We start from the raw sequence: 288358 nt of genomic DNA on the forward strand, positions 1-288358 counted from the left end.
ATTCTTAAAGTGAACTCATGTTGTAATATGTATCCATGTTTTGCCCTTTCTTTCTTTAAAAAAATATTTTTTATTGATTTCAGAGAGGAAGGGAGAGGGAGAGAAACACCAATGATGAGAGAAAATCATTCCTCAGCTGCCTTCTGCATGCCCTACTGGGGATTGAGCCCACAACCCGGGCATGTGCCCTGACTAGGAATTGAACCCTGACTTCCTGGTTCATAGGTCAATGCTCAACCACTGAGCCACACCAGTTGGGCTACTTAATTTTTCATTTGTAATCTTGTATTCTTTTTCTTAAAGAGGACCCCCATTACTGTGTAATCTCTGGCCCCATACTCAGACTCTTGTGCTGAACCACCTGGTTTGGAATTCTGCCTCCACCACCTACTAGCACAGTGATCTTAAGCAGCCTCTGTATCTGTTTTGTTTTGTTTTTTTCCACCGGTAAATCCAGGATGACAATAGGACTTACATTATGATGTGAAACATTAAATGAGCTAATATGTGTAAACCACTTAGAAAAGAACAAGGAACATAGAAATCACTCAATAAATCTGTTATTCTTATTATTATTTGAGTATCAACAAGATATAGGTAGAACTATAAATTATGGGATCACCCACAGAGTGTGAGGGCTTTGAATGAAAGATCTGTATACTAGTATAAGTGGTGAGAGCAGGGGAAGAGATTACAAAAGAGACAGAGTAGTGACCAGAGAATGAGATTACCCAAAGAATATAATGTCCTAGAAAATAAAGTAAGCAAACTTCCATAGAAGGGAGAGATTAATCTGTTCTGTGCCACTAAAGATCAAGATGAGAACTTAAAAATATTCCCTGGATCTGGCAATATAGCAGTCATGACTGAGGCTGTAAAATGGGGACGTGAACAGGCCCCACCACATGTTAATAGTGAGTATTAAATGAGAAATCCATACTAATTCCTTAGAATATATTAATCATTCAAAAAATATAAGATATTTTCATTACTATTATTATCAAAATTATGTATATCATTTACATCACTGGTTCCAGCCTGTGTCTTACCCTAGTACAGTGGTCGGCAACCGCAGCTCGGGAGCCACATGCGGCTCTTTGGCCCCTTGAGTGTGGCTCTTCCAAAAATACCACGTGCGGGCACGCGCGTATAGTACGATTGAAACTTCGTAGCCCATGCGCAGAAGTCGGTTTTCGGAAAGGAGATAGACGAAACAAGTATACAAGATGAGTGTGGATGGAAGAGTTGGAAGGGGTCGACCTCAGCGAACGTACCTCAATCAGATTGAGGACGTTTTTAGCAAAGGCCAGCTTAGGAGTACCCTAATTCAGTTAATAACAATGTACCTACCTATATAGTTTAAGTTCAAAAAATTTGGCTCTCAAAAGAAATTTCAATCGTTGTACTGTTGATATTTGGCTCTGTTGACTAATGAGTTTGCCAACCACTGCCCTAGTATATAAATGTTAGGACAGAGTCTCTGTCTGGTCCTACTGTCTTTATTTGCCTTGATGCATTTTCACCCACACCTTGAGGTATGCTACTAGGGGGTCCTTCTCTCTCTCTCTCTCTCTCTCTCTCTCTCTCTTTCTTTCACACACACACACACACACACACACACACACACACACCACATCACAGACTATCCTACAAGCTTAATTTTCTTTTTTCCAAGGGCAATTGTTTCCCCCTGCCTTCATACTCCTCCCTATCTCCCTATCTTATTAAAGTAGTGTAGAATTCACCAATAATTAGCACTCCATGTGGATTCAAAGGCCAAGGCCAATCCTGGGTCAATACTGAGTCATATGTTCATATCCTTTAGGGCTAGGAGAGATGCCTGGGCCCCTCTGGCTTCTATAGGAGATGCAGAGCTCAGCTTTCTACCAGGATTCCGTCCAAGTAAGAAGTGGACTGGATTCTTAGCAGCCAAAGACCAGTGACCAGTGTACCCTACACTCAACTAATTCCAGCATTCCAAGGACATAACCAACTCAACCAAAAGATATGTTGTTCTACCTTTAACTATATTTCTAAATTTTCTTTTTAATTTGAAGAGATACCAAATCCATTTGGTCACTTGTTTTTAAGCCATGTGAATTCTAAGTGAAAAACTGGTCCTATGGTTCTGATTCACTACTATATGAATCGTATTAAGGCTATTTGCAAAGATCTGTAGGGAGCCCCAAATTATACCTTTCAAGGTAAGAAGTATAACTTGTACTAAGAATCAAATTATTCAAATCCAAAACAATCCTGTGTTCAAGCTGAAAATTTGTTCCCCAGGCTTCTCTAAGCCTTGTACTGTGAGTCATTCTAGATGACTAAACCTCCCAATACTTGAAAGCTTAGTCATTTAAACAGAAAACTTTAGAATTTTAGTGATGTGAGACAAAAATCTTCCTAAATAGAACTATTTCAACTTCCTAAGCAAGGCAAAACGAACATAATTTTACCTTCTCTTAGAGACTCAGGGTCATCCATAAAAATATCAGTTAACGGCTCATTCTAGAATAGATTTAAGACTCCAAGGGTTATTTAACCCTACCCTAAATGGCCCAGATGGTTGGTTTTGAGTTCTTGGGACTATTATAGTTTTTCTGTCTCTTTTCTTATTGGTACCTGTCACTTCCCACCACTAGAAGTTTGCTGATCTACAGTAGCTTCTTCCACATTAAACTATTTGTTGCTTTTTAAATCTGAGAGCTTAGATACCCTGTGAGAGTTCGTATATAGTACAAATTGATTCTAAATGGGGCCCTGAGAGATTCCACATGTGAACAACCTAAAGTTGCTCAGATGTTGTTTTTTTAAAATCGGTAAAGCATAAATAAACAAAACAAATGAAACATTTTGTGACATCCACTCTGGGTTCTCTGATGTTTTGTTGGTTTTTCTTACTTTGTGATTTTGGCCATGTCCTATAACCACGAGAAGACAGGCTGTGGCCATGAGAAATGGGGCGGGGCGGGGGTGGGGAGTGGTGCGGGGGGAGGTTGTGGCAAAGGAGACAAGGCCTCAGATGTGCTTCATTCTCTCTCTATCATCAGGGGCATCAGCCGGCTGGAAATACAACCAGTGGCTTGGATCAACAAATAACTGAAATACCTCAGGAAAGACTTGGGACAGAAAGGCCAGGGGCAGTCAGAAACAGGTACCCTCAAAAATATTTCCTCACTCCTTACAAAGAATTACTAAAGGCATGAGATCTTGCCCCGACCCTGGGACCCGGTTGGAAGAAGCAGCTTTGTTCCCTGGGTTTGGCTGGATGGGCCAGCTCCCCAGGGGGACAGAGGGCTGTCAGACACCGCACTCCCATCCCAAGAACCGGCTCGCAAGCAGGGCTGCTCCTCTGCCGCCTCTCCCTGCAGCGCACCACCTGGCCCCAGGATTTCTCTGTACTGGGAGAAACCTCTGCCCAACATTTCAGTCAATCCTGGGGAGCATTTTCAATAGGTGAGTGAGCTTCCAACTATTTAATTCCTTAAACAGCAGAAATCTCAACTGTTCCCTAGAGTCTGTGCTTGGCTTGGAGGAAGCCCTTTCCCAATAATCTCCTGACACAGGGCAGCTGAGGCACCGGCCGTCCGGCAGCACCGAGGCTAAGGAGCTCTTGTCCTGTGGCCTGCTTCTCACATCCCACCCTCTGCCCCCAGGCAGGCTGGCTCTTGAGCTTCTTTCCAGCCTCTTCCCTTGGGCAGCTTCCAGCTTACTTGACCTATTTTCTACCAGCTCAAAACAGAGGGCACAGAAAAGTGCTGAGTCACTATAGGGTCTGTGTTGTTTCCCATTTATAAAGCCCAATGTTAAAACAAAATATCACTTTTTAGCGACCCCACACCTCATAGGTTTAATGGTCCATTCTAATTAATAATCAGCTACATTTCTCTCTTTACCTTCTTTCCCTAGTGCTAAGAGAAAAGAAAGTTCTTCTCTTTCAGTAGATTCTAGATCAGGGGTGGGCAAACTTTTTGACTCAAGGGCCACAATGGGTTCTTAAACTGGACCGGAGGGCCGGAACAAAAGCATGGATGGAGTGTTTGTGTGAACTAATATAAATTCAAAGTAAACATCATTACATAAAAGGATACGCTTTTTTTTTTTTTTAGTTTTATTCATTTCAAACGGGCCAGATCCGGCCCGCGGGCCGTAGTTTGCCCACGGCTGTTCTAGATCCTGTATTTATAAATATCATTAGAGGCTATACACTTTCACAATGATAGGAAAAGTAAAGATTTTCTCTATTTACCCAATCAGGACAGAACTATTTCTCTGACTATTACTAGAAAGTTTTCTCCCTTCTCCATCTTCAGCTCAGTGTCCTGGGTCTCTAGGTTCATAGTAGCTATTCAAGAAACATTCATTGGTTGGAAGAATGGCTAGAGATGGATAAATGTCTCCACTTTGTCATCTTCCAGGGCATCCCCCAAACTTGTCAGAGAACCCTCACAATGCTTCTTGGAGGCTCTTCTTCAGGGACCCATGATCAAAGGGGCCTCTCTGAAGCCTATTTGAGGTTCATACAACGGAATTTATTTATTAAGACACTTCAATTTGCATCTATGTTTTGTTTGCAGAAGAACTGGATGAAAACCTAGCTCCCTGGGTCCTGGGGAGAAGTTCTGAGTGAATGGTTGGACAATTGTGTGTTTCTAGTACAGCTCAGCTCTCAGGCACCTTGGCATCCACTTGGCCCTGGAATGGCTGTGCACAGCCAGGGCTCTGTCAGGAGTTCAAAGGGCTCCTCCAGAGCTCTGAAGCAATTAAATTTGGGACTTGCTCTACTTTGTTATAAGCCTGTAGGATTTTTTTATCTTTTCAGAAGTCTTGGCAGCTATTGGCCCCTCTTTAGAGAACATCCTCCCTCGAACATTACAAGATGCTACTGCCCACTGAGAACTACAAAGGCAATGGCCCTGGTTACTGACCCCACAGTATGTCAGAGGCCAGGGACTCAGTGTCACAGGCCAAACTACCCTAGTGAGACTCAGTGGCTGCAACTTCCCTAGTCTCCCAGCTCCCCCAGTCTGTCTCTCCCTTTTCTGGAGCTGAGCCAGGCTTCCAGAGGACATGTCCTCCTCGCAGTGGGACTCCTTGTTAACATTGCTTCTTTTCTCTTGTTCTTTGCTCCAGTCCCACTGCAGCTTCCTATCACAGCATTGCCAACCAGATCTGATCCCACTCCTGATATGGCCTTCCCAAGAGAGGGCTTTGAGCCACGAGAAGACAGGCTGTGGCCATGAGAAATGGAAGGAGCCTCTCCAGGATGAAAAGAGGCTACATCAGTAACTTGCAGCGCTGAGCACAGGGAAAGTGCTCTTACAACTGTTACTGTTCCGATTATTGGTTGCATAGTCTTAAAGTGACTCCCCACATATTGCTTCTCAGTAGCAAGGGAGAAAAAAAACAAACACAGCAACCACACCATGGGGAAAGTGTACAACACCTTGGCTGGATGATCAAAATCAACTTTATCTATAACCTCAATCTAACCATGAAGAAACACCAGGCAAATACACAATGAGGAACATGCTGTTCAAACAACATGGTGTGTGGTGCTCCCTTTCTCAACACATATACTAAAATTGGAATGATACAGAGAAGATTAGCATAGCCCCCCCTGCACAAAGATAACACACAAATTTATGAAATTTAAAAAAAATGTGTGTAGGGGGAATGAGGGATCAATGTCATTAAAACAGATTAAAGGAAGCTAAAAATACATGACAAGAATATGCAATACTTGACCCTAGACTGGATCCTGTACTAGGGAGGGGGAAGGGGATGCTTTAGAGGCCATTGATAAGTCAACAAAATTGATATGTGAAGGCTAGATTAGACAAACGGACTTTGTTCATATTTTCATATATTGATCTCAGTTTGAATATTTAGTTAATAGAAAGACTTTAGACCCGGCAGGAAATTCTCCAAATATACTTTGCAATGGGTGGTAGGTTTTAAAGTGTCTCTAGGCTTTCTGGGATGGATGGCAGACAATTAGCCTGCCTCTTGCCTGAGAAATCAGACTAATTACTGGTGAGGCTTGGCTAATGGGGTCTTTTGTGAACTCCCTCCTTAAATGAGAAATCTTTAACTTTTCACAAAAACTCAATCTCATTTGTGCTGCTGATTCCTAATATTTCTAAATAATTGCTTGGCCTCTGGGCTTGTGTAGTCAAATAACCCAAATCAAACCAAGCTGCTGTGGCAGAAGAAGTTTTTATTTTGTGTGACTCTACCGGAGGAAACAGACTGAGTTTGGAATCATCATAAGCAAAGACTAGCGGCAGCTCACTCTGGGGCCAGTTTCGTGGACCTGCGCTAAGAGGTGAGTTTACCCCATTTGGGCTGAAATGGCTTGTTGAGATGCTCACACCGTGAACACTGGCATGTTTCAGAACTCACAGATTGTAAGACGTAGGCTAGTCCCCTGACCCAAGTCAACTGCCACACATGGACAGGCTCAGGGTTCTGTGTCTAAGGCAGAGGGGACAACGTCCAGGGAAGCCAGCTCACTGTCCTGCATCAACCTAGAAAGGAGGCAGAAAAGTCGGAGACGATAAGAGGTGTTTGAGGCTGGAACCTCTTAGTAATGACAGGGTCATCCACCAGCAGGAGGTCCTCTGAGGGAGGTGACCTTGAAACAGAGATACATGTCAACGATGATAGGAGGAGAGGGAAGAACAACTCAGAGCTTGTCAGGCCGGAGAGGATTCCAAAAGTGGCTCGGAGCTGAGGTGTACCCTACACAGTTGGCTGGAAGGACCTGCTCCAGCAGCACCTCCAGTGACCTTGAAAGGCAGATGTGGAATATTCTATTAGCCCTTTCTTCAGAGTTCTTCCTCATCAAGGATTTTCACAACTCTTGAAATACAGTAAGACGGGAATGCTCGGTGCCTTTGGATTCCTTTTATAATATTAAATTGCACTGAATTGCCTCCTAGCTAATTCTGAGCTCTTCCTCTACTATATTTTCACCAGCTCCACTGGTTCTTTCCAGAAACTTTGAGAAGGGAGAGCTGTCTGCCCCATAGCTCCTTGGGATATTCTGGCTCCCCACTATATCCTGAGGAATAGAAAACATTTCCTCTTTTGCCTTAATAACGGTACCATTCAACTTTTTAAAAAATTGGTAGAAAACTTCAAAAAGCTAAAACAAAGAGGTACAAAAATGGTTTCAGGACATAGTTTGTATTCTAATGGGAGTTATGGCAAAAGTTAGGGTCCAGTAAACTCCAGGTTCTTTCCCTCTCTTCCACTCCTCCACTCAGCCTAGAACTTTCTGAACAAAATCCTCCTTAAACCCTTCAGCATCTTTCTCCCGCTCCATTCTGAGCACATGCATATTCCTCCAGGAAATAAGCATGGACAGGGGCCTCGGTCACCACAGGTAAGACTAAGTGGGTCATTAAAGGTCCATGCCTAGTCAGAGAAAGGACGCCTCTCATTTCTCAATGACCAGGGTTCTCACACTGTGTTATGCACACAGACTACCTGGTAAATGTGTTAAAATTCATATTTGGGGGCCTTTCTTCCACATTCACTAGGTCTGTGGTAGGGCTCAGGAAACTGCTTTTTTGTTTTTAAGAGAGAGAGAGTAAGGGGGCACAAAACATCTATGTGAGAGAAACATCAATCCATTGCCTCCAGTACTGGGGATTGAACCTCCAACCTAGGTATGTATCCTAACCCTAATCGGGAATCGAACCCGCCATCTTTTGGTATACGGGAGGCAGCTCCAACCAACTGAGCAACCAGGCTGGGGCTCCTTGGTGTTTCTTGAACAATTTTTGTTATATTGTTGTTAATCCTCACCTGAGGATATTTTCCCATTGATTTTTAGAGAGAGTTGGAAGGGAGGGGGAGAGACAGAGAGAGAGAAACATGGGGATCGAGCCTGCAACCGAGGTACCCTTGACCAGAATCGAAACTTGGACCTTTCAGTCTGTGGGCTGATACTCTATCCGCTGAGCAAACTGGCTAGGACAGGAAACTGCATTTTTTAACAGTCATTCTTTGGTAATTCTGATTCAGATAAAAAGAAGACACTTTGAAAGCCTGTTTGGGGGCTATAGCATCATAATGACAGTCTTAAAAAACTGGTACCAAATCCTAACAGAAGTAAAGGGTCATTTCTCTACCCTTCTCTAGACCAGAATGGAGTCATCCCCTGGATCTGAACCTTCAAGAGCTGCCCTGGCTCAACCTCCCAGTCCACCATGGCACTCTGCGAGCCCGAGTTACCCACAACAGCTGCTGACTCTTTTAAATGATCACAGGGGAGTCACATTCTACAGCCTCCCATGCAAAGCCATCCAGTGTGTAATCACCCTTCAGTGAAGTTCTCCCTTACATTTAATCAGTTCTCTCACTGCAAGACTCATCAACTCTGGCTCTGTTCTCTGTGGAGATGGAAAAACAACCTTACTGTGCAATTTCTGGCCCTTCATTGAATCACAGAAGAGATTGCAGATATTATCTGGCACCACCCCTCTACCCTACCTATGAGGATGTTTGTCCAAAGACGACATGCATTCTGTGGGTTTTAGTTTACAGTTCCTGCAAAACATCTGAAGAAAGCTGTCCAGGAGGTAGTTAGCTATACAACAGCCTCCATTCTGTAAATTTTCTATTCTACTGTGTTGCCTTTTCTGTTTCAGAATATACATATGAACTCCTCCATCATTCCTCCAAAACACATGTTTTCCAATATTATAACCATTTTAACTGCTTGTCTTCAGATTTTTCTTTGCTCCAAATAGGGTTGCCAGACATGGCAAATTAAAACTCAGGACTCCTAGTTAAATTTGAATTTCAAATAAACTAATAATTTTAGTAAATATTTCCCATGCAATATTTGAGTCATGCTGATACCTTTTTAAAATTTTTATTGTTGAGAGCATTACAGATGTTGTTCCCTTTTGCCCCCATTACTCCCTCCACCTGGTTCCCACTCTGCCCCGGGCCTTCACTACCCTATTGTCTGTGCCATGGACAATGCATATATACATATAAGTTCTTTGATTACAAGATACAAGGCCAGCACACAAAAATAATTTAATTTCTATTAACAATAAACAATTAGAAACTAAAAATTTTAAATACCCATTAGAAAATGAAATCTCAGTTATAAATCTAATATTCAGCTTTAGATTGTTTTTTTCAAGCTCCTTCTGTACTAAGGCATTTGAAAGTTCTAAACTAAAGTTCAAAAACAGACAAAACTAACCTATGATGATGAAGATAGAAAAGCGTAGTACCAGGGTAGGACATAGGGGACTTGTGGTTTCTCTGGTAGTATTCTATTTCTTGACTTGTGTAATGATATGTTTACCTTTTGATAAATCACTAGCATAAACAATTATGAGTTGGATACTTTTCTGAATATATGTTCTACATCAAAAAATTTTAAATAATAAACAAAAATATAGAGTGTTATCATGTCTTGAAACATTTGTAAAACTACATTTTGAAATTGCAGTTTACATTTTATCTTAACCAATTAAACATTAGCAGAATGATCTGAGAAATATATTGGTTTAATTTAACAAATCATTAGATTTCCATAAAATTTCATTGTTTTACAAAATTTGCATCATTCTCACCCATATTTTCCTCATCATTATTACCTAGCAATGACAGTAACTGTTGTCACATAGCTAACATTAATCATCCTTACAAAGCTTGAAGATGCTTTCATTTTGGGGTAGATAGTCTTAGGGTCAGAGCATTGAGATAATTATCCCTCATCTACACAAGGTTCATCTTTTTTGTTTTGTTTCCAACATCCCAATTCCTCTATTTCCCTCTCTGTCCTCTCCCTGCCCCCAAACATAGGTATCTGAGATTATCCTTGGATACTAATGTATTCTTTAAAATTATAAAGGGTACAAAGTTTCAGTTGAAAGGGCGAGGGCTATGCCCTCCATCTTGCCTGTATCCTCCATGTTGGGGCCACGCGCGGCCTTCTTCCCGGAAGCCCAGGCCTCTGCAGGCCACGCCCGGGATTTTAAACTAACCAATGACAATCAGGGGAAGTGCGCGCCATAGATATGACCACATCCTGTGTAACAGGACCCGGCTTGCGCCTGGCCAATCGGCAGAGCACAGTCCTTTCTCCTCCCCTTACTCCGACCCCCCCTATATAATCGGTCTCTGGGCGGGGTTCGGGCGCTCAGCCATTTGGTTTGCCTTGATGTCGGTGAGCCTGGTGGATGGGGAGCCCAAGCTAGCTTGAATACAGATTCTTATGCTTTTGCATCGAATTGGCTCCCTGATGTGGTTTCTTGGGAATCTTGAAATCTGGGCACAACACAGTTATGCTGGATGAATAAATTCAGGATATCTGTGCAGCATGATGTATATAGTTAATAACACTATATTGTATACTTGAAATTTGCTAAGAAAGTCGGTCTTAAATGTCCTCACCACAAAAACAATTGTAACTATATGAGGTGATGAATATGTTAATTAACTTGGTTGTAGTAATAATTTTGCAATGTTTATGTGTATCAAAACATCACATTGTACACTGTCAATATATACAATTTTTGTCAATAATGACTCAATGAAGCTGGAAAACATTATATGGTTTTTAATGTGTACAAATTTTTAGCTTACATAAATGGTTGGTGCAATAGATCTTATTCTTTTTTCTCTTTTACCCAACACCATGGTTTTTGAATAATTACCTCTGTTGCTATGTGCACATCTAGTTTATTTCTGACTGCTCCAGAGTTCACTCTGTGTGTACCTACTTTTTATCTGTTTTTTTCTTTTGTGATAAACAACAAAAAACACTGCAAACCTACCCCTATACCAAAAGTTTCTTTGGAATATATCCAGGGTTGGGAAGGCTGGGTCATTAAGTATGTAGATTTATCTTTGCTAGGTACTGCTACAATACTGCTTCTAGAAGTGTCTCTCGTTATGTGTTTCGTTTGTATTTCGCTGATTTGGTAGGGAGCATTTCTTTTATACACATATTAGTCATTTAGATTTGGGGTTCTATGAATTACCTATTCATATTTCTTGCACATTTTTCTACTAGGCTTCTAAGTATTCTTTACTGATATAAATTAGTTCTACCTAACGCACAAACTACGAAGTAAACAATTGATAAATTTGATATCAAAAGTAAGCATTTCTCTTCCAGGAACAACAGGAGAGGCAACAAATTAAACAGATAACCACGTGGAGGAAGATATCAGCAGCATCTAAAACATCAGAGGAGTTTCCATTCCACCTTATTTAGCCTTCCCAACGACCCCAGAAGTCAGCGTCATTATAACTCCCATTTTATAGATGGAAAACCTGAGACCAAAGAGGCACAAATAACTTACCCATGATCAAATCGATAATCAGAAGATGAGAGCAGACTTAAATCCAGAATGGAAACTCTTTGCTCTGGGACTTGCACTTTTGGGATCCATGTGTAAGGAGCTTGGAAGTTCCACTCCATCCTAACAAGAAGTTAAACAGACTGAAAAATAATCAGCTCTTCTTGGCTCCCTGAGAGAAGGGAGGACACAAGGCCAAGCGCCGCCCTCCAGGTTGGAGAGAGGGGGGACTATGCGGAGTTGTAGCTTCCTGATGAGATTCACAGTGGAAGCAGCTGTGGGAGTCAGCGCTGGGGAGGAACACCTGGCCTGCATTTGATGCAGGAGGCTCAGTGTGGACAAGTCTGAGAGTTAGAAGCTCAGAGGGGCCTGGTCATAGGGCAGCCCCGATGATCTTGTGTGATTTACCTCAGGAGCTCAATCAGTTTCCCACAGTAAATAGCAGAGAAAAACCCCCTCGGGCTTCCTTCAGGAGAAGGGAAAAGGAACCATTGTGAAATATACCAAACCACTCAGTTCTATTAAAAAGGCCTGCCCTCAGGAGAAACTAATTAACCAGAGCCTAGGGGAGGTGGGGAATGCATTTACAAGCTCCAGTCCACTCTAGCCACCCTGTTCCACCCAAGTGGGGAGGGTAAAGGGCGAAACTTGTGAAGGTCACAGTCCAGAGGCACAGGTTCACTCATAGACTGAGCAGAAATTATAGGGCCATAGAAGGCTTCCCTCCCCCAAATCACAACTAAAGGTCTATTTACAGCAGCTCCTCCACCCAGTGCCTCACAGCAGACTATCAAGGGGCATTTCAAGGCATACCAAAAGGAAAAAAACAAGCAGACAGACAGAAAGCACCTCTTTAGAAAGGATAGAGCAAGCATCCGAACCAGATAGGCAGGATGCTGGAAGGATCAGACTTAGGACTGAAAGTAACTATGATTAATATGCAAATGGATAATGTAGACAGCATGCAAGAACAAATGGGCAATGTACACAGAGAGAGAGAAATCCTTTAAAAGGACCAAAAAGAATGCTAGAGATAAAAACATGGTGGATGGATGAGTTTTTTTAAAAGCCCATTCGGCCATAGTTATACCCCTTGAATGACAAATCTCTGTCCTGTAAATCTACATATGTGGCCATCTGTAGGCATATCTTTTCTATCATATATCTTTCTATCTTTTTCCAAATGGTGAAATAAGTATAATGGTGGAGACAGAGTATTGTTTGAATTGGAGGCAAGACAGTTAGATCTGGGAACAAAAAGAACTGAAACCAAGAAAAATAAAACCTTCAAGTTTGATGGTTAAAAACAATTAAGGGACATTGACAAAGGCCCCATATTTGTTATCAGTCAACAGGTCAAAAACAAAGATATCAAAGAGTTGAACTGTACAGACTCACCTGCCTTTTTAAAATCTTTTTATTTTGAAATAATTTTAGCCTTACAGGAAGTTGCAAAAATAATACAGAGACAAGCCTATGTCCTTTACTCAGGTTCCTTCATTTTTATATCTTACATAGCCATAGTCCAATATCAAAACTAGGAAACAATACATTGGTAAAATGTGTGTGCAGTTCTGTCATTTTATCACGTGTGGATTTATGTAACCCCTGCTGCCATCAAATACAGAACAATGCCATCACCATGATATCTGCCTCTGGCTCCCCTTCATAGTTCAGTTTGCTTTATAGCAGTGGTTCTCAACCTGTGGGTCACGACCCCTTTGGCAGTCGAACGACCCTTTCACAGGGGTCGCCTAAGACCATCCTGCATATCAGATATTTACATTACGATTCATAACAGTAGCAACATTACAGTTATGAAGTAGCAACGAAAATAATTTTATGGTTGGGTCACAACATGAGGAACTGTATTTAAAGGGCCAGAAGGTTGAGAACCACTGCTTTATAGGAAGATAACAATCTAAAGCTCAGTCTGGGAGCATTTAGGACATGGTGCGTGTGGAGAAGGCAGATGAAAGATGACTGTCCCTTAACTGCCGCTAAGCCAGACTCTCCAGTGTGTCAGGGAATCTTGGTTAGGGACCTCCCACCACTGCTGGTGATTCTCCTGAGAAGCAAACCTCTTTAAAAAGACATTAAAATTGTTCCTGCGACACTGTTCGCAGATCTTTTCTGCACAACCTTCCTTATCTCCTGTCAAACATTCCCCCAACCTGGCCCTTCACTCACTCCCTGGCCTTTTATTCACTGAGACAAACTAGATTCAATCTTCAAGTCCCTTAGTCAGTGGCATTGGCCTGCCTAATCTAACAAGTCACCATACACCTCATTTACTCGTAAATGGACTCATCAAAGAGACTCCGTCCTCTGCCCTCTCTCATGGTATCTCATGCCATGGCCTCATGAAAATCATCCCAAGTTTGCATCTCTGGCTCCAGACAAGGTAGCTCCACCTGTATGTCATGAGCACCCTAGAACTGTCCCAAATTCAACTCTGTATTCTAACAAAAATTGTCCTCTGCTGTGTTCCCCACAGTGGAGACTAAAATCATTACCTGCTCAGTCACTCAGTGTAGAGGCCTCAGTAACTCCAGCCTCCCCCTGCCCTGACCCCACATCGGTCACTTCCAGCGTGCAATAGATGGGGCTTTTGAGCACCTTTCCGCGGTTCCCTCGTTCTTGATTCCCTTCAGATCCTGATTATTTCTCACGTGGACTAAAATGACAATGCAGCCTCCCCTTCACAGCGCCACTGCATTCTTCCTCTCAGCGCCCACCGTGGAGGCATCGCTCCCCTGCTCAACCACCTGGGATGACTCATCACTTAGAAAGTCAAAACTCCTTTTTTCGGCATCTCAAGAGCTCCATTCCCAAGGGAACAGTGTGTGCTCTAGAGCCACCCTGCCTTTGCATCTGCCACTTTTTCATCAGCCCAGATGGTCCTACACCCTTGACCTGCTTGATAAAATCCTATGCATCCTTCCAGACCTCTTTCATAGCCGTCTTCTTGGCTGAGCCTTCTCTGATTGACCAGATGGAATGACTTCTCCTTGGCATTCCCATGGGCACTTTATTCTAACGATTCTTTAAGGTTGCCTAGAAATGCAGCTCACGTACACTTCTAACATAGCAACCACCTTCGTCATTTTCTGATCTAGCAAAATACTGAAGAAAAACAATGAGTTTTAGAGTTAAACTAGGATTTGAATTCCAACTCTGATATGTACTGACATGTGGCATTGCACCAATTGTCCTCTCTGAGCCTAATTTCTTCATCAATAAAATGAGGAAAATACTGTCTGTCCAATAGATTTGCTGCAAGAATTAAACAAGATAATGTGGATAAAATGCCAAGCACAATGTCTCCTCACTCAGGGTAGGCACTCCAAAACTACGAGCTGGGGTCTCCACTTTATATCACACCTAATATCTAAGGCAAGTTTTGTGAATAGCAGGCTGTGAAAAAAAATTTTGTGTAAACCCCTCCCACATTGTACGAGGGTTGGTATGTATGACAGAAGTAATATCCCTCTTCCAGCTTAGGTTATAAAAGACACTGGGGAAAAATTTTTGTAAATAAAGGGTACTTGCCCTGGCTATTGTGGCTCAGTTGGTTGGGCGCAGTTCCATGCACTGAATAGGTGGTTCAATTACAGGTCAAGTACAGGCCTGGGTTGCAGGCTTGATCCCTGGGAGGCATGCAGGAGGCAGCCAATCTATATTCTGCTTTCACATCAATATTTCTCTCTCTCTCAAAATTAACAACAAAAAAAGTTTAAATAGATACTGGGGCTTTAATCTTGGGTATGTTTTTTGTGTATGTTCTGTCTCTTCCGCTCTTTGATCACTTGTCCTGGAGAAATCAGTTGCTGTGTTGTTAGCAGCCCTATGGAGACCCCACATGGCAAGAAACCACAAGTGAATTTGAAAGCAAATCCTCCAGCCCAACAAGCCTCAGTGACTGTGGCTCGGCTGAGACTTACATTACAGCCTACTAAGACTCTGAGCCAGAATCACTCAGCTAAGCTACTCCTGGATTCCTGGCCCACAGACTGTAATATAAGTAATATTATTCTATTGCATTAATTTTAGGGTAATTTGTTAACCAGGCGTAGATATCTAACATAGTCTGAATCTCTTTATTTGCCAATACTAGAAGCCACATATGTCTGTGATGCTTTTGCATTACAATGCAGAGTTGAATGGTTGGTATGTTTTGTAGAAAATGTTTGCTGACTGTTGCTCTAAACTGAGGCCATAATGATCATTTTAATATTGCAATCTGAACACTCACTACCCTACTTAATCTCTTACAATGACTTTCTGTCATTGTAAGGACAAAGATCAAAATCCATAACATGGCTCGAGGCCATGCATGATCTGATTCAAGCCTCTCTTTCCTGCATCATATCTTGCCACACCCTTCTGCTTTCAATGCTTCAACTGTACTGTACTTCTTTCAGTTTCTTTTTCTTAACTGGGGCAACACTGGGTAATAACATTATGTAATTTTCAGATACACAATATTATAATTTGACATCTGTGTACTCTACCTCATGCTCCCCATCTGAAGTCTAGTTTCCTTGTTAGCATATATTTGACCCCCTTAACCCACTTTGCCCTTCCCCTCCCTCTTTTCCTTCTGTAACCACCAATCTGTTGTATCTAGGAGTTTGTTCTTGTTGCTTTTTTTATATTCCATGAGTGAAAGCATCTGGTTTTGTCCTTTTCCATCTGACTTATTTCACTTAGCACGATATTCTAAAGATCCATTCAGTTTCTGGAGTGTACCTTGCCCATGCTTATTCCAGGGCCTGTATGCTATATATACCCTTTAGATTCTAAAGTTTAGAATGCCCTCCTTCTATTCCAGCGGTTCTCAACCTGTGGGCCGCGACCATCAGAAAACACATAGAGCATATCAGATATTTACATTATGATTCATAAAAGTAGCAAAATTACAGTTATGAAGTAGCAACAAAAATAATTTTATGGTTGGGGGTCACCACAACATCAGGAACTGTATTAAAGGGTCACAGCATTAGGAAGGTTGAGAACCACCTCCCCTCCTTCACTTAGCTTTCTACCCATTTTTCAGGTCTCGTTTAAACATCACTTCCTCTATGCAGTCTGTGAGCTCCCCAAACTAAATGAGCCCATTGGTTCCCACAGCCCTCTGCCTAACTTGCTGATAACATCCATTTACTGTAGAGTGCTGTTTCCAACTAGACTGCAGGGAGACACTAACACTCTCACTTGCTTAGCATCTGGCACACAGTAGGCACTTAATATTCCCTGCTCTCCCTTAACCTATTGAATTCTGTCAATTTTCTTCTGATATTGTCCACTTCTTTCTGTCTCCACCACAACTCCCCTAATTGAGCCAACTGTTATGTTGTGTCTGGATTCTTTCAACAGATACCTAGGCAAGTCTTCCCACTCTGGATTTTTCTCCACAGTGCAGCTGGACTAACTTTACTAAAATCCAAAATTATACTAAATAATCCAAGGGTCTGTAAATGCACGTTTCCGCCGCAAAGTAGCGTCGAGTAGCTGGTAGCCAATGTCCAGAATGGTTCGGAGTGCAAAGGGTTAACTCACTCACAGTATCACTATGCTTCTTCATTGTGTTGCATCAGCTGGAGTGGCATCCTCTCCACTGCTAGATTACTGCACACTAAGATGGTACAGCTCTTCAATACTTGATATGCCTCATTATCGAGGGAGCCTGAAGTTCACAAATCGAGAAGTGATGACGTTGCCATCCTTCTGCCCACTCCAGCTCACCCCTGATGAGCTTGATCCAGTCAGATCACAAAAATAAAAGAAAGAACTATGTGCTGTGAATGGAACTGAGACAGTAACAGGTCTTCTGCTCTCCCACTAATTCTCAAGTGTCAGGCATAACCCCAAGCTACAATAAATGTATCTTGTCTTGGTGATTCTAGTGGTTAAAACTATGTTGCATTCTTTTGGGTTTTGTTGTTGTCAACATGACCTCAAATATGAGCCAAGAATGGGAACTTGAGAATTAGCAATGACAATCCTGGAGAAGACTCAAGAGACTCCTGGGCCACCTCTCCTCTCGTGCTGTTGTTCTCTCCAAGCTTTCAGTGCTTTTGTCAGCACTTCTTCTAGGTCAAAGAAATCAATAAATATCAAAACACATAAAGCAGAAAGAAAGGTTTGTAAACATAAATGGATTCCTAACTGGCTGGTGATGATTGGCTAGTGAGCTCCAGGATGGAGGGGAAGGGATGAGGACTGTCAATTCAAACACCTCCACAGACCATTCAAAAAGACCATTATCACGAATCACTTCAGATTTCTAAAGTCCAGCTGGGAATTTTCAGAAAGCAAGGACCATGCAGTGTTCCTCAGATCTGCACAACCATTTTCTTCTCCCCACTCCTTTCCAAAACACATACACTTAGCAAAGGCTTTGCATTAATTTTAACACAAGGATAGCAGAAATAGGAACTAGCTCTCAAAAGAAAAAAGAAAAAACAAACCCTTTACACTTAAACTCTACCTCAAAGCAATTATTAGCTATGTTATGCTTTCATCTTTTGAGCCGTGCTCACTTACATACATTATTGTCAATATCTTTGAAAAAACATGTAAACATTAAACATTTTAAGGACCTTTCACAAACCAAATGACAGTAGGTTTTTATTAACATATCTTACAATGTTGATTATTCCTAGGTTTATAATTTTTGCTTAATTATAAAGATTGATTTAGCTTCTACAGTAATGTACTGTATTTAAATGATCATTCATACAAGGTATCACACCAGTACATTTTTTGAATAATATACACACAGCACTCTAACTTGGATCTGTTATTTTTAAAAGTGGATTTATAAATGGTACTTAAAAAAATTATGGGGGGGAAATTAAAGTTCTAGTTTAGCAGCATGCATGTATGAATTCAAGTACAATTTTCAACCAAGTGCTTTTAAAAAATTTATTGGTGACTAATTCACCAATATCAAAATAAACACTATCAAACCCAAATTTTAATGTTAAGGCTAAATATTTCACTTCACATCCATATGCACAACCATAAAACATTCCATTTTAAATATGTAGTAATCAAAGTCTGAATACATTATACCATGTATATATAGCATCAGAGTTTCAAACTGTAGAATTATTCAAGTTCATGAATCCTGAAACAGTATTTACTAGAGATGTAAATTAGCATTTTGCTCTTCAACCACACTTACAAATGGTCTGATATTCATAATGACTGATGCAAAAAAAATATGGTAGGCTGAACTTATGATACATTACTGTAAAAAGTAGCAATGAGTTGGAAAGGACAGCTATTTAAACAGAATCATTCTAATCTTTCAGAAAGTTATCTTAATATTTTGGAAATGTATATAAAAATAGCAAGCTATTTCCATGTATTTTATTGTAGAGCTATAGGTAATTTTTTTACTTTTTGAACACATTTGAGTATGTACTGTTCTGCTCTCTCTACTTTAACCAAGGCCATCATTTAATGTCCACTTGCATATTCTGTAATATCATGTCATTCATGATTTTTAGAAGCTAGATCTGACTTTATTTTTATATTTTACCACGAGATTTTTTTAGGTTATTTTTATATGTAAAAATGTAATTTTATATAACAAGCCATGTTCAGTCCAAAGTATCTGGAATTGCTTGATAGCACTAAGTATGAAATAATCATCAACTTAATTAATTGGAAGAAAAAAAACCGGCAGCAATATATAACACGCTTTTCTGTAATCTTCCTTCTCTTCTAATAGAGTTTAGCTCAATCATTCCCATTCTGACTTAAAAACCCTACAAACATAAATTGCTTTTCACAACAGCACTTAAGAAGAATGCAGATGTGAGGTTCATTCATGAGGGTCCTCACCACTGAGCCTTTTCCCCCCCTTTTAGGAAACCAAGCAGAAATAGCAGTGATTACATTGCACAAATATATAGATGAACCTCTTGAGTTGAAAGGAAAGTTCCAAAACTATGCTTCATTTGTGGGGAAGTCTGAGCATTTCCAATCCAGTCATTTAAAAAAAAAGTGTGGTTGGTAATAAAAGATGGGCATGAGCAGATTCAAAATCTGCCATGTGTATGCTCTTAAAACTTAATTTTATAGTCAAATCTATTTGTTACTACCTCTAGTAATTCAACCAACTAAAATGGAAAATTTTGATTTTAAGGGCTCCCTTCCCCAAGCATTCATGTATCTCCCAAAATGTACTGTATTATATTAACAGCAGCTATCTACTTATTTTACAATTATTTCAATTATTTACCTGGGGAGAATATTTATGAAATTCCTGAGAATGAATTAAGTTTTCAGCAAAGCCTTAAACTTTAACAGATTCCTCACAATAAGAAAAACATTTTAAAGTTCTACTATTAAACCAACTTTTACTATACAATATTTCACATAAATCATGTTTTACATTTTTTTCTAATTACATACAGCAAAAATCTCAAATCAACACAAGAATGGTGAGGGGAAAAGATGCATTATGTTTAGCAGATGCAAATTAACACACAGACATAAAGAAGCAGTAAAACTTTAAATAAATCATACCCACTCTAAGTATCAATGAATCATTGATATGCATTGCTGGGAGAATCAGTTTTAAATAATTTTGTCAAATTGTGCTTCTTATTAATTGTAGATTTTTTTAAATGACCACTAAAGAATGATCTAACTTGTAACTTATGTTCTCCAGATACTTTTTAAAATTATTATACCATTAATGTGATTACCAAGCACCTAATTTTGGAAAGGCTTCATAACGTAAGTTTTCTTTTTTTCCCCTCAGCAAAAGTGTTAATCCCCCAAATTAAGTTAAAGCTTATTGTTGATAAATTCTTAATGAAAATGATAATATAATGCAGTGCTGAGGTGGTGAGTCAGAGCCCATTGTAGTGTGGACCCCATCTTTTATTGATGTGATCAAAAGTATGAGAGATCCACTGTTGTTCAAGAACTTTGTATCTTTCCTTACAAATGTAGAGAGGCTTGCCTCGCCTAGGAGAAAAAAAGGGAAAAGGGTATTAAAAGTAATAAAATACAATAAAGGTTTTTAAAAATAGAATTTTCATGGCAAAATTTTCACATAGTAATTTGGTTTATTTCATGTTTTCTTAGTAGGTTGATGAGGAAAATATCTCAAAAACTAGAAATAGCTCTAAATTAATGACTGTCAGAATTTCTTTTTTGTTTGTTTGATTTTTCATAATCTTTTTTTAAAAATTTTTTTAATTTTTTTTATTTTTGCTAAAAGTATTACAAAGGGTATTACATAAGTGCCCTTTTCCCCCCCCTCCCTTGACAAACCCCGGCCCTCCCTTACCCCCCAGTGTCTTATGTCCATTAGTTATGCTTATATAGATGCATACAAGTCCTTCGGTTGATCTCTTACTCCCCTCCCTCCTGTCCCCCAACCCTCCCTGGCCTTCCCACTGCAGTTTGACAATCAGTTTGAGGCAGCTCTGCCTCTATATCTATTATTGTTCAAAAGTTTGTAATGGTCTTTATTATCCATGAATGAGTGAGATCATGTGGTATTTTTTAATATAAAACTTGTATTATTACAAAGCTAGAAATGGCACATTGTTCTCACCGGACCAAATGTCAGTGACACACCTGCAACACCCACGCACTCTCACCTAAGATCCCGGTCTTCCTCTCCGTGCGCGTCCAGGTACACTGAGCCCCACAGGCAGAAGCGGTGCCCTCGGATGATGATGATCACCGACGCATTGACCAGGAGGAAAATCCCCGTGCCAGCACCGCAGTTCTGAGAATGCTAAAAGATTAAAAATATATCCAATAACTCCATAATCAAATGACCTTACATAAGAAAATCAAAAATCCCTTAAGTAAATTTCTTCTAAATAAAACAGGCATATTTTTTAAAATTTTAATAAGATTTTATCTAAGTTAAATTTACAATCTCACTTCTAACATTTTATTAATAATACATTAGGAGGAATTTGGGTAAGGATTATCTAGAAGAGCAATTAAAAGCCAATGCCGGGGTGGAGGGACAATCGGGCAATAAGGACACATATGTAGTATCTTAATCAATAAAGAAAAAGAAATTTAAAAAGAATAAGCAGGCACACACACACACAAAAAAGCCAATACAAACCTAATTCAGAGATTAGCACCTACATTAGCATATATGGCTGTGATTTCATTGCACAACATTCAAAAGTATGTATCAGTAAAGGATGGTGGGAGTAGGAAGAGGAAGAAAATTGTACTTATGAAAGTTTTTACTCAAAGACTCAGCTGTTTTGTTTTGCTTTGCTTTACCCTTTTACTGGGTTAAAAAGAACAAAAACAAACAAGAACAAAAAAGAACGAAATCTTTACATATATTGTTTATTTCGCTCAAAACCTAAACTTTTAGAGCTGGCTTGACCATATATATGTATCTATATAGAACATATCCATGTGATATGAAATTTTGAGTTTTCATAAAATTGCTATTATTTACTAATGCTTACCAATACACATTCACAGTAACTTTGTTGCTTGCAGCAAAGTCCTTTCAGGCATACAAAAGTGCCACAAACAAGGCAAACAGCAGGGTCTTTAGGAACCTTGGTGCAGACACTGCAGGTTTTTCTGTGGTAGTACTGGAAAATGGTATTATAATTCTCAGGCAACTGTAGTAGGTGTGGTAACTTCCATCTTGACTCTTGGATAAGCAAGGCCTAAAACATTATCCAAAAATATTCATTAGTCCTATGTATTTAAGTCATTAACACAAAATACTTATTTTTTTATTTTATTTTTTTTTTTAAATATATTTTATTGATTTTTTACAGAGAAGAAGGGAGAGGGATAGAGAGCCAGAAACATCGATGAGAGAGATCGATCAGCTGCCTCCTGCACACCCCCCAGTGGGGATGTGCCCGCAACCAAGGTACATGCCCTTGACTGGAATCGAACCTGGAACCCATGAGTCCGCAGATCGACGCTCCATCCACTGAGCCAAACCGGTTCGGCAATACTTATTTTTTTAAATGAATTTTTAAAAAATGGAAAACCTGTCTCCAAAATTGTGACTTATTTTCTTTATTAACACTCTTCTCATTTCCATTTTACAAATGACCAAAATTGTATTTCGAAAATTACCATTCTCTATTTTTAATGTTGTTTCTATTTAAAATATGATGCAAGGTTTAGATTAAGCACCACAAAACACTTAAACTTGTTATTACTTTAAAAGAAAAATATTAAATATAACTAAACATGCATAAAAAATATATCTAGATATACTTGTTTTATATATGCTTTCAAATAGTTATACATTTTTTAAAACCAAGTTTTGACCTTTCTTAGCTAAATAAGTCATTGATTTTTTCTTTAGGGAAAGTCAAAGTTTTATCTCATTTCTATTTTAATACTTTATAACCTAGAGTGGGGGGTGGGGGTTACCTTTTTTCTGTCAAGGCCATTTGGATATTTATAACATCATTCTCGGGCCATACCAAGCTATCAACTTAAAAATTAGCCTGCTATATTTGGTCAAACATTTAATTAACTCACCCCTAATGCATTGGCAGGGCCAGACCAAATGACTTCTCCGGCCTTATACAGCCCAAGGGCCTGATGTTCCCCACCCTTGATCTAGATTATAAAGTATTGTTCTCCTTCCTAGAAGATGTAAAATCTTCTTATACCTCAAGCTAAGATATTTTGTATCCATAAGTGCTGGGGCTACAACTCTTCATAAATTTGCTTACTTTTTTTTAAAATGACAAATGAGTTCAATTTTCCTGCAGGATATACTTTATTGATTGTTTGCAGGGATATAAAAATATTAGTAACAGCACTCATTTTTTCTAGATGCTACTTCATTAACACAAATAAAATGTAGTATGAATCTATTACCTTAAGAAACTGTAAAGATGGCAGGCAACTCCTATGTGATTATCTCACATTATCTACAGCCATAATCCAGCTAATTCAATGCAGTGGCTAAGTAGCTAATCTGGTATTTATCAATAAGTTCATGGATAAAGTGACCATGGAAGCAAGGGTAAGGACAATATATGGGCCTACAATATGCTATTTGCCAGTACTCAGTGCCCAACCCTGGACTCCCAAAACTGCTATTCCATGATGGGTTGATTATATTGGAACTCTTCCATCAGTGGAAGGAATGGCAGTTTGTCCTCACTGAACTTGATACTTAGCAAGATTAGACTGTGAACTACCCAGTAACTCACACCACAAGGCCTCTAATAAAATAATCTTCTTCTATACAGGAGTGATTGTTCTCTCACAGCTGGAAATGCACAGATTAGGAAACCAGGGTTTAAAAGTGGTTGTGGCATCTTCCATGATTTCATCTAAGAATTTGGTTTTTAATTTCTGTTTTCCTAAGGAAGCTGTGTACTATTCTCCACCAGATTCCACTGATTTAGAATGTAAATGTCATCTAACCATTCTAGGTTACCCACACCACTAAGAGAAGAAAGGGAATGGCTCACAACACTGTCTGAGGGACTGACCCTGACTGGAGGCTATCAAGAGCAGCTGAGATGCTAGTCAAAGGAGGTGAAAGAAGAAAGTCATATATTTGACTATATATTAACTACAGCTTTATGACTGATTGTAACTTTTGCTTTCTGTGGCATACATTTTTGCAACAATTTTCATTCTTTTCCCCTTTCTCTTACTATTGAATTCAGGGTGAGTAGGTGCTAATTAAAATTTTCTAGATGAGTGTGGTGTAAGTACAACAAAATCACAAAAGGAATGCACATCTGCCAGAGCCTCTAGATTCAGGGAGGCTGATGATATAACTATTGGATGTGACTTCAGGTTGCATATTTTGAAAAGTGTTTGTAGAGGTGATGTGATGGTTACTTCATTCTGAACACAGAAAAAAGTGAAACTCTATGAATGAGAAGAAAGATGTCTATGTGCTGGGCAAGTAAGATGTGGAGGAAATGGGCTACCAGTGTTTTTTATTTTCCATTTGTCCAACTTCTTTATCTGCATCCTTATATTAATGGTATTACAAGTTCTTTTGGAACAAAAACAACCTCTTTTCCTGCTACAAACAAGTCTGATAGGGTTGCCCCCTCACAAGATACTGCCCAGCACAGGGGTGTGCATATGATACAAATAAGGCTAACCAGGTTCTCTCTCCCAGGAATCTGAATCTTGAGTGCACATGGAGGGAAGGAAAATGGTTGAGGCAGAGTCATCCAGGGGTAGAACTTCAGAGAAAACAGACCACAGGTTTGCAACCAAACTGTTTGAACTAAAGAATCTTGGGTGATGCACATTAGAAGCACTAACTCAGGCTATCTTTCAAGCGTACTGTTATTGGACTATTTAGCTTCATTCACTGTTTATCTTTCTAAGTCCCTATATTCAAATTTAAAATTCCTGGCAAAGAAAATCTGGTTGCCCTAGAGTCCCAGCCAGGGTTAGAAATAGAACAGAGTGAAGCAGGAACAGGAGGAGGGGTGCAGGTCAGATGGTGATGCATTCAAATAACCAGTAAAAACTCTGCATGAATAAGTTCATCAATAAATGTCTACTGTTCTGACTCTAAAACAAATAATTACCACTACATTTTACAAAAAGATAAAATATTTTTAAATAATAAATTCTTTTTTTTTTTTTTTAAATATATTTTATTGATTTTTTACAGAGAGGAAGGGAGAGAGATAGATAGTTAGAAACATCGATGGGAGAGAAACATCGACCAGCTGCCTCCTGCACATCTCCCACGGGGGATGTGCCCGCAACCCAGGTACATGCCCTTGACCGGAATCGAACCCGGGACCTTTCAGTCCGCAGGCCGACGCTCTATCCACTGAGCCAAACCGGTTTTGGCTAAATAATAAATTCTTATTCTCCATCAATATCCACACCAATATTATTCATCTAAAATGTAGGCCTGCTCTTACACTATCAAATAAGTTATTTTTCTCTGTTGCTTAACCCATGGCTCATATGAAAACAAAAACTTTAAGTATGCTCATCTCTTTTTCTCCTGTCCTGGTTCTACAATTACACCCACCTCTTACTCCAAGTCATGCCTCATAGGTTTTCAGACATCAAAATATAACTTCAGATTCTAGCTACAAACTGTGAATAAAGAAACTATTAGACAGAAAAAAGATTTTTATACGTAACATACAAGATTCAATTAACTTCATGAATTTCCCATTCCTTTTTTAAAAAAGGTATAAAATGATATATTATCTCTTCAAGGACTTTGACAAAAAAAATAGAAATGAGTAAAATAGACATTTATTATTTATGCTTATCTTGCCTTTATTATTCACTTCAATGTTTTAAAAATTAAGTATAATCAGACACTTCCATCTGAAATACTAATCTTTTTATTTTCCCTTTGATGTTAAAATTAAAATTCTAATTTTCCCTGAAATTTGGTTCCCTTTCATCAGTTCTATTTCAGCCAATGACATCCTACCACCATTTAATTGTTCCACAAATATTTATTAGGTCACTAGTCTATAGCAGGCACTTTATAGGAACTAGGGATTCAAGGATATACAAATAATTTTTGCTTTATGGAGCCGAAAATCAGACACAATAAACAGTGATAAATATGGCAACTGTGAGAGACAATGGCAAAAGTACTGTTATACAGCACAACAGTACTATCATACAGGAAAACAGAGGGAGGGGGTTAAGGCTTCAGAGGAATATGGACTATCAGACAAAGCTTTACAGAAGAGGTAACAAAACCTTGATGGATTAATTCAGCAGGGGAAGGGTAGGAAGTTTACTTTAGATAAAAGCAACAGCAACAAGCAATAGCACAGGTGTTTGAAGATATATAGCACAGTTAAGAAACATTCTTTTGGTTTGAGCAAGGTTGTGGGCAAGGGAGTGGTACAGAATAAGGTTAGAAAGGTAGGCAAGATGGGGAAAATCCTTGAATGCTTTGCAAAGAGTATATTGATGGGGCATCTTCAATGGTGCTTAAGCAGGAGCAGGTTCCTATCAGAACTATGTGTACTCACTACTATTCTTCTAATGATTTGAGTTCAAGATCTTAAAGTCATGTACATATGTTCAGCAAGTCCTATCTATTTTTCTCAAATGTCTCTTGCATTGGTTACATTCTAATTTCTACTGTTAGGACAATAGTACAGATTTTCTTCACCACCTAAATAATCATCTCTGGCTTCTCTCTCTCCTTACTTCAACTTACCTGCTAAAAAGCCACCAGATTACCCCATAAAACACTTACTTCCCTCATATTATGCCATTTCTCAAATACTGTACTTCTAGCTATAGAAAACGTCTGAGCACCAAACTATGGCATTCAACCACCCTCTGCTGCTCCCACTCTCCAATACAAAACCTTTCTCCAGCTGAGCTGGCAGCAATGGGCCAGCAAATTTTAAAGTTCAAGGTGTGACCTTTTAGACCTGCTATTCCAAATCTTTGATTTCTTTGTTGACAGTTCTCTTTCCAATAAGCTTACAAGTCCCTCATCTATCTTAAAATTCCTTTGTATCTTCCAAGTCTAATGCTATGATTATTTAAGGAATCAATAAAAACCTAAAACAAACTAAAAGTGACATAGTAATTCCTTAGCTTTATTGATTGAAATACTTCTGCTTTTACATTCAAAAACCAATATTATGTAAGTAAATCATTTCTCAATGTAATTAGTTTAATAAATGTTTCCAAGAATAGATGACCTATAAGTTTTAAATTCTTCATTAGCCTCTTAAATATTAGCACATGACCTCTATGGCAAGTGAGCACTATTCCTTTTACATACCTTTCCTTGTTCTGCATGTCTTTCAGTAAATGAATTTATCTCAGAACACCACTGAGCTATAATATCAAATGCTGGAACTGGCCAATCCAGACAGGAGGCACTGATGAAGGGATGTTCTGTTTGGTAAAATGTTGGCAGAAGTCCCAGGCAGCTGGAAAGAACTGAAAATTCTTCTTCTTCCTTTTAGACATGAAATAGAAAATTCTCAAGATATTTCATCATGAACATTTCCCATTATAGATATTTTGAGTGTCATTCTCATCAATTACTTTTGGATAGTAAGAAAACTTTCTTAACTAAAGTACAGGGAGTAAAAGAAATGAGAGAAAGGTCCCTAGCTGTTATATCCAAATATCCCTATAATATTTCTCTCTGAAATTTAACTCCTAAGTGCCATAGCATCTGCTTCTTTTATACATTTATTTTCTAAACTAGAGGCCCTGTGCACGAAATTCATGCACTGGGGTGGGGGGGTCCCTCAGCCTGGCCTGCGCCCTCTTGCAGTCCGGGACCCTTCAAGGGATGTCCACCTGCCGGCAGTCAGACATCCCTCTCACAGTCTGGGGCTCTTGCAGTCCAGGACCCCTCACTCCTTACCACCCACCTGCAGCGGAGGGAGGAGAGGCTCCCACCACCATCACTGCACTCGCCAGCCGTGAGCCCAGCTTCTGTGCTCCCTGCGGGAGCACACTGACCACCAGGGGGCATCTCCTGCATTAATTGTCTGCCCCCCTAGTGGTCAGTGCACATCATAGCCACCGTTTGGTCAATTTGCATATGAGGATTTTATTATATAGGATAGTATTGTCACATAACTGATGAGTACAGTCTATAGAGTCGTATTTACTCTGAAAACCAATGTTAATTTAGGACAAAAGCAAAGTGACTTTTGGTTAAAAAGACATAGCTTGTCAGTGTGGATGAAGAATAAGAGTAAAAGCATTGGATACACAAGAGGCAATGCTAAATAATTTGCATGTGAAACAAAGTCAGTTTTAAAAGAAGGGAGGCCCTTGCTAGTGTTGCTCAATGGCTAAAGTGTTGACCTCCTACACCAGTGATAGCGAACCTTTTGAGCTCGGCGTGTCAGCATTTTGAAAACCCCTAACTTAACTCTGGTGTCGTGTCACATATAGAAATTTTTTGATATTTGCAACCATAGTAAAACAAAGATTTATATTTTTGATATTTATTTTATATATTCCAATGACATTTAACAAAAATCAACCAAAAAAATGAGTTCACGTGTCACCTCTGACATGCGTGTCATAGGTTCGCCATCACTGTCCTACACCAAAGGGTCTGAGTTTTGATCCTGTGCATGTGGGAGGCAACCAATTGATGTTTCTCTCTTTCTCCTCTCTCTCTCTCCACCTCCCTCCCTTCCACTCTCTCTAAAAATCAACTGAAAAAATATTCTCTGGTAAAGATTACGAAAAATAAATAAATAAGTCTGTCAAAACATTTTAATAAATAAATAAATAAAAATAGAAGAAATGAGTTTTAAAAAACTTCCGAGATCCAAGTGTTCGGCGATCTGAAGCTCTACTCAGTAATAACAGAACCAGAGAAATAAGTCATCCAAGCACTCACATTTTGAAAGTTTATTTTTAAGAAGTTTGTTAGTCCTGTGAAAACCAAAGTATACTCCCTAATCTTTTTTTATTTAACTGAAAAACCATTTCTGAGGCTAGTGTGTCTACTTTCTTCTGTCCATTGGATCAATTCCTATCATCCTTCAAATCTCCCAGCTCCCCAGAGAAGCCTCCCCTCACCCCTATTAATGAGACTTTACATTACCCAGCCCCATTCAGATAAAATTAATCCTTCCACACCTTGTAAACACTTCTCTTTTGGATATTTGCTATTAGTTACTTTAAAAATAAATTAGCCTTTCCTATAAGACTGTGGGAGCGGTTCCTGGGTGTAGGAGCTCTGTCTTCCCAGGGCTTGGCACATAATAGAAATTCAACCAGCATCTCTTTGCAAAAGTGAACTAATTATCTAGATAAAGTACAAAATTTGAAATATGGTACAAAGATAAAAAAGCAAAATGATAAGAAAGCTAAAAAATGTTAATTTTTTAAATCTCTAGAAATAAGGCCACAAATCCCCCATTTATATAGCTATGCAAAGAGGGCATTTTTAAAAACAACTTTATTGAGGTATAACTTCCATAACCATAAAATGGACCAACCTTAAGTGTAGTTTGATGAATTTTAGTAAAAGTATAATCATGAAACTACTGCTACCATAAAATTCTAGAACCATTCCACTCCCCCAAAATATTTCTTTTACCCCTATGCAATCAATTCCAGCCCCTTCTCCTGCCCAAGCAACCATTGATATGCTTTCTGCCATTATAGTTTGGGATTTTACATTTCATATACATGAAACCATTATGTATTCTTTTGTGCCTGGCCTCTTTCACTTAGCATAATATTTTGAGATTCATTCATGTTATAGTGTGTATCAGTAGTCCATTCCTTCTTATTACTGAGTAGCATTCCACTATATGAGCATACCACATTTTGTTCACACGTTCACTTTTTGAAGGACTTCTGAGTTATTTTCAGTTTTTGACTACTATAAATTAGGCTGCTATGAACATTCAATTACAAGTATTTATGTGGACATACGCTTTCATATCTTTTGGTAGATAACTAAGAATAGAATCATTGTGTTATATAGTTAAGTGCATGCTTAATATTTTAAAGAAAACTGCCAGAGTTTGACTATACCACTTTGCATTCCTACCAGCAATGAATAGAAGTTTCATGGAACTCTACCCAACTCCTTACCAACACTTGTAACATTAATTTATACTCCTCTAATCAATAATGATGTTGAACACTTGTCATGTACATATTAGTCATTCATATATATTCTTATAAGAAGTGCTTGTTCAAATTTTTTGACCACCGTATGTTTTTTGTTTTCTTATTGTTGAGTTATAAAAGTTCCTGATATATTCTGGATACAAATCCTTTCTCAATATATATTTTTTAAATTTTTTTATGAAAACAACTAACCCACAGATCTAAGAAGCTTAATTAATCCAAATCAGGAGGAAATATAAATAGGTCCATTACTGGAGTTCTCAATGTTAAGATGATAACATTATAATGTTACAGCGTCAGTTCTTCCAGTTAAGATGAGAGTTCTAAATTAATATTTAGAGTCAATGCAAACCTTCCCCACCCCCTCCCCACCCCCCAAAAAAACTAAATAGGCTTTGTTTTTTTATAGGAATTTCAGGCCAATTTAAAAATTTTATAGAAATACAATGAATAGCCAAAACATACCTTGAAAAAGAACAAATTTTGAGAACTTCTATACTGTATGATTTCAAGTCTTACTATTTTAAGTCTTTTTTTTCAAGATCTCATTTGAAAGAAAGGTTCTACTGCTAAAGTATGTTTGAAAACTCCTGCTGCAGTGTCATGGGACTCGGGAGGGGAGAGATTAAAGTAAGGTGTGATGAGGCATATCAAATTGTGCTGTGATCAGATGATCCTTAGTAACACTTGAGGCTGCAGGATAGTATTGGCAGGGGGAAAAAATAGATTTTGTGGGGTTAAGGAGTGCGTGGAGAGTAATGTAGGCAGCTGGTAATAGACCACAATTAGAAAGAGAAGGAACAGATGTAGGTAAATGTCCTGGTTGGGCAGCCCCTTCCTCGTGCCCATGCTCACTACCATTAGTGCTAGGGATAACTTCTGAAGTTAAAGGTATTTTGATTAAAGCTGTAGTCTTCAAGTGAGTTACTTGATTTGACACGACCAAGACTCCACAGGTCTCTCACTCTATCCACTCTTCTAGTAACTACAAAATCAGTCTCAGACAACCCTGATGTATGGCTGGTGAAATCACCACCATTTATTTTAGAAATATTCGTATTTTTGAAGTCACTTTGGCTTTCCAGTGCCTGGATTGCTGTTAAAAAAGAAAAACCCCACAGCTTAATCCCTACTTTTTGTTTAAGGAGATTCTCCTAGATTATTGGTGCAATACAGTGATGTGAAGAATTTTTGAATATTTTTAATTTGTTCAATATCTTATAATCCTAAATACAAAGTTTTGGGGACAAATATGTAGAGTTTAATCTCAAATCACTTGAAAAAAACCAAAGAACACAAACTATGCAATGGCCAATTACATAGGAGAAAAGGAATAATCAACTTCTTAATTCTGATATACTTCAGGCTTCAAAGATCATAAATATGATAAATACCTTAATGGCCACATCAAATTCACCGAAAATGAATGGCAGATAATGCCAGAAACATAATCCTAAAAGTTAATTTGGTTTATTTACCTTCTGATTTCCTTTCCTATCACTTTCTTGCCTACTCACATTGACCAACAGTTCTAAGAAATATATTAAACTAGTGATAACTCATTCATCCAAGTTTTAATATAAGTGGCTATAAATTGAACATTTTGTTGTTCTAAAATTACATAAACACCATCATATCTTCAGATAATCATCTTTCTGACCAACATAATTTTTAAATAATATTAAAGCAATTAGTGATAAATGTATCAATAGAGATGGTGATAACTATTATCAATATGAATACTATGATCCTGTTAAAGTATTGGGCATTTATTATCACTGATCTAATCCAAAACTACTCAAATATCAAATATTAGTAACATTACCATAAAAATGAGTGGATGCTAACAAATACAAAATAGAATAACAATAAGTATTCTAAATATTTATTCCTTTTAGTTAGACTAAAACAATGCACCCTAATCTCTATCCCAAATTATACCTGGCAGCTAGGTAAATCTTCCCCAAAAAGGTGATGCTGAAGAAGGCTGGTGATTCTGAGGAAAGGTAAGCAGAAGTCCTGCAAGTATTTTTCCATGGATTCAGAAGACCAAGCAATAGGGCTAACCTAAAGTTAAAAAAAAGAAAACCTGAATAATTCATTCTATAATAGATATAGCTTTAAAAATTATATTCATAATGGCAACAAAATCTAAATTTTTAACTAAATAACCACTACATCTAACCATAGAGAAAACATACCATTGCACACTCCTGAGCTCCTTCTTCATGGTATAACTTTCCCTTAGATAGTTCACTTATCACAAAGCTCAACAGCACTTTATAAGACTTTTCTGCATCACACGTATTCTAGGAAAAATTAAAATATTAGTTATCTCAGTCACTGAATTTACAAAAAGTTAACATTGAAAAGAACACTTTTTTTAAAGAGTACAGCATAATTATGATTACATTAGAGGCCTGACACATGAATTCATTCACACTGAAAGGAAATTAATTAAAATAAATATTTTAATATCACTATTCACCCTTTCTCTATAATAGACGTATCAACCAAATTCACAATCGACAATGACAAATGGTAACACACACATGCGATTGGCGCCAGCAAGAGCTTTATATGTATCACGTATGTGTGAGTCAACTTAGCCTTTTATAGATATAGACTAAACTTGCTTAATTAGACCTGCTTTCTGATGTAGCTAAACCTTTTCCAGCCCAGTGAAGCACCCCAACTTCTCTTTCAGGTAATTGTCAACAACACAGCAGTAAATATCAACACGAAGCAGATTATTATTGTAGATCATGCAGGGAGAACAAAGGGTAATATATTTAACTGCAGCAATGTTTGACTATATTCTGCACAGTGAGAAAACCTGAAGTCATTTTCAAGGTCCACCATTTCTTACTTCTTTTCAGTCGGGTCAAGTTTCTAAATCTCTGTTTTCCAGCTAATGAAAAGAAAATAGGATTCCACCAAGTCTCCCATCTACCTACTCCAGGACTTCTATGAGGATCAAATGAGATGAGGCACGGGAAAACACTTCACAGACATTTGGTTAAAGTGTGAAATGTTTCCTGGCTATATAGCAAGTCATGTTCCTGAGCAGAAGAAACTGCAAGGAGGCTAGTCGCTAGGGAGAAAAAGCCTGCATTGCTACGTGACATCATTACACAGATGGTAGGATACTTAGCATATTAGCTTTTTATATATATAGATTATTTTTCAAGTATGTACACTTCAATTCCTCAAAACCTATACATTTACACAATGAAGTACTACTCAGCTGTAAAAAGGAAGAAAATTTTATGTTTTGTGACAGCATGGATGGACCTGGAGAACATTATACTAAGTAAAGTAGGTCAGACCAGTCAGAGAAAGACAAGTACCATGTCATTTCATTCATATGTGGAATTTAATGAACAAACTGAACTGACAAGCAAAATAGAGACAAAATCATAGAGAGCAGGCAGACAGCTCTGGTGTGTGTGGAAGGATGTTGGGGGGCCACGTGAAAGACTGACCAAAAAAAGAAAAAGAACTCATGGACATGGATAATAGTGTGATGACTTCAGGGGAAGGAAAAGGGGTAGAGGTAGAAGAGGACATGCGGGGGGAGGGATAAATGGTGATGAAGGGGAGCAAAGAAATCCTGGTATAAAATCTCTTTTAACAGATATTCCAAAGAAGAAAAAAAATATGCTAACTGTAATGACCATTTTTCCAACACAACTGAACTTCCTTATCAAATTATCTCTATAATATTCTTTTGAAAAATACATATTTTTATTTCTCTAGGGTAGATTCAATCTGGCAAAAATCTGTTTTCACTGGAATTATTATACCTGAGGATAAAGAATTATATGGTGGGTTGGAATAAACGAGGCTGAATGAAGAAAGAAAAGAAGGAAAGGGATGAGAAGAAAAGAAGTAAAGGAAGAAGGAAATGAAAAAAAAAAGAAGGAATGAATGTTACACAATGATACATTTCATTACTTATATAGCTGTTGTTATTATTTACTAGAGGCCCGGTGCACAAAATCCGTGCACTCAGAGGAGTCCCTCAGCCTGCCCTGCTCCCTCTCGCAGTCCTATTAGGAGCAGGCCTAAGCCATCAGTTGGACACCCTTAGCCCTGCCTCAGAGGCAGGAGAGGCTCCTGCCACCACCACTGCAGAAAGAAAGATAATTGCAGAATAAAAATTATCTAAGAATCAACTAAGAACAAGGAGAAAAAATCATTGCAAGAAAAGACAAAAATCCATTTTGAGAACTTGGAATAATAGAATTTTATAAAGAGAGGCACCATTATAAATCATATATTCCAAATTCTCATTTACCTTTCAGAAAATTGAGGTTCATGGAGTTTTTATCCCTGTGGGAGCACACTGACCACCAGGGGGAAGCTCCTGCATTGAGTGGGATTGAGCCAAAACCAGCTCTCCAACATCCCCCAAGGGGTCCTGGATTGTGAGAGGGTGCAGGCCAGGCCAAGGGACCCAACTGGTGCACAATCGGGGCTGGGGAGGGACCGCAGGAGGGCTCTAGGGCGTGTCGGCACATCTCGTTCAGTCCCGATCAGCCGGACCCCAGCAGCAAGCTCACCTACCAGTTGGAGTATCTGTCCCCTGGTGGTCAGTGCACATCATAGTGACTGGACAACCGGTCTACTCTCTGCCCCCTGGTGGTCAATGCACATCACAGCAAGTGGTTGAGCGGCTTTAGCATGTCATTAGCATATTATGCTTTGATTGGTTGAATGGACAACCAGACAACCAGACACTTAGTATATTAGGCTTTTATTATATAGGATATTCTACATATCTAAATGTTTAAATCAACTGCAGAAAAATCTAATAACAGCAAAACAACCTACAGAATAATTATAATTTTTGCTTTCATTCACTAAAGCCATTTATGTGGGTATAAACTTCTAATCTACATCTGATAAGAATCTAACTCATGTTAAAGGTTTTATTAAGTATTATTAAATAGCTAATAATTATCAAGTCAAGAAAGAAAATTAATAGAAGTTACCTAAATTAGCTCATGTTCCTCCCATTATAGATTTACAACTGTCTAATGTTCTGTCATTAAGGTCTCATTTTTGCAGTTAGATTAATATATTTAGACACAAATTATATCAGGAAATGTTTTAAATATACAACTTTTCATTATTAGACAGTTTACTAAGAAAACATAAACAATGACATAGCATAAAAACCTAATATACTTGATTTGAATACTAACAATACAAATATCAGATTTGAGTGTGTTCAGAAAACTGAAAGGATATTTAGAAAAAAAGAAAGATAATTGTAGAATAAAAATTATCTAAGAATCAACTAAGAACAAGGAGAAAAAATCATTGCAAGAAAAGACAAAAATCCATTTTGAGAACTTGGAATAATAGAATTTTATAAAGAGAGGCACCATTATAAATCATATATTCCAAATTCTCATTTACCTTTCAGAAAATTGAGGTTCATGGAGTTTTTATGCCTTGACTGAAAAAGTAATTTAGTGGTAGAAGCTTGGCCTAGTACTTAGGTTCAATGGCCAACCACCCATATCCCTAATTAAGACATAATGAACTTTGTGATGATACTATACTAATTTTTTGTACATATAATCATGATTTGAGAGTAAATTGGTGATAAAAGTGAAAGTTATGTTGAGTATATTTCATGTGTTTATAATTAGTCTTCTCTCCCCTTTGATATAAGTAATTTAATCCTCACCTGAGGATATTTTTTCCATTGATTTTTTTAGAGACAATGGGAGGGGGGAAAGAGAGAGAGAGAGAGAGAGAGAGAGAGAGAGAGAGAGAGAGATAAGAGAGACACAGCAACTGGTTGCCTCCCGCTCAAGCCCCAACCCAAGCCTGGGATCAAGTCTGCAACCAAGGTACGTGCCCTTGGCTGGGAATTGAATCCACAACCCTTCAGCCCATAGGCCAGGGGTGGGCAAACTTTTTGACTCGAGGGCCACAATGGGTTCTTAAACTGGACCGGAGGGCCGGAACAAAAGCATGGATGGAGTGTTTGTGTGAACTAATATAAATTCAAAGTAAACATCATTACATGAAAGGGTATGGTCTTTTTTTTTTTTTTTTTTAGTTTTATTCATTTCAAACGGGCCGGATCCGGCCCACGGGCCGTAGTTTGCCCATGGCTGCCATAGGCCAATGCTCTAACCCAGTGGTCGGCAAACTCATTAGTCAACAGAGCCAAATATCAACAGTACAACGATTGAAATTTCTTTTGAGAGCTAAATTTTTTAAACTTAAACTATATAGGTAGGTACACTGTTATTCACTTAATTAGGGTACTCCTAAGCTGGCTTTTGCTAAAAACGGCCTCAATCTGATTGAGGTACGTTCGCTGAGGTTGACCCCTTCCAACTCTCCCATCCACACTCATCTTGTGTACTTGTTTCAGATAGATGAGTGTGGTGGGAGAGTTGGAAGGGGTCGACCTCAGGGAACGTACCTCAAAACAATGTACCTCCCCCGCGCTGCGTATCCCGCGGCCCACTTGCGCCGCGTCTCCCATTGCCCGACCCATCGCCTGACCGACCGACCGACACCCCCCACTTCTTCTAACGCTACTTCTTCAAAATAGACTCACCCAGGCCGAAAAACGACTTCTGCACATGGGCCACGAAGTTTCAATCGCACTGTACATGTGCGCCCACACGTGGAATTTTGTGGAAGAGTCACACTCAAGGGGCCAAAGAGCCGCATGTGGCTCACGAGCCACGGTTTGCCGACCACTGCTCTAACCACTTAGCACCAGCCAGGGCAAACAGATATGATTTTAACAGAAACTTTTCAATGAGGTATAAAACCTCTTTAAGAGTTTCTAAGCCTAACAAAGGTTTAATTTACATGACACCTATTCTTTTCTACTACTTTTCCCAAATAAATATTGAAGTAACTTTCTTATTTTAAACTTTCTGTAAGCCAAACCACTCAGTCACAGAGTACTTTGATTCTATAGTATCCCATTCGTTCTCAAGCCACTGAATACTTTAATTAAATACATGTAACTAAATGTGCACAATTGTTCTAAATTTTTTACATAATTTTAACTATAGAGATCTCCTTTAAATTTGATAAGAACTTATATATTCCAACATGAGGGGAAAAAAGCAGTACTTAAAGAGGTATAATTAAGAAAAGGTTAGGATTATTTTTTAGGTTTAGTATATTTTATTTTTAAGCATATAAAGTATCTGAGAGGCAAACTTACAATCCCAATAGAAAAAGAAAAAAAAGCCTCAAACTAATAAGTACAGTAATCAAGTTGCCTCAAACATAACAGTAGTATTTACATGCAATACATTTCCAATACACCTTTCACCTTAGGATTTTTAAGTTTAGAAATGATAAGTTAAAAACCACCTTTGGATTGTGACTGGGGATAGAGATAAGAAGAAAAGATGACATATAGTAAAATAGGTAAGTCTGCAGACATTGTGCTACTTCCTCACTGTGTTAGCAAAATTTTTGTAACTTCTGTAAGTTAAGGCTTATAGCAAAAGCAAAACAAAACTGCCCAAATATAAAGAGATAAAGGCCAAGGTTTAGAAACAGATGCAAAAAACCTCATTGTACAAGGAAAACATTTTCAACTTTTTTTAGCCTGAAGGTGTTACATTTCCATTTAAAATACTTTGGTAATAACTAATTTTGTCTTTAAAACATCTAATCTCATTCATTCACACCTCCAACTTAAATGAGTTTACCGAACTACTAAATGGCAAATTCGAATAAGACACTAACCTTTTTGAGAGCTCCTGTATGTTTCCAGGCTGACCTATCTTCCTCATTGCATTTAACTGAAAGTGCCGCAAGAGCTTGTGTGTACAGTAGGGCAAAAAGCACCTTCACAATGCAGGTGAAGTGGTCTACAAGAGAAAGAGAAGATTGTTATTTCTTTGAAATCTAGACATTTTCTACTCAAGACTAGAGGCCCGGTGCACAAAATTCATGCACTCAATGGGGCTGGGGTCCCTGAGCCCGGATTGCGAGAGGGCACAGGCCAGGCCGAGGGACCCCACCGGTGCACGATCGGGGCCGGGGAGGGCCGGAGAGGGACTGCAAGAGGGCTCCAGGGTGTGTCTGGCCCATCTCGCTCAGTCCTGATCAGCTGGACCCCAGCAGCAAGCTAATCTACTGGTCAGAGCATTTGCCCCCTGGTGTTCAGTGCACCTCATAGCAACTGGTCGACCAGTCGACTGTCTGCCCCCTGGTGGTCACTGCACATCATAGTGAGCAGTTGAGCAGCCTTAGATATCATTAGCATATTACGCTTTGACTGGTTGACCGGACACCCAGACGACCAGACATTTAGCATATTAGGCTTTTATTATGTAGGATAATTTCACAAATATATGCCTTTCTTTGCATGTGTAATTGATTTTTGTTCAACATTTAAGTAGTCAATAAAATGAGATTACAATGTGGTGATATATTTTCTACTCAACAGTTCTGAAATTATGAAATCAAAGTTCCCTTATTCATCCACTGAATATGTAAATGAGAGGCATTTAGCATAGTGGAAGGTGTGGTATGTTTTAGAATACCAGAGTGCTAATGCCACTCAACCTCAGAATAGCTGTTTAACCTTGGTAAATCCCCTACTAGATATCATGTACTTAACAATGTCTGGTAGTCTGAGTGCTTAAAACCAGTACTTCGTCTACTTCTAATGTGATATAGATCTTGTAAATAATAACATAATATAAAATAATACAATATAGAACTTCTAAAATAAAAAAATAAATCCCAATATTTTAGGTACTCTGAGTTTTAAAATTCAATGAAAACCATAACAATGCAAAAACAAGAGTAACATTAATGCAAGATGCTTGGTACATATTAGGTACTTAATAAATGGTAGCTTAATAATCATAATTAATACTTATAAATACCTAATAACAGAAAATTGCCTCAAATGTCTCATTCAATCCTCAGAACAGTCTCAATTGGACAACTAAGCTTCAAAAGGATGTGCCAGTGGTAACAAAGCTAATAAGCACATGATGTGTGTGGATTCTGAACTTGAATCCACACACATCAATCAGATTCAGTGTTCCTTCTCTTATCTTATGCTGTTCAGTTGGTGGGCATCATCCCATGCACCAAAAAGTTGCTGATTTGATTCCCCATCAGGTCACATGCCTGAGGTTGTGGGCTAGATCCCCAGTAGGGGGCATGCAAGAGAAAGCCAATAGATGTTCTGCTCTCACATCAATGTTTCTCTTTCTCCCTTTCCCTTCCTCTCTCTCTCTAAAAATCAATAAAAAAAAAATTTTTTTAAGCCCTAGCTTGTGTGACTCAGTTGATTGTCATCCCATGCACTGAGAGGTCGCTGGTTCCATTCCTGGTCAGGGCACATGCCAGGATTTTGTGCAGAAAGCAGCTGTTCAATGGTTCTCTCTCATCAATGTTTCTCTCTCTCCCTCTCCTTCTTCTCTCTCTAAAATCAATTTTAATAAATTTATTTAAAATACATATTTTTCAAAGGTCAAATTGAAGTACACACAAACAATATCTTCTCCAGTAACAAGGCTTTTATACACCCACAGATGTATAAAAACCTTTCCCCTCCCTCCCTTCCTTCCTTCCTTTCTTTTCCTTCCTTCCTTCCTTCCTTCCTTCCTTCCTTCCTTCCTTCCTTCCTTCCTTCCTTCCTTTCAATCAAATGTTACAAAAGTAACATTGTTTAATTAAACCATACAGGTTTCAAGTGTACAACTCAACAAAACATCATCTGCATACTGCATTGTGCACACACTACCCAAAGTCAAGTCTCCTTCTTTCCTAATTTATCCCACCTTTCCCACTTCCACCTTGCCCCACCCCCCTTTCCCTCTGGTTATCATCATACCATAGTCCATATCTATGTGTCATACACACACACACACACACACACACACACTAAAGGCCCAATGCACAAAATTCATGCAAGAATAGGCCTTCCTTCCCCTGGCTGCTGGCACCTGCTTCCCTCTGACACCTGGAACCCGGGCTTCCCTCTGGCCACTGGTACCCAAAACCCGGAATCCGGGACCCGGGCTTCCCTCACAGCCCTGGCTTCATTCAAATGGTCGTCCGGAAGGACATCCAATCTAATTAGCATATTACACTTTTATTATAGTACTAGAGGCCCGGTGCACAAAAATTTGTGCACTCGGGGGGGAGGGGGGGGGTCCCCCAGCCCGGCCTGTGCTCTCTCGCAGTCTGGGACCCCTCGGGAGATAACGACCTGCTGGCTTAGGCCTGCTCCCGGGTGGCAGAGGGCAGGCCCAATCCCTAGGTGCAGCCCCTGGTCAGGCTCAGAGTAGGGTGGATCGGGAGGTTGCGATGCCACCCTCAGTCACGCTCAGGATAGGGCCGATTGGGGGGTTGGGGCACCGCCCCGTCACACTCAAGGCAGGGTTGATGGGGAGGTTGTGGCGCCACCCCTCGTCATGCACAGAGCAGGGCCAATCAGGGGGTTGGGGTGCTGCACCCTGTCACACACAGAGCAGGGCCGATCAGGGTGTTGGGGTGCTGCCCCCTGTCACTCACAGAGCAGGGCCCATCAGGGGGGTTGGGGCTCCGTACACTGTCACACACAGAGCAGGGTTGATCAGGGGGTTGGGGAGCTCCCCCCTGTCACGCACAGAGCAGGGCCCATCAGGGGGTTGAGGAGCTCCCCCCTGTCATGCACAGAGCAGGGCCGATCAGGGGGTTGGGGAGCTCCCCCGTGTCACGCACAGAGCAGGGCCCATCAGGGGGTTGAGGAGCTCCCCCCTGTCACTCACAGAGTAGGGCCGATAGGGGAGTTGGGGCACCGCCCTCTGTCACACAGAGAGCAGGGCGGATCAGGGGGTTGGGGTGCTGCACCCTGTCACACTCAGGGCAGGGCCAATAGGGAGGTTATGGCTCTACCCCGTTACACACAGAGCAAGGCCTGTGGGGGGGGGGGGGGGTTGGGGCGCCGCCCTCTATCACCCACAGAGCAGGGCCGATCAGGGGGTTGGTGCGCCGCACCCTGTCAAACACAGAGCCGCAGGGCGATCAGGGGGTTGGGGAGCTCCCCCCTATCAGGCACAGAGCAGGGCTGATCAGGGGGTTGGGGCGCCTTCCCGTCACGAACAGAGCAGGGCAGATAGGGAGGTTGTGGCCCCGCCCCCTGTCACACACAGAGCTACAGGGCGAAGAGGGGGTTTGGGCGCTGCCCCCTGTCACGCTGATCCCGGTGCTGGGAGGCATATTACCCTTTTACTATATAGAATAGAGGCCTGGTGCACGGGTGGGGGCCGGATGGTTTGCCCTGAAGGGTGTCCTTGATCAGGGTGGGGGTCCCCACTGGGGTGCCTGGCCAGTCTGGGTGAGGGGCTGAGGGCCGTTTTCAGGGTGACTAAAGCTCCCAACTGCTCATTTTTTTCTTTTCTTTTTTTTCTATTCTGGGCCAGCTTTAGCTCTGAGGCCTCGGTGCTGAAAGCAGGTTTCTGGCCTTTACCTTCTGTATTTGATACAATGTTGCAGTCTGGCTGGCTGAAGCCCGGCTGACTGAAAGCCGGTTTCTGGGGTTTTGTTTAGCTTCTATATTTGCAACATAGTTCTTAGAGTTGCAGCTGAGAGGCCGGCAAGTCAGGCGGGGAACATTGGAGTCCGCAGTCACTGGAACAAGCAAGCCTCCCTGTTCGCTTCAGTGCATGGCTTCCGGCCGCCATCTTGGCTGACAGTTAATTTACATAAGGATATGCTGATTAGCCAATGGGAAGGGTAGCGGCCGTATGCTAATTACCATGTTTCTCTTTTATTGGTGTAGAGTATATTTTTTTGCCTAATCCTATAACTTTTTCTCACGCAGCCCCCCAACCCCCTCTCCTCTGAAAGCTGTCAGTCTGTTCTATGTATCTATGCCTCTGTTTCTATTTTATTTGTTAAATCATTTTTAGATTCCACATATAAGTGAGCTCATATGGTATTTATCTTTCTCTGACTGGCTTATTTCACTTAGCATAATAATTTTCAGGTCTCTCCATGCTGTAGCAAAAGGTAAGATTTTCTTCTATCTTTTGGCCAAGTAGTATTCCATTGTGTAAATGTACCACAGCTTTTTTATCCACTCATCTACTGCTGGGTATTTGGGTTATTTCCAAATCTTGGCTATTATAAATAATGCTGCCATGGACATAGGGGTACATATATTCTTTTGAATTAGTGTTTCAGGTTTCTTCAGATATATTCCCAAAAGTGGGATTATTGGGCCAAAAGGTAGTTCCATTTTTAATTTTTTGAAGAAACGCCACACAGTTTTCCACTGTGGCTACACTAGTCTGCATTCCCACCAACAGTGTATAGGCCTCTCTTTCCTTCATATCCTTGCCAGTCCTGGTTGTTTGTTGATTTACTGATGATAATCATGACAGCTGTGAGGTGATATCTCATTTTGGTTTTAATTTGCATTTCTCTGATGATTAGTGACAATAAACATCTTTTCATACGTCTATTGGCCATCTGAATGTCCTCTTTAGAGAAGTGTCTACTCAAATCCTTTGCCCATTTTTTAATTGGTTTGTTATGCTTCTTGGTATTGACTTATAAAATTCTTTATATATTTGAAGATTAATCCCTTATCAGATTTATTATTGGCAAATATGTAGTGGGCTGCCTTTTCATTTTGTTAATGTTTTCTTTTGTTGTACAAAAGTTTTTTAGTTTTATGTAGTCCCATTTGTTTATTTTTTCCTTTGTTTCCCTTGCCTGAAGAGATATATTAACAAAAATATATTGCCCTAGCCGGTTTGGCTCAGTGGATAGAGTGTCAGCCTGCAGTTCGATTCTGGGCAAGGGCATGTACCTTGGTTGCGGGCACGTACCCAGTGGGGATTGTGCAGGAGGCAGCTGATCAATGTTTCTCTCTCATCGATGTTTCTAACTCTCTCTATCCCTCTCCCTTCCTCTCTGTAAAAAATCAATAAAATATACTTAAAAAAAAATATTGCTATGAGAGAGTCTGAGAGTTTACTGCCTATGTTTTCTTCTAGGATTTTTATGGTTTCCCGGCTTTACATTTAACTCTTTTGTCCATTTTGAGTTTATTCTTATGTATGGTATAAGTTGGTGGTCTAGTTGCATTTTTTTCTGCATGCACCTGTCCAATTTTACCATTTAATGAAGAGACTGTTTTTACTTCATTGTATGTTTTTGCCTCCTTTGTCAAATATTAATTGACCATTGATTTACTTCTGGGCTTTCTGTTCTATTCCACTGATTTATATGCCTGTTGTTATGCCAGTACCAGGCTGTTTTTACAATAGCCTTGTAGTATAATTTAATATGAGGTAGTATGATAACTCCAATTTTGTTCTTCTTTCTCAAGATTGCTGAGGATACTGAGGGTCTTTTGTGGTTCCTTATAAAATTTTGGAATATTTGTTCTAGACCCCACAGATGTTTTTTCTAGTATAACTTAAATAGCACAAAAACAAACAGAAAAAAACAGAAACCTGTTTTCCACCAAAGGAAAATAGTTAATTACTTGACAGAATAGTTTAAATGTTTTCTAATAAAAACTGGAGCAATTAAAATGTTTGTAGTATAATATTAATATCAATATTATAACATTAACACTAATTAAAAATGATGGGAGATCACATTTGAATAAATCTATGATATTACTATATTAAAATGTACTAGTATATGCATGTAAATAGGGTGGAGCCATTAAGGCTGAAAGTTTGCTTTATTTTTCACATTTTTGTATTATCACTTTAATTTTTTTAAAACAGGTTTTCAGAGTGGTTTCCCATGTCTTTAGCTCATTATGGACTAAAAAGCTAAAAAAAAAGCTCATTATGGACTAAAAAGCTAAAAAAAAAAATAGACCTATAAGGGAAAAAACAATTTTGTTTCATTGTCATTTTTTTTATATATATGATTACTATTTACTAAAAATAGAAAAAACAATGTTATTTACCTTTAAATAATTCCATCAGATGAATGCTACATTTGTTGCTACAATTAGGATATTCATTATATATACTATATAATCTAAGAATCTGAATTATAAAGATATACCTTTGCGTAAGGGTTGTGGCATCATTAAAATCTGGATGAGCAAAAGGGATGTAACATCATGATAAAGAATTGGAACCTCAGGCTGTTGTTCTTCATTTCCCAACCTAAAAGAAAATGCATCATCACTTCAGACAGTATTGTACATCTTTTCTTTCTAATTCATTTTCTATTTTATACATATGCCTATGGATCAGAAATCAAACTTTCATAAGCAACTGAGAAATCTCAAAAGAAAAAGCTAGGGGGCCATAATTTTTGCCTAAAAAATTACCTTTTTTATCTTTTTTAATCCTCACCCAAAGATATGTTTTCACTGACTTTAGAGAGAGGAAGGGGGGGAGAGAGAGAGAGAGAGAGAGAAACACTGATGGGAGAGAGAAACATCAATAAAGAATCCTTCAGAAATATTTAAAAAATAAGATACAAACAGAAAAATATACAGATGTCCTAAATATGTAATTCACAGATTATACACAAATGGCTAATAAATATGAAATATTTATATAAAGTTAACTTCACCAGAAGTTATATAGATTTCTATTACTTTAAGATCCCCTTTTTTTTTTAATTTCAGAAAGAGAAAGGGAGAGGGAGAGAGATAGAAACATCAATGATAACAGAGAATCATTAATCAGCTGCCTCCTGCATGCCCCCTACTGGGGATTGAGCACCAAACCCTGGCATGTGCCCTGACTAGGAATCAAACGTTCAACCACTGAGCCACACCAGTTGGGTATGAGATCCCAATTTTTGTCTCTCAAATTATCCCCAAAATATTTTTAAGCACTAATATTCAAGATTGACAGAAATGAGGACATTCTTAGATCGACAATTTAAGTTTATATAGGTACAATCTTTCTGAGAAGCAATGTTGCTCTGTACAACACAGTTCCTAACACTCAGTGAATATTTATCAAATAAATTACTGAAATAATCTAAAACATTATGTTATTCTATAGTTTCATGTTATTCTATAGCTCTAGGTTACATCTAACATGTCAAGAACTGCTTAACACATCATCTGATATTATGGTGGGAAAAGAAAAATTAAATAATTAACAATAGAAATGAATGAATAAATAAATTAGGTACATCATTTAAAGAATTTTTAATGATAAGGGAATCTGGTTGTTATATATTAATTTAAAATTCTAAAACTGATAGAGTATGAATCAAAGAGTATTCTAAAATTTATAATATATGTACATATAAAAAAATGAAAAAATATCTCATAATGTTAAAAGTATAAGAGGATATCTCAGAAAAATATGATTTATCCCTATATTTGCTCTCATTTTTATGGTTGATGAGTTCATTTAATTGTAATAAACTATATATAACACATAGTTTATAAGATTCTAGATCATTTCATTCTCATCTTCAACATTTTTGTATGTTCTAAGCATTGTACAATAAATATAATTTTTATAATAAGAAAAAATGTAAAAATAATAAACTGGAGCTTGTTGGCTACTAAGATAAAAACAATCATTCTGAGGACATGGAAATGGATTTTCCTGGCACACAGTAGGCACATACTATGAATGAATGAATGAGTGAATTAATTAATTAATTAATTCACCCCACTGTTGAAAGAGAAGCATAGATTTTGACTGTGGGGTTTAATAACATCATTGTGATAATTATCCTTTAAATGCTTAATATTTAAAATACATAATTATTTCTGATGGCCAAGAGACATATGAAAAATGCTCAAAGTCACTAATTATCAGAGAGATGTAAATTAAAACCATAATGAGGTATGACCTCACACCTGCCAGAATGGCTACCATCAACAAATCACAAACAAGAACTGTCAAGGATGTAGAGCAAAGGGAACTCTAGTACACTGCTGGTGGTAATGCAGAATGGTACAGCCACTGTGGAAAACAGTATGGAGTTCCCTTAAAAAATTAAAAGTAGAACTCCCATTTGACCCAGTGATCCCACTTTTAAGAATATATCCTAAGAATCCTAAAACACCAATCACAAAGAATATATGCACCCTTATGTTCATAGCAGTGCTATCTACAATAGCTAAGATCTGGCAACAGCCCAAGTGCCCATCAGTAGATGAGTGGATAAAAAAGCTGTGGTATATTTACACCAGGGAATACTATGTGGCAGTAGAAAATAAGGTTCTCTTACCCTTTGAGATAGTATGAAAGGACCTGGAGAATATTATGCTAAGCGAAATAAACCAGTCAGAGAAAGACAAGTATCACATGATCTCACCTACATGTGGAATCTAATGAACAAAATAAACTCACGAACAAAGCAGATCCAGAGACATGGAAACATGCAACAGACTGACAAATCTCAGAGTGAAGAAGGGGAAGGGGTAACAGATTAACCAAAGAACTTATATGCACATATGCATAACTCATAGACACACACAACAGTGCAGTGAAGACCTGGGGAGGGGATGGGAGTGGGATGTAGGGGGACATCTGTAATACTTTCAACAATAAAGATAATTTTTTAAAATATGTAATTGTTTCTAACTCCTAAAGTTTTTAGCTAATCTTTAAAAAAATCTAGATTATAAAAACTGTACACTACTATTAACTATACAGATGATAAGAGAAAATGGGTGGGTTAGTGTTAATAGGCCTAATTTTCCCATTATTTTTTCTTAAACCAAATGATTGTTAATACAATAAAATTAAAAGGAAATAAGAAAATAATTTTCATGAGGATTACAGAAAAAGCATATATGAGAAATCTATATCATTAGACATAGAATTTGATGAATAAGTATTAAAAGTGAGAAAACAGGAAAAGATACTTCAATTCTTAAAAATATAATATTATAGATATAAAACAGGTGATATTATTAGTATTACAACTTAGTGAACTAGTGAACCATACTGAAAATTCCTCAGATCTGTAGACTAACAGTTAAGAAGTTAGGCTCTGAAATCAGAGGGTTTGGGATTCAAATACCAGCTCTAGTCCTTAAAAGCTGTATATCCCAAAAGAGTATGTTAATTAACTTTTCTAAGCCTCAGGTTCCTCATATGTAAAAACTGGGATAACAATGGTACCTAGTGTACAGCGTTATGGTGATGATAAAATGAGATTATTCACACAAAGTACAAAAATGCCTTACCATGAAATAAGCACTAGATAAGTGTTCACAGCATTTACTACTATCCTAATGGGTATTTATCTTAGGGCTTAAAAAGAATACAACCCAGCAATCAATATTATGGAAAGCATAGTACCTATGTCTGTTCTTTCAATATATTTTTTTAAATCCTCATCTGAGGATATCCTTTCCACTAGTTTCTAGAGAAAGTGGAAAGGTGGAAGGAGGGAGGAAATGAGAGGAGAGAGAGAGAGAGAGAGAGAGAGAGAGAGAGAGAGAGAGAGAGAGTGAGAGAGAGAGAGAGAGAGAGAGAAACATCAGTTGGTTGCCTCCCGCATGCATCCCCATTGGCTGGGGAACCTGCAACCCTTCAGTCCACAGGCCGACACTCTAACTACTGAGCAAAACCGGACAGGGCTTCTCTTTCAACTTTTAATTCAACAATACTACATTTAAGAAATCTTTCATTTGCTGAACATCTTTAGACTCAGAGAATTAGGTATGCTAATAGTTTATGCACACCATCCTTATCCCTGGGTATGCAAGTCTAGCTAAGAAAGAAAATCACTAGCTAATATGAACAAAAGTGATTTTCCTTAGCCATAATATGCAAAATACTTACAGCTTGCTCATTTTGTCTATAAACACAAAACACACACACACAATTTTATTTTGTTTTGAAGAAGTAGCAGGATGTATTCATAACTTCAAAGGATCTCCCACAGATACTAACTACAAGGGATAAAATAACTTTACAGTGAAAAAACCTAGCAGATACCACATTAACCAAATGATGAGAATTACTATCATCAATAACAAGACAAATCAACAGCATGTGCCTCCTGATATAACACAGTAAAAAGAACACATTACTTCTGTGGTATTTCTGCCAAAAGTTTATAGCCTGACTCTAACTACAAGGAAATATTAGACAAAAATAATTTGAGAAATTCTACAAAATAATTGGCCTAAACCCTTCAAAAAAGAAGTCAGTGTCATAAAATACAAAGAAAAAGTCAGGAACAATTTCAGATAAAGGAAACTAAAGAGACATGACAACTAAACACAAGCATGATTTTGAATGGTCTTTGCATTGCATTTGCATTTCCCAGGATATTACTGAAACAACTAGCAAAATCTGAACAGGTTCTGTATGAGGTAAGGGTCAACATTAATTGTTTCTCATATAAATAGTCAATTAACCATCATCATTCACCATAAAGACTACGCTTCCCCCTCCTCAGAGCCATCTATACTATAAATCCAACATCCAGTACAGGGGTGGGCAACCCCTGGCATGCATGCCAAACATGGCACGCCAGTAACTTTTGCTGGCACGCGAAACCCTCTCTTAAAATCTTCCATTTGCAATTTTTTTCTTAATATCGACTTTTTTATTTTTCAGATAAATTCAGTGTAGGTGCATCTTAGATAAATAAATAATTTTACATAACAAGTTATCTTAAAGACCATAGACATGGATTGACGAGAGAGGAGAAGAGCAATTTCAATAGTGTCGAAAATGAACTACTAAGGACTTGGAATGCCATTCCAGGAAATTTTTTCTGTTTAAAAAACTTTGCAACAGTGTTACTCTCCATGTTTTCATCCACATACGCTTGTGAATCTTTGTTCTTAGTGATGAATTTTGTTAAGTCTCATAATAGGAGTAGCCTGACGGATGAAAGTAGTAGCTTGTGCATATCTCTGAAGGTCACGAAATATAAACCTGATGTAAAATCTCTGTCATCAGTGATGCAGCAGCAAAAGTCCCACTGATAATATCAAATGGAGTCATAAAGTTTTCTGTCGGACTATCAGTGTACATGTATACATTAAAAAATAAATGTATTTTTCATCATCATATACTGTGTTTTTGTCGCTCGAATGAATTTTATTATTTCTTCAAGGTTCTTCACATACGTACACCTTAAGAGATATTGAGTAGGAGTAACATGTTCTCAAAAAATTAGGGTTGGCATGCAGAAGAATTTTGAGTCAGAGATTTTGCTGGCTTTGGCATGCACTCACAAAAAAGTTGCCCACCCCTGACCTAGTACAACCGAAGAAAGGTTTTTTAAAATCACTATTTTGCAGCATCTAATGAAATATCAGATTAAGGCAAGAATCATCAGGGATTGCAAAAATCATTAGATGAAAGGCTGATGGGGAACTTTACAATGGAGGGATCAGGCTTAGGCTACCTGAACCCACTGATCAATTGACATAAAAAGAGGCACAACCAGCTATTATGTACATCCATTTGAACGTTTTATCTGCATTTTTCAAAAACAGTTTTAATTAACTTTAATCTTTCAGTAATACTTACTGTGAATTCATCTCTTCTAACTGAGTAAGCTTTCTCCAGGGATTAAACTCAGAATCAATGCTATAAAGCCGCATGTGCAAGGCTAATACATGGAACAGTTGATCTAAATAAGTTAAAGAAAAGGTAATTAGAAAGTTTATAAAATTCTTCCAGAACAAAATTCAGACAAAATGTCGAATCCATAAAGGAATGTTTCCTATTCTTATAATTCACCAGGTTTAAGTACCAACTACTTCATGCTCTCTTTTAAGCTAAATTCTGAAATATATCTAAATAATTTCAAGTAGTGTCTGGACTGTCCTTATAGTCTATCTTAACAGGAATGGTTCCTTTTCCTCATCTGTCATAGACCTACTTTTCCTGGGCTTTATGCCACAGCTTTACAACATGTGCTTCTCACTATTGTGGTCTCTTCCTAACCAAAATTTACTATTATCTTCAATACCCTACCCTGAATAATATGGACAATAACAACCATATAAATCAGTTAGGTAAAGTATTTTTCTTTACTTAATATTTTCCCCAACATCTTTTTTAGGTTGAACTTTTACTTTATTTATCATCTTTTGATTCAACCTGAAGGAAAAAATAACAGCCCTGGTAGGTGTGGCTCAGTTGGTTGGAGCATCTTCCCATGCACTGATGGGTCTTGGATTCAATTTCCGGTCAGAGCACATACCCAGGTTTCAAGTTCATGTTCATGAAAAATCTACTTTAAGTTCCAAATGACACTTCTTTCAACTATACCCTTACAAAAAGTATTAAAGAATCATGCCACTTTACAATATAAAGTATATTCTTAAATAAAAGCAAACATATACAACTTTAATAGGTTTTAACACGTATAACAAAATACAACATAAATGCATTCCTTAATTAATAGCAGATATATAGAGGAATCTATAGGCAATACTAGTTGCCATTATGAAAAGATTTTCTTAAATGCACACAATGGGAAAATTCTTTTAAAGAATTTAGTTCGCCCTAACCAGTTTGGCTCAGTGGATAGAGCGTCAGCCTGCAGACTGAAGGGTCCCAGGTTTGATTCCGGTCAAGGGCATGTACCTTGGTTGCTGGCACATCCCCAGTAGGGGGTGTGCAGGAGGCAGCTGATCGATGTTCCTCTCTCATCGATGTTTATAACTCTCTATCCCTATCCCTTCCTCTCTGTAAAAAAATCAATAAAATATATTTTTTTTAAAATAAAAATTTAGTTCAAGAACAATTTTTTATAGCTGAGAATAACATATTGTTTTAGAACCAGTGTAAATGTGGTCAATTAGCATGACATTTATTTACTGAGTAATCACAGTACAGAAAGAGCTAATATTCATATGATTTTTTTCTAAGTACAAGATTAACCATTTAAAGCATATAATCACTATTAAAACTGATTATATACAACATAAAAAGAATCTAAAAATACATCAAAGATTACTTTGTCTGTTTATGCTTTCAAAAAAGACATAAATAGAAAATTTTAGCACCATTTAATACTTACTTAAACAAGACCTTTTGCCAGCTGTGCTTGCACCCCCTGAACACAAATTGCCTCCTCGATGTATTAATTCAAGTTCCAAATTTGTTCTGTAAGTAAAGCATTATAATATATCTCAGTCATTAGGCTGAAGCAATATTTCTTAATTTGTTTTATTGATATGACTGAGTCAACCTAAGCAATGAAGTTCAACTTTATTATTTGCAAAAGTATAATCTATGCAATATCAGTACAATTTTATTTCTGAAATAAAAAGGGGACAGCTTATTGTCCTTACTTATATATTCATATTTATAACTGCAAAACCGCCCATGTCACAGTATAACTGTTCAAAATTCCAAATGTTGGCAAATACTAAAAACTAGGCCATAAGGAAAAGAACTACAATTGCACTTCATAAACCTGCTAATGAATCTAAAGAAAGAATTTGTATTCCAACTGTTAGCCACTGAGTAGGTGGTTACTATCATACAACGCACAAGTGAATACCAATTTTTCTATCAGAGAAATGGTTATCACTCATTGGAGCTTGGATGATTCTAGAAATCAATATTAAGAAACAAAATCACTAACATAAAAGTGACTAGGAACAACATAATTAACAGCAGTCTCTTCTGTGGATGTCTAAAATTAGTTTTATTAAAATATATTGTGTAACCATTGATACTGCTAAACATCAGTAGTATTATTCATAAAGACCTGAAATTATAAAATATTTAGCAATTATCAGCTTACAAAATAGCAATAATTAGTAAATTGACATTTCAAAAATCAAACTGATGCAAAATCTAAAGATTCACTCAAAAATAGTAACAGTAAAATAGCAATTTTTGCCAAAATAATAAATAAAAATTCTGAGTGATAAACTATGTATTTTTACTTCAACAGTATTAATAATCTTAAATATACCTTTATTGGCCACAACTAAAACTGAATGAAGTTGTTTATATCCTAGACATGCATTTGACACGAATAGTGAGCTATCCCCCAGTCTTAAAAAATAAAAAAAAAATTAGGCGGCCAAGTTTCAAGCTTACTCTTTGCAAATGATTTCAAGAAAAAACATTATGCTATTTTATTTAAAACAAAACATTTTGAACTAGTTCTAATTGTTTTTATGAACAAGAATGTTTTGAAATGTTATTTTCATATATTTACTTAGAAATGCAAACTTTAAAATATTAATATTCCTAAGTCTGTACATTTGCCACCCATTTCTAAAGGAATGCTTTAATCCTCTCTACTTGTTGGGGGGGGGGGGGGGGGGCCAAGAAGGGGAAGGAAAGCAATTTAACATTGATAATGTTCCTGCTCAGAGCTCCATCTGGTTGCTGCTGATAAGGGAATCTGTGTAACAAGGAAATTTTCCACCCTTCAGGCGATTTGCATTGCTCACTGAACTTCTAAAAACCTACCAGCAAGGAAGCAGGGACAAGGATTTCATATTAGTGGACAGAAAGCGAGCGGAGACCAGCATGTTTTCCTTCATCAAGGGGACATAAATGAGATCAATACATTTTGTTTTCACAAATCTTCTGTTGCCTAATCTGTAGGAAAAAATTAATGGCTATATTCTCTTATAGAAACTAAGATTACCTAGATAGTATTTTTAAAAGAGCTAACCAGAAACATGAGCAATTCTTACATTCAAATGTCAGAACTAGAATGTCAACTTTGATTTCAGGGTATTTTGCAAAAATATTCATTAAAATATAAATACAAGAAAAATTATGTTTATTCAACCATCAAACAAGGTACTTTAAAGGATGGCAAACATGTTACTAGGAATTTTATTTTAATGAATACTTGACAGAAAACTACTAAATGTAATTAATTATTTCAGATTATGGTAGGACAATCTCCTACACAACATTCTTTCTGAATTAAAAAAAAAAAAAAATACCTGCCTATCCAAAGGGTTAGTATCATGTATTACTTTCTAAAACTTTAAAAATCAAAGTCAGAGGCCCTAACCATCAGCTTTTCCTTATTTCATTTATAACAAAATTTGTGCTTTAATTCAGACTTGCAAGAAAAGAGACACAAATGCACCTTGTTCCCCATGTCTAATCTTCCCTCACTGTTGAAAATCAACCACACAATAGTGCTGGTAGCAGGAGTTTTCTGAGCATTCCAACAATTTCTTCTTTGCTGCCCTCAGAAAATCTCCCAAGGCTTCACCATACAAATAAAATTAAAAACAAAAAGATACTCACTGTCCTATCAAAAAAAAGTTCTAAAACAATGATTAAGGAAAACAGTTTTACAAGCTAGTTACCCTCTAGAACAGTGGTTCTCAACCTGTGGGTCGCGACCCCTTTGGCGGTCGAACCCCCCTTTCACAGGGGTCGCCTAAGACCATCCTGCAAATCAGATATTTACATTATGATTCATAACAGTAGCAACATTACAGTTATGAAGTAGCAACGAAAATAATTTTATGGTTGGGTCACAACATGAGGAACTATATTTAAAGGGCCAGAAGGTTGAGGACCATTGCTCTAGAAATATTTCGTTTCTAAACATCAAAAAATGTAAGTTCCCCAAGGAACAAACAAAATTACTTATTCAGCAAGAAGAAATTCAGTTCTGGAAAACAGGTTGTAGTTCATTCAAAATTACTAATGTCAAATAAATAAACTTGTAAGTTCTAATAAACTATACATTTAAGAATCACAATGTTTAACTCAAAAGTTAAGTAATTCAAAGTAAGTTTACTTCTAAATATTTTACTTAAATATCTAAGCATTTTAGATATGAATATGTTAATGCCTACTTTTTAGGCATAAAATAATCATAATCTATAATCATAAGTATTTATGACATAAGATTATATGCTAGGCATAAGATAATTATGAAGAATCTGGTTAGTTTCCTACCTTATAAAATTATATCCTATTCAAATAGGACCTTGGTCGGCAAACTGCAGCTCACGAGTCACATGCGGCTCTTTGGCCCCTTGAGTGTGGCCACAAAGTTTCAATCGCACTGTATGTGCGCGCCCGCACGTGGTATTTTGTGGAAGAGCCACACTCAAGGGGCCACAGTTTGCTGACCACCGACCTGGGTAATTTTAACCAAAGGAAAATGAGGTTTGTAAGGATTATATAGTTTCTCTTTCAGAATCTTTATTTTGCTGCTTTAGAGTTTATCATTAAAGATCAGAGAAGGGTGGGAAGAGGGAAGAGCATATGTTCTCTAGACATATATACCCTTATTAGTAAGTAACATTTGACATTTGTTCCTGCTTCTCTATAAAAGAGAAAAACTGAAATATGTATATTTTAAAAGTCTCCTGAATTAGCAAGCTTTATTCTGTAAGTTATTTATATATTTAAACCACAAATAGGAATCTAAAATTTCCACTAAACTAATGTAAATCAAATTATTGGATTTATCATACTATAGCAAAATTCCATATATAGATCATGCCCATTCAAACAGGATTTTCTTATAAGTTAAATCAAAGGCATAATAATCAACGTTTGTGTGTGTGTGTGTGTGTGTGTGAGAGAGAGAGAGAGAGAGAGAGAGAGAGAGAGAGAGAGAGAGAGGGAGAGAGGGAGAGAGAGGGGGAATATGCATGTGTGCATAATGAGATTTCGGTCAACAACGGAACACATATACCAGAGTAATACCATAATGTTATAATGGAGCTAAAAAAATTCCTATCACCTAGTGATGTCATAGTCATCCTAACATCATAGCACAACACATTACTCACATGTTTGTGGTGAGGCTAATGTGAACAAACCTGCCGAGCTGCCAATCATATAAAAGTATAACACATACAATTATGGATAGTATATAATACTTGACATGCCCTAACCGGTTTGGCTCAGTGGATAGAGCGTCGGCCTGCGGACTGAAGGGTCCCAGGTTCGATTCCAGTCAAGGGCATGTACCTTGGTTGCGGGCACATCCCCAGTAGGAGGTGTGCAGGAGGCAGCTGATCGATGTTTCTCTCTCATCGATGTTTCTAACTCTCTATCCCTCTCCCTTCCTCTCTGTAAAAAATCAATAAAATATATTTTAAAAAAAAATACTTGACAATGATAAATGATTATGTTACTGGTTTATGTATTTACTATACTACATTTTTAACATTATTTTAGAGTGTACTCTTTGTAAAATGTGTTACACTGGTAGCCACCTCATAAATCTCATGTTCATCGTATCTGTTTATTGCATTATTTTCCTGTGATTGATTTAATCTTGTGTTTGTTTGTACAGTAACATGCTGTACAGGCTTATAGCTGGAAGCAATAGGCTATATCACAGAGCCTCAGTGTGTAGGAGGCTATGCCATCTAAGTTTGTTAAGTACTTTCTATAACCTTTGCACAACAACAAAATCACCTATCGGCACCTTTTTCAGAACATATCCCTATCATTAAGTAGTACAGGACTACCTATGTGTGTACACACACACACACACACACACACACACACACACACAATTGAGTTGGTCTACATTCATTCCAATATTCTATAGCATTATTATCGCAATATAGTACAGAAGTTTTGTAGAACCTTGAAACCGTGGAAAATTAAATTATATTCAATTTTGTTTTCACATAAAGCATATTTTACTGCAAGTATGCAATTGGTAACTCTCCAGAGACAAATGTTAAATTAACTATTATAGCTTCCCCCAAAGCATTCTGGATAAATAATAACAGTCAGGAACGTGCAGGCTAAAAAGTTACTTCCCAGTCCATTAGATCCTTTTACAACAATCTGTGTCCAGAATTTGCATTCTTAAACTAAAGACTAACGTTTCCTTATCTTGAGCTCTAACTTGCTTGCAGCAATTTTCCTGAATCTGGTTCTATTTTTCCTGGGTTCTAAAGACTACATATACTTCATTTATCCTTTTGTTATTCTCTGGTCCAGGAATGGGGCAAAGACAATGATCATGATAAACTGCGTGTATATATGACCTAAAAAAAGCTGAACGCAGGAGAAGAAAGAGGATTGGAACTGAAAGAACACTAGACCAAGACTCAAGAGACCCGAGTTCTAGTCCTACTCTGCCACTAATTTGGTGCATGACTTCCAGTCACATTTTCTCTCTAAATGTTGCCTATGACAACACTACTTGGACAAAATATGAAGCTTCTAGAGATATCCAGGGGTCTACAAAACGAGTTTACAAGTTTCTAATTTGCCCCGTTTCTTCCCTATTTACTTCTTTTATGGTTCTCTGTTTTCATTCTATTAAGTTTTCTAAAATTCCTATTTGGAACTATTTCTTAGGCAATGAACATCTACTCAGTCTATTAGACTAATCATACCTAATTTGAAAGATGAGAGTTATTTGCCTCTATTTTCTTAAGACTGCTGCTAGCCACTAATAGAGGCTTAAGATCTGCCTGATCTCATGCTTCCTCTTCCCTCACCTGTTTTTCAAAACCAACTATTGTCTTCTAGGATATTATTAGATCTTTCACTAGTTTAGAACAAACAAAATAAGTTCTTCTTATTGTTCTTATTTTTTTTAAGTAAATACCGTTCAACATGTTACAATGTTTTAATTCTCATTATTATCACTTTTTGACAGCTTGAATAGTGATTTCTTAACACCACCTTTCATATATAATATTCACATGCTTTGAGGTAGATATCTGTCTCAAAATGTTAACAATATACTTTTCTCACATATCATATAACACTTAACTCAATATTTCACTAAAATAAACTCTTCAGAAAATGAAAGAAAAGTATACTTTTATAGTCCTTTTAGGAGATTCTAAAATTAGCCATAATTTCAACAAGCATTTAAAAAAATCCTTTCTTCAAATAAATATGAATGACAATAAATGAAATAAACCAACTAAAAATAATAAGTAAATATAAAAGTATATATTGCATATACCTACCTAGCAACAGAATACATAAAAAGAAAATCATTGTCTGGTGAGCCTGGGGTCTTGCTATAGTCTCTATATTTCTTCTGAGTAGTATTTTTTATATCTTTCATTACAGATTCCATTTCTTTACTTAAGTTAGTTTCAGACTGTAAAAAATACAAACAAAATATAGTTTATTTATATTCATTTTCTCTAATAACAGTCTAACACTATTGTTTATCATATGAAAACACTAGAAAATTAAAGTTAAAAAGTACATTAACTATCTATTATAAATGTAGGCAGTACACAAAGATAAAACAGATCAAGAAATATTTTCTCTTATTTTAGGGATATTTTATCCTAATTCTATATTGTGACTGGTAACCCAACCACACAAACTATATTCTAAATAAATGAGTGGATGTCATTAAAATAATATTTTAGAACAGTTCCCATGTTTATAAAAAACATGATTTTCATTTTCAAAGACTAATATTGATGCCCCTTACTTAAAGCATACTATAAACACACACAAATTTAGAAGTACCAAAGAAAAAAAAATCACGAAGACTCTAAAAATAGTCTTCAACTGAGAAAAGGAACTGCTAGGAGATGACTCTGAGTAGCTTTGAAACTATGAATTTCTGTTTCAAAAGTTTTCATAAGTTTACTGCAAAAACCAGCCATAGTTGTCACTTCTCTCAAGAACTATGTCATAGCCCAGGCCAATGTGGCCCAGTTGGTTGGAGCATCAACCCATACACCAAAAGGTTGCAGGTTCAATTCCCAATGATGGCACATACTTAGGTTGCAGGTTCGGTCCTGGTGGGGGCATACATGGAAAGCAACTGATCTATGTTTCTCCCTCTCTCTCCCACATATCCTAAAATCAATAAAAACATATCCTCAGCTGAGGATTAACTTTTTTTTAAAATATATTTTATTGATTTTTTACAGAGAGGAAGGGAGATAGAGAGCTAGAAACATCGATCAGCTGCCTCCTGCACATCTCCCACTGGGGATGCGCCCGCAAACCAGGTACATGCCCTTGACCAGAATCGAACCTGGGACCCTTCAGTCCGCAGGCTGACGCTCTATCCACTGAGCCAAACCGGTTTCGGCAGGATTAACTTTTTTAAAAAAGAACCATATCACAAACCTATAATAAGGTGAAATATTTAAGAGTTTGAATCAAATAAATCCTACTGGATAGGATAAAAGATGGGTTCACTTAGAACAAAACACACAGTAAAATAGATCTGACTTATGGTGAATGGTTCCATCAAGTATACAATATTTCATCTCTTTAATATACATATACACACACAAATGTGTATGTAAATCTATAATTACACATATATAAAGTGTGTGTGTGTGTGTGTGTGTGTGTGTCTCTAAATATACTTTAATCCTAAAATACCTAATGGGCATAATTTTAAATGATTAGACTGTGCTTAACATTGCAAGATACATAGATATAATTTACTGGTTTGGGTGGCTTTGTTTTTAAATATTTCAATATCTTAAAAAAGTTTAACCATATCTCAGCTTATAGGACAGCGGTTCTCAACCTGTGGGTCGCGACCCCTTTGGGGGTCGAACAACCCTTTCATAGGAGTCGCCTAAGACCATCAGAAAACACATATATAATTACATATTATTTTTGTGATTAATCATTATGCTTTAATTATGTTCAGTTTGTAACAATGAAAATACATCCTGCATATCAGATATTTACATGACGATTCATAATAGTAGCAAAATTACAGTTATGAAGTAGCAACGAAAATAATTTTATGGTTGGGGGTCACCACAACATGAGGAACTGTATTTAAGGGTCGCGGCATTAGGAAGGTTGAGAAACACTGTTATAGGATTTCATGATCTGGAAGACATATATTAAAACTATAACAATTTTTTAGACTAAGGAAAAGTATAGCCTTTGCTAATAATTTGTTCTATTATTCTCATTTTTATTTTTAATAACGACAAGTAAGAGAAAAACTTCTAAAAACAATTTGTATTAAATGTATAAAGGCCCAGAATAATTTAAAAACAAAACAAATATAAAAGCTAAAAAGCAGAGCTGAGTTAACCAGGATATTTCTGCCTTACACTGATGCTTACTGGGAAAGCTCCCGGCCGTCCCTGTAGCTCCTCCACTTCCTTTATGAGATCTTGTAAACTTTTGTTACTAGGACGTTGCCAAAGGTTATTTTCCATATTGCTTCCAGGATAACAAGGAAGAACACTGTTCGCAAACTGCCTGCAGAGAGGACAGGTGAATTCTCCTTTGTCCACGGAGAACCCCTGAAGAACCTGGTCATTCTAAAAGATGAAATAAACATACAGATGTAGGATGCACATCTTTATATAAAACAAAATTTACACCACTACATTTTATAGTAAATAAATGAAACATACAAAATAAGACACCTCTAATATATGCCATAAAAACATAAACAAAATCTCTCATTTAACTGTTGAAGCTTATCAAATCACCTCTCACATCATGGCAATCATGCAATAGTTGCCATCACCAATAAACTCCTTAAGTACCCTACTCTTCTCTCAGTATTGAAAAATTTAAATAATGACAAAATCACTCTGAAATGTGGATTTAAGATAAAGAATAACTCAAAAAGCAGGCCACATTACAGTGGATCACCTTCTTCTTACCCCTTACCCTGTTCTCATAATCTATAAGTGACTACTGAGAAGATTCTCCAAGTGCCCATGTAGGTAAGATACACAGCTTTTGAACATAAATTAAGCCAGAAAAATGTGATGTGTCTTGTGTCTTAACTGCTGAACACAACTGACTGGACTTTATGCAGTAGATCTATTTAGGTTTTATGGATAGGAAAAAGACTTAGAGTATTCAGAACGTAAGTGTGACAGGAGGGGAATTAACTCCTTCTTTCAGATGTTTCTGATAGAGGAGGAAAAAGTAGAATTTTTGAAGCAAAGACACATAATGCACATATGCCTAGGAGGAAGCTCTTGCTCGAGAGACTGCAATACATGCTTACTAACCAGAGGACTTAAGACAGAAATTCAGGCTGATAAATTTGTTCCTTTCTTTTGCCTGACACCATCCCACATCTATTTTGTTCTTGTAGGCCATTGCTGTTGTGTAGTCCTAACTGTTATATATCTTTTCCCAGAAATCTCTCTCTTATTCTGTTAACTAGCATAATGCTTTATCTCAAAATATGTTTTTAATACATTATGTATATGCATGAATACTACAAAATGACCATTATTACTAACAAGACAAAAGTAATGAGAAAATAGAATTAAGGAAAAGAAAATAAATTTATTTGCCTACTAGAGGCCTGCTGCACGAAATTCGTGCAAGAGTAGGCCTTCCTTCCCCCAGCTGCCAGCACCGGCTTCCCTCTGGCTGCCAGCAGGCACTCGGGACCCAGGCTTCCCTCACAACCCCAGCTTCGTCTGGAAGGTCATCCGGAAGGATGTCCGGTCTAATAAGCATATTATGCTTTTATTATTATAGATAGTTAATAAGGTAGTTAATGACAATGTCTGGATGAACTTAGGTTTCCCAAATCTTAATTTAGTGCTAATTTCACTACACCTAGGATCTCAAATACCTGGACTAACAGAACTAATTTTTTTTTAACTTTTGACATTTATTTTTAAATACAATTCTATAAACACTTATTAAATTCTATCATGTGTCACGTGATGGCATAAAGAGTTAAGATACATCTTTACTTAAGATACAATTTAAAAGCAAACAGAAACAGCTAGATTACAATAATATGTGATAAATGCAACAAAGAAGGCTTTCCAGAGAAGACTTGTGAGCTGAGTTTTAGATACAAAAGAAGAGTATACTACAAGGTTGGGGCAAGGAACCTGATCATTGAAGGACATTCTGTGATAAGTTTCCCTATATCCTTAATTTTAAAGAATGCCAGGTCTACCTCCTTACCTTGACTGAAACTCAATTCTTTCCTAAATCCTCCCCAGAAGCCCTTTCAGTTAGGCACCGCTCATTCTCCTACATCCCTCACATCTCAGCATCCTTCTCATCTCCAGTGCTGGCTCCAGATAATTATTCTTGCATTCTCCTGTCTTTGTGGCTCATGTCATTTAACAATGCCATCCTATTCCTTCCCTTTTACTGGTCTCCATTGCCTTCATTAACATAAGGACTTTGATACCTAGATCAGTTTTCCTCATCACTCCAAGTCCTACCATCCTCCTATGCAACTTCAGTGTGTACGTGGACAACCCATCTTACTTACATCTGAGTCCTTCAACTCCTTGGCCTAATCAGCTCCTATGGCTCTGACCTCCACTCTAACACCAGTGCCTATTACCATGACCACATCCTTATTCTGTAATGGCCCAAAATTATCCATATCTGAAAATACTAAATTCATACATCTTAGTTTCTGACCTCCAACTCCTGTTTCCTTTAGTTCCTCTTTTTTTGGCCCAGTCTATCAGGCCATTCCTATCCTGCCCATACACCATGACCCGCCACTTCAAAAACACTCAAGTCAATACTCCTCATTCTCCTCCATATGTCCTTTCATCACACATACCTAACAAAACATTCATACAAAATTAATTCAATGTATGACTTCTCTAATTCTGCATCAAACTGAATGCTGTTAGGGAAAACTGAAATAATTTCTTCCACACAGTTTCCAATTTCAGTGGAACCCTGAATACTGCATGGCAATCTTGCTCCAACATCTTATGAAGCACTCTCTCACCCAAATCCAAAGTGGTTTTTCAAAACCACCTCTTAACTTGTAATGTCCCTTCACTTACCCCAGCCTTGTCCCCTATACTCTAGGCTCATAAAGCCACACCTCCTGACTTAGAAAGAAGAGAGTCATGGCAGCTTCCTGACTTCTCCCACACCGAATATGGAACTAATAAATCCTAGCAGTCCTTCCATCCACTTTCTCCCTTTATCCCCTTTGCTGATATCTCCTAATCACACCACTGTAGTATGATCTACCTAATGTGAGATTATTCCCAATCACAATCTTTCAATGATCACCATTATCTTTCACCTTGATTCCTTACTCTCTTATGCTGAACACACAATCTCTCAGAAGACCATATATATTCTATATATATATTATATATATATTTCAAATATCTAACCTCTTCTCCATCTCAACTGCCATGACCAAGCCCAAGCAACCATCATCTCTTGCCTTCTAAATATCACCTCATATTTTCTAACTCTCCTGCAATCCTACAACAATCCCCTGCAAACACAACTACCACAATAAACTTTCTGAGCATGTCATATCTCTGCTTAAGAGTCTTTAATGTATCTCTGGAAAGAATCTGTCTAGAGTCCAAAATCCTTACATGGACCTTTACAATATGACCCCTGACTACTTCTCCCATCTTCTCTCTCATCACTCAAACACCTTCCTTCATCAAATGTTCTAGCACTTTGGCAGATGTTCCAATAAGACCCTGTATACACTTCATAATACTTAGGACATATGCTGCAACTGTTTATTTCTGTCTCACACAATGTATAGTAAACTCCTTGAGAGAAACTGTGTCTTATTCACTGTTGTATCCCGAAAATCTATCACAGTATCTGGAACACTACAGGCTTTGAACAAGTATTTGTTGAATGAACAATTGAATAAAGAGGTATGAAAAAGGCATAATGTGCTTACAGAGCTATTAATTAGCTTATTAGTGCTGAATTGATGGACGATAAAGCTAAAGCAACAGGCAAGCCTAGATCACAGAGTGTCTTGAATGCCATTCAGAGAAAAATAAACTTTATCACATTAGGAATAAGTCAGTAAAGGGTCTTTAAGCCATATGTCATCAGATTTACATTTTAGAAAGATCAATATAGTGATTAAAGTAGACTTGGAGTAAGGAAACTGACAAGAAAGCAATTGCAATAGTCAATAGATGAAGGTATATACAAAAAAGTAGAAGTGGGAACAATAAAGACAGAATATAGCCAAATGAGATTTTAGAAGGCAGAATCAATAGAATTTGGTAATGACTGAATGTGAGGTAAGGAATAGGAAAGGAAAAAAAGAAATCCACTGCTTCTGAGTTAGGAATCTGGGAATAGAGTAGAGCTATCTAGCTTTTAAGAAGTTAAGCTGAGAGAAAGATAAAGACTACAGCGACATGCCCAGCCGGCGTGACTCAGTGGTTGAGCATCAACCTACGAACCAGGAGGTCACGGTTTGATTCCCAGTCAGGGCACATGCCCAGGTTTCAGGCTCAATCCCCAGTACGGGGTGTGCAGGAGGCAGCCAATCAATGATTCTCATCATTGATGTTTCTTTCTCTTCCTCTCCCTTCTTCTCTGAAATCAATAAAAATATTTACAAAAAAAAAAAAAAAAAGACTACAGCTACAGGAAAATACAAGGTCAAGGAAAGAAATTTTAAATAGCAGACTTTGGTGTACTTATTAACTGAAAAGAAGGGACAGACCAGGCAAAAAAACTAAAGATACAGAAGAAAAAGAGATTAATTACTGATAAACCAAAGCCCCTGTGGAAAAGGGGAGAAAGGAATACTACAGCATAAAAAGAAAGATTATTCCTGAACAGAAGAAGAAATACTACCTCAAAGAGTAGAAAAGAAAGGATTGGTTGGGATGCAAAGTCATTTATCAAGGAATATTAAAGCAAAGCAGGAAGCTAAAGTAGTATGTGACAGAGAACCACTGTTTTTGATGAGAGGAAGAGACAGTTTAATGAGGGGAAAGGGATCTTGGGACTTAAGTGGGATAGGGGAGGCAAAGGTTTGGGATAGCTGCTGAGGAAACCAGGAGAGAAGACTGATTAAAGACAGGTAAATGAAGTGATAAGTGGTATCTACAGTCCATGACTTTAGTCCAGCAATTTTCAACCTTTTCCTCTTATAGCACACAGAAACTAATTGCTAAAATTCTGAGGCACACCAAAAAATATATTGTGTTGTTTTTGCCAATCTGACCAAAAAAAAAAAATAGTTATAATTTTTGATTCACTCATACCAGATGGCTATTGTTGTGTTGGCTGCTGTCACTTTTTTATTTGATAATCTAAGGGAAAAGAGGTGCCCTGACTAAAATTCTCATGGCATACCAGTTGAAATTCACTGCTCTAGTCTAAGACACTATTATAGAAAACCACAAATTTATGGAGATGCCAATTTACTTAGTTTATACTTTTCTAGCAGGGCTAGTTGCCTAGGTGTATGATCAAAGGAGGCAGATTAAACAACAGGTATTAAGAGTAGAATGGGCAAAGTATAAGTAAGTGAGGCTAGGTAAGAGCTAATGCACCAGGAAAAATGCACAAGGGTTAAAGGACTAGAGATCTTGATGCCAGATGCAAAACATACTAATAAGAGTGAAAATAAGAGAATTTGAAAAATAATCAAATGATATAGTGGGATAATAAAGCTTAATATTAATAATGCTTAATATTTCAGAACTAGAGTAGCAAAGTCTAAAATTACAGCCATGTCCTGGCCTGTGTGGCTCAATGGTTGAGTGTCAACCTATGAACCAGGAGGTCATGGTTCAATTCCCAGTCAGGGCACATGCCCAGGTTGTAGGGGGTGTGCAGGAGGCAGCCAATCGATGATTCTCATCATTGGTGTTTCTCCCTCTCCCTTCCTTTCTAAAGTTAATAAAAACATTTTTAAAAAATAAAATAAAATTACAACCTTGGAAGTCAGCTGCTAAAAAAATCCCTAAAGTTGAAGAAATGAAGAAACTGTGAGTTTAGATTGTTCACATGATGATCAAAATCACCCCAGATGAATTGGGATTTATATGCTGTAAAGATATTTAATATGGGGAAAGATACATACACCTTTAAAATTTATTCAATTAACTTACCCGTAATGATTCCATGTAAGACTTATGACAATCTATATGTAATGTATGTCCACAGGTTTGTACATAAACACCTCCTTCCCAGCCAATTGATACTGCCAAGAGACAAGAACTCTTAAAAAAAGAAAGACAAAATACAATTAATTTTAAAGAAGTATAGACATATTTAAATATACCCACAGAAACCTCTGAATGATTTTTTATTTGAACTTAGCTTTCTGATTTGGTGACTAAATAGACTCTGGAGCTTTTAAACCCAGAGGAAAAGGAAGAATAACTTTGTATTTTTGTGATAAAGCAATACCAGACTTGACAGCCCGAAGGCAATCTCTTTAAACTAGAAACACCAATAAGATTTAGCTTCTAAATACCTATGCTCATATGAAAAATAATGATCAATTAGACTTTCTCCACCCCATCAAATATAAGCTCTCAATATTATACTATAGTTCAGTGTAAACTATACTGCTATTGATGATCTTAACTGTTTTATATGGTACTTAATCTGTGATTACCATTAACAACTTCCCTCTTAAAGGGTCTTCTTCCCTTTGGCTTCCATAATGAGACTCTCTTTTGGTTTTACTTCCAACCCTTTAACCATTTGGTTTAGGCTCCTTTAAGTCTCTTCTTTCTTGCCCTGCCCCTTCAAAGTTTATATTCCTCAAGATTCTATTCTTAGTGCTTACTCTCGACTCATTACAACTATTCTCCCTAAGTGATTTAATCAGTAAATTCACCTAGCCTCCAAACTAAATCTCTTGCCTGGCTGACAGATACAAATACTTAGCTGCCAACCAGAAATCTCCAGTTTGACATTCCTCAGATAACATAAAATTAATGTGTCAAAAACTTGTCATTTTCTCCATTACTCTTCCTTTTCCTCTGGGTTTAAAAGCTCCACAATCTATTTAGTCACCAAATCAGAAAGCTAAAGTTACTCTACCTCACACCCTTTCCTTCACACCACAGTTTTAATTCCCAAATCATATGAATTCTGTCTTCTAAATAACTAATGACTTTGGCCTGACTTCTTCATTCTCACTGTAACATTCAAGTCTGTACATTTGTTGGGAGGGGGAGAGGGGAGGATTTCTTATATAAAGTTTTGTAATTGGTCTTCTTGACTCCAATTTCTTCTCTCCATGATGCATCCCCCACATATCTCTCCAAAGTACAAATCTGGTCATAAGAATAACCCCAAAAAAGTGCCTTAACATTTACAAGGGTTTAATATAATGCACAATAAAGAAGGCAAACAGATTATATAAGCCAACTACACACTCGTTTGAAATTTGTTTTTAAAGTTAATTGCTTCTATCTCCTTTTTCTCTTACATCTTCAACTTCTTCTCTGCTAATTCCTTCCATTCAACCTATAAACAGGCTTAGACTTTTCCTCCTAAAATAATTTTGAGTTTTCATTTCCCCTCTGACAAATAGCACTTACTTGACAATGAATTTGAGTTCACCCCACTAGAGTCTGTAGTAAATAGATGGCCAAGCCAGAGCAATATAAGATCTAACATGAGTGACAGCATATGATGAAAGCTTTGAGAGCCATAAAAACTTTTTATATTAGAAATTTATACATTATAATGTAAGATGACCAAATCAACTTTAACAACAGTAAAACAAAGTTCCAATATTAAATCGAGACTCTTCATGAGCATCTGAAAGTTAAAAATTACAGTGCAAAATGTCTTCGCATCCAATTTAAATATATGTGCAGCAGCACAAATCAAATACTAATCACAGCAAGTGAGCTGGCTTCTACTGTTACAAATCAGAAAAACAACAGGAGATCTGCTCATCTCTGTTTTATGATTTGCAGCCACTTGAAGTAGAAGCAGATTTTGGTATTAGATCATTTTAGAACTAGAGGCCCAGTGCATGGATTCGTGCACTGGTGGGGTCCCTTAGCCTGGCCCTCAGGAATCGGGCTGAAACCAGCTCTCCAACATCCCCGGAGGGGTCCCAGATTGTGAGAGGGTGCAGGCCAGGCCAAAGGACCCCACCAGTGCACGATCGGGACTGGGGAGGGACTGCAGGAGGGTTCCAGGGCGTGTCCAGCCCATCTCACCCAGTCCTGATCAGTTCCGATCGGGGCCATTTGGGGCCATCTCACCCAGTCCCAATCAGGGCCAATTGGGCTGGCCGGCCAGGGAGAGACTGTGGGAGGGCTCCAGGGCATGTCCGGCCCATCTTGCCCAGTCCCAAACAGCCAGACCCAAGCAGCAAACTAACCTACTGGTCAGAGAACCTGCACCCTGGTGGGCAGTGCACATCACAGCAACTGGTCAAACAGTCGAACAGTTGGACACTTAGCATATTAGGCTTTTATTATATAGGACTAGAGGCCCAGTACACGAATTCATGCACTGGTGGGTCTAGCCAGCCCACCCTGATGGGGGCTATCGGGGGTGGGCTGGCTGGGGTGGGGGGCCGATAGGGGGCAGGCCCGACCAGGGCGAGGGGCTGCCGGCGGTTTGCCAACCAGGGCAAGGGGCCACCGGTGTTTTGCTGGCTGGCCCCCGCCCCCAATCGGGGTGGGCATGCCCGCTGGGAGCGGGGGCCGCCAGGGCGAGGGGCCGCAGGTGTTCCGGTCGTTCTGCCATTCAGTCAATTTGCATATTACCCTTTTATAGAATGGTTGTTAGTTAATAAACAAGCTGTTTCTTTGACCACGTATTATAAAAATGTAATTAACCCTTTGCGGTCCAATGTTATTTTTGGAATTCAAACAGTCTGGTCCAAATTAATTGACGGGACTGAATGTTGAACATTTTAATGTTCTTATTGCTTGACATTGGACCTGCTCCTAGCACCTGGTTTGTTGAGTCAGCCTCGAGGTTGGACCGAAAAGGGTTAATCTTTCTTTTTAATAAAAGCAGTTAGCTGAAAATACTAAGTCATTTGTTAATGTAACTGTTAGATGTCTTATTTGAATTTGCTATAGTGTGGAAAAAGAACAGGAAAACATTTACTAATATGAGATTAATATTTTAGGAAGAATTCAATAATGTGTCCACCACTGTGCTAAGTGCTTATCATTCAATTTTTACGACCTCAATATTTATTAAAACCTCCCACAGTAATTGGTAGTATCTTTTTACAAATAAGGAATACAAACGTTCTAAGATCACTCAGTTATAAATGGTAGTAGACACACACTCGTTCTACACTAGACAAGACCTCCCTAACTAGAGCCATCTGCTTCTCCAGAATCCACCAGAAACCTTCTCCTCAGACCAGACCAGTATTATAGTTAATAGTATTAAATTTGTATACCTCCCAATAAATAACATTTAAAACAAAGATATAACATTTATAACCTAAAATATTTACTTATTAACAGATTTCCATTTCTTTACTATTCACATATTAATTTTTTCCAATAAAGTTCCAGATTCTAAATCAGAATGACATCTGTTAGAAAAATATACATAAAACTCTGGAGTGAAATTACTATGGATTTTGCAGACAAATATACTAGTAGATAAAAAGGGTACTCACATCTTTAAAATAACGCTGTAATAATGAAAGCCTCACATCATGAACTGCTGCACATGTATCCCAAGGATAAATCTGTTCCTCTTCAGTGATAGGCAACTTTTTTGGCTCAGTGTTATCACGGCACTGCCCCAAAACTATATTAACAACAGAGATAAGAGCTCATTAAATAACCAATATATAGACCTGATTCACCATAAGAGCCAAGTTATTTACAACCAGCTGACTGTTTGCACTTATTAGACCCTAAAAAAAAGTGATATTCTAGTGTTCTTCTAGAGAGTAAATAAAACTCCAAAGATGCCAATATTTAATTTTCAAATTAACAGTAAAATATGGGTGTTTAGTGGGGATGGATGAATGGACTAATGGATTGATCGGAGGATCAATAGATGAATGGATTAATGGAGGATGGTTTCCAAAGTCTGTCCATTGAAAAAGTCTAGAAATTATGACACTCCAGTAACAAATAAACTTTATTTCTAAATACACTATCTCTCATGAAAAGGAAACAGAGACCCTCGGAGAAAAACCTGAGTCCAAGATTGGGAAAAAGTTCAAGAAAAATCTGGAATTTTGTATAATAAAGAGCAAGGGGTAGCCCTGGCTGAGCAGCTCAGTTGGCTGTAGTGTCATCCCATACACCAAAAGATTGCAAGTTAGATTCCCAGTCAGGGCACATACCTAAGTTGTGAGTTCAACCCCTGATCGGGGCACATACGTGAGGTAAATAACTGATGTTTCTCTCTCTCTCTCTCTCTCTCTCTCTCTCTCTCTCTCTCTCTCTCTCTCTCTCTCATCAATGAAAACAGATCCTCAGGTGAGGATTAAAAAAAAATAAAGATCGAGGGGCAATTCAAACACTGAGGGGGCAGTCATGAGGATCTAAAGGAGTTCTGACTGGTCCAATTTGAGAAAATTTAAGTACTAAAAAGAATAATAATGGAAACAGATAACACATTCATTGATTCAGACGAGGAATCAAGTAAAAGGGTAAATTACTAGAGGCTCATCATATAAATTACCTACCACCTTAACCAAGTGATCAAACTTCACTGGCATCACCAATAATAGGACAAGCTGTCACTATGAGCCTCATTCTACAGAACGGACTTAGACTCATCAAAACTTTTTAAAGGTCTGGAGAAACTGTCCTAGATTAAAGGAGACTAACAGGAAATGACAATGAAATGCAACGCATAATCTTGGCTCTTAAATCAAGAAAAAGACTTTGCTCTAAAAATATTTCTGAGCCGAAACCGGTTTGGCTCAGTGGATAGAGCATCGGCCTGCGGACTCAAGGGTCCCAGGTTCGATTCCGGTCAAGGGCATGTACCTGGGTTGCGGGCACATCCCCAGTGGGAGATGTGCAGGAGGCAGCTGATCGATGTTTCTCTCTCATCAATGTTTCTAACACTCTATCCCTCTCCCTTCCTCTCTGTAAAAAATCAATAAAATATATTTAAAAAAAAATAAAAATAAAAATAAAAATATTACTGGGATATTTGAGAGAATTTTAACATAGAATATTAGATGTTATTAATAACAAATTTCTTGGATATGATTATACTGTAGTTATAGTAAAAATATCCTTGTTCTTAGGAGATACTGTCTGAAGTATTTAGGAATAAAATGTCATGATGTCTGCCATTTTCTTCTGAAGAGAGAGAGAGAGAGAAAAAGAGAGTAAGTAAGAGAGGGGGAAGAAGACAATATTGGTGAGTGTAAAGGTATCCAACTTTTCTGAAGATATAAAACTTTTCAAAATGAAAACTTGGGAAGAGGTATATGGCAAAAGGAGAAAAACAAATACTAGGATTTTATAATTGTAAAAGCACAAGAAAGGGGAGTAGGGATAAAAACATACAGTGCCATACATTATTATAAGACTGATAAGCATGGGAAGAGCCATTCTTAGGGAAGGTAAATTAGCCATAACACTCACTGTGGGCCCCAAGTTTTGAAGAGTAGTGGCAAAAAGAAGAGACAGAAGCAAGCAAATGCCAACAACTAAAATATAGTTATACATGATGTATGCACTTCTGTATTGGTTTCCTAAGATTTTCATTTATCTCTGCTCTAGTCTTTATTTCTTCCTATCTGCTAGCTTTGCAGTCAACTTGTTCCTAAAGTGTAAAGTTACGTTACTGATTTGAGATCTTCTTTTTTTGAGGGAAGCGTTTGCAGCTATAAATTTCTCTCTGTGCACTGTTTTCACCGCCCACATAAGTTTTGGTATGTTGTGTTTCCATTTTAATTTGTTTCACAGGACCTTCTAATTCTTCTTTGGCCCACTGGTTGTTTAAGAATGTGTTATTTACACATATTTGTGAATTTTCCAATTTTCCTGCTGTTATTGATTTCTAGTTTCATTCCATGTGGTCAGAGGTGATACTTTGGATGATTTCAGTCTTTTTAAATGTATTGAGACTTTTTAATGGCTAACCCATGGTCTATCTTGGAGATTGTTCCATGTACAATTGAGAAAACTGTATTCTACTATTGTTAGAAAGAGTATTCAAGGGTTTTTTTAGGTTTAATTATTTTATAGTGTTGCTTAAGTGTTTTATTTCTTTTTTTGATATTCTGTCTAGCTGTTCTATAAATTATTGAAAATGGGAGATTAAAGTCTCCAACCATCATTATAAAACCACTAGTGGCCTTGTGCACGGATTCATGCACATTGAAAGGAAATTAATTAGAAGAAATATTTTAGTATCACTATTCGCCCTTTCTTTATAATAGAAGTGTCAACCAAATTCACGATAGACAATGACAGATCAAAACACACATGTGTGATTGGCGCCAGTGAGAGCTTTATATGTATTGCGCATGCACGAGTCAACTTAGCTTTTTATATATACAGAATAAACTTGCTTAATTAGACCTGCTTTCTGATGTAGCTAAACCTTTTCCAGCCCAGTGAAGCACCCCAACTTCTCTTTCAGGTAATGGTCAGCAACACAGCAGTAAATATCAACACGAAGCAGATTATTATTGTAGATCACGCAGGGAGAACAAAGGGTAAAATATTTAACTGCAGCAGTGTTTGACTATACTCTGTGCAGTGAGAAAACCTAAAGTCATTTCAAGATCCATAATTTCTTACTTCTTTTCAGTCAGGTCAAGTTTCTAAACTTTCTAAATCTCCATTTTCCGGCTAATGAAAAGAAAATAGGATTCTAACAAATCTCCTATCTACCTACTCCAGGACTTCTTTGAGGATCAAATGAGATGAGGCATGGAAAAATGCTTCACAGACATTTGGTTAAAGTGTAAAATATTTGCACCTGGCTATAAAGCAAGTCATGTTCCTGGGCTGAAGAAACTGCAAGGAGGCAAGTTGCTAGGGAGAGGAAGTTGGGCATTGCTACGTGATGTCATTACCCGGCATCCACAGCCACCGTTTCCAGGCTGGGCTGGACTGTGGGCTGCATTTTACACCATGGAGTCCCAGCAGCATTGGCTGTGATTTGGTGGACTATTGCTCCAGGATGGTGGCAGGGCCTATGTCCTACTTGGGGGAAGCTGAGTGTTGCTTTGTCGGCACCAGGACCGTGCTGACGTGTCTCTGTAAATGGCCAGTGTGTGTCTCAGCAGCTCCTGCATTGAGTGTCTGCCCCCTGGTGGTCAGTGCGTGTCACAGCGACTGGTCGAACGGTGGGAGAGAAACAGCATATTAGCCTTTTATATAGAGAGATTTCTCCCTCTAATTCTATATTTGCTTCATATATTTTGAGCCTCTGCTATTTGATGTGTATATACTTATAAATGTTGTATCTTCTAACCCTAATCATAACCCTACCTCAAAATACTTCAGTAAGGGAGAGAATAGAGAGCATTCAGACAAATCCTTCAAAAAAAAAAATTTGTTTTAACTATAGATTGACAAACATATCTGTCAGCTGACTGTTTCAAGGACGACACCTTCTAGTAGCTCAAGATATAAGGGCAAAGCTACCTGAATATGCCTTATGCAATTAAAATAATTAAGCTGACAGCCCTGGACAGTGTGGTTCAGTTGGTTGGAGCATCATCCCATGCACCAGAACGTCAAGGATTTGATTCCCAGTTGGGGTGCAAATGGGAGGCAGCCGATTGATGTATCTCTTATATCAATGTTTCTGTCCCTCACTCTCTTTCTTTTTCTCTCTTCTCCTTCCTTCCTCTCTTAAAAAAAAAAAATCAGTATTTAATTTGACAATATTTCTGGTGTTAAAATTCTTCCAGATTTTAGAATAATTAAATGCCAAAAACACTAAAACTAATGGCCACCTAGCATTGGTAATACACCACATCATTTTAAGGAAAAAGACTGTAACATATAAAGAGATCTCTCTGTTAAAAAGTTCTTCCAACACTCATGTCCAGCAAGGTCAGATAAAACCAGATTAAGAATCTTTGCTATACAATTCTAAATCAATCGTTGCTATGTAGACCTATAGTTATATCTAGACAAATATATAACTTCCATTCAATACAGATATTTATTAATCTGTTGTATATACTTTATCTCTAAAATGTTCCCACTGAAAAAGTACTTTAATTTTACCTGAGGATGCTTGTAACAGAACAACCAATCCTGTAGGTCGGTCTTCAGAGGAGGGGCCACTCTGCCCACAAATAACACAATCATATACTGCCTCAGAAACTTGTGGTTCTGCTGTGGTGATCTCCATAGGAATATCATTCTCAGGAGAATCTGAGAAGAAAAATCTCTCTTCAATGAAAATGTGGGAAAAAACTTAGTTGAAATAATAAAATTATGGAAAAATACCTTGCTAAAATAAAATGTTTACTAAGAAAAAGACAAAATATTCAAAGAGTTGATATAATGAAAGACTTTACATAATATGTGGTTAAATACTTCTGATAGTGTATCATTCACAAACAAAATTGAAAGGAAAAACACAGAGGCAAAGACATTTGTATTAAAAACACCTTTAAGATATAATTTAAGAAAATTGTTTTAATTTTCTTTGAGGCACCTCACAAGGAAAATTTATGATATCTCAGCTCTTGGAAAAAAAATGGCAATATTTACTAGGAGATAAAAGAGAAACAAACTATTCCTCCTTTATTTTAAATTCTAGTGATTATATCTTGGCATTAATAATTATCGATACATATTAATAAAGCAAAACTACTATAAAAAAATAACAGTAATCCTTTGGTGATATGATGTTAACAGCAAGAAATAAAATACTGATTATAATTTTCCAATAAAGACTCTTAAATTTACAAAGATCAGTGATATTGGCAAAAAATGAGTAGAAGGGATTGGGAAGACCAGGAAAGCAGAAGTGATTAATGACTTCTTTAAAAGATGAAGGCATATCTAAATAAAGATGTAAAAATGCATGACAGAAATAGAAAAAGAAAAATATCAAGTTCAGATAGGTTTAATAAGAATTCATGCAGATAAACATGTATCTAATAGTTATTGAAAGTAACTGAGAAGGGCCAAAATAAAGCTTTGAATAATGCCCAGTATTAATGAAAAATAAAAAAGAAGCCAATAAAGAAATCAGAGAAAAAAACAATAATACATAAATAGAACAAAAATGGCAGCATAGTTAAACACTGGTACTCACCGCCTCCCACAACCACATCAAAATTACAACTAAATTATAGAACAACTATCATTCAGAACCTCCTGAAATCTGGCTGAATGGAAGTCCTAAAACTGGAGAAGTAAAGAAGAAAGCACATTGAGACTAGTGGGAGGGGCAGAGGCACAGAATGGGCTAGTCGGACAACCACGCATGGTGTTTCTTTACTCGGGAGGGAAATCTCCAAGGCTTCCTGTGAGAAGCAGGGGTCCTGACCCCACACCAGACCCCCAGCCCAGGTTCCAGAGCTGGGAAGAAAAGTCCCCATAACTTTGGGCTGTAAAAGCCAGCGATGATTGTGGCTAAGTGACATGGAGGCTGTTGGAGTTCCAGGTGTTCCTCTTGAAAGGCCCGTGCACAAACTTCATGGTCCCACTTCCTCTGAGCTCCAGCACTGGGCAGCAGTGTTGGGGTAATCCAGGAACATACAGGGAAGAACTGGACTGTTTGTCATCAGGGCAGGAACCCAGGGATGGTTTTCTCCCAGACAGGGGTGCTCACAGGGGTCAATGTTCCTGTGCTTAGATCTCCACAGTCACAGAGCTAACTGGCAGCCATATCTGAGTTTTCATCAGCATGGTCCACACTGTTCTCTGCACCCTGGTGATTCCCTGAGACCTTGTCCCATCCAATTGTGGCCCCACTCAAGCTGTTTGCAGCTACTTTTCCATATGAATGGCCTGTCCTGGCTAAGGATTCAGACTTTCCTAAACAAGCAGCAACTGGCCCCAATGTGCCCCAAACCTAATCAATACCGGGCTCTAATACCAGTCTGCCTTGCTTCACAGCTGGGCTTTGCCTGGGCACTTTTTAGCGCAATACCAGTAGCACCCATCTGCAGAGATCTTTGTAGCTCCTGTTCGGTGGCCCCAGAGTCAGTGCACCCGGTAGACAGCTTCAGAACATACCAGATTACAACTCTACACATCCACAAGCGACACACTCAAGGGGCAGACTCAATGAGACCCAAAGCCCCACTGAAGCAAGTCCTGCTCCATAGGGGTGTCTCCTGCACAGCAGCTCTTCCATTGTAGATACAGTTGGTCTTCACAGCCAACTGACCTGAAGGTCATCCCTCCCAGTGATGCCAAAAGCAATCAAGGCACAACTACAACATCAACATCATTAAAATGTCCAAACTACCCAAAGCAATCTATAAATTCAATGCACTTCCCATTAAAATTCCAACAGCATATTTCACAGACCTAGAACGAACTCTCCAAAAGTTCATCTGGAATAAAAAAAGACCCCGAACAGCTGCAGTGATCCTGAAAAAGAAGAACAGAGTAGGTGGGATCTCAATGCCAGCTATCAAGCTGTATTACAAAGCCACTGTTCTCAAAACTGCCTGGTACTGGCACAAGAACAGACATATAGATCAATGGAATAGTATAGAGAACCCAGAAATTGACCCGAACCAATATGCTCAATTCATATTTGACAAAGGAAGCAAGAACATACAATGGAGTCAAGACAGTCTCTTCAATAAATGGTACTGGGGAAATTGGACAGAAACATGCAAAAAAATGAAACTAGACCACCAACTTATACCATACACAAAAATAAATTCAAAATGGATAAAGGACTTAAATGTAAGATGGGAAACCATAAAAATACTAGAGGAATCCAAAGGCAACAAAATCTCAGACATATGCCGAAGCAATTTCTTCACCGATACATCTCCTAGGACATTGGAAACTAAAAAGAAAATAAACAAATGGGACTACATCAAAATAAAAAGCTTCTGCACAGCAAAAGAAACCATCAACAAAACAATAAGAAAGCCCACTGCATGGGAAAATATATTTGCCAATGTTATCACCGATAAGGGTTTAATCTCCAACATTTATAGGGAACTCCTACAACTTAATTAACAAAAGGAAGATAAACAATCCAATCAAAAAATGGGCAAAGGACCTAAATAGACACTTTTCAAAAGAGGACATTCAGAAAGCCAAGAGACATATGAAAACATGCTCAAAGTCACCAATCATCCGAGAGATGCAAATCAAAACAACAATGAGGTACCATCTCACACCTGCCAGAATGGCTATCATCAACAAATCAACAAATGACAAGTGCTGGAGAAGATATGGAGAAAAAGGAACCCTCGTGCACTGCTGGTGGGAATGCAGACTGGTGTAGCCACTATGGAAGACAGTATGGGGCTTCCTCAAAAAGTTAAAAATGAAACTCCCATTTGACCCATTGATCCCACTTCTAGGAATATATCCCAAGAAACCAGAAACACCAATCAGAAAGGATATGTGCACCCATATGTTCATAGCAGCACAATTCACCATAGCTAAGATTTGGAAACAACCTAAGTGCCCATCAACGGATGAATGGATTAGAAAACTGTGGTACATATACACAATGGAATACTACGCTGCTGTAAAAAAGAAGGAATTCTTACCATTTGCAACAGCATGGATGGAACTGGAGAGCATTATGCTAAGTGAAATAAGCCAGTCAGTGAAAGAAAAATACCACATGATCTCACTCATTTATGGATAATAAAGACCATTATAAACTGATGAACAAAAATAGATACAGAGGCAGAGCAGCATTAAACAGACTATCAAACTACAGTAGGAAGGCTGAGGAGGGTTGTGGGGGTAAGAGATCAACCAAAGGACTTGTATGCAAGCATATAAGCATAACCAATGGATACAAGACACTGGGGGGTAAGGGAAGCTGGGGGAAGGTGGGGGAGGGGGGGGAGGAGACAAATGTACTAATTGTTGTAATATTTTAAGCAATAAAAAAAAAAATCAGACAAAAAAAAAAAAGACTGTGCACACAATCCACACAGGAGTGCACCTAGAGTACCCAGCTCAGGTAACGAGGGAGGCTGAGCCACTGGGCCCTACAGGACACCTATTACACAACGCCACTTTACCAATTCCAGGAGACATAACAACTCTACCTAATACACAGAAACAAACACAGGGAAGCAGGTAAAATGTGGAAACAAAGAAATATGTTACAAATGAAAGAAATGGAAGCAAGCAAAACTACTGGATACAGACTTCAAAACAATGGTTATAAGGTCATTCAAGGATCTTAAAGAGAGCAACAAGGGACTTAATGAGAACTTCAAGGGACTTAGTGAGACTTTTAAGGATCTTAGTGAGAATGTCAAAGACATGAAAAAGGGCCAGTCAGAAATTAAGCATACTAAGCTAACTGAAATAATGAATAATGAATAATGATACAGGGATTCAACACAGACATCTGCCTTGCCTGGGGGGAAGGCAGTCCACACACCCTATTGGAAAACACCTTGCCCTGAGGCCACTTAAGAGATTAAAAGTAACTATTAGCCTCCAGGCAGAAGCAACCACCCTACCCAGTTGAAAAAACTCTCACCACTCCAGAGAACAATTGCCTGGGGGCAATTCAATTCAGAATCCTATTAGTCTGTAGACAGAGGCCGTCTCTGGAGGCTTTGAGTCTTTGCCTGATCCAATTTGTCAGAAATAGCCTTTAACACTGTCCTGCACTAGAGATTGAGAGGTATAGAGGATCTACCTAAATCATAGTCACAAACCCAAATAGACAACCAAAATGAGGAAACAAAGAAACAACCTCCAAATGAAAGAACTAGGGAATTCTCCAGAAAAAGAGATAAATGAGCAAAGATAAGAAATTTATCTGAAACAGAGTTCAGAGTAATGATGTTAAAAATGCTCAACAGCATGAAAAAAGATATAGTAACTATGAAAAAAGAACAGTCTGAGATAAAGAATGACACAACGCAAATAAAGAACACACTGGAAGGAATACATAGCAGATTAGGGGGAGCTAAGGATCAAATCAGTGAATATGAAGACAGAGTTGAAAATATCACTCAATCAGAGAAGCAAAAAGAAAAAAACAATTAAAAAACAGGAGGACAGCTTAAGGGAGCTTTGGGACAATGTGAAACATAACAATATTAGAATAGTATGTGTGCCAAAAGAGGCAGAAAGGGAGAAAGGAATAGAGAAGGTGTTTGAAGAAATAATGGTAGAAAACTTCCCTAACCTGGTAAAGGTAAAAGTCACACAAGTTCAGGAGGCACAGAGAAATCCAAACAAGAAGAACCCAAATAGACCCACACCCAGACACATCATAATTAAAATGCCAAAAATTAAAGACAAAGAGAGAATCTTAAAGACAGCAAGATAAAAGAAGACTGTTACCTACAAAGTAGTTCCCATAAGGCTAACACCTGATTTCTCATCAGAAACTCTACAGGCCAGAAGAGAATGGCATGAAGTACTCAAAGTAATGTAAAGCAAGGGTCTGAGACAAAGATTACTATATCCAGCAAGGCTATCATTCAAAATAGATGGTCAAATAAAGAGCTTCCCAGACAAAAAAAGGCCAAAGGAGTTCATTACCACCAAGCCAGCATTACAAGAAATGCTAAAGGGGGTGCTGTAAGGCATTGCTGAAAAGAGAAACAGAGAGAGAAACCTCACCATATGGAATTAAAATGGCTATAAATAAGTACCTCTCAATAATAACACTAAATGTAAATGGATTAAATGCTCCAATCAAAAGGTGTAGGGTAGCTGAATGGATACAAAAACATGACCCAACTATAAGCTGTCTACAAGAGATCCACCTCAAAACAAAAGACACACACAGGATGAAAGTGAAGGGATGGAAAAAATTTTTCTATGCAAATGGAAAAGAAAAAAAAGCTGGAGTAGCAATACTCATATACGACAAAACAGACTTTAAAGGCATCATGCTAAACAAAATAAGCCAGTCCGAGAAAGATAAATATCATATGATCTCACTCATTTGTGGACTATAATGAACAACATAAACTGATGAACAAAAATAGAGCCAGAGGGGAAAAAAATATTCTAGAATATAATAGAAGTAATCCTGTTACTTGCAGATTTTTAATATTTCCTACAACTTTTGTGATATCATATGATGTTAGTACAGTTTTGGTAATAAATTTATACTTAAAAATCCTCTTATTCTTGAAATATTAATGTTTATTGCATGTAATATTATTACTAGTATATGGAAGATAATTTTTCTTGAATAATTGGTACTTATTGCATGTAACATATTTAAAATCATTTTTCTTGAGATGTTAATGTTTATTGCATGTAACATTGTAATGTTTAAGATCATTTTTCTTGAAATATTAAGATTTATTGCATGTAACATTATATTTAAAATCATTTTTCTTGAAATAAAAAAAGAAAAAAGAAGAAAAATATGAACAATAAAATGGCAATAAATGCATATCTATCAACAATTGGTTCTAAAATCAAAATAAACGAACAAGGTATCTAATGAACAAAATAAAGTGATGAATAACATAGAATCAGAGGCAGAAACATGGAACAGACTGACAAATCTCAGAGGGAAGGGGTGAGTGGGTGTGGGAAGAAATTAACCAAAGATCTTATATATATACTAGAGGCCCGATGCACGAAATTCGTGCAAGAGTAGGCCTTCCATCCCCTGACTGCCGGCACCGGCTTCCTTCTGGCACCCGGGACCCAGGCTACCCTCCAGCCACCGGCAGGCACCTGGGACCCAGGCTTCCCTCACAGCCCCGACTTCATCCGGAAGGATGTCTATAAGGATATCTGGCCTAATTACCATATTATGCTTTTATTATTATAGATATGCATTACCTATGGACACAGACAATAGGTTGGTGAAGGGTTGGGATGGGGCAGGAACCGGGTGGGGGGGCAATAAAAGAAAAAGGGGCAACATCTGTAATACTCTCAACAATAAAGATTTTAAAAAATATATAAATAGAACCAGAGAGCTCAATGTCTATGAAAATAAGATTAATGAATCACAATAAATAGATTTCAAAAAAAAGTACCAAAGGCCATTAAGCTTTGACACGTGATTACTGTTTCTTAGGAAGAACTTTTTTTTTTTTTAAATATATTTTATTGATTTCTTTACAGAGAGGAAGGAAGAAGGATAGAGATTTAGAAACATTGATGAGAGAGAAACATTGATCAGCTGCCTCCCGCACACCCCCTATTGGGGATGTGCCCGCAACCAAGGTACATGCCCCTGACCGGAATCGAACCCGGGACCCCTCAGTCCGCAGACCAACGCTCCATCCAGTGAGCCAAACCGGTTATGGCAGGAAGAACTTTTTAGCACAGAAAAGAGGGGATGTGTCTGACTGTTCTCAAGTTCAAAGGAGAATAGAAAAATACCTGACTTAAAGTGACATGAAATAATTCAGTCTCACATTAAGTGCCAAAGAAATAGAATTTCTTGAACTCTACCTCACACACAAAGATAGCTTTCCTTTTTTTTCTTTTTCTTTTTGTTTTTGTTTTTTCTCTTTTTATGTTGTGGTACAATCCAGTTGAAACTTCAAAGAAATCCTAATACCAAAATGCTATATCAAAGAAGCTGCTACGTTTCATTTTCTAAACTTTTAAAAAGTAGGGCTTCACTGTGCTAAAGGAATGAAAATAAAACAGATGGCCATCTCTTTCATGTGTAGTAATTTTTATTTTAATTCTGACTTTAATAATTACAGATACTAATGTCCCTTTTTCTTCAAGAAAATAAAAAGATCCTGGTTTATTTCTTTAAAAAAGAGGAAAACCACTACTTCTATGTATTATTGGTAATTTATTATTGATTCTCTCATTCTGATACATTTGTAACACAGATTCTCTTCTACATTCTGAATTCCATCCTGGAACAATGACTTTAAATTTGCATACATTTAGATTCACTCTGTTGTAAAGTTCTATGGGTTTTGAAAAATGCATAGTGTTATGTATCCAACTTTATAGCATCATTCAAAATAATTTCACTGCTCTAAAAAAATCCCTTGTTTCACCTATTTAGTCCACCACCACACTCAACCCTGGCAACCACTGATTTGTTTATTGTCACTATGGTTTTGCCTTTTCCAAAATGTTACATAATTGGAAACATACAGTAGGTAGCCTTTTCAGACTGGTTAGTTTCACTAAGCAATATGCATTTAAGATTCATCCATATCTTGCATGGTCTGGTAGTTAATTCCCTCTTATTGCTGAATAGTATTCCATTGCATGAATGTACCACAGTTTGTTTATTCATCTACTGAAGAGTATCTTGGCTACTTCCAGTTTTGAGCAATTATGAGTAAAACTTCTATAATCATTCATGTGTAGATTTTTTTTACAGACATAAATTTTTACATTAGTTGGGTAAATACCTAGGAGCATAATGGCTGAATCATATCATAAAACTAAGTTTAGCCTTGTAGGAAAATGCCAAATTCCTAAACCAAAAAATTTCAAGAGAAAGAACTTTTTGTACTTTTAACTGGCAACACATGGGGGGAAAACCTGAGTTAATGTTAGATTTACATCCCTTTCACTGGATCTTTTTAAATTAACAGTTAATAGGTATTAAAAGCATATAAAGACTTATCTTCACAGAGTGGCTATGAAAGAGTAGATATACAGGGTGGGGCAAAAGTAGGTTTACAGTTGTTCATATGAAAAATAATACAATAATTAATAAATAATAATACAAGAATAAACTGAGAAATGACATATAAGAAAACCAATTTTTACCAGAGGCCAATCAATATAAACAAGTTTTAAGGTCCTTTAGAATCTCATCAATGTTATAATGAAATGACACTGAACAAAATGAATTATTTGAGGGCCTGCTGTATAATAATCCCTTTTAACTGTGTGAAAATAAATGTAAAAGGAGGTTAAGTAAATTACTCCAGGCAATTGAGGAGCTGAAATATGAACCTAGGCAACAAGCTCCAGAATCCATACTCATAACCACTGCACTATGCTACCTCTCCAATGAAGTACAGCCTTTAAAAATTATAGTTACTAAGAGTTTTAAAAATAATATAGAGATATTTTTACACTAAAATGTTGAGTAAAAAGGCATGATGCAAAATTGTTACTATACAGTATCACTAGTAATATACATGTGTTTGGATGGTAGGATTAAGGATAAAGTCTGTTCCTTCTTTATGCTTAAAATGAATTATGTCTAGGGTCAGAAAATAATTTCAAAACTAAATTCTTTATATTTGGAACAACTGAGTTCCAAATATAAAAATTGGTTGCATTTCAATCATCTCTATCTGATAAAACTTTAATGGATCAAGGTTATAATTTAATATCTTGACTTATACCTTTATAGCCAGTCAAAATAAATAAGGGGGCCCTAGCCAGTTTTTCTCAATGGTTAGAGCATCAGCTCACATACTGAAGGCTCTCAGGTTCGATTTTGGTCAAGGGCACATACCTTGGTTACAAGCTTCATCCCTGGCCCAGTCAGAGCACATGTGGGAGGCAACCAATCAATGTGTCTCTCTCTTATCTATGTTTCTCTCTCTGTGTGTCTGGGTCTCTCCTCCTCCCTTCCACTCTCTCTAAAGATCAATGGAAAAAAATATCCTGGGATTAACAAAAAACAAACAAACAAATAAAGGGGGTTAGTGAGCAGGAGAAAAAAAATGAAGTGAGTATCTTTATACAGGAAACTTGATAACTACAGAAAGGCATTAAACATCAAACTAGTTAAGAGTAGTATTCACAGAGCAGAAATCTGTTGCATTCAGAGAGAAAAGCTTTTGTCCTTAACTTCTTATCAAATGAAATTACTTGATTAGAGGATTTGAAAAGTACTATGTCTTATAAATTTGAAATATTCTGTATGCTGTCTTACTAGACTAAATATCTTAGGAAAACATTCCTCATACACAAAGATAAAGGCAAAATAAGAAAGAAGCAACCACAGAATGTTTACATTTCTGCAACACAGATAGGAAATAAGGCAAGAAGACAAAAGGAATTCTGACAAATGAAGCAGAGGACTGGACTAAGATTAAACTGTATCTGTACTACTGCCAGGTAGTTAAAAAGAAAAACCCTGTAAGGATACAAGCTAAGTTAGGAAATCTGGTAGCAAAAAAAATGTATTATTTTCTTATTTTTAATTATATGTGTTTTCTAAGATTCTATAATAACAATTTAATGCTTTTATATCAGAAATTTTAACTTCATACTAATTACAATAATTAGTAAGTATCTAATTCAAGATTGCAAACTAAACACAGGCTTTTGTTGCTCATTCCTTCTAAAAGAACACTGAAATAAAAGTAAAGAAGAAATATTCCTAAAAGAATATAGAAAAAGGATAGAGTTGTGAACGAGAATTGAACCAACCAACAAATAAGAGATGTCAATAAAATTTCTGAACAATCGGAAGAGATGGAGACATGCTGAAAGGTGAAAGAAAGCTATGAAAGCTGCAACCACTTGTGCATTATGAGAAAGTTACAGAAATGATCTATCCCTTTAAAAGTCCAACTAGGCTTAGAATCAGCCAGTGATCCAACAATAGGGATCGTAAGTATGAAGTGATTGTGAAAATATTATAATTAATTGAAAGACTATATATAGAACTCACTATTCAGCACTCAAGTCCTTCCTCAACATTGACTGAACAGAGCATTCAGGTGTCTTGGCATTTATCTCAGAAGAAAAAAAAGGGAAGGAGACAGGGAGGGAGAGACTATCCTTCTCCAAAGAAACTGAACAAGTTGCATGGAGAGCAATGGAGTTTCTAGGTAATTATTAACATACACGGGCTCAAACCAATCAGTGTGCCATTCTCCCACTCAAATCTAAGTCTGACAGTCAACACGTCTCACCCACATACACAGACTAGACAGAATAATAATGATCAGCCCTAACCAATTTGGCTCAGTGGATAGAGCGTCAGCCTGCGGACTGAAGCATCCTAGGTTCAATTCTGATCAAGAGCACGTGCCTCGGTTGCAGGCTCAATCCCTGGCCCTAGTCAGGGAGCACATGCTGAGGCAACCAATTAATGTGTCTTTCTCACATTGATGTTTCTCTCTGTGTGTCTCTCCCTTTCCTTTCCACTCTCTAAAAATCAATGGAAAAATATCCTCGGGTGAGGACTAACAAAAAAGAAAAACAAAACAAACAGAAAACAAAGAAGAACAAGGATCAAACCTATTTACACATCAGTAGAATAAACCTAAATTAGCTACCTAGAGTGATGGTGAACCTATGACACGCGTGTCAGAGGTGACACGCAAACTCAATTTTTTGGTTGATTTTTCTTTGTTACATGGCATTTAAATATATAAAATAAATATCAAAAATATAAGTCTTTGTTTTACTATGGTTGCAAATATCAAAAAATTTCTATATGTGACACGGCACAAGAGTTAAGTTAGGGTTTTTCAAAATGCTGACACGCCGAGCTCAAAAGGTTCGCCATCACTGACATAGACCATCTTTCCAGGACAATCAAGTATTATCAGGCAAGTGAGGAAAACTAGCAACATGAAAGACTAACAGATATTTTAAGTAATTCAGAAGGATAATTCAGAGAGAAGAGAGACATCTAACACATTCAGAAAAATGTGAGAAAAAAAATCTATAGACAAAATAAGAACAAGATGCTGGAAAGAAGAAATCTCTAAGCATGTAAAGCAAAAGAACACATGAGATAAAAGATAAAATATTAAAAGATCCAATATCCAACTAGTAGGACTCCCACAAAAAGAGAAGAAAGAAAAATACAGAAAATAATATTGTAATAGTTCTCTATTGCTGTTTAACAAATTACCCCAATATTCAGTGGCTTAAACCAACATTTATTATCTCACACAGTTTCTGAGGATCAGGAATCTAGGAGCAGCTTAGCGAGATGGTGCTGCCTTGGGTTCTGTCATAAGAATGTTAACAAAAAAACAGCTAGGCTGTGCCCATTTCTGGAAGTTCCACATCTAAGCTCACTCACATGACTATTGGCCAGAGGCCTCAGTCACTCACCACACAGTCTTCTCCATAGAGCTGTTCACAATATGGCAGCTGGCTTTCCCCAGAATGAGTAATCCAAAAGAGAGAAAGCAATCAAGACAGAAGCCACAGTGTCTTTTAAAACTTAACCTCAAAAATGACATATCTCACTTCTAGCATATTCCGATGGTTAAGTACACCAATTCTGGTGCAATTTGGCGGAAGAGTTCACATGGCATAAATATCAGGAGGCATGGATCATTGAGGGTCACCTTGGAGGATGACTGTTATACTACTATCAAGAAAATCATAGGAAAAATTTTTCTCAGAGCTTCAGAGATATAAATCGTCAGATTAAAAGGCCATTAAGTACTAAAGAGAATAAAAAAAGATCTACCTAGATACAAATCATAAAATCTCATACCTCTAAGAATCAGACAACTGTAAAAGTGTCACAGAAAAGGAGGGGGGGATGCTCAGCTACGAAAAAATAAAAAGAAAACTCCCACCAGACTTCTCATCAAATGAATAATAAAAAGACAAGGGAGTATTGCCTTAACAGTTGTGACAGAAAATGTGTATCAACCTAGAATTCTACATTCATCCAAATGAATAATCAAGCATGAGAGCAAATTGAGGTCCCATCCAGAAATATAAAGAATTAGAAAGATTAGCCTCCACACAAGCATTATTAGGAATATACTTGAGGCTACATTCCTATAAAACAAGACCAAAAAAACGAGATAATATAAGATGTAGGAAACTCTAGATCAACCCTACAAGAGAAAAATTCCAAGGCAATGGCTGTACAGTATGTCTACAAAGCAAATGGACCAGACTGGAACAGAATAACAGAAAAAGGACAATATCATTGAGTAGAATAATAGAGATGCCATAAAGATATATTAGTTAAGACAAAAGTGTAGTTGAAAACCTCAGGAAAAACAAAAGACAATATAACAAAGTAATAGCCCAAATAGAAATGAGTAAAAGGTGGTATGGTTTTAGCAGTTGAGAGAGCTATAAGAAAAGAGGCTATATACTAAACACAATTTCCTTAAAGTGGTCCAGGTGTCAGACCACTGAACTCAAAAAAAGTAAATGTATTCTAGCACGCTACTTCGTTAGCCCTGTACTCAACAACATTCAAAAGGCCATATTAATTGTTTTTAACTTTTAGAGTCAAGCTTTAGATGAAAGACTTGATTGCAAATGTAAAACAAGCCGAAACCGGTTTGGCTCAGTGGATAGAGCGTCGGCCTGCGGACTGAAAGGTCCCAGGTTCGATTCCGGTCAAGGGCATGTACCTGGGTTGCGGGCACATCCCCAGTGGGAAATGTGCAGGAGGCAGCTGGTCGATGTTTCTCTCTCATCGATGTTTCTAACTATCTCTCTCCCTTCCTCTCTGTAAAAAATCAATAAAATATATTTTTAAAAAAAAATGTAAAACAAAATGTTAGCAAACTTGACAATTTAAAAGTAAACAAGTAACTACCCTGGCCAGTGTGGTTCAGTTGGTTGGGCATCATCCCATGCATCAGAAGGTTGCAGGTTCAATTTCCGGTAAGGGCACATGCCAGGGTTGCAGACTAGATCCCCAGTAGGAGGCGTGCAGGAGGCAGCCGATCCATGTTTCTCTCATATGGATGTTTATCTTTCTCCCTCTCCCTTCCTTTCTCTCTAATAATCCATTTTTTAAAAAATATTTTTTTTAAAGTAAACAAGTAACTGTTAAAAGGTGGAAGACAGAGATGAGAAAAATAAGAAAGATAGTGCTTATTAGTTCATTTTATATAAGGAGTATGAAGAAACTGATTATAGATACAACAATTAATAAATATTATAATTATATTTAATATGTGAAAAACAAAAAATATAATTATCAATATTTGGAAAGAAGTAAAAGAAGAGATGGAGAAAGGGAATGTAGTGTCAATAAACTAAATTCTTATCTATCATATAAGAAAGTCAACCGATATTAAGTTAATCCAAAATACAGAATTTAAATATTCTTTACATCAAAGTTATATCCTGAACATAAACTCCACTGTTGATGGTTTAGAAGATACTATGCTACATCCGGACTGACCCCGCTCCACACCTTTTCATTGGTTATGTGTGCTTTTGTGCATAAAAGTGCATGAGAATGTATATGCATATGTGACTGCATATATGTATACGCATTTCAACTAAATGCCAGACTTTATTTTTTTTCAGCATTTTTGTCTAAAAACATCACTGGATTGCAAGAAGTGGTCAGGGAAGAAAATATCCAGGTTGATGAAAGACTAAGATTAATTGAGATTTAATCTATTTCTCCAATGTTTGTAAAAGATTACTCAAACCAACCTACCATCATACAGGAAAATGGCATTGCCTCTCATTGTACAAATGCAAATGAAGTGAGAAGTGCACCTAGTTTCAAGTAATGCTGAAAGGTGGCAGAAGGAGGAAGCACTAGATGTATCTGAAACTGTTTAAGGATCTTGAAATAATTTCACTTACACAAAAAAATCAGAATAAGTAAATGCATTATCGTGAACCTCACAAATCTAAAAGAAAATTTAACAGAAGAGAACAGTGGGAAGAAACTATTGCTACCATCAGGAAGAGCTTTCTAACTGCAGCTACTCAACAACAGAATGTACCTCCTATAATAAAAATCTGATCTTCTATCAATCCATTGTTTAAGTAAAGAACAGAAATAATCTCCCTGTAATGTTTAAAACTTATGGAAGATTAGACTAAATAGTCCCCAAAATAGTAACTGTAATTATGAAAGTTCTAAATTAATAAAGTTTGACTTACCAACATCCATTGCAGTTTCCATAAAGCTTTTTTGTCGTGAAGCAAACTCTGCAAGCAATTTTTGCTGCCTCTCTCTAGCCTTTTGTCGCCTAGATTAAACAGAAATAAAGTGATAAGTACCAGGCATGCTAAGCTTAGCATGCTAAGGCTTACTTGCTATCTTTCAGGAGTATATGATGTATGAAAAGGCCTTTGTACACAGTTAACAGCAACATGAACTTGGGATCTAATGATTGATTTTTAACTTAAACAAAATGTTAACTTTCTTATTTGAAAAGCTGTATTGTGATTATATAAGAAAGTGCCCTTATGTCTAGAAAATACACACTAAAGTATTTCAGGGTAAAGCAAGTTACTCTGAAATAATCCAGGAAGTTCTTTGTACTATCCTTGAAATATTTCTGTAAGTTTGAGATTTCTTTAAAATAAAAAGGTTTGGGGAAAACCAAGATGGCGGCATAGGTAAACACCGGAAATTGCTGCCTCGCACAACCACTTCAAAACTACAACTAAAGACAAAACAGACATCACCCAGAACCACAGGAAGGACAGCTGAGTGGAAATTCTACAACTAGAAGGAAAGAGAAAAGCACACTGAGACTCAGAGGAGGTGAGGAAGTAAAGTGCAGAGGTACAGAGGCACGCGTGTGGAAAGGGCTGGCAACGGAGGACGCCGGTGTCTTTTTCAATCGGGAGGGAGTCTCAAGCTCCCGACGGCCCTGACTCCAGTTCCAGGCGAGTCTCTGGGGACCCAGACTCATACAGGGAGAAACTGGACTGTCTGGCAGCAGGCAGAACTCGAGGGCAGCTTTCTCAGAGGTGCTCGCAGCGATTTCCGCGGGACACTGAGACCCAGGGGCCTCTTAGGGCAGGACTGAGGATCAGCCATAGCTGCTTGCTCCGCCCTGTTGATTCCCTGAGACGCCCCACCCAAGCTGTGCATAGAGGCTTTTGCATATGAAAGGCCTGGCCCTTTGCAATCTGAAAATTACCTAACAAACTGCAGCTGGTCAGAGAGAACCAGAACATCCAAAAGAAGGCTCAAGGCCCCAGAGCAGCTTGCATTGCTTCACAGCTGGGCCTCATCTGAGCACCTCCAAACCCCAAACAAGGAAGAGGAATCTGCGGATTTCTCCATAGCTCCTGCTGGGTAGCCTAAGGCAGAGGCTAAATTAGCACCTCCTTAGAGATCCAAGAGCCAGTGTACCCAGTGGTCAGAGTGGGACCATCCAGATTACAACTCCTCAGGCCTATAAGGGACACACTCAGGGGGCAGACTCAGTGAGCACCAAAGCCCCACTGAAGCAAGTCTTGCCCCAGAAGAGTGTCTCTAGCACAGAAGTTCTCCCACTGTAGACACAGCTGATTCTGACAGACAATTGGCCTGGAGATCAATTCCTCCCAGTGATACCTACAACAATCAAGGCTCAACTTCAACAAGACTGTGCACACAGCCCACAAAGGGGTGCACCAAGAGTGTCCACCTCAGGTAATTGGGGAGGCTGAGCCACTGGGCACGATAGGACACCTAGCACACAAAGCCACTCTATCAACACAGGAAAGCAGCCAAAATGCGGAGACAAAGAAACAGATCACAAATGACAGAAATGGAGAAAAGCAAACTACTGGAAATAGAGTTCAAAACCACGGTTATAAAGTTTTTCAAGAATTTTCTAGAAACCGCTGATAAATTTAGTGAGACCCTCGAGGATATGAAAAAGGACCAACTAGAAATTAAGCATACACTGACTGAAATAAAGAATAATATACAGAGATCCAACAGCAGACAAGAGGATCCCAAGAATCAAGTCAAAGATTTGAAATATGAAGAAGCAAAAAATACCCAAACGGAAAAGCAAAAAGAAAAAAAGAATCCAAAAATATCAAGATAGTGTAAGGAGCCTCTGGGACAACTTCAAGTGTACCAACATCCGAATTATAGGGGAGCCAGAAGAAGAGAGAGAGCAAGATATTGAAAACCTATTTAAAGAAATAATGACAGAAAACTTCCCCTACCTGGTGAAAGAAATAGACTTACAAGTCCAGGAAGCGCAGAGAACCCCAAACAAAAGGAATCCAAAGAGGATCACACCAAAACACATCATAATTAAAATGCCAAGGGCAAAAGACAAAGAGAAAATCTTAAAAGCAGCAAGAGAAAGAGGCTCAATTACCTACAAGGGAATACCCATACGACTGTCAGCTGATTTCTCAACAGAAACTATGCAGGCCAGAAGGGAGTGGCAAGAAATATTCAAAGTGATGAATAGCAAGAACCTACAACCAAGATTACTTTATCCAGCAAAGCTATCATTCAGAATTGAAGGTCAGATAAAGAGCTTCACAGATAAGGAAAAGCTAAAGGAGTTCATCACCACCAAACCAGTATTATATGAAATGCTGAAAGGTATCCTTTAAGAAGAGGAAGAAGAAGAAAAAGGTAAAGATACAAACTATGAACAACAAATATGCATCTATCAACAAATGAATCTAAGAATCAAGTGAATAAATAACCTGATGTACAGAATGAACTGGTGATTATAATAGAATCAGGGACATAGAAAGGGAACGGACTGACTATTCTTGGGGGGAAAAGGGGTGTGGGAGATGCGGGAAGAGACTGGACAAAAATCGTGCACCTATGGATGAACATAGTGGGTGGGGAGTGAGGGCGGAGGGCAGGGTGGGAGCTGGAAGGAGGGGAGTTATGGGGGGAAAAAGAGGAACAAATGTAATAATCTGAACAATAAAGATTTAATTAAAAAATAAAATTAAATAAAAATTAAAAATAAAATAAAATATATTCCGTAAGAGAATATTTCAAAAAACAAATCCACATATCAAACATAAGAAAGCCTCAAATGTAACTGCTTGGCACTAGAATTAAAATGCATTTCTATTCTGCCACAACCACATGAGCCCGGAAGACTAAGCTCTAGATCAGTATGGCTGTCACCTTGATTTTAGCCTGTGAGACTGAGCTGAGAACCCAGTCACACAATGTCTGGACTTGAACATATAGAAACAGTGAGTAAATAAATGGGTATCGCTTTAAGCTGCTAAAAAAAAAAAATGTATATCTATACTAGCTTTCTATAATTTCTGGGGGGAGGGGAGAAGTGTCATTGTTATTTTTTCCTTTCATTGTTAATTTTTCTTAATGTAGGTTATTCTTTTCTAAAATTGGGCACAGATATGAATAAAAACATAAACAAGTTCTGGCAGATTCAGTACAACTCAAGAATTTTCCATTATTACCCCAGAGGTGGAGACACTGAGATTGCATAACCATCTAAGGTTTCCTATTTGTATCTAGTTTTCTATGGAGTTAATCTATTATGAAAGTGATGACAAATTTGTCTATAGATCAGGTACTTAGGAATGGATCATCATTAAATGCTTGTGAACTACTCTGCCCTTATTATAAAACTTTATCCCAAAGCCAAAATAAACTGAGAAAAGATAATGTGAGAAGCATAGTGAGATTCAAATAGATTCATCTAAATTCTTAGCTGTCTGCTATAGAAATAGTTTCAACTCTTTGTCAATACCATCACTGCTCAAAGTAACTAAAGTCCATTACAAAGAAAGTCTTGGAATTTTTTTTAGAATATTATTTATTATAATAGCATTAGAGCTTTTGTAAAAATAGCATCTGAACTATGTTCTCCAGTATCATGTCTATTGAATAATAATAACAAAATGTTTTTAACAAAATAAAACAAACTTTGACTCAGATGTTTATCTTCCTTAAAAAAAAAAAAACCAACACATTATGCTATAACCAAAAAAAAAATCACCAATTTAGAAAAGACTAACAAAAATAAAAATTTAACTCATTTTGACCTTATGATTTTATCAGATCCATTAAATTCTAGGAAGTTACTAATTCAAAATTAATGAACTGTCATCTAAATTGTTACAATCTATAATAATAAAAGCATAATATGCTAATTAGATCAGACGTCCTTCCAGTTGACCTTTAGGACGAAGCCGGGGCTGCGAGGGAAGCTCGGGTCCTGGGTGCCAGAGGGAATCCGGTGCTGGCAGCTGGGGGAAGGAAGGCCTACTCTTGCACAAATTTCGTGCATCAGGCCTCTATTTCCTATTATAAAGTACTATGAGAAATCTGGACTTTCCTAAATTCATAATATACCAAAGCCTTTTATGTATACTTGTAACAAATTATCTGTAATGAAATCACATCAGCAATAAAGTACAACTACATATGTGACTAAAATTGCTCCTGATACAGTTACCAAAGATGACTTTCTAACTATATGGTCAAACAGAACAGCCAATCTTCTCTGAATTTTTGCAGCACTTAAAAATGTTGAGAAGTTTCTTCCTTCCTGAACCTCCTCATGCCTGCTCTAATGCCACTCTCTGAAGTTCTCCTATTCTACTCTAGCCATCCCTTTTCAGTCACTTTTGTGGGTACTCCTTCCTCAGTCACTCCCTTTAATGTTTTCTCCTTGAGTCCTATATTATGTGTTCTCTTACTGTACACACTCTTCCATATACAAGGCTTTAATTATTATTTATGTGCCCAAATCTGTAGCTATAACTCAGAATTCTCCCCTACAAGTCAAATTTATTTGACTGGACATCTTCACTTGGATGTTTCTCTTAAACTCAGTAATGGACAAACCTGAGCACATCAATTTTACTGCTAAGCCTGAGCCTCCTGCTAGCCGCCCTTATCTTGGTAAAAAGGAAAATCATCCAAGAAAGATTTTTTTTAAATTTATAAATATCAGGATTTAACAACAAATTAAAAGCAATCTAAAGTTCCAAAAGCTAGAGTCATAAGTATGTTTTAAAACAGTGATGGTGAACCTTTTGAGCTCAGCGTGTCAGCATTTTGAAAAACCCTAACTTAACTCTGGTGCCGTGTCACATATAGAAATTTTTCGATATTTGCAACCATAGTAAAACAAAGACTTATATTTTTGATATTTATTTTATGTATTTAAATGCCATTTAACAAAGAAAAATCAACCAAAAAAATGAGTTCACGTGTCACTTCTGACACGCGTGTCATAGGTTCGCCATCACTGTTTTAAAACATTCCTTGTTTAATAATCAGTAATCACACACTGAAAAGAGTGAAAAGGACCAAAAGGAACTAAAATAGTCCAATTTTTATTTTGAGATATATTTAAAATATATTTTTTAAATTTTCTGTTCTCATTTAAAGTTAAATTGATAGAAGTTTTTGAAAACAGCAGAAGATTTATTAGATTCCCATGGTAATTACAGAAGTAGCAATTTTCCACAGGGGCCTACAAATTTAAGGCAGTAATTTATGCTGGGGTCAGAAACCTTGTTTTCTCAACAACTAACTCAAGCATACTACACACACAAGCACCAACGACATTTGGTTCCATTTATCTTACAAAACATTAAGCTATGATTATACCTACTAAACATCCAGGTCCTCAGCCAATAAGGGAAGCTATATCAAATCTTGAACTGTACCATTCATGTTAAAAACAGTAAAAATAAAAAATTACCTTTCTTCTTTGTCCAATGTTTTCTTCTCTGCTGCAGTGACTTTTCTGGGTGGTACAGGAGGGGTCACTTTTCTACATATCTCTTCAATGATACGTTTGTTCATTCTGCTTTGCAATGCAGCTTTTAGTAAAATTCTTTCTACTGCAGTTATACCATCTCCATGACTATATTTAGGAATTTCTGGTTGGATCAAAATTTCTATGTCATCAAGCCAAGGAGGATAGTAGGAGTTTTGTTTTCCTGAGAGTTTGTGGTGAAGTTTAATTAGCAAAGACAATATACTTTCTTTAATTTCCAAAATGGCTGTAGTTAACTGTGGAGCTGAACCAGGAGCAGACCATTTACTTGAAGTTTTAGGACGAACCACCTGATTTGCTTCATTGCTGCTACGATTGATGATCTCCTGAAACTTCTTTCTACGCTCTGCTACTAAGCTGAAAACTTGGGCTGTACCAGAATTCTACCATTAAAAAAGAAAAAGAAAGAAATCAAAGAAGTTATTCAGTGTCAAGTTTAAAAACATATTAGTACTACATTTTCCAAAGGGAATGTTCAAAGTTTCATGCAGATATGTTTCAATAGATTTTCTTTTTAAGAAATCTGCCTCTTCACCTCTCTTTCCTACATGCACTTAGACCCACTCAATCTGAAAATAACAATGAAGAGGAGAAAGGAGATAATCCAAGATAACAACTCTTTTGCAACCTCCTGAATCTTCTATCTACTAGAGAAAACAGACTAAGCTTGAGTAGTATCTATAGTCATATTAAAGAGGAATCATAAATTAAGTTCCTCATCAGTTTAAAAAAAGAAAAGCTGTTCTACCCAATATTCATCAAGAATACCATATTTGCCGAAACCGGTTTGGCTCAGTGGATAGAGCGTCGGCCTGTGGACTGAAGGGTCCCAGGTTCGATTCCGGTCAAGGGCATGTACCTGGGTTGCAGGCACATCCCCAGTGGGAGATGTGCAGGAGGCAGCTGATCGATGTTTCTCTCTCATCAATGTTTCTGACTCTCTATCTCTCTCCCTTCCTCTCTGTAAAAAAATCAATAAAATATATTTAAAAAAAAAAAAAAAAAAAAAGAATACCATATTTGCCCTAGCTAGTTTGGCTCACTGGATAGAGCATCAGCGCAGACTTAAATGTCCCAGGTTCAATTCTGGTCAAGGGTTGACCTTGGCTGCAGGCCTGAACCCCTGGCCACACCAGCCCTGCCACCCAACGGGCACATGCAGGTGACAACCAATCGATTCTCTCTCACATCAACGTTTCTGTCTATGTTTCTCCCCCTCCCTTCCACTCTCTCTAAAAATCAATGGAGCTCAGCTGGCATGGCTCAGTGGTTGAGCATCAACTTATAAAACAGAAGGTCACAGTTTGATTCCCAATCAGGGCACATGCCCAGGTTGCAGGCTCGATCCCCAGTGTAGGGCGTACAGGAGGTAGCTGATCAATGATTCTCTCTCATCATTGATGTTTGTGTCTCTTTCCGTCTCCCTTACTCTCTGAAATCAATAAAAATATATTTAAAAAAAATAAAAATCAATGGAAAAATATCCTCAGGTGAGGGTTTAAAAAAAAAAAGAATACTATACTCTACTAATTTCTAAAAAACTGCCATATTTTCCAGTGAAGAAAATTATAAATTAATTTTTTCTACGCTAATAAATATGAATTGCTAATTAATTTCATTTTTAAGGAACTTCAAAAGTTTGAAAATTATTTCTAACATATGCTTAAAGTTATTAATATGAAATATAAAGATGGAAAATCAAATTTATCTGTTTCATATTTGAGTATCACTATCATTTGTTATTTGAACAGATTTTTAAAAACCATTTTTTTCAATGTATTGTCTAAATAGCCTTTACCCTAAAGCTGTCAAACTGAATTAGAGCTCTTAGAAATCATTTTTAATTAAGACACACGTCAGTTTAATACATTTCATTGATTTTTTAAGCAAGAATAAAAACAATGCTCCAATGCTTTGATGAGTTAAATTATAATATACACTATTTTTCAACATCCAAACTGTTTTTCTAATTTTTTTAATCCTCACCCCAGGATATTTTTCCATTGATTTTTTTTTAGAGTGGAAGAGAGGGGGGAGGGGAAAAGAGAGAGAGCAAAAGAGAGAGAGAGAGAGAGAGAGAGAGAGAGAGAAACATCTATGTGAGAGAGACACATGGATTAGTTGCCTCCCACGTATGCCTTGACAGGCCCCCGACCCAGGCTGGGGATCGAGCCTACAAGCAAGGTATGTGCCCTTGACTGGGAATCGAACCCACAACCCTTTGGTCCTTGGGCTTATGCTTTAACCACCTCGCCAATTTGTTTTTCAAAATACTCTCTACCAGCCTAAGAGGCAAAAGCTGCCTCTTAGAAAGATTCCAATATTTTAATAAAAACTCTTTATGATATTCACAGCAAGAACATGTTGTCAAAGGCAAAGAAATCTCTGACCACAGGACTCTACTATGAGAAATGCCTGATTCAATGTTCCCTACTCACAAAAATATAGATTGTAGGCATTAGGTGTTTAAGTTTAGTTATTTGACATGTCACTGCAATATATTTCATTTCTGCTTTTTAAAAATTAATTAAGCTACATGCAATGAGGCTGATTTCCAAAATGAATCCAAATACACAATATATAGAGTTTAAGTTTTGAGAGCTTATTTTATCAAAGTTAATTAATTGCCATAATAAAAAAATTATAAATGGGCATGCTGCCGGCAATTAAACATTTAATTTATTTTGATTTAGAAAACATTTATTTTTAAGTTGTTAGTAACAATGCTAAATGTAAACAGACCCAAATGTGCTGCTCATAATTGATGTAAAATACTTCTAATACTACCAAGAAAAACCCACTATTAAGCACTCAGTATTATTTTTTTAAGTTCAATAATATGAATTTCCTTTAAAATTATACCTAAATCACTATATTAAAAACACACACATATACATTAAAGAAACACCTCTTTAAATTTAACCATATTAATTAAACATACATATACACACACAAATACTTCAGTGTTTTTCCACATTTCCAGTTAAAGCCGTATTGCTAGTTAATGCAAATATCACATACATCTACCTCTCTTTGAAGAACTTTAGGCCTTCGTGAACTCTGGCAGATTAAAGGAAAAAGAGAGGTGAAGCTGCTTAGATATATCAGAGAAAATAAAAGACAATTTATAGTTACCTACAACCACATTTATTTTTCTTTTGGATATCACAGGATGACCTAAACAATGTATCTGTCCAAACATAACATAAAGCGTTTCCTTTTTTCTTTCTCCCTTCCACACTTACTTGTAAAGAACCCAAGCTATCAGAGCTGGTACTTGCAGGTGAGTCTCTCTTCACTTCAGGAGCAGTCTCTGGAACTCTCACTCTAACATAGTTTATAAAGTGCCGCATGTTGGCTACTAAATTACTGCCAGGAAACCAACTGTCATGACAACGTTCTGGTCCACACACTGATGCCTAAAACATAAACATAATGAATATCAAGCCTTGTCAAGTCAGGTCTAAGGTACAAGGGAGGTGTAACAAGCCCAAATAATCATCCACTGTCTGTCATATTCTTAAATCCCCATAGCCTCATCCACAAATTATAAAGTGCTAATAAAACCAAATTCAAACACAAAATACAAGAATAAATTTTTCAATACTAATATGGGTAAATTCCAAGGAAGTCAGCTAAATTTCTCCTGAAAAGTACATTTTAAATCCGAAAATACTTAACGTACAGAATATTTTTCATCACTCGTTAGCAGCAACTCATTATATAGCCAAATAATGGTAATATGGAATAACTGTAGAAGAAAGTGTGAAAAATCAACTAAAAGTCTGACCTAGTCTTAGAGGAATCTTAATGATCCTTTAATATCTATGGGAGAATATATGTTGATTCAACTGCCTAGTCTTTTTACTTGGTTTGTTTTTTTGTTTTTGTTTTTTTTTGCTGTTGTGTTGTATTTTGTCTTTTTGAAGGGAGGGAATGAGGAAGCCTTTTATTTTAAAATCAATTTGTAGAAACAATTGCTTTTATGGAATGATACTTTTAAAAGTCCTGAAAGATCTTAACTTGTATACTTAAGTACTTTAAACATCCTATGTAAAAAAAGGTTAATATGCAAATCGACCCAACGGTGGAACGACCGCTCACTATGACGCACACTGACCATAAGGGGGCAGATGCAGGAGCTGCCCCCTGGTGGTCAATGCGCTCCCACAGGGCGAGCACCACTCTCAGCCAGAAGCCAGGCTCACAGCTGGCAAGCGCAGCAGCGATGGCCAGAGCCTCTCCCACCTCCACGCAGCACTAAGGATATTCAAGTGCCGGCTCAGACCCACTCCCCGCGGGCCTAAGCCATCAGTCGGACATCTCCCAGGGCTCCTGGACTGCGAGAGGGTGCAAGTCAGGCTGAGAGACCTCCTCCCCCCACTACCTGCCAAATGCAAGAATTTCATGTACCGGGCCTCTAGTTCTCCCATAAAACACCATTCACTTCACTAACTTAATTTCATGTACCGGTCCTCTAGTTCTCCCATAAAACACCATTCACTTCACTAACTTAAAATCTTTACCCAAAAAATTTGCTTCTCAAAAATAATCCCTAATCAAATTATTAGACTTTCTAGACTGAACTGATTATTACCAGTAATCAATGTTATTACCATAACACCAAAAATTCATTAACTACTTTTCTCAGGTCTACAGATTATGAATTTACCAATTTCAAATTCAATAATTCTACAAGTAGAGTATAATGTATCAGTGAAACTGCTAAAAACCCCTGAATTTAAATATCAAAAAGGGCCTTTTCCAGTAGTTGTTAAGATCATATATAAGATGATTTTGTAAATACATTTCAAGATGACATATTACCTTTATTAAGGAATGTTATAAACTTTAATGTCTAAAAATGTATGAAATTACTTACCTCTTCATCTGATTCCTCATCAGCTGAATTTTCAAGTCCTAATTCAATCAGATATAAAACCATGCAGAGTACATGTTCTGACAGATTTTGATGATCCATTAAAATCTTTAAAAAGGGAAAAAAATGCCTCATAATTACTTTTTTCCACAAAATATATTACATTTAATATCCAAAAACATTTTAATGTCATAGATTAAAAAAATAAACATATTATAAGTATATAGCATGATCAAACATGTAATAAAGCTACATCTTGGTGAAAAGACAAACTAAACCAAAAATACAAGTTCCCATGCAAGCTCACAGTATTTTTTTTTTTTACAGAAAGAAAGGGAGAGGGACAGAGAGTTAGAAACATCGATCAGCTGCCTCCTGCACACTCCCTACTGGGTATGTGCCTGCAACCAAGGTACATGCCCTTGACCGGAATCGAACCTGGGACCCTTGACTCTGCAGGCCGACGCTCTATCCACTGAGCCAAACCGGTTAGGGTGATCACACAGTATTTTAAGCAATATCTAAAAATAAGAGTTCACTGATTTCCTAAAGGTTAACACATTAAACAGTCCACTAAATCCATTATTATAAATATACTAGTATCTGAAAAAAATAACAAGAATATTTTACATCCTAATTTGCTGACACTCTTCTACTGATGACAAGGATATCAGAGCAGCAGAAGTGGGTTGAAGGCTGGGAGGCAACAGAAGTCATCCTTTTAATCTGCTACTTTATAAAGGAAACCAAGGCTCAGCCACACATTCAGTTAGTGTAAGCAAAACTAGAACACAGATTTCAGACTCCCAAAGATTATCTACCATTACTACACTGCCTCCTCTTGATACATAAAATATTACTAAATTCAAGTAAATTTTGGCTTGAAATCCTGTGACATTCCATCTTACAGCTTCAATTTCATAGCTAAGAAAAAAAATCACTTTATTAGATACTGCAAAAAAATTAAAGTGACTTTTCTGGGAAATTTTATTAACATGTTCTATATTAATGTTTGTTAATAAACATGTCAGGAGAGAAAATGTTTTACTGACATCGGTTTTTAGAAAGTTGACTTGCCAATGCAATGTCAGTTAGAAAAGTTTTTTCTATTATTATTAAATTAAAAGCTATTATAAAGTTCAGACCTTAAAAAATTTGTTCGTAATAACCTTATAAAACTGCCTTTCTATTTTTGATAAAATGCTATTTTTACAGTAAGCAAATAAAAGGTTGAAAAATATAACTTGAGAGAACATAAATCATTCACAGTAAGACTTTCATTTTTAAATCATAAATTATTGACTTACTACTCATTAATTATAACAGTGCTCAGATTAACCATCTCAACTAGTTATTTAACCTCTAAAACTCAAAAATCATATCTGAAAAATAAAAATAACACCTTTACCTCATAAATTTTGCTAGAATTAAACAAAGTAATGTATATATAAGTACATATAAAGCATTTGAAACAAAATCTAGCACTAAGTAAACATTCAAAAATGTCTGTTATTTGTAAAATAAATACAAATACAATTTTAGTAAGGAAAAATATTTTACTTTTTTAATGAAGAAAAGAAAAATTTTAATCATCTTATTGAATAATCCTCTTGGAAATTAATAAAAATAAACCACTTAAGATATTTTGAAACACATGTCTAAAATTTTAACAAGAATAAATTGAAAAATTGCTCAGGTAGAGTTGAAAAGAAGGGAGGGATACAAAAATCTAAAAGGATTATTCCATTACTAGTACATAGCAAACATTAAGAAAAAATCTAGTGTCTATTTAACTAAGTTTAATATATATTTTCTTAAGTAATTAATAAATGTATATGTAGTCATTAGAAATTTGCATAACAAATATGCTTATTTTTCTTTTTATGCTTTTTAATTTTTCAAATTCTAATTAGGAAGAACAGTAGTTTTTCTTTGTATCTAATTATATGTTTATTATGTCTATAGTTACTTTGTAACTGTCTATAGTAATTTCATCTTATAACATAAGTATAGTTCTTTTGTCTTTCATCTCTTATCCAGATTACATCATAAATATGCCTGTTTTATATGCATACACCACAATATTATGCGTGCAATTTTTTAGTACACTATTAATGTTAGCCAAATAAGTAAGTCAGTTTATGTGAAAAGAGCCAAGAATAAAACAAATTCAAGGTAAGGAGAAAGTAAAAATATCATCCTTTGAGTTTCTAAAGTCTTTAACACGAGCAAAATCTTAATGTGTCATATAGGAACCCATTCACATCCCTCCATGTCACATTCCTGATAAGAGCGAAAAAACCAAGAGAACAACCTTAAACACAGGGTTACTGGCCCCATGGCTGTCATCTTAGTTTTGTCATGTTAGTAGCTACTGGTGGTTGTTTGGTCCCTGTTGTTCATCCCAATCTTCCTGTAATCTCACCATATTCACTTTGTGTTCTACAGAAGCTATCTATAAATATTCCTAATCTGGAACTGGATAACATAGTTTCCCACAAAGAATGGTATAGTTATTCCATTATTTTTAACTCAGAATTCATAAACATGTGATTATAACATACCCTCATACATCTTAAATGTATAAAAACACTTTGCTTTATAAGTGGTACTTCTATGTAAATATTATCCTTTAGCACTTCTATTTGAAAATTATGGAAATAAATTCTAATCGGAATCTTTCTATTCAAATCACTACTGTACCTTGTAAAGCAGAGTGAATAGCACAATATGTAAAGTTTTACAGTGCAATAGTCTCATGAGACCTTTATAGCTGGGATGGAGTGGTGTCCTTTTCTTATAAGGAGGCCAAGGATTTCCAGGGAATTTTCCATTCTGTTTTAAACTGTAAAAATAAAACAAAACTAAAATTAGATGGTAGACTCAAGATTAAACTGTAGTATAAACTGTGATTTATTGTCATTAATTTCTGTCACATTTCCTATGCAGTACTTTTTTTTTTAAACCTCACCCGAGGATATTTTTCCAAATATTGTCTACCATTTTTAGAGAGAGTGGAAGAGAGGAAAAGACAGAGAGAAATATCGATGTGATAGAAGCACATTGATTGGTTGCCTCCTGCACGACCCAACCAGGGCCCAGGCCGAGGAGGAGCCTGCAACAGAGGTATGTGCCCTTGACCAGAATCAAACCCAGGACCCTTTGGTCAGCAGGCTGACATTTTCCACTGAGCCAAACAGTCTAGGGCTATGCAGTACTATTTTAATCAAATTGCTTAATATTGTTAAATGGGCCCTCGCCAACATTGCTTAGTGATTAGAGTGCCATCCTGTGCACCAAGGGGACAGGGGTTCCATTCCCAGTCAGGGCACATACCCAGGTTGCAGGTTCAATCCCTGGTCAGGGCACAAGTGGATTGGAGGCAACCGATCAATGTTTCTCACATCAATGTTTCTCTCTCTCTCTCTCTCTCTGCCCCCTCCAACCTTGCCTCTCTCCCTCCTTCCCTCCCTCTCTCAATGAAAAAATACATATCCTCAGATGAGGATTGAAAAAGCCAAATGAACATTATTATTGCCTTCCATATTGAATAAAAATGAGTGGAGAGAGCTAAAACTAAAGAGAAATATGAATAGGAAAATGTTAACAAAGGAAAACAAACAGAAAGAATACAAAGTAAAGAACTAGGCAAACAAATTCCCAGTTGTGCCCTAGCCAGGTAGCTCAGTTGGTTTGAACATTGTCCCCAAACGCCAAGGTAGAGGGTTCAATCTCCCTTAGGGGCACATGCAAGGATCAACCAATGAATGCATAAATAAGTGGAACAACAAATCAATGTATTTCTCTCTCTTCCTCTCTCTAAAAAAAAAAAAAAAAAAAAAAAAAAAAAAAAAATCAATAAAAATATATTATTTTAAATTTCCAATTGCAGTAACTGAATAAAATAGATAACCTAAAAATTCCCCACTACAGCTGGGAAAGCTGGATAAAACATAACATATAACCTTTTGAAGGCATATCTGAAGCACAAAAGAGAAAGTAAAGTTCTCCAAGGTAACAGGGGAAAAAATAACAAGCACTAACACTGTGTTTGCCAATGGTTTTAAAGTCTTTGAGATCTCAAGGTGTTGGACTCACACCAGGCTAAGAGATGGAACTGAGATCCCACATAAAGCTGAGACCTGAAAAGCTTTACCCTCAATGAAAGGATAACTCACAATGAGAAATAAGAAAGTTTGTCTCTTCTGTGATAGAAAAATAACAGATTCCCAGGAAGATAATAATCATGAACTTATATGAACAGAAGACTCAAAACATAAAAGGCAAAATCTGAGAGAATTACACAAAGAAAGTGACAAATCCACACCCTTAATAAAGGATATTAACATACTTCTAACACAGTGGTCGGCAAACTGCGGCTTGCAAGCCACATGTGGCTCTTTGGCCCCTTGAGTATGGCTCTTCCACAAAATACCACCTGCGGGGCGCACACCTACAGTGTGGTTGAAACTTCGTGGCCCATGCGCAGAAGTCGTTTTCAGCCTGGGCGAGTCTATTTTGAAGAAGTGGCGTTAGAAGAAGTGGGGGGTTTCAGTCGGTCGGGCCGCAGGATAGCGGGATACGCAGCGCGGGGGAGGTACATTGTTTTGAGGTACGTTCGTTGAGGTCGACCCCTTCCAACTCTCCCATCCACGCTCATCTATGTGAAACAAGTACACAAGATGAGACCTGAAAAGGTCTCATTGATTGAAACAAGTACACAAGATGAGTGTGGATGGGAGAGTTGGAAGGGGTCGACCTCAGCAAACGTACCTCAATCAGATTGAGGACGTTTTTAGCAAAGGCCAGCTTAGGAGTACCCTAATGAAGTTAATAACAATGTACCCACCTATATAGTTTAAGTTTAAAAAATTTGGCTCTCAAAAGAAATTTCAATCGTTGTACTGTTGATATTTGGCTCTGTTGACTAATGAGTTTGCCGACCACTGTTCTAAGAGAAAGCCCAGTAAAAATAAATTGGTAAGGATTTTGAAGATTTTTAACAACACAATTGACAATCTCGACCCAGAGACAAATAAAGAACATCCATTAGAGAATACACATAATTTTAACTAATTTTAGAACATTTATAAAAATTGAAAAAACAATAAATTACAAAGTAAATCTCAACAAATACAAAAAGAACTAATACACAGATCACAATCACTTATCACAAAGCAAATACAACTAGAAATCAAAGATAACCCCAAACCCCAAACATATAGATCTAAACCAGGTTTCTCAACCTTAACACTAGTGACATTTGGAACCAGGTAATTCTTTGTTTGGGGCGCAGACCTAGCATCTACTAGATGTCAGTAACAACCCTTCCAGTCTTCACACAATGCCAAGTGTCTGTGAAGGACAAAAATCATCCCAGGTTGAGAACCACAGGTCTAAATGAGTTCAATTAAAAGTCTATGTGAAAAATAAAAGATGCAATTCTGTTTGCTTCACAGAGGGCGTAGCATATGACAAGCATTCCATAAAGGTGCATTGTTAAATAAAACGTCCTCTTTAAAATTGATTACAAGGCTTTAAAAGTTTTAGCCCAATCCTAGTCCAAATTTCTATTTATTACAATGTAAGAGAGAATAATAAAATGTACTATTCATTTAATTCTTACGTAATACTCAAATGAACAGCCACTACCACTGCCTCCTGAAAAAAAGGCAGAACCACCTAAAACAACAGTATTTAGAAAGGCCACACTAGGTTTTTTCCATGTAAATGCTTTCTCCCACCCATCTTTAATTTTTTAATGTGAACCACTCAAATTTATTTATTCAACAAATATATTCTAAATGCCTACTATGTGCCAGCACTGAAAGAATTACTGAAAATGTAAAAGAGATATACAGACAAAAGTATCTTCCCTCAAGGAACTAACAGTATAGTAAAAGCATACAAGCAAATAGTTATAAAACCACATAAGCATAGAAAGAAACTGCTAAGAAAGCAGAAAAAGGGCAACTTCAGACTATCCCCCTAAGGGTTTTAGAGAAAAACAGGGAAAGATGCTGATGAGTAAATTAGGTTTTGTTTTATTTTGGGGGAGGTGCACCAAAATTTGGCACCAAAATTTTCTTCAAATACATGTGTGATGGATCTTAAATTCAACGTATCTCTATTATTACAAAATCTGGCAAAAGAGAAGTTTCAGTTATACCTAATACATTTATACTTTGATAGTTATCTGGACACATATTTTTTCAAAATTAAAGACATCTATATCAATTTAAACTTGTTTTTTAAATGTTTACCTTAAGCTTTAGAAAAGCACAAATAAAATATGATGTTCAAAAATATAATATTAATTACTGAAGTTTAAAAATAAGTGGAATTAATACATTTAAAATAATCTAGAACAACATACAAAATTGAATGCATTAAAAAGATATCCTTCAAAACTTTATTTTCTGCAATCATCAACATTTTAAACTACTTTAAATACTTACAAGTAAAATTCATTTTATTTTGGCTATTTTCCCAGTTAATAGCAATATTACCATACTTTTTGATACCCATTATCTCTGATATCAGACAATTTTATTCTCTTAACTTGTGCCTCCTCTAGTGGTTTAAAAGTAGAACAACACAAAACCAATCTTTGAATTCCACTGGTTTTATGTTTTATAAAATTTATTTTTATCAGATTAAAATCAGATTTTAGGTCAAGATCTTGAGAACATAAGTCTCAGCCAGATTATTTTTTTTAATCTTAAAATATTTTCTCCTCTAAAGACTGAGAGCATACTTTAATGAGAGCATATCACATCTGTGTTATAATTGAAATGTTTCTATATAAATACAAAATGTCCATTATTATACTAATCAATATAACGAACTTACAATGCTGTATATCTGTCCATTGCAGACTGCACGTCTCTACGGTAAACTGTTCGAAGAATGACCATGACGGGGTCAAACTCCTGATCCCAGACTTCAGCTATTATTCAAAAGAAAGTAGAAACAAAACACTGACTTCATAGGAATAAAGCCAATCTCTAATGATGAATTACATTAAGTATATTTTAAATTTAAAAGATAGGAGAGTTTAATTAGATATATTTGCTTTAATAAGCTTGATGTCATGAATACTTTCTAAATCAAAAATCATTAATTTCATCATTATGAAAGTTCTCAAGTTCACCAAGAACTAGTGAGCAAAAATTTTTATATAATAATACCCCACCATAAAAATTTAGTTTACTGGATATTTTTTATAAATTGTCAACCAGAAAGTGAGAAACACAATGCATTAACACTTTTCAAAGTTGTCATGGTAATGACATATTGAAATTGATCTCCTTACCTTCTCCATAATTACGAACCACTATCCTATGTATGATGGTACACAAGATGATTTTAAGTATTAACTATACAAACCTTTTTATTTTAATAATTATATTAATGTGTATTACAAAAATGTACATTGTAAATAAAACCTGTGATCTCACTAATAATCATGCAAAGGATGAGGCAAAGTTTTAAAAAAGTGAATCTATTTAAGAAAATACAGTATACTACATGTATAATAATAGAAATGATATTTAGATGTGGCAAAATCTACACAATGGAATAATAATTCTAGAAACTGCTACCTCTTTCCTAAATTAAGCTTTTTCCCCTCTCAGTATCTGTAGCAGAATTCTCAACATTTGGAAACATAGTAAGAAGCTTAATAGTAAGAAGGTTAAGATTCTTCCTATACATCTACTATAATTTCAACTTTCTGACATAAGAAACTTTTAACAGTTGTACCTATTTTCTTTTTTTCTTTATTGATTAAGATATTACATATATGTCCTTATTCCCCCAATGCCCGCCCCCCCACTCATGCCCTCACGCCCCTGGTGTCTGTGTCCATTGGTTAGGCTTATATGCATGCATACAAGTCCTTTGGTTGATCTCTCCCCCTTAACCGTACCCTCCCCTACCTTCCCTCTGAGGTTTGACGGTCTGATAGATGCTTCTCTGTCTCTGGATCTGTTTTTGTTCATCAGTTTATGTTGTTCATTATATTCCATAAATGAGTGAGATCATGTGATATTTATCTTTCTCTGACTGGCTTATTTCGCTTAGCATAATGCTCTCCAGTTCCATACATGCTGTTGCAAATGGTAAGAATTCCTTCTTTTTTACAGCAGCATAGTATTCCATTGTGTAGATGTACCAAAGTTTTCTAATCCACTCATCTGCTGATGGGCACTTAGGCTGTTTCCAGATCTTAGCTATGGTAAATTGTGCTGCTATGAACATAGGGGTGCATATTCCTTTCTGATTGGTGTTTCTGTTTTCTTGGGATATATTCCTAGAAGTGGGATTACTGGGTCAAATGGGACACACTATTTGTCTTAAATTATCTTAAGTATGATCTAAGATCCTTAAGATAGTCCTTCACAAAGACTTTTGCTACTGTTTCTATTATCATTTATTATCCTTCACTTTTAACTCTATTAATTTGTAAAATTAAAATGCCAATGCTTTTATTAGAATTATGAAACCATAGCAATGGAAGAAAACTTCAGTGCTTAACAAGTCCAGAAGGCTTCAAACAGTGTTCCATTGGAGCTGAATTTCCAGAGGTTTAACAGGGGCCACTTTGGAGCAAGGAGGTGTCAAAACAGACAAGAAGCTATATATCCGCTACTCACACACACTTTGACAAGAGTCGGGCTGCTTTTAGCAGGTTTGTATAGCAGATTTACTTAAGGCTTAGTTCCCCAAAATTATAGAAAGGTTTATTTAATCGCTTTTGAAAACCTTAAAAACCATTCATTTTGCAAATAAGTCAAATCCAAAGATAAACTAATTTTCTCAACATCACACAACTAGCTAATACAATTCAGTACTGTATTTGAATACGACACCCAATTTCTTGCCTCTAATCTTCAAATACCCAGTGCTCCATCTCAGTGTCTAAAACTTTATTGTGTATGACAATCATCTTGTAGAGCTTGTTAAAAAAAAAAAAAAAAAAAAAAAAAAAAAAAAAAAAAAAAAAAAAGCATACTCCCAGAATCCATCCCTAGCGATCTTAATGAGAGCAGATTTGGTTTTCAATAAGGACCACAGATGAGTCTGACAGAGGTAATCCTCACCGCACACTTTAACACGCACTGTACCATACAGGAACACCACTCCCCTTGGAAGCTCACCTAAATTTTAGATACAAAATTGCTCTCTGCAACAAAGAAAAACTTTTCCTTTAATGGAATATGTCACAACCAGAAACTTTGAGTTATTCTTTGTAAACTCCCTGAAAAATCCCACACAAGAAGGCTTATTCTGCTGTTTTGCCGAACACAGTACATTCTATTTACAACTTCAAAGTGGGCATCAGTTTTTCATTTAGAAAACGAGTACTGAGGTGGTCATGAAGCATGTAATTGCTACTTCTTTCAAAATTTTACCTTACATTAGTGAAAATGTGAAAGTTAAAAAGAAAAGACTGTGAATCAAGACTTTACCTACTTCTGGCTCTTATCAAACATGTTATCTATAAATCCCAGGGGAAATCTTAGAAAATCAACCATTTAAGGAAAGGATTCTATGTTTTCAAAATGTAAGAAAATGTTTCAGTATTCTATATAGATTTTAATTTCACCTGCTTCAAATTAAAATTTGGGTGGTGAATACTATTTCCAAATCAAATTTTGAAAGCAAATACATTCAAAATGTTTTTAGGTATATATTTTGTTTTATAATTCGTGGTTTATTTACAGTTCGTTCACTTATAAAAATGAACTAGATACAGTTCATATATAAAGTTCCTTTTATAATTCAGTCATCTAAAAAACTTTATTATAATATAAAAATCATAGATTTGTAAATAAGTGATAGCAATATCACTATATACCATAAAGGACAAACATACATCTATAAGAAAGTTGAAGAAAAAACCCAAAGCAGAATAAATGAAAGGCAAAACATTTTTTTTCAGTATACACAACTCACCTTCAGGAAAACTGATATTTAAAAGAATTTATGTACATAAACGTACCTTTAGGAGTATACATGCCTTGTTGCATAGAACCTCCAGGTTCAAAAACAGGAGCCTTAAAATCAGCTACAGCTGATAAAACTGATTCAAAGCTATAACTGCCTGGAATAATGCCACTTTTGGGATTTGGATTTTCTGGAATATGAAGTATGTGTCAAGAAAAAAATTCATGACTAAAAGCCAGATTTATAAACTTATTAAGGTACCCCAGTTTCTAACCGTTTTTGCTAAAAAGGCAGAATTGTCTGTAATACATGAAATTGGCCACAAGAGGGCTATATATAATTGTGAATTTTAAAAATATTTTTAATCTGAAAGCCTACTAATAAAGTATATGCTGAAGTTGTTCCCAAGTATATTTCCCCAAAACTAATTAATCAAATTTCAGAAAAGGAAAAATAAAACTCTAAAAAAATAATTTATATTTTCAGCATTTTACAAATGTGTGCTTTCCCTTAGAAAATCAAAGAGAGCAGACTAAAAATTAACCAAGATTTTTACGAGTAAAGATTGTTTTTCCAAAAACACAAAATGTCATCTCAAAGTAAAAAGAAAAAGATGCTAAGCAAATTTTTTAAAAGAAGGAAACCAGAAAACCACAGACTCTTTCCCACTGGTTTCACATTGAAGTGTACAATTCTTTTAAATTCAAAATTTCTCATATGCTTTCTCTGTTACAGAACTGATACACAGTATATAATTGTTTTAAAAAATTCTAAAACAACAACAGGATGCTGCTTATGAAAATCTTCAAAGTTATCAAACAGGAATTCCAATAGGAGTCATTTCACAAAATTGTAGCAAATTATTCCAAACATATTCACAATATACAAAGTAATTTAGTCAAAAATTTACAAGAAAAAATATCACAAAATAACATGATGATCTTGGTCTAAGATTTTATAACAACAAAAAATAACATATCCATGTATGCTCAGTCCTATACAAGGAACCATTAAGTTTTCAAAGTTGTAGACAACAATCCTTGCCCTTAAAAACCTCTTGGTTTAATAGTAAACTCGAAGAAAAAATCCTCAGAATGTTTAAAACCCTGGTAATAATAATTATAAGGCAAACCTCTAAACTTTAACCAGAATTCCAGCCAGGCTATACGATAAAGTACTCGCTGCCTTTTACAAGGTGTCCAGCTTTCTTTCACAAATACTGTCCTAGAAGGTCATGCATATCCTTGGGTGCCCAGAGCCATCAGTCCTGAGGTCTAACAGAGGCCTAATAAGAGCTCACTGAGAGCCCTAGCCGGTTTGGCTCAGTGGATAGAGCATCAGCCTGCAGACTGAAGGGTCCCAGATTCAATTCTGGTCAAGGGCACATGCCCAGGTTGCAGGCTCGAGCCCCAGTAGGGGGCGTGCAGGAGGCAGTCAATCAATGATTCTCTCTCATGACTGATGTTTCTATTGTTCTTTCCCTCTCTCTTCCTCTCTGATATCAATAAAAAATACATTAAAAAAAAAAACCAAAAAGAGTTCCCTGAGAGGTGACAATTAGAAGCAAAAACATCTGCCACTAGCCCTGAAGACACAATTGAACAAACACTTGGAGTTCTTTTTTCCATACTATTTTTCAAATTCAAAAAAAAGTTTAGTCAAAAAGTGATATATCTTTAATCTATAAAAATTACTTATTATTTACATCCTGCAACTATTAGTAAATTAAACTTTTAAAAGGATATGAGGTCCAGCAATGAACTATGTGTCCTGTCATTCATACACAGCTGGGCTACCATCTCTGCCCTAAGAATCTCATCATCAGACATTCCTAAAATAATTAAAAACAGAATTAATAAATCTGAATTAACAAATTATAAAGAAACAACTTATCACACATTTTATTAAGCTGTTTACCAAAAATAAGATGCTTTAAAAATTAAAGAGCAAAGAATACAATGCCCCAAATATAACTGCATTTTAACTACCTGCTGTTTGCAGTTCCCTTAAATTAAGGGTTTTAACATATTAAGTTTGAAACACTGTTTAAATATGTGCACATCCTTTCCTTTTTTCCATAAGCCAGTTATTAACACTGGGAGGGAGAGGAAAGGGAAGAAAATATTTAATACCCAAGTATTAGTATCATTGCTTTTTACCTAAATGTAAACGAAGACTCAAAAGAATCACAAGAAATGTAAGAGCGCCTTCTAACATCGACCTCTCATGCTCTGCATCAAGTACTGTGTTTTGATGTTGCGACGCCATTGTCAACAAATCCACTACCTTAAATCTATGAGAAATATTTGAGACAAATTTTTTGAATGTTAAAACAAAATTAACTTAAATTTCAAATATTTCCTAATACCTGTCTTATAAAAGTATGCTTACCTTTCAAAGACAGATGAAATAAAATAATCTGGGTCAAGTCTAGAAGCACAAACCTTCAAAAGACAAAAAAATCAAAACCATCAATTTTATTTCTCCATATTCAGTTTTACCTCTTATATCAATCATGTTGGGTATTTTTTTTTAATTTTTTGCATCTATGATGTTTTGAAATCTTGGGGAGGCCTTACAGACCCTGCAAGAGACTACCCAGGTACTCTCAAGGAGAGCTAATTCCTAAAGAGAGTAAATAACTCACTTGGGAGCCAACCTCTTATATGCAAGTCAGTCACCCCCTTTATCTAAGTCACATACACCATCCAGTATGCCCCCTACAGTAAATCAATCCAGGACCAAGTACCAGATAGACAGGGACAGTCCCTATGCCACAAAAACCCACCAAAATAATTCAAACTAGCCAATCTTAAAGTGTTTCCTCTGCCCTGACTTGCCTTTCCTATGGAAACACCAAAAAAAAACAGAGAGAGAGAGAAAGTTCTACTCTTATATTTCCCCTCTCCTGCTTCCACTTCCTGCACAAATCTAATGCTTCTTCTGTGGTCCTGCATGATGTGGCATGGCCCCTTCTCTTGGGAAATGTAATGAACAAACTCTTCTTTCAATAGCAATGACCTCTCTGTGTTGTCATTCAGTCCTATGAATAAATTAGAATCCTGTGGGTACAAATGAGACATTTCCAATCTAAAGTACAACATCTATTATCAAGTTGGCTTACCTGTAATAGGTAAATGTCAGGATCGATCATGGAATTACAGAAATGAGATTGAACATAGGTCATGGCTTGTCCTTTGATTTGCAGACCATTTCTTACCCACATATTGCTGTGGATTTCAGCAAGACTTGCCTAGTAAAATAAAAATTATGTAAATTGGACAAAGAAGTCATCTAAATTCAATCTTTATAAAATATGTTATATTAAAAAAATCACTCCAAATATTTTATAACTTAATCACAGTATGAGCCTGACATTCTGTCCAATGTTAATTTAAGACATTCAATTCAAATATATACTTTAAATTTTTTAAATGGTTTTTATGTGGTCTCTTTTGTTGGAATTGTATATGTGAGTTAGTTTTATAAGAGTTATTTAGTGATGGCTTCTGGATATATTTATAGTAATATTCACTGAACTATTAAATAAGGAATCTATGAGAAATATTTGAGACAAATCAAGTAGGTGAATTACCCCAAACAACATGGATAATAAAATAGTGGTGACACCAAGGCTATAATCCATTAGGTCTACTAACTCCCCAAAGCAGTCCCATAAACTTTCCCTACAAATAAATATAGTGAAAATAATTCCTGAGAAAACTATAACTAAGTATAAATCTCATAAAAGCAAAAATTCCTAAATATAACCTAGCAAAAATATCAAAACTAAGTTTAATGTTTTTTAAATCTTTATTATTGAAAGTATTACATAAGTCCTCTTGTTCCCCCATTGATTCCTTCTAGCCTGCCCTCGCCCCCCGCCTCCCACCCCAGCAAAATTTTTCAAACATTTTGGCTACTAAAACAATGATAATGGCATAAAAATAAAATAAAGGAAGAATCATTTAACCAAATAATTCAATCAAAATGCTTTAAAAGCCTGAATACGTACTTGAATTTGGAGTGGATGAATCATTAGTTTCATTAACATTTCCTGATCTGGTAAAACAGAATCCAAATCTAGTTCTTGACATTTCACAGCCTAAAAAAATATGATTAAAAAGTTACTAATTGAATACTTATTTTCTAATATTAAAAAAAATAATTGTTTAATGATAATCTTACCTTACTCAGAAACATAGCATAGTAACGATGTAGTGGCAGATGAAAGGTGACTTGGTTGGGAGCTGGCTGGAATAAACAAACAAAATCCACAAGTCAAAGAATGTTTTACAGAAGTTCAAAGAAGGTTTTAAAATGTTGAAACCACACTTTCACCTTGATTTATTCCTATATTTTTAATCAAGACTTAAAATTTTAGAAGTATAGCTTTAAAAAATACATAGAAAGATAAAACTATTCTATTTTAAACACCTAAATATAAGTTCCTGAAGGCAAAAATTGCATACTACTCAACTCTGAAGCTTCTGAAGCCTCTGAAGCCTCCAGCACAGAATAAGAAATGGGAGAGATGTCCCTTTACAGTAGGCCACTTGGGAATCTTCAAATGCATGCATACCAAACACATAATAGTAACATGAACAATTGCAGCTCACCAACATTGAGCACTCATCATGTGCCAGTTCCCACTTTATTCACATTACCCCATTTAATCCTCATAAAAATCCTGTGAAGTAGGAACTATTAATAGTCTCATTTTATAAAAAGGGAAATTCAAGCTTAGAAAACATAAGTAACTTCCTAACAAGTAGAAGAAGTTAGTTTGGACCCACTGTTATATTCAGAGTGGTAAGAGCCTCTGATTATAGTCCTAAACTGAGTATAGGTGAAATGCTTGCCTAGGTTCCTTCACGAGGTAAGTGAGATGTTCCCCATATCAGTGCTGAACACACAACTTCCATAATTAAGCTTAGTACAATATATCTTCAAGACTTTTGGCAACCTTGTGACTATTATAGAATTTGTATTTTAAATCTGTGAATCCCATGGGTCACGCTATCACTATAGAGCAAAAATACACAAAAGCTGTCTTTTTTAAACAAATTTTAAAAAATTAAAGAAGTATTTCTAATGCTTTTATAAATTTTAGTAAAGTTTTTTCATGTTAAAAAATATTGTCCAGAACATTCAGATAATAATGCTAATATAGTATCAGTATAGAATTATAAAGAGCTGCAATATGTCAGATCCGTGAAAGTTTTTTTCAAAAATATGAGAATAGCATCCTCCTCATTATGTGAATAAAAGTCTATAAATTAGTCTAATAAGTAAAAGTTTGCCTTCCATAAAAAGGAAGAAATTTCTGACACATGCTACAAGATGGATGAACCTTGAGGACTTTATGCTAAGTGAAATAAGCCAGTCACAAAAAGACAAATACTATGTGATTCTACTTATATGAGTTGCTTAGTTAAAATCATAGAGACAGAAAGTATAATGGTGGAGTAAGGCTAGGGTGTGGGAAGGGGAATTTAATGGGTTAGTTTCAGTTTTGAAAAAAAACAACAACAACAACAACAAAAAACAGCAGAGGTTCCATCTGTGTAGGACTCAAAAATCACCCAGGGAATTAAAGTAGTCTGAAACATGGTCTTCCTTCTACATATGGCATATTGTGATGCCACTTTATAAGAGGAATAAAAGGGGCTTCTAATAGTAAACGTGTCTGACTAATTAGAAGCAAGCCCTTGCTTAATTCATACAGAGCCTGTTCTATGTTATTCATTATTAATAACAAGCACCTTTGTTCAAACCCCCTCAAGAACGATGACCAATTTAAAAAGTTGTGATACTGTTTCCATCAATATTCCCCATCCTATTCACATTTGCACTGTCATTTTTATCTCTTCAAATAAAACTAATTTACTCCTGACAAATACTGAGACATACACATTTAAGCACAGGAAAAAATATCATGCCCTTCTCTAGGAAATAAACAAACATAAGTAATGCACTGTGGAACCTCCTAGATGTCAAAGAACTGGTGTCCCACTTCTTCCTTTATAAAACTTAATGATATTATTCACTCTGACTTCTTTCCCTTGTCCTATGAAAAGGTACTCATTATTTTCAGTGTTAAATGTAATCTAACAGTTCTTTTCTTAAATGCTTTTACATATATCAAAAATGTACATACCTCATCTACAAAGTTAATTGCATCAAACCAGTCTTGAAGAGCTTCAAGGCAATATCTAACAACATTTCGAGTATATTCTTGGGTTTCCTAAAATAATAAGTTATACAGCACATATATATGTGTGTGTATTTTCAACTTCAAATTATATGCAATACATAAAACTAAGTTATATGCATTATATATAATGGTAAAACATTTTTTTCAAAACAAGTACATTTGTCATTTCAAGAAATCATCCTTTCACAAATACTAACAATCAATGACAATTATAAAAATTAAAGAACACAGTCTGCTACATATTCCTTTAAATGAATCAAAGCTGAAATAGATTTATATAATATAAACCAGGTTCCATTTCAAGACATCCCAAAAATATTATAAATTCTCTAATCTTATTGTTTAACAGGTACAGAGTTTCTTTTGGGGGATGATAAAATGTTTTGGAAATGGATAGTGATCATGCTTGCACAACATTGTAAATGTACTTCATGTCACTGAATTAGGCACTTAAAAATGGTTAAAGAGGTAAAATTTATGATATATATATTTTACTACAATAAAAAAACAACAAAAATAAAAAGGGAAGAATATATAACTACTATAAGTAACCTATAAATATATTTGTTTGCAACAGAATTTAGAAGAAAAAAGTATAAGTATGTGTCACTAATGCTTTATGGAGAAATGAATCCAGTGAAATAGGCATCTATTAAGTTAAATGGAAAAATAAATGATGATAGCCTTTGCAAAAATAAAGTGGGCTAAGAATTTGAATAGATATTTACATGAGAAGATGTTCAGCATTATCAGTCATTAGAAAAATACAAATCAAAACCACAGTAAGATACCATCCATATAAACTAGGATAGCGATAATTTTAAAATGTAAAATAAAAAATATTGGCAATGATAGAAACTGAAACTCTCATACATTGTTGGTGGGAATGTAAAATGCCCAAGAGAATTAAAAGCATATATATTTACACAAAAACTTGTATACAAATGTTTACAGAAGCAATATTCATAGTAGCCACACACAAAAAAGAATCAATTCAAGAATGGACAAGTAAAATTTATGTGATGGAATACTATTCAGCCATAAAAAGAAATGAAGTACTGATTAATATATGCTGTAACACAGCTGAACCATGAAAACATTACCAAGTGAAAGAAGCCAGACACAAAAGGCCAAATATTGTATGATTCCATTTATATGAAATGTCCAGATAAACAAATTCAGGCAGAAGGGAGATAGGGTTTCCAGGGGATGAGAAGAGGTTGAAATTGGAAGGTATGAAGCAGGGAGGGGAAGGTGATAAAAATGTTCTGGAATTAGTAGTAATGGTTGCACAACTTTGTAAATATACTATAAACTACTGAACTGTACACTTTAAAAAGGTTAAAATGGAGAATTTTATGTTATGTGAATTTTAAATATATATGTAAATATCTTTTTACATATGTAAATTACTCTGGGCCTCTAAAGAAAGCTAAGTTTCACATTCATTGTTGACTTCTCCTTCATCCTGCTCAGTCTCCATGTCCTGTTAATTCTTCCTTGATATTATTATCTCATAAGTTCACTCCTATTTCCACCTATTTCTGCTACGATCCAAACCAAGTATCAGTTATCTAGTTTCCTTGCTGATAGGCACTCTGTTGTAATCTATCCCATTTATAAATATTTATCTTTATAAAAATACTAGAGGCCCAGTGCACAAATTCGTGCACCTGTGGGGTCCCTCGGCCTGGCCTGTGCCCTCTCCCATTCCAGGACATCGGACTGCCAGTTTTGAGGATTGGCCGAAACCGGCAGTCCAATGTCCCCTGAGGGATGTAGTAGTGCCCGAAGCAGCCCATCCCAGCCCCGCTGTGCCTGCCACTGCCACTGCTTGGTAATGCTGCCTGGGAGGCTTCTGGCTGAGCTGTGCTCCCACTGTGGGAGTGTACTGACCACCAGGGGGCAGCTCCTGCATTCAGCATCTTCTCCCTGGTGGTCAGTGCGCATCATAGCAACCGGTCGACTAGTTGTTCTGTCGTTCGGTTGTTTAGGCTTTTATATAGAGATATTATTTTAAAGCACATTCTGTTTCCCATCTCTCACAGGAAAAAATATAATGGCACTTATAAATTACAATAAATAATGTCATAACCAAACTAACTGGTAGATAATTCATGACTAAAGAAACTTTAAAAACCAAATGTTCTCCTATTTTATCAAGGATTTGGACAAAAGAGTACCATTATTCCTTCTCAACACTAATGTAAACTGACACAATCCCTTTGGAGAATAATTTAAAAAGTGGGTATCAAGACTCTTTTAAAAAATGGGCAGTTTATTCCATTTCTAAATATAGCATATTTAATAATCTGTTCAGATAATCTCTCTCCCATCTCCTCACCACTAACACACCCACTCAAAAAAAATTTAGTATGCATGCTAACTACTTGTTAGTTTCTCATCTTTGGCAAATTACTTAAATTGTATGAGTCTCCGTTTCTCATTTGTAAAAATGGGAATTAATACTACTTACTTCCTAGTACTGTTATGAAGTAGCAAATGAAATAATGTATGTAAAATGCTCTGTGTCAAAAAATAAATAAATAAAATGCTCTGTGTCATAGTCTAGCACTACTTCTGACTACACTTCTAAGCAGTTAAGTGTCCCAGAGACAAGGCCAGACACTTCTGTCAAGTATGCAGTAACCCAAAGTTGCCACTAGGTGGAGATTTTATAGCTTGTTTGTTCTGTTCAAAAAGCAAAAATTAATAATATTCTAGAAATGAGCCATTCTTTATCCATTCTATCTGTTATTAAATAATCTAGTACTACTGTTTTAACTAGCTCTTACCATTTTCAACAACCAAACAGAATTCAGGGCAATCATACAAAGTAAGCTATCAGGTGAAGTTCCCGTTTTGATTGCTAATCTTTTAGTTTTCAATTTTCTAATTAGAAAATATAAACACAAAGAAATAGCTCCCCCCCCCTTAAATAATAGTCTTTCTTCTAGTTTACATTTCTAAAACCTGACAACACTGCTGCTAAAGACATTCTTGCTTAAGAGACAATTATAATAAAGCGGTAAAGAGCACTGATTGTAAAATCCGATGAATTTGTTTCAAACTCAGCTTTCACTTGTAGTTTTGTGAACTTGGACAAGTTATTTAACCTATGAAAGAAAGGGATGATACTATTTACTTCATTAGAGATGGTATGTGGATTAAGTAAGAATATAACCTCAAGAATACAGTGTAAAGAACAATGTCTGGCAAACTGTAAGTGCTCAAGAGATCATCTTATCTAAGACCAAGACACTACTGTCTCAGATACTACCAGGACAATATGAACTTGCTTTCTCTCTGTTCTCTCACTTTACAGATTAAGGGAACCGTAACACATTGCAATCCTGGCCTTCAGAGCTAAAAATAAATAAAAATAAACTACTGCCCGGTAGGCGTGGCTCAGTGGTTGAGCATCAACCTATAAACCAGGAGGCTACAGTTCAATTCCTGGTCAGGGCACATGCCCGGGTTGTAGGATCAATCCCCAGTGTGGGGCATGCAGGAGGCAGCCGATTAATCATTCTCTCTCATCACTGATGTATCTATCTCTCTCTCCCTTTCCCTTCCTCTCTGAAGTAAATAACTTAAAATATATAAATTACTGCCTGGAAACAATGATTTCTCATTATTATGTAACCTCAGCTTCATAATCCAAAGTCATCCTCAAAACTGTTGGCACCTCCTAAAATAATGTCTTTTTATTATCAACATCGTATCAATCCTCCCTCCTAAATCACTGTCTTCTGTTGGCTTACATGACACTGAATTCTTCTGATTTTTCTCATTCCCTCCATATCCAAATGTTAGTTGTTTCTTCAGGGTCCATTGCTCTTCTCTTCCTACTTTATCTCATCCCATTGCCAATGATAAATATCATCTATATGCCCAAGGGTCTAAAATTTATAACCTTAGTCCAGACTCCTCCTCTGAGCACAAAACTCATATAGCCATCTATTCTAGCTCATTCTACCTCATATATTCCAGCTGCCTATTCACTATTTCCACTTGGATGTTTCATAGGCATCTCAAACTTAGCACATCTAAAACTAACTCTAATCTTTTTAAACCTACTTTTTCTATCAATCTTTTCTATTTCTGTACCTAGTTACCCAAAAGTCTTTCTCTCTCACTCATCAACAACATACAATCCATCACTAAGCCTATTGATTCTATCTCCAAAATACATCTTCAATATCTAAAGGGCATCTTGAATATACCTTGAATTTTAAAGCTGAATGTCCTATCTAGACTATTATCACAGCATCTTAATTGGTTTATTTGCTTCTAGTCCTGATGCTCTCCACATCCCCCTCAATCAGTCTTCCCAAAACTACAATGATCTTTTAAGTATATATCTGATCAGATCAAACCTCTGTTTAAAAATCTTCACTGGCTTCTCCTTAAAATTAAATCTAAGATTCATTAACATGATCTATAAGGAACAGCTTTAATAATCTGATCCCTGCCACTCTCTAACTCCATGTTCTACTCTGTCGCTCTAGCCACAAATTCCTTAAAAGGACCAATCACTGGAGGCAGGCTATTCCAGTCTATCTCTCCTACTACCCCGATAACCCCAGTTTTATTGTTCACATAGCTGGTACCTACATAATCTTTCTTCAGAAAGACCTTCACAGATCCTCACATCTAATCAGTCTGAGATCCTACCATCACAGCAATCTGTTATTATTCTATAGAGTACTTAGAGAAGTTTACAAAGTAAAGCTACTTGTTTATTTACTTAATGTCTATCTCCCCTATTAGACTGCTCCATGAGAGAAAGAACCAAGTCTACTTTTTCAACATCAAAAACCCAAGAATCTAGATACTCTCTAGCACAGAATAGCATTCAATAAACATTTTGAATGAACAAACAAATCACATATTATATGACAGTTTATAATAAAGTATATAAAGATTAACAAGGTAATACATATAAATCTAACTGAAAAAACTTAAATGAGCAGATTACATATAAGTTGAGTCTTATAAGTAGAATTTTTGAAGAGCTAACACTACTGGTTCTTCACAATCATTAGAATCACTGCTGAGATCCTACTGCACATCAATTAAATCTAAATCTCTGACAGTGGGGCTTAGGCACATGTAATTTTAAAGCTTCCCATGTGATTTTCATGGAAAAGAAGCACTGGACTAAGCAGAGAGGATGAAAGAGCATATGCCAAAAAAGGGACTAGCTTAGAAAAAAGCATAGAAGTCGAGAAAGAACAATGCAGGTGGCGACCCACAGTGGCTCCTATTCTTGGGGGCCCAGCCTGGGCTCCCCCCTTACCAAGAGCTGCCATTAGGCAGACCCAACCATGGCCCCCTACAGACTACAAACCTGAAGGGCAGCAAGATCCTTTGCACCCATAACTTGAAAGGGAACAGTTATTGCCTTTTCGGGAGGTTGTCTAGCTGCAACATGTGCAAGGAACACCCTTCAGTGTCTGGGTACCACGCTGTGCTATAGCCTGGGGTGTCCAGCCCCGATGGAGAATGCAATGGCTATGGGCCTAATTCCTACCTCTATGACCTGGGAAGCACCCACGGCACCTTTCTCAACAAGACTTACATCCCACCCCACACCGATTGTCAGCTCCAAGTCGGACATGTTCTTCATTTCTGTGCAGCACTTGGCTCTTTCTTTTCAGGGACCAGAGGAAGACCGAGAGATAGAATCCGAGTTGACAGTAACACAATTGAAGGAATTGGGCAAGAAGCAACAAATGATGTTTGAAAAGATAAAGGGAAAAACTCAAATGAAGATGAGGAAAGGGATACCACTAAAAGGAAGAGAAATACTAGTAGTCAAGATGAAATGGGGTGCACTTGGGGAATAGGAAAAGATGCTGTAGATCAGGAGGCTGAAGAGAACCCCATTGTTACAGAATTTCAGCAGGAAAGGCTGAATATATTTTTTATTGATTTCAGAGAGCAAGGAGAGGGAGAGGGAGAGAGAGATAGAAACATCAATGATGAAAGAGAATCATTGATCAGTTGCCTCCTGCACGCCCCACACTGGAGATCGAGCCTGCAACCCGGGCATGTGCCCCTGACTGGAATTGTACCTGGGACCCTTCAGTCCACAGGCTGATGCTCTATCCACTAAGCCAAACCGGCTAGGGCAAGGCAGGCCTTTTATACAAAGGATCCAAAAAAGATTCTCCAAAGGTTTATTTTTGACAGAGAAATAGAATATGAATTTGATAAACAGGGACACAGCACTTGGCTCTACAGGGTTAGATTACCTGTGGATGATTCCACTGGAAAACAATTGGTGTCTGAGGCTATACACTCGGGGAAGAAAAAAGAAGCAATGATCCAGTGCTCACTGGAAGCCTGTCCAATCCTCGATACTTTGGGATTTCTGAGGCAGGAGACAGTGTCTCACAAAAGGAAAGTGAAGAACTGAGAAGAGGAAGACTTTTATGACAATGATGATGACATATTTCTTGATTGGACTGGCCTGGTTGAAAAGAAGCTTCTAGACTAAATGAAGAAGGCTGGGAAGATTTGATGAGAAGCCAGAGACCTTTGAATCATTGGTTGCAAAGTTGAATGATGCTGAAAAAGAACTCTGAAATTTCTGAGAGACTGAAAGCCTCAAGCAAAGCTCTATCAGAGTCACTGCCTCAGGACTCTTTAGATGCGTTCATGTCTTAAATGAACAGGGAATGCACTGGATGATGTGTCCTGGAAGAAACTTCACCTGAGAACTTTTGAACTGAGGAAAGAACAACAGAGACTTAAAGGATTGACAAAAACTGTAAAGCCAGCAGAGATTCTGGAACTAAAAAGGACTAAAAGTCAGACTATAGATGCTGAAAAATAAGCTAAAAAGTTTACATCTTCCTTTCTTTGGTGTCATGAAAGAAGAACACAAATTCGAATTAAAAACTGGAACAGTAGGAAAGATACCCCCTAAGCGTCCTGAACTCTCTCCAATTCTAATGAGAATGAAGGCTGAGCCTAAATTAGAATAAGAGGGGAAAGAGGAGAAAGAAAAGGAGGATCAGAAAGAAAGTAAAACTGCCATTATTCACAGATGATATGATATTGTACATATAAAACCCTAAAGATTCCACACAAAAACTGCTAGATTTAATAAATGAATTTGGAAATATAGCAGGATATAAAATTAACATCCAGAAATCAATATTTTTATACACCAATAATGGACTCACAGAAGGAGAAATTTTTTAAAAATCCCAGTTACCATTGCAACAAAAAATTAAGATTAACTTAACTAAGGAGGTAAAAGACCTGTACTCAGAAAACTATAAGACATTGAAAAGAGATAGAGGAAGATATAAACAAGTGGAAGAATATACCTTGTTCATAGATTGATGGAATTAACATCATTAAAATGTCCATACTACCCAAAGCATTCTATGGGTTCAATGCAATCCCTATTAAAATACCAACAGCATATTTCACAGATCTAGAACAAATAGTCAAAAAATTTATATGGAACCAAAAAAAAAAAAAACAACACAAATAGCCACAACAAACTTAGCTACTGTAATCAAAACAGCCTGGTACTGGCACAAGAACAGATCAATGAATCAGAACAGAGAACCCAGAAATCAACTCAAGCAATTATTCTCAATTAATATTTGACAATGGAGGCTAAGGCATACAATGGAGTAAAGAAAGTCTCTTCAATAAATGGTCTTGGGAAAATTGGACAGGTGCATGCAAAAAAATGAAACTAGACCACCGGCTTATACAATACACAAGAATAAACTCAAAATGAATAAAAGACTTATATGTAAGTTGTGAAACCATAAAAATCCTAGAAGAAACCATAGGCAGCAAAATCTCAGACATCTCCCATGACAATATGTTTTACAGATACATCTCCTAGGGCAAGGGAAACAAAGGAGAAAATAACCAAATGGAACTACATCGAAATATAAAGCTTCTCCACAGCAAAAGAAACCATCAACAAAATGAAAAGGGAGCCCACTGTATGGGAGAATATATTTGCCCATGATATATCTGATAAGGGATTAATTTCCAAAATATATAAGGAACTCATACAACTTAACAAAAGGAAGAGAAATAATCCAATTAAAAATTTGGCAAAGCACCTCGCCTAAGTGGACAAGAGATATGAAAAAAATGCTTAAGATCACTAAACATCAGAAAGATGCAAATTAAAACAACTATGAGATATCACCTCACAGCTGTCAGAATGGCTACCATCAACAAATCAACAACTGACAAGTGCTGGCAAGGACGTGGAGAAAAGGGAACCCTAGTACACTGCTGATGAGAATGCAGACTGGTGCAGCCACTGTGGAGTTCCTCAAAAAATTAAATATGGAACTGCTATTTGACCAGTGATCCCACTTCAAGTAGAATATCCCTCTCAGAAAGAATATCTGAACCCCTATGTTCACAGCAGCCCAATTTATAATAGTTAAGATCTGGAAACTGTCCAAATGCCCACCAGTATATGAGCGAATAAAAAAATTGTGGTATATCTATACCATGGAATACTACACAGCTGAAAAAAGGATTTGTTACATTTTGAAATAGCATGGAGGGACCTAGAGAGTATTATGCTAAGCAAAATATGTCAGTCAGATAAAGTATCACATGGTCTCACTCATATGTGGAATCTAATAAACAAAATAAATGGATGAACAAAATAGATCCAGAGACACTGAAGCATGGAACAGACTGATGAATCTCAGAGGGAAGGCAGGGGTGGGTTGGTGGGCAGGTGGGGAGAGATTAACCAAAGAACATATAATGCATATATGCATAACACATGGACACAGACAATAGTGTGGTGATGGCCTTCAGGGGTGGGTCCTGGGTGGAGGGGGTCAATGGGGAAAACTAGGGACATCTGTAATACTTTCAACAATAAAGATAAAAATTTTTTAAAAAAGGAAGGATCGGGGAGGAAAAAATATAACTGGAGGCTGGAAGCAGTAAACTACATCAGGAGAGAGGGTCAGAGGAAGCAGTGCAGAAAACGAACCCTCCCACAGATCTCACATGTTTTAAAGAAACAAAACAGCATGGAAACATGTTTCTACTCAGCCAAATGGAATAGAATAAAGATTATCAAGAGATTGGTGAAACAGCTGCATGATGTGAAGAACTCTCAACATCAAAGAATGAATATGAGGAAAACGGAGATGAATTGAAGAAAAAGAAAGCTCCGGTCCAGGTAAACTTCTACCAACACTTTCCTCCAAATTCCCAGACTACTATGTGTGGGTCCCACCTCAAGGTCAAAGTGGAGATGACGGAACCCATCTTAATAACAAGTATGGCTACTGATTACTTCAGAATCCTAAAGGAAAACCTTGTGGACCATGTGATATGGGACATTTAAAATAACATATCAAGCTCAACGGCCAGAGAAGATGTTCAGAAGATCATTTATAAAATTTGGTGACTGTCCTTTTCTTTTATACTGAATTTGGCTTCCTGAATTTATCTATCCATCTGATTCTCTTGAATTTGGTATTTATGTTTAAAAGTGTTTGTAAAAAGGAACCATACATTTTGAGAATTAGTAAAGTAAGAGGCATGACTGTTAAATTTTTTAAAAAGAACATTGCATGCTGAGGAATGGTAATCCAATGAAGGCAAGTAGGTAGGAAGGTGAATTAAGAGAAACAAGTTGAGGGCAAATTGTGTAGAATCTTAAATGCCTCTATAGAAAACTCAAACATTATCCTGGAGACAGATGAGAAGTTGAGTAATTTTTAAGCAGAGAAGAGATATCCACAGAACTTAGAAAAGTAACTTAAGTATTGGGATGGAATACAAAAAGAAGAATCAAAGGCAGAAAAACAATTTAAGAAATTGCCTTAACAACCCAGATTTTTTAAATATACAGAAATAAATTAAGAGAGGAAAGAAGTGGGAGGGAGATATTTCTGGAATGGAAAAGAGAATTCATGGCATCTTATACAGGTTAAACAAGGCTGGTACAGCAATGGGAGAAGGTTTCTATACTAGCTAATCGCATCACTTAAGATACCATTAAGTAACATAAAGAACGCAGTATGAACAGATGATTTTAGAAGTTAGTTAGGGACCTGAGAAAACACGTACCTAATAAGGAAATCTATCTACATGAGTAGCCAGAGCTGTTGGAAATTTGAACCTAGCAGGACAGCAATCAAGTTGTGAGTCATCTGCATTTAGAAAATAGCTGAAGTCATGAGAGAAAATATAAATCTGCTTAAAGAAACGTATACACTTAAAGAGTATATGGAAGAGAGCCTCATAATAACCCTGTGAAGAAGTTCAGGCTTTGCTGTCCTTCATTTTGCTTTTTTAAAAATAAGGATAAAGACTGAGACTGCGAAGTTCAAGTAGTTTAATATGAGCAGGCCAAGTCACCTAAGTAGAAAGAGGCAGTACCCAACCGGAATCCAGAGTTTCAAACTATTTCTACTATAAAATCTTGTCCAGCATGCTTATTGGTACAGGTATGCAGGCTGGACTTCCTGGTATCCATAAAGCAAAATTTTAGTCAAGTTCTTAGTTTAAGGATTGGGAAATTCCATGTTTCTGGATTATCCAAGGATTCTGGAGTCCCATCAAACCAATACTTCAAAATACAAAAGTAAAATAGGTGTTTGTATAGAAAGACATAAATACACACAATTACAAATAAGCATTTTCTTATCCAATTAAAAGAATTTATGTTGCTGCTATGTTACCTTTAGATTTTGTTTATAAACAACTGGAATTTGTATAAAATGGAATCTTAAAAGTGTAAACTTTATTGATAACTATCCTCATCCCTTGAAAGACAAGACAAATCAGGCAACTAACTGATAATGGGTAAAATGAAACAATAAAGATGAGTGCAGAGATTTATATTCACAACAAGGGAAGGCTGGAAAGATTTGATAATATAAATGAAGTCCAGCCTGTCTATGAAAAATAGTTACTTTCTCAAGTCAGCTTTCATAGAGGTGAGTTCAGAACTAAACATTGCAACCTTATTATACATATGTATACAAATAAATGTTTTCACATCTTTTTTCTTAATTATTATAAAGGTATTTATAGAAATTAACATACCCTCACTTTACAATGTGATAAAAGCCCCCACATTGGCTGTGCACATGCCTCAAGTTCAGCAGCAAAGGCAGCATAGTAGGTCTGAGACTCAAATTCCACATGCTCATTTAGTTCTCGCTTGTTTAAGTTCATACCTTACAAAAATTAAAACAGATATAAGCCTTATTAATGAAAATAATATTTCCTATTAAAAATCAAATAAAATACTTCCTAGTACCAAACATATTCTAATATACACACAAATAGCAATATGTATAGACATAAGTAAATTATTAAAAATATAACAATCTAGTCCTTTCGGAATTCTTTACAAACTAGATTTTCTTATAAATACTTTGCAAATTGTCTCTTATATAACATAATTGAATGTATTAAATTAAAAAGTCAAAATTATTTTAATTGATGCTAGTTGAAATTTTTATGAAAGCATTATGAATCTTCTTAGAGAATAGAAACCTCCAGAATAATGGTTTAAAATACTAAAAAAATTACATTCTTATTCTCCTGTTTCCTTTTTAATATTTTGACATTTTTATAACTCTGATGTATCTTCGTGAATACTTTATTAAAGTATTTACAAATATCAATTAATTAAAATGAGACACTTCACATGTAAACAAATAATGTGCTATTATCTTTTAATTAGTAGTTGATAGCTCCGCATTAGGCATTTGGTAAACTAAAGAAATTAACAAAAAAATAAAATTCATACCTTGAAAGAAAGATACAAAGTTCATCCATGTAACTAACAGACCATGGTCCTCCAAAAATTTCTTAGCCACACTTTGATGAGAAAGAATATTAATAAAATCACTGACAAGAGGCCAATAAGTGTTATTCTTCAGTAACGCTTCTCCACAGTTCACTACCACATGTAAACTATTTTCTTCATCTAAAACAAACACACACAGCCCAAAAATAAGTTTAAAAAAAAAACTTTACAAGGATACAGATTATATACTTTAGATTCAGAGACACCTAAATTCAAACCAAGTTTTCCATTTAATATCTATATGGCTTTAAATATGTTAGACTCTGAATCAATTTCCACATCTGTAAAATGGAAAAAGACATTATCTTAAGGGAATTAAATGAAATGTTAACATAATACTTAGCACATTATAATAATGTTTACCATTATGTCCAACATATTATATGATACTGAGTTAACTATGTTTATAAAACCACTAGAAGCCCGTTGCACAAAGATTCGCGCAATAGGCCTTCCTTCCCCCGGCTGCTGGCACTGGTTTTTCTCCAGCACCTGGGACCCAGGCCTTTGTTCCAGCCGGAGCGGAGAAGCCAAGCCTCGAGGAGTCTCGAGGCTTGGCTTCTCCACTGCGGCCACAGCAAGGCTTAGCTTCTCCGCTGTGGCCCGCAGCGAGGCTTGGCTTCTCTGCTGCAGCCAAGCCTCTTTAGTTTTCAGTCTTCAGTCTTCACTCTGGCTGGAGCCTACAGTCTTCGCTCCACGCCTGTGAATGCAAATTAACCACCATCTTTGTTGGGTTAATTTACATACTCATCTGATTGGCTGGTGGGCATAGCAGAGTGACACCAATTTGCATGTTTCTCTTTTATTAGTGTAGATATTATTTTCTTGATTCCAATGACATAATGCAATATTTCAGTCCAAATCAATAAAGATTTTTATTCCTAGATTAATCTCATCCTTCTTAGCTATCAAATCTGTGATTTAAACTATATATTTACTTTCTACTCAAAGAATATGTAAATACAATTTCTTAGCAAAAACAGTATTTCAAAAATGAAAGAACAGAAAACACACAAAAACTTAAGCCTTAAAAAAGTCCTCAAAAACATTTTTTACAGTTTCAGTTTTTAAATCTTTTTTTGTTGATTTGAGAGAGAGAAAAGGAAGAAAGGAGGGAAGCAGACAGAGACATCAATTTGTTGTTCCACTTACTTATGCATTCATTGGTTGCTTTTTGTATGTGCCCAGACCAGAGATTGAACCCACAACCTTCGCATATTGGAATGATGCTATAACCAACTGATCTACTAGGCCAGGGCAAAATCCTCAAAATGTAAATACATTGCTGGAGAGAGGGTATGCTTATATAAAATTTTTTTTTTTTTTTTTTTTTTTTTTTACAAAATCTTTACTAATAGAAGTTATCACATAAATGCATTAGCTCCTTAACCAATTCCAATTAAACTGATTCACTGGACAAACAAGCCCCCCAATCCCACTGTAAAATACCCTAATAGCCATAATTTACAGAATGGTTGGTATAAAAGCCTAGTGTAAGAGCCAAGTATGTATATGCTTATCCAGAGTCAGTTTTCGTTTCTGTTCATATAAATTGTTGTTTTTATTATAATTAGAAAATTTAAATTAAAAGTATATAAACTGATGAAATATGAAAGCATAGAGAGAAACATTACAAAAACTGGATCATAAGCTTTTAAAAGACAATAAAGGTGCCTGAGAAAATGCTAAAATATCCTGGAGGGAAAAAATCATAAAAGCCTAGAAAGATTTTTAGACATAGTGAAGCCACTAAGATCTAATGTTCCTATTCTACTTTAAGGAAACTGAAACTGAAAATCACAGATGATGCAATACAGATGTGATATATATAAAAAAGACAAAGAACTCAGTCAAGCAAACCATACCCTAAAAATGCTTTGCCCAAAATTAAGACTGGAAAATGAGCATGCATTTCTGTGTTTTAGGTTAAATGCATTATTTAAGATAATGTATCTTTTTGTTGTTAATCTTCAACCGAGGATATTTTTCCATTGATTTTTTTTTTTCTTTGTTTGAGAGAGTGGAAGGGAGAGGGAAAGACAGAGAGAGAGAAACACCAATGGGAGAAGACACATCAATTGGTTGCCTCCCAGACTGGGATGGGGGATCAAGCCTGCAACCAAGAAACATGCCCCTGACCAGAATCGAACCCAGGACCCTTCAGTCCAAGGGCCGACACTCTATCCACTGAGCCAAACTGGCCAAAGCAGTATGTATCATTTTTAATGATTCTTCACTGTAACCAACTTTTTTAACTAACCACCTACTGTCAAACTCGTAAGTGAGGAGGGCTTCTACTGAACCTCTTAATTTCCATACATTAAATTTGGGTTTCAGTCTATGAAATTATTTTTCCAACTCTTGATGTTTAATATAAATACTTGCTTTCTTTTAGCAAGATTGATATCTGTTTTAATTTTTGCAAGGTATGAATTTAAACAAGTAAGAACTAAATGAGCATGTGGAATTTGAGTCTCAACTATGATGCCTTTGCTGCTGAACTTGAGGCAAGTAAGGGGACTCTATTCACACTGAAATTTAACTATATGTAAGAACAGGACCCACAAAGTTAAGTATACTCTCTTTTAGTGCTTCTCAACAGGATGAGAGAGGGTATAACTGAATGAGGAAGAGAGAGTAAGGGACTTTCTATAAATAACCCACACCTGAAATTCAGAAAAGCCCTCTGACTGACAACTACTGCCACTGTAGTTGTGAGCCATTGATATTGATGGGAGAGTGCTTAGGGACGCTGGGATTTTAAAAATATATATACTTAAACACTGATCACTGTTCTATTTCATTAAAAATAGAGATAAATAAGCAAAATATAATTACTCAAAATCACTATTTTTCTTGACACTACTTTAAATATTAATCTTATGAAAAACACCTTAGAATCTTTAATAAAATAAAATGATTAGTACTTCTATTTTTACCTGCGTACTTTCATCACTAGAGAGTAATGATTCAATGTTAAATGAGAGTCAATCATCAACAATTATTTATTGAGTACCTACTGAGGACCAGGTAGTCTATTAAGCTCTGAGATTAAAGTGGTAAATAAACCGACTTATATAGTTTCACCCAGCCAGTATGGTTCAGTGGTTGAGCATCGACCTACGAACCAGGAAGTCACAGTTAGATTCTCAGTCAGGGCACATGCCTGGGCTGCGGGCTAGATCCCCAATAGTGGGTGTCCAAGAGGCAGCCGATGAATGATTCTCATCATTGATGTTTCTATCTCTTTCTCCCTCTCCCTTCCTCTCTGAAATCAAAAAAAATATTTAAAATTTTATTTTAAAAAAAGACTTATATAGTCTCTCTTTTCAATGAGATTAAGATCTAAGAAGACAGTGGGTATGATAGAGACTATAACAAGAAAAGTACAGGACATCATAAGAACAAATAAAACTAGTCTACAATTCAGGAAGACTCTCCTGAGGAAGAGATATTTAAACTGAGAAATACAGAATAAAATAGGAATTAGAGATTAGCCAAAGAAATTAGAGATGGAGAAGGAAATGGTGTTCTAAGTAGGCAAAGCTGTAAAAAATAAATAAAAAAGAGGCCCAGCTGGTATGGGTCAGTGGTTGAGCATTGACCTATGAACCAGGAGGGCATGGTTAGATTCCCAGTCCGGGCACATGCCCGGGTTGTAGGCTTGGTCCCCAGTGTGGGGCATGCAGGAGACAACCGATCAATGATTCTCTCTCATCACTGATATTTATATCTCTCTCCCACTCCCTTCCTCTCTCAAATCAATAAAAAATATTTTTTTAAGATAAAATCACCGAGACAAAGAATGCAAAGAATAGGTGGCAGAAATGAGGCTAGAGATCCTTATAAATCAGCTTCAGGAGTTTGAAGTTCATGTAAAGAGAATTGCAAGCCACTGGAAGGTGACAAGGTGGTAAGAAAGGGGACATGATGTGTAGCGTGGAGAGTGACTAAAGAATGGCGGTGATAACTAGTGGTAGTGGCCTAGAGATGACTATTGTTTGAACTATGGTGGTGACATGAAGATGCATAGACAAAGAGAAGTGGCTATTTTAAGATGTTTAGACTATATTACCAAGTCGCTATATATCACCAAGGAGCAACAAGAACTCAGAAATGACTCCTAGGTTTTTAGGTTAGGCAGCTGTGTAGATGATTATGCAGTGGTACCAAAACATAAATTTGTGTACTCATACACACACACATGTACACATATATACATACATGCACATACAAGATAACAGAAATGAAGCAGGCTTGATAGAGAGATATTGAGTTTTTGGTGTGGACATATTGTGTTTGAGTTGCTTATAGACACTGAAAGAATCTAATTCAATAAAGTTTGATATGAAGGACAGAAGATCAAACTGAGCTTTCTAGCAACTACAGATATTCCTGTTGTTATGCAACACCTGGTTTTAAGTCCCATTTTACCCAGACTGATTTAAAAGGCAAACTGTAAAATTTCAGGAATTTGAAGTTATGAATTATGTTTGGGACAGCACAGTGGTATGGTGTAGATATGAATACAACAAAATAAAAATGTAATGTAGGGGTCACTAGCAGATGCTCTTCCCTTTTTTAAAAATCTTTTTTAAATGTTTATTTATTGATTGATTTTAGAGAAAGGACAGAAAAGAAAGAGAGAATCATTGATGTGCCCTGTCCAGAAATCAAACCCAAAACTTTGGTGTATTGGGATGACACTCTAACCAACTGAACCACCAGCCAAGGCAAGGCTTTTCCTGTTTTTTAAAAATATATCTTTTTATTGACTTTTAGAGAGAGAGGGAGAAAGAGAAATATCAACGTGAAAGGGAGACATTGATCAGCTGCCTCCTGCACACCCTGCCCTGGAATCAAACCAGCAACATTTCAGTGCACAAAATGGCGCCACACCAGCCAGGGTGAGGCTTTTTCCTTTAAATCTTCAGCTATTGTTGTGGTCATTGAATTCTCATTGTGTCAGCTCCTGTATTTACTAATAGTACAGACAAAACTTCCAATTTATGCAAAGGTTAGATGGAGACTGTTAAAAAAAACTTAAAAAGTACAGAGATCCTGTTGTAACATCTGTGGCTAGTTATATTTAATATATTTAAGGCTCATTCCAATACTACTCATGCAAAAATGAGAATAACTTATGATGCTTTTATAAAACCAATAAATATGTACTATGAAATGCTATACTATTTTTAAAAGTAGAAAAAACAGCATAGCAGCTAAAGATAATTTTAGACCTGGGCTTAGAAATAATGTAATTTACTAGAAAAAATACATTTGTATCTAAGATCTTAGAAAAGTTACCTATAGCTATTTAGCTTCTAGAACATTCAACTTGTACAAGAATTTCCAGGACAGACCAATTTCCAGCACTAGAAGGGAAGCATATATAGAAAAGAAATAAGACCATGCAATATGATTTCACAAAATATGGGGAAAATGAGAAGAGCAGAGATATCAGGACCAAGTGCCAAGAAACACCAACATCAATATGACAAGTAGAAAAGAGTACTGGGCCACAAAAAGAGCAGAAAATCAAGTGTGGAACGCTACTGAAAATCAAACAAGATAAGGTCCAAAGAGTGGCCACTGATTTCTTCATCATGTCCATTGGTGGGGAACATCTGGCCCATGGAAGTCATTTGGTCTGGCCCTGCCAAGGCATGAGTGGTGAGTTAATTAAATGTTCAACCAAATATAGCAGGCTAATTTTTAAGTTGATAATGTTGCATGGCCCAAGAACTATATTATAAATATCCAAATGGCCCTTGGCAGAAAAAAGATTCCCCACCCCTGATGTAGGCCATAGAAAGGACTACAATGTAATGTATCACATAAACTGGAACTCTTTTGAGACCAAAAGAGATTGTATTAATAACTATATCAGAACAACGGGCATAATTTGGGGCTGTTTGGGGAACATAGGACATGTGGCCACTGGAGTCGTTGACAATTTTAGAAAGAACAACAGAATGATGGAAGCAGACACTAGATTGAGGTGAGTTATTGAGTGATTAGAGATAACGAAACAAATTCAAAAACTCTCTCTGGAAAGTTGCCTATGGGGAAAAAATGGGAGGCAGACACATATACAAATATTCTTCTTCCCAAATATTCTTCTTTGTAGACCAAATAAAACCATATCATGTAAGCACAGCAGAATCCTTTAGTCAACAAAATAGACTCCAGATTCTTTTCGAAAGAGCAGATACTTCTAAATTTAAAAAGTTTTCTTATTTATAAATTAAAAATACTATTTTTTAAAAGGCCTTTTCAAAAATAAAAGAAAGAGCAATATGTATAGTAGTTAAATCTCTGAGAAATAAAAGGTCGTCTTACATGAAGATAGAAAAACTATAACACAAAGTGGATTTTAAACTTTCCTTTAAAGAAGTGAAGAGGTATATTGCTTTATGTATAAAATGTATTATTCTCCCACTATACCTACAATGGGAAAACAGTCCCACAGTGGGCAAAAGTATGAGTTTTGAAGTGAAACACCCAGCTGTACAACTTTACAATACTATAAACTATTGATTTAACTCCCTAAGCCATAATTGCCTCATCTATAAAATGGAGAAAGCAATATCTATAATACATATAAAGTACTGAGAAAAGAGCATAGCATACAATGACTGCTCAAAAAATAGTAGCTATCATAATTATTAGCTAGCTATCATTACACATAAAGCATGTGCCCTGCACTGAGCATATATCAATTTTCAGGCTATGGTATCACATCTGAAAACAGTCAATAGGAGCTGATATGCAGAAGGAGGCAACATTGGAACAAAGCAAGTCTCAACTACAGAAAATGGGAAGGTCCTAAAATTTAATCTGAAGTACTGGTTGTTGTTATTTTAAAGGTATCTCCAGGTGCCAACAAGAGAAGACACAGTCTTATCAATGTTGGCCTGGCTGTGTCATGGTGAAGAACAAAGATTCTGAATCAGAGGATATGAATTCTGAATCTTGGCTCTGTCATTTACTAGCTGTATACTCTATGGCAAATGAACTAACTTCACTACGCCTCAATTTACTCATCTTTAAAGTGGGGATAGTAACAATGTCAATCTCAGAGAGTTGTTCATAAGTTTAATTAAAACAACATACAAATAGTATTCACACAGTGCCTAATACATAGCAAACATTCACATAATATACATTATTACAGGGAGGTAAAGTCAAGATGAAAGACTTCAGAGAAATGAGAACGTGATAAGGTCCTAGAAATATACGGCAATTTGAGGAGTATCGACCATATAGTGGGCACAAAATAAGAAAATCAAAGATCTCACTATGGCAGCACAGAAAAGTCAAGATTTATTCAACTTTTACATTATAAAAAGTATAGGTATAGTAAAATGTCTGATAGTAAAAAATTTATGATAAAAAAAGGAACATATCTAATTAGGAAATGTTTAAATTATAATAAAGCCACATGATATTAATACCTGCAACCATTAAAACACATATTCTTGACATGTACACTATGGTAACATATTTTTAAGTATGTATGTATATATACATATAAATATATTATCATCATACAAAATGGCAGAAAATATCCCAAAATGTTAACAAGTTATTTGTGAATAACAAAACTACAGGTGATTTTAGGAGGCCAATGCCTTATCCATTAGGTGACTGGGACTTCTAAACTACAGGTGATTTTAAAGTTTTGTTTTAAATGTTACTGAAAATTTTCCAAAAATTTCTTTTACAAATATGTACTATTTTATAATATTTTGAAAGCTATTTTTAAACACACAAGGAGGTTTTAAGAGTAGGTATACACAGTATACTAATAAAACTAGTGAAAATAATTCTGAGTTTACCTTGTAGCTCACTTTTAATAAGGCAACTTTCCATCATGTATAATAGCACAGTGACCATAATATCCAGCAGCTGACATTCTTCTGTTACCTGTCTTGCCAGCTCCTCATTGCTGAACAACTGAACACTAATATGAACAATTCTGTTAGACATCGTGTCTGATTCATGACTTTTCTTCAGTGTTTTCATAATGAAAGCATAATGCTGAACAAAAGTTTTTGTAAAAGCAACCTGTAAATGTTTTAAATAGAAGAAAAAAACACATTAGTTTGACTTTTAAAACACATTTTCCAATATATTACATTAACCATATTAAAGTATTATTAGTTTGTGATGATGTCCAAGATCACTGAAAAAACAATTTCAATGATGACAGTAGTCTTAAGTCATATTTCCCCATGTTTTGAAACATCAGCAAAATATTTTGATGGTTAAAAAAATTTAATAGGCATTTTAAATTATTAAAATTTTAAAGCAACTACAAATACCATAGTTTAAAATACAAATTCTCACTATGCTCATAAGTAAATCAATTTATTGTCAAAATATTTCTCTTTGTTCTGTGCTACCTACTTTAAAAACAAAATCTAAAGTCTCAGCTAAAAACTATCACAGGTTTCATATAACAAGTGAGTCAATGTGATTACTCCAAAAGAAATATCTTCTCCTATTTGTTCAGAAAGACCACTAATCTGACTAAATATTCTTTCTGTGTAACATGTACATTTATTTCCTCTGTTATTTTCCTAAGCAGTTATAACGTCACCAAACAATGGCATTATTAAAGTGTTACTCCTAAAGAGGCCTTATTTCCTAAGCCATAAAAAGAACTACAGCATGATTCACTTTCTTTTTCATACACTAGGCTATGTCACTTTGCAATAACTATAAAGTGGTAACAGGTGAGTCCAGACACTCTGGGACTAGAGACTTCATCTACCTACATGAGTACATTAGTCAATAACTGTTCTGTATTTAACTTTATGGCAGGCAGCTACTAATTCCATGTTTTCCCATACCTAACCCCACAATCTAAATTCAATTGCCCCCATTACACATACTCATAGCATCTGTACCTCTCCTTCGAAGAATTTGTAACAACATATTTATTTGAGCAATTGTTTTTATGTTTGTCACCCAGCATTCCTTTGGATCAAGTTCCATGCAGAAAGGCAACCCTTAGGAATTCTGTTTAACAGTGGTGCTTTGCCACAGATCTTTGATACTATGCTTCTTCTGCAGACCCTATGTTCTTTCACAGTGTTAATCAGTCCTCAGAGCTACAACACAATAAGCCACAGCTGAGAAATATATTTTTAAAATTTAGTAGAGAAAGGGCAAAGAATAGGGAGCAAAGTTCAGAAAGGAAGGGGGGGGGAATGTATATACCTTATACTCTTGATCTGGAAGCATATTGAGTAAGAAAGTTACCATCTTCTGGGGGAATTCGTATTTTATAGTCCAAAACAATAGTTCTTCTAGGAAACTTTTATGTTTCAAAACATCCATTATGGATTGATCTGTGTTAAAAAAAAAAAAGTTTATCGTCTAATGATTTAAGTTTCTCATTTCATTTAAACCTTACTATCATTAATAACCCATCAACCCCAAACACCTAAATGTATCTAAACATTAAGGATACCTTTTCAATAATTCAATGATAATATTTACAAATCAAGCTAGATTTCTATAATCTCCACAGTTTATAAATAATAAGATACTAACCCCTATGTTTTAAGATAAAGCAGTTACTTAAAAAATAATTACTTATCCTTAAACATAAACCATTTACCTAAAATTTCTACTAAGATTAATCTTACAAGAACAATATTCACGATACCTATTTTAAAACAGTAATAATTATCAATGGAACAAAATAGAGAGCCCAGCTATAAAACCATATGCATATGAACAGATACCTTTCAACAAAGGAGACAGAAACATACAATGGAGTAAAGATAATCTCTTCAATAAATGGTGCTGGGAAAATTGGAAAACCAAATGCAAATGAATGAAACTGGATTACAGTTTGTCCCCATGTACAAAAATTAGTTCAAAATGGACCAAAGACCTAAATATAAGATCTGAAAAATAAGTTACATAGAAGAAAACATAGGTATAAAACTTAATGGACCTTAGTAGTAGAGAACACTTTATGAACTTAATTCCAAGGGCAGGAAAAGTAAAGGCAAAAATAAATGAAAGGGACGACTAGTCTATCAAACTATAAAGCTTCTGCACAGCAAAAGAAACTGACAAAACAGAGAGGCAGCAAACCAGATGGGAGATACTTGCAAACAGTAGTTCCGACAAAGGTTTAATTTCTAATATATATAAAAAACTCATAAAATTCAACACCAAGCAAACAAACAACCCAATCAAAAAGTGGGCAGAGGGCCCGGTCAACGTGGCTCATTAATAGAGCATCAACCTATGAACCAGGAGGTCACAGTTTGATTCCCGTTCAGGGCACATGCCCGGGTTGCAGGCTCGATCCCCAGTGTGGGGCATGTAGGAGGCAGCCAATCAATGATTCTCTCTCATCATTGATGTTTCTCTCTCCTTCTCCCTTCCCCATCCCCCTCTTCCTCCCTGAAATCAATATATATACGTGTGTGTGTGTGTGTGTTTTTGTTGTTTTTGTTTTGTTTTTTCTTAAGTGAACAGAGGACCTGAAAATACACCTCTCCCAAGAAGGCATACAAACTGCCAACAGATATATGAAAAGATGTTCAACCTCACTGCCAATTAGGGAAATGCAAATCAAAACTACAATGAGATACCACCTCACACCTGTTAGAGTGGCCATTATCACCAAGACAAACAATAACAAGTGTTGGAGAGGTTGTGGAAAAAGGGAATCCTCATTCACTGCTGGTGGGAATGGTACAATCACTATGGAAAGCAGTCTGGTGATTCCTCAAAAAATTAAGAATAGAGCTACCATACGATCCAGCAATCCCTCTTCTGGGTATATACCCGAAAAACTCAAAATCATGTATTCACAAAGATATATGCACCTCTATGTTCATTGTAGCATTATTTACGGTGGCCATGACATGGAAACAACCAAAGTGTCCTGCCATAGAGGACTGGATAAAGATGTGGTACATATACACAATGGAATACTACTCAGCCATAAGAAAGGATGAAATAGCACCATTTGCAACAACATGGATGGACCCTGAGAACATTATGCTAAGTGAAATAAGTCAGTCAGAAAAAGCTAAGAACTCTATGATTTCACTTATATGTGGGGTACAAAAATGAAACTTATGAATACAAACAGCAGTGCAGTGATTGCCAGAGGGAAGGGGGTGGGGGAAGCATGGGTCCTAATATATGGTGACAGGAGAAGATTTGACTTTGGATGGTGGGCACATGGTGTAAAATACAGATATTGTAACATAGAAACCCACACCTGAAACCTATATGTACGTTCATGTTGACCAATGTCACCCCAATAAATTTAAATTAATTAACTAATTAGATGATAATAATGGTTTTAAGCTAAAAACATACTATTAAGGACATAAAGTCCAAATCTACATTTTTTAATTTTTTAAAAAAGAGGGGAAATCTTTACAAATTCAATAATTTATTTCTTCAAAATTATCCTTCATAAAAGAAATACTAATTTCACCAGAAAGAATAATTACTAATGCACTGCTTACCATAGTATGCAGAAGCATTTACTTTTTTCTAGTAAAAATATGCCAGGCAAAGTATAAAGAGTGCTAAATATGCTTACTTGCACTAGACTCAAGAGTTCCTCTTCATGTATACAATGCCCCTTTCTAATAAAAGTATTCAAAGGGGGATAAAATTTCTACTGGAAAGCCTGTTTCTAAAGCCAACTGCCACTCCTTGAAGGCTAAGGCTATCTCTTGCTAAACTCTGAATCCTTGCCATACTTAGTCAACAGCAACATCTCAACCAAATATGATGAACGAAATATGTTTAATACTTTAGCTACCTCTTTCACTGTCTCCAATTTTCCCCCTAAAAATGAACTAATTCTGATTATTAATCTCTGTTGGAGCAAATGATCTTGGGCTACTGTTCTGAATCATCATCTCTATATAAGGACATCAAAAGGATATAGCAAATATCAACTGTGAGCAGACTAGTTCAGTGATGGTGCTTAAGCAGGAACTGGAACTAGATTGAGAGATTTTTTAAAAAAACAGTATCACATGCACCAAAATATGCAGGTACAGCCATAACTACATTACAGTTCAAGTTGTCTTGCAGGATAACCTTGTAGAGTTTTTTCAATTAACCCTACCCAATTTCACAGTTCTTCTATTGTTGAGCAATGTGTTCACACCACATCTCGCTCAGGTAATGAGTCTACTTCAACTCAGATGTATCTCAAGGACTCAGGTAAAAACATGGACGACAACTCAAGTAAGTCAAAGGGCCAGGTAGCCATATGGGTTTCTATTTTTTCAGGCATCACAGCTTCTCTGCTGAGCCAGGGAGAAGGGACACATGTTTGTAGGAGTATGTTTGCATCCTGGACTGCAGACCAAATTTCATGCCCTTTGCTAGTAGCCCACAAGTTAAATGCAGCAGCCTATGTAACTAAGAACACTTACAAAACAAGCCTCAACTAAAACTACCCGCTTGCTCCACCTTTCCAAGCAGTTCCAAATATTCTACAAGATATACTTAATCAGCACCAGAAATAAGAAGGTTGTTTTCATCAAAATATTATTTTAACCTCTGGAGACTCTTGGAGACCATGTTAACCCAGACAACGGACCATGTTCAACTTCTGACCGTGGCAAAAATCCCAAGTGCAGGCTGCCAACTAGAAACAAGTACTCAATTGCCCAGCCAGTTTTGCTCAGTAGTTGAGCATCACCCGATGCACCCAGACGTCACTAGTTTGAGTCCCAGTCAGGGCACATTCATTTATTCACATTCTCTCTTTCACCATCTCTACCTTATTTGTCATTTTTCACTTTAAAATGCATACACCAAATTATAAAAAGATGTAATCCAAACTAAAACTGTACACCTAAAACACTGGCTCTAAATCAAAGAATTAATGAAACGACTTATATTTTTCTGGCTCAAAAAAGATAATAAACATTTTATTTTAAAAAACATATAACAAAATCCCAATAGTAAGGGTTTTACTTGCTTTTGAGGTCCCCCACAATCACCCCCTAGAGACAGTTTCTCCATTATTCGACAAATAACATAACTCTCTTTTCAAACACACCTCGGACGTCAATACGAATAGCCAATTAAGTGTTCTTAGAGATTAAGCATTTAGTAACTTTTTATACAAGTTAAGAATAAAATATAAATACCTTTGGTGCTACTGCTTAATTTGACCCTTTTTCTCTTGCCCAGACCTTGACTTCCATCCTGATCCTCCTGGAGGAAAACAGAATTAGCATTATAATAATGCTATTCATGAATTTATATATTTTACATAAATATATGTATGTTTATAAATGATTAAATATAATATAGTCATGCTTACATATTATTAATCAACACATTTTACTTTTCTGTATTTGCTCTAGTATCTTTTAATGCTGCTAATTTTGATTAAATTATATAATGAAAATCCTTAGTATTAAAATATAAGAGCTCTTAAACTTAATCTGTTCTTCTAATGCAAAATGCCAAAATAAAAATTTTCCTAACCTTATAAACATCATTTCATACGAACAAAGAAGCTGAAGGGGGAGTCGAGCAGACTGGCATAGGAAGAAAGGAGAGAAGGAGCAGCAGAGGACTAAAACAATCAATAAAGAAAAATGCTTTGAAGAGTCTAAGACAAAGAAAAGTCATAATCTGCACCTGGGGAAATCATTTGGATGCCCAGGAAAACATCTTGGAGTGGTTTGAGGCAGTCTCAAGGGATGGCACACTGCACCACAGCAACAGAGTGGGAAGCTAGGGAGCTGAGACAACACAAAGGGAGGAGGAACAGAGGAAGCAGCTTGCCGATGGTGAAACCAAGGTGTGGCTAGAGGTGTGCATCTTAGGGAAGGAGCCCTGGGACAGGCGCACATTTCTAATTTTCTTTAAATGTTGCTGAAAAGGCTCTTGCTTTCTTTATAGCTGAATTCAGGAGTTCTTCCCCTCCAGCTAAATGTTATGATTCCACTCCATTTTCCCAGGTTTCCTAAACTAGGAAATTGCAAATGAATTTAAAACTTCTATGCTATACTATCATTTTCCTATTTTCCAAACATATATGAGCCAGCTGGTATTATAAGGACATGTATGGTAGCATTTTGGCATATAGTCTGTTAACAATGGAGTTGGTGGCATGTTAGAATGTAATACAAATTCCCAGATTTCTCAAGTAGAGCCCATCAAATCTTGAAAGCAGAAAAGTAGTCTCGGATTCATGCTGCTGTTCTATCTACTATTATAGCTTCCTTGGCCTACACACCATAGTCTTAATTTCTGGTTTCTATCAAGTCCAGCATCAGTCCTCAGGGCCAGGCTGGGGTTTTCCAGAGCTACATTCCACATTTACTGAGCACTTCAATATGCCCTCTCTATTAATCCCCACCCTTGTCAAGGCCTCCATACTAATCTACCAGGCAGCAGGACTGACAAACTACTACTCCTCCTCTGCCACCCTCACCCTTGCCATTGGAGAAACTCAACCAGAATAAAACTTGGAGCCTTAAAAGACAGAAAACAGACACAAGAATGTAAAATCATCCCTGGCCAGTGTGGCTCCGTTGGTTGGGGTCATTCTGTGCACCCAATGGTTGCTGGTTCGATTCCCAGTCAGGGCACACGCTCGGGTTGTGGGCTTAATCCCCAGTAGGGGAAGTGCAGGAGGCAGTGATCAGTGTTTCACTCTCACATCAATTATTTCTCTCTCCCTCTCCTTTTCTCTCTCTCTCTCTAAAAATCAATTTTTTAAATCTTAAAAAAAAAAAAAGAATGTTAAATCATGCCACAGGACCCAGGGGATTCCAAAGTTTGAGATTTTAGCTAATAGCCATTTATTCTGAAACTGTTCTCCCAGCCCTGAGAAAAAAGACAAATTTGGAAAATCTATGTTATATCCCAGGTTAGGATTGCTTAATTATTTCTCTTTTTTTAAAATATATTTTTATTGATTTCAGAGAGGAAGAGAGAGGGAGAGAGATAGAAACATCAATGATGAGAGAAAATCATTGATCAGCTGCTTCCTGCACGCTCCCTACTGGGCATCAAGCTTGCAACCTGGGCATGTGCCCTGCCCGAGAATTGAACCATGACCTCCTGGTTCATAGGTTAACACTCAACCACTGAGTCACGCCGCTGGGTGGCTTCATTATTTCAAATATAAACTTCCTATGAAAAGAATATCCTTGATCAACCAGTGGTCTTGGAAATACAAAGTTTTATAAATTTCCAAGTCTTATAGTCTAAAAGACAAGTAAAATTAGTCGGACAAAGGAAGGGAACATCATTCCAAAAAGATAAGACAGCATAAGCAAAGGTGCAATAACAAAAGTCCATAAACATAGACCAGTGAGGTGGGCTGGACATCATAATATATATCAGCCAAAGCAAGGAAAGGCGATTATCTCCACCTAAACTGGTGGGAAAATGGGTACTCTTATACACTGTTGGTAATATTATACAACAGTACAATTTTCCTGAATGGCAATATACTTGTCATAAGTCTTTAAAGTGTATTTATCATTGGAACAGAAATTCCAGTTCGGGAAATTTATCCTAGAGAAATAGGAACAAGTAAATAGGAACTATATGTATAAGTATTCATCACATTTTATTTATAACAGGGGAAAAAAAGAATCTTTGGCTTCCATCAACAGGGTACACAGTAAATAAATTATAGCACACTTTGTACCCTTTGAAGAAAAACAATGCTAGAGTTCTAAATTCACTGTGACCAGAGAGATGTTCAAAAGCTATTAAAAATGAGAAAAGGATCTCATACGTAGAATAGCATATGGAATATAAAACCATTTAAGTATTGGTAATATATGTGTGTGTATATATATATATATATATATATATATATATATATATATATATATAATCTATCTATATAAAAGCCTAAGCAGCCAGAACACCAGAACGACTGAAACTACTGGTCACTATGATGCACACTGACCACCAGGTGGCAGATGCTCAACACAAGAGCTGCCCCTTGGTGGTCAGTGAGCTCCCACAGCCAACCTCCCGTGGCCGGCCAACCTCCCGTGGTCCCTCCCTCCATCCGGCAGGCCCTGGCCGGCAGCTGGCAGCTGGAAGGAAGGCCCCAGCTGGCAGCCAGAAAGCCCCAATAAGCCCTGATCACCAGCCAGGCCTAGGGACCCCACACATGCACGAATTTCATGCATCAGGCCTCTAGTACGCAAATAAAATCTGTTAAAGCATACTTCTTGTGACAGATGTTCAAAAAGACAGTTAGTGAAAAAGGCACAATACTGAATAGCATGTACAGCATGAAACCCTTAAAATATATTATATATGGGGTGGGTTAAAAGTGAGTTCACAGTTGTTGGTATGAAATAATGCAATAATTAATAAATAATAAGAATAAACTGTTTTGTGTACTCACAACTGTAAGCCTGCTTTGCCCACCCCAGTATAAAAATGTTAGAATACAGATGTTTATAGTTAAGACACCTCAAAGTGATAAGAATAATAGGTAATTTTATCATATTTTTGTTAATGTCTATTTTCTCTTTACTCAATAATGAATATGGATTGCAGCTCTAAGTTAATTTTTTAATAGTCTATTAATTTTTACAGAGAGAAAAGGTGAGGGAGAAAGAGATAGAAACACCAGTGTGAGAGCACATCAATCAGGTGCCTCCTGCATGCTCCCCAACAGGGGATCAAGCCCACAAGCCAGGCACATGCCCTTGACTAGGAATTGAACCAGCAACTTCCTAGTACACAGAACAACGCCCAACCGAGTCACACTAGTATTTTAAATACTAGTTCAGATTTCCCTGGGTAGTGATTGCCCTGGGTAGTGATCTTATCTCTATACTTTTCCATACTTTTCACTTCAAATATTTGTGTGTGACTTTTATAATCAGAAAGAAATACAATCCATAAAAATTCCAAATATACATACCCTATAGCCTAGCAATTCCATAACTTAGAAAACTATATGCACATCTGCATAAAAATAAATGTAAACATTATCTTCAAATAAAAAAACTGAATATTAAGAAAATGACTGGATAAACTGCACAATACTATACAGCAGTAATAAAGAGTATTGGCAAAGAGGGATTAACACAATACATTATGGAGGAAATAACAGGACAAAAATAGTGTAACCTTTTTATTTATTCACACACACACACACACACACACACACGCACTACCCACTTCTGTAAGCACATAGTTATTTAACTACTTAGAAAATGGTCTGTCAAGGACAGCCAAACTATTAACTGTAACCCAGAGGGGATTTTTATTTTATCTGAATTGTCTGGCAAAGCAACTATCATGTATTCATTTGTGCATTATTTAATTTTTAATTTAATTTTTAAAAATAAACTTCATGACTTTTAAACCATGCTTTAGTAAACCAATTCCTCTGAAAAGATGAGCAGAAATACCTACAATATGACCCATAAGAGTTTAAAAATTCTAATACTTGAACCCCTTCTACACATAAAGGACTAGGACAGAAAGCATTTATCAAGTTCCTAATTTGTGTTGGTCCAGGATAGGTACTTTACATATGTTATCCCATTTAATCCTAACATGAGAATTATCATCATTTTCTTCATGAGGAAATTGATGTTCAGAAGTTAAATAACCTGGCAAAAGCATAGTGATATTATAAGACAAGATTAAGCTCAGGTTTGCCTAACTCTAAAGCTCAAGTATCTCTTAAAGAAAAACTAAAGTAGATGTTCCTCAATCTACCTCCAACTAAACAACTCTACCTCAAATTCTTAAGCTTTCAAATGTCCAAATGACCTATTTTTAGCTCAATTAGAAAACATAATAAGCTATAAAAAGTACTCTGAAATATACTAGAAGTTTGATTATAAAAGGTGATTTAGGGATCAAATGTGATTTAGGGATTAAACTACTTTTAAATATATGTATAAATTAAATATACATTACATGCTCTAAAAGTAAATCTCAGCTATCACAAAAATACTGCATTATGAGGATAGCTGTTGAAATGAAGTATTCTAAAGTTATCACCATCAAAAAATATTTACTATGATATTCACATTGAGCCATAATCATAATTAAGGAGCAAATGATTATATATATCACAGAAGTTAAAGAATCTAAGAGGAATGAAGAGAGACAAAAAGACCTAAAGAAGGACAGATGAGAAGTAATGATGATGAACAAAAACCACATTTCAAATCCTCTGATATTCCCCTAGGAATTACTTCCAGAAGAGATTTAAAAGCCTCCTTTACGCATACACACAAAAGGATCTCCTTTTAGCATTCTATCATAAAATATGGCATTGTTGTGATGCAATTATGTACTATTAAAGTCTCCACTGGCGATTTAAAAGCTAATCTGGAGAGCTTAGGTCAAGACAAAAGCAAATGTTACTTCTTTCCTAGACACAGGAGAAATATCTGTGTTGAAGATCAGCTTTTCATGTGCCCAGAAATCAAATCCAATTCATGTAAATAAAGTAGAATTGTTAGCAAGGCTGTTGGATGCATAATGCTAGGTATGCTAAAATAATATGAGGATTTTAATCAACCATATAACTATAAACATGAAATTTATAGATTTTTCAAGATTATATCAAGATATTTAGATTATTGTAATAAAGTGCTCTGTAACATCAGTAAACCATTTCATTATGTAATAGTTTTCTAAAGTTTCTACTGGCAATAGATACAAGTAGAAACTCCTTTCCTATCTGCCTGGCTTTAGTCAAGGAAGTGTGCATGCACCCATTCATATTCAACTACGTATTCTCAGATCTTGCCTTTTGAGAAGCCATTCCACCTCACCACAACAGTAGTGTTATAAAGGTCTTACTAGAAATATTTATTATATTAATAAGCACTAAAAAAATTGAAATTTCAAATTGACAGTCTATTTCCCTGTACATTGCTTTTTTTAAATAATCCTTGACATATTAGGTGTAACTTAGTTATGTGATTAGAAAAGCAATTACATTTCATATTCTTTTAATAAGTTACTCTGGACTTCACTAAATTTCTTAAGACAATTTCATTGTACTTATAACAGCAATTTGGATAAATTTTGGTATACCTTCCTAGGAGAAATCTCTATCTCTATCTCCCACTTCTAAACTATTAAAAGAGAAATTAATTATAAACAAATAAAAATCTAGTTGTAGTAGTACTTGTTCTGTCACTAAGTAATTATATGATCGTGGCTAAGTTATTCCATTCTGAGTATCGGTGTCCTTGTCTACAAAATTAAGAATTTAAACTAGATAATATCCATAAATCTGTAGTTTTAAAACTTTTTAAATTCTATTTTTAAAAAGTTTTAAATTGTAAATCTCACCTCATCTGAAGAATCTAGTTGTCCCAATGTCCCTGTTGCACCTGCAAAACCTTTGAAAAGGAAAAAAAAGTTGCCCTTCATAGTTGTTACATAATGCTTTACTTGCTACATCACAATATCAAAAGCTAAGTTTTGTTATATTAAGACATCTCATTCTAACAGTTATCTTGGCAAAGTTCAACATTTATCTTTAATAAATTTGGATCTAATACTTTATATACTTTATACTTTCAATAGGAAATCCCAATGAAAACCCAAATATAATCATTACAAATGGTGTTTCAAAAGTATCTCTATTTTTTTCCCTTTTTATTGAATTTATTTGGGTGACACTGGTTAACAAAATTATACAGGTTGCAGGTACACAATTCTACAACCCATCATCTGTACACTATATTGTATGTTCATCATCCCAAGTCAAGTCTTCATCCATCACCATTTATCATCCCCCTTCTCCACACAACTCCCTCCCCTCTAGCAATCACCACACTGTTGCCCCTGTCCAGAAGTTTTTTCCCTGGTTTTTTTCCTTTTTGCTCAATTCCTCCACACCTCCAAAACCTTACCCTCAACCTTTTTAGTTTTAAACTATGGTTTACTAAAATTCTGGGCTACTCTTAAATATAACAACTGCTGCATTTTTTTACTAGTTAGAAACAGAACCTTAATAAACTAAACAAATTCCATTTAAGAAAAATGCTTTCAGCCCTGACCGGTTTGGCTGAGTAGATAGAGCGTCGGCCTGCAGACTGAAGGGTCCCAGGTTCAATTCCGGTTAAGGGCATGTACCTTGGTTGCAGGGACATCCCCAGTAGGGAGTGTGCAGGAAGCAGCTGAATCGATGTTTCTCTCTCATCGATGTTTCTAACTCTCTATCCCTCTCCTTCTCCCTTCCTCTCTGTAAAAAATCAGTAAAATACATATTTTTTTTTAAAACATATTAAAAAAAAGAAAAACGCTTTCTCTTCTTTGGCTAATCTATTCACTTTTGCTTCTAAATCTTTAAACTTTTATTACTTTCCTTACAAAAAAGGATACATTATTTAAATGTCTCCAATAATGAGAAAGTTTGAAGGGGGTTATTTTGTTTGTTTTAATACAGAAAAGTTATCATTATCCAAATTACATATTTAGACAAACCTTGAACTGCCAGAGTGCTAGTGCCAGCAGATGGCTCCTGTATACCATATACAAGTTTATCCTCAGGATAGGTAAGTCCAGAGCTCTTCAAAGCTATAAGGTACTTTTCATGACTTTTCTTTGCACAAGTATTTTCTCCAAGACCTAATATTTAAAACAAATTTAAAATAGGATTAAAATATTCCATTTGAAATATAAGTACAGTCAATTCAGTCACTAATATATATATTATATATCTACAAATAGGTGAATATGCTATTGAAGAGAGAACCCTAGCGTGAATTACATAAAATAGTTTCACACCTTTTTTACTCATGTTTGGCATTAACAATCCCAGAATGTACAGCACATTTATAACAAATAGTGAAACCTACTAAGTAACTGAACATCTAAAATATGCCAGAGATTATATATAAGGCACAGAGCAGGCAAAGATTAATAAGGCAGATTCCTGCCTTCAATGAATTAGTGTTAGAGAAAGACAATCTGGTAAAAGACAATTATGTAGTAGACTTCATCATTTGGTTTGATAACCTGTGTTCTCCTAATACTGTGCAACCAACTTAGCCAAAGCAGAGTACTTAGGACAGACTTCCTGGAGAAGATAATCCCTGGGTGAAATTTTAAAATATTACAACTGAAATTACTGTTAACTCCTGTTTTATTATCATATTTAAGGTATTAAAAGTATAATTTCAACAGAAGTATCAGTTAAAACTAATTTATTCCGAAAAATACTGAAAAGTTTAGGTTCTAGAATTGAACAATCCTAAAACTTTCACTTTAGCATTTCAGCTTATTAATTATTGCCAATTTTTCTATTGTTTTGTTTTTAATATATTATGGAAAATGGAATAATAGTAAAAGAAAGCACTAATATTTAAGAATTCCTTAAAAGAAAAAATCGTTCTCTGTCTGAAAGCCAAATTACCATGGCATTTGCCACCTCGTTAGGCAGACTGTGTATCTTAAATTAAGATCTCAGCCTCTCTGATTATAAAAAGATATAAATGAGTTTCTTTAGTATTTGCTGAGTTTTATTTCCTCTCTTTACTAGCCTCAATAACTGCAATAGAACAGTTTTATTTTGTTTTTTAAATCTCTGTCCAATCTCTCTGAGCTGGTATAAAAAAAAAACCTCCAACACAGACTAAATAGATAGGAATTAAAAACAACCATAATTAGTTTGCAAAGAATAAAGAACTCATACGTTCTATGTAAGAAATGACTAAATTTCTCCTGAGTAATAAAAAACACACATTTATCTCAATGAGATAGATTTGTAATACCTTTTAGTTAACAAAATACATTTCATCAATCTCTCACAAGCCTGAGAAAAATGAATATATAAAATCTTATATGGTCCATGAGCATCTACCTAATCTAAAGCTAACCTAATATAGTAGCCTTCCTTTGTACCACTACCCCCATAACATTCATTTCATTTCAACCACACTAGCCTTTTTTATTCCTTTTTTAAAAATAAGCTCATTTTCACCCATAAATATTCCCACATGTACACTATATTATGATATTCTTTATATTTATCCTGTTTGGGGTTCTTTAAACATCTTGGATCAATAAGTCTATATTTTTTCATCTAATTTGGGGAATTGTAGTCATGATTTCTCCAAATGTTTTTTAATGCCCCAATTCTCACTCGCCTGTCATGATATTTGGTCATCTTATTCTAATAGGCCCTTGAGGTTCTGTAGTGTTTTCGGTTTTCTAGGTTAAATAATCTATTGATGTGTCTTCAAATTCACTAAGTCTTTCTGCCTTGTCTATTCTACTGCTAAACCCATCCAATAAATTTTTCAATTAAATTCTTGCACTCTACAGTAATTTTCAGTTCTAGAATTTTATTATTTATGTTTCTTTGCTAAGATTCCTTATCTCTTTGATCATAATTATTTGAACAGGTTTTTCTTTAATTTTTTAAACAGATTTATAATAATTTCTTTAATGTCTACCTGCTAAATCCAATATCTGGGCTATTGCAAGGTCAGTTTCTACTGACTGTTTTGATAACATATTGGACATTGTTTAAAAAAAAAAAAGAACAGTTTATTTATTTTTTAGAGAGGGAGAGAGAGAAACATGATGTGAGAGTGCAATAGTGATGGGCTGCTGCCTCCTGCACACCCTTTATTGGGGTTGGAGCCTCAACCCGGGCCTGTGTCCTTGACCAGAAATCGAAGCAGCAACTTTCTCGTACATAGGATGATGCCCAACCAACTGAGCCACACCAGCCAGGGTGATATTGAACATTCTAATGATACATTATACAAGATTCTGGACTCTATTATCTTCCTATGAAGAGTATTCATTTTATTTTAGAAAACAGTTCAATTAATAGCCTGATCATGGATGTGAGGGCAATCTGGCTGCAACATCTGTCAGTCACCCCATTGATCACCAGGGTTGATCGGGCTGATGTGGCTGGCTAGGCAGGTGTCCCCCTCCTCCCTCACCATCCATGTGTGTCCCTCCCGAAGCTGCACGCTTGGTCGAAGAGGATGACCTTCCCCTCAGAGGAGAGGACCGGTCTTCAGTCAAGAGTATAGTTGTAGCTGTGCTCCCCTGCTAGAACCTCCAGACAACTCTCAATTAATAGCCTGATAACCTAGAACTCATGAAGGTTTGGTTTAAAACTTTTGTAAAGAAAAGATCTGTGGAAAGCCTAAGTTTCTCAAAATGCCCTCTGAGCTGACAGGAATCATCTCCATAATCTATCTTCCTTGCAGATACTGTCAGGGCTTTAGGCTTCATTAAGGCTGACCTACACCAGCCCTTACTCTAAGTTTGGCCTTCTGTCTCAGCTAGATGCCTGAGGTATTAACAAACTCCAATGTCTCCCAATACTACTTAACCAGTTTTATGTTGTTTATGGCATAAGGAATGGACTGACCAATAGTCAGAAAGAAAAATGTCCTCTACCTGAAATCTAGTCCTATCCCATTGCCACCCAACTCCCCTCACCCTTTGTGAAGCTTCCTCACCTTCACCATCAGTGAAATCAGTCTCTCTTTAGTATAAACTTGTCCTACCCTTTCATAGCATTTACTACAATTAATAATTAGTCTGAGGGTTTTATTAATGTCATCTCACTCACTAGACTATAAGCTTTATAAGGGTAGAAATAGGATTATCAGGTTTATTAATTACCTTCTCTACCCAAGCTCTAATACCTAGCTCAAAGCCAAACCACACAGTGGATACTTAAGTATTTGTTGAAGAAATAAATATATCCGACTATCTGTAAATAACAGATGGTTAACAATAAACATGGAAATTATACCAAGAAACAAGACAAACTTCAATTTGCAAAACATGCTATTTATGAACCAGCATAAAGAATGCCATTTAAAATATTTATAACAAGATTTTTAAATAATTGATATATTTATTATACTATGAATTTGAGCTAAACGAAAAGTATAAAAACTAAAATATTTTATATAACAGTATAGTATACTATGTAAAAACATACTCAACAATTCCAAGTTTTAAAACTTAAACTCTACATTATTATAAAATCCTAAAAAAACCCAAAAGTTTAGAATACCAAAGATGAAAACATAAAATGGTTGTTGTTCTTGTTAGAAGGAAGAAAGAATATAGTTATGATTATGTCACATCCAAAGTTAACACCCTAGCTGGTTTTGAGCAGTGGTTAGAGAGTCGGCCTACAGACCAAAGGGTCCCGGGTTCAAGGGCACGTACTTAGTTGTGCAGGCTCCTCCCCAGCCTGGGCCCTGGTAAGGGCTCCTGCAGGAGGCAACCAGTCGATGTGTTTCTCTCACATCGATGTTTCTCTCTGTCTTTCCCTCTCTCTTCTACTCTTCCTAAAAATCAATGGAAAAATATCCTGAGGTAAGGATTAACAAAAAGGAAAAAAAAAAGTTAAGAGACCTAGGTTCTAGTCCCAACTTCAAAATAAATTAGTTATAAGGTCTTAAACTAGTCATTTAATTTTTAGGGGGCTTCATTTCTTCATCCATAAAATCAGATATTCTTAATAACATCCAGCTTTATGAAAAAAATCTACATTTTACTTTTAAGTTCTAAAATACACAATTTCTAATAAGTATACAATATAAGTAAACTTCAACATTCTTCTACTCTAACACTTTACTCACCAGAAGTCAGATCTTTGTAGTTCTGTTGGTTTGTCAAAACCTGAGTAAGAACAGACCGCATCGCTCCTCCCATTTTAGTTAGATCTTCTAAAAAGGAAATTTGAGGTTCCAAAAGCTGAAGAACTTTGCTAAGGTCTTTTTCTGATGGTACATCAGCTGCTAAAGAAAAAAATTAAACATTATAATTAACTTTCTTTAAAATATTTTGATAAGAATAATATTTTATTCATTTAAAGTTATAGTGACTTAGATGACAGTATTTTATAATCAAAAAGTTAATATAAAAACTCTATGTGGAAATTAGCTATCCACCAAGCACCCAGCCTAGGGTAGACTTGATCAGGTATTCAGTCATATAAGAAAAGGTTAATGAGGAAAAAGATACCATAGGTATTATTTAATTTGTGTAAGAAGCATTCAATTTGAGGGCTCTATACTTCCAGATACATAAATGTAATCATAAGATCATTTCAAAATTACATAGTATTTAAGAAAAAAGTAAAACAAGACCAAAATCAAATACATTGTACAAAATTATGTCAGTTCTAAATTTAAACCTGTGTAGCAAATAACACATCCTCTATCATATTCCAAAAATACAGACCTGTGTTAGCTGGATGTCAAAGCAACTAACATGAAAAATAACTGTTTTCGCCGAAACCGGTTTGGCTCAGTGGATAGAGCGTCGGCCTGTGGACTCAAGGGTCCCAGGTTCGATTCCGGTCAAGGGCATGTACCTGGGTTGCGGGCACATCCCCAGTGGGAGATGTGCAGGAGGCAGCTGATCGATGTTTCTCTCTCATCGATGTTTCTAACTCTCTATCCCTCTCCCTTCCTCTCTGTAAAAAATCAATAAAATATATTTAAAAAAATAAATAAATAACTGTTTTCAGAAACATGAATGTTTTTACTAAAACAATTTAAAAATACCAGGCAATATATGTCTAGTAGAGATAAAGGAAGAAAAGGGAAACTCGCATAGTAACTGAAAAAGAATATTTAAGAGGAAAAGAAAACAAATGCTTTAGAGAAACTGAGGTCTAAAAGAAAGAAGTGAATAGAGAGATTTAGAGTTTAGCTATGATTGGTTAAAAGAAGAATGCATATAAGGGAGCTAACAGGGTCCGGTGTGCCCAGTAAAAAGGACATCAATTTCATTGATTAATTCAGCATCTACTCCATTATAGGCACTGAGAAACACAACTAAATTAAGACATAGTTACTAACTCACACCTAGTTCAAAGATAATCTGTGAATTCTAGACAATGATGAGTCCTAAGACCCAAACCAAAAGCCTTACTTTCTCAATAGAAAATTAACAGTATATGTTATTCATGTTTATAATCTCCCCCAATGACTTATACAGTTAAAATAGTAAATATTTAATTAACTTTAATTTTTGGTTCCTAAGAGCTCTAACACAAGTTCTGACATTGGTCTGAGGATTGTAGGGTGAAATGAAAATGGAATTCAAGGCAACTGTAAAACCACAAGATCTCTGAACTTCCATTACCACAGATTAGATCATTTCAAGTCCTTTCTTTAATTTTAAAGTCTTTTTTTTCACACAGACACAAGAAATATATGCTAAGCATAAATAGTTATATAGAGAGGAAAACATCATGAATCTAAGTTCATAAAGTTTATCTTAAGACAAAAAAGTGCTTCCATTCATTCCTTTGTTTTCAACAATGGTAACAGATAATTATCAAAGCTATGTATCTACGTTATCTACCTTTATAACTACTAAATGTCACCACAGGAAAAAATAAATATAATGTACTTTTGTTTGAATTATTCTGATTATTGAGAAATCGTACAGAAGGCAAGTTCAATAACCCAGATGTCTCTGGTTCGTTCATTCCTAAGACAAGACTAGTTTGGAACTAAATCAAAATAATATTTCTTTCTGTATTTTACAAGACATACTCTGAAAAGAGTAGAAGTATTTAACAAAGGATTGTATAATTTGCTAAAAATGTAGACATAAGAAAGGATTCGCTCACAATGAAGAAAACATAATAGCTTTAGGAATAATAAAGATGCTATGTGATATTTCTTCACACTTAAAGGATGGGAGAGATACAGAAGATAAAAATGTGTGCCATAGTTTCAAATTAAATCTAAGATTATTTATAGCATAAATAATTTAAAACCTCTAAAAGTAATGCAAAATGTTGTCCCTTATATGATAAAAATGCAGGTATCATTAGAAAAGTAAAAAGCAACAAAAAATTAATAAATTTGTTTTATATCACTAGTGGATATCTGTAATCCACAATGTCAGACTGAAAACTTTAACAGATAATAGCTAAATCCAAATATTTAACTAAAGTATATTTTAAAAGACTATGAATAAATCTTAAAAGGTAAAAAGAATATCTATAATTTGCATGTTTCTTTTCTCTTTTTAACACTATCATGTTGCTTACACCCATACATTCTACCAGAAACATGGGAGTGAGCCATTTGACTCTCTCATAAGTTCTTATATATGGCGAGGAACAAAAATATATAGACCCCTACAAAAAAGGGGGGAGAAGGGCAAATCTATAGACAGATAGCTATAGATATTGGTGAAAGAGTAGTTTAATCTTCTAAAAATCTAAGTTAAGTTCAAACTTTTCCGGGACTTCTTAATTCTGCTCTATCACAATATAACTGCAAATAGAGTCACTTTAATCCTATAAAATGATTATTTCCTCATATGCAAAAGGCTAATAAATTTTATCAAAACCATCTTTGATCCCAGGAACACACAGTGCCAAACTGTGCGAACTATAAGGTTATTGAATTTATATTTAGTGTGTTTTTACTTAATATTTCACAGTCTCCTCATAAAAAATATTGCAAAAATAAGATATCCGAAAAAACTCACCTGTTATTAATGCTAAACTTTGTTATCTGGAATTTAAAAAGAGTACTAACAAAGAAAAGATTAAACATACCTGGCTCATTATAGCCTTCTCTTAAGTACTGAATGAGACAAAAAATAAATCTTGGAAGCACAAATTCAGACATCATCAGTAAGTCTTTGGGGACACAAGGGATATTTGAACTTGATTTAATTTGATGTCTTCTGCAAAACCTGTAATATGAAAAACAAAAAAAAAATTAATAGTGATGTCTTATCTGCCAAGAATACAGTACTTCTATTTACAATATCCATAAATAGAATGCAAGCCAATATCAAAGCCAATGTATTCTTCCTTTATAATTTTTAAGGCACCAGGTTAGAAGAATATATAGTTTTAACAAGTCTTTAAACTAAAAAATGGTATTGAGGGATATTTCTTCCTAATAAAAGACCATACTAATTAAGTTCCCACTAGAATACAAAAAGAAAATCTCATTACAGAATTTATATTTTTAACTGCAATTTATTAGTTTCAAGTACTATTTTATTACTTATATCCTTTATAAACCACTAATTATAAATTAATCATTTCCCAAGAATTTGCATTCCTTAACTATTCTAATTTTTTGCATTAATGAATAAGCGATATAAAAGTTGAAGTTTATTTTTAAAGTTTACACACTTGAGTATATACATTTCAATTTTTATTTATACTTATTTTATAGCATGATTGGTATACTGGAGCAAAAAATGAAGAAAACTTCATTCACAATCCAATAATCACAATTAAGGTATTTTGTGACTAAACACAAAATAACCACACTAAACATATAAAATGCCTAGAAATAATCTTAAGAAGGGTATAGAAACTATTTTAGATGAAAAATATAAAAGATCTGAATAGAGAAAACTATATAACCAAATGGGAAATCCCATTTTTTTAAAGTCTGTTCCACCAAACTTAATACCATTAGACTTAAATCCCAATGGGACTAATTATAAACTAATTGTAAAATTCAAATGGAAGAACATATGTGTGAAAAAAATCAGTACAAATGAAAAAAAAATTATTGATAGTGAGCTAGACCTTAAAAACACAGTACAAAGCTATTATAATTAAAAATCTGTGGTAATGTTATCACATCAATGGACCACAATGGAGTCTAGAAGCAGGCTATGTAAATTTGCAAATTTAACATAATAAATGTGGCATCTCAATTCAATGGGGAGAAGACAAAGTGCTTAGGGACAACTAGTTATTTAAATGCAGAATGTAAATTTGATTTTTCTTATACCATAAGCAAAATATATTTAATACAGATCAAAATCAAATGTGAAAAAAGTTACCAGGAAGAAAATAAACTATTCCCCTAAATAATCTCAAGGTCTTGAAACAAAACCCATAAAATATAACAATTAACTACATAAATCAAAAGCTTCTATGCAGAAGACAATTACAAACTGGAAAAAATATTTACACTATGTAAAAAAGATTAATATATATGATCTATAACTCTCAAAAATGGATAAGAAAAAGAAAACAATTTAATAGAAAACTCAGAAAAGGTCATGAATGATTCAAAAAAGAAGTACTGAACAGCCAACAAACGTGAAGATGCTCAAGTTCCCTAATAATCAAAACAATTAATCAATCATCAAATCAGCAAATAAAACAATGAATAGCTTCTCTTTCTGCACTCATGTGACTGAAAAGAAAATTAGGATAATTCTGTACATGTTGCTTCATAAAATCCTTTATGTAAATAAAACAAGTATACTATTTCTTTTGTTTAAAAAAATAATCAAAGCAATGAATTTCATTAAAATAAAATATGAGTGCCCTCGCTGGTTTGGATCAGTGGATATAGTGTCCCCCTAGCCCACGGACTGAAGGGTCCAGGTTCGATTGTGTACCTAGGTTTTAGCTTACTGGAGGCAATCATCTCTCTCTGTCTCTCTCCCTTCCTTCCACTCTCTCTTTAAAAAAAAAAAAAATCCTCTGATGAGGATTAACAAAAATTAAAAATAAATAAAAATGACCACTTTAAAAAAATAAATACTAAAACATGAGTAACCAGAAAATGTCCATTTTGTGATGCCTACTGAAATATTTGACCCATGCAATGAAGCCACTAGGCAGCAGTTCTCAACCTGTGGGTCACGACCATCAGAAAATACATATAGCATATCAGATATTTACATTATGATTCATAACAGTAGCAAAATTACAGTTATGAAGTAGCAACGAAAATAATTTTATGGTTGGGGATTACCACAACATGAGGAACTGTATTAAAGGGTTGTGGCATTAGGAAGGTTGAGAACCACTGCCAGACTAGAGGAAGGCTTGAGAGGAAATTTTTCACTTAGAGATCAGACTGTTAAATCCTTACCAATCTATATGACCAGAAGTGAAAAAAATTAGGCTCTGTGATGCTTGTAAAACACACAGCACTGATTTCAAGCACCATTTATAAAGTGTTCTTACCAAACAGGATGAATTTGAATGACATCACAACTCTAGAACTAACCACCATTTATAAGAAAACAAAGGAGAAAAGGAACAAGTTAAATGACACCACAAAAAAGCAAACAGACAAATCATAAATGTGGAACATTATACAGGACTTCACTAGGGGTGATGGGCCCATATTCAGCGTGCAGATGATGTTTTATTCAGTTGTACATTTAAAGCCTGTATGGTTTTATGAACCATTGTCACCACAATAAATTCAAAAATAAATAAATAAATCCTATATAATAAAAGCTTAATATGCTAAGTGTCCTGTCGCCTGGTCGTCCATTCAACCAATCAAGGCATAATATGCTAATGATATGCTAAGGCCGCTCAACCACTTGCTATGATGTGCACTGACCACCAGGAGGCAGACAGTCAACCAGTGGATCAGTCCCTATGATGTGCACTGACCACCAGGGGGCAGATGCTCCAACCAGTAGGTTAGCTTGCTGCTGTGGTCCAGCCAATCAGGATTGCTCAAGACAGGCTAGACACGCCCTGGAGCCCTCCCTCGGTCCCTCCCCAGCCCCGATCGTGCAGTGCACCGGTGGGGTCCATTGGCCTGGCCTGCGCCCTCTCACAATCCGGGACCCCTCAGGGGATGTCAGAGAGCCAGTTTCAGCCTGATGGAAGAACAACCAGTCCCTATAACATGCACTGACCACCAGCGGGCAGACACTCAACGCAGGAGCCGCCCCCTGGTGGTCAGTGTGCTCCCACAGGGGGAGCACAGCTCAACCAGAATCGGGGCTCATGGCTGGCGAGCGTAGCTGCAGTGGCGGGAGCCTCTCCCGTCCCCGCAGCAGCGCTAAGGATGTCCAACTGATGGCTTAGGCCCACTCCTCATGGGAAAACAAGGACCTCTCCCCAGGGTAACCTTTCCTCCCCTAGTATATGCATGGTCATGAAATTTAGACCCCCTGACCTTTCATATCACTGGTCTTGCAGTTTTGACCCTCCCTGTGACCTTTCCTCCTCTGGCCTTTGCTAGTTGTACAAGTGAAACCCCCTGAGGGGGGTGATGAACAAGAGGATCAGAGAATAGCTCTTAAGCATTAAGCCCCCAGGACAATGAGGTGCTGACCCAAATCAAATACATCTGGGTCTCAGCTGTGTTTCAGCTCCAGACTGAGAAAAGCATCAAAACCAGACAATCAATGCCAAGGCTGAGATCAGGACCAGCAGCATTGACTATGACCTCCCTGACCTGATGCCAACCGATCAACAGAGACCACAACGCTGAAAGGACACACTTGGAAAGCTGATGAATATTCTATTGGGATCCTCCCCTGAGACCTTCAGATAAAAATCCTCAAGAAGGAGGACTCAACGCAGCTCTCTCTAGGGAGAACTCCCATGCCTTTACCCACCTCCTTCTTTAATCCCCTTCCTCCAGAAGTTTTCTTGCCTCTCTCCTTCTGGGCTCCAAGGGCCCCTCTTTTGCCTCTGTAACTTGTTTCCTGAGCCCATTTCTTCTACATCTGCAACTTTCTAAATAAACTTTCTCTTATAGTTTGAGTCTAGACTCTTAATTCTTTCTTAGCCAGAACTCAAGGACCCAAGGCTGTCGAACCAGGTCCAGTCTGACTCCACCGGTCTAACACCTAGTGCCATTCTGCCCCACCAGCAGATCCATAAAAGACTTTGCATTTGTTTAAAAGAATGAGATAGACCGATAAAGATAAAAATAGAATCATGCCTAAGATAAAGTGAGAAAAGAAATGCATAGCAGTATAAATAATCTCTTTTATATATTAAATTTTACAGAAAGAATAGGCAAGAAAATGTTGACAAATGTAAGAAGAAAAATATTTAGAAAATGTATACCAAATTTGGTGTAAATTACCTGGGAGTGATATGGCATACTTTTATTTTCTACATTAATTCTACCTGTAATTTTGAATTTTGTATAACAAACATATCTAGAGAGAATGAAGATGGTGGCATAGGTAAACACCTGTACTTGCTGACTCCCACAACCACATCAAAATTACAACTAAAATACATAACAACTATCACCCAGAACCACAGGAAAGCTGGCTGAGTGGAAGTACTACAACTAGAAAGGTAAAGAAGAAAGTGCACTGAGACTGGTGGGAGGTGTGGAGGCACAGAACAGGCTGGCACCCGGGTGTGCCACTTTTTTAATCAGAAGGGAGATACAAGCTCCCACTTGCTCTCAGCTCTAGTGCCGGGCGAGACTCGGGGGGACCCAGACACATACAAGGAGAAACTGGACTTTCTGGCATCAGGGCAAGAACTTGGGGGCGTCTTTCTTCCAGACGGAGATGCTCCCAAGGTTCACTGTTCCTCTGCTGGAACCTCCCCAGTGCAGAGCTGACTGGCAGCCATTGCTGTTTGCTCCGCCCTGGAGATTCCCTGAGTCCCCACCCTACCCAATTTATAACCCACCCAAGCTGTGCACAGTGGCTTTTGCATATGAATGGCCTGTCCTTTCTCAGCCTAAAACCTGTGAAACAGCTGCAGCTGTATCAGGAAGCCCCAAAGCTATCAAAAGAAGGCCCAAGACTTCACCAGCACCAGCACCGGCCTGCCTTGCTTCATAGCTGGGCCTCGTCTGGGCACTTCCAAACCCGATACAAAGAGGAGGAATCTGCAGATCTCTCTGTAGCTCCTGCTGGGTGGCCCCAGGCAGTGGCTGACTTTGCACCTCCTTGGAGATCCAAGAGCCAGTGTACCCAGTGGTCAGTGCGAGACCATACCAGATTACAACTCTTCACATCCATAAGTGACACACTCAAGGAGCAGATTCAGTGAGCACCAAAGCCCCACTGAAGCAAGTCTTGCCCCAGAAGAGTGTCTCCTGCATAGCAGCTCTTCCACTCTAGACACCACTGGTCCTCACAACCAATTGGCCTAGTGTCAATTCCTCCCAATGACACCAACAGCAATCAAGGCTCAACTACAACAAGACTGTGCACACAGCCCACAAAGGGGTGCACCAAGAATGTCCACCTCAGGTGATTGGGGAGGCTGAGCCACTGGCCCTATAGGACACCTACTACACAAGGCCACTCTATCAACTCAAGGAGACTTAGCAGCTACCCAATACATAGAAACAAACACAGGGAAGCAGCCAAAATGCAGAGACAAAGAAACATGTCACAAATGAAAGAAATGGAAGAAAGCAAAATACTGAATACAGAGTTCAAAACCACAGTTACAAGGTTACTCAAGAATCTTCTAGAAACCTCCGAGGAACTTAGTGAGACCTTCAAGGATCTCAGTGAGAATGCCAAAAAATAGAAAAGGGCCAGCCAGAAATTAAGCATACACTGACTAAAATAAAGAATAATATACAGGGATTTGCCCTGACCGGTTTGGCTCGGTGGATAGAGTATCAGCCTGCGGACTGAAGGGTCTCGGTTTGATTCCAGTCAAGGGCATGTACCTTGGTTGCGGGCACATCCCCAGTGGGGGGCGTGCAGGAGGTAGCTGATCGATGTTTCTCTCTCGTCGATGTTTCCAACTCTCTATCCCTCTCCCTTCCTCTCTGTAAAAAATCAATAAAATATATCTTTTAAAAAGAATAATATACAGAGATTCAACAGTAGACTAGAGGATCCCCAGAATCAAGTCAAAGATTTGAAATACAAGGAAGCAAAAAACACCCAACCAGAAGAGCAAAAAGAAAAAAGAATCCAAAATTTGAAGACAGAGTAAGGAGCCTCTGGGACAACTTCAAGAGTACCAACATCCGAATTATGGGGGTGCCAGAAGAAGAGAGAGAGCAAGATATTGAAAACCTATTTGAAGAAATAATGACAGAAAACTTCCCCTACCTGCTTGGAAGAAATAGACTTCCAAGTCCAGGAAGCACAGAGAACCCAAAACAAGAGGAATACAAAGAGGACCACACCAAGATAAATTATAATTAAAATGCCAAGGGCAAAAGACAAAGAGAGAATCTTAAAAGCAGCAAGAGAAAAACAGTTTGTTACCTACAAGGGAGTACCCATATGACTGTCAGCTGCTTTCTCAACAGAAACTTTGCAGGCCAGAAGGGAGTGGCAAGAAATATTCAAAGTGATGAATAGCAAGAACCTACAACCAAGATTACTCTACCCAGCAAAGCTATCATTTAGAACTGAAGGTCAGATAAAGAGCTTCACAGACAAGAAAAAGCTAAAGGAGTTCATCACAACCAAACCCATACTATATGAAATGCTGCAAGGTATTCTTTAAGAAGAGGAAGAAGAAGAAAAAGGTAAAGATAAAAAGTTATGAACAACAAAGTGACAACAAATACATATCTATCAACAACTGAATCTAAAAATCAAATGAATAAAAAATGTGATGAACAAAATAAACTGGTAAATCATGGGCATGGAAATGGAGCAGGCTAACAATTCTCAGGGGGGTGGGGGAGAGTGGGGAGGGGGTGGGAAGGAATTGGACAAAGATCTTATATGCATGTATGCAGTACCTATGGATGTGGACAGTGGGGTGGTGAGGGCCTGGTGTGGGGTGGGAACCGGGTGGAGGGGAGCTATGAGGGCAAAAAAGAGGGACATCTGTAATAATCTGAACAATAAAGATTTTTTTAAAAAACATATCTATAACTTTGTGATCAAAAGGAAAAATTTTGTACCAAGAACAAGTAAATGATTAAGTATACTTATCCATTTGATTTCAGTTCCAAAATTTAAAGCATTAATTCTTAACCTCTTTTGGTTCATGGACCCCTTTGAGAATTTAATGTAAGTCATAGCTCTTTCTTAAGAAATATATATACACATACAAAAATAAACCATTCAGAGGATTCACACCTGCTGAAGTCTATCTACCTTTAAGGCAGAGCTTCTAATTGTTAGGTCCAGTAAATTAAAGAGAAGAGAAATATATTTCCTCAGTCCTCAAGGCAGACAGAAGGGCAGGGTCTGAGTAGCCTCCTCAGTTGCCTCAGTGTCCCATCCAAATATCATTTCCACATCTACCATATTATGAAAAAGGTTAGTAACTATTATCCCTAAGGTCCAAACCTTTATTTAAAAGGAAATATGAGTTTAAGAACCACTCTCAGCTGGACATACAAAATCTAAGTAAAATCAAGAAAACTTTTTAAATGATACCATTTTTAATTTAAGAGCCTTTAAATGATAAAAAAGAACCTGGCCTCTGTGACAGCTTAGAGAACCAATGGTTACCTAAGATAATTTAATTAAAGCACCTATAAACATAAGTGTAAAGGAGAGAAAACAGATGAAAGGAAAGTCAGAATAGAGGAATGAGAAAACACGCTGGGCCAAAAAACTGAAGGATGCAATGTAAGGCTCGACAGCTGAAAAGCAAGAAGAGAGAGAGGATTAAATAAAGGAGGGCACAGAAAGCTCTCTTAGATACTCGGTGCAGGAAAGAAATCAATTCAAAAGAGCTACTGAGCAGAGAGTAAAGAACAATTTGAATAGAGTGTCAAGCAGCTTCAAGGAGTAAAATTTCAACCTGGAACTAAGCCCAAAGGACAGCAATAATGGTCAAAGCAACCTTTGGACCAGCATTACAGGAGTGTATCAGATGGCTGTGGACTTAACAAATTAATAGCCAAAAGACTAAAGAACCAAGCTCTGTGAGCCAATTTAAATGACTAAGACTGTCCAACATGGATGGAACATACTATAAGATCTACAGAGTTGGACTTGTATTTCAGGCTGAGCAGAGTATGGGAACTGAGACATTTTATATAGCAAGTATTCCATAAAGGCTTGATGAAACAAAGATTTAATGCAATAGAACACCAAAAATTATTTCAAGGGTGTCTAGTTAAATAACAAGGAACCCGTTTAATAATCCCAGGTTTCAAATATGCTTTGAAGAACTGCTATTACACCTGGCACTTAAACCCTAGGAGCACAGGGGCCTTGCTCTCATGGAACTAATTTTCTATTGGGTGGGGAGGGGAGTAGAGGAGAGAGAGAGAAACAAAAAATTAAATATGAATAATAAGCTCTGTGAACATTTATAATGATTTATAGAGTGCATCCATTAGGCTCCTTTAAATCAGATTTGTCAGGGAAGGCTTTTCTACAGAGGTGATATAGGCAGGCTACAGGCCAAAGGACATGAAGGAGCTAGGCTAGGTATACAAAAAGCTTTGTAGAGCATACTGTCAAGAGGCCTGACAAATGCAAGTGTATATAATCAGGTACTAGTGATCTCTCCCCCAATGAACAGGAGAAGAGCTTTCTAGGCAACTAGAATGGCTCCAAAGAAAAAATGAGGCAGGAAGTAATGTGTTCATATTAGCAGTTCACAGGTCACAGATACTTTTTTCAAGGAATCCAATGGATTTTAATGATTAAGAAGGTTAAATATTCCTTAGTAAATTAGGATGTTATGGCAATAATGGAATGGCCCAATTAAATGATATAAAGAGATGATAAAATGACCTTATCAAATTTTATTTTATTCAAGCTTCCCCCCCCCCCATTGATTTCTAGAGTGAGTGGAAGAGAGGCAGGACGGGGGGAGGGGGGAGAGAGAGAGAAACATGGACATGAGAGAGATACATCAATTGTTCGTCTCCCACATGCGCCCCCACCAGGGTCGGGGAACCTGCAATGAAGGTACATGTCCAGGAACCCTTCGGTCCTTGGGTTAACGCTCTAACCACTGAACAACCGGCCGGGGCTTACTTCAAGCTTTTAAAACGTATCATTGAAGAACAACTGTTAGAAAATTGCAGCTTAGTAAAATATCACAAACCAAACTTAATGACTAAAAGCAGAATTCTTAGACTCTAAGAAAGTGAAAGAGGAAATAGGATAGGAGAGGAGCAAAGGGACAGAGGATTCTGAAGTCTGCAAATGACTGAGTCTTTAAAGGGAGTACGAGTACAAGGAGAGGCCAACTCAAATCACCATATGTTTCAAAAATTAGACAAGTATCTGAGATAAGCTCCCCTAAAAATTAGCCTTTGGTGTGCACATCCCCTTCCCAACTTAGCACATATTACACATATATACACTACTTTGCATATAATTTAAAATAATAACAGAGATTCCTAAAGAGTTTCCCCAAACTAAAAAATCCTAAAAATAATCTGTTCTTTTAATTTTATAAAAGGGACAATCTTAGAAACACTAAATGACAAACCTATCTGATAAAATTGTTTTTAAACTCCTGAAATAGTTCATGGACACAGACAATAGTGTGGTAAAGACCCAGGGTGGAGCAGGACTGGGTGGATGGGGGCAAAGGAAGGAAATGGGGAAAATGGGGAACATCTGTAATACTGTCAACAATAAAAAAAAAAAAGAAAGAAAAAGAAAAAGAAAGAATAATAATAAACTCCTGAAAATCACAAAAGGTATACCATAAAAATATACATTATTAACCTAAACTAATCTATAAATTTAATATGAACCTCAGTAAAAATGCCAATAAGGAATAAACAAGTTGGTTGTAAAGTTTGTATGGAAAAGTAACAATAGCTAAGAAAATTCTGAAAAATAAGTTATGAAGTTGAAGTAGCTTTACCAGATATTAAAACTTACTATAAAATTTAAATAATCGCCCTAAACAGTTTGGCTCAGTGGATAGAATGTCAGCCTGTGGACTGAAGGGTCCCAGGTTTGATTCCGGTCAAGGTCATGTACCTTGGTTGTGGGCACATCCCCAGTAAGGGGGTGTGCAGGAGGCAGCTGATCAATGTTTCTCTCTCATCGATGTTTCTAACTCTCTATCCCTCTACCTTCTTCTCTGTAAAAAAATCAATAAAATACATTTTTTTTAATTTAAATAATCAAAACAGTGTATCCAGCCTTTAGGAAGCTTACATTCCAGAGGTTAGATATACACATCTATAATAATAAAAGCATAATATGCTAATTAGACTGGATGTCCTTCCAGACGACCTTCTGGAGGAAGCTGTGGTGGCGGGGACTGAGGCAGAGGCGGCCACAGAGGCCAGCCAAGGCAAAGGCAGCCACCACAGCAGCAGGGAGGGGCCAAGCCCCTTGCATGAATTTCATGCATCAGGCCTCTAGCTAATGATAAATACAATTAAATAAACTATAGAATAAAGAAAGGAGTCAGGTGATAAATTCAGTTCCAAATTTGACAATATGTAGTCTTGTGCCTCCACAAAAAAGTCACCAAATGACAAAGAAAGACAGTGAGAGGAAGAAAGGAACAAAGGACCTAAAAAACAGTCAGAAAACAACAAAATGGCAATAGTAAATCCTTACCTATCAATAAATACTTTAAATATAAATGGATTAAATTCTCCAATCTAAAGATATAGAGCTGAATGAATAAAAAATAACAATAAGATTCAATGATATGCTGCCTACAAGAGATTCGCTTTAGCTTTATGGATGTGGATAGGCTGAAAGTTAAAGGATGGAAAAAAATATTCCAAGCAAATGTAACCAAAAGAGAGCAGGACTGGCTATACTTATATCAGACATGATAGACTTTAATTCAAAAATGGTGACAAGAGACAAGGAAAGATATTACATTATAATAAAGGGGTCAATTCATCAAGAAGATATAACAATTTTAAATATTTATGCATTCAACATCAGAGCGCCTAAATAAATAAAACAAATACTAACACAACTGGAAGGAGAAATAAACATTAATACAAAATCGTAGGGGACTACAATATACCACTCTCAACAATGATATCCAAAGAGGATATTAGTAAGTTAACAGCAATTTGGAACAACACTACAGACCAAATGGACCTAACAGACCTTTACAGAACATTTCATCCAACAGAATATATATTAGTCTCAAGAATGAAACAGGACATTCCCAAAGAAAGATCATATGTAAGGCCATAAAACAAGTCTTTAAAAGGTCAAGACGTCCTTTCCCCAGCCACTGGTAAGGTGCTCGGTCCTTCCAAAGAAGCTAAGGCTGTGTTGGGGTGAGACCCTCACTTCATCCAGCAATTAGCACACCACCCCTGACAGCACTCGCCCACACCACGGTCTTGGAACTCACCTGCATCTACTCAGCCCTTATCCAGCAGTGACAGTGATGGATGATAAGATCAATGCTCTCATTAAAGCAACTGGTGTAAATGTTGAACCTCTCTGGCCAGGCTTCTTTGCAGAGGCTCTGACCAATGTCAACATTGGGAGTCTCATCTGCAATGTAGGGCCTGGTGGACCTGCCCCAGCAACTAGTGCTGTACCAGCAGAAGATCCTGCCCCCTCCACCACTGCTGCCTCAGCTGAGGAGAAGAAAGTGGAAGCAAAGAAAGAAGAATATGAGGAGTATGATGATGACATGGGTTTTGGTCTTTTTGACTAAACTTCTTTTGTAACACATTCAATAAAAAGCTGAACTCTGTTTAAAAAAAAAAAAAGTCAAGAAGATTGAAATTGTATCAGACATCTTTTCTGAAACCGTAGGTAATTAAACTATAAATCAATAAAAAGAGGAAAACTGGAATACTCACAAATATGTGGAAATTAACACACTCCTAAACTAATGGGTCAAAGAAGAAATCAAGATATTGAAAACCTATTTGAAGAAATAATGACAGAAAACTTCCCCTACCTGCTAAAAGAAATAGACTTACAAATCCAGGAAGCACAGAGAACCCCAAACAAAAGGAATCCAAAGAGGACCACATCAAGACACATCATAATTAAAATGCCAAGAGCAAAAGACAAAGAGAGAATCTTAAAAGCAGCAAGAGAAAAACAGTCAGTTACCTACAAGGGAGTACCCATATGACTGTCAGCTGATTTCTCAACAGAAACTTTGCAGGCCAGAAGGGAGTGGCAGGAATATTCAAAGTGATGAATAGCAAGAACCTACAGCCAAGATTACTTTACCCAGCAAAGCTTTCATTCAGAATTAAAGGTCAGATAAAGAGCTTCACAGATAAGAAAAAGCTAAAGGAGTTCATCACCACCAAACCAGTATTATATGAAATGCTGCAAGGTATTCTTTAAGAAGAGGAAGAAGAAGAAAAAGATAAAGATACAAATTATGAACAACAAATACATATCTATCAACAAGTGAATCTAAAAATCAAGTGAATAAATAATCTGATGAACAGAATAAACTGGTGAATATAATAGAATCAGGGGCATAGAAAGGGAGTGGACTCACTATTCTCTGGGGGGAAAGGGGCGTGGGGGGTGCGGGAAGAGACTGGACAAAAATCGTACACCTATGGATGAGGACAGTGGGGGGGGGGGGGGTAAGGACAGAGGGTGGGGTGGGAACCGGGTGGAGGGGAGCTATGGGGGAAAAAAGAGGAACAACTGTAATAATCTGAACAATAAAGATTAAATTTTTTTAAAAAGGAAAAAAAAGATGTTTACAAAAAAAAAAAAGATACACTAATACAGAAACTCAGAATCTGAGTTAAAAACCCTTCTCAATATTACTCCTAATAAATTTAATAGAAAGTACCATTTTCCTTTATGTCAATGAGAAGGGTTAACTAATGTTAAAGTTCAGGTTTATAAAAACCTAAACATCTTTTCTTTCAGAGTAATATGAGTAGATAATGAGAAATATTCACAAAACTATGATAACACATTTCAATAACAATTTCAGAGATAAAGAACACCTACCTACCTTATAGGTCTGTTTCTATTTTTTTTAATGAACTATATATAAGTATCCCTGTTTTCTAAAATTTCACTTTACACCACTTCAATTTAATGGAAGACATATATTAGTAACTGATTTTGCTAACCGAAAGAAATCCAAAAAGGATTTTTGCTCTTCCAAAAAAAGGCAAAAACAGTGTTTAATGTTTGTTTTGCAGTGAGCTGTGGTAGAGCTATTCAGAAAAATAGAAGACACTTAAAGCTGTTGATAAAAATATACTTCTTATTGTTTCATTCACATGTAAGCAGCTGGAATAACAAAGTGATATTTTTCTGAATACATGAGTAGATACATTAGTCCTTTTGCTGAAAAATACCTTAAAGAAACCAACCTTGATAATAGGTGTTTTCCGGTAATAAGCGTGCTGCTCACCCACCTGGCATTACCAAGTATGGTGGTAACATTTATGTTGTGTTCTTACTGCTGAATACAATACAGTTGCGGCCACCATGTGACCAAAACCTAAAAGGCACAATTAGGGCTTATCATATAAAAAATGTGACGTGTTTTATTGTAAGTGCCAATGACAGAAAGGGCAACTCTGAAGCATCTTTATAAGAGGTCTGGAAAGAATACAATATAAAATTGGCAATCACCAACCTTAGAGATGCTCTCAATGGGCTAACAGTCTGAATGAAAAATGGCATTTGGAGGAAACTGTCACAAAGCAATGAACAATTTTTTTAATATGTTTTATTTATTTTAGAGGAATAGAGAGGGGGAGAGAGAAACATCGATCAGCTGCCTCCTGCATTTCCCCTGCCAGGGATTGAGACTGTGCCCTGGCCAGGAATCAAAACGGCAACCTCCTGGTGCATGGAGCGATGCTCAACCCTAAGAAACCTAAAACACCAATCAGAAAGAATATATGCACCCCTATGTTCATAGCAGCACAATTTACAATAGCAAAGAACTGGCAACTGCCCAAGTGTCCATCAGTAGATGAACAGATAAAAAAGCTGTGGTACATTTACACCATGGAAGATTATGCAGCAGTAAAAATGAAGGAGCTCTTTCCCTTTGAGACAGAATAGAGGGACCTGGAGAGTATTATGCTAAGTGAAAAAAGACAGAGAAAGACAAGGATCTCACTCATATGTGTAATCTAATGAACAAAATAAAATGATGAACAAAATAGATCCAGAGATATAGAAACATGGAACAGATTGTAGAATCTCAGAAGGAAGGCAAGGGTGGGTGGGTGGGAAGAGATCAACCAAATAACTTGTATGCATATATGCATAACCCATGGACACAGATAATAGGGCGGTGGAAGTCTGAGGCAGGGGACAGGGGTGGGTTATAAGGTGTCAATTGGAGAAAAAAAGGGGACATATGTAATACTTTGAACAATAAAGGTTGATGTTGTTCTTTTTTAATGAAAGCTGGGTTTGTGGAAGTTAATAAAGATGATGTTGGCCCTGGCCCATGTACTCAGTGGTTGGAGCGTCAGCCCATATACTGAAGGGTCTCAGGTTTGAATACTGGTCAAGGGCAAGTACCTGGGTTGCAGGTTCGGTCCCTGGCCCCTGGTAAGGCACATGCAAGAAGAAACCAATCAATGTGTGTCTCTCTCACCAATATTTCTTTCTCTCTCCCCCCCTCCTCCCTTTCCTTCTCTTTCCCTCCCTCCTTCCTTCCTTCCTTACCTCCCTTCCACTCTCTAAAAATCAACAGGAAAAATATCCTCAGGAAGGAGTAACAAACATAAACAAAATGATGTTGAAGAGGTTTTGGCATCCCGTGACCAACAACTTACAGATTAAGAACTAATGCAATTAATTGCAAAAGGAAAGGATATGAACCAAAAACTAACGCAATAGCAAATGAAGTCAACCGAAAATGAAGTCATCCAGGAACTGAAGGTGAAGCACTTGCATGAGATTTTTCACTATGAATGACCTTGCTGCAATGACTACAGAAAAGTATGACTTTAATTTTGAAAGGGCATGTAGGTTTAGGACAAGTTTGCAGGATGTTTTGAGCCTACAAAGAATTGTATGATAGAAAAATGTGTCATGCTTAAGCAGACAAGCATATTGTAGAATATCAAGCCTTCCACATCAGCCACAACAGACAGCTAACCTTGGACCTCAACTTTCAATATTAAGACAAGCAGACATAATCTGCCTGCCCTGATGGATTCAGACAATGATGAGATGTTAACAGATGACCCTCTGCCTCTCTCTTCTACACCTACCTCCCACAACCCCAACCTCCATCAACTCTGCCTAATACAGCATCATCACCACCTCTCAACTTCCAGTGTGCTCACTGTCTTCCCAAATCTAGTAAGGCAAACTATACCATACATACATTATTTGTACTTTATACAGGCTGTGTAGTTATCATATGATTCCTGCTTTTAATATTGTTAGTGTTATTTTAGGTTTTGCGTGTTATCTGGTATGATTTGGTAGGTTATTTGGGGAATCTAAGAATACTCAAAAAATCTCCATATAAATTAATGGTAATTGTTTTTCACTTTGTACCATTTCTGCTTACAGAAGATTTCATAGGAATACTCTCTTTTCTGATAGCAGGAAAAACCTGTACTCAGGGGACCTTTCAACCAGAATTTTTTAAATATATTTTTATTGATTATATAGAGAGAGGAAGAGAAAGGGAGAGAGACAGAAACATCAATAGGCTGCCGTACCCAACCAGGGATCAAACCTGCAACCTGGGCATGTGCCTTGACCAGAATCAAACCAGCAACCCTTCGGTGCATAGGATGATGCTCAACCAACTGAGTCACACTGGCCAAAACTCAACCAGAATTATTTAACAGACTTCTCCTTTTCTTCTTTTTCTCATTCTCTCTACATATATACATATACACATGAACAACACACATAAATTCATGCAGATTTCAAAGAGAAACTAAGTCCCTTTATAGGGAAAAAGAAAATGTCCTCACATTTTAAGAACCAGCACATCTTTGTAAACTACCTGACAAAAAGACACTGCTCATAGCTTATAATAACCCTATTCTATTATAAATAATGAGGAATTGCTTAACAAAATGGAAAGTCCTCAGAAACTGAGGTTTGCTAATAATCTTATTTAGTTGGGAAAGAATGTGCATTTTTAGATTAAAAAAAAAACATGGTTTATTATATGAGTCAACAATGTTTTTCTTATAGGCCAGATAGTAAATATTTTCGGCTTTGAGAGGCAGTCACTGTAGCAACTACTCAAGTCTGTCTGTAGAGTGAAAGCAACCATGAACAATATAAATAAATGAGTGTGATTTGTTCCAATAAAGCTTTATTTATAAAACAAAGCAGCCAATTCCTGCACATTAATGTTAACTCCATGTTCTACAAGGATACAAATGATGAACAACCATAGAATCGAAAATGCAAAAGTCTACCTATTCTATTAAATTAATCCATGTTCTATTAATCAATGAGGCCAGTGCTCTTAGACTATGAGGAAAATATTTAAAATACAGAGATCTCAACTGCTGCTTCAAAAATCTAAGGTATATCTCAACTACAAAATGAAGAGTTCGTAGTAAATGATCTTCAGAGTGCATTCTACCATTAAAATTCTATGTGCACGTTTACAAATAAGCAGCCTAAGGCCTGGAGAGATTAAATCACATTGCCTTGTCACCATAAATAACTGCCAGAAAAAGTAACTATGGACAACGAGTTACAGACAATATAAGTACCTCTGAAAAGGTGTTAATCCGTAAGCAAAAGAGTGGTTCACATTTCAAAACAATATTTATTCCACAGACTCCAATTCAGAAGGTCTGGATCCCAGCTATGTTAGTTATCACACATTGAGTAAGACCCTTAACTTCCTCCCCCACAAAACGAGGACAAAAATACTACCTCATGGCTTGTTGTCTGGGGGAAAAGGGTAAAAAATGTAATGTAAAGTAGAAAACTAGCAAGATGATGGGTGTTAATAAAACAATACAAGAATTACAATAAACGTGAATGGTCTAAGTATACCAATTAAAAGAAAGACTGCCTGAATGGATTGAAAAAAAGCAGAAATGCTTTTTTTTTTTGAGATATAACTGACATAGACTATTATATTAGTTTCAGATATACAACATAATGATTTGATATCTGTATACAGTGGGAAATGATCACTTTATAAATCTAGTTAAGTAAATGCACTTTAAACATAACTATATAAAGTTATACTTAAGTTAAAAGTAAAAGGATGGAAACAGATATACCATGCAAATTCTAACTTACAAATGTCAGACCAACTTTATAAATAACAAGCTGAAAGTATCTAACTTAAAAATTTAGAAACCTGCCCAGTCAAGTGTTGTTCAGTGGTTGAGCATCGACCCATGAACCAAGAGGTCCCCGGTTCAATTTCCAGTCAGGGCACATGCCTGGGTTGCTGGCTCCATTCCCAGCAGGGGGTGTGCAGGAGGCAGCCCATCAATGTCTCTCATCGATGTTTATTTCTTTCCTTTTTTTTTTAAATATATATTTTATTGATTTTTTACAGAGAAGAAGGGAGAGGGATAGAGAGTTAGAACCATCAATGAGAGAGAAACATCGATCAGCTGCCTCCTGCACGCCGCCCACTGGGGATGTGCCGGTAACCAAGGTACATGCCCTTGACCAGAATCGAACCTGGGACCCTTCAGTATGCAGGCCGACGCTCTATCCACTGAGCCAAACCGGTTAGGGCTCGATGGTTGTTTCTATATATCCTTCTCCCTTACTTTCTCTATAAAATCAATAAAAAGGTATTTTTTAAAAATTAAGAAACCTGACACTACATGTTTTCAGGAAAATCTTCCAATGAAAGCAAATGAGGGTAGACTTCTAACAGGTGTGGACCCCTTGTCTAAAAGGAGACAGTACTCTCCCAAAATCGGGTTCACATGCAATCCATGTAAATACATATACACTGTGGGACAGAGTTGGCTCCATCCTGAAAAGATGACTTCATTTACTTTTCTTATTGTTGACAGTATTACAGATGTCTCTCTTCAATGTCTTATAACTTTCTGAGTATAGGTCTTTTACCTTAATGGTTGAATTTATTCCAAGGTACTTTTTATTAATATTTTAGAGAGAAGAAGTGAGAAGGAGGGGGGGAGAGAGAGAGAGAGAGAGAGAGAGAGAGAGAGAGAGAGAGAGAGAAAGAAACGTCGATCAATTGCCTCCCACACGCGCCCCAACCAGGGATCGAACTCACAACCTGGGTATGTGCCCTGACTGGTAATCGAACCTACCACCTTTCAGTGCACCTGACAACACTCCAACCAACTGAGCCACACTGGCCAGAGCTCCAAGGTATTTTTTAATGCAAATATAAATGGGATTGTTTTCTTAGTTTCCCTTTCGGATAGTTCATTGTTAGTGTACAAAAATACAATAAATTCTGGGCATTTATTTTGTATCCTGCTACTTTAATGAATTTATTCATCAGTTCCAGTAGCTTTTTGGTGGAATATTTAAGGTTCTCTCTATATAGTTTCATGTCATCTGCAAATAAAGATAGTTTTACTTCTTCCTTTCCAATTCAAATGCCTTTATTTCTTTTTAGTGTCTGATTACTCTGCCTAGGAATTCAAATACCATGTTGAATAAAAGTGTTGAAAGTGGACATCTGTGTCTTGTTCCTGACCTTAAGGAAAACTATTTTAGTTTTTCACCATTAAGTATGATGTTAGATGTTGGTTTGTTATATATGTTCCTTATTATGTTCAGGTATGTTCCTTCTATTCCTACTTTGCTAAGAGATTTGATCATGTTAATGGATTTGTGAATACTGAACTAATCTTGCATCCCAATAAACCTACTTGATCATGGTGTATAATCTTTTTTATGTGTTGCTGAATTCAGTTTGCTAATATTTTGTTGAGGACTTTTGTATCTATCATCATCAGAGATATTGGCCTATAGTATTTCACTTTTTTCGAAATGTCTCTGTCGGGTCTGGAATCAGCATAGTGTTGTTCTTGTAAAGTGCGCTTGGAAGCATTCCTTCCTATTTAATTTTTTGGAACATTTTGAGAAGAGCAGGTGTTAGTTCTTCTTTGAATGTTTGGTAAAATTCACCTGTGAAGCTATCTGGCCCAGGACTTTTATTTGATGGGAGGTTGTTGTTTTTTTCCAATTTCATTAGTAGTTATTGGTCAGTCTGCTCATATTTTCTGACTAGAGGCCTGGTGCACGGATTCGTGCACTGGTGGGGCCCCTTGGCCTGGCCTGCAGGGATCGGACCAAAACTGGCTGTCCAACATACCCTGAGGGGTCCCAGATTGCAAGAGGCGGTTCTCAGGTGACGCACCCTGGAATCAGGCTCCCTCCTCTCTGGTTCCAGGTGCATCACACAAGAACCGCAGCTACCAAGTCACCACAACTCAGCAGCTCCTGCGTTGAGCATCTGCCCCCTGGTGATCATTGCATGTCATGGCTACCTACTGGTCAGACAGTCACGTAGGTATGTGTGTGTGTGTGTGTGTGTGTGTGTGTGTATTCTTCTTGATTCACTATTGAAAGAAGGTATGTTTCTAGAAATTGATCCATTTCTTCCAGGTTATCTAATTTGTGGCATATAATTGTTCATAATTTTTCTTTAATCCTTTGTATTTCTGTGGTGTCAGTTGTCACTTCTCTTTCATTTCTGATTTTATTTATTTTGGTCCTCTCTATTTTTCTTTATGAGTCTAGCTAAAAGTTTGTCAATTTTGTTTATCTTTTCAAAGTACCAGCTCCTGGTTTCATTGATCTTTTGTATTTTTTTTTAGGCTGCATTTCATTTTTTTCCACTCTGACCTTTATTTTTCCTTTCTTCTATTCACTTTGGGCTTTGTTTGTTCTTTATATAATTACTTTAGGTATAAATATAAATTGCTATAAGATTAGTATGTATACTATCTACTGCCCAGATGCCCTAAACCTATATGAGTACCTTCAAAGAAACTCACTGACATAGTTTCATTCCCACACTGAAGCATCACAATTAGAAATCAGATTTGCTTTTCACCCAGATCAACCTGATAATTACCACTGTGTTCCAAAATTCAGAGAAGAATCAATATTATTTCTTAATTTCATGTTTTTAGAGGATTTCCTAAATGCTTAAACTAGTCTGTGAAGTAAAAATGACTAAATATCAGTAAAGAATTGTTTCAACTCCTTCCTCTATGTTTTGAAATGCCTCTAATATAAAGAAAAAAGTGTTAGTTTAAAAAGAAAAAGGCCCAACAGAATGGAATATTTAAAAAAATACAACAGTATTAAATGGAAGTACCAATAAGAATGTTATTTGTAGAGACAGTTGAGAGAAGTGTTGAGTGGTCAGGCTCCAGAGCCAGCATGCCTAATTTAGTGCTTGTGTAATCCTGGGCAAGTTTTTTAAAACTCTGTGCCCCACTTTCCTTTTCTATACAATGGGGATAATAACAGTAATAATCTCAGAGTTGTTGAAGATTAAATGAGTTAAATCATGTAAAGCAATTAATATTTTTGTTGTCGTTGTTATATATTTTATTGATTTCAGAGAAGAAGGGAGAGGGATAGATAGATAGATAGAAACATCAATGATGAGAGAGAATCATTGATCAGCTGCTGCCTGCACGCCCCACACTGGGGATCGAGCCCACAACCCAGGCATGTGCCCTGACCAGAAATCTAACCGTGACCTCCAGCTTCATAGGTCAATGCTCAACCACTAAGCTACACCAGCCAGGCAAGCAGTTAATATTTGACCACTGTTTTCCAAATAGGTGGATAAAAGTCCAAACTTTTAATAACACTGTTGATAAGGCTGTTAGAAAACAGGGAGTCTCATTCCCTGCTTAGTATTAAGCCTCATGGAGGGCAATTTGGAAATCCCACTTTTGAGAATGTATTCCATTGATATTCTCGCACAGGTCTGAAAAGACAGGTATATTCCAGGTTTTATGTCTCATAACGGAAACCAAATATCCATCAAAAGTGATGATTAAACAAAGTATGGCAACTTCATGATATGGAACACTATGTAGCAGTTTTGGTTTTTTTAAACAGATTGGCATGGAAAGATCTCTTAAGTCTTTTCATAAGTGAAAAACGCAAGATGTGTAGAACAATGCATATAGCATGTTATGTTTTGAATAAAAAAGACTGAAAAATCAAAATACATATTCATCGTTGTTGGTTTTTGCACTAAGAAACTAACAATGGTGGGACGAAACTGGGCAGATGGAAGACAAGATGGGAGGGACACTTCAAACTGTTTATGTTTGGGCTTTTTGTTTTTTTTGCTTTTTTTTAGCTATATGAATATTTTACCTATTCAAATATTAATTTTAAAAACTATTTTTTTAATATTAGTACTTGGTGATGGGGAGACATGAAGAGATAAACCAAAAGAACTTATATGCATAGCCCACGGACAATAGGGTGGTAAACACCTGGGGGCGTAGGTAGGGCTGGAAGGAGAGGGGTACAGGGGGAGGAATGGGAGACATCTGCAATACTATCAACAATAATATATATATGAAAAAACGAATGTCAGTCTTATACTTTATGCCAGGGGTCCTCAAACTACGGCCTGTGGGCCACATGCAAATACAGATATTGTATTTGTTCCGTTTTGTTTTTTTACTTCAAAATAAGATATGTGCAGTGTGCATAGGAATTTGTTCATAGTTTTTTTTTTTTTAAACTATAGTCCGGCCCTCCAACGGTCTGAGGGACAGTGAACTGGCCCCCTGTTTAAAAAGTTTGAGGACCCCTGCTTTATGCTCTTGAATATTAGCTGCAATTATTTCTGTTATTTTTTTCCAAATATATATTTTTTATTTCAGAGAGGAAGGGAGAGGGAGAGGGAAATAGAAACATCAATGATGAGAGAGAATTGTTGATGAACATGTGACCAATAGAGCCCACAACCCGGGCATGTGCCCTTGACTGGAATCGAACCTGGGACCCTTCAGTCCGCAGGCTGACACTCTATCCATTAAGCCAAACCAGCTAGGGCTATTACTGTTGTTATTAGTAACACTAGTAGTAGTAGTAGTAGTAGTAGCAGCAGCAGCAGCAATCTCAAAAAACCTTTCTTTTTTTAAAATATATTTTTATTGATTTTAGAGAGAAAGGGAAAGGAAGAGAGAGAAACATCAATGATGAGAGAGAATCATTGACCAGCTGCATCCTGCATGTCCCACACTGGGGATCGATCCTGCAACCCAGACATGTACCCTGACCAGGAATCAAACCATAACCTCCTAGTTTATAAGTCGATGCTCAACCACTGAGCCACACTAGACAGGTATCTAATTTTTTTAATCCTCACATGAGGCTATGCTTTTCATTGATTCTAGAGAGAGAGTTAGGAAGAGGGGAAAGGAGGAAGAGAAAGAGAGAAACATCAGTTGCCTCAAGCCTACCAGAGATAGAACCGCAACCTGGGTATTGCCCTGACCAAGAATAGAACCCGTGAGCCTTCAGTGCACAGGATGACGCTCTAACCATTGGACATACTGGCCAGGGCTCGAAATGCCTCCTTTCTAAAGCCTTTTTCTTACTCTCTCTGCACAGCAGCCTCCTCTAACTCCTGAACTATATAAGGAATTTATCATTTTCTATTCTATTGTAAGTGGCTTAAGTCTTGTTCATGTTTAATATCCCAGGAACCTTGCTTTCACCTAGTAGATACATTCTGGAGAAACAGTAACCTACAAGTACTCCAAAGAAGAAAATGGTGACCATTTCTAAAGGGATTATACTCTATAAGACTTAAAATTTGAAAAATTTGAATAACTAGATTTGCTAGCATTCTTTCAACTGCTACTGCCCAGCTAAAATTCTCTCTGGGTCACAAAGTTTTTCCTTATCCCAGAACTTCCCTAAACATGGGAATCATGTCCCAAGCCAAGACACTACATGTACGAACTCTTTAACTCGCTGCAATCTCTGAAATGTCTTCTGTCCCAAGTCCCAACACCCTGGTACATCCTTCCTATTAGAAAGATGGCACGTATTAGACAGCGAATAAGGTGCGCTTTTTAGCTGGAGAAGAGCTCACACCTGATTCCTAATTTGCTCAGTGTTTTGTTTGTTCTCCTGGTACAGAGGGTAGTCTATAAATGACCGCTCGGCAGCCCGATTCTAGATGTCATTCCAGCACACCAAATACCCCACTGACAGCTCAACAGCCGCTTTCCGTGCAGGCCCCTCCCACTCGCTCCTCCCTCAACCCCCACAAGCTCCAGAGCTCCTTCGCACACAGACACGCTGACAGTTCCGAAGTCCTTCTCCCTACGCTGTCTACGCCTGCAGCTGCAAGACCACCTCCCCGCCTCTCATCATCCCGCGAACCAATTCGGTCCAATACCCCTCCCAGCCAAACCAAATCACACCATCATCTCTTCCCAGGAAGCACGCCGCTTGCTACAGCCTTTCCCAACAAGTGCACCACTGACAGCTCGATACCACATTCCCCAAGAATCCTTTTCCTCCTCCTACCCCACGCACAGGCTCTTTGCTCGCTCTCACTCAGTCGCCTTGGCTTCCCCGAAAATTCACAGCCCGATCCTTAAACCTGCTCTCCGCTCTCCCCTCCATCTCACCCCCTCTCCGCCGCTGACAGCTCAGACCCCTCCATCCCCGGGTGCCTGCACCCTCCCTCCCCTGCTCCTTTCCCTTCACGGCTCAGGATCGGCCCCCAAGCCCCCTTTCCCGGTCTCCCAAAACCCAGGCCCGGCCCTCCCGCTGCGCTCCCCGCCCCGGGGGAGGGCTCCACTCACCCGCTCTCCCGCATCACGTTGCTGTCCCCGCAATCGCAGGCGCCCCCGGCCTGGCTGCGGAACATGTTGAAGTCGTGTCCCGTGTGGTCGCCCTGGTGGAAGCACTCGGCGCACAGCGACATGCAAGGGGAGATGCCGCACGTCCGGCAGCGGTAGGCCACGAAGTTGGCCGTCCAGACCAGGCCGCAGAGCGCCGCCGGGTCGTAGGCCCGCACCGCCGCGCAGAACTCCTCGTAGCCGCCGCCGCCCGCCAGGAGGCACTTACACCACTCCAGGGCCTCCTCCTCTGCCGCCCCCGGGCCGCCGCCGCCGCCGCCCGCCGCCGCCTCCTCGCCGTCCGCCGCCACGGCCAGCGGCCGCTCGGCGCTCAGCACCCGCTCCAGCAGCGCCTGCAGCTCCTCGGCGCCCGCCCGGTTGTCGGGTCGGCTCAGGGCCGCCTTCAGGTGCGCGGCGGTGGCCGCCTTGTCCAGCGCCAGCCCGGCCGCGGGCAGTTCGGGTTGGGGTGGCTGCGGCCCCCCGACGGCCGCCGCGGCCGCTGCCGCCATGATGAGAGCTCAGAATTTGGAGAGCCCAGGGCTGGCGGCTCCTCCCGGGAGGGTGGGGGAATTGACTGCTGCGATTGCTCGGCCGCCCAACTCTCGCGATAGCCGGGAGCTGCCGCGCACCTTGGCCCCAGCTCCTGCACACGCCCCCTCAGACTGCGGTGCTGGTGCGGTCTGCACACGCCGCGGCGAGGCTGCGAGGCTGCTGCATTCACTCCCCACCACCTCTTGGCTCTCCAAGTTAAGAGCAACTGAAATATTTCATATGAGAATTCTTTAGTATGAAAAATCTTTAATGTGGACAATGGTGGGGTTTGTGGTTGTTTTTTTTTAATGTGCCTGGATATAGGAGTTATACGCAGCATCTTTCAGATGTGTTTTAAGCATCTGCATTTCGTTTGGCGATATAAATTCCCATTGTCGAATCCATAATTAATATGTCAATGGCAAACGGACACAGAAAAGGTGCTCAGCATCATTAGTCGTTAAGGAAATGCAAATTAAAGCTACGAGATACCGCTATACACACCCACTAAAATGGCAATGATCAACAAGACAGACAATAACAAATGTTGGCAAGGACGTGGAGAAGCAGGCACCCTCATGCATCACAGATGGGAATGTACAATAGTACAGCGTGTGGGAAAAGTTTGACAATTAGCTTGACGTTTACCACAGAGCCCTTCAATTCCACTCCTAGGAATCTACCCAAGATAATTTACAACATATATCCACACAAAGACTTAAAGGTAAATATAGTAGCCAAAAAAAAAACTGGAAGCAATCCAAAAGCCTATCAATTTGTAAATGGATAAACAAAATTCGGTATATTCATATAATGGTATACTAAACTTTAAAAAGGCATGAAATATGTGTTATAACATGGATGAACTTCAAAAATCTATGTCAATGAAAGAAGTCAGATACCCCAAAAAATTTATATTGTATGATTCCATTTACATGAACTGTTCAGAAAAGGCAAATCTATAGAGACAGAAAGTAGATTAGCAGTTGAATAATCTATGGGAAGATAAGAACAGAAAGTGACAGCAAATAGGTACTAAGGGTCTTTATAGAATGATACAAATGTTCTAAATTTGGATTGTGGTGATGGTTGCACAACTATGTAAAATTTACTAAAAATCATTGCATTCTACTCTAAAAACAGGTGGATTTTATAGTGTGAAAGTATACCTCCATAAAACAGTTAATGATCATAATCAGTAGTAGTACTTATTGTTTGAGATGAATAACAATCATTTCTGTCCAGATAGAAACTATTTTACTGCTTTAGCTTTCAAAAGCAATATTACAGGCTCTCAAATCTTTGGTTCTCCTAAAGTATCTGGGGCTTCTATCATTTGCATCCAGGAAGTCTGACATTTTTCCCTTTCAATGCATTAGTGTAATATAACAATTCTTCCTCTAAATTACCATTCAAATAACAGTGCTCTGTAATGGGGAATTCCTACAACGATCATATTTCCATGAGGGAAAGCCAGATTGAAATTCAGCTAAAAACTCAGTACTCACTTCAGTGTTATACCTCATAGGATTTTATTTAAGTGTGCTACTATTACTCTACTGAAGACATTGAATAAATAATGCAATATGCTGCAGTTACAGAAAGCTAAAAATAGTATATAAAAAACTGTGCTTTTATGTATTTCATCTTAATTAATGCAAAGAAAAATCTGGTAGTACTTCTAATTTGGCTTTTCAAATTAAAATAAACCACACAGATCAGTTAAAAGCTATAAACAAATGATAGATAACATCATCGCTTCCAAACTTAAAGTAGATACCTTCAACAGAGAATTTAAAAATTAATGTAAATACTTCAAAATTGTTTTTGTATTAATCAAGAGTTTCTTAGTTCCAAGTGATAAAACCCCAACTTGAACTAGCTGAAGCCAAAGGACCAGATTAGATCATGTAAACAACGGAGGGAAGGGGGAAATGAACCTGGATGTGTATCCACCTTTGTTTTCTGTGAGCATCAGCTCTGTTGTCTTCTCTGCATGGGTCTCCCCCAACCCCAGCTCTAGGCCACATCCCACTTCACAACAAAGAAAAGGGGTCTCTTCTCTGCCAGATCCACTTCAAATCCTGGATGGCCCCATGCCATCCTTACTATCAGAAATAGAGGAGGCCATACCTGCTGGGAACATAAACATACACAATGCTTAGAACATTAATTTCTCAATTTCTACCTCGCCTCCAAATATACACAAGACCTTCTCTACATACACAGCAAATCTGCCAGTTCTAATGGCAAATGTTGGAATTTCACATGGTAAGAAACATTGTACCTACTATGTACAGGAATTCTTCCCAGTGAGCACATTTAAGCTTCACAACCACCCTGAGAGGCACTTCTCATTATCCCCATTTTACAAATAGCAGTGATACCCTTCATTTCACAGCGTTCAAACCATAAGAACAAACCCTGGTAGAAAAATCATTCATTGTTTTTGAGTGTGCCTGTCTTTCTCCCTTCTTCCTTCCTTCCTAGCTTAATACCTACCTTGCAAACTAAACTTACTGCCAGTCTCTCATTTGATTAATATTGAAGCAAAGACGCTTTAGTAATTTTCTCAAGTTGTGCTTTAGAAATATTTTGGAGGAAAAAAGCATGACAATGCATTAAGTGTTTGACCTATTTTAGCTCCTCTACAGGAGCAACTTTTCCAAGGTTATGAATGCTTCACAACTCTCTGGGGTCTTTTTTTATTATCATTCAATACCATTACAAGTTGTCCTACTTTTCTTTTCCTCCATTCTTTTTTTTTTTAATCCAAGGAAAGTTTCCTTCTCTTCATCCCTACTAAAGGCCAGAAGATTTTCATCTACTGCCTTATTCATGCAGCAAATTAATTCAGTAAGTGTTTGTTGAGCTCCTACTAATTACTGTGAACAAAACACATGGTCCATGGCATGGCTTAGCATGACACAAATCTAGGGAACACCATTCACATACAATGATCCTTACACTGAGCTTACACACTGATGGAAGCATATTATAAATTATAACCTAATCTACAAATACAGTATTATTGTTACTACAATTATTATTACTTATAATCTGGGAGTGAAAAAAACAAAGTACTAACCACAAAATAAAAGACGAACAAAATGAGTTAATTTAAAATTTCTATTTATTAAAAGAAACAGTTAAGAGTTACAGACTTTCACCCACAGCCAGCATCATACTCAATGGGCAAAAACTATGAGTGTTTCCCTTAAGATCAGGGACATGACAGGATGTCTACTTTCACCACTCTTATTCAACATAGAACTGGAAGTCCTAGCCACAGCAATCAGACAAGAAGAAGAAATAAAAGGGCATCCAAATTAAAAAGGAAAAAGTAAAACTGTCATTATTTGCAGATTTCATGATATTGTATATAGAGATCTCTAAAGATTATACCAAAAACTATTAGAACTGATAAATGAGTTCAGTAAAGTAGCAGGATACAAAATAATGAAATCAGTTGCATTTTTATACACCAATAATGAACTATCAGAAAAGGAAACTAAAAAGAACAATCCCATTCACAGCTGCTTCAAAAAGAATAAAATAGCCCGGCCAGTGTGACTCAGTGGTTGAGCATCGACCTATGAACCAGGAGGACATGGTTCAATTCCCAGTCAGGGCACGTACCCGGGTTGCAAGCTCAGTCCCCAGTAGGGGGCGTGCAGGAGGCAGCCAATCAATGATTCTCTCTCATCACTGATGTTTCTATCTCTCCCTCTCCTTCCCTCTCTGAAATCAATAAAAATTTATTTTTTTAAAAAGACAAACCACAGAATGGGAGAAAATATTTACAGACTAGTAGTATATAACTGCTAAGGATCAAGTATGTAGAATACACAAAGAACTCTTACAACTCAACAATAAAAACATGAATAACCCAATTTTGAAATAAGCAAAGGATTTGGATCGTTATTTATCCAAAGAAGCTATAGAAATTATCAAGAAGCATATTTTAAAATGTTCATCAGGGAAATATAAATCGAACCGCAATTAATTGCTACTTCATACCTGATAGGATGGCTATAATTTTTAAAATGAAAAATAATAAGTGTTGGTGAGGATATGGAGAACTTGGTTATAGGAACTTGGTCATACATTGCTTATAGGAAGCTAAAATGATGCCACACGAAGGATCTTTGTGGTGATGGAAATACTGTGTCTTGACTGTATCTGTCAATATCCGGTTGTGATACTATAGTTTTGCAAAATGTTATTATTGGGGAAAACTGAGTAAAATATATAGAGAATCTCTATGTGTTATTTCTTATGATTGTATATGACTTTACAATTACCTAAAAATAAAAATTTTAAATCAAATTTTTAATAGAAAAAATGTTTTCAACCACATATAGGTCTGTTTTCTTTCCATATATCCGGCTACTTTCAATTATCCATTTGGTTCAAACTCCTTACTCTAGCCGCCTCCCTCTCAACAAATACCAGCAACAACAACTATTGGGTATGTGTTATGTGACAAAGAACTTTATGTACTAACTTTATGTGTAAGAACTTTTATGTATTAACTTATTTAATCCTTACAACAGATAAACTTTGAATTCTACTTTTCACAGGAAACAGCAGCCTCAGACACCACTTCCTCTACTTCATTCTCATCCATCCATGTATTTATATATATATTATTTTCACTATATATATATATATATATATATATATATATATATATATATAATTTCAGAGAGGAAGGGAGAGGGAGAAAGAGAGATAGAATCATCAATGATGAGAGAGACTCATTGATCAGCTGCCTCCTGCACGCCCCCTACTGGGGTTGGAGCCCACAACCTGGAATTGAACCCGGGACTCTTCAGTCCTCAGGCTAAACCACCTCTTTTTCTTCCTTTAAAATAATGAAAAGAAAGGCCCATTTCGCAGATTAAAGGCAATGCTTTCACTTAAGCACAGAATCTACCTCTTAGGATCCTAACTCCATCCAATATCCTCTTTCTTGTATTTTGAATCCCTACCTTTCTATTAGCTTTAACCTGTTCGAAAGCTTCCCCTAACCTTACAAATCCATCAACAATTCTCACTCCCCTTTTCGTAGCCACATTTCTTAAAACTTGTTCACATGTATTCTTTCTACTTCCGAAACTTTCATTCCGTTCAAAATCCACTACAAGTTGATTTCTGCTCCTACTCTTATGAAAGCCTGACCTCTTTCCAGCATTTCACACTACTACCTATTTCTTCATCTAAACTCTCTCTTCTTTGGGCTTCTCTGACATCACTACCCTGTGAGAGTTGAGGTAAGTGACACGGGTGACCTAAAAAGAGGGAAACAAAGTTATAATAAATAGGGCATGCTCATGACCAAGGGGGCAAAGGTGAGGAGATCGCTGCTTTTTGAGAGGGGAGTTGGGAGATTGAGGACAGAAAGGGCTACACTGGGCATTAAAACAAAGTGACCGTGACTTTCACCCTCTTTCCCCATCATTTTCACCCTCTTTGTACCCCTATCCTTTGAGTGTAACGGGGGGAGGGGGGGGTGCGGAGGTGGAGGGGAGGCCCGGCTGGGGCGCTGCGAGAAGGGCGGAGTGGAGGTGGATGAGGACGGAGTCGCCAGCGGAACCCGTGAGCCAGGCCGCGGTTGCAGCTCGGAGGGAGCACTGGGACGAACGCGAGCGCGCCTGGTTAGCGGCGCTTCCGGCCCCAGCCACGGCGCTAGCAACCTCTTGAAATACGCCGATGCGGTGCGTGAAACCCGGGCTGGAGCCGCCGCTGATCGAGGATCCTGAGATCGGCGCGGGATACCCTGGAGGCAGGCTGCTCAGAGGCTGGCGGAAGACTCCGCTCGCCGATAGCGCCGGGAGGAGACGCACACGGCCTGGCCGGTGTGTCCTTACCGCCATTCGTCCCCTGCCCGGCCCCTGGGCCAGCGGCGCTGAAAAATGGGCGGGGGCTTGGGGGCTCGGGAAATTCAGGTTAAATAATTTCTCTGCAGATCCGGTGCCGTTAAACCCTGAGAACCCACACTTTAAAAAAAAAAATGAAGAAATTAAGACTTAAAGAACTAGAGAGTCGCCTGCAACAAGTGGATGGATTCGAAAAGCCCAAGTTACTCCTAGAACAGTATCCCACCAGGCCACACATTGCAGGTAGGGCGGCTGGTGACCACGCCTTTGCTTCTCGGGTGGGTGAGTCCTGTCTGCTCACTCTATAATGAAATGAGGACAGTTATTTACATACAAAGAACGTCCAGAGGAAATCTGCTGAAAGATTACGTATCACGTTAGAGAGGACTTCCTTGACACCACAGCTAAAGACACCCCACACACAGATACACACGTTGCCATTTTACTGTTTGGCTTCTGCATGCCGTTAATACTGTCAGATATCTTTTTAATGTGTTTGTTTCTCTCATTACACTGTAAACTCCTCAAGGGCAAAGAATTGGGCTTTTTCACACAGTTCCCCGTGCCTGAAGAGTTTCTGATACTAGTTAGGAGCTCAGTAAATATTTGTAAAATAAGGATCAATTTCCTTCTGCAAGGAATTGTCAGCACAGATTCTATGCTATACTCTGTCCTAGAAATGAATACTAGAGCTGGCTAGCTGAAGGTCTTTTAACAAATCCAGAATAAGCGCTATATAACTATGAAGATGCATTTCAATTTTAAAAATGATCTGAGTGAGAATCAGTAGTGTTGCTTGATCTGAGAGACTGATACCAGTAATACAGGAAAAACCATTCATATTTAATAAATGTATTATCAAAGTCATTGGGGAGTCTTAGGAAAATTAATTTGTTGGCAACACCTGCAAGGAGGAAACTCATCCAGCTCCAACATGGTTTTGTTCTAAGCTGCCAGTGAATGTCAAGGAACTTAACTCCAACATACTGTCATAATTTCAACCAAATATTAAGACCAGTTCACTCAATTTAGCTAATGACTTATTTAATATCTCAGGTTATAGGGTTTCTAAGTGGAATTCAGCTTTTTAAAAGGCCAGTTGTAACATGCACATGGATGTGCTAATTCTTTACCAGCTGCAAAGTCACTAACACCTGCAGCTATAATCAGGACAGCACAGTCGGCCTGAGATGTCCCATAATTGTATTTTTGATAAAACTGGATCCTGGGGCATCAGTGATGGCCAGTAATCCTTGTAGGGTTCATATATCCATAGGGAGATATCAGTGATCTTACTCATGAGTAACCTTCAGCATATACCAGACCTTTGTGTATTTGAAATATCCCTTTCCAATCTCAGTAGCTTCTGCTCTACAGCTCAATAGTACTATCAGGTCTTCTTAGTACAGCGGTTCTCAACCTGTGGGTCGCGGGTCGAGACCCCTTTGGGGGTCGAACAACCCTTTCACAGGGGTCGCCTAAGATCATCGGAAAACACATATATAATTACATATTGTTTTTGTGATTAATCACTATGCTTTAATTATGTTCAATTTGTAACAATGAAAATACATCCTGCATATCAGATATTTACATTACGATTCATAACAGTAGCAAAATTACAGTTATGAAGTAGCAACGAAAATAATTTTATGGTTGGGGGTCACCACAACATGAGGAACTGTATTAAAGGGTCGCCGCATTAGGAAGGTTGAGAACCACTGTATTAATAGATTATGAATATATGTCTGTAAATCATAAATATATGTCTAAATATGTGAGTCTAAAAGCTGTATTGTGGGTTTAGTTTTTTCCTTTCCCATTCTAGTTTAAGCTTATGGTACCTGGTGACAAATTTGTTGCAAAAAAGTTCTGTGCCATTTTAATGTTAATGCGTGGTTCCTGGACTTACAGATTTCACAAATCAGTAAAATTTCAAAATAATTTTGGACACCGATATAGCATTGCCAAATTTATATATTAACAGGGAAAGATATTTTTAAAACCTATTTACTCTTCCCATCCTTTCATAAAAATATTTCAACATCAAAGATAACTGATATATGTGTGTGGATGGCAATGTTTTAAACAGGTTGAAGGGAAAAACATTGACCTTATTTTTCTCATTTACCTCAAAGTTTTGTCATTCTTGGCATTGTCAGCAGAGACTAATTTTGGGGAACCACTGATATGGGTTTTATTATTTTTGTGTGTGAGACTTTGTATTACATACCAAGGTATTATGCCTTATGTTCTAGGGTACCATTTGGGGGAGAACTAGATAATGAAATACAAATTGTTTTAAAGAGTCATTTGCACAAATTGGATTTTGGTCATCAACTTGCTTACTTATTCTCTAATGTTTTTTGATTTTTTTAGCATGTATGCTCTATACAATTCATAACACATATGATGACATTGAAAATAAAGTGGTTGCAGATCTAGGATGTGGTTGTGGAGTACTCAGCATCGGAACTGCAATGTTAGGAGCAGGGTAGGTCCAGTATATATTATTTGGTATGGGGTGGCTTTAATAAGCATAAATAGGATCAACTGGTTATATTTATGGGACTCTATAGTATAATGAGTTAATTTTGAACGAGCAGAACTAAAAAAAAATACAACAACAACAAAACCAGTAACACCAGCAGGCAGATGTCTCCCTTGTATACAAACCTGAGTTTCCAACCCCTGCCAGATTGGTAAATCATGCTGTTGAAAGGTAACACTCACTCTTTGCCAGTTGAGTTATGGTTTTTATTGTTATTGTTTTGACTTGGAAGCCATAAATAGTGGATCTTTGTCTATGTTTTGTATTTATAGGTTGTGTGTTGGATTTGACATAGATGAAGATGCATTGGAAATATTTAATAGGAATGTGGAAGAGTTTGAGTTAACAAATGTTGACATGGTTCAATGTGATGTGTGCTCATTAGCTAACAGAATGTCCAAGTCGTTTGATACAGTAATTATGAATCCTCCTTTTGGAACCAAAAATAATAAAGGTTAGTAACAAAACTCAGATATATTGGTTTTAAAAACCAGTTGCTTGTTGATTGTTTAGGTTAAGTGTTTTTATCACTCTACAGTAAATAAACCAATCTCTTATCTATAGTTATTACAATTTCAATTTGTTTAATGCATGGATAGGGAATTGAATTTTTTAATCTTTGTTTTCACAAATTTGTATTAAATGAAAAAAAATATTTTTATACTCCATCTGGTTTCAACAATGATTTACCTGCCCTTTATGAATGATTATGAATCCTATAAAGTATTTTATACTTTCACATAGAACCTCCTTTTTTCTTTTTCTTTTTTTGGTTAATCCTGGAGGATATTTTTTCCATTGATTTTAGAGAGATTGGAAGTGAGGGGGGGAGAAAGAGAAAACATCCATGTGAGGGACCCATATCAAATGGTTGCCTACCCCACGCACCCCAGCCTGGGTGGGGAATCTGCAACCCAGGTATGTGCCCTTGACTAGAATAGAACTCGAGACTCTTATTCTTGGGCCGAACCACTAACCCATGCCAGCCAAGGCTAGAACCCCATATATATATAATTTATTTTTTTATTTTATTTTTTTTTCCAGAGAGGAATGGAGAGGGAGAGATAAAAACATCAATGATGAGAATCACTTATCAGCGGCCTCCTGCACGCCCCCTACTGGGGAGTGAACCCGCAACCCGAGCATGTGCCCTTGACATGAATCAAACCCGGGACCTTTCAGTCCTCAGGCTGACTCTGTATCCACTGAGCCAAACCGGCTAGGGCTGGAACCTCTTTCAATAACAGTGACTCACTGTGGCTTTTTTTGTGTGAATGCTGTGCGCAAGGAGGGTAGGAAATCAGGAAGAGGAAAGGACATGCAGTTTTAAAAAGTCCTCCTTGCAACCCCCACCCCCACCTGATTCTAATTACTACTCTGTTCCTTTCTCCCTTTTTTGAAAGTTATTAATTTGGAATATGATACTAAAATTTTTACTTTATCCTTATTCAAATACGACATTATAGTTCTGGTTTTATTCTATCAACTTATAAGATATTTGGATGTTTTACTTATTTATACTCTGTCTTTTTGCAGAATTTGAAGTGGCTATTTTCATATTTATTAATACCTGGTATTAATTTAATCTTCTATTTTGATAACAGGTATATAATTTAAATTGGAGCTTTTTCTACTGTTAACAGGAACAGATATGGCATTTCTGAAGACTGCTTTGGAAATGGCAAGAACAGCAGTATATTCTTTACACAAATCCTCAACTAGAGAAGTAAGTTCAAATCATCATGATATTCTGTCATTTATTTTTGAAATCATGAGTGTTGTAAGGATTTGCTGTGAAATGTATTTACTGGTAAATAAATGTAAATATTAGACAAGGACCTGGGCATATGCTCCGACTAGGAATTGAACTGTGACCTCCTGGTCCATAGGTCCACACTCAACCACTGAGCAATACTGGCCAGGCAAGTCTGTATTCTTATACAGAAATTCTAGATTTCAAAAATGGGAAAATATACCCAAACTAGGATTATTTATTAAATTCAAGAAAAAACTACATGCACACACACAGTGTCAGTATTGTTTATAATGAAAATATTTCCCTAAAATTTAGGGAAAGTTAGTTTATCAACCAGCTTAACACTTGGGTTGCGGGTGAATTTCCCGCCAAAATATAAGATGGCGCGTTAAAATGCCTATATCTTTTGAAGTATGGGTTCGATTGAAATGAAATATTTGGTAATATGCAGTTACAATCGGCCCGAGTTTACACGTTTCCCGCACTCCACCGCAAATCTATATGAACCGAGTTTAAGACGGCTCCCGCGGAGTACGCGCAATTCACGCGAGCCGACTTAACATCATTGATGTTAATCATACTATCAACATGAATAAAATGCTTATACCAAATATTTTTTTTTCTTTTTTTTTTTTTTTAATATATTTTATTGATTTTTCACAGAGCAGAAGGGAGAGGGATAGAGAGTTAGAAACATCAATGAGAGAGGAACATCGATCAGCTGCCTCCTGCACACCTCCTACTGGGGATGTGCCCACAACCAAGGTACATGCCCTTGGCCGGAATTGAACCTGGGACCTTTCAGTCCACAGGCCGACGCTCTACCCAACGAGCCAAACCGGTTAGGGCTCCAAATATTAATATCTCTAAATTTCTAGCAAATTATGCACATAATTTATTTAGGGGATTATGGGCAACTTTTTTTCCATTTATGTTGAAATGTTGTGTATATTTTTAAAAATTCATAAAGCAATTTTTATAACCAAAAATTTTATGAAGTAGTTCAAGAATTTTAGATCTATGAGTAGTTAACATTTAGTACTTACTGTGTGCCAGGACAGTTCAAAGCACTTTTCATATTCCTCAACAATCAGATGAAAGATACCATTATTATCCTCATTTAACAGATGAAGAAACTGAGGCACAAAAAGAATGAGTAGCTCAGGGTTACAAAGCTGGTAAGTAGCAGAGCAGCAGTTCAGATGCAAGGCTGTGTGGTTCTAGAGACCATGTTCTTAACTACTATCCCCTACTGCCACTGACCATGTACATAGATCTCTGTTGAATGGTTTCCAGGATAGTTATATATTATTGATGAAATAATGCTGCAGAAACCATGGTTACGTTGTACACTTTGATGTTATTTCTTAAATAATAACTTTGTGACTTGGATTTTATTTAAATATGTAATTTGGCTCAGGTGGTTAAATATATTGAAATGGCTTGATTTTCTAAATGTGATCCAATCAATTGAAAAAAATTTAAGGATCTAAATTCTAATGAAGTTTTAAAAGCTTGAATTTTTTGAAAACTTAATACCAAGTATTAGTAAAAAGCAATTTAAAAATATTTACAAATCAGTTCACATTAACATGTTATTATGTTCAGCATATTCAAAAGAAAGCTGCAGAATGGAAAATCAAGATAGACATCATTGCAGGTAAGAGTTTTTAAGTTTCTCATAAAACAAATCTAAATTCTATCTAAGAAAGCCAAAATGCATTAGCCAAACCAGAATTTTTATACAGGTGCTAAGAAGATAGTGTAAATCACGTTTTTTAGTGTGGCACATGGGTAGTAAATAAAGGCAGGGTATCAATGTTTGTCTAAGACTGTCCCAATTTATGTATTGCATTTTACTGAAAACTTCTAATAGTACCCAAGTATTTGGTCACTCCAAGCTCAGACCCTTTATAGCTTCAGTGACTGAAAAGCTTGGGTTTAGAGTTGGTCAGACCTCAGTTTGAAATCCATTCATGGAAAATACCACCAGATTATGCCTGGATCGCCTTTTTTTAAAACTATTGCTGCCTTTTCTTTTTTATTTTAATATATATATTTTACTGATTTCAGAGAAGGGAGAGAGAGAAACATCAATGAGAGAGAATCATTGATTGGCTGATTCCTGCACACCCCCTACTGGGGATTGAGCCTGCAACCCAGGCATGTGTCCTTGACTGGAATCGAGCCAAACCAGCTAGGGCTGGATCACCTGTCTTTCAATTTTCTAATTGCCCCTGAAGTCAAATAACATGAAGCTTTTTTTCAGTAGGGGATAGAATATAACCATCCACACTGAGTAAATCATGCTTGGTACATTTTTATTAGTAAACTGAATATTCACAAACATTAAAATAGGGAAAGCATACAACTAGAAGCTAACTGTAATCCAAATAATTTTGAAAAGTCTGAAATAAGAGTACAATAAGGGGAAATGTTTTTACACGATAATAAACTATGAACTAGCACGATGGTGTTAACCATATAACTTGATCTATTACTGTTCTTAATATAATGTGTAAAAGGTCAGTCTATTATATTCAGTATTGTCATTCCTTATGTAACTTAAGTTATTGGAATATGCAACATGGAGCACCTTAGAACAATTCCAGTATAATACCAAACCAGAGCCTTGCTACTCCAAATGTAGTTTTAGATGATGACCATTGACATCCCTTGGGAGCTTGTTAGACTTGCAAAATTTCAGGCTCCACTCAGATCTACTGAATTATAACTTGCGCCTCAATGCACATTAAAATTTGAGAGCTGTGACCTATAGTTAGAATTTATGTTGTAAAATATGAAGGGATAGGTAGACTCATTGCCATCCCGCTAAAATGGATCAGTAGTAAGTTTGGAGGACCTACATTATACTTTAGAAAGGAATATGAAAAAGTTGGTTTTCATTTGAGAGCATAGTAGGAAAATACATGGCTACTTACTACCATTACTAAAATCCAGACAATAAAACTTAAATAGGTATGAGATTGCTATTGATTAGGAAACTAAAAATAGGAAGGTACTATCATTTTCATAGGATATACTTTTGTCCACTTGTTATGCTTCTAAACTCTTCCCTATAACCTCAAATTTTGGTATAAATTACCAAAATAGCAGAAATGCCAAACTCAACTTGCCATGGGTAACCTTGGGGATACATGGCAGTCCTTGGATACCAAGTTAAAGTGACAGGTCTAAAATCTTCAGTTTACCAGCATTTAGTGCTTTCTTAATTCGTGGGGTTTTTTTAGTCAAAGGTGGTTAAATGCTTGGAAATATAGTTTTTATCCTGAAGTGGCTTTTTTTTTTTATAGAGCTGAGATATGACCTGCCGGCATCATACAAATTTCATAAAAAGAAATCAGTAAGTCTCTTGAACTTTACAATTAAGTAATTAATTCTTATGTTATCAAGTTGCCTGAGTAAATACAGAAAGCCAGCCTGGGAGATAGATTATGGAACAGCCTATAATCCACAGCCAATACTCTAGTTTAAGATAAATTATTTCTCAAATACTTTGGACAGAAAAAGAAAAAATAAACTAAGTTTTTGCTCTTTTTATATAGTATACATTTTATTTGTTTGTACTAATACACTCTCATATTACAAAGGCAATTTAGTACAAGAATCTTTCTTTTGATATTTGAATCATCTGAATAACATACAACTGTACATTAAAAAAAAATCCTCATTTGGATAACAAAAAGACAAGCTAAACAATAAAAAATTTTCTTTTCTTACAGGTAGACATTGAAGTGGACCTAATTCGGTTTTCTTTTTAAAAGCCACCAAAGACAAATGCAGCTAAAAACCTAATTAAAATGAATACAAAATTTGTTTACTAAACTACTGGTCTCCGGCACCATTTTCTGTTTTCTGCTGTTTTGATGCAGGTTCTTCTTTGTCTGTTTCTTCTCTTGCTCTTTTTACTGGTCCTACACAATAACAGAATTAATTTTTATTAAGTTCATTGTAAGGATTACTCTATTTTAGTAAGGAGCACAATTACCAATGAGAAAAGGCTTTTCTTGTAGTACAGACCTTCTGCTCTCTAACCTTAACTTCCAAACATCCTTGTTATCCATTTGTAAAAACAGCACAACCAGGGTAAATTGCAATCCAATAATGCCACTCATACAGAAACTGAAAAACCACATCACTGTTCTCTCCCACAAATAATTTCTCATGTAAGTACCAAAGGACTTAGAAAAACTTACCAGATGCACCATTTTCTTCATGTTCATCATCACTATCAAATTTAGTTTTCTTGCCCTGGAACTGTACTTTTCCTTTAGCAGACCCAGTCTGGGCAACTTTATTTCCCTTTCCTTTTCCTTTAAATTTGCGACCTAAAGAGGCGATTGAGAAATCAGTGAAGAAATGTTTTAAATATCTTGTCACTGTCTTTGAACACCTATTATACTTTTTACTCAAGCAAATGAGTAAATATCCAAACTCTCAGAAAAAAATAAGAATAACCTTTTGACTTCCATTTGCTGAGGGATTCTTGTTGATCGTCTATGATTTTTTTCAATGCTTCTTTTTCCACATCTCCATCTAGTACTTCCCATGTCACTTCTTTGTTCTTTAATTGAAGGTTACCATTATTTGCATCTTTGGCTTTATCCAGTGCTTCCTTAGCTTTTTCTTTAAATAGAATTATTCCCTACATCAAAGACAAAAAGCCACACCCTTAAGTTTTTAGTCTCACAGTTAATACCTTCAAAGTAAGTTTTCCTAGCCTGCAAAATCTCCCATGCCATTACCAGTTTCAATGAATTTTAGTAAACATCAGGAAGATACTACAAAACTTGCAGTCACTGATCCAACAATTATTTACAGCATAACAGAAAATATCAGGTATTGCCCGGCCAATATGGCTCAGTGGTTGAAAGTAGACTCATGCACCAGATCACTGGTTCGATTCCCAGTCAGGGCACTTGCCCAGATTGCAGGCTCCATCCCCAGTAGGGGGCGTGCAGGAGGCAGCTGATCAATATGTCTCTCCCCATTCCCCTTTCTCTAAAAATCAATAAAAATATATTTTTTAAACAAAATACAGGTATCACATGGAGTCAAAGCAATAACAAAATGGACAAGTAATTAAAGAGAAGCTATTTGCATAAGCAATGATTCTACTAATGATTTCATCTAAACGATAAATTTCTGTGGATTTTTCAACATTGGCATAAAAGCATATGAATGAATGTTTCCAAACCTCTTTTGCTCCTCTGACAAAGTCTATCCATTTTATTTCACCATGATTTGAGAAAAGGATGTGCAAATCTTCTCTACAGGTCTGATCATCTAGGTCCCCTGAAAATTTCAACAAGCAGCCAATCTTTTCTTCTAGAGATTTCTATAAAAACAAGGCAATAAAAGTTTCTTAAAAACAACCCCAAATTTAAAGATAAAAAAAGCAACCCCAAATCAGAAATAGCTTACACCACTCTCTACCTATACAAGGAAAAGACTAGAAACTAAAATGCTATTTTTAAGTACTTTAATAGTTGGTACATTTCATCCGCTGTTCTACAATGGCTTTTGATTTAACTAATTTCTCCAACAAGTAATATTTAATTAGTTACATATTTTAGTTATATAATTCTGTTTATTAAATCATCTCTGGATAAATAATAATTTTAGCCAATAGTACTTGGCTATTACTTTAGTGTAATGTCAACTACAGATTTGCTTAGATATCAGTAATATATACTTACCATTTCAGCATTTTCTGCTAACTTTCGTTTTTCTTCTTGCTCTCTACAAATAAAAATATAATTAGAATTTTCCACTTACTATATGAGAAAATTAAATCATGGTAAAGATAACCTTGATCGTGATCACTAAACTTAACCAAAGCCAGTCCTTAGAATTTCTGATTGTCTAATGCTAGCACACACAATGTGACCCCCAGATTATCAAGGCAGTTTAAGACCCCAATGTTTCATGAGCAAAAGGTAAGTAAGCCTATTGCTACTCATTTTAAAGCTCATCATCAGCCCCATTTCCCAGAACCACTCTCTACCTTTGAAAAGATTTAAGGAATTAAAATGTTCTATTAGCTCTATTTACTTACTTTTTAGCTCGTAATTTAGCTTCCACTTTATTTTGCTTTCTTTCTTCATTTTTCTTTGCAAAGTAATCTTCCCTAAAGGACACAAAATATAGAGGCTAAATTCATGAGAACAAAGATTTCAAATTATTTTTAATTATTTAAGACATGGCATAGGAATGTTACTTTTTTTCCCATCAACATAATTACCTAAAAATTCAAAAGATATCAAGGAAGTTACTCTTACATTTTTTAAATAACAGATTTACTAAGAATTAATTCACCGTTTTAAAGTGTATAGTTCAATGCCTTTTAATATATTTAGGTTGTACAACCATCACTATTATCTAATTTCAAAACATTTTCATGACCCCCAAAAGAAATCCCATATCCATTAACAATCTCATATTGGTTTTCATTTATTATTCATGTATTTTTTACGGTATATTTTTTATTGATTTCAGAGAGGAAGGGATAGAAACATAGATGAGAGAGAATCATTGGTTGGTTGCCTCCTACATGCCCCACACTGGGGACGGAGCCGGCAACCCAGGCCATGTGCCACTGACTGGAAACCCAGGACCCTTGAGTCCACAGGCTGACACTCTATATAGTGAGCCAAACCAGCTAGGGCTCATTCATGTTTTTTTAAAAGTAAACTAGAAGTTATGTAAGTTTCAGAGTTTTCTAGTGTTCATTTCACAAAAGGAGAAAATTCTAAAATCCCTCAAAGACCCAAGAATAAGAACAATTATAAAAATCACATTAAAAAATATTTCTTGAGGGGTCCTGGCCAGGTGGCTCGGTTGGAGCGTCATCCTGTATACCAAAGGGTAGTGGGTTCAATTCCTATCAGGGAAAATACCTAAGTTTTAGGTTCAATCCCTGGTCAGAGCACATATGGGAGGCAACACACAGATGCTATCTCTCACATCGATGTCCACCCCGACCCCCCAGTCTAATCAGTAAAAACATATCCTTGGGCCCCTAATTATAGATACTTCTCTCAATATGCCTCCCAGTTTTTGAGTTCAAACTGTACAATACTATTCAAAACTGAAGACTATTAGGTGTCAGTTCTTTATTCTGCTCACTGTGATACTATAGAGAAATTATTCTTCATTACTGCTCAGCAAAATCATTGTATATGCTTAATCATCACTTATTTTTTTTCCAGCTTCCTTGCATTATAGTGTCTGTTACTGGTTTTTAAGAGCTGATTATGAAAATTTTAGATACAAAATAAGTCATAAAGATGTTAACCATTTCTCATGCACTGCAAATGAAATACCATATTTTTTTGTTATTATTTTACTCTGTTTTACTTTTTGGTTGTATCAAACTTGTGTATTAAATATAATCATGTTCTGTTTAAAAACCAACAAACATATCGTCGGGTGAAGTTTAAAAAAGAAAAAACACTTTTGAGAATATAACACTGAGCATGATTCATCATAGTGCATCTCTAAGTCCAGTTTAGTACACAGCATATTTAGAATACTATGTTGTAGAGAGCGCCTGGGAAGGCACATGAGCTGATTGTTGGCTGAGTCCAGGGCATCGGCAGAGCCACGTCCTGGAAACATACCTTGCCTGAGGCAGGTATGTTGTCGGCCTAACCTTTAGCTCAGGCGCCAGGGGGTGGGTTTCATTAAGTTCAGCCCGGTGCCAGGAATGGACTCAGCCAGGAGTGACAATTACAAAGGAGCCACAAGAATGAAGAATTGCAGCTTGATCCTTAACCATGATTTCACATAATTTCCTTTGTCTTAAACTCCAGTAAAACTTTCTGGTAACATGCTGTATTATAATAAATGTGCTGCACCAGCTCTGGGTCACTGTCTCTTCATTGGAGGGCAGCGTCCGACCTGGTCCCAGTTTTCTATACTGTCTCTGTGTCTGTCTCTTTCTTTTTTTCAATCCCCTGTTGCCCCTACACAGGACTAGTCCACTCTCTAGCTGTGCTGGTCGCGGTAAAGAGAGAAAAATTATACTATGTAATGCAAAAGCAGGAGACAATGGTCCTCCATTTAACTTTATCATGCAAATGCTCTGGTTTGTCCAAGTTTTTAGACACACAGTAAAAAATGTGATCCAAATCCTTTGTACTATATAAAATACAGGCATATAGACTATGAGAAGAACAGATAAAAATTGTACAGTGATTTATTCTCTAACACCATAAGCCCAAACTTCAGTATCCAGCCTGATTATGAATTTTAGATGCAAAATAAGTTCTAAAACTTAGCCTCATTTACTAGTTGCTAACAGAGAAGAGGTATTAATAAACATTTCTATGTACTCTCAAAGGGTTAAGTTTCCACTAAACAAATTTCAAGCATTTCTCAAAGAATCCTATAGATACCAAAACTACTGGACTTATAGAGGAGGCTATTCCATATTCCTTACCCCAGTGTGTCAATTCCACATAACTAAGTGGCCAGAAGAAACATCAGCAAAAAGACTTACTTGAAAAGTATTAGCAGATCTGTGTCTTTGTATTTTTGTCCAGGGGTCTCCACAAACTTTTTAGCAGATTCAATGCTATCAAATACAGCAAATATTGATCCCTTTTAAAAGGGGGAGAAAAATTTTTTTTTAGTTATGTCCCATATATTTTTCAACTAGAAAAAGTCTGTTACATCATACAACCATACCTTAAATGCTTTATGCAATGTTCTTCTCATCTGAATATTTAGTACTTGACCTTTATCTTCTAACCATTCTTTTATGTCATCAAGGGTTGCATCAGTAGGGAAGCCTTTCTGTGAGTAGGAAGAAATGTACAAATGACTTCTCAGGTAAACTATGATCCAGAAATTCTGAATCCTTTTGTCTTGAAATGAAGTCAGGATATCCATCTATCCCTCCCTCCCTCAAATGTTTGACAGCTCTGGTTAAGAGCTATTGCTATCTAGTACAATAAAAGTGACTCTTTTATCTGGGATTCAATTCAAAATAATCCAGTTGTTGTAAAAAAAAATAATAATCCAGTTGGAACAGGGACAGGACAAGATTAATCAGGTATTAACTGTTACAACTGGAAAATTATACATTATATATCCAATCTACTCTTGTATGTCTGAAATTTTCCAGAATAAAAAATACTTAAAAATTAATATACTAAAAAAAAATTGCTATCAAGTTTAGCTGATGACAAGTAAGAACAAGTGATATGCACTGGGTTGTTTATATGCTAAATATTTTATCCAATGGTATATGAGTTTTTCATTTGATTCTCACAACACTTCTATAAGGTAAAAATATTATCCCCATTTATAAAGATAAGGCTTAAAGAGATTAAGAAAATATAGTAGGTGGTGAGGGACATATAATAAGTAGTGAAGCTATGATCCCTGAGCCCTTATTCTCACCAACTCTATCATCCACTCTTTCTAAATAAATAAGTTATAATTAATTGCATTAAAGGCCCACTCACAATATAAACAGATCTGTTTTTTACGTCATTTTTATACTCATCAGTCACTTCAGGGAGGGGTTTGTTTGGAGATCTTCTGATTTTGGTTTTATCTTCACTTATTTCCATGAGTTCTGCCTTTGATTTGCTCAATGCTTCTACTATGACATTAAAGTCTGTTGTTAGACGGTTTAACCTGAAGAATATGTGTAAAAACATTGTAAGACTTAGTGCTAGCACTTGTTAACAGAAAATCTAAAGATGGTTTTTAAAAAAGGTTTTTACCTATTAAATTTTATCATTATTTCCAAAGGTACCCAGCCTTCATCCAGTTTGATTTGTTCCTTTAAAAATTTGTCCCGTGGCAAATTGAAATCACCAAAATAATACTGCAAAATAATTACAATATATTTCAGATCATTGTATAATACTCCAACTCTGGAGGGTTTTTATTTTAATTACTATCACATCACTAAGTTATATTCTTTAAAAATACATGTCATGCCCTGGCCAGTATTGTTCGTTTGGTTGCGTGTCGTCCCATGCACCAAAAGGTCACCAGTTCTATTCCCAGTTATGGCACATGCCTGGATTCAGGCTTGACCCCCAGTGGGGGGGTGTGCAGGAGGCAGGAAATCAATGTTTCTCTTTCTTCTCTCTCCCCTCCTCATTCTTCCTCTCTCTCTAAAATCAGTAAAAACATATTTTAAAAAATACATGTCAGAATTTAAGCGGCAATATTTCCTCCTAAAGATACCATAATTAAATATTTATAATACAAATTTAACAAAAAGGTAAAACTAAAAATTAAAAATTGATTAAACAATGTAATTAACAGATAGGTCAACAACAAATAAAAACATACCTAAGGATTTAGTATATAAAAAAACCTCTTGCTTCAAATCAGTGTGCAAAGAATAAATTTAAAACCTGGAATAAACTGGTAAATCACTCTAATTTTTAAAAGTTAAAAGTGTATATCTAATTTAAGTATAAAAGCACCCTTTCTCAGTATAAAAACAAGAAAAAACTATACATGAAAAGGCCCAAGTATGACTACTTGGGATGCCAAAAATAAGACAAACACATAAGTCTATTAATAATTCTTAGGAATCAAGGGTCTGGAAGAAAAAACCCCAGGAAACACCGATAAAAAAATGAATAAAGGACATTAAAAAAATTACTAAAACTAAACATGTACTATAAGTTCAATTCATTATTAATCAAAGAAATATAAATTAATCAAATAGCATTTTTCACCTGACAAATTGGCCAAAATTCTAAAAAGTACACCTAATATTGTCCTGAATACAGAGAAATGGTCATGCAGGCAGAGATGTAAATCGGCCTTAATTATTGAAAGTTTTTAAAAAATGTGTATAACCTTTAAATCAGTAAACATGTTTATTAATTTATATGTAAAGATATCATGATAAAACTGTTATAGCTAAAATACTGGAAATACCCTACATATCAAACAGGGAATGGGGTATATTGCACCCCATGTTTGGTGGAGGAAAGGGAAGGAATTAAAAACTATGTTAGTGTCAGCACTGACCAAAGTGTAAAAGTGTATTCACTGGGCTTTAACCTCAATTACCTCAGGAGGGTGGGATCTGAGAGGTGACAGAGTATAGAAGGGACATCATTAATGTTTCCTATGTGCTTCTTTGTATTATTCTAAATATTAACACAAAATAATTTATAATTTTCTTCACAATTAAAGAAATTAGTACGAAATATTGCAATATAGGAAATTTTAAATGACAAAGAAGTAAAACTTAAAACACACCAAATAATATGAAGTTTTTCTGTAAAAACATAAAATAGAAACTAAAACATTACCCACAGCAGCCATTATTGTAAAGCTTCAACTTACAAATACAAAAGCTTAAAAAAATGCTAGGTGGACTCTGCAAACAAATATTCTGTTAAAAGTTACAACCGCCGAGAACTATCTGGGCAGGAATAACAACTAAGATCCTCACAGATATAAAGTGCTAGTTAACAGGGAAGGTACTTCACAAAGAATGATGCTACTCAGTAAGTGCCAGGCACTCTGCTGTACGTTTTCCATCTTATTACATGTAACCCTCACAGCCACCTTACAAGGAAAGTGCTATTATCCGCACTTTATAGACTAGGAAACTAAAGAAAAAAGGTAAGTAACATTAGTCTACAATGTTATCTTTTGAAATGCCTGCAGTCTTCGGGTTTCATGAACTGGCTCCACCAATATAAAACAGTTGTACTATTATATGTACAACTGATTCCAAGAATCAAAGACAAGCCAAATACTGGATAATGGGTCAGTATATGACCGAAATTAAATGTTCTTTCTGTATTTGTTCTGAGGCCCTAAATTTCCTTTCAAAGGGCTCGTTTCCACAGTTGAATAGTACAAGGATCATACCTCAATTTGATGACAGATTTTGGCCTCCAGGGCAGCCATTTTTTCATCACCATTTTCAGCCATTGTGGCCACCTGTAAATTTTCCCGAATTGGTATTACTGTTGTTTTTTTAGCACAAAACTCAAGGTCAGAAAAAGAATGTTTTAAAATTACCAATATCCCACTGTTTTCTTTAAAAAGAAGTGAGTAATTTTTAGTTCCTCTACTCCATTCTCAAATTTCAACAAAAGAAAACTCTGGAATGAGTGGTGGGAAAGTGAAAAGGTGCACACCCCTTTCAGTAAGTGAATCACTGCTCCATCTTCTGTAACAAAGCAAGTGGTTATCTTCCTTATGGATCTCGGCCCCACTTGTTTGCTGTGGGTCAAATTCCTTTTAAAACTAGTCACAGTCTGACTTACTGAAACCTTTACCAGCAAAGATCAAGTATCATAACTTCAGGTGAAAAAAAGATCACCTATTATTGCCAGGGCCCAACTCGATGCTGCCCATGAAGCAGCCGACGAAATGACAGCGTGAGGGCCTGCAGAGCTGGGGTACAGCGCGCCTTCTCATTCTCTCATCACTGATCGGATAACTAACCAGTCTCTGGCTTAGCAGAGCAGGGGAGAATGAGGCTGTGAGGTTGGTGTGCGAGGGACACAAAACCACGGCTCCTCGCTTGGAGCTGCTGGCCTCCGGTGCGCCGTGAAGCCGTCCGGTCATCCGCACGGTGCGGAAGTGTCTCTGCCCTTAGCCGAGCCCCTCATGGCACGGTCCTCGGAGGCCGGGCGCGGGCACTGCAATTGCTCCCCAGTAACCTGGATGGATGCACACTGCCAGCCCTGGCAACAGGGCTTTATCCGGTGCGCATTCCACTACCAAGTCTGCTCAACCATATGCACTGGTTGGCCGACCGCAGTCTACATCCCTAAGTTATTACCATGACTTAGGGCCCTTAGAAAACAAAGGGGGGGGGGGGGGGTAAAGAATGATCTAGGCCCCACCAGACTTCTCAGCCGACCCAATTTTGGAACTTCGCTTCATCACAGTCCTCCACAGAATGTAAACAAGACGTGAGATATTAGCCACAGCTAACATTTCGCACAGAAGCCTTGTTGTGAGTGAGTGAAGACCCTAGAAACCCGAGAGTTCCGCCAGCGGAACACCTACAGCCCCGATCCCCGGGCCTCCCTCGGTCCCACAGGATCCCAGGAGCCCCGCGGAGTCCCGCCGCGCCAACCCTCGCCCCGGGAACTGACAGAGGGGCCCCCACGCCCGTCCGAGGCGCCGCCGCAAGGCCGCGAAAGCAGGACACTTTAAAGACGCAGCGGGGAGGCGGGCAGCTTCTGTCCAAAGACCCCGCCACGGACCCGTCCCAAAGCAGCCCTGGCTCGCTCGGCTCCCAACCTCTTGTTTGTGCGCAGAACCCCCGGCTCCGCATTCCCCTCAGGGGCCCTCTCCCCTCCCGGACCAGCGCGCCGCCTCCGGCCGCGGCCCACGCGGCCCAGGACCCCAGCCTGAGGAAGGAGAGAAGCCGAGGCGCCCAGCATGAGGCAGCAAAGAAAGGGAAGGCGCCGCGGTGCACCACGCAAAGCGGGGCCTCTGGTCCCTCCTCGTTAGCCCCGGGAGTTGCTCACCTGTAAGGTCCCGGTCCCGCAGAGCCGGGCCACACGATCACTGAGAACGCCTCGCCGCCGCGGCGTCGCCTCTTCTAACGCGCGCGCAAAGAAGATGGGGACTGTCCCGGCAGCCCTTGCGCCGAGTGCGAGCGGCCACGGCAGCGCGGCTACGGCGGCGCAGAGGCTGGCGGGCGCCGGCGCGGCGTGATGATGCGGCTGTAGTCCCGCCCCTACTCCTCTGCCCTCCCCAGGAAATTGGGTTGCAGTGTCCGGCAGAGTGATAGAGGATGTTAGTGTAAATATTTGTTTTCAAGTGTTTGTGTTTGAGTGAGTGAGAGAGAGAGAGAGAGAGAGAGAGAGAGAGAGAAATATTATTTGTTGATCCATTTACAGCATTGATGCATTCCTTGGTTGCTTCTTGTATGTGCCTGGGAATCGAACCCAGAAACCTTGGCGTATCAGATGCTCTAACCAACTGAGCTACCTGGCCAGGGCAGTACAGTCATTTTAGAAAGCAACTTGGTAATATCTGCTAAAGTTTAAAATGTGTATAGCAGACGACCCCAAATCCACTCCTAATAATATATTCTAGGAAAATTTTCACATCTGTGCACAAAAAAACATGCTCAAGAATACTCATAGAAATGTATAAATGCAAAAAAAAGGGGGGGAATTAGCTAAATGTCCACCAAACAAGAACAGGTAACTAAGTTGTGGTGTAATTAAACAATGAAATAATAAACAATACTGTGCCCTAGCCAGTATGGCCTAGTTTGTTGGGCATCCTCCCATGCACCAAAAGGTTGCTGGTTTGATTCCCAGTCAGAGCACATGCCCAGGTTGCAGGTTTGATGCCCAGTAGGGGGCATGCAGGAGGCAGTTGATTGATGTTAAGCTCTCACATCAATGTTTAGCTCTCACACCGATGTTTCTCTCTTCTCCCTTCTTCTTGCTATAAGTCAATAAACTATTCTTTAAAAAAAAAAAGTTTTACCCCAACCAGGGCTGGTGATTGAACCTGCAACCATGATATGTGCCCTTGACTGACAATAGACCTGTGACCCCTCTAACCACTGAACACACTGGCCAGGGCAAGACTCTGAGCTTTTATTTTTTTAATATTTTTATTTTTAATGTATTTTCATCAATTTTGGAGAGAGAGGAAGGGAGAGGGAGAGAGAAATAGAAACATCCATGAGAGAGAAACATCAATTCACTGCCTACTGCACACCCCTTACAGAGGGTCAAGCCTGCAATCCAGGCATGTGCCCTCACTGGGAGCTGAGCCTGTGACCTCTTGGTTCATAGGTCGATGCTCAACCACTGAGCTACACCAGCTGGGCAAGACTGAGCTTTTTACCTGAACATATAGGTACCCATCTTTGCATCAGTCTACGATAGCATACATGTATGCTATTGTAAGGACTTTAACTCGGAATGAAATATAGGGGTGGGCAAAAGTAGGTTTACAGTTGTTCATGTGGAAAGACATGCAGGTTATGATTTATAATAGCTTTATTAACTTAAAAGAATAAACCCCATTTCCTATACTCACAACTGTAAACTTACTTTTGCCCACCCCTATAGGTGTCATCATGAGATTTGAACAGAAGAGTGTTAGGATCACAGTGTCTTATGGATTCTATTGTTACTATTGTCAACAGGGATTTACCTGCTCATCAGGAAAAAAGTACAAGGCAAGGTGTCTCTCCAGTCAAAAAACTGGCTGCAGCCCTAGCCGATTTGGCTCAGTGGATAAAGTGTCAGCCTGCGGACTGAAGGATTCCGGGTTCAATTCTGGTCAAGGGCACATGCCTGGGTTGAGGGCTTGATTCCCAATAGGGGGTGTGCAGAAGGCAGCCAATCAATGATTCTCTCTCATCATTGATGTTTCTGTCCCACTCTCCCTCTTCCTTCCTCTCTGAAATCAATAAAAATGTTTTAAAAAATAAGTATTTAAAAAAAACTGGCTGCAAACTCTCCCCCAAGGCCAGAACTAAAGCTGCTTTACAAGTTGAGGAGACTGGGACACTGGGCAACTGCCTGGGTAGCTCTCCTTTTCCTCATATTAAATTCTTCTAAATGTTTGGTTTTTACAGACAAGGAATGGGAAAGATAGGGATGGAATCTGATGAGAAAGTTCCTGATCCTGGACTTATGAGTCGTGCTACTTCCACAGATGGTTTCTAATATACTTTTGCAGATGTTTTCTCATAAAACTTTGAGTTTCCTCATTGAAAAAGTATTTCAAAGCTTCAGCTCATCCATTGCTATGGCCAAGAACATCCTTATTTGTAACTTATGGAATAAACACACAGAGGTCCACAGATGTCACTATGGAAAGATGCCCAGTTAGAACTACTTTTCAAAATAGTACATGTATGCAAGATGAAAACCTCAACTAGGGAATACAAAGTCACAAAATGCACTTGAAAACTAAAGCTGTGTCCAGCTAAGAGAATAATGGTAATTTAAATCGGGCACAATTTTGATTAAAATGTTCCAACCATTTAATAAACTAAGTGTTTGCTGTGATTCTGGTGAGCTTGGACTAATGGGGCTTCTGAACAGTGTGCAAGTCCTGCCCCACACCTTCTTAGAGAAGTTTCTTCTTGTTCAAAGAGATAAAGGTTATAAATTCCATCACCTTGCCTTCTTAACTTCTTTTAAAAGCAGAGGTAAGAAAGAGAATATATATATATTTTTAAATCAATAACTTTGGGTTTCTATATTTACTTAAAAACCCTAGAATATAGTTTTATGTGTCTTTTGTGTTCATTGGACATCCTAAGATGTTGACAAGGGGGAAATGTTATCTTGAAGAGTCCTCCTATGAGAACTTGGCTGGGCCCCCACGAATAAATGCCTTATGTTAGAAATTGGAATATAGAAAAGCAGAAAAAAAACTATGACTTTTTCAAAGACCTTAAAAAAATTATGGAGAACAAAATCCTGTAAGACTTTCCTATTTTTTATTTCCTAAAATTCCTTACCATTCTTTTCTCCCATGTGACTAAAAATCCAAGTCCCAGTAAGATAGGTTAGTAAGAAACTAGAAAAACTCCCTGGCAAGTGGAATAAGAAAACTGAGACAAATGACCGAACAATCAGCTGGAATAGCTGAGCCATTAATAGTCAGCTGATAAATCATAAGACTGTCGTCCCTAACCAAAGACACCTAGGAGCAGGTGGTTTAAATCACCTTAGAAAGGGAGAAAGATCTCACACACACACACACACACACACACACACACACACACACACACACACTAATCCATGATAGAGGTGAAACTAAGCAGAGAATAACCCTAAACTCCATTACACACTAATTTTATTTTTTTAACTTATTTCAAATAACTTTTTATTTATATTTTAAAACTGATTTGAGAGAGAGAGGAATGGGGACAGAGAGAGAAAGAGAGAGATGATAGAGACAGAGATAGAGATAGAAATACAGAGATAGAAAGAGAAACTTAGTCAACTGCCTCCTGCACGTCCCTTTTGGGGGATGGAGCTGAAACCCAGACATGTGCCATAACTGGGAATCTATCTGGTGACCTTTTGTTGCCTGGGATGATGCTCAACCAACTGAGCCGGGCGTACAGGCTCATTTTAATACATCAGCATACTAAACGACACACCCAGAAATCGAACTATTCTGTTGAGATCCTCCCCTGGGATTTCTCCTAAAATTCCCGCCGGTAGAAGACAGATAAAACCCACAGGACAAAGGACACCAGTGTGTGCTGTTCCTTGAGCAGGCCCGTACCCCCTTTCCTCAGGTTTGTACTTTGCTTCTTCTATCCTAAGCTCTAAGGGTCGGATGAGACTTGCACCCAGGGGAGCAAGTGGTAGCAGCAACTCACCCGAGCCTACCTCCTTGTCCTGTCTCCAGGGGTCCTTCCTTTGCCTCAGTCCGCAGCTTTAAGAAACTTACTCTCACTTTCACTGAAGCTCGTGTATTGAAATTTTTCCAGCACAAGTCAAGAACCTGGAGATGGAGAAAGGTCCTGGACCACGCCAGGGCAGGGCCAACCCTGGTGTGGAAGCAGCCCCACTTTCTCTTTTGCTTTCTGTTTGGAATTTTGAAGAATTCCAAAAATATTGAAAATTCATACCTAAACGGCATATTCTGAGACTTGGATGTGTCTGTGTGAGAGAGGGGTGGGATAAAGCAAATGAGTTATAACGTGCTAATCTAATTGTTTAGAATGAAACTAGTATGATGCTACATTGGACCCAGCTCCGCCATGGGATGAAACGCTGGACAGTGGCTTTGCTTTTAGCTCTGCTGAATCCCCAGGTGCACTTCTTCCAGGACTGGTTTAAGGGAAATGGGACTTTTGAAACCCAGAGATGTAATTCCACGCAAATAAAGCTCTCTACCACATCTCATCCTCTCACCAGGGCCTCTGGAAATTCTTACTCCAGTGGTACCCTCAAGAGCCCCTCTCCTACTAGTAAAGGAGGGCAATCCATGCAATTCTCTGATAACATTTCCACTGGCTCAAGATAGAGTAAACTGAGCATAAATAAGAGTAGCTGCAACACACTGAAAAATGCCAAGTACATTTAAATGCTTGAGTCCACAATAATTAAAAAACACCAATAAATCTAATAAGTCGCCTTTGAAGGATGCTAATAACTGCTTATTTTGCAAACTAGTACATAAAGATGAAGGAACCAAAATTCTGCCACTCTGAAGCTGCTTTTTGGGATATTGATTTTAAGCTGTTTAATAAGCTATTTAAATGAGATCACACCAGCTGGGGTGTGATCTCATTTAACTTTACCTCCACATGGACCCTATCTCCAAATACATTTTTGCATTGGCAATAAGGTCTTCAACCTATAAATTTTGGGGGACACAAGCATTCAGTCCATAACACAGCATATATTTACATAATGTGAAAATAAAGGTTAATTTAAGCAATTCGTACCCTAGATGTTGATCTTATTTCAATTAAAGCTAAAAATTAAAAATAAGGATTGTGAGAAACAGCAACTTTTAAATTTGGATAAAGAGTCCTTTTAAGTCATGCTTCAAATCATCTCCACAATTTTAATCATTTCATAAAACAGTTTGCCTTCCAACAGCAACAGCCCACATACAGTTATCCTATATAATAAAGAGGCGATATGCAAATTGACCATCACTCCAGCACACACGATGGCTGCCTCCATGTGGCCACAAGATGGCCTGCAGGGGAGGGCAGTTGTGGGCGATCAGGCCAGCAGGGGAGGGCAGTTAGGGGCAACCAGGCCAGCAGGGGAGGGCAGTTGGGGGTGACCAGACCAGCAGGGGAGGGCAGTTGGGGGCGATCAGGCCTGCAGGGGAGGGAGGGCAGTTGGGGGCAACCAGGCCTGCAGGGGAGGACAGTTAGGGGTGACCGGGCTGGCAGCGGAGCAGTTAGGCGTTGATCAGGCTGGCAGGGGAGTAGTTAAGGGTGATCAGGTTGGCGGGGCCTCTAGGAGTAAAATACTTTTTGTTCATACTACAGTGATTTGGAAATTGAGATAATTCTGACAGAAATGTTTACCTTCTAATCCTTTTTTGTGTGCACAAATCAATAGCAAAAAAGAATTTTACAGAAAATAGGAGCTGCAAATTAAACACCTGAGATCACAAACTATTTTCAATATCCTTCAAACACCTCAGAATCCTTTTCTGTAAAAATACTTGATACCATCATCCTTCCAAAAAAATATGCTGACTACACAAGTGAAATGCTAGAGCTTAAGAATACTAAGAAGAATAAGATGTGATCCAAGGACTCAAAACTAGCTAAGAGACATACTTATGCATATATAAATGATGTATCCTTTACATGTGACAGTGGGAGTTTACTGTGGCTGAAACAGTCAGGAAAAATCCTCAGAGGTTGGACTTGAATCAGAATTTTATAGGACCTACACAAGTTAAAAGCAGGGGAGCCCTGGCTGGTGTAGCTTAGTTGGTTGAGCATCATCCAGTGCACTGAGAGTCACTGGTTAGATTTTAGTGGGGGCACATATACCAGTTGTGGGCTGGATCCCCAGTAGAGGGCGTGCAAGAGGAAGCCAATTGATGTTTCTCTTAACGATGTTTCTCTTTCTTTCTCCCTTCCTTTCCCTCTAAAATCAATAAAAAACATTTATTAAAAAAGAATGTTCTTTAAAATAAATAAATAAATAAAAGGAGGGAAAAGTTGAGTGCAACTGTTCGCATCTATTCCATAAAACAGATCTCTAAGCATGACTAGGCAACATATTGGTCCAGCATTGACTGCTTGCTAAATGTTCTTGAGAGCAATAAAATAGTTTGTAATTCAGTTACAGATTGAAAGAGCTATAATTCAGTTATTTCACTAATTCAGACTATTCTTCAACTCAACTGGCCCAAATTCAAGCAGTTTACCACATATAGTGTTTATTTATTTTTATTGAAAATGCAAAGTCATATTAAAGAACGACATTTAAATAAATTAAAAATCATTCCATATCCCCTTACACTAACACAATGAATTTCAGTTTTGCAAATTACCTTCCACATGCATAAAGATTTTACAAAATCACAATCATAGGTTTCATACTATTTTACATTGTGCTTACTTTACTTACTATTTTACAGACATGTCCATATTTCTACAGTCTTCCAAATCATTATTTTAATAGCAGTATAACATTTCACTGTTTTTATTAGCCCGTTTTCTTCTTTAACATGTAGGTTATTTCCAATTTTTTGCTATTGTAAGTAATACAGACATAAACATCTTCATGCATTTGCCTTTTTCTGATTTGTTTGTTTTGTTTTTATATTATTCTTTAGGAGTAGAATTTAAGGGCAAAGATATGGTCATTTTTATGGCTCTTTCTATGTAGTACCAGGTTGCAATCAGAAAGGGTTGAATCTATTTATTTTATTTATTAAATATATTTCTTTATTGATTTCAGAGAGGATGGGAGAGGGAGAGAGAAATAGAAACATCAATGATGAGAGAGAATCATTGATCAGCTGCCTCCTGCATGCCCCCTACTGGGGATCGAGCCTGCAACCTGGACATGTGCCCTTGGCCAGAATCAAACCTGGGACCCTTCAGTCTGCAGGCCGATGGTCTATCCACTGAGCCAAACCGACCAGGGCATTGTATGTATTTAAATGCCATCTAAAGTAAATGCATTTAAACAGTTTCTTTCTAAAATTAAAAAAAAGAAGTGTTAAGTAATTTTAAACTTCTGTATTTAAAGTTAAAAATAACTGTCTCTTTTTAAAAAAATGAAGGGTGTGGATAGATGGTCTAACAGATTACTAAAAGTTTAGATGAGTTAACTAAAACAACGTTTCCCAACTTTTCTCAAGTTATAGCACACAGGGACAGTTATAGAAAATGGACAAAGGTGTTGCTGGCCCAGAAATTCCAGCCACCCAGGCCACTTATGGCTGCCCCAAGGGTTATGAGGATCCACATCTAGGCACAAGTATGACCAAAAGTGCCTGTGTGCATGGGCTGGGAACCTCTAATTGAGGAGAGGTTCTAGTTAGTGGCAGAGCTGGGAAATGGATGCAAACTTCTCATCAAGGTATTTTCTACTATATCACAACTGTTCTGCATGCTTTCTGGCTCTAAAATTCAATTTTATATGCAGACATGTCTATACTCAAGAATAAAGAGGATTTTCTAACATGCTTAAAAGAAAGATACCTAATCTAGTGATTTATATCAAAGCTGCATATTAAAAACAGTTCTTACCATCAGCAAATGTTTGACTATTTTCTTTGCAATTTTTCAGATATGCCATTCTTTTACATTTAGTTTGTAAACTCTCAACAGTAATTATCTTTTGCACAGTATCTTCTATATCTGTTAGTCAGCAAATAAAGAATAACAATGAATTATACACACAACAAAGGGAAAAAAACTAGATTTAAAGTAAGACCACATTCTACATAATTCTAAAGGCGATAAAAAAATTTTCTTTAAAGTGTTGATTTTGCAGAGGTAGAGAAGATTCCCTCCTTAAATTTCAAATTCCCTACTAGCTAAATAGAACCTTAATGTACATTGTCAATTACATTAGAGGGTCATAAGAGACATTTCATTCCAAAGAATGATTCTGTCCTGCACCCAGTGTTCGTGCTACCAGGAGAAAAAATTTACTACAAAGGCATTTCACCTTTTACCAAGTGTCCAATATTCCATACCACCTTCAAAAATCAGAGATTATAGATGCTAACCCCATTGCTTCAACTGCAAACATACATTAGATTTCTCTTGATCATTCATCACTGGGTTGAGGTATAGAGTGGGTGTTAGAAATGAAAATTTACCTATTATGTGCCAGGCCACAACAAGAAGCAAGGAACTCCAAACTCTGCATTTTTTTTACTACACCCCAAAACAGTGATTACTCGGTCATTTCTACAAATCCAATCAGACATTATGCACACAAACGCATCCGTGGGACCTCATGGCACTTGGAAGATTACCCACAATTTCCCACTTATTAAGGTCTGGATCATACTTTTCAATGCTCTGAAGATATGTTCCCTTTGAATAGGAATATCCCCCAGTGACATAGATACATCCATTCATGATGACAGCACCACACTCCATCCTTCTTTCCATCATGGGAGCTATCTCTCTCCACTCATTTTGTTCAGGGTCATAGCATTCCGTGATTGTAGTTTGTCCGCCAACTAGATAGAGCTTACTTTCAAATGGAACTGAACACAGTCCATATTCTATTAAAAAGAAAAAAGCAAATTTTATTAGGATAACAGACAAAAGAGATATTTAGGGTGGTGATGTAATGATCCTTTATAATTATGCATACAAACATAGAGTAGTCATGACATTTTGACTCCAGCACACACTACCACAACACTGGGCCATAAGATCCATCCCCTTTCACCTGCCATGCTCTCTACCACATTACCCTGTTTTAATTCTCTCCATAGCACTTTTCATGATCTGGTGTGTGACTTGTTTCCTGGCTCCCTGCCGTCTGCTCCATTGCCAGTAGGAGAATGGCAAGTGTATGGACCCAATAAATGTTTGTTGGATCAATGAATAAATTGTACCCTTTGCCTTCTGTGCCTAAATATGCCCTCCTGTGATTTTGTGAAAGAAAAGCCTTATAAGCCCCTCTTCAGAAAGAGACAATGTGAGATCAAAAATGTGATTTCCCCATTAAGAATGGAAGACAAATTCTTATCAGTTAAGTTCTTGCTATCTAGGTTTTAAAGGCTAAAGAAGACTCAGAAGATGGGCATTTTTGCTTTGAGTCCACATTCTGTTGTTGTCAAGTTTCTGGCAAGAAAATAAGAATTCTCCCACCTCTGAAAAACCCATTTTTTCCTTTCCAGTTATATACACGTAGAATTTTTATTGGATTTAGTTGTTTAAAATATTTGTGAAACATTGTTTATATAAATTACTAGAGACCCAGTGCATGAAATTCGTGCATGGATAGGGTCCCTAGGCCTGACCAGCAATCAGGGCCAATCAGGTTCCCCACCTCCCTGCCTCCCCCTTCCCCGGATCCCTCAGCGCCCCGCCATGTTTTGCACCGCCCCCTGGTGGTCAGCGCACATCATAGCGAGTGACTGAACTCCAGGTCTCCTGGTCAAACTCCTGAGAGGACAATTTGCATATTAGCCTTTTATTATATAGGAGGATATGAATCATTCCATCAAATGGTTATTGTGAAAATTCATGATGACACAAAAATTTTATGAGTTGATGTGATTCAACAATGAGTTCACGAGGCTTTTCTTAAATTATTCAAAGTTTACCAAAAACCGTCTATTTCTGGTTTGTATATTAAGATAGATATCTTGCCTAGCTGGCATAGCTCAGTGGTTGAGCATTGACCTATAAACCAGGAGATCACAGTTCAATTCCTGGTCAGGGCACATGCCTGGGTTTCAGACTCCATCCCATGTAGGGTATGCAGGGGGCAGCTAATCAATGAGTCTCTCTCATCATTGATGTCTCTATCTCTCCCTCTCCCTGCCTCTCTGAAATCAATAAAAATATATTTAAAAAAGAAAAGAAAGATATCTCAATCTTCCTATAGCAATAAATATATTTAAAATAAAGTGGTTCCTGCCCTAGCTGGTTTGGCTCAGTAGATAGTCAGCCTTTGGACCGAAGGGTCCCGGTTTCGACTCTGGTCCAAGGGCACGTACCTCAGTTACAGGCACCTCCCTGACCCGGGCCCTCTCTCTTCCACTCTCTCTCAAAACCAATGGAAAAAATATCCTCGGGTGAAGATTAAAAATAAAATAAAATAAAATAAAGTGATTCCTGATAATTTTTCCCATTACCCAAATACAACAAAAGTTCTATTACATTGATGGAAACTCTTTTTTCTTCAGCTGTAACTGCCTTGTTTCTTGTTGGTTACTCTATGAAGTATCTGAGGCCAAGGGGCTGAATCTTATTTATTGTGCTCTCAGCACTAAAAGTAGCATACAGAAAGCACTCAGCAAATATCTGTTAGACAAATGAATAAATGAACAATTTCAAACCAAGCATGGGAATAGTGCCATTTGTCACGGCTCTGAGTTTACACACAAATATTTACTACAAATTCATGGCAGTCTGCATTAGGTATTACATGAGTGAAGTGAAAAAACCCATGCAGGATTCAGAGACAACCACAATATTTTCATGTATGAAATATTCATTGAAATGATTTCAAATTTTTTTTTCCTAAGCAGATGTGAGGAATGTTATAGATTTGACATTGACCTTGGAGTGACTGTCAACTCCTTTCTCTTCCTCATTTCCTGTATCTAATCAGTCAAGATAGCAATCAATCGTCTGACTAAAAAGACCTATACAGCTTATGTAACATAACTTCCTTATTCCACTGGAAAGTAAGAACCAAGAGCTAAGCTGTTACTCTGGAGAGCCAGGAGAGAGCTCTCTTCCCACATGACACAGCCATCCACCGCTTTTTCTCCTTTATCACTTACAGCTGCTTCGCTGTTCTTCATGCTTCTTCTTCCTCAACTCACCCCTTAACTAATGCTATTTCTCAAGGTTCTGCCCATAGCTGTACTGTTGGTCCCACCCTCCCATGACATCTCATTCATCCCCACACCCATAGCCATCACCTCCAAGTAAACAACTCCCAGATCTATATTTAGCTGCATTCTTCCTCCTGAGTTGCAGAACCGCAATTCCTATTGCTTTCTGGACAGCTCCTCTGGTTATCCAACTCATTTTTCACATTCAACTATAAAACTGAGCTCATTAGCTCTCCTCTTCTCCCTTCCTATTGGCTGTTCCTTAAATCCTCCCCATCCTCCCAGTCAACCAGCCAGAGACCTTGGAATGACTGTCAACTACTTTCTCTCCCTCATTTCCTGTATCTAATCAGTCAAAACAGCAATCACTACCAATTCAATCAATGTCGAATCTATGACATTCCTCATATCTGCCCATTTTCTACTCTACCACTTCAGGCTTTCAGCAATTCCTACTTGGTTTATTACCAATAGTTTTAGTATATCTCACTGCCGTCTTTCTCCCAATCTATTCTAAAAGGAGCGCTCTTCTTAAAACTAGAACGGATCACACCCCATTCTCTTGCTCTGACGCCTCTGACAGTTCTCCATTTTTAAACTTTCCTGGCTCATATTTCTTCCTGACAGCAATCACTGTGGCCAAGTCGTGGTTGTTGCCTTTAGATGAGGCTTGTATGCTCTGCAGCATCAGTCTCTCCAGGAATCGAGAGTCATCCAAAGCCCTCCATGGTACACTCCTCAACTGAACTTTCCCATCCAGTCTCTCATTCTACCCTCTTACATCTCATTCATATATATCTACTCCAGGTACTGAAATAAACCTGGAACTTTCCCTTCTGCCTTCCTTCATTGGCTAATTTTCTGCCAGAAAACCCTCCTCAAAAACTACCTTTCTTAATTGCAGCCATTCTTCAAGGCCTAAATCATAACAACCTACTCCTGAAGCTTCTAGATTCCCCTTAATTAGACTTGAGCTCTCTCTCCCCTCAATTTCAATAGCAGGTATTTGTAAGATTGTCTTGTATTCCCATTATGAATGTACATTTGCTACCAGATTCTGAGTTCCTTTGGTAGTAGAGACTATCCTTTAATTATCTTTGTATCTTACATAATAACTGGAATGATATCTTTCCCCAACTAAGGTCTCAAAAAATATTATGTTCGATTCCCGGTCAGGTCACATGCCTGGGCTTGAGGCAGTCAATCGATGTTTAGCTCTCACATCGATGCTTCTATCTCTCTCTCCTTATCCTATCCTCTCTCTCTCAAAATCAATTTTTAAAAAAAACGTTAAAAAATAAAAGATCATGATTATATTGTGTTCTAAAAATAATAGTAGTCTAACCTATATATCTATAAGGTAGACTCAACACTGACATTCTTCAGGAGGTGCTCCTAAAATGTTAAGAAGCTAACCTTGTACCTGGGAGGGTGGGTAGGGGCTGGGAGGAGGGGGGTAAAGGGGAGGGAAATGGGAGATAGCTATAATACTATCAACAATAAAAAATATATTTAAAAAGAAAAAAAGCAGCAGATCTTGCTATAATTTAGACGATGTAGATCCAAATGCCTCTAAGGCAGTGGTCCTCAACCTTCTGGCCCTTTAAATACAGTTCCTCATGTTGTGACCCAACCATAAAATTATTTTCGTTGCTACTTCATAACTGTAATGTTGCTACTGTGATGAATCGTAATGTAAATATCTGATATGCAGGATGGTCTTAGGCGACCCCTGTGAAACGGTCGTTCGACCGCCAAAGGGGTCGCAACCCACAGGTTGAGAACCGTTGCTCTAAGGGCTAAGGAGATAACAGACTAGCAGAATGAAGCAGGTTAGGGGTAAAAACAACAGCACGGGCCCTAGTTCTGTGATGTGAGGAGAATGGGAGATACTACTGACTGGGAGCATACAAGCCTCATCTAAAGGCAATAGCTACTACTTGGCCACAGTGATTGCTGTCAGGAAGGGGTATGAGCCAGATCTGCCAAGTTTTCTAAGACCAGAAATCATGGTTTTTATTTGAAATCTCCTGATTTTTAAATATTGGTAACAAGCCAGTTCAAAAATATTTTAAACACTTTAAGAGCCAAACAGAATATCCCATGCAGAGTGCTAATTTGATAACTTTGTTTCTTATATTACTTCAGGGAAAAATGTAATCAATCTAATGTAAATCAAAACTTTAAAAATTGGATTATAAGTTCCCCCTGATTTATACTGTAATTTAATATTTATTTCTAATTGATTTTTCAATTTGTCATGGCTTTTCACACCTTGGCTTAAGTCTCACTGACTTTTAGACTTTTTCAAGCAGTGAACAAGTTATATGTAATTAGAACATGCTATGGGGTATTTATTTTTCAAAGAACCCCTTTATGAAATATATATTTATAATGTAAATAACTATCCTCTAGTTTGTTAACCTGACTTTTCATGTATTGGATTTTCTTTGTAAAGCTAAATCAGAGTAATAGCTAACTCATAAGGTTAACAGGAGGATCAAATGAGATAACAGTGTAGTTGTGAAGAGCATGGTGTTCCCAGGCAGATTGCCTGGATTAAAACCTCACCTCTAATGAGCACTAGCTGGCTGACCTTGGGCAATTTATTTTCTGTGTGCCTTAGAAAATAGAGATAATAATAGCATCTAGCTCACAAGATTGCGGTAAGGTTTACGTGGATGAACACATGTAAAACTATTGGAATAGTTAGTTCCTGGCACATTCTTACTGAGTAAATGTTAGCTATTACTCAATATGAGCTGTTAATATTATTTTCCATTATAACTTCATTGGTCATATGGAAAGTGGTGGGAGTCTGCGATAGTACATATGGGCTACTAGGAAACAGTCTCTCCATTCCATGACATCTTCAGAGCCAGGACAGCCTGAGGCTGAAGTGTCTTCTTATGCAAAGCCCATGACATACGGAGATGCAGCACCTGATCCAGGTGTGCTCTACCCGAACTGTGAGATGACATATGTGACCTGTGGGTATTAGTAGCTGCACTGGTCAAAAGCAGGAGAGTCTGATCCCTTAAGGAGAGGCAGCCTGCTTAGTAGTTATAGTACAGGTTATGCAATCTGTCTGAACTGAATCCTCATCTATCACTTCCAAACTGTGTGTCTTTGACAAAGGTACCTATCCTTTCTAAGCCTCCATTTCCAAATATGTAACAGGTAAACAATACCTACTAACAGGGTTGTGGTTAGAATTTAAGGTAATATTACATGCAAAGTGTTTAGTTAATACCTGGCCTATGAGAAGTGCTCAAGGTTAGCTGTTACTATTACTCTCAGAGGGTTCCAGCTTGTGAATTTCAGTTACGCTCCCTAATAACCCACATGGAAGCCTGATACTATATGGAAAATGACTCAAAGTAGTATGGTGATTTGGTGATATAAATCTTTCCTAATGAAAAACTTAAACATAAGGCATAACTGTAATAGGACATAGCTTATGCTTTCCCCAACTTCTTCAAAGACACAAGTCAAAGAACAAAAGACACCAAAGAAAGCAGGCCATTCTTTGTGGGCAGACATGTCTTTATGATTGTTAAAGTAAGGCCAACATACGGCTCTACACGTGGTAGGAGGGAGTGCTTAATAGTTATTGAAACCCAGAAAGAGTCTGCTTCTAAAAGAAGAAAACATCTCCTGCTGAACTGAGTCACTTGGTACCCTTCCCAACTATTTGATAGATTAGTGCCTTTATCTGTCTATAAAAATTATGCATGTAAATGAGAGAAAGCACATAAAGAAAACAAAAAAGAATCTAAGTGAAAAAAATGTTTCTTTAATATACTTTTATTGATTTCAGAGAGGAAGTGAGAGGGAGAGACAGAAACATCAATGATGAGAATCATTGATTGGCTGCCTCCTGCATGCTCCCTACTGGGGATCGAGCCTGCAACCTGGGCATGTGCCCTTGTTCGGAATCAAACCCGGGACCCTTCAGTCCGTAGGCCGATGTTCTATCCACTGAGCCAAACCAGCTAGGGCTGAAAATTTTTTTTAAAGAAACTACTTTTATTCACAGAGGCTTAAAATGTATGTTGTGTAATGACATGAGGGGAAGTATCTGTAGACATGATCTAATCTGAATAATCTAAATTGTGATTATTGTTACATGGACACATGAATATTTTGAGCCTTTTCATTAAACCCATGTGTAATCTACTATAAACTTAGCATTTTCCTATTTCCAGCCCATTTTTAGCCACCTCTCACACTGATAGGCTGTGTATCACGACATGCACTATTCAGACAGCATTTTGTTACCTGGATGGGGACCAGAAGTGATGAGGCTCCATTCGTTGATATCCGAATTGTAGCTCTGGACCTTGTCATAGGTGCAGCTCCCTCTGTAGCCACAGTGTCCACCAATGACGTAGATAATTTCATGTAAGACACAGGCAGTAGCATTTCCCACACCTGTGTGTCAATTAAAATCACATCCTCAGACTGATCTTTCATTCTGCTTTGCAATGAATACTGTATTGTCTTTGTTATTATGGAGAGTAGATATAAGGCACTGTCCTAGGTGCTCTGAGGGATAGAAGAATGAAAAAGAAAGGCTCCTGCCCAGATAGCATGTCTCAGTGGTGGAGTGTCGACTCATAAACCAGGGGTTCACGGTTCGATTTCTGGTCAGGGCACATGCCTGGGTTGCAGGCTCAATCCCCAGTTTGGGGCGTGCAGGAGGCAGCCGATCGAAAATTCTCTCTCATCGTTGACGTTTCTATCTCCCTCTCCCTCTCTATTCCTCTCTGAAATCAATAAAAATATTTTTAAAAAATAAAAAGAAAGGCTCCTTGTACTCTTTTAAAAGAGGATGAGACATTTACACAACTAGAACACAGGGTACAGACCTACTACTGTGGATGTGCAAAACAGAGACATTACTTTTGACTAGGGAAATCATGGCAGGAGGTGGCAGTATTTGACTTGGGCCTTAGTAGGTAGGACTTTGGCAGGCAGAGGTGAGAGGAAGCCACTGAAGTGAGGGCAAGGCAAGTGCAAAGGCTTACTGGACAATTCAAGTAGTTGTTTTGATTCTGCCACCCTGGAAGGGACGGTGACACACCTGGGGTTGACCTGTGGCAATTAAAGCTGGCAGAGTGAGTTGGAGCCACGTGGCAAAGAATCCTGATGCCCAATTTAAAAATTTGCACTTGATTCAACAGGATTTTGTTGTTGTTGTTAATCCTCACCCGAGGATATTTTTCCATTGATTTTTTTAGGGAGAGCAGAAGAGAGAGGGAAAGACAGAGAGAATCCTCGATGTGAGAGAAACACATCAATTGGTTGCCTCCTGCATGAACCCTGACCAGGGCCCAGGCTGGGGAGAAGCCTGGAACCAAGGACCAGAATGGAACCCGGGACCCTTTGGTCTGCAAGCTCTATCCACTCTGCCAAACCAGCTAAGGCGATTCAACAGGATTTTTAAAGTTTTTAAACAAAGGAAAGGAGGGACTACAGCATAGAAGGATAGAATTGGTCCAGGTGCAAAGTGTTGAGGGCCTGAGCTAGAAGCAGTCTTGGTATAGAGCAGTGGTTCTCAACCTTCCTAATGCGCACCCTTTAATACAGTTCCTCATGTTGTGGTGACCCCCAACCATAAAATTATTTTCGTTGCTACTTCATAACTGTAATTTTGCTACTGTTATGAATCGTCATGTAAATATCTGATATGCAGGATGTATTTTCATTGTTACAAATTGAACATAATTAAAGCATAGTGATTAATCACAAAAACGATATGTAATTATATGTGTTTTCTGATGATCTTAGGCGACCCCTGTGAAAGGGTCGTTCGACCCCCAAAGGGGTCGCGACCCACAGGTTGAGAACCGCTGGTGTAGAGGAAGGTGCACAGAGGCAAGAGACACAGGTAAAACAGAAGAGCCTTGATGACTGATTGAGTTGAAGACAAGACGGATTCTGAGGTCCCTAGCTCAGAAAACCGGGAAACGCTGATGCCACAGAAAAATGAGAAAGAGAAAATGGTTTCGGCAGGGGAACAAGAAGAGAGAAAGAATGATGATGAAGCTCATTTTAGCCAAAATGTCAGCTTAATCTTTCAACCAACTTTTATTTTCGGATATTGCATGGTGGGTGCAGTTCAGGCTCCTTGTTCATTTCTACTCCAAAACAAAACTGAGTTTATTTCTTTAATATGTTTTTATTGATTTTTAGAGAGAGAGGGAGAAGGATCGAGAGATAAAAACTTCAATGAGAGAGAAAACCTCATTGATCTGCTGCCTCCTGTATTCCTCCCTTCCTCCCCCCCCTCCACTCCCACTCCCAATGGGAATGGAGCCTGCAACCCAGTATGTGCCCTGACCGGGAATAGAACTAGTGACCTCTTGATTCCTGGGTTGGTGTTCAACCCCTGAGCCACTCCAAAGTGAGTTTATAAGCAGGGCAGTTATGATGAGAGGGGTGAGAAAAGTTACGAGTTCCTAAAAAGCCATTATTTCTTCTTTGTACCTCCCTCAACCAAAAAAGGAAATTAATTTGAAATTTGACTCTACCCAATTTAAGGTCTCATTCCCCGGGAGAGAAGATAGTTCACTTCGAGACTACAAAATAAAACAAACTGGGGGGAAATGTTCTCCTTTCTACATAAGAATGGGAAAGTAGAAGTTCAGCATGAGTCTGAGCATCAGAACTTGCCAAAACTGCACATAACTGACAAAGTGTTACCCTTCCCTGGGATGAAGAGATATAATCAGGAATCAAACCTTCAAGGTAAAAGCATAAAACTTTGACATTTCAAACCCAGCTGGTAGGTGAGGGAGGACTTTTGCATATGAGGGCCTCCCATTTCTCTTAAGCTGTCAAGAACACATTCAGCTTTCTTTCATGGTGGATACACCATTGCAGCATTTTATTTTCAGCAAGCATTGCTTCAAAAGTTTTAACAAAATTTCAGTAAAGTCATAGGTTTCTGCCCTCAAAGCAATATAATGTAAACTACAAAATCACTGAAACTTAAAAAAAAAAATCACTGAAACTTATCATTAAGAAGCAGAGGCAGCCAAACAGGTGTGGCTCAATGGTTGAGCACCGGCCTATGAACCAGGAGGTTCAATTCCCATCAGGGCACATGCCCGGGGTTGCAGGTTCGATCCCCAATGGGGGTCAGCCGATCAATGATTCTTTCTCAACATTGATGTTTCTATCCCTCTCTCCCTCTCCCTTCCTCTCTCTAAAATCAACAAAAACATTTTTTTATTTTTAAAATTATTTTATTATTTATATATTTGTTTTTCAACATCTTTTTTTTTTTAATCCTTACCCAAGGGTATTTTTCCATTGATTTTTGGAGAGAGTGAAAGAGAGAGGGAAAGACAGAGAGAAATATCAATGTGAGAGCAACATCGATTGGTTACCTCCTGCACTCGCCCTGGAGCCTGCAACCGAGGTACATGCCCTTGACCCTGGGACCCTTCAGTCCACAGGCTGACGCTCTATCCACTGAGCCAAACTGGCTAAGGCAACAAAAACATTTTTTTAAAAAAGAAAAGAAACAGAGGCGGGAATGTATCTCGGTTTACAATAACTGCTAAAATATTTGCAGTGCCCTTATTTCTTTTGTAAAAGAGGAGTCGGACAGGATTTGGAATCACCATGGAGAGGGGACTGAAAATCTGTTAAGTGGAGGTCATGCTCAGCTAGAGTCAAAAATCAGAGCAGCAATAGCAGCGGGCTTTAAGCCACCTTTTTCCACCCTACCAACCATTTCTGCACCGTTGGGCATGAAGGAGAGTGGTCAGGATTTAAGATGAAAAATACTTCTGCCCCATCAAAGCTGACATGTTCTTCTATAATGACGTTCCTGAGTACAATGTCTAATGCTGCTAAGTGCTTCCCATGCATAAGTTCATTTAATCCTCTCAAAACTCTAAACTAAGTCATGTCACCCCCATTGTACAGATGGCCATTTGCCGAAGCTCGCCAGCAAATGAGTGGAAAGTTGGGATTTGGACTCGGGCAGTTCCATTTCAGAAGCAGCGTGCCTGATCACAAGACTACTTTGCCTCTCAGGCTTCCTGCTTGTCATCCAAGGATCATACCAGGTCAGATTCCCACGCCAGGTCAGATTCCCACACCCTCGCCAGTGTTAAAAAAGAAACAGAAAGGCCTGGGAAGAAACATTTGGAATAAAATGACACAAATTTGGTAACCAACCACCAATTGTTTTAGTGCAACTCCCCAGCACCAAAAAAATAAATGTAATTAAGATTCCAGTGTAACTTTTTTCCGGGGGGAGGGAAGGAGAGCAAGGCTAATCTAGTACCAAACAGCGAGTGCCTGCCTCTCTCTTTAACACTGCGAGACAAGACTTGAATCAAAAAAGCAGAGGCTCAACAAAGAAGTGCTGGCGAGGATGTGGAGAAAAGGGAACCCTCGTGCACTGTTAGTGGGGATGCAGACTGGCACAGCCACTGTGGAAAACCGTATGGAGTTTCCTCAAAGAATTAAAAGTGGATCTGCCTTTTGGGCCAGTGATCCCACTTCTAGGAATATATCCAAAGAAACCTGAAACACTAATTCGAGAGACTATATGCAGCTCTGTGTTCATAACAGCATTGTTTACAATAGCCAAGATCTGGAAACAGCCCAAGTGTCCAAAAGCTGTGGTGCATTTACACAATGGAATACTACTAGGCCATACAAAAAAGAAAGAACACCTTACCTTTTGTGACAGCATGAATGAACCTGAAGATTATAATGCTAAGTAAAATAAGCCAGTCAAAGAAAGATAAATACCATATGATCTCGCCATGACCGGTTTGGCTCAGTGGATAGAGCGTCAGCCTGAGGACTCAAGGGTCCCAGGTTTGAGTCCGGTCAAGGGCATGTACCTTGGTTGCGGGCACATCCCCAGTGGGGGATGTGCAGGAGGCAGCTGATCGATGTTTCTCTCTCATCGATGTTTCTAACTCTCTATCCCTCTCCCTTCCTCTCTGTAAAAAAATCAATAAAATATAGTTTTAAAAAATACCATATGATCTCACTAATATGTGGAATCTAATGAACAAAATAAACTGAGGAACAAGAAAGAAACAGATGCATGGATATATGAAACAGACTAACAGCTGTCAGAGGGGAGAGAATTTTTTTGGGGGGGGGACTGGATGAAAGAAGGTGAGGGAATCAAGCAAAAATCAAACAAACAAACCATAACATACCTATATAACACATAAATACAGATAACAGTGTGGTGACTGCCAGAGGAAAAGGGCAGTGGGGAGTAAGTGGAGGTGGGCAAAGAGGGGAGAATGGGGACAGAAAGAGACTTTGCTTGGGTGATGGGACCACAATGCCATGTGCAGATGATGTTTCGTTGAGTTGTACACTTGAAACCTGTATGGTTTTGTGAACCAATGTCACCCCAATAAATTCAATTAAAAAAAAAAGCAGAGCCTATATCTAGTTTTTGAGAGAATGTAATTTGTTATGCCCTCAGGGGCCAAAACTTTCAAGGTTTTAATGAAAGATCACCCTGGCTGGTATGGCTTAGTGGGTTGAGCATTGTCCCGTGTATCAAAAGGTCGCCAGTTCCATTCTCGGTCAGGGCACATGCCCTCATTGCCGGCTTGATCCCCAGTATGGGGTGAGCAGGAGGCAACTGATCAATGATTCTCTCTCATCACTGATGTTTCTCTCTCTCTCTCTCTCTCCCTTCCTCTCAGAAATAAAAATATATTTAAAAATAAGAAAATAAAAAATAGATCTCAAAACAGGTTGTAGAGTCAGAAGAATGAATTATACTGGTTTCTAATATAAAAATGTCTTTTCTAGCCTGAGTATTCTAAACACATAAATCTCAGAGAAGTTGGGGACTGCTATACTATGCTTTTACTTGGAACATTCTGCACAACATTATCTGTATAATCCACTCTAGTTCCTAGGTAGCATTCCAAGTAAATTCTTTTTCAAGCTATTTGCAAGAGAAGCAAGACTGTTGGCCTAACCTTATACACCTAAAAAAAAATACAGAAAAAGCATAATCTGCACTTACCTTTAATCATGTTTGCAATGGGAATCCATTTCTCTTTTAATGGATCATAGAACTCGGCCTCTTCTGCTGGAGCCCCTTTTCTGTAACCGCCTAAAGCATAGACACAGCCACCCAAGGTGACTGCACAGTGGTAATACCTGGCATTGAGCATTGGCAAGCCTTCCGTCCAATCATCACTTTCACTGTTATAGATCCACACTGTGTCAAGAGCTTCTATGTTATCTGTCCTGTAACCCCCAGTTACATAAATGTTGGGTCCCAAACATGTAACACCATAGCTCTCCCTCGTATAATCTGGTATTTCTGCTCCCTGAATCCACACATTTGTCAAAGGATCCCATATGTGGACCTCTGATAAAGGATGCCAGTAATAGCCTCCAATGATATACATTGTGGCTGTGGACCTCTGGGGAAGCTCTTTGTGCATGGGGTTCAAAGCATTGTATATCAGAGACCGTATCTTATTTTCGGTTAGTAGGCAGCTTCTTTGAAGGCCTAAAGCTGTTTTTAAATACACTGGATCTATATCTATGTTGATATAGCTTAGTAGATTATACAGGTAGTCAATTCGATTTCCTACATCGTAAGCAGTCCACTTAATAACTGGTTCTATGATGGCTTCTTCTTTCCAAACACTGAGATTCTTTCTGGACAAGATAAAAAGCAACTTTTCAAAGCTGATTTCCAGAAATTCTTCTTGTTGCCATACTTCCTTAAACCTGGAACACAGAATTCTCTGAGATTCCTTCTCTAGTTCTGGACACACGTGAAATTCTGCAAAGGAGTGCATTCCAATACAGTTATCAATATCCAGATGCCTTACCAAAAACTGCTCACAAGCTTTCTTTACGGAGAGGAACTGCAGCAGATCTGCTGCTTCAAGCAGGCTTTGAACATTCCTTTTCGTTATTTCAATTTGAGAAGTGTATGCATAATTTACAAGACCTTCCAAAATATCATGGTGGATGCCAAAGATTTTTATTTTATTTTTAAATTTTTCTTTCATGTCAGCTGTGAACATTGCCTTAAAATAATTGCTGCAAGCAGCTAAAACAGCTCGGTGACAATGGAAGATTATGCCTGACGGGCACTGAAGGGTGATATCAGTAAATAATCCATCTAAGTAAAATGTTTTGAATGCATCCAGAAAATCCACTGGATGCGCTGAGTCCTTAAAAAGGTAAATATAATCTTCTTGTCCTTTCAGAGCCATGGCTGCAATAAATATGAAACAATAAACGTGCTTTCAATTGTGCATATTACCTCAAATAATCAATACTAAACATTCCAATCATTAGAATGACTGCCTAGCGCCAAATAAAATCCAAAACTAGACTAAGTTCAACATTCTAAATGCAAAAGGTGGATGGACTATTTCGTAATTTGGATGATGGTCCATTTAAATTCAGGGTAGCTCGGAGCCTGAAATGAAGCCCCCGGATTTTTCAATAGTCCTTTCTAGAAAAAATTTTTTTTTTATTTCCTACCCCAATTACACCGTCTCCCTCTGTCCCGAGCAGGCGTCCGAGAGACAGTCCACTTTGGCAAACAAAGTGCCCGAGGGGTCACCCCATTCAACCGCGGGGGGCCGGCCTCGGTTCGATCCCCATTCAACCGTTTTCGCTTTCAGGTCGCTTCGAGATGCCAAGCGGGGGATGATCGAGAGATAATGGGACCCGAGGTCCTGGAAAGGGGAGCCCTGTGCCTCTCCGGAGGGAGGAAGGAGAGAAAGGAGAGCGGCGCGCCCCTCCCCGCGGTGCCAGGGGTTTCCGCGCCCCCGCACCCGGCCCGCTTCCCGCCCGCGCCCCGCCCCCCCCGGGCCCGGCGCGGGGACTCCCAGGGCGCCGCCCGCCGCCCGTCGGGCCGAGTGCCCAGGTCCCTCGGCCCCGGACGCCCCGCAGGTGCGGGACGGCGCGGCGGGCGGCCCCGAGCTCAGCGGGCCCGGCGCCCGCGCGGCCATTGTCTCCGCGCCTCCGCCGCGGGCTCCGGAGGCGGCGCGGCCTCGCCCTCCCGCGCTCGCCCCGCTCTCGGTCCGCCCGCCGGCCTCGGGCGGCGGGCCCGCGGCGCACCTACCTCCGGCGGCGGCTCGGGGCCGGGTGCTGGCCCGCGGGCTAGCGGCGCGCGGGGGCGGAGGCGCCGCCGGACCCTCTGACCATCTTTGGAAGCGGCGCGGCGTAGGCTGCCTGCTAGTGCAGCTCCAGCCCACAAACGGCGCCTATTTTGGTGCCCCGGCTGCTCCCCGCCTCCCACCGAACAGCCCCCCGCGGGCCTGGGCGCGGGCCACTCGCGGGAGCTCCCGGCGGGGCCCCCGCAGCAGGTGGGACGGCTTCCCCAGGACGGGACGGCGCGGGGCGGTGGCTCTCCCCTCTCCTGGAGTCTGTCTCAAGCACATACACCCCGTCTAGAGCGTTTTCCCTCGACTAGAGACACACTCAGCGTTAAGTCCTGAGTTAAGAGCACGTGTCGGGGTGGGGAAGGGAGTCCCCTTTTCTCTTCCTTCAGTGGCTCTCGCCGGGCCGGGGTGGAGGGGAAGGGAGAGGATGCAGCACAACGTAAGGTCTGGTGTTGAGGTTGTCTTCAGAATGCCAGGAGTAGCGGCGGCTTTCCCACGAACGCCACCCTGCCCGCAGCACCGCACCCTGGAGGGAGGCCTGGGGGTGATGTGCGCACCAGGGGTTCACCTGGGAGCTTTGAGATGGGCTGGGAGCAGCCAGGGCCAAGGATTCAGGCTACCGTGTTCAGGGCAGAGGAGTCACTGGTCTTCCTCCTGGTGATAGCCAGTCCAACACGTAAGGATGACCATGGGCCACACCAGAAAGTTCATTTTCTGACCCAACAAAAGCCAATATCGAATGTTTTCATTTATCATTCACTTAGTTGTAGGATTTTCTTGAGTGCCTGATAGGGCGAGGCACTGGTGGTAGAATGTGGATACAGCTGTCACAGAGCTTAGAGTCCAGCCTTCTGAAGGGAGGAAGGAGACTTGGATGAAAGCAACACCAGAGACCCAGTGTCTCTCTCAGTGTCCTGAAAGGCAGACTATACAAATGGACAATGGCCAGGCCGAATGTGACAACAGAACTCCGAATGACATAAGCAGCCCAGCAAGCCAAATCACAACCTCGGCAGCAATTGGACCAGAACAGGCAGGACTGGTCAAGACTGCCAACTTCCCTATTTTTTACCCCTACTTCCAACTCACGACCACCAGAGAAAGCCAAATAGACTCCCTAAACCAATGGCAGAAAATACCCCCTGTTTCTAGTAGCCCCTGCCAAGGGCAAGTGTGGGTGGCTGACTCTTGCTATAGCAAGATCTGAAAAAAGGGGGGAAAAGCTGTTTGTTTCCATTTAAGGGTGTTTTAGCATAATTCCACATGTCAGACCATCGCAATTGAATTATGTGGGATGCTGGTCATGCAGCATCCCCAGACTTCACAGGGATGGAGACCTAGGAATCTGCATTCTAATCAAGGGCATCATGTGATTCTTCTTTTGCAGTTAGAAGAATGTACTAGTATGCTGGACCCAAAATGGAAGAAAAATGAAAGGTTTAAAATCCCAACATCTGGTAAACAGTTTAGTAGAGAAAAAACATACATGAGACTTAGTTTCAGGCTCCAATTTCATCTCTGCCATTTATCTAACATGTAACTTTAAACAAGTTACTAAACTTCTCTGATCCTTCGTTCTCTGATCTGTAAAACACACACAAGAAATCAATACTTTCTCAACCTTACATAAGGTTATTGGAAAGATAAGATTAAAAGTATGAAAGCACTTAAGATGTGGCATATAAATGTTAGTTAGCTATTATAATGAAAGGATATTTAAAACCTCAATTTGGAAATTAGCATCTTATTAACATTTCTTCAAAAAATTATGAACTTTGTAGTTAATGGTAATTATAGACAGTTTGTCTTTCATTTACTGATAATATTGTCACTCCAGGACATGATTGTGACTGATTGGAGATAGGTCATCCTTTCCATGTTTGTCACCGAAGTGTGGAGATGGCTGTTAGTGGCGAGGATGATAAGGTTCACGTGCAGAAATTATTATAGGCTCTGGCGAATTCAGATTAGGAGCTTCTAGAAACATAGCTGCATGTGATAAATTATTCTTTAAGAAGTTTTTTTTAATTTATTGATTTCAGAGAGGAAGAGAGAGGGAGAGACAGATAGAAATATCAATGATGAGAGATATTAATCGGCTGCCTCCTGTACACCCCCTACTGGGGATCGAGCCCACAACCTGGGCATGTGCCCTTGGCCAGAATCGAACCTGGGATCCTTTAGTCTGCAGGCCAACGCTCTATCTATGAGCCAAACCAGCTAGGGCATAAATGATTCTTGAATAGCAGAATTTGCTCTTTCCATTGAGCAGAGTTATTTCAGATTGCTACATAGATTAATTAAAACGTTTGATTCCATTGCTTAATATTCCCTAGTTGGGAATTATTGCTTCATAATGTATATCAACTATATGTCAATTATAGGTCAATAAAAAAAGAGCAGAAAAAGTGTATGTCAGTACACATTAGACTGCTTCAAGTTGCCGAGAGAAGAGCAGGTCCTGCAGGGTATTGCCCGCAGTTCCCCTTTCCCACATGCTTTATCAAAGAGACCATTGCAAACACTAATACAGTTGATGCACTCAGAACATATAATTAGCAATCATATGTTAAATAAATTAATGACACTGTTCAAGAAAACATGTGCCATCTGTGAGTCCAAGTCTTAAGGAAATAAAGAGCCATTCTGGGGATGAAACATAAACAGCTCTTGGCAGCTATCAAGCTTGGCATGGAGTTAGATGCCGTTTGACATCACACTTAGCTTTTCAAAAGGCTCCTGGTTTCTAGAAATAACAATTCTATTTATTTGTTTATTGCTTTTACCTTATTAGTACATCTTCCCACTAAGTATTGCCGTCTCATTAAATGTTTGATATGCTAATTGTGATATGATTATCGATGTGTGTAGATGGCAGATATCTACAGGAAATTTTGTGTACTCTGTTTGCACACTGGGTTCAACAAGTTGCTGTTAAGTAAAAAATAGTGGGTATAATTTATATGGCCACAACATAGAGCTCTGTAGGTCATGCTTGGCACAATTCATTCCACTCAAGTAGAGTGTAATGTGAACACTGTACTCAGTTGTACAGTACACAATCAACATAGGTATATATGGCTGCCCGGAAGTTGATATGTCTTAGAAAAGCATTTTTGGCATGCTTCCCAGAAAATGAGAAAGTAAACATTCTTTTTTATTATTATTTTATTTAAACAAAATTTTAATTACACTTGACATTCAGTATTATTTTACATATGGCATCATGCATAGTTATTACAGTGTCATTGGCTATATTCCCTATGCTGTATTCTACATTCCTGTAACTATTTAGTAACTACCAATATGTACTTCTTAATCCCTTTGCCCTGTTCAGCCAGCCCCCAACTCCCTGCCCCTCTGGTAACCATCAGTTTGTTCTCTGTATCTATGAGTCTGTTTTGTTCGTGTATTGTATTCTTTAGAGTCCACATATAAGTGAAATAATATGGTATTTGTTTTTCTCTGTTTGACTTATTTCATTTAGCATGATACTTTATAAGTTCATCCATGTTGTTGCAAATGATAAGATTTATGGCCAAATACTATTCCATTGTATATATGTACCATTTTTTCTGTATCTAGTTGTCTATCAAGGGGCACTTTAGTTGCTTCCATATCTTGGCTATTTTAAATAATTCTACAATAAAAATAGGGGTGCATTTATCTTTTCAAATAAGTGTTTTGGATTTCTTCAAATACCCAGAAGTGGAATTGCTCGGTCATAAAGTAGTTCTATTTTACATTTTTGAGGAACCTCCATATCATTTTACATAGTGGCTGCACCAATTTGCAATTTCACCAACAGTTCATAGGGTTCTCTTTCCTCCACATCTTCTCCAACACTTGTTTGTGGATTTGTTGGTGATAGCCATTCTGGAAGGTGTGATGTGATATCTCATTGTGGTTTTAATTTGCATTTCTCTAATGATTAGTGGCATTGAGCATCTTTTCATATTTCTGTTGGCCATCTGCATGTCCTCTGGAAAAGTGTCTATTTAGATCCTCTGCCCATTTTTCAATTGGGTTGTTTCTTTTGGTGCTGAGTTGTATGAGTTCTTTATAAATTTTGGATACTAACTCCTTATTGGGTGTATAATTGGTGAATATATTCTTCTTTTTTAAATTAAATCTTTATTGTTCAGATTATTACAGTTGTTCCTCTTTTTTCCCCCCATAGCTCCCCTCCACCCGGTTCCCACCCCACCCTCTGCCCTTTCCCACCCCACTGTCCTCATCCATAGGTGTACGATTTTTGTCCAGTCTCTTCCTGCACCCCCACACCCCTTTCCCCCCCGAGAATAGTCAGTCCACTCCCTTTCTATGCCCCTAATTCTATTATATTCACCAGTTTATTCTGTTCATCATATTATTTATTCACTTGATTTTTAGATTCACTTGTTGATAGATGTGTATTTGTTGTTCATAATTTATATCTTTACCTTTTTCTTCATCTTCCTCTTCTTAAAGAATACCTTTCAGCATTTCATATAATACTGGTTTGGTGGTGATGAACTCCTTTAGCCTTTTCTTTTTTTAAAAAATATTTTTTTTTATTGATTTTTTTTCAGAGAGGAAGGGAGAGAGAGATAGAGTCAGAAACATCGATGAGAGAGAAACACCGACCAGCCGCCTCCTGCACATCCCCCACCGGGGATGTGCCCGCAACCCAGGTACATGCCCTTGACAGGAATCGAACCTGGGACCCTTCAGTCCGCAGGCCGACGCTCCATCCACTGAGCCAAACCGGTTTCGGCAGCTTTTACTTATCTGTGAAGCTCTTTATCTGACCTTCAATTCTGAATGATAGCTTTGCAGTGTAAAGTAATCTTGGTTGTAGGTTCTTAGTATTCATCACTTTGAATATTTCTTGCCACTCCCTTCTGGCCTGCAAAGTTTCTGTTGAGAAATCAGCTGACAGTCGTATGGGTACTCCCTTGTAGGTAACTGACTGTTTTTCTCTTGCTGCTTTTATGATTCTCTCTTTGTCTTTTGCTCTTGGCATTTTAATTATGATGTGTCTTGGTGTGGTCCTCTTTGGATTCCTTTTGTTTTGGGTTCTCTGTGCTTCCTGGACTTGTAAGTCTATTTCTTTCAACAGGTAGGGGAAGTATTCTGTCATTATTTCTTCAAATAGGTTTTCAATATCTTGCTCTCTCTCTCTTCTTCTGGCACCCCTATAATTCGGATGTTGGTATGTTTGAAGTTGTCCCAGAGGCTCCTTACACTATCTTCATATTTTTGGATTCTTTTTTCTTTTTGCTTTTCCAGTTGGGTGTTTTCTACTTCTTCGTATCTCAAATCTTTGACTTGATTCTTGCGATCCTCTAGTCTGCTGTTGGAACTCTGTATAATATTCTTTATTTCAGTCAGTGTATGCTTAATTTCTAGTTGGTTCTTTATCACAACATCGAGGGTCTCACTAGATTTCTTGAAGGTCTCACTAAGTTTATCGGCGGTTTCTAGAAAATTCTTGGAAAACCTTAAAATTGTGGTTTTGAACTCTATATCCAGTAGTTTGCTTTCCTCCATTTCTGTCATTTGTGACCTGTTTCTTTGTCTCCGCATTTTTTATGCTTCCCTGTGTTGATAGAGTGGCTTTCTGTGCTAGGTGTCCTATAGAGCCCAGTGGCTCAGCCTCCCCAATTACCAGAGGTGGACACTCTTGGTGCACCCCTTTGTGGGCTGTGTGCATGGTCTTGTTGTAGTTAAGCCTTGATTGTTGTAGGTATCACTGGGAGGAATTGACCTCCAGGCCAATTGTCTGTGAGAATCAGCTGTGTCTACAGTAGGAGAACTTCTGTGCTGGAGACACCCTTCTGGGGCAAGACTTGCTTGAGTGGGGCTTTGGTGCTCACTGAGTCTGCCCCCTGAGTGTATCCCTTATTGATCTGAGGAGTTGTAATCTGGATGGTCCCACTCTGACCACTGGGTACACTGGCTCTTGGATCTCTAGGGAGGTGCTAATTTAGCCTCTGCCTGAGGCTACCCAGCAGGAGCTATGGAGAGATCTGCAGATACCTCTTCTTTGTTTGGGGTTTGGGGGTGCCCAGATGAGGCCCAGCTGTGAAGCAATGCAAGCTGCTGTGGGGCCTTGGGCCTTCTTTTGTATGTTCTGGGTTTCTCTGACCCAGCTGCAGTTTGTTAGGTAATTTTCAGATTGCAAAGGGCCAGGCCTTTCATATGCAAAACCTCTGCACACAGCTTGGGTGGAGCGGGGTCTCAAGGGATCAACAGGGTGGAGCAAGCAGCTATGGCTGCTCCTCAGTCCTCCCCTAAGAGGCCCCACTCCTCAGTGTCCTGGTAATTGCTGCAAGCACCTCTGAGAGAAAGCCGCCCTCTAGTTCCCACCGATGCCAGACAGTCCAGTTTCTCCCGTATGAGTCCAGGTCCCCAGAGACTCGCCCGGAACTGGAGTTCAGAGCAGTTGGGAGCTTGAGACTCCCTCCCGATTGAAAAAGACAACCCTGTCCTCAGTTGCCAGCCCTTGCCGTGTGCCTCCGTACCTCTGCACTTCCACACCTCCTCTGAGTCTCAGTGTGCTTTTCTCTTTCCTTCTAGTTGTAGAATTTCCACTCAGCTGGCCTTCCTGTGGTTCTGGATGATGTCCATTTTGTCTTTTAGTTGTATTTTTGAAGTGGTTGTGCGAGGCAGCAATTTCTGGTGTTTACCTATGCCGCCATCTTGGTTTCCTCGTGAATACCTTCTTCTATTCAATACACTGTTTTCGTTTTATTGATGGTTTTATTTGTTGTAAAAAAAACTTTGTTTGATGTTGTCCCATTTGTTTATGTTTTCTTTAGATTCCCTTGCCCAGAGGTAAAGGGAATAATGTGGCAGTGAGGACAGCAGATTCATGAGGTAGTGATTAGGCAGCTGGCCTGATGAAGTAAGTAAAGGAGAGTGATGTGAAGAAAGTGGTGTTTGGGCCCTGGCCATAGATCCAGAAAAAAATCAAACTCAATTGATTAGCTTTCACACCTATCCATATATTAGCCAAAACCCACTTACAAAGCTTTATTCCAATACTCCCCACTTTCAACCCTTAACTTACTTCCTCAGGCCAGCTGCCTCATCACTACCTCATGAATCTGCTGTCCTCACTGCCACATTATTCCCTTTACCTGGGAAGCTCTGCCAAGTCTTATCCATTTCTCTAACTCCTTTCCATCATTTAAGGTGTGGATCACAACCCACTTTTCTCAAAAAGCTTCTCTTATATTTCAGTTAATCAATTGAATGAATACAAAACACAGTGCTGTCTGGTCATCCAGTCCTTCCTTGACCTAAGTACTTTCTGTTTGTGCTGATTACTAAGATGCTTTGTGAAGCATACTTTGGTATTACACATTACATATGTACATTTCCCTCTACCTCTTCAATCAAACTGTAAGTTCTTTGAAGGGGGCATCATTCTTTTTAAGACATAGGCCTACCCTTCTTATCCTTCCACCGGTTTCTGTTTTATTTGTGTGGGGTTATTCCCCCCTTAGTAGGAACCCCAAAAATATTTGTTGAATGAAGTATCTTCCTTCTTAAAATTGTGCAATAAGATCTTTCTCTGGATTTAAATGCGAAGAGGCTAAATCGTTAATAGATCCCTGAAAGAATATACTTAAATATTGAGCCGAGAATAACATATTGCTTGACCAGGCTGTGAAGAGTTGTGATTTTGACATGTAACAAAACCCAGAATATAAATGTAGATTGGTATAATACTGGTAAATGTGAATGAGCAAGTTTTCCATGTTGGACTAACTATAAAATCTTATGTGGAAAATAGTAGTTTAATTGTCAATATTTTTTACTAGTTGTTTAGATATATAAAAAGACAAACTAATATTTTACTAAGTAATAGCTTCCATAAATGGGAGTTTCTAAGAATTTCTGTGTTGGGAAACATCTATGTTAGTATTTTGTTTCCATATGAACCATCATCACACAGACATCATCAGTCTGTATGGCATAAACAAGTAAGATAGATTTAGCTTTTGGCCTGGAATATATTTATAAGCCTTTATAAAGCATATCAAAACATCTGTCTACAACAGAACTATCACACTGTCTACCTAAAAAAGAAACCCAACAGGGTGCACAAGATGACAGTATTAGGTAAAACAATTTAGTTAATTCCCTACAACTGGTCTCATCTGAAGATGTGCTGTGGGGTTATTAGGTCAATAAAGGACTCTCATCTTCTGAAAAGAAGCATATCTGACAATAGGAAGAGTGAAGTGGCTATAAATTCCAGTCCCACTCACACTATTAATAGAGCTACTCTAGCCTGTATGGGGCCTGCCTGCAGTTGCCCCTATTGCTGTATCAGCCATCTCTTGAGGCTATTTATGAGACCATGAAGGAAATTTTACTCTAACATACCTTTATAGCTAGTATAAACCAGGAGCTAAAAAAGTCAAATGTTGTAAATGTAAATAAGGATGTGGGCATATCAGATAACATTTTTAAAAAGTAGAATAAAGCTGTAATTATAACTTGTACTACAAAAGATTATACCTGCACTACTACAAAAGCAGATTTAATCTAAAAGATGTGCGCCACAATCATATAACACCTGGATGGAAAAGAAGCCTAATATGTATCTAACATAGGAAGGATGTGATTAAGTTAGGCATCAAAAATATCAAACAATCAGATGGTGATTGCTGTGCTGTGACAAGGCTGTGGACTTGGTGATAAGGAAATCTTATATGGGAAAAAATATTCTGGATCTATGGCTTTAAGAGTAGCGTAGTTAGTATGTATAATTGCTTTATCTTCACTTGATCCACATTTTCACTGTGTTCTGGGCCTTACAAATTATGTAATCATCCCTGTCTGAGCTGCTCAGCTCTGGGCCATTCACTGGCAGATGGTTGTGGGCTATGCTCTATCTCTCAGGAAGTTTGCTTTATTTCTTTAAATTTGTTTTTCTTCTTTAAAAAGTACAGTCATATTATAAAAATTAGAAAATAGGTTAGCAGAAAAATTAAATCATCCTCAAAACTCTGTAAGGCAGAGACATTTTAACTAGCATCTCTTCATACATCATAATGTTTGGTGGCTAGTCAGAGAATAAAAAATGATTCATTACTTTATAGTATAGTATAAATTGTCAAGCATGTATAAGTTATAAAAAAGATGTGCATGTAAAAAAACAAAGCAAAACAAAACAAATAAAAAAAGATGTGCATGTGAAAAGTAGACTATTCCCTGGGACATGGTATTAGCTATTGTATTAACTTTCCATTGCTATATAACAAGATACCACAAATTTAGCAGTTTAGAACAACACAAATATACCATCTCACAGTTTCTGCAGGTCAGAAACCTGAACATAGTGCGACTGGGTTCTCTGCTCAGGGTCTCACAGGCTGAAATCAAGCTGCCAGTCTGAGCTGTGTTTTTCATCTAGGTCCTCTTCCAAGCTCACACGGCAGTTGGTAGAATTCATTTCCGTGCAGAATTATAGGATTGAAGTCCCTGTTTCTTTGCTGGCTGTCAAGCAGGGCCTGTTCTTGGCTCCTCGAGGCTGTCCACATTACTGTACTTACTACATGCCTCCCTCCATCTTTAAACCCACAGTGGCATGTACAGTCTTCATGTGAATCACTGACTTCCTCTTCGCTACCAGCTAGAACAACTCTCTGCTTTAAAGGGCTCAGGGGCTTAGGTCAGGTCTACCCCGATGATCTCCCTGCTGTAAAACAACCTAATCACAGTGGTAAAATACATCAAGTGCACAGAACTGGGGATTACCCATGGCATGTATACCAGGGAGTGGGAAAACTCTGGGGCCATTTTAGATTCTGCCTACCAAGATAGGAGGCTCCTCCTTCTCTACCCAATCCTATTATGACTTTAATATTTAAGTCTTCTTCCATTCACAATTAACTCTAATATGTCTATTTGATAAGCTCACATTTCAGTATAGTAAAAAATATCTGTAAGGAAGTTGCTTGTCATAGGGGGAAACATAAGGATTCTTTTGTTTACAAAGGAAATGTTTTAGAGAACAAGAATCTTACATTTTAATAAGCCTAGCTAGTGTGTATCAATATATTTGTCTCATACAACCTAAAGAATAATAACCCACATGTTCAATTTAGATGTTTATATTTAAAAATAAAGATTAAGGTAGGCTGGTGTAGCTCTGTGATTGAGAGTTAACCCATGAACCAGGAAGTCGTGGTTCAATTCTCGGGGGGTGGGGGAGGGCATGCAGGATTCTCTCGCATCACTGATGTTTCTATCTCTCTCTCCCCCTTCCTCTCTGAAATAAAAAAAGGAAAGAAAGAAAGAAAGAAAGGAAGGAAGGAAGGAAGGAAGGAAGGAAGGAAGGAAGGAAGGAAGGAAGGAAGGAAGATTAAGATCAGATTATCTAGAAATAATCAAAATAAGATTTAGGCTCTAGCTGGTTTGGTTGAGCATCGGCCTGTGAATGGAAGGGTCCTGGGTTCAATTCCGGTCAGGGGTACATGCCCAGGTTTCGGGCTTGATCCCTAGTAGGGGGCATGCAGGAGGCAGCTGATCAATGATTCCCTCTCATCATTGATGTTTCTCTCTATTTCTCCTTTCCTCTCTGAAATCAATAAAAATATATTTTAAAAAATAAGATTTATGACCCCGGTGAGGTTGATACGGCCCCCGTGAGGTAGGGAGGACCCCGGTGAGGTTGAAACGGGCCCCGTGCGGTAGGGACGACCCCGGTGAGGTTGAAACGGCCCCGGTGTGGTAGGGACAACCCCGGTGAGGTTGAAACGGCCCCGGTGTGGTAGGGACGACCCTGGTGAGGTTGAAATGGCCCTGGTGAGGCCAGGACAGCCCCAGTGAGGTTGAAACCACCCCCGTGAGGTAGGGACGGCCCCGGTGAGGTTGAAACGGCCCTGGTGAGGCTCAGACGGCCCTGGTGAGGTTGAGACTACTCCAGTGAGGTTGGGACAAATAAAGGGGACCAGTATAGACTGATGAACAGGGGTAGATACAGAAGCAGAGCAACATTGAACAGAATGTCAAACTACAGTGGGAAGCCTGGGGAGGGTTTGGGGGGGGGATTAAGAGATCAACTGAAGGACTTATATGCATGCATATAAGATTAACCAATGGACACAAGACACGGGGCGGGGGGGGTAGGGGCCGGGGGAATGTCAAGCGGGGGAAAAAAGGAGACATATGTAATACTCTTTGTAATACTTTAAGAAATAAAAATTATTAAAATATTAAAAAAATAAGATTTAGAAAATATTAACACAAAATTATGCAAATAATATTTTTTACAAATATGACAATATTAATATCCTTCACATATGAATTACTCAGAAAAAGAGATAAGAACATAAGACTGTACAGATAAATGAGAAAACGACATATCAAACATTAAAAAAACAACAACACAGAAACAGAAATGACTTAGTTTATTGGTTTTTAAAGAGGGAGAAGAAACATTCCACTTGCACCGGACCAGGGATTGAGCCCACAACCCGGGGGAGTGCCCTGACTAGGAATCGAACCAGCAAACTTTTGGTGCACAGGCTGATGCCCAACCAACTGAGCCACACCAGCCAGGGTTTATTATATCTACACATTCTTTGACTCCCTCTTCAAAAAGGAAGTCCAATTTCCCTCTCTTTGAGCATGGACTTGACTCAGTGCTCTCATTTAACAAATAGAGTATGGCAGAAGTAATGGTATGTGACTTCTAAGAGGAGGTCACAAAAGGCATAGTAGTTTTCTCTTTGCACTCTCTCTTGGATAGCAGCTCACTTGGCAGGAAACCATGGCTTTAGGACACCCAAGCAGCTCTTTGGAGAGGCCCATGTGGCTGGAAATCGAGGCCTCCTGCCAACAACCAACAATAAAATGAGACTTTGTGATAACAATCAATGAGGAACGGAGGCCTCCTGCCAAAAGGCAGGCGAGTGAGCCATTTTGCAAGCAGAGCCTCCAGCCCTAGTCAAGCTTTCACATGAATACTGCCTAGCACAATGGTTCTCAACCTTGGTGCACACTAGAATCACCTGGGAATCTTTTTAAAATCCTGATTTCTGGGCCTCATCCTCCGGAAATTGTTTCTTTCTTATGGGGTGGGGCACAACATTAGTAACAAAGAAACAGAATTTCCGGAGGATGAGGCCCAGAAATCAGGATTTTAAAAAGATTCCCAGGTGATTCTAATGTGCAGCCAAGGTTGAGAACCACTGCCCTAGCACATATCTTGACTCATTTCAGATCCTGAGCCAGAACCCAGTTACATGCTCTGAAATTCCTGACCCATAGAACCTATGAGATAATTAACTCTTAGTTTTAAGCTGTTACTTTTTTTTCAGCTGTTGAATTTTGAGGTGATTTACTCTGCAGCAAAGTAATAGTCAACTACCAAAGCTTCAAGAAAAACTACACAACCTGAATAGCCCTCTATGAAAGATATTGAATTAGTAGTTAAAAACCTTCCAACAAAAACTCCAGGCCTAGATGGCTTTATTATTGAATTCTTCCAAATATTTAAGAAATAGTACCAGCTATTAGTTTAATTGTTGCTCCTTTCGATGTCTTTTTTTTTTTTTTTTTTTTTTTCTGGCAGCTTTAAGCTTCTTCCATCTTTGGTTAGCAGCAGTTTTACAATGATGTGATTTCATGTGGTTTTCTTTTGATCCTGTTTAGGGGTTCATAAGGAATCTTGAATCTGTGGTTTGATGTTTTTTATTGATTTTGTGAAATTTTCAGTCATTATCTCTTAAAATACTGCTTTTTTTCTTTGTCCTTTCTTTCTGGACACTGATTTATTGTTAGATCTCACAGTATATTCTGTGTCACAGATGTTTTGCTAACTGCTATATTTTCATTGTTTTGTCTCTTTGCATCATTCTGCATATTTTCTTCTAACTTATGTTCATTCACTAATTCTCTCTTCAACCATGCCTGTTCTGTTGTCAATCCATTCATCAATTCTAATTTCAGCCATGGTAATTTTCAGCTTTAGTATTTCCATATGTTTTTTAAAATATAGCTTTCAATTATTTGCCCAAGCTCTCCTTAGTTTGTGTCTGAAAACTGCAATATCTGGATATCCCACACATCTGTTTAAATGGAAGCTTCTGCTGGTATTCATTGTTTCTTGGTGTGGCTTTTTATTGTGTCCTACTGTGTACCTGCAAAACTTTATAGATTTATTTTGAGGCTTACTGCATTAATTTTCTATGGCTGCATAACAGTATTACCACAAACTAAGTGTCTTAAAACAATACACATGTATTATCTTAGGTCCTATGGGCGAGGAGTCCAAGCACAGCTCAGCTGGGGACTGTTTCAGGGTTTCACATTTCTGCAATCAAAGTGTCAGGTGTGGTCTCAGCTGAGGTTCCACTGGGAAAGGATCCACTTTCAAGCTCACATGGTGGCAGCATATAGTTCCTTGCAGACTGCTGCACCAAAGACCTACTTCTTGCTAACTGTTGTTTTCATGTGGTCCTCTCCCAAGGCCAGTTCATAACATGGCAGCTGGCTTCAAAGTCAAAAAGGGAGAGTTCACTAAGATGGGCATTAGAATATGATGTAAGCATGTGTACATAATCACACAGACCTCATCATCTTTGTGGTATCCTATTGATTAAAAGGAAGTCATATTTCCCCCTCTCCACACACAAACAAAGCATACCAATTACAGGGGTTGTGGGGGGCCACTTTGGAGTCTGTCCACATACCTAGGATGTTAACATCCTTTTGAGAGAATTTAAATTTGTTTCTGCCAAGCACCTGGGAGCTCTAAAAAATCGTAGATAATCTCAATCCAATTTCAGGGACTAAGAATATTCAAAGCTGAGCTGCCATCCCTGGGTAGGTATGCTTATTTCTGGATCATTCTTACTCCAAATGGATAATTCTTACTTGTTTTGGAATTGTTACTCAAAGAGGAAAGGTTTATCACTGCAGGCCTCTTCCCCCTGGTAGCATGACATTGTCAGGATAACCACTCAGCATCTCAGACAATAATTACAGAATTAGCCAACACTTCTAGGAAAAAGCAGCTCACCTACTTGGGTTTCTGTGCTTTGGTAGCAGTTGTTCATTATTATCAGCTCTCTCAAGGCTTTAAGCAGATGTTTTAAAATTTTTGTTTAGCTATCAGCTTTTCTAGATGTGCTTTTTAGAAAATCTGGTCCAAATTACTTGATCTACCATTATAATAAATAAAAGTCTTATGGTTTTTTTTTTACTACCATAATTTGTAATTTGTTACTGGCCTCGACACATAGAGAAATAATAATCTATAAGAGTAAATGTGTTTACATGTAATCTAACCTGTTAATTTAAAGATTTATTTTTTCAACCTGAAAGAACGAATTACAACCTACCCATTTCCCCCCCATTAAATTATATTGAACTTTTCTATTTCTGGAGTTTTCCATGGTGGAAAAGAAAAATTCTAATATTTTACACAATGAATATATATGCCTAAAACACAAGAGCCTAGAAATTAGCATGAAATTATAAACTTTTTTACATCACTTGCTATTTTGCTAACATTCTACATGAATCAGTATCTTAAATATTGAGTATTTCTACAAATTACATATTATATCACTCAAGACTGCACAGTAGAAATAATACACTGATTAAACCAGTATACTGGAGTTATAGTTGTGATACTAAGTTTAAAATATTTGAGAAACATTCATTTGTATTTAATTTTAAAAGGAAGTCTGGAGACTTGTGATATGATCCCGGCTTACTTCCTGGCTTCTTCTCACCTCTATACTTCAGTTATACTGAAATTTTAATAGGATCAAGCCTTTCTCATACAACCTAGAAAACTGTTTCTCTCAACCTACCTCCTACTTTTTAAAAAAATCTATTTTTATTGCTTTCATTGAGGAAGGGAGAGGGAGAGATAGAAACATCAATGATAAGAGAGAATCACTGATTGGCTGCCTCCTGCATACCCCCCACTGGTGATTGAGCTGCAACCCTGGCATGTGCCCTGACCAGGAATCCAACTGTGACCTCCTGGTTTATAGGTCAGTGCTGAACCACTGAGCTACACCAGTCAAGCTCTCTACCTCCTACTTGGTCAGGGCAACTACCACAAAGCCTTCAGGTCTTTCTCAACTTGTCTTCTCAAAGAGGAAACCTTCCCGGACACTACCACACCCCTTCCTCCTGCCTGAACTTTGTTTCTCTCCCCCAAGTCCCCGCCCTCACCCTGTGCAAGACAGGAAGTTGTGCACCACCAGGTTACCAGAGAGCACCATTCCCATAAACTCTGTGCAGACGCAATCTGCACAATGGCCCCACTGTACTTCATGAGTCCCATAAGTCTCCTATGCTTCTGTCTTTAATACTCTGTAATGACATTGCCTATTATCATTCTCCCCCACCCCCATAACTTTAACCTTTATAATTCTAGGCTCTCTACTGAGTGTTAGAAGAAGACAAAAGAAAAATAAAGGATTTAATGTTTGCACTCAACTACAAAAAAAAAAAAAAAAAAAAGGAAGTCTGGAATTGATGAAAACTTGGGTAATAGATACTGCATCCCTACCTTTAAAATACACTAATTTGGGTGCTAGCTGGTTTGGCTCAGTGGATAGAGCATCAGCCTGCAGACTGAAGGGTCCGGGGTTTGATTCCCGCCAAGGGCACATGTCCAGGTTACTGGTACATGTCCAGGTTGCAGGCTCGACCCCCAGTAGGGAGCATGCAGAAGGCAGCCAATCAATGATTCCCTCTCATCATTGATGTTTCTATCTCTCTTCCTCCCCCTTCCTCTCTGAAATCAGTAAAAATATTTTTTTAAAAATAAAATACACTGATTTGGGAATAGAACATTATATATATATTTGGGCTATGTGGATAAAACATCAGGTTTATTTTTAAGATCTACAACTATTGGACATGCTTTTGAAATAAATATCTAAGAAAGTAAAATATATGACTATTCTCTCTGAAGAGAATAATCTATCAACCACCTTTGGCAGTGACCACTAGTTGCACTTACCTTAATTCTATACTCCTCTTTTTTCCAATGTTTTCCAGGCAAACAGCCATCTGGAATAAAAGCTGTATTTTTCATCCTTCCTTGCAATTAGGTGGGGGCATTGTGACTGAGTTTTGGCCAATGCAATTTAAATGAGTGTGCAATTCACTGCCTTCCTTCTTGCTGGCCATAAAATATTGATTTGAGGGTTGGAGCTTGAATAACAATCTTGTATCATGAGTTGGTAGCCAAGTGCTGAAGTTGGTAGAGCAAAATAGCAGCCTTGAGAGATACTTACCTCTGGAATTCTTTTAAGTGAGAGGAAAAAATATCTTTTTTTTTTTTTTAAACCACTGGCATTTGGGATTTTAGTTTTATGCTGCTGTACCCAATCTTAACTGGTACACATTTCAATTGTTGGCATATTACTCCTTTATTAGAACTTGCAAATGAGAAATTATTTCAACACCCGAAGACCAAACTACAACACAAGATTCCATAGGCTCAAGATTTTGAGACATTCTGGAAAGAGTTTTCTGTAAAGTATATCCTTTCCGTGGCATGGCAACATCATTTTTCTTTAAAAAGGTTATTGGGCAAAGATCATTCCCACCATCACCTATATAAACAATCTGTGTATAATTCACTCCTTGTTGTAACTGTTTATCTACAAATTCTACCAAAACTACATTTTTGCAAAGGTTTTTGGGGCACCTATTGCAAGAATGAGCGTGATAATTTTCCACAGTGAGATGACCACTGCCATCAAAAGCTGCTGGATTTGTAAACACTTTATCAAACACATCATGAAAATTGGTAGCTTCTAAAACCCAATCAATGAAGACAGAATTTGAATCTGAAATAATGATGCAATCAAATTTGTCCTTGTTCTTTCTTATAAAGTTTAAAAGTTCCACCATCCCTGGAGTGAAAGGCATTGATGTCATTGTTCTTTTCATTTCATCTTCTCTTACACCTTCCTCTCCCAAATACTTAAAGACTCTGCCCATAAATTCTGTCCAAAATCCTTTTTTGTAAGAATCCTGTAGTTCATTAGGAAGCTTTTTCTCTGGGGCACATTGTACAATCCAGGTGTCACTATTGTCATCTATGATTGTATTGTCAAAGTCAAAAACCAGCAAAATTTTCATGGTTCCAAAACAGATTTAGGTTACCCTGAAAAAGAAGAAATATTATTCCCTAAATACTCTGTTTTACATATATAGCTATTACTTAACAAACATTACTGAGTGTTAAACATAGGGTGAATTTGTTAAAACATAGGGTGAACATAAACAAATTAAAATAACTAAGTATTTTTGGACCACCATTTAAGCATATTTGCCTGAGAAGCAAAGTTCACATTTGAGTATTTTAAGTGAATGGAAAATAGAATATATAAAAAGGATATCCACGATATTATTGTGATCCTGTGGGGATTATTCCTTGAGCATTTAGAATTAAGCTATTGAGAGAAGCAATGAAACAATTATTCTCTTACAGTCTTATTTAGAAATGTTTAAATAATACAGAAAAATGTATGCTAATTACTCATTTTTATCATTACAGCCAAACTTATTAGTTTAAAATATCTCTATATATAAAAGGCTAATATGCAAACTGTCACCTCAGGAGTTCGACCGAGAGTTCGATCGCTTGCTCTGATGCATGCTGACCACCAGGGGGGCAGCACAGAATGAAGGAGGGCCCCAGGGCCGGCAGCTGGGAAAGGAAGGCCCCGGCCGGCAGCCTGAAAGCCCGGATTGGCCCTGATTGCTGGCCAGGCCTAGGGACCCTACCTGTGCATGAATTTCATGCACCGGGCCCTACTTTACAATAATCTTCATATTAAACAATAGGTCTCTGTGTACTAACCAAAATTCAGACCAAACTTAACATAACATTAAATCTTTCAAACTTTAAATACTTTTTAAAAAAGTGTTTAAAGTGACAGTACATTGTACTCCACATGGACATGAAGTGTTTTTGCTTTGAGCTCTGGTCACAGTTGTATAAAACAAATGGCTATTTTTAGATTTTCCAATAAGAAATTACTTAGTGCCTATCATGTTTAGCATAAAAAGCATTAACAATCCTGGCTGGTGTGGCTTGGTTGGTTGGGCATTGTCCCCTGCACCGAAAGGTTGCTGGTTCAATTCCCAATTAGGACATATGCTTGGGTTGCTGGCTCAATCCCTTGTAGGAGACGTGCAGGAGGCAGCCAATCTATGTTTCTCTCACATTGATGTTTCTCTTAAAAAAAAAAAAAAAGCATTAACAAAGAAATATGACACATGGTCCTAGCCTCAGGGTCTACAATCTAGATGAGAATATATAGCACATCTAAAACAACTAGAGACTAGCACAAAACAGTATATCATTAAGTATTAAATTGCACAGCACAGAAACATTTCTACCATACAGGAAAGAGAGAGAGCAAGATCACTGAGTTCGTAATGGGTAGAGATGAGAGAGATGAAGGGTTGCATAGTGAGCAAATCAGCAGGAAAGGAAAAGAGGATTCACATCACTAATTGGTAGGAAATTTGCTTAATAATAGCTCTTATTTCTGATTATAGCTTCTAGTTGGTGGAGAGTTCTCTTGTAATGTTGGGAAATGATAAAAGTACGCTGCTTTCATTGAAGTTGTCTGGCCTATAATCTTTTTTTTTATATAATATTTTTTTATTGAGTTCAGAGAGGAAGAAGAGGGAGAAATAGAAACATCAATGATGAGAGAGAGTCATTGATTGGCTGCCTCCTCCACACCCCCCACTGGGGACTGAACCCGAAACCCAGGCATGTGCCCTTGACCAGAATCGAACCCAGGACCATTCAGTCCGCAGGCTGATGCTCTATCCACTGAGCCAAACCAGCCAGGGCTGGCCTATAATCTTGTAGCATTTTCAATGCACAGTCTACTTTCACTCACTTCAGCTTGATATAAGGAGATTGGATTTCCAAGGGCCAATCGGCTATTTGTCCTACTCGATGAAGTATTCTGCAACAAACATTAGCAATCACATCAAAAACCTCAAGGTGGTTATTGTATGTTGGCCTGTGTAATGATGATTAATAGCGAACAAAAAAAAAGTGTTTAGCTTGAAATCAATTTCTAATATCAATGCCAATGTTAAAACTAAATGGTTACAGGATGCTGTACTTGAAATTCTAAACAAATTACTTGAAGTGGAGGTTAGTTTAGTTCTTCTGGACTAGTAGTAACTTTTGTTAACAATTTTTACGTTTATTTATTTACTTATTTATTTCAGGGAAAGGGGGGGGAGAGAGAGACAGAGAAAGCAAGGGAGAGAGAGCGAAACATCAATGTGAGAGAGAAACATCAATTGGTTGCCTCCTGTATGTGCCCCAACCAGGGATCGAACCCACAACCTAGGTCAGGGGTGGGCAACCCCTGGCACACGCGCCAAACATGGCACGCCAGTAACTTTTGCTGGCACGTGAAACCCTCTCTTATAATCTTTCTTTTACAACTTTTTTCTTAATATCGACTTTTTTATTTTTCAGATAAATTCAGTGTAGGTGCATATTAGATAAATAAATAATTTTACATAACAAGTTATCTTAAAGACCATAGACATGGCTGACTTTGAAATACAGTTGACTGAATTTCAGAGTAGCTCAATTTGGAAGCAGAAATTTATTGACCTTAGAGTTGACTTGGAAAACATTGAAAAAAAGCGGTTAGAGACAGGAGTACCAGAGGGAAGTATCGAAAATGAACTATTGAGGACTTGGAATGCCATTCCAAAAAATTTTTTTTGTTTAAAAAAACTTTGCAACAGCGTTACTCTCCATGTTTTCATCCACATACGCTTGTGAATCTTTGTTCTCAGTGATGAATTTTGTTAAGTCTCGTAAAAGGAGTAGCCTGATGGATGAAAGTAGTAGCTTGTGCATATCTCTGAAGGTCACGAAATATAAACCTGATATAAAATCTCTGTCATCAGTGATGCAGCAGCAAAAGTTCCACTGATATTATCAAACGGAGTCATGAATTTTGCTGTCGGACTATCAGTGTACATGTATACATTAAAAAATAAATGTATTTTTCATCATCATATACTGTGTTTTTGTCGCTCGAATGAATTTTATTATTTCTTCAAGGTTCTTCACATACGTACCCCTTAAGAGATATCAAGTAGGTGTAACATGTTCTCAAAAAATTAGGGTTGGCACTCAGAAGAATTTTGAGTGAGAGATTTTGCTGGTTTTGGCACGCACTCACAAAAAGGTTGCCCACCCCTGACCTAGGTATATGCCCTGACCAGAGTGCCAAATAATCTGGACATACTTGAATAATCACATTACTTACAATATGACAATTACTTAAATCTTTTACTTTAAAATATAGGTCAATTATACATCTCAAGAGAAAAGAATAAATTGGTTAACAGATGGTATGAATAAAAATTATGTAAAAATAATAATTATACAGTAGATTACCCAAATAAAAACTATAATTAGTATATATAGAACATTTAAAAAAGAGTAATATTTTTAGAGAGATCACCAGACACTTAACTAAGAACTTTATAATTATCTTATTTAACTATCATAACCCTATTAAGTAGTAATTATCCTCACCTTAAATATATGTAAACTAGTGCTTAAATATTAGATAGGTTGGTTAAGTATTAGTTAAATGGCAGAGCTGGAATTTTGACTCAGGTCTGCTTGACCTCAAATTTCATGCTTTTAAGAACCACACTAGTGTCTAAGAAATAAAATACAGTATTTAAAGATTATTGATCAGTTTAAAAATAAAATACTAAGGTCATTTTAACAAAAAGAGGTTTAATTACATGAAAACATTCATTAAAGTACACACTACCTATAATACTACCTCTATGATCTACTTCATAACCATTCTGAGGTTTTAGTAAGAAATTCTACAAAGAAAAGTGAAGAACCCCACAAATAAAAAAGAGATAAATAAAAATGGAAAACATGTTATTAACCAATGTTACCGTGATACATTTAATTTAAATTAAAAAAAAAAAAGAAAACATGGCATTTAATCACATGTATTCTCTGGTTTATTACAACAGTTAGCCCCGGCCAGTGTGGCTCAGTGGTTGAGCATTGACCTATGAACCAGGAGGTCCCAGTTTGATTCTTGGTCTGGGCACATGCCCAGGTTGTGGGCTCGCTCCCCAGTAGGGGGTGTGCAGGAGTGCAGGAAGCAGCCAATCAATGATTCTTTCTCATCACTGATGCTTCTCTCTCTCTCTCTCTCTCTCCACTTTCTCTCTGAAATCAATAAAAATATATATTAAAAAAATAGATAGCCAGCAGGTGAAACAGAGTAGAGGTCATTACCCATATAAGAGTAAGTATTCAATGTCTCTCAATTTAGAAAATCTGGAGAATAATTAATCTAGATAGTATCTCCTGTTGTGTGAATTTAGATATATACAGGGTAAGGCAAAAGTAGGTTTACAGTTGTCTGTATGAAAAATAATACAATAATCAATACTACTACAAGAAGAAACACTGTGTAGACCTTCTTTTGCCCCACGCTGTAATATCCTGAGACTCTGTATCCTTGAATCTCCAAATGCCTAACCCAGCTGCCTCTGACTGGCTCCTAGAGATTTAAGTGCAGAATCCACTTTCCCATAGAAACAATGTAATAAATAGCAATAAGGCATAGTTGACAATTACATTAGGACTGAACCTAGGCATATTTTAAATTAAATATGATTTTTAAGCATTCTGAATTTAATTAAAATTTTCTTCAAGTATAATTCATTGTTGGTTAAAAATTTCCTCAAATCTAGATTTAATTAGCTACAAGTTACTAAAATTCCTGAACTATTGACCTAAAAATACCAAGATATGTCATAAGCCTGAAGTTAATATAGTGCCACTGCTATTAATTTCTATCTAAAAGTGAACTTTTCTTAATTTCATATATTTTATATTCATTTTTTTCACCGCTCAACATAAACCTTTATTAAAAATACTTACCCAACTAAGTATTTCCAAGACAATTAATCGTACTTCAGCATAGAGTTAAATAGTCATGACAACCTTCAGTTTTCAACACCAGCCCGTTTCTAACCAACATTACTCCTACTCTATATGCAGGCAACGAAGTCTTCTGGTTTGGAGCAAAGGAACAGAGACTTAACTCCTAAAATTAATAAAAGTTTATTTAAGATATTTTAAAATTTGTTCTTATGATGCTATTTTTTCTTACATCAGAAAAGCACCTATTGGCAACAGAAAAACAAAATCTTGATTAAACACAAACCTTAAATGCAAAACGGCATGTTATGTAAATATAAGTTTTTACCTGGTGGATACAATCACAAGTGTTACACGGATTACGTTGAGAATTACAAATTCCACTTTTTCTTTTTGTTTGTTAAATAGCAGACCAATACTACATTCTGTTGTCAATAAACATTCAAAGATTTGGCATACTTGAAGTAAGTCTCAAAAATTAAGGATATGCACAAACATCCAATTTTAAGAGTGTGAATCTATTTTGAAACCAGTTTGTTAAAATTCCCCAAATAGTTATTAACTATTCTCTCCCACAGCTGGAGCAGTATAGATATATTTTGTATATCTGCAATGTTTCCATAGTCTAACAATAACCTATGTGCTTTTAACTAATGGAAACTAGAAACTACATAGACATCCAAGAATTGAGGACTGCTTAAATAAGACATGTGGCCTTGAGATGCTTCTTGTTCGTTGTAATAAAGGTTTGGGTTCCTTAGCCTAACTCCGTGTGCAGGTGACTTCTGACTCTGGGGACTGGGGTAAAACTGCTGCTCTTCTGACTACCACTGCTGCTGTAACTCACCTCTGATCTAGGCCTGCAGCTTCTACAAAACGGTGGCAGGTGTTGCTAGCATGCAGGCAGGGTGGAATCTCTTTCCCAGTTGTTGACATTTTAAAAACTGTGCCTCCCAAAAGCAAACAAACAGCAAAACCAAGTATTTTATTAACCCCTTTCATACTTACCAGCATTCTTACGGTGGAACATCTGATAGAAAACCTGAAGAAAAACAGTACAACTACGTTAGAACTTCAGTGACTGAAAATGTTGCTCCTTCCATTTTGAACAACTCCGACTTGGTGCCTAATAAGGACGCATTGCAGCCCACTAGCTTGTCAGGAAATCATTCCCACCTCGATGTGCTGGAAAAGGATCTTCTGAGACCAAGCCCGCACCCACTCTTAACAGATTCTGGTGTCCTTCGAGGTCTGGTTGATGCTCCAAATACATTCAACTTACTGTATTTACCAAGCAATTTAAATACATTAAAGGTCCGAATATGAACGTTCTGAGACAACATCCAAGTTTTCACCTTCTTGTGTTTAAAAAACTGAGCCCCATCCGGCCCGAATTATGCCCTAGAAACTAAAGTATTTAAACATCGACTTTCTGTCAAGGAACCCCTGCGTTCCCACGGCCAAGGGAGAGCGCGGCCCTTCCCCTTCCCCGCGCGAGGACGCCGCGGGCCGCACACACCAGCCTGGGCCCCGCTCCCCACACACCTGCCGGGTCCGCCGGGACTAGGAGGGGTCGTCCCGCGGGAGGCCCGTGATGGATGAGGATGGGGGCACCAGCCCGGGTCCCCAGATCTCCCCACTGGCCCAGGACAGGAGTCGGCAGCTGTGCGAGCCTCCGCCCTGCTCCCGCGGAGCGGCCCCCGCGCCTGTCCGTGGGGACGCCCCACGCTGACACCGGCCTTCGCTTCTCGCGCAGGCGCAGCCTGGGTTCTCCGGCCCCGCAGCCCGCAGCGGCCGGTTCCTCGTTCTTCAGCCGCAGCTGCCGTCACTTCCGGCGGCGTTGCTAAGCAACTGCGCGGCATTTCCAAACACGGCAGGCTAGAGGCTGCAGCGCCCCGCCTCGCAGTCGGCTTTCCCAGTCTCAGAGCGCCATGGGCACCTCGGCAGAGATGCAGATGCGGTTCGGAAGGCGCTCTGGACAGGCGAAGGGAAGCACGGGTGAGCTAAACTGCCCCACGCTGACATGGGGATTGTTTCTGACCCCCCAGACGCGGGGTGAGAGGCGAGGGTGCCAGGTGAGGGGGCCTAGTCCAGGTGAAGTGGACTCCAAGTCAAAAGCAGCGTGGGGTTCTATGTAAATTAGACAGTTTTGCCCTCAGATGAATCGGTAGGTGGGAAAAGTTTACATAAATACCCGACCAGTGTGGCTCAGTGGCTGAGCGTGGACCCATGAACCGGGGATGTCCAGGTCAGGGCACATGCCGGTTTCCGGTTGGATCCCAATAGGGGACATGCAGGAGACAGCCGATCAATGATTCTCATCCTTAATGTTTCTATCCCTCTTCCTCTCCTTTCCTCTCGCTGAAATCAATAAAAACATTTGAAAAGAAAAAGTTTACATAAATAGAGGTGGAGAAAATATAAGAAGTAGGCTGACCCAATTGATCTGTGTGGTTGCAGTTCCAGGAGTCTGGAGTTTACCTTACTCAGAGCTCATCAGGTATGTTTGTTAAAAAATATTAGGGCCGCCCTAGGCCATTTGGCTCAGTGGATAGAGCCTTGGCCTGCCGACTAAAGGACCCCATTTGATTCCGGTCAAGGGCACATGCCCGGGTTGCAGGTTCGATCCCCAGTAGGGGGCGTGCAGGAGGCAGCTGGTCAATGATTCTCTCTCATCATTGATGTTTCTGTCTCTCCCTCTCCCTTTCTTTCTGAAATCAATATATATATATATATATATATATATATATATATATATATTTTTTTTTTTTTTTAAATCAGTGCCATTTTTTAAACTTCACAGCTGGCTGAGGAAGTGATGATAGTTGAGTACAAACAAGATGACCAAGAAACTTATGTTCTGGAATTAGTGGTGATGTTTGCACAGCTTTGTGAATAGACTAAAAGTCACTAAATGTTACCCTTTACAATGGTGAGTTTTATGATATGTGAACTATATCTCAATTTAAAAAAAGAGATTTTGTAAGCCACGGAAAGTGTGTTAACGATGACAGGCTCATGGACTGATTTTAGATACCCATAGGTCATTTGCCACTGCTTTTGTCCCCTCTCTACTCCATGAGACTGTCTAGTCATATTCTTTCTATGTCCATCTCTTTTTTCTTGTTCCTTCTTTCAACTGTGGCCTGTTTAATTTCTGGAACAGCCACTACTAGCATTGTGTGAGAGCCACTGTGAGGAAGGGATCTTGGAAATAAGAGTGGCCTTGGAGGAGTGAACTGTACATCAATCCAGTGAACTAGAGCATGGATGTGTGAGATCATCTGTATCTCTGATGTCAATCAGAGCGCCTTATCCTCAGAGAGATGGGGGAACTTGTCCCAACTTCAGTGGCCTCGAAAGTCAAAAAACTTTCCCAGATTTTCTGTGGGTTCTCTTATTTCTTTATGCTTGCCCATTTCTACTGCTTTTGTTCTCTTGGTTCTCTTCTTGAGTCAGAGTCCATGAAAAGATCTTGAATAAGCCCTAGCTGGTTGTTCAGTGGTTAGAGCGTTGGACCGCTGACTGAAGAAGGGTTATGGGTTTGATTCTGGTCAAGGGCACGTACCTCGGTTGTGGATTTGATCCCCGACCACCAATTGATGTGTCTCTCTCACTCGATGTTTCTCTCTGTGTGTCTCTCCCCCTTTTCCTCTCTCTCTAAAATCAATGGAAAAATATCTCTGGATGAGGATTAACAACAACAACAAAAGATCTTTCTTTTTTTTTTATATTAAATCTTTATTGTTCAGATTATTACATTTGTTCCTCTTTTTTTCCCCCATAACTCCCCTCCTTCCAGCTCCCACCCCACCCTCCACCCTCACTCCCTACCCACTGTGTTCATCCATAGGTGCATGATTTTTGTCCAGTCACTTCCCGCATCTCCCACACCCCTTTTTCCCCCAAGAATAGTCAGTCTATTCCCTTTCTATGTCCCTGATTCTATTATAATCACCAGTTCATTCTGTACATCAGGTTATTTATTCACTTGATTCTTAGATTCATTTGTTGATAGATGCATGTTTGTTGTTCATAATTTGTATCTTTACCTTTTTCTTCTTCTTCCTCTTCTTAAAGGATACCTTTCAGCATTTCATATAATACTGGTTTGGCGGTGATGAACTCCTTTAGCTTTTCCTTATCTGTGAAGCTCTTTATCTGACCTTCAATTCTGAATGATAGCTTTGCTGGATAAAGTAATCTTGGTTGTAGGTTCTTGGTATTCAGCACTTTGAATATTTCTTGCCATTCCCTTCTGGCCTGCAAAGTTTCTGTTGAGAAATCAGCTGACAGTCGTATGGGTATTCCCTTGTAGGTAATTGAGCCTCTTTCTCTTGCTGCTTTTAAGATTTTCTCTTTGTCTTTTGCTCTTGGCATTTTAATGATGATGTGTCTTGGTGTGGTCCTCTTTGGATTCCTTTTGCTTGGGGTTCTCTGCGCTTCTTGGACCTGTAAGTCCATTTCTTTCTCCAGGTGGGGGAAGTTTTCTGCCATTATTTCTTGAAATAGGTTTTCAATATCTTGCTGTCTCTCATCTTCTGGCACTCCAATGACTCTGATATTAGACCGCTTAAAGCTGTCCCAGAGGCTCCTTACACTATCTTCACACTTTCGGATTCTTTTTTCATTTTGCTTTTCCAATTGGGTGTTTTTTGTCGAATCTTTGGTTTGATTATTGTACTCCTTCGGTCTGCTATTGGGTATAATATTCATTATTTCAGTCCGTGTATGCTTACTTTCTAATTTCTTTATCGTAGCATCGAGGGTCTCATTAGTTTTCGTGAGGCTCTGCACAAATTTATGGCAAGCCCTCAAAATTGCGATTCTTAGCTCCATATCCTCCATTTCTGTCATGTTTTTTTGTCTCCGCATCTTTTATGCTTTCTTGGTGCACCCCCTTGTGGTCTCTGTGCGCAGTCTTGTTCTAGCCAAGCCTTAATTGTTGTAGTTAACACTAGAGGGATTTGACCCCCAGGCCGACTGGCTATAGGAATCAGCTGTATGGAAAACGTCTGCCTTCTGGGGAGGCGCTAATCCAGCCTTTGCCTGAGGCGATCGGCAAATGGCTGTGCGCAGGCTTTGGGCGGGGCGGGATCAACAGGGCGGAGGGAGCAGTTATGGCCACGCTCAGTCCCGTTCCCAGAGGCTCTGCTTCTCAGAACCCCGGCAGCCGCTGCAAACCTTTGTATTTTCCACACTGCGCCGCCTCTGAGCCTCGATTTGCTGTTCTCTTTCCTTCTAGTTGTAGAGTCTCTCTTCAGCCAGCCTTCCTGTGGTTCTGGGTGATGTCCGTTCAGTCTTTTAGTTGTATTTTTGAAATGGTTGCGGCAGCGGTCTCCGGTGTTTACCTACGCCGCCATCTTGGTCTCCTCTCCCACCAACAACAAAAGATCTTGAATAAAACATCTCATGAGTGCAGTTACTCTATTGAAGATCTGGGATGTCACAGAGGAGGGATCACATTGTGCACCACGTAGCTTCTGACATGCAGCTCTCCTTCCACTGACTAAGGAACTCCAGGCTTCAGGTCTGATTGATCTGATTGAACTAGCAGTATAATGAGATCCTCATTGTGCCAGGTGCTTCCTTTTTTTCCACCTTGTGGTTCACAGTAACAGCTTCCTATAAGGCTGCTTCCTTTTGTGGTCCTAGGATGGGTGCCTATCTGGCCTTCATGCTTCCTTGTTCATATCTAGCTTGAGAGTAACTCTCAGATATCTTTACTAGAAGAACAAGAAAGAACTTTTCTAAAAGTCTCAAATAAACCTCTTCTCCTATATTTTTTATTATAGAAATAATTATTGGCAAGGGAGATACAAGTATTCTTAAACTAATGAGGCCCACCCTGGAAACTGTAGTCAGTTCTCCAAATTACATTGCTGGTACTCAGTTAGGAAGGGGTTGAATAGAGTCAGTTATAATGTCTACAATCCCAATAGGTGAACATTCCCAAAGTTATCTATAACAATAAAATCATAATATGCTAATTAGACCAGACAACTGAATGACCTTCTGGGCGTCCTTCTGGACGACCTTAGGGATGAAGCTGCGGTGATGGGGGCCGAGGCAGAGGTGGTTAGGGGCGATCAGGCAGGCAGGCAGGCAGAGTGGTTAGGGGTGATCAGGCAGGCAGGCAGGCAGGTGAGCAGTTAGGAACCAGTAGTCCCGGATTGCGAGAGGGTGCAGGCCAGGCTGAGGGACACCCCTCCCCATGCATGAATTTTGTGCACTGGGCCTCTAGTCCATTTATAAACTCCTACGTGGTTAAATTGAAAAATGCTTTTATAACAACCTGTTGGGTAGGTATTATTGATGTCAGCTTTAAAAATGTTGATACCAAGACTCCAAGAAGTTAAATGACTTGCCCAACTTTACACACTAAGGAAATGACTAAACAAGGACTCAAATCTATGTCTTTTGATTTCAAGGTGTTGTATCTTTCCATTTAATCCCAGCTGCTCTTAAGATAACAAGAATATAATTATTATTTCAAATAATTTCTAGATATACCTATATAGAAATGTCTGAGAAAAAAAAATCACACTCTTCTTGAAAGTTTTTAATATTCATTTTTAACACTTTATTAGAAATAAAGAACTCCAACGAAGATCAAGTTCTCTATCCACCTCTTCTACCTAGCAAAGTAGATCTCCAGCAGGTCACCATAATTCCACACAATGAGTGGGAAAGGATTCGAGATAGCATTGACGGTATGACAAGAAAAGCAGCATGCCTTCGCGCAGAAAGAAAGGCCAAGAAAGAAATGCATCTCCGATCCCAAGAAGTGGTAAAACATTGGGCTCGAACATATGCAGTAAGTATTAACCACCCAGGAGTACATAAGCACTGAAGGCTTACTTTTTTTCTTAGCACTCTTATAAATATTTTTACATATAGCCCTAGCCAGTTTGGCTCAGTGGATAGAGCATCGGCCTGTGGACTGAAGGGTCCGGGTTCGATTCTGGTCAAGGGCACATGCCCGGGGTTGTGGGCTCAATCCCCAGTAGGGGGTGTGCAGGAGGCAGCCAATCAATGATTCTCTGTCATCATTGATGATTCTATCTCTTTCTCCCTCTCCCTTCCTCTCTGAAATCAATAAAAATATATTTTTAAAAAATGTATTTTCCCTATAAAATATAAAAATGCATTGAAGCACATTTTCAACACCTTTATTTAGGTATAAGTGACATACAATAAATTGGATATATTTAAAGTGTACAGTTTGATAGGTTTTGGCATATAGACCCCTGGAACCATCATTATAATTAAGAAAATGAACATATTCATCACCCCAGAAAAGTTTATTCATAGCCCATTTTACTCCCTCTCACTCTTCCCCCCACTTTGTCTCCTGTCACTAAGCAACTACTGACCTGCTTTCCATTATAAATTTCACTCAACATGAAATATTTTCATGTTGTTGTGTGTGTCAATTATTCATTCACTGTTATTGTTTTTTGTTTTTTTTTAAATATATTTTATTGATTTTTTACAGAGAGAAAGGGAGAGGGATAGAGAGTTAGAAACATCGATGAGAGAGAAACATCGACCAGCTGCCTCCTGCACACTCCTACTGGGGATGTGCCCGCAACCAACGTACATGCCCTTGACCGGAATCGAACCCGGGACCTTTCAGTCCGCAGGCCGACGCTCTATCCACTGAGCCAAACCGGTTTCGGCATTCACTGTTATTGTTAAGTGGTGTTCCCATGTATGGATATATACCACAGTTTGTTTATCTGTTCAATTGTTGATATTTGAGCTGCTTCCAGGCTCCTATAAATAATGCTGCTGCCCTACCCGGTTTGGCACAGTGGGTAGAGCTTTGGCTTGCAGACTGAAGGGTCCCTGGTTCAAGTCCCTGGGTTGCGGGCTCGATCCCAAGTAGGGGGTGTGCAGGAGGCAACCAACCAATGATTCTCTTTTATATTGATGTTTCTCCTCTCCCTTCCTCTCTGAAATCAATAAAAATATATTTTTTTTAAAAAGCTGCTTATGAACTTTCATGTGTAAGTCTATGTATGGATATATGCTTTCATTTCTCTTGGGTAAATATCTTGGTGTAGAATAGCTGAATCATATGATGTATGCTTATATATTATTATGTAAATATATGAAGGAACTTTGAAGTAAACACAAGAAACTAATAATAGTGGTTGTCTTAGAGATTGCCGATGTAAATTAGGATTGGAGGGAGAGTTTCACTGTATACATTTATAGTATTTTTGGGTTTTCAACCATATAACTGTGTTACCTACCTAAAAAGTTCAATTAAAAATTAGCTCATGAGTGTAACTTCTTATTTTATTTATTAATGATAAATGCAAATACAATAAAGACTAATAATGAAAGTTCAAATGATCATATTACAATGTTCAATTTTGTAAAATTTAATTAAAAAATGAAAACAGATGACTGCTTTGGTCTTTTTTGCAGGGGATAAAAGAACAAAAACTTAAAGCCAAAAAGAAGCGTGATGAAGAAATAGAGGCCGAAAGACAAATTCTTGATCTGGAAGAAGCGATATACAAACAAGGAGAAAGAAGAAAGGCCATTGAACATGCAAAGCAATATCAATTTTACCAGACAGAAAGACTGAAAAACTTTCATGTACTACTTGGGTTTTCTTGTATTTTTATATATACTTAACATATTTATACACAATTAGATTTTATTTTCTTAAAGTACTGTAATTTTTTTTTTTTTGTAGTCAGGACTTCTTCTTAGTAGAGTGATGAAAGAACGTGATGCTCAGATTGAATCCCAAAAGAGTAGAATAAAATCTGATAAAAAATGGGAGGAACAACTGAAACTCAACATTGAAAAAGCTCTTAAGGAAGAACAAGAAAAAGCAGGAAAACAACGCAGAGATAGAATAGCTCTTGCCAATGATCATTTAAAACAGTATGTATATATAAATTATCTTGTTTGTACCTTTCTCTTTTTCTCATGATGGATATAGCTATTTTTCCTGATTATAAAAGTTATACATGCTAAAATACCTACTAAGTAGAATAAAAATTACAGGGAAAGAGAGCAAAACTCATTATCACTCCCTTACCCAGAGGTAATATATTGTCACTATAATGCTGCAGAACAAACAACCACACAGTCTAGTAGCATTCACCAATAAACACTTATTTCTCATGTATCTGGGGGTTCGTTGGGTGTGGCTGGCAGCTTTTGTTCAAACCGCAGGACTGGCTGGGTTTGCTTGTTGTGGGCAAGGCTCTGATCTGCTCCATGTGTATTCATCCTGAAGTCCTAGATGAAGGGCCAGCAGTCACCTGCGGGAAGCTTTTCTGATGGTACAGAGATGCAGAAGAATGAGCACAAGCTTGCAAGAGTGTGCCTAAACCCTAAGTCAAAGGTGAAGGAAACATGGCCTACCATGAGTCTAAGTCATAAGGCTCAGCCTAACAACATTGGAACAGAGAAATAGACTCCCATGGGAATGGGGAGTGAGAGAGTAAGCTTTTTTGAATAATCTAATCCACCACAATAAGCTGTTTTTGTTTTGGTATATAGCCCTAAAGACCTTTTTTGATGGTGGTGGTGAAGGTGGGTGGATTCATTGAGGTATAATTTAAATTTAATAATAATCGACTTTTTAACAGCATAGAGCTGTACACCTCACCCAAATCAGGACACGGGATACTTCCATCACCCCAAATGGGTTTCCTCATGCCCCTTTGCACTGAATTCTATCCCCCACCCTCCGCTCCTGGAAATCATTGATCCAGTGATGCAACCATTTTTCCTGATCATATATACTCACATTTTATAAAATAAAATTGGATCAACTACCATTTTATTAAATGTTTTTTTCATTTATCAATATGTCAGTAAATTGAAATCAAACCTGATCTCTTTTTTAAAAGTATAATTTTTCTTACTTTTCTAAATAGCTGATACACACAAATAGGAAAAGGCACAAAGGGGATTCAGAAAAAGTCTCCTCTGTGTCCACCAGCCACTTTGTTTCTCCAATGTGAGATTTACCAGTTTCTTTACACTGTAGTTTAAATGTGTATAAATTGTGTAAATACATAAAAGACTTTAAACAGTACTGTATTGGTAGACATTATAGAATTATAAAACATAGTTAAAATTAAAAATCACTAGAAATTCAGTGATCTAGAGTAGGCACTGTTAACATTTGGGTGTATATCTGTTCTTAAAAATTAGTTTTGCAAATAATAAATGCATTTATGCTTATTTAAATTCAAGCTATACAGCAAAATTTGGAGTAAAATTTGAAAGCTTATCTTCAAATCCATCCTACTGAATGTCTGTCTCTTTAAGTCTCATTTTCCTCTTCCTAAATAGCCATTATAAAAAGTTTTATAACTATCCCTTCAGAATGTTTTATTGAAGTTACTGATACTTATTATATACAGCACATATTTAAGTGTGTATGTATTTTTTAACTTGGATGTTATACAATATATTTTTCTGTGACTTCATTTTTTCACTCAACAATATACCTTGAATATCTTTTTATGCCAGAATATATGGATCAGTCACATCTTTTAAAATAATCATATTGTATACTAAGCATGTACCATTATTCATCCTATATAATAAAAGCCCAGCGACTGAACAGTGAACAACCAGACCAACCAGTCGACCAGTTGCTATGACATGCACTGACCACTACAGGGCAGACGCTCAAGGCAGGAGCTGCCCCCTGGTGGTCAGTGCGCTCCCATTAGTGGGAGTGCCAGTCAGAGGGCAGGCCCACAGCCGCTCAGCTAACTGAGATGAGCAGAGCTCCCACAGCGGGCCAATCCCCACAGTCCATGCCCCCCACCAGTGCATGAATCCCATGCACCGGGCCTCTAATTTAACTATAATTATTATTGAGGGAAATTTGGGTGCCCCCCATTTCTAACAATGTTGCAGATCATCCTTAGCATATATCTTTTGTAACTTTTGTGCAAAGATGTATTTATGTAGGATAGAGTTCTTGAAATGGACTTGGATTTTACATTTGGAGAGTGACACCAAATTGCCTTTGAGAAGGCTTTCAGTGCATTCATCAATGATGTCTGACACCCTTTATACTATAATCAATACTGGTACTTTTTTTGGCAAAAAAATCATATCTTTTAATTTACATTTCTAGTAATTTTAGTGAGACAGCATTTTTTTCATGTATAAATGTCCATTTGTTTGGGTTTTTATTATCATGAATTGGTCATCCCATTGTTCTTGTGTAGGTTGTTTCATATTGGTATGTAGTTTGTCATTGATTAAAAACTGATTAATAAGGAGTTTTATATGTATTAGTCATTGCAGATTTTGTGTTAGTATTAGTCATTGCAGATTTTGTCATCTTTCTGAATGTTTTTTAGTAGTTAGAAGATATTTATTTTTATGTGTTCAAATCTCTCTTTTTGTTACGATTTTATTTTTGTATATATATTTATTTCTCAGAATCACAAATATCTCAGTGACATTGACATCAATTCTCAGGATGTACTAGTATGTGTTGCCAGATTGTATTCTTCAGTTATTTTAACCCTTAGTAAAAGGAGAAGGGTAACTTTTGGATTTATTGTAATTTTTTTTCTTTGGCAGTGTAGAGATCCAAGGGTTTGTGCAAGTTATGGACAGAGCTGTTGGCAAAGGGAGGCAAATATTTAGCCAGTGAGTCTCCTTTGAGACATCTCTCTTTTTATGTTGGCTGTTGCAGCTCAGAGATCATTATAGGTAGCAGATTAATCTCCAGCAAGCTACTTGGCGAGTGCTAACACCTTCACAGGCCATCTGTCCCCCTGTAGCCTTTGCAGGCTGTGTTTGTCCATAGGATCACCTTTCCAAGTGATCTTGGGCAACAGGTTAGAGGTTCAAGCAGGTTCTAGGTCTAGGATTTGCTTTAGTTGTTTCTTTGGCTTATTTTCATGTAGTCTAGATGTTCGTCAGGCTCTGAGGTAAGCACAAATTCCTTCACAGTGGACTCAGTCTTTGTGGATGGTGACCAAGTATTACCTATCCTCACTTCACTTTTTACTGACATATTTTTTCCAAGAAATCTCTTGAAAATTCAGGTATGTGAGTAAGACCTTGCTGTAGCTTCTAGTAGTGATGTAGAATTCCCTTCCTCCCATTGCTTGCATTGAGAGGAATTAGGAGGAAAATGTTTGACACGTGAGCTTGGGTTGCCAATTTCGTTCCAGATTCTTACATCTTAAATTTATTAAGAAAATTCAATTCTATAATTGAATACAACAGAGGAAAATGTAAATCTATTATAAATTTTTTTAATAAATGAATTTACAAATTATCACTAAGTTGTGATTATTACATCTCTAGCATAGGCAACTGAAAAGAAGGTGGTATTATTCACCAAGATAAGAACAAGAGACCAAAATGATCTGTTTAGAAGAGGAGGAGGATGAGTTTGGTCTTAGACAAAGTGAATAGATAGTCAGGTGGGGATGCCTAGTGGGTTGTTTCTATAAGAATCACATGTGTGAATTGTAATAGGATCAGACCTCATATTTGATGTTTGACTGCTGATTTCTTTGTAGGCCTCACCCTCCCTTCCCCTTTGGCCCTACATCTGAAAAGGCTGATAAGAAGGGCCCTGGACTTCTCTTTTCCTTTGGTACCAGCAGAGAATTTATATCTCCCCTGCACAGGAACTTTCCCCAGTCCCACCCGTTAGTCTGGGGGAAGGCCCACATCTATTCTCTTTGCTTTTCCCAAGTCATTCCAGACCTACTTGTGCCTGTACAGCTCTCCCAGTAGTTTCTTTTGTGAGTAATACTTCCTCCCAACTTCTCTGGGTGCTTGGAATGTCATCTGAACCAAATTGTGGATAGGAGCCCCTAATGCTTTTGTAGGAGGACAACACAACATATGTATAAGCTCAAGTCAGATCTGGGCTACACAAAGATTTGGGGCCTTCAGGATGTGAATCAGAGATAGCAACGAGATTTCATGACAAATTCTACTCTGATTATTAGGTAGAGGCTGTCCAGTGCATTGGGTTGGGAAGGTCCAAAACTCAGCAGTAAAGAATTTTGCATTGATTATTGGTGTCTGCTGTGAACATGGGTGTTGGAAGTAAAGATCTGAATGTTATGTCTTTTTTTCCCTGAACTAAAGGATCTCAGATTTCCTTCAATACGTTAACTTCGCATTAAGCTAAATTAATGGCAGGTAGTTGAGTAGTCTACCCAAAATAAGATAAAAGTCTTTATTGACAGGTAATTCAATATTATTTAATAGTTACATATTATTTATGTAATTCACTGACAATATTACCTCTGCACTGACCCTAGATCTATTTTTGTTCTTACTTACTCAAATTTCTATGTGAAAACAATGCATTATTCAATACAAGCATCGGTATAATGTTGGTGATTCCCAAATTGGCTAAAGAATGTTAAAATTGCAAAAATTTTTATATCATGTTGTTTTTCCTTAATATAGCAATTTTAAAACTTCATTTCTCAAAATTAGATACATCTCTTTTTATAATGTCCTTTAAATCTTTATTGTTAACTTGTGAGTTTGCTTCTAAGAGACTGATAAAATATTTAATAGTTCTAATAACCTAAACAAACAAGTGAATCAAAATTTGAAAACCTAGTTTTTTTTTAGGGCAATCATAGACCTGGTTTAACTGTGGCCAGCAGTGACTTTTTTCTATGACTCCAAAGTATTTACTCTGTACAGATGCATCAATTAGGCATCCTCTGTCCTAAATTGGCTTAATAATACCACAGGGAACTTACTGCTCTTTTAACTGGATAGTCCTCCATGGCACAGGGGAAGGGAATTTTCCCCTCCTGGAAGCTAAGGGAGGAGACTCCAAGAAAAAAAAAAGTTTTTGATTAGGCACATGTGAAAGAAAGGTTTACTCCTCAGTCTTTTAGTCCATGAAAGTAGGTTGTGACTCTATCCTGTGCCTACCTGTTCAGGAATAATAATTAAAAAAAAACACAACAAAACTAGAGACAGCAGATTGTGGCGGTGGAGCAGCCTGCACATTGTTGATTGGCTTACAGGCAGACATTTCGGGCCCAGCTGTCTTGCCGGCATGTGGACTGACGACCAGAGGAGGGCACTCAGAGCCTGCAATAAACTGATGGCGGAATCGCCTGCAGTGACAGTGGGGGGTCTTGGGAGCCAATCGTCCGGACCCGAGCTCTACAGTGAGGAGGCTCTTCGGGATCTCAGCCCCTTGACAGAACCAGCATTTGGTAGCTTCCCACTCAGAAGGCAAGCTAGTCAATGCTGGCTACAGGAGGGATGACAACCAGCGTGGCCAGTTGGATGAGGAAACCTTCGTTTCTCTCCTTCCATCAAACCCCATCCCCTGAGTGGCTAGACCCATACCTTAGGTAGCATGTCTAGTGCTGAAATTGAGAAGCCCTAGGGATTAGGGACTTTTCTGAAAAATAATGTCACATTCCACCATACAGTCCTTCAGTGAGCTGGTCCTTCCTAAAGGAAAGGAATATGTGAAATCCTAGTGTGGGAGTTAATTTGGGTGAGGAATGAAACAAATTTCAAAGGAAGGAAAATTTTGGTAATTCTGGGCCAACCATTTTGGATTTGGTGTTAACCACCGCTCTTTATATATGTCTTGTCCCCCTCCTCCCTAAAAAAATCCACAAGTTCTTTCTTACAGCCTCAAATCATCCCAGATTATAATATAATTAATTTATTCAAAATATAACATTTTTTTGGTTTGTTTTAGAATAAAGGAACATGAAGAGGAAGAAGAAAGGAGAAGAAAATCTGAAGAAAACGATGCTGAGGAAATAAATCGACAGAATGAATTATATGAAATAGAAATGAGAAAAAAACTAGAAAAGAAAAATAAAGAGATAAAGGAAAGGAGGAGACTATTTTTTGTAAGTTGAAAATACAGCATCTCTTCAAAATATGTACAAAGTCCAATGACTACATTGTAATATATTTTTTTATAAATAATAGTGGATTAGAAAACAAGTTGCTATTAAATTGGGTTTCTAAGTATATTGGGGGGAGCTATACTTGCTATGGTTTTATGTGGATGTGCTCACATGAAAGAACAAGAAATAAGAGAATGAAGATGTTTTTCAAATGAATTTATTTTCTTATCCTTAAAATGAGTTATCATATATATATTGTTATGAACATATAGTATCTCTTGATTTACCAATTTTAGTCATTTTCTGTGTCTTTGCCCTGGTAGTTGAGAATTTAGCTCAGCTTTGCTATTCTTGGAACACAGATGGCTTCTGTCCTCAGGTTGCCTCATGGCCTTGAATGGCTGCTGGAGCTCCTGCCTCGTGGCCACATTCAAGGCAGCAAGAAGGAAGGAAGGATGAAGGACAAAAAAGAGTGCCCTGCCTTGGCCGGGTACCTGAGTTGGTGGGAACATCATCCTGTACACCAAAAGGTTGATTCACAGAGCACATACCTAGGTTTCGGGTTTGATCCCAGATTTGGGGTGCATATGGGAGGCAATCAGTTGATGTTTCTCTCTTACATTGATGTTCTCTCTCTCCCCTTCCTTTCTCTCTAAAATCAAGAAAAACATATCCTCAGGTGAGGATTAAAAATAATAATAAAAATAAATAATTATCTATTTAAAATTTTTTTTGTTAGAATATACACCTATATATTTTCTTGTATATGTGCTAAAACAAAGTCTGGAGTAGGAATTAGTTTCACAGTGATTGAGTGTAGTGGGTAGAGTTAGAAATAAGCAGATACATAGTAGATGGGATATATATATATATATATATTTCAGAGAGGAAGGGAAAGGGAGAGAGAGAGAGAAACATCAATGATGAGAGAGAGAATCATTGATTGGCTGCCTTCTGCACGCCCTCTATTAGGGATCAAGCCCACGACCCAGGCATGTGCCCTTGACAAGAATGGAACCTGGGATTCTTCAGTCTGCAGGCTGACGATCTATCCACTGAGCCAAACCAGCTAGGGTGGGATAGGTATCTTTTAAATATTTTTAATGTGTGTACTGTGTGACTATATTAACTATTTTTTTAAATATATTTTTCTTGACTTCAAAGAGAAAAGAAGAGGGAGAAAGAGGTAGAACATCAAAAATGAGAATCATTGATCGGCTGCCTCCTGCACACCCCCTACTAGGGATCAAGCCCATAACCCCGGCATGTGCCCTTGACCAGAATTGAACCCGGAATCCTTCAATCTGCAGGCTGATGCTCTATCCACTGAGCCAAACTGGCTAGGGCTGATGGGTTTTTTTCTGAGTATTGAATTATTTTAGTTACATATTTTTAAAGAAATGAACTATTTAAAAAGAAATATAGAAAAGCATAAAGAAGGTGTAAGAGTCACTTATAATCTCAAAGATAACTAACATTTGATACATTTCTTTCAGTTACATATACATTATAAACCTGCTAAATATGCTACTTAGTGGTTATATTCTGTTTGCCCTTCACTCAGCAATTGTATTATTTGTATTCTTCCCATGTCACTGGAAGTATAATTTATTTAACCATTTTTCCATTATTGAATATTTGAGGTTGTTTCCAACTTGTCACCATTATAAATAACTTTGAAGTGCATGGTACATAAAACTTAGTGCATTTTTCATGATCTCGTTGGGATAAATTTCCAAGAGAGAAATAACTGGATCAGAATCTGTGACTGTTTGACAGGTTCTTGTTAGATATTTATATGTGAAAGATATTTTTCTTGATAGGCTAACACAGAACTTTTTCTCTAAGGAACATATGAATGATAAAAATATCATCAAAGCCGTAGAACAGCAGCAGCAAGAGGAGGAAGATGAAAAGATTAGAAAATTTATCAAAACAAAAAAGCGTCTTATACAAATGAGGAAAGAAAAAGAAGCTGAAACACACAGGTAAGCTTTTAAAATAACTCACATAATTAATAAATTATTTTGTTATAAATGAGAAGTTGTGATATGAAGGTAGCCTTTAGGAATAAAGGTCTCATTATTTTATGGATGACTCGAGCATTTGTGACACAATGACTTCAGTTTGGGGCATGTGAGTTGGGGTTTCCCTGGAATATCAAGGATATCTGTCTGGTAGAAGGCTGGGAATACTGGAAATCTCTGCTCTGGATGGGTATGAGCTGGAGGTGGCTGTGTGAGGCATTGCTGTATATGCCATTGTTAGAACAGTAGACACGGGTGACCTCACCTAAGGTGAATAGGTAAGAAATGAAGGTGGCATAGTCCTTGGGACAAATGCAGAAAGAAGGTAAGGTGCAGACCATAGAATAGCTTCTAGAGATTGGAGGAAAACCAGAGAAACAGCAGAGGAGGAGAGTTTCAGTTAAAAAAAAAAAAAAGGCAATCTTTAGTGTTAGATCAATAAAGGTATTAAATGAGATTTTTTAAATTGTGTATTAGATTTAGTGGTCAGTTTAGTGAGGAGTTTGGGATGAGGCGAGAGTGGGAAGCCAGCGACAGTACATCGTGTTTCTGCCTAGATCATGCTTTTCTCTGATGGCTTTACATCACACTTAGAGTCTTTACTATGGCTGCTGGGGCTCCACACCTGTCCTAATTCGCAACTGCCTCCAGCCTCACCTCAGACCTGGTCTCTCACAGTTCTCTCCTTCTTTTCCTCTTCCTCGCTCACAGGGCACCTCTCCTGTACCCTCTCTGGGGAATGCTCACCTCTCTTAACTCTTCAGGTCATTACTCAAATAATTGCCTTCTCATTGAGGCTTCCTCTGACCACCTTAAAATTACAACCCCACCCCCACCCCCACATTGCTTAGCCCTTTATTTTTTTTAAACCCACTGGTTTTTACTATTTTTTATTTATTTTTCTTTATTGATTAAGGTATTACATATGTGTCCTTATCCCCCCATCGCCCCCCCCCCCCATACCCTCACCCCCCCGGTGTCTGTGTCCATTGGTTAGGCTTATATGCATGCTTACAAGTCCTTTGGTTGATCTCTCCCCCTTACCCCCACCCTCCCCTACCTTCCCTCTGAGGTTTGACCGTCCGATCGATGCTTCTCTGTCTCTGGATCTGTTTTTGTTCATCAGTTTATGTTGTTCATTATATTCCATAAATGAGTTAGATCATGTGGTATTTGTCTTTCTCTGACTGGCTTATTTCACTTAGCATAATGCTCTCCAGTTCCATCCATGCTGTTGCAAATGGTAAGAATTCCTTCTTTTTTACTACAGCATAGTATTCCATTGTGTAGATGTTCCACAGTTTTTTAATCCACTCATCTGCTGATGGGCACTTAGGCTGTTTCCAAATCTTAGTTATGGTGAATTATCCCTTTAATTTCTCTCGTTTTCCTGGTTGCATGATCTAGCACTATTTAAATTATTTATTGTTTGCTGTCCCTCTACCCCAGCTATAACAAAAGCTACATGAGGGCAGAGACTTTTAATGTTTTTGTTTATTATTAGTCTCCAGCACTTGGAATAGTGCCTGGCATATAGCAGGCAATCAATAAAAGTGTTAAAATATTGTTTTAAGCCTAGATGAAATGTCACCTTTTCCATGAAGCCTTTTTTTTTCTTTTACTTTCTTTTTCATTTGCCTATATCATTTTCTAGCTTTCTCGTGGCATTTGTATAGTTGCCCTTTGTCTGTATAGTTACTTGTGCAAATGTCTTTTCTCCACTTTAAATTGTAATTACCTTGGGATAGGCACTGTGTTCTTTCTCATAATTTCTGCCACATTGCTTTGCAAATTCACTCAGTAATTTAGTGAATTTGTCACATCTAAATTTAAAAGTATTTTTGGCCCAACATCCTAAATAAAAATGCCCCAAGCTTTTATTTTTTATACTTTTTTTTTTTTTTTTACATTTTTAAATATATATTTTTTAATTTCAGAGAGGATAGGAGAGGGGGAGAGAGCTATATTAACATCAATGATGAGAGAGAATCATTGACCGGCTGTCTCCTACATGACCCACACTGGGGATGGAGCCTGCAACCCAGGCACATGCCCTGACCAGGAATTGAACCGTGATCTTCTGGTTTCATAGGTTGATGCTTAGCCACTGCACCACACTGGCTGGGCCCCAATCCTTTATTTTATTTTATTTATTTATTTAGTTAGTTAGTTAGTTAGTTGTGTGTGCGTGTTTTTTTATTTTGGGGGAGGGGACCCAAATCCTTTAAAAAATAAGGCAGTCTTCTCCCCCTTATCCATAGTTTTGCAGATAATAAGAGGATGGATTTATTCAGAATTTGATAACTTTTACTAGATTCTTTTGTATTTTATTTAAAGAAAGGCCTTTGATTTATTTTATAACTTAAGCCTCCAATGTTAGAGTAAACAGAGTAATATAGTAAAGTATTTAAAAATATTTTTCATTGTGGAGAATTTTAACACTTTATTTCCTATACACATGTACACATATACGAGATCATATTATATGCATTACTCCCTTTGGATTTTTAGAATACCATAGTATTCCAATATGATAGTATTTGATCTGGTAACTGAGATGGCCACTAAGTGACTAACAGGCAGGTAGTGTATAAGGTAGTGTAGACAGCGTGGATATGCCAGACAAAGGGATAGTTCATGTCCAGGTGAGATGGAGTGAGTTCGTCACACTACTCAGAATGGTGTGCAATTTAAAACATAGAAATTGTTTATTTCTGGAATTTTACATTGAATATTTTTGGACTGAGGTTGACCACAGGAAACTGAAACCACAGAAAGCAGAACCACAGAAAAGGGGGGACTACTGCATACTTTATTCTAAAAATGAAGTATTAAAAATAATTTCCATTTAAAACAATCAATATATATGCGAGGGGCAAAGGGGCTCCTTTTTGCCTTGTAAAAGACTAAAATATCTGACTCTCCAAATTATACTGACTCCATAGCAGATCTATTCATGAAGATTTGACATGGTGGTTGCTTTGTTATAGGCTAATGGAGGAACGTAGAAAAAGAATAAATAACTTCCTGAGTGAAATAATAAAACAGAAACTTGACAATGAAGATATGATTCTTGCTAGAAATAGTGAAGAAGTTGAGGCTGAATGGGAAAAAAGAGAAAGAGATAAAGATGAAAAAAATAAAGCAGAATTAAAAGCGATTGAAGAATATAGAGTCTTAGCGGTAAGCAATTCAATTTTGACAAATAAAAATTACACCAAAAAAAATGTAAGCCCTTCCCACTGTCCTTTCTACTCCCTCTGTATCCCAGACAAAAAATTATCAGAGATTTGAAAAATAATGTATGAATTATCTTCCTGTATTCTTGAAATCAGACCATGTTTACTTTCTAACAGAAGATAACATGACAATCAATTACAAATAATGTATTTATAGATGCAAAGTAATAATCTCTTCTGTTCTAGTTTGGTGAAATATGCCATTGGCATTTTAATAGGAATTGCATTGGGTAGTATGGACATTTTAATGATGTTAATTCTTCCAGTCCATGAACATGGTATATGCTTCCTCTGTGTCTTTCTTCAGTGTCCTATAGTTTTCTCAGTACAGGTCTTTTATCTCCTTGGTTAAATTTATTCCTAGGTAGCTTATTTTTTGTTGTTGTTGCATTAGTATGAAATACAAAACATTTTATTCATTAATATACTTTGAATTTGAATGTTTTCAAGACAAATAATGTAAAAATTACCCTATTGCATTTCTGTATTTCTTAATTCTTCAGAATTTATTTCCTATATGACTGTCATAATATTTAAATTGGATAATTTATAAACATTGTAGCAACTAATTTTTTTTTACCTACAAAGATTTTCCTACCTTGAGAAGATCTACCTTTTTTGCTATTCCTGTATTTTTTTTTTTTTTAACAAATGTCATTCTATTTAAGTTGTCGTTGTGTGTCCTGATATTTGGGAGATAAACTGTCCACATGGGAATGAGCCCAGGTGCATACAATTTTCCACCCTTGCATTGCTCTGGGCTGACTTTCTGCTTGGAGTTTTCTGATCTGTGCCTTCTTTAGAGAGCAATGGTTGCTGAACATGGTTTAGTGTTTTCCTTTACCTTTTAACATCTAGATGAAAAACAAAGCAGAAGAAGAAAGACAAAGAAAAATTGAGGATAAAGAACATTTGCTGGCTGTCATGAAAGCGGACCAGATTTTCTATGAGCATGAAAAGGAGAAAAAACGCAAAAGTGATAAAGAACGTCTTGAAGTTCAAGATGCCCATATTCAGCAAATGGTAATTATTCCTAACTGTTTATACTTATTTTAGTAATAACTGTGTAAATAGAGTTCATGCAAGTTTTCTTTCCAAAGCAGATTCCTTTGACAAGTGAAATCAGCTGGTCATTATGACACAATCCTATATAATGAAAGGGTGATATGCAAATTGACCCTAATGGTGGAACAACTGGTCGCTATGACGCGCACTGACCACCAGAGTGCAGACGCTCGATGCAGGAGCTGCCCCCTGGGGGTCAGTGTGCTCCCACAGGGGGAGTGCTGCTCAGCCAGAAGCTGGCTCATGGCTGGCCAGCACAGCGGCAGTGTGGGGGGTCTCTCCCGCCTCCACAGTAGCACTAAGGATGTCCAACTGACAGCATAGGCCCATTCCTCGCAGGGAGCAGGTCGAAGCCATTAGTTGAACATCCCCCGAGGGCTCCTGGGCTACCAGAGGAATGTCCAACTGCCAGCTTAGCCCCACTCCCTTGGGGAGCAGGCCTAAACTGACAGGTGGACATCCCCCAAGGGTTTTTGGACTGCAAGAGGGTGCAGGCTGGGCTGAGGGAAACCCCCGAGTGCATGAATTTTCGTGCATCGGGCCTCTAGTCTATACTAATAATGGAGGAATATGCAAATTGTCTAGGACATCGTCACAGTAACGACCGAACAGCAGGCTGCATGGGGCGACCAGGCCAGCAGGGGGGGCAGTGAGGGGAGATAAGGCCACAGGCAGAGGCGGTTAGGGGTGATCAGGCTGGCAGGCAGGTGAGCAGTCAGGAGCCAGCAGTCCCAGATTGTGAGAGGGTGCAGGCTGGGCTGAGGTGACCCCCGCCCCCTGTGCATGATTTCGTGCACTGGGCCTCTAGTATCTAATCTAATAATAGACAAGCAGGGTAATTGACCGAACCTTCGCTATGCCTCCCATTGGCTAATCAGCAAGATATCCAAATTAACCACCAACAAAGATGGTGGTTAATTTGCATACATAGGCGCGAAGCAGAGCAGCGAAGGTGCTGAAGGCAGCTCCGGCCGGAGCAGCAAAGGCCTGGGTGCCGGGTGCTGGAGGAAAACCGGTGCCAGCAGCCAGGGGAAGGGAAGGCCTATTGCACGAATCTTTTCGTGCAACAGGCCTCTAGTATATATATAATAGACTAAGCAACTGGCCAATTGGCCAACCAGCCAGTAGGTATGATGCACACTAACCACCAGGGGGCAGACGCTCAATGCAGGAGGTGCTGAGTGACAGCAAGTTTGCAGAGTGCCCTCTTGCACTATGGGACTCCTCAGGGGATGTCGGACTGCTGGTTTTGACCCAATCCCCACAGGCTAGGCTGAGGGACCCCACCTGCTAGAGGCACCCTGCTTATTCTGCAGACACCCTTCGAGCCCCAGTGCCACCCCAGGTGCAGCCGGCCAGGGAGGGATGGTGGGAGGTTGGCTCCAGGGCGTGTCCAGCCCATCTAGCCCAGTCATGCCCTGCTGGCCACCTTCTAATTAATTTCCTTTCAATGTGCACAATTTGTGCACTGGGCCTCTAGTTACTCAGAAATTATACTGATTGAGATCTTATAGGTTTCACATCTGAAGTGAGTACCAGAAATTTTAGAACATGTATGAAAGACCTGGCATGCAATCATTTGTAACTAAAAACTGTCTTACAAAATGGCTATACCATTTTCCATTCCTACCAACAACATATATGAAAACAAGTTGCTCCATATCCTCACTATCACTTAGTACTATCCTTTGATTTAGACTATTATAGTGTAGTGATGTTTCATGGTGTTATTATGCATTTCCCTAATGACTAAAAATATTGAACATCTTTTCATGTTCTTTTTAACTATATGTGTGCCTTCTTTTGTGAAGTGTTTATTCACATCTTTTGTTAATTATTTGATTGGGTTGTTTGATTTCTTATTGTTGAGTTTTAACTTGTTTTTTAATGTGGTAAAATATATGTAATATAAAATTTACCGTTTTATCCATTAAACAGAACTCTCTATTCTCCCTTCCAGCCTCTGGTAACCACTGTTCTATTTTCTGTTTCTATGAATATGATTATTCCAGGTACCTTATATTAATGCAATCATACAATATTTGTCCTTTTGGTATCTTATCTCACTTAGCATAACGTCTTCAAGGTTCATTCATGTTGCCACATATGTCAGTTTCATTCTTTTGTTTTGTTTTGTATTGGTTAATCCTCACCAAAGGATATATTTTTCCATTGATTTTTAGGGAAAGTGGAAGAGAGAGGGAAAGAGAGAGAGAAACATCGATGTGAGAGAAACACATCGATTGGTTGCCTCCTAGGCCTGGGCCAGGGAGGTGCCTACAACCAAGACATGTGCCCTTGACTGGAATCAAACCCAGGACCTTTTGGTCCACAGGCCAAAGCTCTATCCACTGAGCTAAACCAGCTATAGCTCAGTTTCATTCTTATTAAGGCTGAATAACATTCCATTGTACATGTATACTGCATTTTGTTTATCCATATATCCATCAATAGATTTGGGTTGTTTCCATCTTTTGGCTATTGCAAAGAATGCTTCTGTGCACATTGGTATACAAATATCTGTTTGAGCACTGGTCCGAATGTAGTGAGTTATCACAAATGGTTGTACACAGTCTGTTACAAATATCTGTTTGAGTTTCTTCTTTCAGTTCTTTTGTTTACATACCCAGAAGTGGAATTGCTGGGTTACATGGTAATTCTATATTTAGTTTATTTTTAGAACAATTGTACTGTTTTCTATAGCAGCTGTACCTTTCTACATTCCCACCAGCAATGTTCAAGGGCTCCAATTTCTCCAAATTCCAACAAATTGTTTTCTGGGTTTGTTGTTGTTGGGTTTTAAAATATATATATATAGATATATTTTTTCATTGAATTCAGAGAGGAAGAGAGCGGGGGAGAGAAACATTGATGCTGAGAGAGAATCATTGATTGGCATCCCTCTGGCAGCCCAGGAGACCTCAGGGGATGTCCGACTTTGGCTAAGCCAAAGTTAGACATCCTTAGCACTGCAGAGGAGGCAGGAGAGGCTCCTGCCACCACCGCTGCTCTCCCAGCTGTCAGTCCGGCTTGTGGCTGAGTGGAGCTCCCCCTGTGGGAGAGCACTGACCACCCGCGGGCAGCTCCTGCATTGAGCATCTGCCCCTGGTGGTCAATGCATATCATAGTGACCAGTTGTTCTGCCATTAGGGTCAATTTGCATATTCCCTTTTATTATATAGGATTAGCCATTTCTATTCAGCCTGAAGACTTTCTATAGTATGTTTTACAGTACAGATGGGCTAGCAATAAATTCTTCAGTTTGCTTTTCTTTTTTTATTGATTTTTAGAGAGAGGAAGTGGGGGTCGAGAGAATGAGAGAGAGGAAAAGAGAAAGAAAAAAACATTGATTAATTGCCTCCTACACACTCCCCAACTGGGGATCAAATCTGCACCCTGAGTATGCATCCTGATCTAGAATCAAACCCGCCCCCTTTTGGTGTACAGGACAGTGCTCCAACCAACTGAGCCACAGTGATCAGGGCCAGTTGGGTTGTTGTTATTTTTTTTAAATAATGTCTTTATATTACCTTCATTTCCTTGGATATAAAATTATGGGATGTCATATTTTTCCATTTTGAATATGTTGTTTCAGTGTCTTCTGGCCTTCATTGTTTATGATTGGAAATCTGCTATTAAATATATTGTTGGTCCCTATATATATGATGTGTTGTTATTCTCTTGATTTTAATATTTTTCTCTTTATTTTTGGCTCTCAGAAGATCTACTGTGATGTGTTTTTCTCGTGTTTATCCTTTTTGGAGTTTGTGATACTTCTTGGATATGCCTGTTATATCACCAAATGTGGGAAGTTTTTGACCATTATTTCTTCAAATATTTTTTCTGCCTCTCTTTATCATTTTCCCCTCAGGGGTCCAATTTTCACATATAAAGAGACATTTGATATTATACCAGAGATCTCTGAAGTTCTGTTCATTTTCCATCAATCTTTTTTTTTCTGTTGTTCAGATGGGACAATTTTTATTGGTCTACCTTCAAATTCACTGATTCTGATATTGAACACATCTAGTGACATTTTTATTTCAATTATTGAACTTCCAACTCAGTTTTTATTTGGTTCTTTTTAGTGGTTTCTCTTTTTCTATTTAGATTCCCTGTATTTCCTTTAATTCTTTTGATATGTTTATAATAGCTGCTTTGAAATCTAATTGTTAAATTCAATATGCTGCTTAGAACAATTCTGTTTTTTTGTTACAACAATGTAACACTTTCCTATTTCTTTGCAAGTCTAGTAATTTTTCATTGAAAACCTGAGATTGTATAGAGTATGTTGTACACTCTGTTTTGTTCTGAGGGTGGTCGCTCTTTGTTTTAGTAGGCAGTTACTTTCCCTGGATGCAAGCTATGAAATGTCTCTTCACAATAGGCAGCCTTTGAAGTCTCTGTAATGTTTGTTTGTTTTTAAGTCTGGCTCACTAAGGTTCCTCTCCGTACTGGCATTGACAGTCAACCAATAACATGGGTAGAGTTTATCTTCAGACAAGTTAAACCAGCAATGCTTTCACCACTGCTGCATAAGCTGTGTGTGGGTTGAGGATGGCCTTCAAAGAACAGAACATTCACAATCTCCTCCAGGTTTTTAATTTTTGCTAGACGTACTGGGATCTCCTGTGTGAATGTATAGTTTATCAATTAATCAGGAATGTCTGTAGAGTTTATTATTTTAATTCTTCTTAACTGTCTTGCCTCCAGAATCTCCCCCTTAAATTTTTAGCAGCGTTGCCACTCACCTCAAATGGAATCTGCAAGTTTTCGTTACTTGAGCTGGATAGATAGCAATGCTCTCCAAACAAGAATGCCATAAAGTTGCCGTTCTTACCAGATTTAGCAGCAGTTTTTCATGAAAAGACACTTCTTAAGTACTTACCCACATCTGGTCACTTTCTAGGGCTCTGAAATGTTTGATTTAAAAAAAATGTTAATATATATTTTTTATTTCAGAGAGGCAGGGAGAGGGAGATAGAGATAGAAACATCAATGATGAGAGAGAATCATTAATCGGCTGCCTCCTGCATACCACCTACTGGGGATCAATCCAGCAACCCGAGCATGTGCCCTTGACTGGAATCAAACCCAGGACCCTCCAGTCTGTAGGCCAGCACTCTATCCACTAAGCCAAACCAGCTAGGGCTGATTTTAATAATTTTTAATAATAAACTTGCTGCCGAAACCGGTTTGGCTCAGTGGATAGAGCGTCGGCCTGCGGACTGAAAGGTCCCAGGTTCGATTCCGGTCAAGGGCATGTACCTTGGTTGCAGGCATATCCCCAGTAGGAGATGTGCAGGAGGCAGCTGGTCGATGTTTCTCTCTCATCGATGTTTCTAACTCTCTATCTCTCTCCCTTCCTCTCTGTAAAAAAATCAATAAAATATATTTTTTAAAAAAATAAAATAAAATAATAATAATAAACTTGCTACCTGTGGAGGGAAATTAGCCAACTTCCTTATGCAGCCATTACCAGAAGTGGGATCTGCCATATTATTTTGGAGCAAATCCAGAGATTATCTAATTTTATTAATGTATATTTCAGAATGTATCTCTACTACTCAGGGACTCTTTAGAAATCAACATAATCACAATTCTATTATCATATCTAAAAAAATTAACATTCAGTGCGGGGGGGAGGGGTCAATGGGAAAAAAGGGGGGGACATCTGTAATACTTTCAACAATAAAGATACATTAAAAAAATAAAACAATTAACACTCAGTGTTTAAATTCTCCTCAAATTATCTCATGGGTAGTTTTGAAATTGTGTTATTTGAATTGGGATCAAATAAGGTACATGTATTCTATTTGGTTGATATGTCTTTCAAGTCTCTTTTAATCTATAATTCCTCCTCCACCTCCATCCTCTCTTTTTGTCTTAAGTTCTCCCTCCTTGTCTTTATTATATTTGTTCTTTTTTTGTTGTTTGTTGAAGAAATTGTTTGTTTGTTTTTATCTTTTAGAGTTATTAATCTGGCTTTTGCCATTTGGATCCCTGTGGTGTAATTTAATGTGTTCCCTGCATTTGATGTAAAATCTAGATTAGATTCAATTTTTTGGTTGAAATTCCTCATGGGTGATATTGTGTCCTTCTATTAGAAGGTACCTAATGACTGTTGTCTCACTTTCTGTGGTATGAAGAGCCTTTGATGATCATTGCCTAAATCTCTTAATTCATGAGGTGGCAAAATGTAATTTCCTTTGGATTCATTTGTTAATGTCTTCAAAAACTTTTCATGATCAGCAGTTTGGTTTCCTTGAGGTACAATTTTTAAGGAAAAGATAGGATAAATACTTGATTCTTTCACTTTATTTTCCAGTGTCCAAAATATTAGCTCTCTTGCATCCTTCAAAGGTGCTTGTTGTTACTTTTTAACTACTATTTTAAAAGTTTCTCTATGAGTTTCTATTAATGCTTAATTAGTGCATATCAAATTTGAGGTACCAATCTATGATCCATTATGCAATTCTTTCCTCCATTGTTACTTCCATTGTACTTTTTTTTTTTTTAATTAATAAATCTTTATTGTTGCCCTGACCGGTTTGGCTCAGTGGATAGAGCGTCGGCCTGCGGACTCAAGGGTCCCGGGTTCGATTCCAGTCAAGGGCATGTACCTTGGTTGCAGGCACATCCCCAGTGGGGGGTATGCAGGAGGCAGCTGATCGATGTTTCTCTCTCATCGATGTTTCTAACTTTCTATTCCTCTCCCTTCCTGTCTGTAAAAAATCAATAAAATATATTTTTTTTAAAAAATCTTTATTGTTCAGATTATTACAGATGTTCCTCTTTTTTCCCCCCATAGCTCCCCTCCACCCGGTTCCCACCCCACCCCATGCCCTTACCCCCTGCCACTGTCCTCATCCATAGGTGCACGATTATTGTCCAGCCTCTTCCCGCACCCCCCGTACTACCTTCCCCCCAAGAATTGTCAGTCCACTCCCTTTCTATGCCCCTGCTTCTATTATATTCACCAGTTTATTCTGACTTAATTTTTAGGTTCACTTGTTGATAGATATTTATTTGTTGTCACTTTGTTGTTCATAATTTTTATCTTTACCTTTTTCTTCTTCTTCCTCTTCTTAAAGAATATCCTTCAGCATTTCATATAATCCTGGTTTGGTGGTGATGAACTCCTTTAGCTTTTTCTTGTGTGTGCAGCTCTTTATCTGACCTTCAATTCTACATGATAGCTTTGCTGGGTAGAGTAATCTTGATTGTAGGTTCTTGCTATTCATCACTTTGAATATTTCTTGCCACTCCCTTCTGGCCTGCAAAGTTTCTGTTGAGAAATCAGCTGACAGTCATATGCGTACTCCCTTGTAGGTAACTAACTGTTTTTCTCTTGCTGTTTTTAAGATTCTCTCTTTGTCTTTAGCCCTTGGCATTTTAATTATTATGTGTCTTGGTGTGGTCCTCTTTGGATTCCTCTTATTTGGGGTTCTCTTCGCTTCCTGGACTTGGAAGTCTATTTCTTTCAGCAGGTAGGGGAAATTTTCTGTCATGATTTCTTCTAATAGGCTTTCAGTATCTTGCTCTCTCTCTTCTTTTGGCACCCTGATAATTCGGATGTTGGTATGTTTGAAGTTGTCCCAGAGGCTCCTTACACTATCTTCATATTTTTGGATTCTTTTTTCGTTTTGTTTTTCCAGATTGGTGTTTTTTGCTTCTTTGTATTTCAAATCTTCGACTTGATTCTTGGGATCCTCTAGTCTGCTGTTGGATCTCTATATAATATTCTTTATTTCAGTCAGTGTATGTTTAATTTCTGACTGGTCCTTTTCCATTTTTTTGGCATTCTCATTAAGATCCTTGAAGGTCTCACTATGTTCCTCAGAGGTTCGTAGAAGATTCTTGAAAAACCTTAAAAGTGTGGTTTTGAACTCTATGTCCTCCATTAGTTTGCTTTCCTCCATTTCTTTCATTTGTGACATGTTTCTTTCTCTCCACTTTTTTGGCTGACTCCAAGGACCAGCAGTCTACAGTGGAAGAACTGCTGCTGTGCTGGAGACACCCTTATGGGGTAGGACTTGCTTCAGTGGGGCTTTGGTGCTCACTGAGTGAGGAGTTGAAATCTTGTAGCTGACCAGGGGTACCCTGGCTCCTGGATCTCCACGTCAACCACTGTGTGAGTCCACCCAGCAGGAGCTACAGCGATACCAGCAGATTTCTCCTCTTTGTTTGGGGTTTGGAAGTTTTGGAGCTCTCTGACCCAGCTGCAGTTTGTTAGGTTAGGCTGCAAAAGCTCAGGTGATTCCTTTGTGCCGCTACGCACAGCTTGGATGGGGATGTAAACTGAGTGGAGCCAGGTCTCAGAGAACCATTAGGGCGGAGCAAACAGCAATGGCTGTCATCAGCCATCTCCGCGACTCCGCATCTCTGTGTTCCCAAGTCCCTCTGCGTCCCTGATTCCCACGCCCCCAGAGCAATAATGATCCCTGCGCGCAGGTCTGTGAGAAAGCCACCCTCACTTTCCGACCCCCTGCAAGACAGTCCAGTTTCTCCCCGTAGGAGTCTGGGACCCCAGAGTCTCACCGTAAATGAGTTCAGTGCATTCGAGAGCTTGTATCCCCTTCCAATTGAGAAAAACCACGCACCCAGGTGCAGCTGCCTCCCACACGCCTTTGTACCTCTGTTCTTGGTGCCTTTGCACCGCCTACCCAGTCTCAATGCGCTTTTTTTCTTTCCTTCTAGTTGTAGAACTTCCACTCGGCCAGCTTTCCCGTGGTTCTGGATGATAGCTGTTTTGTCTTATAGTTGTAGTTTCAATGTTGTTGTGGGGGGCAGCATGCACAGGTTTATACCTTATGCCGCGATCTTGGTTCTCCAATCTCTTCCATTGTACTTTAAATGTTTCTCCCTGTTCCCTCAATATCTTTCTACAAACCACCAAATCAACATATCTCAACTGCTTGTTGTTAAGATCCCACATTTAGAAGACAGTTTATAGCTTTTTCTGACTTAAAAAAAATACTTATTGAATGTAATTTTATATTTTTTCAAGCTTCTGGTAGTTTATCACCAATTTAACATATAAGCTTTAATTTTTAAATGCAGCACTCAGTAATAAAAATGTGCTTTCTATATTCATATAGTTGCTCTATCTATATAATAAAGAGCTGATATGCTAATTAGACCGAACAGCAGAACAACCATCTGGACATCCTTCCAGACAACTGTCTGGATGACCTTCCGGACGAAGCCAGGGCTGCGAGGGCTGAGCCCCTTGCATGTATTTGTGTATCAGGCCTCTAGTTTCCTTATAAATTTCAATTTATGGTAGATATCAGGTTTGAGCTACTATTTTATGCTTAAGTATTGGTTATTGATTTTGAAAAATATTTTTTTAATATTAAAATATATTCTTAAGTATACAAAATCACTCAATATTTTTGCCAACTCAGCATTTTTAAAAAATGCCACAGAGAAAACAAAATGAAAAAATTGTCAACCAAAACTTCATAGAAATCTTTAAAAGTCATTATAATCACATCATCTATATATATAAAAACCTAAGCAACTGTTTGGTAGCTATGATGCACAGTGACCACCAGGGGGCAGACACTCAATGCACAGGTATGGAAACATGGAAAAGACTGATGAATCTCAAGGAAGGGTAGAAGAGATTAACCAAAGATCTTATATGCATACTAGAGGCCCGGTGCATGGATTTGTGCACCAGTGGGGTCCCTCTGCCTGGCCTGTGGGGACTGGGCCTAAACCAGCCCGGTGCACCTGTGGAGTCCCTCAGCCTGGCCTATAGAAATCAGGCTGAAACTGGCAGTCTGACATCCCCCGAGGGGTCCCGGATTGCCAGAGGGCACAGGCTAGGCTGAGGGACACCACTGGTGCATGAGTCCATGCACTGGTCCTCTAGTCTACACTAATAAAAGAGAAACATGGTAATTGGCGTACGACCGCTACCCTTCCCATTGGCTAATCAGCATATCCTTATGCAAATTAACTGTCAGCCAAGATGGTGGCCGGCAGCCATGCACTGAAGCGAGCAGGGAGGCTTGCTTCCTCCAGGGACTGCAGACTCCAACGTTCCCCGCCTCACTTGCCGGCCTCTCAACTGCAACTCTAAGCAACTATTACTATGTTGCAGTCAGCCCCGGACTGCAACATTGTATCCATGTTTTCAGCGGCGAGGCCTCAGAGCTAAAGCTGGCCCAGAATAAAAAAAAAAAAAAAGAAAACAAGGAGCAGTTGGGAGCTTTTAGTCAACCGCCAGCTAGAAAACAGCCCTCAGCCCCTCAGCCAGCCTGGCCAGGCACCCCAGTGGGGACCCCCACCCTGATCCAGGACACCTTTCAGGGCAAACCAGCCGGCCCCCACCCGTGCACCAGGCCTCTATCCTATATAGTAAAAGGGTAATATGCCTCCCAGCACCGGGATCAGCGGAGCAGCAAGGCTCCCGGCACCGGGATCAGCGTGACAGGGGGCAGCGCCCAAACCCCCTGATCACCCTGCGGCTCTGTGTGTGACAGGGGGCGGGGCCACAACCCCCTATCTGCCCTGCTCTGTGCCTGATAGGGGGGAGCTCCCCAATCCCCTGATTGCCCTGCGGCTCTGTGTTTGACAGGGTGCAGCGCACCAACCCCCTGTCAGCCCTGCTCTGTGTGTGACAGGGTAGAGCCATAACCTCTCCATCGGCCCTGCCCTGAGTGTGACAGTGGCGGTGCCCCAACCCCCTGATAGGCCCTGCTCTGTGGGTAATAGAGGATGGCGCCCCAACCCCCCTCCACGGGCCTTGCTCTGTGTGTGACAGGGTAGAGCCATAACCTCCCCATTGGCCCTGCCCTGAGTGTGACAGGGTGCAGCGCCCCAACCCCCTGATGGGCCCTGCTCTGTGAGTGACAGGGGGCAGCGCCCCAAACCCCTGATTGGCCCTGCTCTGTGCTTGGCAGGGGGTGGCGCCGAAACCTCCCCATCAACCCTGCCTTGAGTGTAACAGGGGGCAGTGCCCCAACCCCCCAATCAGTCTACCCTGAAAGTGACTGAGGGTGGCATTGCAACCTCCCGATCTGCCCTGCTCTGTGCATGACAGGGCGGCGCCCCAACTCCCCAATCGGCCCTGCTCTGAGCCTGACCAGGGGCTGCACTTAGGGATTGGGCCTGCCCTCTGCCACCCGGGAGCAGGCCTAAGCCAGCAGGTCATTATCTCCCGAGGGGTCCCAGACTGTGAGAGGGCACAGGCCGGGCTGGGGGACCCCCCCCACCCAGTGCACAAATTTTTGTGCACCGGGCCTCTAGTCTACACTAATAAAAGAGAAACATGGTAATTAGCGTACGACCGCTACCCTTCCCATTGGCTAATCAGCATATCCTTATGCAAATTAACTGTCAGCCAAGATGGCGGCCAGCAGCCAGGCAGCTGGAAGCTAACAGGAGGCTTGCTTGCTGTGGACTCCAACGTTCCCCGCCGGCCTCTGAGCTTCAGTTGGAAACATTGTAACATTTATAGAAGATAAACAAAACTCCAGAAACCTCCTGTCAGTCAGCTGGGATCTCAGAGCTGGAGTCGAAACATTGTTTCGAATACAGAAAACAAAGGCCAGAAACCTGCTTTCAGCCGAGCCTCAGAGAGAAAGCCGGCTCTCAGCTCCAGTGACAGCCATAGAAGGTAAATAAATGCCAGAATAAAAAAAAAAAAGAAAAAAAGGAGAGGTTTGGAGCTTCAGTCACCCGCCAGCCTGAAAACAGCCCTCAGCCCCTCACCCAGACTGGCCAGGCACCCCAGTGGGGACCCCCATCCTGAAGCAACAAGATGGCGGCTAATTTGCATACTGAAGGCAGGCGGCAGCAGGCAAGGCTGTCTGCGGTCTGGGACCCGGATCTGTGACCCTGCCGGGCGGGATCAGTGGAGCAGCGAAGCCTCCCAGCACCAGGATCAGCGTGACAGGGGGCAGCGCCCAAACCCCCTGATTGCCCTGCAGCTCTGTGGGTGATAGAGGGCGGCACCCCAACCCCGATTGCCCTGCGGCTCTGTGTGTGACAGTGGCGGCGCCCCAACCCCCCCACGGGCCCTGCTCTATGTGAGACGGGGTAGAGCCATACCTCCCCATCGGCCCTGCCCTGAGTGTGACAGGGTGTGGCTCCTCAACTACCCCCCCCCCCCCACAGGCCCTGCTCTGTATGTGACAGGGGGCGGTGCCCCAGCTCCTCTATTGGCCCTACTCTGTGCGTGACAAGGGGGAGCTCCTCAACCCCCTGATCGGCCCTGCTCTGTGAGTGACAGGGGGCAGCTCCCCAACCCCCTGATCAGCCCTGCTCTGTGCATGACAGGGGGGAGCTCCCAAAACCCCTGATGGGCCCTGCTCTGTGTGTGACAGAGTATGGAGCCCCAACCCCCCTGATGGGCCCTGCTCTGTGTGTGACAGAGTATGGAGCCCCAACCCCCCTGATGGTCCCTGCTCTGTGTGTGACAGGGGGCAGCACCCCAACCCCCTGATCGGCCCTGCTCTGTGCGTGGCAGGGGGTGGCGCCGCAACTTCCCTATCGACCCTGCCTTGAGTGTGACAGAGGGCGGTGCCCCAACCCCCCAATCGGCCCTATCCTGAGCGTGACTAGGGGTGGCATCGCAACCTCCCGATCCGCCCTGCTCTGTGCATGACAGGGGGCGGTGCCCCAACTCCCCAATTGGCCCTGCTCTGAGCCCGACCAGGGGCTGCACCTAGGGATTGGGCCTGCCCTCTGCCACCTGGGGGCAGGCCTAAGCCAGCAGGTCATTATCTCCTGAGGGGTCCCAGACTGCGAGAGGGCACAGGCAGGGCTGAGGGACCCCCTCTCCCCCCCGAGTGCACAAATTTTTGTGCACCTGGCCTCTAGTATATAATAAAAGCCTAATTTGCTAAGTGTCCAACCGCTTGTTCAACCGTTCGACTAGTCGCTATGATGCGCACTGACTGCTAGGGGGCAGATGCTCCCTGGTAGGCTACCTTGCTGCTGGGGTCCAGCCGATCATGACTGGGCGAAACGGGCCGGACACACCCTGGAAACCTCCCATAGTCCCTCCCTGGCCCCAATTGTGTATCGGTGTGGTCCCTCAGCCTGGCCTGCACCCTATCACAATCCAGGACCTCTCAGGGGATGTTGGAGAGCTGGTTTCAGCCCGATTCCCGCAGGCCAGGCCAAGGGAATCCACTGGTGCATGAATCTGTGCACTGGTCCTATAGTATAATATAAAGGAACATTTTTATGAAGTTACAAGAAAAAAATTTATGAAATGTTGGTGAATTGGCTTTTGGTAGATAGCTTAGCGTACTTACTCCACACAGCACCTGATCAACCTACGTTGATAAATGTCACTTGTTCCAACTTCAAATTATTGGGAAACAGAGCATGTCGTTGGTTTAACTTAGCTCAGATAGTCACTGACAATTTAATCTTACATGCCTGTGGCACATGGTATACTGGGATGACTTAGGAGAGTGGGTTTGAGTTAGTTCCTTCAAAATAGTGGATGGGTAGGGACAGTGATTGGTATGCCTTCTACACCTGCCAGAGTACACTTTATTAATTGATAGAAACAGGATTCTAAACTTATTTGATTTTATCTAAATTTCATGCCTTTAACTATTTTGCTGTATTGTTTGAAGATGTATCATCACAAAAGGCTATTAAGGTAAGTTTCATTGAGTCATGACTTTTGAGCATGATGATATTGTGAGATGCATGGGAAAGTTTCTGAAATAAATTATAGTATACAGTTGTTAAGTCAGAACTTGTCAAATATCAATGAGTTTAGAAAAGTCTATCTACAACTTCTAATGCTATGTATGTTTAGAAAGTTGGTCTCACTTACCAATATGGAATTGTACTTTCTTTCCTCAACAGGCCAAAAATAAGTTTAATGCAAAACAAGCAAAAGAAGACCATCTGGAGTATTGCAGACTTACTGAAGAACTTATGGCTGAAAAGGAGAAACAATTTCAAGATTATGCCAGGGAAGTAATTAAATTTGAGTCTGAATCAACAAATAAACATATTTATCCTCTTGTAAAATCTGTGCAGAGAGGACCTGGAGGTGGCCATGGACCAGTTCTTACAAACAGAGGTGGATTAAGACCTAGCTATCAGACAAATGATTTCACTGGAGTCCAGCTCCCTTCTTATAATTTGCAGGGATCAAAATATAATAATTTTCAAAAGTCTAAGGGAAGGCTAGGTTTTACATTGTAGGAAAAAGTTTAAGCTTGAGAGACTAAATTGTAGCCAATACTATAAGCTCCAAATGTAAGTGAATTACTTGCTTGTAATTTAATAAAGCTGTTCTTCATCTAAGTACAATTATGTTGAATCCTCACCATTGAAGGTTAATTCATTTTTGATAAAAAATATATACACAAAATAAAATGTATAATTTTAGTCACTTAAAAATGTGTTCAGTGGCATTTATATTCATAATATTGTATAACCATTACAATTATCAAGTTCCAGAACCTTTTCATTGCTCAAACGGAAACCCTGTACCTATTAAGCAGTCACTCCCCATACCCCCCTCTCCATAGCCCCTGGCAACCACTAATCTGCTTTGTCTCTGTGGTTTTGCCTATTTGGATATTTCATATAAATGGAATCATACTGTGGCCTTGTCTCAGATTTATTTCATTTAGCATATTTTCAAGGTCTAATGTTCTACCATCATCAGCACTTCATTCCTTTTTATAGCTGCATGGAAGTACTACTTTTCTCTTCACAAAGTTGGGTACCATTCAATACTTAAATTTTAGTTTCAAATAACACTAACAATATGATTACCAAATGCAATTTATGGCTTCTTCGTGTTTATAGTGTATCTCACTAGAAAGGCTGTTGAAATAATTCCTCTTCATGTAGTTAGGCAGCCAACTTGATACAAGTTCAGTGTTTTTTTATGAACTGCATTCCCCTGCTCCTTTTTTTTCTGACTGCGGTATAAAATGCAGAATACAAACTTTACCATCTTAAACATTTTTAAGAGTACAGTTCTTTAGTATACTAGTAATATTCACATGGTTGTGTAACCAATCTGCGGATTTTCTCATCTTGCAAAACTGAAACTATATACCCATTAAACAACTCTCCATTTCCCCTCCCCTTAGCTCCTGGGACCTACCATTCTACTTTATGTTTCTATGAATTTGACCATTCTAGATACCTCATTAAGTAGACTTTATTTCCATTAGCATAATGTTCTCAAGGTCATCTAATGTTGAAGCATGTGCCAGAATTCCTTTCCTAAAACAATATGAAATTATATATATATACACTAGAAGCCCAGTGCACAAATTTGTGCATGGGTGGGGGCTGATTGTGCTGGGTTGGCCGGGGAGAGAGGACATGGGAGGTTGGCTGGCTGCCCCCACCCCCAATCGGGGTGGGGGTCAGGTCATGGGTGGGGCCAGCCAGGGGGAGGGGCCACAGCCAGCAGGCTGGCCCTGCCCCCAATCAGGGTGGGAGTGAGCTGATTCGGGGTAGGGCCACCTGGGGGGAGAGGCTGCAAGCAGTTGGCTGGCTGGGCCCACCCTCTGGTTGAACTCTAGGTCGAGGGGACAATTTGCATATTAGCCTTTTATTATATAGGATATCCCAAACTTACTTTATCCATTCTTTCATTAATGGACACTTTGGTTATTTTCATCTCTTGGCTGTGGTGAATAATGCTGCTATAAACATTGGTGTGCAAATCTCTGAGATAATCTTTAAATTATTTTGGATATATGCTCAAAAGTTAAATTGCTTTATGACAATTGTTTAAAATTTTCTGAAGAACCATCATACTGTTTGGACCATGAGCTGCACTTTACATTCCGACAACATTGCACCAGGGTGTGCATCTTCACTAACATCCTATCTAATAAAAGACAAAAAGGATAATTAACCATACCTCCGCTATGCTTCCCATTGGCTAATTAGGGCGATATGCAAATTAACTGCCAACAAAGATGGCGGTTAATTTGCATATGTAGGCACAATGATGGGAGGCTAAAGGGGAAGGATGGAAGAACAGTGATAGGAAACCCAGGCAGTAGGTAAGAGCCACGGGGGTGCCACCCGGCCTGCGCCCCGGTGGTCACCATGGCGATCGGAGGGAGAGAGAGCCGCATCGGGATCAGAGAGCCGGGGCACAGGTGAGGTGGCACCCTGGCACCCCGGTACCCCAGCACCTGACATGCAAAGGTCGGGGATGAAATGACTATTCCCAACCACATCTGCAAATATCCTGGGGAAGGCATCACTGAAGAGTTCACAACAACTCTCTTACTTGGCGAGGAAGAAAGCAGTTGGCAATGGAAACAATCCCTTACATCAAAGTTAAGGTCCCTCTGAGTAAAAAATATTTCCAATGTAAAGGAGGGAGCAGGCAAAAATAATAGGTTCTCATGACTTCCACTGAAGTTTGAGCATATGACAGAGTCAAAACGAACATACAAATTAAAACAGACAATGGACATTCAAATGACCCGAATCAACTGTCACTGTTTGTCCCAGTAGCAGCAATGCTTATGTGATAATATAGTTTAACAAACATACAAAACAAGTTACATGATAAGAGAGGTTCGGCTTCTAAAGTAAATTGAGTATGTTCTTTAAAAATTCTCATGTTCTCCCCTCTGACTATAATTCTTAATTTTCCAATCAGAAAATTACCCCAGGTGATACAGTAACATGTAGAACTCCAGTAACCTAACTTATTTAAAAAAACAAACATCCCAACCATTTTTAAAATATTTAAATTGATATTTTAGGTTTTAAATTATAGAAGATATTTAGATCCAAATATATTTTCTGAATAGAAAATATTTCAGTTTTTGATTAAAAAAAATAAAGATAAAAAATATATAAGTGACACATTTTCCCAAGAAACTCTGAATTAGTACCTTTCCCTCTAACATTCTTCAAATTAAGAGAATCTATGGAGTTCCCTATACTGCACAAGTTTTAATGAAAGAAAATAAGACTTTCTAAGAGCATCAAATACATGTTTTCTTATTTACAAACATATATACTCTTCTCTCTCTTGCTCTCTCTCTCTCTCTCTCTTTTAAAATATATTCTTCCTCTCTGATTCAGAGAGGGAGAGGGAGAGAGATAGAAACGTCAATGATGAGAGAGAATCATTGATCAGCTACCTCCTATACACCCTTTACTGGGGATCAAGCCCACAACCCGGGCATGTGGCCTGACCTGGAATCAAACTGTGACTTCCTGGTTCATAGGTCGATGCTAAACCACTGAATCACACCAGCTGAGCTCAATTCTTTTTTTTTTTTTTTTTTTAATATATTTTATTGATTTTTTACAGAGAGGAAGGGAGAGAGATAGAGAGTTAGAAACATCGATGAGAGAGAAACATCGATCAGCTGCCTCCTGCACATCTCCTACTGGGGATGTGCCCGCAACCCAGGTACGTGCCCTTGACCGGAATCGAACCCGGGACCTTTCAGTCGGCAGGCCGATGCTCTATCCACTGAGCCAAACCGGTTTCGGCTGAGCTCAATTCTTATTCATAAATTCATTCCAAGGGCATATACAGCTTGAAAGCTTTGGAAGTAGTTTTAAAAAAACTAGCTTTTAAGTAACAAGAAAACAGTTATAGAAGAAAGTTTAAATTAAAAGAAAAAAAATTGTTTTAATTTATTCAAGAGTGGGAACATCCTCCATGAAAATGTGTACCTTGACTGTGGATGGCTGGGTGGCCTTATCACACCTTAGTAATTCAAATGCTTTTTACAATGAAAAGAAAGAGAGTTTCATCTCATTTCTCTCCCAGGGTAGATGTCTGTCAATAGAAGATGGTCATCAATAAAAGGAGGGGCTTGCACAATCAATCCAGAAAGTCAGCAATCTATGAATAATCGAGAACCGAGTATTTATCTCCTCTGCCTCACACCCTCCCTCAGCCAGTGAGCAAGATAATTACTCTCAAGTCAAGCTAAGTGCCCCCCCAGTCACAGTGGCCCAATGCTGACATACAAAGCATACAAATAATTCTCACTCTGGCATAAAAGTGACAACTGTCTTGGAAGAAAAGCAGATACTGTAAATTTCTCAGTCTTCCTGAAACATTTTTTATTTTATTTTATTTTTTTAATTATTTTAAAAAAAATATATTTTATTGATTTTTTACAGAGAGGAAGGGAGAGAGATAGAGAGTTAGAAACATCGATGAGAGAGAAACATCGATCAGCTGCCTCCTGCACATCTCCCACTGGGGATGTGCCCACAACCAAGGTACATGCCCTTGACCGGAATCGAACCTGGGACCCTTGAGTCCGCAGGCCGACACTCTATCCGCTGAGCCAAACCGGTTTTGGCCTGAAACATTTTTTAAAGTAATTTTTACTTCTTTAGAAAAAATGCATACATGGCAAACCATCTGTAATAAAAGGCCCATTCTATAAAATTTTACCTGGTCCTACTCATATCTGCAATCATAACCATATTTACAGACAAATATATCTATACTAATAAAAGAGTAATATGCTAATTAGACTGGGAGACCTTCCAGATGTTCTTCTGGACAAAGCCATGGTGGTGGGGCCGAGGTAGAGGCAGTTAGAAGCTAAGAGGGGAGGGCAGTTGTGGGTGATCAGGCTGGTGGGGGGCAGGGCTGTTGGGGGTAAGCAGACCAACAGGGGGGCCAGTTGGGGACAAGCAGGCCATCAGTGGGGGTCAGTTGGAGGTGATCAGGACAGCAGGGGGGGCAGTTTGGAGTGAGCAGGCCAGTGGGGAGGGAAGGTAGGGACAAGCAGGCCAGCAGGGGGGGCAGTTTGGGGTGATCAGGCTGGCAGGGGGCATTTGGGGGCAAGCAGGCCGGCAGCTGGGGGGGGAGGGGAGGCAGTTGGGGGCAAGCAGGCTGGCAGGCAGAGTGGTTACAAGCCAGCAGTCCCAGATTGCGAGAGGGATGTCCAACTGCTGGTTTAGGCCCGATCCCTGTAAACTGGCAGTAGGACATCCTTCGAGGGGTCCCAAATTAGAGAGGGTGCAGGCCAGGCTGAGGAACACACCCTCCCCCGTGCACGAATTTCGTGCACCGGACCACTAGTCCTATATAATAAAAGAGAAACATGCAAGTTAACTGTCCCTTTGCTACACTCAAGCCACGCCCACAAGCCACACCCACAAGCCAATCAGGAGCAAGTATGCAAATTAACACAACTAAGATGGTGGCAACCACACGGCTGGAGCGAGCAGGAGGCTTGGGTTGCCCCCCGACGATGGAGAAAGCCAAGCTTCCTGCCTGCCCTGGCTGGCCCTGGGCTATGCTCAAGGCTACAAAGTTTCAATTATAGAAGATCTGTAAATCCCAGATACCTGCTTCCAGCCAGCTGGCTGTGGACACAGAGCTAGAGTGAGCAGGAGGCTTGGGTTGTCCCCGGCGATGGAGGAAGCCAAGCTTCCCGCCTGCCCTGGCCAGACCTGGGCTCTGCTCAAGGCTACAAAGTTTCAATTATAGAAGATAAATAAACCCCAGAAAAAATAAAAGGAGAGGCTGGCAGCTTCAGTTGCCAGGGGTGTGTGGCCAGCCTGCAAACAGCCATCAGCACTTCACCCAGACTGGCCAGGAACCCCATTGGGGACCCCCACCCTGAAGGGGGTGTGGCCAGCCTAAAAAACGGCCCTCAGCCCCTCACCCAGGCTGGCCAGGCACCCTAGCAGGACTCCCCTGTGATCCGGGACACCCTTCAGGGTAAACCAGCCAGCCCCCACCCATGCACCAGGCCTCTATCCTATATAATAAATGTTAATATGCAAATGGACCCTAACAGCAAAATGACTGGGAATCACTGGTCACTATGACACACACTGACCACCAGGGGGCAGACGCACAATGCAAGGACTGTCCCCTGGTGGTCAGTGCACTCCCACAGGGGGAGCTCTGCTCAGCCACAAGCCAGGCTGATGGTTGCCAGCACAGTGGTGGTGACGGGAGCCTCTCCTGCCTCCTCAGCAGCACTAAGGATGTCCGACTGCAGCTTAGGCCTGCTCCCCACTGGCAAGTGGACATCCCCTGAGGGCTGCTGAGCTGCCAGAGGGATGTCTGACTGCCAGCTTAGGCCCAATCCCCCGGGGAGCGGGCCTAAGCCAGCAGGTGGACATTCCCTGAGTGGTCCCAGACTACAAGAGGGCACAGGCCAGGTTGAGGGACCCCTCTGCGAGTGCACAAATTTTTGTGCACTGGGCCTCTAGTCTATAATAAACTATAATAATAAAAGCATAATATGTTAATTAGACTAGACGACCTTCTGGATGAAGCTGTAGCCAGGGATGTGGGGCGGGGGGGGGGGGGGGGGGCGCGAGGCAGAGGCAGCCACTGCCACAGCAGGGGCCAAGACCCTTGTATGAATTTCATGCACCAGGCCTCTAGTATTTTGATAATAGCCATCCTAATGGATATGAGGTGCTATATCATTGTGGTTTTGATTTACAGTTCCAGTTTATCAGCTGTGAATTTGTCAACATTGGAGAAATGTCTATTTGAGTCCTTTTGAGTGTTTTCATCCATTGCTTTTTTTGTTGAGTTGTAGGTCTTTACATACTGTGGATATTAACCCCTTATTAGGTATGATTTGCAAAAATTTTCTCCTCCATTCCCCAGACAAGTAGGTTACCTT

General features: G+C 38.2%; 6 protein-coding genes, 1 non-coding gene and 2 pseudogenes across 12 annotated transcripts; 5 read left to right on the forward strand and 4 right to left on the reverse strand.

Moving 5' to 3' along the window:
* The first annotated feature begins 5555 nt into the window (after nucleotides 1-5555).
* LOC139015856 (U6 spliceosomal RNA) lies at nucleotides 5556-5665 on the forward strand. Its single transcript, XR_011472511.1, has one exon. It is a non-coding gene; the product is annotated as a U6 spliceosomal RNA (small nuclear RNA).
* Nucleotides 5666-17945: 12280 nt separating this feature from the next.
* UBR3 (ubiquitin protein ligase E3 component n-recognin 3) lies at nucleotides 17946-177744 on the reverse strand. Its single transcript, XM_070422781.1, has 39 exons — nucleotides 177173-177744; nucleotides 153415-153554; nucleotides 150467-150625; nucleotides 146325-146468; nucleotides 145185-145234; nucleotides 139016-139082; nucleotides 135081-135211; nucleotides 133694-133922; nucleotides 125793-125972; nucleotides 125081-125214; nucleotides 113948-114034; nucleotides 111976-112041; nucleotides 111803-111892; nucleotides 110912-111040; nucleotides 110179-110231; nucleotides 109947-110080; nucleotides 109534-109618; nucleotides 107843-107985; nucleotides 104689-104785; nucleotides 100540-100681; nucleotides 97840-97944; nucleotides 96203-96376; nucleotides 92880-93340; nucleotides 87364-87452; nucleotides 72691-72840; nucleotides 68142-68275; nucleotides 64630-64740; nucleotides 58885-59085; nucleotides 56785-56921; nucleotides 50907-50992; nucleotides 49406-49508; nucleotides 43986-44089; nucleotides 37689-37813; nucleotides 32144-32251; nucleotides 31884-32009; nucleotides 27103-27282; nucleotides 21818-22027; nucleotides 20972-21111; nucleotides 17946-20330 (listed from the first exon to the last, which is right to left on the reverse strand). Exons 1-39 carry the CDS (start codon nucleotides 177715-177717, stop codon nucleotides 20213-20215), a joined length of 5667 nt encoding a protein of 1888 aa, XP_070278882.1. The 5' UTR covers nucleotides 177718-177744; the 3' UTR covers nucleotides 17946-20212.
* Nucleotides 114461-123316, forward strand: LOC139015422 (kanadaptin-like; annotated as a pseudogene).
* Nucleotides 161462-165123, forward strand: LOC139015423 (large ribosomal subunit protein P1 pseudogene; annotated as a pseudogene).
* A 5658-nt stretch (nucleotides 177745-183402) lies between the features above and the next one.
* Nucleotides 183403-195810, forward strand: METTL5 (methyltransferase 5, N6-adenosine). The gene is made up of 8 exons (XM_070422784.1): nucleotides 183403-183600; nucleotides 183711-183864; nucleotides 186001-186115; nucleotides 186445-186626; nucleotides 187816-187898; nucleotides 189537-189588; nucleotides 191243-191292; nucleotides 191672-195810. The coding sequence occupies exons 2-8, from the start codon at nucleotides 183756-183758 to the stop codon at nucleotides 191708-191710; spliced, it is 630 nt and encodes a 209-aa protein (XP_070278885.1). The 5' UTR covers nucleotides 183403-183600; nucleotides 183711-183755; the 3' UTR covers nucleotides 191711-195810.
* On the reverse strand, nucleotides 190233-201540 carry SSB (small RNA binding exonuclease protection factor La). 2 transcript variants are annotated; one of them, XM_070422782.1, is made up of 12 exons: nucleotides 201434-201540; nucleotides 199815-199886; nucleotides 197687-197790; nucleotides 197423-197597; nucleotides 196641-196748; nucleotides 196453-196553; nucleotides 194008-194079; nucleotides 193649-193691; nucleotides 193147-193287; nucleotides 192408-192594; nucleotides 192146-192277; nucleotides 190233-191863 (listed from the first exon to the last, which is right to left on the reverse strand). In XM_070422782.1, exons 2-12 carry the CDS (start codon nucleotides 199875-199877, stop codon nucleotides 191775-191777), a joined length of 1215 nt encoding a protein of 404 aa, XP_070278883.1. In that variant the 5' UTR covers nucleotides 199878-199886; nucleotides 201434-201540; the 3' UTR covers nucleotides 190233-191774. The 2 variants fall into 2 exon arrangements, with proteins under 2 accessions (XP_070278883.1, XP_070278884.1); XM_070422783.1 differs by lacking the exon at nucleotides 197687-197790 and having other exon boundaries at nucleotides 201434-201539.
* A 6278-nt stretch (nucleotides 201541-207818) lies between these two features.
* Nucleotides 207819-224658, reverse strand: KLHL23 (kelch like family member 23). Of its 3 annotated transcripts, none has more exons than XM_070422787.1 (4): nucleotides 224539-224658; nucleotides 222466-223680; nucleotides 216714-216866; nucleotides 207819-210137 (listed from the first exon to the last, which is right to left on the reverse strand). In XM_070422787.1, exons 2-4 carry the CDS (start codon nucleotides 223676-223678, stop codon nucleotides 209827-209829), a joined length of 1677 nt encoding a protein of 558 aa, XP_070278888.1. In that variant the 5' UTR covers nucleotides 223679-223680; nucleotides 224539-224658; the 3' UTR covers nucleotides 207819-209826. The 3 variants fall into 3 exon arrangements, with proteins under 3 accessions (XP_070278888.1, XP_070278886.1, XP_070278887.1); XM_070422785.1 differs by lacking the exon at nucleotides 224539-224658 and adding an exon at nucleotides 223953-224196; XM_070422786.1 differs by lacking the exons at nucleotides 216714-216866; nucleotides 224539-224658 and having other exon boundaries at nucleotides 222466-224196.
* A 16304-nt stretch (nucleotides 224659-240962) lies between these two features.
* PHOSPHO2 (phosphatase, orphan 2) lies at nucleotides 240963-248294 on the reverse strand. Of its 3 annotated transcripts, XM_070422791.1 has the most exons (5): nucleotides 248088-248294; nucleotides 247551-247584; nucleotides 246543-246708; nucleotides 243481-243549; nucleotides 240963-241724 (listed from the first exon to the last, which is right to left on the reverse strand). In XM_070422791.1, the coding sequence occupies exon 5, from the start codon at nucleotides 241697-241699 to the stop codon at nucleotides 240974-240976; it is 726 nt and encodes a 241-aa protein (XP_070278892.1). In that variant the 5' UTR covers nucleotides 241700-241724; nucleotides 243481-243549; nucleotides 246543-246708; nucleotides 247551-247584; nucleotides 248088-248294; the 3' UTR covers nucleotides 240963-240973. The 3 variants fall into 3 exon arrangements, with proteins under 3 accessions (XP_070278892.1, XP_070278890.1, XP_070278893.1); XM_070422789.1 differs by lacking the exon at nucleotides 243481-243549; XM_070422792.1 differs by lacking the exons at nucleotides 243481-243549; nucleotides 246543-246708.
* Nucleotides 248295-248446: 152 nt separating this feature from the next.
* CFAP210 (cilia and flagella associated protein 210) lies at nucleotides 248447-282063 on the forward strand. Its single transcript, XM_070422788.1, has 9 exons — nucleotides 248447-248540; nucleotides 253133-253359; nucleotides 254982-255155; nucleotides 255256-255449; nucleotides 261262-261418; nucleotides 263267-263406; nucleotides 266436-266628; nucleotides 267543-267707; nucleotides 281595-282063. The coding sequence occupies exons 1-9, from the start codon at nucleotides 248474-248476 to the stop codon at nucleotides 281937-281939; spliced, it is 1662 nt and encodes a 553-aa protein (XP_070278889.1). The 5' UTR covers nucleotides 248447-248473; the 3' UTR covers nucleotides 281940-282063.
* Nucleotides 282064-288358: the final 6295 nt, after the last annotated feature.

This window comes from Myotis yumanensis, unplaced genomic scaffold (assembly GCF_028538775.1).
Source record: "Myotis yumanensis isolate MYYU_CA2020_CCGP unplaced genomic scaffold, mMyoYum1.0.hap1 SCAF_8, whole genome shotgun sequence".
Lineage (NCBI taxonomy): Eukaryota > Metazoa > Chordata > Mammalia > Chiroptera > Vespertilionidae > Myotis > Myotis yumanensis.

Coding starts and splice junctions, on each gene's coding strand:
- CFAP210 (XM_070422788.1), top strand. CDS start 248,474: ATGGGCACCTCGGCAGAGATGCAGATGCGGTTCGGAAGGCGCTCTGGA. Junction 248,541..253,132: donor ACAGGCGAAGGGAAGCACGG/GTGAGCTAAACT, acceptor ACACTTTATTAG/AAATAAAGAACTCCAACGAA. Junction 266,629..267,542: donor AAGAATATAGAGTCTTAGCG/GTAAGCAATTCA, acceptor TTTAACATCTAG/ATGAAAAACAAAGCAGAAGA.
- PHOSPHO2 (XM_070422792.1), bottom strand. CDS start 241,699: ATGAAAATTTTGCTGGTTTTTGACTTTGACAATACAATCATAGATGAC.
- KLHL23 (XM_070422787.1), bottom strand. CDS start 223,678: ATGGCTCTGAAAGGACAAGAAGATTATATTTACCTTTTTAAGGACTCA. Junction 216,867..222,465: donor CATTGCAAACATGATTAAAG/GTAAGTGCAGAT, acceptor ATTGACACACAG/GTGTGGGAAATGCTACTGCC. Junction 210,138..216,713: donor CACTTCTGGTCCCCATCCAG/GTAACAAAATGC, acceptor TCTTTTTAATAG/AATATGGACTGTGTTCAGTT.
- METTL5 (XM_070422784.1), top strand. CDS start 183,756: ATGAAGAAATTAAGACTTAAAGAACTAGAGAGTCGCCTGCAACAAGTG. Junction 186,627..187,815: donor TGGAACCAAAAATAATAAAG/GTTAGTAACAAA, acceptor TACTGTTAACAG/GAACAGATATGGCATTTCTG. Junction 189,589..191,242: donor CAAGATAGACATCATTGCAG/GTAAGAGTTTTT, acceptor TTTTTTTTATAG/AGCTGAGATATGACCTGCCG.
- SSB (XM_070422782.1), bottom strand. CDS start 199,877: ATGGCTGAAAATGGTGATGAAAAAATGGCTGCCCTGGAGGCCAAAATC. Junction 196,554..196,640: donor CATTGCATAAAGCATTTAAG/GTATGGTTGTAT, acceptor CCCTTTTAAAAG/GGATCAATATTTGCTGTATT. Junction 191,864..192,145: donor TGAAGAAAATGGTGCATCTG/GTAAGTTTTTCT, acceptor GTTATTGTGTAG/GACCAGTAAAAAGAGCAAGA.
- UBR3 (XM_070422781.1), bottom strand. CDS start 177,717: ATGGCGGCAGCGGCCGCGGCGGCCGTCGGGGGGCCGCAGCCACCCCAA. Junction 111,041..111,802: donor TTCATCCACTCCAAATTCAA/GTACGTATTCAG, acceptor TTATTTTACTAG/GCAAGTCTTGCTGAAATCCA. Junction 97,945..100,539: donor TATTCACTCTGCTTTACAAG/GTACAGTAGTGA, acceptor CCCTTTTTAAAG/ATTTTAATGGATCATCAAAA.